The sequence below is a fragment of the Pelodiscus sinensis genome, chromosome 16 (genome assembly GCF_052426305.1).
Source record: "Pelodiscus sinensis isolate ZL-2025 chromosome 16, ASM5242630v1, whole genome shotgun sequence".
NCBI classification, from domain to species: Eukaryota; Metazoa; Chordata; order Testudines; family Trionychidae; genus Pelodiscus; species Pelodiscus sinensis.
Window position 1 is genome coordinate 31,954,228 of NC_143067.1, and position 288,358 is coordinate 32,242,585.

The 288,358-nt window shown below is 41.1% G+C and overlaps 1 long non-coding RNA gene across 3 annotated transcripts; it reads right to left on the reverse strand.

Moving 5' to 3' along the window:
• Positions 1–45,626: 45,626 nt before the first annotated feature.
• On the reverse strand, positions 45,627–186,945 carry LOC112547613 (uncharacterized). Of its 3 annotated transcripts, none has more exons than XR_016346921.1 (4): positions 186,896–186,945; positions 148,410–148,497; positions 145,385–145,462; positions 45,627–45,767 (listed from the first exon to the last, which is right to left on the reverse strand). It is a non-coding gene; the product is annotated as an uncharacterized LOC112547613 (long non-coding RNA). The 3 variants fall into 3 exon arrangements; XR_016346919.1 differs by lacking the exon at positions 45,627–45,767 and adding an exon at positions 141,112–141,400; XR_016346920.1 differs by lacking the exons at positions 45,627–45,767; positions 145,385–145,462 and adding an exon at positions 147,119–147,606.
• Positions 186,946–288,358: the final 101,413 nt, after the last annotated feature.

Genomic DNA, 288,358 nt, shown 5'->3' on the forward strand with positions numbered 1-288,358 from the left:
TGTCGACAGAAGGTGTTTTGCCTCGTAAAATGAGGTATACCAGCGTCGACAAAACCGCGGAGTTCTGTCGACGTTATGTCGACAGAACTCCGCGGTAGTGTAGACGCTGGTATTGTTTTGTCGACAAAAGTCCACTTTTGTTGACAAAACTAGGTAGTCTAGACACACCCTGACATTTTCAAATCAAATCTGAACATCTTTATAACTTGGTATCAAGGATAATATGTTCTGCAAAAATACAATATTTACTCTGGTTTTTTTGTTGTCATGCTGCTTCAGATGAATCTTTCTTAAACTTTTCATCCTGTCAGCCATTGCTGCCCTAACAATCAGTAATAGGCAAACTGTCTCTTATTGAATAAAAATGTTATCTCAGGCATTCTCTGTAGATTCCTCCACTTCACACTGGAATCCTGAGCACTTATCTGTTGTAAGAAGGAAGCTAATAACAGTCTCATTGAGTGGTTACTGGCAGAACAGAGCAATGAACAGCTTTGGCTATCCCTCCGGCTGAGTTATTGCTTACTCAGCATATGATTCCATTGGCTTGCCTGGTATGCTTCAGAGAATATGGCAATACTTTGTGTGAGAAAGGATGTGGGACTTGGACTTTCAAGAAGAAAATGTTGTCTTCTGAACCATGATTTGGTTCAATAAATGTTACTTGGCAGTTCGACCCTTATACCACATTTCTAGTGAAAATGATCTATGTGCCCAAAATGAGAATGCAACAGAGTATATTTAAATTCTGAAATGGACCTTGGCTTTTAAGGCCTCATGAGGAATCATATGGCCACTGTTGCTTTCCTTCCAGCAAACATTTATATCAGAGTCAATTGTTTAAAACACTCTTCTCTTAAATGCTTCACAATCAGATGATTTTAGTATTTGCTACTCCCCACACAAATCTAAATGATTTCCACTGAAAGCTCAGCTAAAACATGTTTTAAAATACTGTATGCTATAAATATTTAAATGTGTTCAACAGTGGAAATATAGAAGATTCTAGGAAAATGTATATAGTTTGTAAATTTTGATTGCGATGGCATTTCAAGGCCTTTAAAAAAAAATATCCGACAGCAATATATAACCCTCTATTGTAATAATATTGTATGACACCACTGTTTGGACTGATAGATGGGAAATGAATCAAGTCAGAAAGCTGCTTTGAACCTGTACCAGAGGTTAAAACTATTAACAGCGATCTTACTGAAATGAGATTCTACCCAAAATAACTGATGCCATTGATTTGTATGATGAGTTGTAGGTCCTGGCTGTAAGATGTGTGATTGTTTAAGCAGAGAGTATGTTACCTTCATTTTTTTTAAGACTGTCCCAGATAATTTTACCATTCCCACTGTTAAATTTCAATTAAAATTTGATTGAAAAATGTTTGAAATGCAAGTATGTTTCTTTTTATCTACATTGAGCTGTTGGCAATACAAACTGGATTTTCCATACATGGCATTTATTAATATTATTTTGAGTAATACTGAGCTTTTTAAGCTAAGTGTGGTGGAATTCTCATGTGGGATTATTAAAAGAGTCGATTTGCATTCTAATGAGAACAAATGTTTGGGATTGCATTGTTAAAATGCTAAAATGGTGTGTGTGTATAATTATTTTGCAGCTTAGATTCGCAAAACTCATTTCCCCAAACTCTGTTTTTAAATAACTAAAGAGAAAGAGCATACTGACGGCTGGAGGGGAGGTGATTAGGGTAATTTAAACTGTTCACAAATGATTTTGCTACTGAATGAAAGCATTTTTTTGGCTTTGCTGTGCTCCTTTCATTATCTTTAAGCGGTTGCAGTGTTGTGTCCCATAAGAAGTCCCACCAAGCTCTCTTTCCTTGGACAATTTTTCATTTGTATTGATTAATCATTTTGTAATTCCATTCTAGGTTGACTTGCTCATCTTTAAGGCATGTGCTGCTTTTTCTTTGCTTGTCTGTCCTGTACTGGTTATGTTGTCTCTTCTAATACCTTAGCTTTATCGCTGCAAGTCAAGCTTTAAAACTTTAATCCTTTCATGCTTTAATTTCATATTCTATTACCAGAATGAATGCAAATATTGTTTCTTTTTTGCTCCTTTTTAATCATCTTTGCTACAGCTTTTTGCAAATGGTCCAACGGTAAAATAAGCTTTTTATTACAGTCTAAGTCAAAGATTTGTTCGGCTACTCTTTTCATATATTTTTCCACAGCTGTTGCCAAAACAAGAATTGTTTACTGCAAGCTTCTGAGATGGTCTGTAGCCTTTATATTCTCCCCCTCGGTCTGCTGCACAGAAGCATTATATATATGCTGCTTTTCTATGAAAAATTGTATGTTGCTCAGGGCAAATTACTAAGAAGTACTGCAGAGAGATTTAAATCAAGCTTTGTCTTTTTCGTGCAGCGTACTGCCTTGTCATAAGCAATTTAGATAGTGAAGTGTTTGGGGGCAGGGACCATTGCTTAACTTTCTATGAAAACCCCATGTGCAGCTATAGAGCTATATACAAATCTGAAAATTATACAGAAGCCTCTTAGCAGCGCAATAGTTATGACTGAGTTTTATCCTTAAAGAAGGTTTCAAATCTCTGAAATTAACTGTTCCAAAACCATCACCAAACTTGTATGATTTTAGTGAAGAGGACAGATTTGAAATTTCCTAGCTAATTTTTATACTACATTCAGCTGATGTTTCACAATTCTAAGTAATTTCAATTCTTTTTGAATTTTTGAATGAGGGGTTTTTTTTGTAGGCCCCTGAAATTATGACAACTTCTGATTTCAGACAAATGCTTATCCCTCTGTTAAACACCATTAAAAGGGGAATCTTGAAATACAAAGTCTAAAGAAAGATGTTCCTCTTATTCATTATAACAGATATTTTACGCCAACAGAGAATGGCTTCTTTTTGCACAAGAAAATATATTTAGCTCAGTGGGGAAGACATGGGCTGCATAGAGGTCCAGCTGTAAATGCTCTGGAGACACTGAGGCTGTATCTAGACTACATGCCTCTGTCAGCAGAGGCATGTAGATTAGACACATAGGCAAAGGCAAATGAAGCCGCGATTTAAATGATCGCGGCTTCATTTACATTTACATGGCTGCTGCGCTGAGCCGACAAACAGCTGATCAGCTGTTTGTCGGCTCGCGCGCTAGTCTGGACGTTCCCCCTGTCGACATCAAAGCCCTTTGTCGGCAGCCCCGTTATTCCTCATGGAATGAGGTTTACCGGGGCTGCCGACAAAGGGCTTTGATGTTGACAGGGGGAACGTCCAGACTAGCGTGCGAGCCAACAAACAGCTGATCAGCTGTTTGTCGGCTCAGCGCGGCTGCCATGTAAATGTAAATGAAGACGCGATCATTTAAATCGCGGCTTCATTTGCCTTTGCTGAACAAACAAATCTACATGCCTCTGCCGACAGAGGCATGTAGTTTAGACGTACCCTGAGGGTATGTCTATATAGCAGTGTTATTCCAAAATAACAAAGAGTGTGTCTACACAGCAAGCCATTATTTCAAAATAAAGGGAAGCTGAAGGACTTCTGACACCAACTCCTGTGACCCTCATTTCACAAGGAGTAAAGGAAGTCAAAGGAAGAGTGTTCTTCCTTCAACTTCCTGCTGTGTAGACAGAGCCAAAAGCTGTATTAAGCTATTTTGACTTTAGCTACGCAATTCACATTGCTGAAGTTGCATAGCTTAATTAGATTTTTGCCTTGTTGTGTAGACATGCCCTCACAGATGTTTCAATATGAAGAAGGGAGGGAAACATTTCCCGTTCTTCTATGCTAACAGGCCTATTGAAGGTCACTATGGAAATCTCCATGCTATAAGATAACGTGAGGTGTGTTGCAGTCGGCACTTCTCTTGCAAACATCCCAGCACACCAATTCTTTGCATACCAATAAGTCCCGGGATCAATAAATCCTGGTGGTTGAGCACTAGGAGAGGAGTTGGTGTCTGATTAGCCTATATTGGGAAGCCCTCTCCAAGTGTATCTTTGGGCTCCTCTGTGTAGTAAAGCTCCAGTAGAGACAAGGGAGTCTTTTTGTGGAAAAAGATTGACTGGCTTAGGCTTCCCTCAGCTGAACACTTACCAGTAGTCTTCCTTTTTAGTGCCTTCCTGCTTCGCTCTTATTTCTTCCTGGTCACAAATATTTCTGGCTTCTAATAGTCATCCCTACAAGTATCAGAGGGGTAGCCGTGTTAGTCTGAATCTGCAAAAGCGGTGAGGAGTCCTGTGGCACCTTATAGACTAACTGAAGTGTTGGAGCATAAGCTTTTGTGGGCAAAGACCCACTTCGTCAGATGCATCTGAAGAAATGGGTCTTTGCCCATGAAAGCTTATGCTCCAACACTTCAGTTAGTCTATAAGGTGCCACAGGACTCCTCGACGCTTTTTCATCCCTACAAGTTGCCCATATGCTCATATACTATTCTCCTCTCCCCAGGTATCCATATTGTCTTTGTCCACTCCATCTTTGTCATCCAACAATTTCCTGTCTTTCTGTACTTTTCCTTTCTACTCTCATGAATCCCCAACATGCCATTGTCCTTTGTTATGTCCTTGTTAACCCTATGTCTAATACAATCTTTACCCTTCTTATGTATCCCAACACCCTCCATCACCTTTTGCCATTCATGGACTCCCTCATGCCTGTTCGTTGTCCAGTGGGCACAAGTGGGCACAAACACAGCAAATCTTTTCCACATCCCTCTTCCCTTTACCCTGCTTCCTAGCACAGCCATAACACTTCTAAAATGATAGAAATGCACCTGTCAGCCGACGGTCAAGGCAGTGTGTGTGTGTATGTTTCCGAGAAAAGGTTTAACGTCCGTGCCTTTACTGCTAGGACCGGGGTCCCATCGCAGAGGGTGGCCAGCAGGCCAACAGACGCCCCGTTATATAGGAAGAGCTTATTACATCTTAGATTTCAGCTGCTAGAATTTCATAATTCCTTCGCAGCGGGCAGCCTTGAGGAAAGACTGAGATGCCCCAGTGGATCCTGTCACCTGGGAGTGACACAGATCCAAACGCCCAAGCTCTTCCTATAACTGTCCCTTTAGACCAGCTGAAGTTCTTTTAAATTGTGCTTGGCTCTGCTACAGCAACTGAAGGAGTCAGGTTAAAGCTTAAACAGTTACAGGTTTATTGAGGAAGCTTATAAATCATATGATTGCAATGGCTATTGTTCTATTTCTTAACTATTAGCAAAATATAGATCTTAAAAATGGTTACAAAGAAGATAAAGATAGAAAAATAGAAATAATGGTACCAAGTAACAGCTTACTCTTTCTATGTGTACACTTAAGACAGAGGACCACATCCAGGTACCATTTTTACCCCCTTCTGTGCCTCTCGACTCCAGCATGTCAGGCCAGGGCCGGTCCCTCAATTCCTAGGAAAGACGAAAATACGAGGTGGGCGTCCCCATAGAACCTCGGGAGGTCAAACACCTAACCTGACCAGCAGGTAGAGGGTAGAATGACACTCAAAGTGAGTGTGTGCTGGGCCCATCTTATATAATCATGGGGTCACGTATTTCTCTTTCTTATCTGTAATGCCAATTGATGCTGGTCTGTCTGCTGTGAGACCAGTTATTACAAGGGAGTTGTGAACTTAATTTACACTTGTAAGAGAGAATTGAGATGATTAAATTTTGAAGTACAGGACATTGTTTTCTCAGTGGGAAATTCCTCTTCCTGGGACTGTGTGTGTTCGAATCAACATAGGTGCCAGGCGCAGCCTCGAGGCCAGCTTATTGACTTAGCTGCTCTCTATCCACATATCTGTGTTTCAGCTTCTCAGGATCAGATGAGCCAGCATAGACTATGCTGATATTATTGCTCCTTCTCTGCCCTGTGCTTCAGAGAGGCAAATAAGATGGATGATATGGGGTTAGTCTGTCTGGCCACAGCACCCCAAAATAAACTTAAGGTAGCTCAAGTATATTTACTTTCTACACAAACACTAAACATTGAGCCGGTGACAAGTTAACACTCCATTACCCTATGGAGCAAAATCAGTTCACATGGTGTGGAACCCAGGCACTCACAGGCTCTTCAACTATCCAATAAACTCTCCCAGCACATAATACAAATCCACAATACAAATAATCATTCTTCCTTTGAGTCACATTCAGGTTCACAACTTTTGTTTTACTATGCGACCAGACCATACATATCACTATATAAGCAACTGAGAAAAATCATTAATGGCCACATAACCAACTCACATGTGAACTGATAACATGAGTGTATTCTCAAAATAAAGGGAAAATCATGGAAACTTGCCCTGCAATGTTTAACACGCTTATAGAAATTTAAGAACTTCCTAAAACTGAGAAAGTGATGACGAGTCGTGTGGCACCTTATAGACTAACAGATTTATTGGAGCATAAGCTTTTGTGGGCATAGATTATTCGTCAGACATGCATCTGATGAAGTGGGTCTTTGCCCACAAAAGCTTATGCTCCAATAAATCTTTTAGTGTATAAGGTGCCACAGGACTCCTCGTCGCTTTTGCAGATTCAGACTAACATGGCTAACCTTCTGATACTAAAACTGACAGTGATTTAACCTTCAGAAGGGCAAATCTTTCCCCACTCAGAAACCTAAAAAAGCCAATGTGGTTATTATGATATTTCATGTCTTCAGAAACAGATTTGCAAATGTCACAAACTTAGGATTCTTTTCAGATGCTTTTGAGTCCCAGCTATTTATCCATTACTTAGTTGTGGTCCATGACATTTATTGTCACTTATAGTGCTTGCAGGCCCCTAATGTCATAGGTTGGATCACTATATTGTTTAACCTGGAGACAATATTGTCTAACTTCTCACAGGTCAGCTCCACAAGCCAAATACATAGGGAAGCATTGGAATCTCACTTCATCCACAAATTCAATTCACATGCTAATGGACTCAATCGAGATATGGGCTGGTTAGGACACTACCTACTTCATAACCACTGAAGGCGCTAACTGCTTTGTGAGTGGTATCCTTCCTGCCTTAGCATCTATCTATTTACTTTGATCTGCTTAGGTTCAAGTCTCCATTCTCCTGATACTTAATGATGCCCTGTTTCTCACCTCCCTTCCTTTTTCCTTTTTTTCTTTTTCTCCCCCCTCTCCTATTTATTTCGAGTTTTCATATCCCCTACTCATAACTCCGGTCATCTGAAGAAGTGGGCTATGCCCACGAAAGCTCATGATACTATCTACATGTTTTGTTAGTCTTTAAGGTGCTACTAGACTATTTGTTGTTTTTGAAGTGTTTCAGTGAGTGTTTTTGGATGTTCTCATTTTATTACTTCTTCACAGTAACTTGATTTGCCCAAGAGACTGTTTATAAATCTGTACTGCATGTACCACATCATCAAATACTCTCTTTTTCACACACAAATACAGGCTGGACCTCCCTGGTCAGACACCCTTGGGACCTGACTGGTCCTGGATGAGGGATTTTGCTGGACCAGGATAAGTAATTTCTCAACCCGCCTGCCAGAGCTGCCTCAGAACGGGCCCGTCCAATGGCAAGAGCCTGCCCCCAACCCCACCGGGCTGCCCAGCTGGAGTTCAGAGGACTCTCAGGCCCACTGGAAAGCACATCAGCAGCATGCCGGGCTGCCTGCCTAGTCGGGGTGCATTGCACTGCCTGTCCCACTGGGCAGCCCAGCTGCAGTGTGTAAAGCTACCAGCCCTCACTGGGACTCTCTGGTCCAGCAGGACCATGGATGTTACCAAACCAGAAAGTCTTGACTAAGAAAGGTTCAATCTGTATATACACTACACACACACGCGCGCGCGTGCGATTTGAATTAGGGTATTTCCAAATTTTGCTAGTATACAAAATGTATTTTAAAAATTACTATGCTCTCTGGGTATGTCTACACTTGCTTCCTAGTTCAGACTAGGGAGGCAAATGAAGCATACTGAAGTTGCTAATGAAGCATGGGATTTAAATATTCCGCGCTTGATTAGAAGCATGGGATTTAAATATCCTGTACTTGATTAGCATATTCATGGCCAGTCGCCATTTAAAATGCCGGTCGCCCGATTTAACTTGACGTGTGTAGACGTGGTAGTCCGATCCAAGGCAATGCAATGAAGAGTAACAGTTAATTCGAGGGAAGGGTTTTGGATTGGACTACCGCGTTGTCAGCCGACGGTCAGGGCAGTGTGTGTGTGTATGCTTCCAAGAAAAGGTTTAATGTCCGTGTCTTTACTGCTAGGACCGGGGTCCCGTCGCAGAGGGTGGCCAGCAGGCCAACAGACGCCCCGTTATATAGGAAGAGCTTATTACACCTTAGATTTTAGCTGCTAGAACACAGGGGTTCCTTCGCAGAGGGCAGCCTAGGAAAGGCTGAAAAGGTGCCCCAACGGATCTTGTCACCTGGGAGTGACACAGATCCAAACGCCCAAGCTCTTCCTATGCCTGTCCCTTTATGACCGGCTGAAGTTCTTTTAAATTGTGCTTGGTTCTGTTACAGCAACTGAAGGAGTCAGGTTAAAGCTTAATCAGTTACAGGTTTATTAAAAGACTTATAAAAGCATATGGTTACAATGGCTATTGCTCTATTTCTTAAATGCTAACAAATACAGATTTTAAAAATGGTTACAAAGAAAATAAAGATAGAAAATAGAAATAATGGTACCAAGTGACAGCTTAATCTTTAAAGAGCTCTAAGTCTATGTATATATATACTTCAACAAAGGACCACATCCAGGTACAATTTTTACCCCTTTCTGTGCCTCTCGACTCCAGCGTGTCAGGCCAGGGCCGGTCTCTCAATTCCTAGGAAAGACGAATACGAGGTGGGCGTCCCCTTGGAACCTCGGGAGATCAAACACCTAACCCGACCAGCAGATAGATGGTAGATTGACACTCAGAGAAAATGCGCTGCTGGACCTATCTTTATACCCCTGGGGGCCCGTATTCTCTTTCTTATCTAAGATGCCGAATTGTACTGGTCCGTTTTGTGGCGCCAATTCTTACAAGCATGTTTCAAGTTAATTTACACTTGCAAGAGAGATAACTAAATTGTGAGCACTAGACATTTTTTTACTGGGCGAGAGATTCCTCCCCCCGCGGATGGATGTGTGTTCGTATCAATATGGGTTTCAGTCAAGGGCACTCTTTGGCAGCCTCTTGGTCAGCAATTGGCGTATCTCTGTTTACAGCCATTCACGGTCACAGCAGCCTGGGCCTTCTGCTCTGTGTGCCCTGTATGCTCCAGGCAAGCAAAAATGGATGTTACAAGGGGGGTTCCTGTCTGGCTACATTCCACCCCCTGATACGACACACCACATCCCAGGATACAAGATGGCGGTGATACCAGCACCTCTTGCCCACCTTGGGGGAATCTAGAAGTGCCCAATGGCCGGAATAGAAGGTTCAGGATCTAGGAATTGGCTAGGGTTTTTTTTCCCTAGTGCTGTGTATCGAATGTGCACAAAAAAGGTAGCTGCTTTAACTAGACATTGCACAATACATAGGGTTATGCAAAAAATGATTACAAAAATTACAGTGGTTAGAGCAGTGGTTATAACAGAGTGTAAAAAAGGAGTTAGGGAAAATTCTAGCTCTTGGGCTAACTAATTTAGCCATGAGATATTTACATTCTTAGTTACAGCATGTCTTACCCTATACTATCTGTTGCCACTTTTCTTGCCTCCCCCCCAAAGTTATTTTGAGGATTGCGGTGGTCGCTGTCATCGAACCATACCGGCCCTTATTGGAAGATGTCACTCTTGTTCTACTAGTTGTTTTGGGCTGAGAGGGACAAACTCAATTCCCAGTCCAGTAGAGGAGTCAAGTAAGGTGTTCTGGTACAGCAGTAGCAGTTGGGATGAGGAAGAAGACCATGGCGAGTTGGAGTACCATGTCTTGCTTCAGCTTAGGTTTCTTTTCTATAGTTCAGTCTATAACAACAGCGATTGCAAGCGCTGCAACAGCAAGCGGTATATATACAAAAAGTTCATGATGGTTTCCCGGATCCACACCAGCGCTGGGAGGGATACATCCCACTGGAGCACTGTTCAGGGCCATTGCCTCAGTTTCCTGTAATAAAACAAAAAGTTCGCCGGTCTTGGATACAATCCAAGCCTCAGTAATGGTTATTGGTGTTAGCCCAGCGTCTGCAGTGGTCCAGACTCCTTTTCCCTTGTAGGAGTGCAGTACACGGGTTTGCATTCCTAAACTGGGGTGTTTGATTACCACAGTGTCTTCAGGTACATATTTAGAATCTTTGAGTGGCACAGTGTGGCTAGGAGAGGTTCTCCCTGTAGGGAAAAATTCTTTACTGATCGGACTGCCCGTAGGGGTCTGCCGATTATTTAATCTTTGCATCACAGTATTTAATCTGTTTTCCTATTTGCCATCTGTGGGCCTTTGGGTCTTCATGGATTCTTTACTTCCCCACTCCCATGGGTAGGCACGGGGGAGATGGGGACTCACCACCATCAGGGCTGGGTGGTCAAAGCTATCTTATTCTTCAATACTGGCCTTCTAATTCTTTAATTTAGTTCCATTAATTAACAATCTAATCAGTCTCTGGTTCAAATATCTGGTTAGATCTAGTGAAGTGGACACAGAGCTGGACAGATCCTTCAAACTATCTAGGATCACTTGGTTGGCTTGGCTGGTGTGTAGGCCTTTACAGGCACTGAATATTACTGCATCTACCAGCCTGTATTCTATACAATTTCTGGGCTATGACATAAGTGTTGCTGACAGAGTTTCCAGGCCCAAACCAATCTGCGATTGTATCTGCTAAGCCCCGTCGTTGCCCAATTAGGCACTTACCAATTTGATTAGCCAGTCTAGCACACAGCTGGTCTATACCAGTGTGGAACATCACTAAGGTAAGGACTAGTGACAGTTGTCCTGGTTCTGGGACAGGGGTCTGTTCAGGGCACAATTCACAATTAGGAGGCTTTTATTTTGTCCTCAAGGTCTTGGTTAATAATATCTAAATAAAAGCAAGTTAGCAATGGCCATTGTTTAACAAATGACAGCCATGCCTCAGGGGTTACCTTGTCTGGGCTTTAAATGGTAAGCCCCAGTGGGAGTCAGTAGGTCCAACTTCAGTGGCCTAATGTCAGTGTTTAGCTTCTTTCCTACAATATTCTATACAAACTTTAACTCAGAGGACTATATATTCTTTGTCCTCATAGTGTTCATGTTGTTACAATAAACAAAATGATTCTGTGTGAATGAGGGGCGGCCCAAGGCCGTGTATTCTCATTGCTATTAGCGTGTATGTAACTTGAAGTTGGTTACGTTTACTAGTATCACTGTTTCTCTTATAGGACCAAGCATGGTTCACAGATGTTTAATTGATAACTCATGCAATTCTATAATTCTTGAGGCCTTTTAAGGCATCAGGCACCAGTGAGTAGCAGGGCAAGTAGCTGTTATTGCAATGGTGAGGTTACTAGTTTCCTCATTGTTGTGGGCATCTTTACTTAAATATGCTGATGTCCCACTTGCCTGTGTTGTTTCTTATAGATTTCTTATTATCTCTAGCGCTCTAGAGCTACTAATGCAAAACCAATCTGGTGGGGGAGAGGGCTGGTACCCCACTCCCAGTCCTTCTGTTCACGTGATGCACTGCTTGCTTCTTTCCAGTTCCTTTTTTGTTTACCTGTGGAGACATTGTTAACATTCTCCTAGCCTAAACAATTTCCAAACTATTATCCTTTCACTGAATTTTAAAGTTGCCAATTGATTGGGCCCAATTATTAATTTTGATGGTTTAAATTAATGCTTCTGCTTTACTCAAATTATCCTTTCATTAAAACACTATCCTACACACAACAATATTTGCAATACGTATTACAATTAAGACACACAAGACAAACTTGGACAGAACACAAACTTATTGTGTCATGACACAGAACCATGGTTTTTTGTCGTTGTTGTTTGTTGTTTTTCTTCAGCTGGCACCAGCGCTTTCTGATGATCTGAAAGACAAGAAAACATTTCTACCCCCGTTGGGGTGGTCCATTATAACTTAAAATACTGCCTAAGATCTGTTAGGGGAACCCGTTAGAGCTAGTTCCTTAACACTTCTATGGGCGAGTGAGCTATAACTTTCCTAAAACAAGGGTGCTTTATCGGTACTCGTGACCTTCCACTCCCTTAAATTACCTCTGAGTTGCTAGCCTTCCTCAACAGTGGCATGCCTCAGTTTCCCTCTTGTACCACAGATCAGGCTTAATGTGTAAAGCTATAATGCTTTTCTTTAGCACAAGGTGTTGGTCAGTTACTGTTCCAGCAAGCAAAAAGCTTTTATTTTCCTGAAAAGAATCATATGTACAATGTTACAGGCTTACTTATGAGGGACAGTTGGTTTCACACTTCTTCAGAACAGACAGGCAGTCTGTACCCACTTACAACCTTGGATCTGAGAGCAAGCTAAAAGTGTTATCAACTCAGCCTTGAACATAGACACAGTGAAGTTTCAGAGTTTGGATTCTTAAAACAATAACTTGGTTTTCTTAGAGAGCAAATTTAACCTTAAAAGTTGAATGCCTAACAGAAGCACTAACTAATTTGTGCTTTGTCTGTTTGCAATTTTAAGCAAGAGGACATAATCTAAAACAAAATAAAACTAGTTCATTTGAAACCCACAAAATAAAGTTACAATATATAGAGCTCATTCTTTTATGCAGTTAACTAATTAAGTTTCAGTAGAATCCTTAATTTTCCTTTTGGGCTATTCCCGGTGGCAACTCCTTTCCCTCCGATATGGGCTTAATAATTGGGAGAGGAGTGTGAAGTGTTATGGCTTGAGCTTGGGTTAGCTCCTCTGTTTCTTTTAGTGCTGTGTAGGCTGTCAGAAGCACTTTTTATAAAGCGTGTAATTTAAGTGTGACCCTTGCCATAACTTCGAGCCAAACTGTATGGGGCGGCGGGGTACAGTTTCTCCTTCTTGCCATAAGGCATAGGACATCCCTGTGTTTCCCACAGTAAGGTACAAATGAAATGGGACCCATTAGGGTAAATTGAACCCATAGACTGATAAGTGCGTGTCTCGTTATCAGCTGTCTCTCAGAGCTTCTTCATGAGAGGGGGGGGGACTCATTCCCAGCGAGCATGCTTCCTGAGCAAATTATACGGGGAGTAGGTACGAATTAAGATTCCCCGTTTTTCCAAATCTTTAATTAGTTCACAGACCGGAGCCATAGCTTCGGCTGGAATGCTGTACTGTTTTATCTTGGTTATAGTGGAAGGCGGGAGAGAGGGGGTTTGAACCAGCAAAGTTTTAAAGCCAGCTCCAAAAGCTCATTTTTCTCTATTAATTATTTTCTCCTTCCCCTCTCTAGCCTCAGGAGGAGCCGTTCCTGTAGGTGCTTCATGTCCTTATTTAGGGTTCGCACCCGGGTATCCAGGTTCTGGCATTGCTCCCAGAGTTCGTATCTCTCTCTCTGCACTCTGATAAGCTCTGTTTCTAACTTCCAGTAGCTAGTACAGGCTGCTTGCCACACACCCTTTAACAGCCAGATGCAAGTGTCTTTCCTTAACATCTCTTTATCCCACTTAGGGTTGCCCCATCCCTCTCGGGCAAACTCCTTTTCTATACAGCTAAAATCCATGTCAATCGTGACAGGCTTCATGCTGCTGTATTTGAACCAATAGCACAATCCTGCCGACTATGCCAATTCTGTCAGCCGACGGTCAGGGCAGTGTGTGTGTGTATGCTTCCAAGAAAAGGTTTAATGTCCGTGTCTTTACTGCTAGGACCGGGGTCCCGTCGCAGAGGGTGGCCAGCAGGCCAACAGACGCCCCGTTATATAGGAAGAGCTTATTACGCCTTAGATTTTAGCTGCTAGAACACAGGGGTTCCTTCGCAGAGGGCAGCCTAGGAAAGGCTGAAAAGGTGCCCCAACGGATCTTGTCACCTGGGAGTGACACAGATCCAAACGCCCAAGCTCTTCCTATGCCTGTCCCTTTATGACCGGCTGAAGTTCTTTTAAATTGTGCTTGGTTCTGTTACAGCAACTGAAGGAGTCAGGTTAAAGCTTAATCAGTTACAGGTTTATTAAAAGACTTATAAAAGCATATGGTTACAATGGCTATTGCTCTATTTCTTAAATGCTAACAAATACAGATTTTAAAAATGGTTACAAAGAAAATAAAGATAGAAAATAGAAATAATGGTACCAAGTGACAGCTTAATCTTTAAAGAGCTCTAAGTCTATGTATATATATACTTCAACAAAGGACCACATCCAGGTACAATTTTTACCCCTTTCTGTGCCTCTCGACTCTAGCGTGTCAGGCCAGGGCCGGTCTCTCAATTCCTAGGAAAGACGAATACGAGGTGGGCGTCCCCTTGGAACCTCGGGAGATCAAACACCTAACCCGACCAGCAGATAGATGGTAGATTGACACTCAGAGAAAATGCGCTGCTGGACCTATCTTTATACCCCTGGGGGCCCGTATTCTCTTTCTTATCTAAGATGCCGAATTGTACTGGTCCGTTTTGTGGCGCCAATTCTTACAAGCATGTTTCAAGTTAATTTACACTTGCAAGAGAGATAACTAAATTGTGAGTACTAGACATTTTTTTACTGGGCGAGAGATTCCTCCCCCTGCGGATGGATGTGTGTTCGTATCAATATGGGTTTCAGTCAAGGGCACTCTTTGGCAGCCTCTTGGTCAGCAATTGGCGTATCTCTGTTTACAGCCATTCACGGTCACAGCAGCCTGGGCCTTCTGCTCTGTGTGCCCTGTATGCTCCAGGCAAGCAAAAATGGATGTTACAAGGGGGGTTCCTGTCTGGCTACACGCGTCTACACGCAGCAAGTTAAATCGGGCAACCAGCATTTTAAAATGGCAACCGACCATGAATATGCTAATCAAGTACAGGATATTTAAATCCCATGCTTCTTTTGTGGGCACAACCCACTTCTTCAGATGACAGGAGTGTTGGAAGTCTAGATCCAAGAATAAATAATGGAAGCTCTGGTGCCAACTCTTCCCACACATGTACACAAGCTATTTCATCACTGTACCCAATCATATCAGCCACCAAACCAAAGACTCATTAAACTGCACACCCATTAATATGATCTATGACATAAAATGCCAGCAGTGCCCCACTGCACTGTATATTGGCCAAACTGAACAGTCTCTACAGGAAAGAATTAATGGACACAAATCAGATATATGAAAAGGCAACACACAAAAACTTGTTGGAGAATACTTTAATCTTCCTGGACACTCATTAATGGATCTCAAAGTCACTGTTTTGTTTCAGATCAATTCCACAAGCCAAATATACAGAGAAGGGTTGGAACTTAACTTAATTCACAAGTTTAAATCTTATTCAAGTGGTATGAATGGGATATCAGATGACTCGCATATTCTTCCACATCTTAATGACTTAATCAAACAAACAAACAAACAATGAGGTGCTAATGGTTCTAGAATCTGGTGTTGGTCTTCCTCCTTTCCATGTGCAAACTAATGGTTCTTATCAGGCTTTTGTAACTATTTAAACTAGACTATTTGTTATTTTTGTAAGTTTTTCCTGTTACAGACTATCTTGGCTACCCCCTGAAGATATTAAACACTTGTGAGGCTAGCATGTGTTTTGTATATGCCACATGCCTCATAGTAAAGTTGCTTCAGAAAATTCTGAGAAGTTCTCAAAATTCTTATGAGTAGTGTTGTAAGTCTAGGGTATTTCCAAATTTTGCTAGTATACAAAATGTATTGCAAAAATTACTATGCTCTCTGTCAATTCTTGCTTTATTTGATTTTGCTCTGCCTGTAATGCTAAAGTGGTTAAGTATTCAGGGACCACCTATAAATGTGTAGAGGAAGTGACTCTCCCTTTGGCCTTCCTAAACTCTATGCATATACCGCCCTCTCCCTAGTGCAGCAGGATGGTAACAATTCTCTTCTAGGGTCTTTCTATGGTGGGAGGTTGAGGACAAGATTTGTCCCTGAGTGACTGCCCTATTTGCCAAGGATTATAGAAACTGTATGTAGAGTGCCACTTCTGTTTTGTAAGCCATGTACAAAGAATACATTAAAAGTACCCTCCATCTTTACAAAATTCACCAACTCATTGTGCAGCCTTGTTAGTACATAGTGAACAATGGGCCCCACTGGAAGCTGAGTCTAACAAATACAAACTCATATCTGGTCATTACTATGGATAGATTTGCACACTGAAGTGGGCATGAGATGTAACTGAATTAGTTGTACATTTATGCTTGGTTAAGATTCATGGATGGCAATTACACTGGACCTGTTCCCTGATTTAATCTTTACAATTAAGTAGGTACATCATTAAATAGAGTGCTGATTTAAGGGAATTCTACTTTATGGGTCAAAATCTGTTGTCACTCCAGATTTACAGTGAAGTTACCACACTGTAATTACCAGTGCTGCTAACTCTCTTGGCATTTGGTGCTTTCTGAAAGATCCACTTCCTGGAGGTAAGAGATGAAAATAAAAAACAGCCCCTGTGTCTGTGGAAAAAAGCCATGTAAATATGCCTTGAGTGTAGGTAAAAGATTCAAAAAAGAGAAGGCAAATAAAAAGAACCCGATAGGTATTGTTTTCTGATATTTCACGATTTTTAAGACAGTCTTAATTTCCTGGGGGAAACTTAGAATATTTGGAAATCTTGGTGCATAAGCCTGGGAAGTAGGAGTGCAGGCGTTTCTATAGCACCCCCCAGATGTTGCACTCTGTGCCAGGATCCCAGCTGTCACCACCAGAGGATCCCAGCTGCTGGCCCGGATGCCTGGCCTCAGTACCCTTGCCACTAGCCTTGTGGACTCTACAGTCAGCTCTGGGGTTACATCTGCCGGCGGATCTACTGCCATCAAGGCTCCTGATGATTTCACTGAAGACCTCAGGGACCCAACTATCACCCCTGTACCCAGGGCTCTGCAGCTACCCCCAGCTGTGGCAGGGAGGGGTGTGGATGAGATAAGGTGGGGAGGGGGGAGGTGCATCTTAGAATCCCCAACCTAAAATTTGTTCCAGCGCCACTGTCTTGGGGTTGGCAATACTGAATTACTCCATGCTTATCCCTGAACTAATGACTGCAGAATCCAGTCCCAGGCTTTCATATATATTTATTGAATTACCCATATATCTGCCACGGAGCATTGAGAACTGTGGGGCTCTATGGGGCTCTGTTTGCCAGAAAGAGAAATGAGAAATTCATGAAAAGTGGTCTCAAGGGTGAATCCACTGTAGAAATTCTACACAGCATATGTTGCACCAAAACCTCACCATTTGTCAAACATCTCTTTAAAAACGGAAAATGAAGACCTTCACTGTGCACATCATTCACGCTATAATGGGAAAATGTTTTCACAAATAATTTTATTTTATATTTAAACCATTGTGTTAAGCATACAGCTGTGTAGAAATTTTGAAAGTTTTTAAATATTTCTTCTTATACAAGGTTACAGTGGAAAGATCAAAATAAACCTGTCCTATCTCATGAAAAATTGTGACAATCTATTTTTAACTGGCTGTAACCCATGTGCTGTACAAAAGTAGGTGGTAAAATACTGAAGATAAAATTATCATAATTCTGCTAAACATTTCTTTATTTTTGTGGTATCACTTATGGAATCATATATGCTTGTAACATACGGATTTCTTTGAAAGTTTTTAAATAAGAAAATATTTCCATTTTTGCTGTCTTTATGGCTTTACTTTTGTAGAAGCAGGAAAAAGGAATAAAGGAATTTGTGTGCAGCCATCTTGGTCTTATTAACAAGAGAGCAAGAGTCAGGCTAAGTCTGTGGCCTGACAACACGAGATCTGTAATTAGACGCTGCCTTCGTCTCTCGCCTCCATACGGAGATAAAGATAGAATGCTGACTCTGGTATGGACCTTGAGATAAGGAGCATCTAGGTGGAACTAAATAACTGTTAGCCATTGGTGTTTATAATGGGAAGGAGACTAATTGTTATTGTTATTATATTTAATAGACAGTATATAAACAGCTTCATAATTGCTTGTATTCGAAGATCTGCCTCGGTGAGGGGGGGGACTCCCCCCCCGTCCGAACCAGTTTTTCCCTTGCTGCAGCTCGTAATAAAACTGCCTCTGGCTACTTGTTGCTTACAAACTCAGAGTGAGGACAATGTTTTCTTCCACACTTTTAACGGAATAAAGTTTTGTTTAGCTTAAGTGGTCATTGGTCTTTATAGTCTTACAGGGTTTTTTTTAAAAAAATACATTGAGCACACCCCTACTTGATATTTTTATTTTCACTATCACTATGAACTTGAAAAGGAAGCATTAATACCTGACAAGTGTGAACGTAGTCTATTTTTTCATGTTCAAGTTTCCTGTCATCTGAGAGAGAGTATATGTCTTATGTGTCTTATGTTTTTAAACAGTTAGATTCAGAATTGCATTGTCTGTCTCATAAGGCCAAATGCAACTGTCGTTAGCCTTTAATCTGTTAAAACTCCCAATGAAATCAATTTGAATTTTGCTTGTACCAGTTCTGAAGGATTTGTTTTATAATTAATTTCAGGGATTGATCCTGCACTCCTTTTAGGGCCTAAGACTGTTAACTTTACTCACCTCAGTTGTCTAAATGAAGTCAATAGGATTATTCAGTTGAGTAAAGCTATTCCATGCCTACATAGAGCAGTTGATTATTCATGTGTTTCCTGTGTTCTTTTTAACGCTCAGATTGAGGAGGTGCCACTGTACTTCAAGTATTGATGCCAAATTCTGCCTTTAGGGATGCAATATATTCCACATTAGTAATACAATTAAAATAAGCCTTTGCTTCTTCTTAATTCTGATATTTCACTCTAAGAAGTTATTTCCTGGGACCGAATGTGCTCCCCTGAAACTGCTACCCACTTATGTAAATTTATGGATCGTCGGCTTATTAGAATTTGCTAATCCTTGCATTATTAACTTCCCTCATTAGCACATTATTCTAACAGTGTTTTTATTGTTAACAAAAGATGTCTGTCTTCTGGTGGAGTTCCTATACACTCTATCAGTTACCCAACACTTTCCCCAGAAAGCTTGATTATTTGGCAGGTTTAATCTAACAACATAATTTATTCTTCATGCTGCTTCCATCAGAGGCTCATTACCCTCTTTACATTTTTGCAGCATGCAAAGATGTCTATTTCATTGTATGTGACAGAATTCCAGTTTTAGTTTGGGGGTATGGGCCAGGATCTAATAAATATTGAACTCCACATTGTCCCTGAATCCACATACCAAACACCCTGTTGGTGGAAATTTGAAAAAAAAACCCACAACACACTAATGACAGAATATGTTCTTTTTGTAGAATCTAAATGTTTTGTTTATTATTTGTACAGAAACCTAATTGTTTCATTCCACGTCACTCATTAATATCTCTAGAGGATCTGGGCAACTGCTTGAGATCAAGTCCTTAAGTGGGTCTTTCTCCCAGTGAAAAACCTCAGGTTTTGGCTGTGGTGGCAGAAATTCCCAATTATCTCAATGTCTTTCCATTACTGTAGTAACCTATTATTGCTCACCCCTGCTCCTAGATTTTGCAATTAACATTACTGGAGTTCAGTTTTGTATAAGCACCTATCCTGGGAAATGCCTCTACGATACTCTACTACCTTGCTGAGCTATGGAGCCAAAATTCATGAACACAGTTCATGAGCACACAAATTCATAAATTCATACTCATAGCCTGTATACATATCTTATCATGATTATTAAATGTAGAACATTACAAGCTTTCATAGAAGATTTTACTCTATATACTTCCATAGTTCAACACAGCAATGTGCAATCAGTTGCAAGTCATTCATGGGACTAGCCCTTCTGTTCTCTCTTTGGGCATCTGTGTCACATATTAGAACCTCTGTAGGTTCAGAGAGATGCTTCACAGAATAAACTAAAGCCTTCCAGAGCATCTGCAATGCCCCACATTTTCCATACAGAGGCAAAAAGATGACACGGTCTAAAATTCATCTCTGCCAGTTAATAAATGTCACGTGATACTTTTACTCAAAATACTGAAAGTGGTATAAGTAGAATCACAAATTCAATTAAAACAATGGAATACACAAGTGGACAGTTTAATAAAATGTTAGTAACTGTCTGTGTTACTTTGATACAGTGACTGGTTAAAAGTAGACAATGAGAATAGAGAAAATTGTTAAAGAGCAGTTCTGATAAGGATAGGTTTTCAAAGGTAGATTGCTCACATATTTAGGAACAAATTAAACTACTACTAATAAAATAATATCTTTGCTATGTATTTAATTATACTATGCTTACCCTGAAAAAATCCCTTAATTCTGTCTACTCATTGTGAAAAATATCAGCAATAACATAGTCCCCATTTGACTGTAAGAAAAAAATTGCTACTGTCTCTGCATGAGCAGATTTTTCATATGGCTGCAAGTAGTAGCTTGATATAGAATAAACTCGGCAATATTCATACCTGAAATACATTTTCACATTTACTAATCACAGTCTCATAGAAGATTAGGGTTGTAAGAGATGTAGGAGGTCATCTAGTCCAATCCCCTGCTCAAACCCCACAACTAAATCATTTCAACCAGGGCTTTCTCAAGCATGGTCTTAAAATCCTCTAAGAATGGAGATTTCACAACCTCTCTAGACAATCCACTATCCTCCTAGTGAATTTGTTCATTCCTAATATCCAGCCGATGCTCCTATTTCCCTCTCCCCCCCCCCCCCCGGGGCGCACAGCTTGAGACCATTGCTTCTTGTTCTGTTATCCACAATCACTGATAATATCCTGGCTCCATCTTTATCGGAACCCCCATTCAGGTAGTTGAAGGCTGCTATTAAATCCCCCCTCATTCTTCTCTTCTGCAAACTAAATAAACCCAGATCCCTTAGCCTCTCCTCATAAGTCATGTGTCCCAGCCCTTTAATAATTTTTGTTGTTCTTCATTGGTATCTCTCCAATTTGTGATTTATGTTCCAATCAGTCCTGCATCAAGTGGCTTTTGAACTGGAGTAAGGTTAAACATAATTAACAATAAAATTTCTTTGGCCTATAAGCCTCCCATCAGAATGAATATGTACTGCTACCTGATGTGTATCCAAGAAGACATATTTTTCTCATACAGTCCAACACAAAGCTGATGGATATTAACAGGAATATATAGCAACTGATAAAATATGATTTTTTAAAAAAATATGGTGGTTATTTTAGTAGTGGATGAAAAGAGGATGAAAAAAGGTGAAGGGAATTACAGGCTCTGTATTTGTACTATTCCATTTTGTAACATTCCATTTTGTTAGTTATGAACGCCATATTTTTCTGAATATGCATTACTCATTTTGGATTATTTAATTTAACTTCCTTTCCAGATGAACTAGCTTTATTAAATGTTTACCATGGATGGGCACACAAAGTTTGTGCAGACTATTAATATCTGTGATTAGTCTGGTATAGTATTTTGCAATCTAAGGTGTAGAAATTATGCTTAATATTTTCATCCAAGCTTTGGAAGCCTTTTGAGAATATACTCATATGCACAAAGTCATTTGTACAGACCCTTTTAACAGAACCAGAAAACCAACTACTTCTCTAAATGTATTCTTAGAGGAACGGATCATCTCTGATTTAAGGGAATGGACTTACTCAGAGGAAGTGAGGTCACATGTTAACAGAGAGCTCCCACTAGTCACAATTCAAATCAGAATCCTCCAACAATAGTTGTGACTCGCCCCTCATATCCTATTCTGTTACACTGACTTATAAAGTGATTTCAGTGTGCAGCTATTTTTAGTGGCATAGTACCAATCCAACTACGTCTAGACTGCATCCCTCTGTCAACAGAGGGATGCATATCAAGCACGTTGAAATTGCTAATGAAGCAGGGATTTAAATATCCCGTGCTTCATTAGCATAAACATGGCTGCCGCTTTTTTTCTCGAAACAGAGCTTTTTCAGAAAAAAACAGCAGTCTAGACATGGATCTGTTGAAAATAAACCCTTTTTTGACAGATCCTGTAAACCTCATTTTTTGAGGACTACAGGATCTGTCAAAAAAGGGTTAATTTTTGACAGATCCGAGTCTAGACTGCCATTTTTTTTGAAAAAGCTCTGTTTTGAAAAAAATGGTGGCCATGTTTATGCTAATGAAGTGTGGGATATTTAAATCCATGCTTCATTAGCAATTTCGACGTGCCTAATCTACATCTTTCTATTGACAGAGAGGTGTAGTCTAGACACACCCTCAGATGTGCTGCTGCTGGGTTTTGTTTTGGCTTTTAGTGTAGATGGACTCTGTATCCCCCGTTTTGATGGAAGTTAAATCTGACATGGCTTTAGTAAGTTAAGAGCAATGTAGTTGTTGCTTAGACTGGAGCCCTGAGTGTGTAATAGTTTTCTTTGAAATCATAGCTAAGAATCTTGTGTTCTAGGATTAAGTGAATGATGACAGAAGGGCACTTTGAGATTCCTGTGAGACAGTTACGTGCCCATATAGCTATTTTGCTATTAATGAGAGATGAGAAAGATATCAAGTGATTTAGGATGTGATGTGAATCAGCAGAAATGATTTAGGAGGGAGCAGTGCAAATTCAGCAATTTTATTTAGGGTTGCACAATCTATTTCCCAATGTGGTGCCATACTGGAAACCTGAGCATTCCAGAAACCTGGCTGTGCTGTGGTACTGAGACTGCCTCAGGGTGTCCCCTGACATTTTTCATGGTGTGTCAGCTGAACTACTCTCACTTAGTGTAACTCCGCTCAGGTTGGCTAGGCTGCCAGGATAACTTTGAGTAGAGCTGTGACTGGTCACAGCTTCATTCCTGCTTGGCTGTGATGGAAAGGCCACTGGGACAAATTGTAGTGAGTGGTGTTGCGACATAAGCTGTTGGGTCACCGCACACCTAAGTTCAGACATGAAAGTGTCTCACTGGGCCAAATTTTACTAAGTGTTGTTGCACTGCTTGGTATAATGGCCTGCTCAAATGGGGAATCCAGGGCAAATTACCCCTTTTGGTGGCTTTGTACTAGGCAGTTGTAAACACCGTGCATAATGTGTATGTCTGAGCATGCCACTGTCCTGCTTCATTACATTTTAGAATAGCATTGTCCAGATTTCAATTTTAAAAGGTCTTAAATCCAGCAAAATAAGCATTAAATCTCATTAGCAGTAAACTAGTGGATGGAGATTCAGTTCCATTTCTGGTTCTGCTTCTGACTTGCTGAGTGATGTTGGCAACTTCTATGAGTATCCATCCATCTAACAGGAAAATGGGTACAATGAGAGTACTGTTTCCATCAAAGGCCCATTGAAAGTCGTATTTAATCATTGCTTGTAGTATGTCTTGGAACCCTCACTCAAATAAAATATGTTCTATAAATGCAACTCAGCATTAGCGCGTGGGTCTCTAATAAATTTTGTAGTCATTGTAAAGAAATAGATTTACAAAATAGCTTCTACCTGTGTTGATGAAAACATGTTCTTACTTACGTTTTATACAACTTCCAGTTATTTAGAAAAGAAAATTCATGGTTTCCAGAGTCATATCAGCAGTGCAATAGAAACCTAGCTGTCAATAATTAAGGTCTTCTGTTTCTAAATTACATTCAAGTAAACTCCCTGAGCATCATAAACTGCCCTGGAAGCTCAAGAAGGCACTCATAATCAGCTGTAGTCACCTCCTGTACAACTCAAGTCCAATATTTTGCTGAGTTATCCATGATTTAGTGATTCATCCTGTTCCTATTGAACAAAATTGCAAAACTTCTATTGACATCAATGGGAATTGGATTTGGCCTTAAGTGAATAAGTCCACATGCAAATACTATGTATATTTAGCTTGTAAAAGAAATGCTGTCAAGAAAAAGAAGGCTTTGCTCATGTTCTGTTTTGCAAGTATTTATTTATACTATGCCCAAATGCTATTCTGATTGAATAGTATGGTCTATATTGACATACTCAAGGTGGATCACATGCAGATACCTTAACTTTTCAGAGATCTAAACATTCTTTCTGTATCTGATGTATCTTTTAGCCTCAATTTGTTACAAGAGGATATGAGTACAAGGATATGAATATTTAATGTGAAGACAATTAAGCCCTAAATTACTACTTACCTGGCCATTAACTTTCATTTAAACAGTCATTTACCCATAATGTGCTGATTGTGGCCCAGTTATTGTTTAACATTTTACTTTATATTGGGTGATCTATTATTTCCTGAAATTGAGGAAATGGACAGTATCAAGTGTTAACCATATCCCAGTGAAGGCCTGCATCAGAACATATTGAATGTGTCTGTTGGTTACAGCAGGTGACTGGAATTTGAGAATCCTGCTTCTATTCCTGGCTCAGAAATGTTTAGCCCTTCTGCCAGGTGTCATTAACAATATTAAGACCCAGGTTAAATGCTGTGTGGGTTCACTTTTAAAATCAATAACATGATTTAGCTCTTCACCTAAAGCCTTGTCTAATCTCAGTCTTCAGGAATTTAACATTTTACTCCCCACACCCTTATCTTTTTATTATTTCTTCCCCTCCCACAAGCACTCAGGGATTCTTGGAAATAGAAAAACACCTTTACCTTTTATCTGGAGAAAAACCCACAAAACCATTTATTTACAGACAACAATTAGCAAAATCCAATCAGTATTTTAAGAACACAGCTGACTGCAGAGTCCCAATAATGATCTGGATTGTTGGGCAGCTATATTTCACTACTGTTCTAAATTTTGAGGATTTGGGGTAGGAGGAAGCTTTGTCCCTAATGGGATGAAAATTGCGGGGCTCAGAAGAGCCCAAAGCAATTCCAGAGGTGTGGTTAGTGCTGGTAGGAAGCATTTCAGAGGGATGCCCCAAATGATTCATTAGAGCAGAAACTGCTCCTGATGTTGGAGCATGCGGCTGGCCAGCAGGTTAAATGTAGTCTATAGGACATGCAGGATCAAAAGAGCCACTTCTACTTTGCAAGTATATTAGAGAGCAAGTGAGGATATTTTGAATTATCTTATATACTGCATATAAAAGTATGCAATCATTAATGGTAATGTGTCATGATTAGCAATTTAATTATCCCCCAAAGATGTAATTCCCGTTTTCTCTAATTTTTTCTGGGTTTTTTTCCTACTTAATGTTTTAGAGTGATTTTCATTAAATGTAAGTACTTCTAAGTTAGTCTATATTAATTTTTAACTGTAGATTCCTCCATTACTAGATTAACAGAATTTACATTAGTGCTAATAGAAGTTATATGGTGCATAAGAGTGAAGAATATATTATATATTAATTATATTATATATAATGCGTAAGTATAATATTAAAATCATTTCTCTGTGTGTTGCATAGAAAATATATTTATGGTAAAATCCCCTTGTCATAGGCCCCTATGCTTCATGAAAATTGACTTATGAATATGAATTTGCATAACTTGAAAATGCTTTATGCAAAACAGGTCATGTGATGTGTCAATGTTACAATTGCAGTCTTCTGAATCTGTATATCCTATTTTTGTGCATGTATAATTCTTGTATGTAAAATTAGAAATATGAAGTGTGAATTTGTTTATAATTGTAAATGTGCTAAGGAGGGCCGTTAGTGATTCTTCAGGTACTTAATGACTCAGTACTTAAACCAACAATTTGTGACTGGTTGTGTTTATTCTATAAGCCCAAACTGTGCTTGACTCTAGAAAGACATATGACCATGCTACTTAGTATTGGAATCCCACTTGAACCTAGTATTTTTCCCACTCCAGTGAAAAGTCTGTTAAAGCAATGGGAAGCTATCAGTGCTTTGTCTTCAGCTGCCCTTCGAAACAACTAGGCCCACTCTAAGAGGATATAAAGAACTTTGAATGAGATGTAGTGCCAGGCCACCATAAAGATCAATTTAGACTCAAAGTTTTATACCTGAGAAGAAAACAGCTGTTAAGGATAAGAATTTGCATGTAACAGGTTTCTTAGTGAATTAGAACTAGCTGAGTGTTTTTTTGTTCTTTTTAATTTAGTAACTTACTTTGATCTGACTGTTTTCACTTGCAACCACTGAAATCCTACTTTTTGTAATTAATAAAAACACTTTTATTTATTATCAAGCACAGTGTAAATAATTGTTGCCTGGAGCAGGGGTGGGAGGAGGAAAGTAACCACTGTGCATATCTCTCTTTCACTGATAAAATGCACTGATCTTAAGAGCTTTCTCTGTGTAAAACTTTTACATGGGGTAAGACAGATTTATTTGGGGATTGGTTTCTTTCATGCTGCATCCTGATATCTGAGCCCTCCCAGAGATGAACTGATTCAGTGTCAGTGTTGCTCTGCAGGGGGAGTGGTAATGCCAACTCTATGGTTTGGCTGAGGGAAACCAGAGGATCGGGCCCAACAGGACAGAGTATTGGGGAGTCCCAGATGGCTAGAAGGAAAGCATCACTGGCATGGTCAGAACATTGGGGGATAACCGCAAGTAGACTTCTGCGGTTCACCTTGAAGTGAAAGAAAACATACCTTCCTGATAAATGCATTGAAATCACTCAGTAAATTGAGACCTGTTGGTTTAGTCTTGGAAAAAAGATTTGATTGTTCAAAGTATTTAAGCAGGTCCAATAGCATGCTTGGTTTTCAGGCATTACCTTTGTGTAGCTCAATTTACCTAAGATCCCTGAAGTACCTTCTGAGAATGAATCGCCCTTTTGCCCTTTCCAATTTGACTAAGTGGTCTATGCCAGGAAACTTTTATTTCTACCACATCTGTTGTCATGCCAGAACTAAGTTCCTTGGACTAACTTTCAGAATCCAATAAATCAGTCCATTAAACAGACTATCTTAAAGAAAACAGGTTTTATTAGAAAACTGAAAATTTTTCAAGAGAATGGCAGATCAACAGCATGCACATGGCTGAGTGAAGCAACTACACAAAGACTTAACTCAGCAGGATAGAATATAATTTTTGCAACATTACCCAGTACCTTAGTATGTGTGGGAAAAACTGTCTTTCATTATCTGTTCTTCTCATTGTCCCAGCCTGAGGGCTTGCCTACATTGGCAGGTGTCAAATGTTGGCAGTTACAGCACTGCTCACAGTGCACAGCTGCAAAACACCATTGGCACACTTGTGTTAAAGTACCTTTCAGAGCAGTGCATTCTGGGTATCTATCCCACAGAACACCTCTTCCTCTTCTGCTACAGAGGTTTTTGGGGAGATGCTGGGTATCCTGGGTCCTGTCCCCAGGATCTGTGGTGAATCACTTTGCATCCCAGCAACCCCTGTGCTTCTGTTCATATTGGGCACCATCTTGCAATGGCTTCTGCACTGTGGGGTCTGACTCTTCATTGCACAGGAATGGAACTGCAGCTGTACATGATGATGCTGATAGGTCTCAGTAACATGTTGCGACTGGCAGTTGAGCTCTTCTTGAAGCTACTAAAAAGTGACTATGAGAAGTCCATGTGGCATTCACAGAGGTGCTGACTAAAGTGACATGTTGCTTTTGGGCTCAGGAAAAAAGCACGGGCCTCAAGGGGCCTGGTCATGTAGCTGCTCAGAATGCAGTGCTAGCAGTGCCTGCAGCATGTCCACTTGTTGCTCCATAATGTTTAGGAGCCACTGCACGCTTTCCGTGTGCTCCCTCCTGTTGCTGTCCCTTTACTCCTGCTACTTGTTCTGTTCGACATCAGTGTGCCTCAGGATGTCACGCAAAACCTCATCTCTAGTCTTTCCCTTCCCGCAATGCCTGTTCTTGCCTCTCTGATCATCTGTTTGACCTCAGCCTGGATCAACCCTCAGATGTGCCCTTTATGTTCCTCTGGAAATTTTAAATTCCCCTTCCTGTTTGTTCAGTGACAAATGGTGTGTTCTAGTGGTGAACTCACCATTGTTAGTTCCTGTATGTTATGCATGCTTGTTCCAGGACAGTCAGCAGTGAACAGGTATGTCAGATATGTGAAATGTGCAAGTGTTTGAAAGGGGTCAGGGCAGTGCTGTGTCAAGTGTTAACAATGGACCTTCTCTAACATGTTGCAATTTTGGCCTTGACACAGCCTTGGAATGCCAGTCTCAGGAAGTTCTAAGTCCTGCAGAGGGTCTGAGAAGGACACAGAAGTACCTAAGAAAGACTAGAGAGATGGAATGAGGTGTAATAGTTAACTCGAATTAAGGACTTAGTTCGAGTTAACGTTTGACTGCCGCATGTAGCTGCGGGAAGTTAGTTCAGACTAAGGGGATTTAAAAATGGTGCCCGGACGGGAAGATGCAAATAAAGCCCAGGATATTTAAATCCTGGGCTTCATTTGCAACTTTGAATGCCTACATTAGCCTCCCTAGTTCGAACTAGGGGGCTAGTGTAGACGTACCCTAAGTGCTTTGCCAATGTGGACACCATAAAAGTTACAGTACTAGAGGCTGATTTAGTGTGCAGTAACTTCATAGAATCATAGGACACTAGAACTGGAAGAGACTTCAAGAGATCATCAAGTCCAGTCTCCTACCCTCACAGCAGGACTAAGCACCATCTAGATCATCCTTGAGAGATGTCTATCTAACCTGCTTTAAATATCTCCAGTGATGCAGATACCACAACATCCCTAGGCAATTTATTGCAGTGTTTAACCACCCTGACAGTTAGGAAGTTTTTCCTAATATCCAACCTATATCTCCCTTGTTACAATTTAAGCCCATTCCTTCTTGTCCTATCATCAGAGGCCAAAGAGAACAATTTTTCTCCCTCCTCCTTGTAATACCCTTTTAGATATTTGAAAACTGCTATCATGTCCCCACTGAGTCTTCTCTTTTAAAACTAAACAAGCCTTAACTTTCAGCCTTCCCTCATAGCTCATGTTCTCATGACCTTTAATCATGTTTGTTGCTCTTCTCTGGACCTTCTCCAACTTTTCCACATCTTCCATGAAATGCGGTGCTCAGAATTGGACACAATACTCTAATTGAGGCCTAATCAGTGCAGAGTAGAGCAGAAGAATGACTTCTCATGTCTTGCTCACAACACTCATGTTAATACATCCAGAATAATATTTGGTTTTTTTGTAATAGTGCTACACTATTGATTCATATTTACCTTGTGGTCCGCTAGGGCCCCTAGATCCTATGCCACTATCCAAATCTATGCCAATATCTAAATCATTGATGAAGACATTGAACAGAACTGGTCCCAAAACAGATCTCTGAGGAACTCCATGTATTATGCCCTTCCAGCATAAGAACATAAAAACAGCCATACTGGGTCAGACCAATGGTCCATCCAGCCCAATATCCTGTCTGGCCAATACCAGATGTCCCAGAGGGAGGGGACACAACAGGTAATTCTCATGTGATCCCTCCCCTGTCACCCACCTCCGGAGAAACAGAGGCTAGGGACACCATTCCTACCCATCCTGGCTGATATGTGGACCTAACCTCCATGAATCTACCTAGCTCTTTTTTGAACCCTGTTAAAGTCTTAGCCTTCACCACATCCTCTGATAAAGAGCTCCACAGATTGACTGTGCTCTGAGAGCACACCATATAAAATGTGAGACCGTATAAAATGCCTTACTAAAGTCTAGGTATACCACGTCCACTGGTTCTCTCTTATCTACAAGATTTGTTATTCTATCAAAGAAAGCTATCAGATTGGCTTGACAGGATTTGTTTTTTTCAAAATCCATGCTGGCTGATATGTATCATATTGTTTTCTTCCAGGTGATGGCAGATTAATTCCTTAATTACTTGCTCCGTTATCTTTCCTGGCAGTGCCAGTGTACACTTGGCTGAGGTTTTAGGCTAGTGTAGACTTGGCCTAGGTTTAGGCATCTGAGTGCCATCATGTTGAATATTCTGTTAGCATTTCCTGTTCATTCGGGCACCCTGTGACAATGATGATCCCTCATTGGGTCAGGTTGATATGCATCTTTGAAACTGAGGCCCACTTTCATTAAACACCTTTTGGCTGATATATGCTTTATTTTGTTATATTGCTGTAATCATGCTTGAGTTCTTTCATTGCCAATGAACCCCAGAGAAAGGGTTTAATGCACATAATTTCTGTTTGGCCAAAATGGTCTCCTACTGCTGGCCACAATTTACCCCATATTTGAGTTCCATTTTCCCAAATAAATACATATTCTCTTAATCAAATGTACCTTGAGGGATAGTTTGGATAGTTCTTAGCTGCAGTCAACTGCCTTTTCAAACAGTTTCTCCCTCTCCCTTTCATTGTAGCTCATTTGTACATGCATAGTTTTTAACCCCAGACTGAGGAGTCTGATTTTCAGGGTAATTATTTTTGTTTCAGTTGTCATAATTGCTACTTTTATCATAGCATGGTAAACACATATACCTAATATGATTTCTTAGACAGGGTATTCAAACCATCACAAGTCATAAACATGAGGCCCTGAATAGGGCGTTAAAATTGTAGCTATCTCTAAATTCTCAGGGGTTTTCCCGGTCCTTTTTCCAAGGTATGGTGCTCTATAGGGAAATAAGCTTTGTGTGTCTCGGAGCAGCCTGCAAATAGCCAGTCTAGGACAAAGTGGGGGTGAGTTGTGCAGGGTAAATAGGAAGCAGCCTGCTTTTTCTCACTCTGTTTTTAGTTTTTTTGTGTGTTAAAGTACTGGATTATAACTACACTGGAATTATGTTAGAATCTTCCAGAAATATCATTTTGTGTTTTTATCTACTATCTCTGTTTATATGCTGTGAACATAACAATAAATTGTAAAGAATGAATTACCAGAGGGTCTAATGACATGGGATGGAGATCTTGAATTTGCTTAGAGAATTTTCACATGACAATCCTTGGAGAGTGGTATATTTACCTACAGAAGAGGCACATTATAGGCAGTGGTACTGCAAATTTCCCAACACCTCTTCTGGAAGAACCAATCTCTAGAGGGAGGGATGTTAGCATAATTCAGTCCCCAAGGCCCTTTTGAAATGTCTGTGGGAGTGAGACTCATTTTATATATGACACTTATTCTCCCTTACAAGAAAAGAACTTTGGGATAAATTCTGATTTTTTTTACATTGGTGTAAATCTGGATTAAACCCATTGAAGGTGGCATTTACACAACTATGCCAGAGTAGACTGAGACCCTTTCTCTTTGACATGGACTTGATTTGAGTAGGAAAGCTAGAGGTTATATGCTCTGTATCCGATTTCTGATCCTCTGAGCCATCAAGTAGCCCTAGGAGAATCACTGTTGCTTTAACTAAGTGCAAGCAAGAGAGTATTTTCATTTCTAAGGTACTGACAAAATAGATTTCACTTATGCATGTTAAAACAGTATGAACAACTGTGTAACTGAACTGAGAGCTGAACAATCCCAAATGGGTACAGTTGTGCCATTTACTTTCTGATAGAGTGTAGAAATTTCCCTAGAGCAAATTCTTCTTCTCATTGTATCTAAAGGGAAAATGTGGTGGGCTGAGGACAGTTATACAATTTAGACATTCAACCTGACTAGTACATGTACTATACATTGTTCCTTTGTAACAGAGCTAAACTTCTAACTTTCCTCCCTTAAATGGTACTTTCTAATGGATGGGATATACTAGAAGAGATGGTCTTTTGCAGCCTGCATCATAGGAGGCATTTCTTTATTTAATAGCACATTATTAACCTGTTTAATTGGCATGCTTTAATTAGGTCTAAACTGCAAAGTTATTTTAACTTTAGACTCAGGCACTGGGTTGGTGTATGCTTGACTAAACAAAGCAAGTGAAGTCCCCATCTGATTGTGTAAGATTCAGCCCTGTGATTGATTAAATCTGAAAGCTTATCAATTTGATTTAAATGATTGATGTTGATTATTTCCTTTTCAAATTATTTTAAGATTTTTGATCAAGACACTGAATTAAATGCCAAAAATATTACAGCAGCTGTATTGATTGGTTTGTTTTGATTTATGTGTTGATTTTTGATCTGAGTAATTTTAACATGGTTTTGTAGCAGTAATTAACATTTCAGTTTCAACAAACTGGAACTAGATTTGCTATTAAAAGAAATGTACCTTTCCAGGGAGGAGATTCATGAGTTGAGTATTGTGCAAGTGGGATGATTTTAACCATTTATTCTCTGTCTAATTTTTGTTGATTTTTGTACACTTGATGTCTAACACTTATTCACCAATGCTGCAAAACTTTTATTTTTATTGTGCCACATTACATTGTTATATATACACAAATATTATATACACAAGTATTTCCATGTGTTATATATACACAAGTATTTCCTGTCCTGTTTTAAATGCATAGATTAATCCAATAATATCCCCTTGAGTAGGATACCAGGGAGCATCATATAAATTTCAGTTATGTGAGTTATAGCACAACACTGGAAAAAAAACTGTCATGCTTTATATAAATTATTGTATTTTCTTCAAGAATTGAAGTAATTCACTAATACCAGTGGGGGGAGGTGGCAGGGAATAACATCCTGACAAAGGTGTGAAACAGAGTTCAGTTCTGGTCATGCTGAAATATTTGGCTTAGGTTTTCAAAATGGATTTCCAAAAATTCTGCTTATACCCATACTTAGACACCCAAATAAGTATTCAAAAGTCCTATTAAAGCTCATTGGAGTTGCTGGGTGACTGGCATTTTTTGGAAACATGAATTTAGATATCTAAATTTGGGCACCTGTTTTTGAAAACATAATCCTGTGTGAAGTCGATCTACTTGTCTGAGTTCTGCACGATATCAGTATTTAATAATGGTACTAATCTGCTGAATATGATCATCCAGTTTCTATGCACATATTATTTCTGTATTTGAAGTTTAAAAATATGAAGTATAAACCTGTGTTACTAATGAAGACATGTTAGGAGTATTCAAGGCCCAATACTCAGAATAATGATCTGTACATAGACATCCTGAAATCCTGGGAGGAGGTGTCTCTTGCCAAGACATGTGACCATGTCACCTGATGCTGGGACTCATCCTGGATGCTGTACTTTTCCAGGGAAAGCGACAAAAAGTTTAAACTGAATGTAAAGGATTCCCACTTTCTGCAAAACCTGTTTAAGGGTGGGGAGTAAGGTAATCTAGGTCATAACTTCTCCCTAGGTACTCCACTCAAGATGACTGCTGAAAATATCTAATGGGGGGAAGGACTGAGCTGAGACTTTCCAGTCTGTGAAAGAAACTTGTTAGAACAACTCTGAGAGTGCGATATTGCAGGCAACCAATTTCTTAGGGTATTGAGCTTAGCTTGTGTTTTCTCTTGTATTTTGCTTAGTAAACTGCTTTATTCTGTCTGCTATATCTTATGAGCACTTACATTTTACCTTTTATACTTAATACAATCACTTTTTATTAATAAATGCAGTGTAAGTAATTGTTACTAGGGGGCAAGGAGTCTATGAATTTCTCTCTTTACCCGAGAAGAACAAAAATGAGCTTACCTTGTATAAAACTTTAAAGGGAGTAAGACAGCTTTATCTGGGGTTCAGATCCCATTGGGGCTGTGTGTGTTTGTGTGCTGAGGCAAGTCCCTTTGGCTGAGTCTTCCCAGAGCTGAGCTGATCTCATTGTCTGTGTTACACTGAAGTGGGCTGTGAGCCAATCTCTATGTCACTGCTGGAGGAGGCCTGGGGGCCTGGCTCAGCAGAACATAGTTAAGGGGTTTCAGGATGGCAGAAAGGCTCAGTGGTAATTCAGAAAATCTAGTGACAGTCCAAATAGGGACCCAGTAAGCAAACCCATCATAACAAAAAAATAACAACTACCCAAGTCTCTATTTTTCAAATTTCATGTATACACCTTGGAAGAAGGCAGATGAGTAGAGTTTGTAGAATAACAAGAAAAGATCAAAATAATTTATTCATTGATTTATTAGGGCACAGGGAGATTGTAAATAGTATTTGATTAACAGTGTTCAACTAGTTGTAGTGCTAAATCAGTTATGAAAACAATTTGCAAATAATTTTTCAGCAATTAGCAGAAAATACTTTGTCAGTGTGAATAGTATCCAAACTATCAATGTATGTCAGTGTCTGTGTTTAGCACACCTGCATCTATAATTGTTTGCATGAGAAAAAATGTGTATCTGTAAATATTTGCCAGTTGGTTTCAGAAAGGTTCCAGTCTTTGGAGTTCATTAAAAGTTTTTGAGGCACAGATTACGGGTAATAGGAAATTCAACAAAAGAATTTCTGCACTGTGAAAATGTGTTTTAACATATAACTTTCCTACAGTGAGTATTTCAAGGTGACAAAATATCCATAGTATAAAAAACAAAAACAAAACAAACAAACACCCCCACAGAAATGCAGAGGGAGGAAATCAGTGTAATGTTCACTCTGTAGCATATTGCAACATTACATCACAATGGGATGAGGAGGTAAATTCTGCATTCATCTTAATAGTGCTAATGTCAACATCTAGCTTGGACTTTTTATCTTTTTATAGTTAAAAATGGATTCTATGCTGCTTTAAAAGAAATCAGAATTGGATCTGAGCCAAGCAAGATCCATAGCTATCAGATGTTTTGTAATGCAGTTCCCATACAAAACTTTTCCAGTACTCTTGATCTGATTTCTGACCTTCAAAATGATTCATATACCAAACTAAATACATTGCTGGTAACTGTTGTGCTGGACTGTGTTTTGAATTTGTGCATGCTGTGCATCTGGAAGCGCATCAATCTCTGTACAGTGAAGTGATGCTACTTAGGGAAGGCTGGGGTCGGAAAATGCCCACCACATGGTTTTTGCACTTGATCAAAGTTCCATATGCTGCAGAATTGGGGGGGGAGGGGGGAGAAGAGGCAAGGAAGACGTGGCCTAACCACTTTTAATTGGTCCTGTGCTAACTCAGTGTAACAGCTACCCCAGACTATTATGCTAGCTATATGGTTGCAACAACACAGAAATTTTACCCAGCCACTCATCCATCCAAACCAGAATGCATATCCGTGTGCTGCAGGTGAGAGCAGTTCACCTAGCAAGCAATACTTCCTCCCCTTTGGATTGTCCCACCACATCCAGATATTGATGAACATTATGACATGCATCTTTGATATTAACAAAGAAGGTGTAGTCAGATCCAGCTCATCCTCTGTGTATAGAGGTAGTGAACTTATAGAACTGGTGTATCAAGAATCACATCATATTTCTGGTGACATACTACCCGGTATACAGAATCCTCTGGCAAACAATGTTACCATGTACTTCTCCATAGCCACAAGCAGGAGATACAAAACTCAGTCTTCACTGACTTCTTCCCCCAGTGGGAACATCATCTTGAGACATGTTCACCTCCCACACAAACAAAAAATTCAATCTCTACTTCTCCAAAGTAGCATTAGACTGAGATTTCGGGAGCAATGCCATTCTGTAACCCTGGACAGCCTATCTGAGGTACTTTTTTCCTGCCATCCCCCTTCTACCTCAGGCTCTCCACAAAATTTGCCAGAAGAAGGATGGCGTACCCTCATCGTAGCCAATTGACCAGCACAATTTTGGTTTCTGGATCTTCTACAAATGTCTTCTTGTTCTCTAATCTACATTCAACACTTTCCGGATTAGTCATCTCAGGTCAAGATAGAATCACACATCCCAACCCAGACCACCTTCATCTCACAGCCTTGCATTTGGATAGGCATTCATATTCAGAGCTCATCCAAACAATTTTAAATGACAACAGAAAAGTCTCCACTAGAAAATGATATTTAGTTAAACAGTTATTTCTCTACCTGGTCATAACAAATAATTTATCAGGATAAATCAGCATCTGTCCTTCAAAATGTCAGGCCTTCTATTGGCTCATTAAAAGTCTACCAGGCAGTAACCAGTGCCTTTCATCCTTCAGTGGAAGGTCACTCTGTATTTGCCATACCACTGTTCTTGATAGGCCACATTAGAATCTTCCTGGTGGAGAGAAATTGCACACTACACTGGGATCTCAGCATGGTATTCTCAGCTTTTACCAGATTACCTTTGGAACCAGTGGCCATCCATCCCATGCTACCCCTCTCCATGAAGCTTGCTGTCTTAATTGCCATTGGTGATGAGGGACACTGACCTCTCATGACTGCTTCCTGTTGGCTAAGTGTGATGGTGCAATCATTTCTACTCCTGGAACCCTAATAGATTTTTGACCTTTCCTGCTAGGTTTTCAGTGGCTCAGCCCTCTGGGTAAGTCACACAGTTAATAGACGGAGGATGGATGGATGTACCTCTTCTGGAGTAACAAAGTTCAATAAATGATTGGTCCTCTCCAAGGTCTTAGTCTTGTCTCTGGAACTAGTAAAGTGCAAACGCTTTCTCAGGCTTCCAGCAAAATTTCTTGCCCATTTCAGGTTTCTGGGCACTTCCCCACTGGCCAGTGATAGGATGCAGGTCTGCTCACTGGTTTGAAACCAGGGACCCTGTAAACTGCAGCATATTGCTTCATTTAAAAGTTGCTACTTCCTAGTTTCTCCCATCACCTTCCCCATTCACCTCAGGCTTATAGTCCTTGGATCCTTTCTGTCTTACCCTCACTTGAACAGTGTGTCCCCAAGGCCTCTTGCCTAGAGTATTGCCGTATTCCAGCCCTTCCTTATGCTTCTCTATCCACCCAGGAACTGACCTTCTTAGGGGCGTTGTAGCTCTTTTTTTTTTTTTTTTAAGTTAGCCTATTGAGTTCTGTTTGACTGTTTCCTTGAAGCCTTTCTAAGCAGTCTTAGGACCACCATTTCTACTCCATTTCTGGGGTGGGATGTATTAGCACTAAGAGGCAGCAAGAGGGGGCTTTGACGGGCCAGGTACACTCTGTCACAATATCACTTTGACCAGATAGGTGAGTGAACTGGGTACATATTTCATAGAGAATATGTCTGCATCTCTACCTGAACTTAATCTCCAAGTTAATTTCAGAATTTCAACATGAACTAACTTATTTATTTACAGATATTCTTCACAAAGCTCCATAGTACAAGCAAAAAAAGATGCTGCATTCTCTTGATGTCAGAGGGTTCTGGTCTTTCATACACAAAGAAAAAAATCATTTAGGAAAACACCACGACTGTTTGTCTCTTGGCCAGTTCAGAGGCTCTCTAAATGGATCTCTGGGTAGAATTATAAAATCAAAGAACACTAGAACTGGAAGAGACCTTATGAGGTCATCAGTTTCAGTCCCCTGCCCTCATGGCAGGACTAATCTATCAGGGATAATGGTGCTGTCTATCTAGCCAGCTCTTAAATATCTTCAATGATGGAAATTCCACAACCTCCCTAGGCAATTTATTCCAGTATTTAACCACCCTGACAGTTAGGAAGTTTTTCCTAATGTCCAACCTAAACCTCCCTTGCTGCAATTTAAGCCCATTGCTTCTTGTCCTGTCCTCAGAGGCTAAGGAGAACAATTTTTCTCCCTCCTTTTTGTAACACCCTTTTAGATACTTGAAAACTGCAATCATGTCCCCCCGAGTCTTCTCTTTTCTGAACTAAACAAACCCCGTTCTTCCAGTCTTCCTTCATAGCTCATGTTTTCTAGACATTTAATCATTTTTGTTGCTTTTCTCTGGACCTTCTCCAGTTTCTCCACATTTTTCTTGAAATGTCGTGCCCAGATACGGACACTACCCCATTTGAGGCCTAATCAGTGCATAATAGAGTAGAATAATGATTTCTCATGTCTTACTCACAACATTCCTGTTAATGCATCCCAGAATCATGTTTGCTTTTTTGCAACAGCATCACACAGCTAAGACATATTTAGCTTGTGATCCTGTATGACTCCTAGTTCATACTCTTTCCACAGTACTCCTTCCTAGATATTCACTTCCCATTCTGTATGTGTGAAACAGATTGTTCCTTCCTAAGTGGTGTACTTTGCATTTGTCCTTATTAAATTTCCTTCTATTTTTCTCAGTCCATTTTTCCAGTTTGTACACTTCATTTTGAATTATGACCCTTATCTCCAAAGCACTTGTAGCCCCTCCCAGCTTGGTATCATCTGCAAACTTAATAAGCATACTCTCTATGCCAATATCTAATTCACTGATGAGGACATTGAACAGAACCGGTCCCAGAACAGACCTCTGTGGAACCCTACAGCTGCATCTAGACTGGCATAATTTTGCGCAAATACTTTTAATGGAAAATTTTTTCCTTTAAATGTATTTGCGCAAGAGAGCGTCTATACTGGCATGTGCTTTTTCGCAAAAGATTTGCTTTTGTGCAAAAGCATCCATGCCAGTGTAGACGCTCTCTTGCGCAAGAAAGCTCCGATGGCCATTTTAGCCATCAGGATTTCTTGCGCAAGAAATTAACATGGCTGTCTACACTGGCCTTCTTGTGCAAGAATCCTTGAGCGGGCGCATTGGAGTACATTACAAAGTCAGTGTTCTTTCACATATACTTGCGGCCAGTGTAGACAGGTGGCAAGATTTCATGCCAGTCTAGACTCAGCCTACTTCTTATGCCCTTACAGCATGACTATGAACTGTTAATAACTACTCCCTAAAAACAGTTATCAAATCAGTTATGCACCCACCTTATAGTAGCCTCATCTAGGTTGTATTTTCCTAATTTATTGATAAGAAGGTCATGTGAGACTGTAACCAATGCTTTTCTGAAGTCTCTTATGAAAGACTTATTTTCTTCCAGGTGATGGCAGATGAATTATTTAACCATTTACTAGCTGGTTTGATTAATCCACTACAGTTTGCACCTCCTTAACCAGGACTCTCTCGTCCGGCAACATCTGTGGTCTGCCATGGATGCTCCTGGATGAGAGAACTCAGGAGCAGGAGAGACAGCAGCTGGGACCCCCACAAGTCTGGTGGCAGTGGGGCCGCAGCAGCCAGGACAGCAGTGGGGCCGGGGCATCATGGGTGGCAGTGGAGGACAGGTTAATTTTATTTTGAAAGGGTTTATTAATGTATTAATATATTAATGTATTTTGCCAAGTTTCTGGGCCTCTCCGTATCCACAACAGTGATGAATGAAACAGAGCTACAAAGCTATGGAAATGCTGATTGGATGGAGGACAAACAGCAGCCATTTGGAAGGTGCTCAATTATATTCCAGTACCCTATCACTAGACAAGCATACACTGACAATTCTATGCGGCTTTGTACCCAGGCACCAGTACCTAGTCGATATTCCAATGGATATGTACATGCTTGAGATTAGAAGTTGTTTTTCACCCTTCCGTAAATATAGCCTTCATTTGCATTTCCATCTAGTTTGCCAAATGTCACTTTTTAAATATGAATTTATTAAATGTCAGCCGAGCAGGATAATTTGAATACTTATTTTCTCCTCCCGTTATTCTGTTGCCACCATGCTATTATTAATGGCATTTTAACTGTTGATTGCTTATGTTGCTGATTAGAACCTTTGTCTCAATTTAAAAAAAAATTAAAAACAAATTCCTTCAGGCTTAGAACTTGTTTCTAATGTGACCTGATTTTCCTTTCCTTGGGTAAGAAGTGGATACAGACAATAGAATATAATTGCAAAATGATGGTGCAAACTCCCATTGAGATGCAATTTCTGTTGCGTTGAAGATGATTCCTGCCTTCCATCCACCTAAAGTGGGATCTCTGAATCCTTGTGCTTTTCTTTTACTGTGTCTCATCAGAATCCTTTTGAGACCCAATTAATTGCAACTACAATTGTCACTATCAAATTATCAATCTTGTGCAAAATCTGATTCTATAATTAATGTTGTAGCATATGTGCATTAATCTGCTGCTCCTGCTCTCTAATGAGACAGATACTTATAATGCTTTCTTAAGAAATAATAATAAACTGGCTATGCATGACACTGGTGGCTAATTAATAAAATAATGACAGCTTTTAGAATTCCTGTGCTGCAAATCTTGCATCTTTAACATTGTTGCTATTTGTAGTCTTAGATGCTGCTATTGAGGCTATAGCAGTAATAGAAATTTGGGAATTAGTAGCCTTTAAATAAACAGATAAGGTGCTAGATTCAATCAGTATTGCTTAGAACAGCTCCCTAAAAAGACAAGATTGGGCTATTCTGATTAATACAGTATAAGTACAATGGAAAATATTCTGTTTATAGTGACATCTAGTGGTACATAGTTCTTTTGTCTAAAATGAAGAGCCCAATAGAAAGGAGGCTAAATTATTTTTAATACTTTTTTATGTTGCTTTGAGTTCCAAATCCTCACTTGTTGTAAATTGGTATAGCTTTGTTTACTTTAGTGGAGCTATGCCATTTACCCCATTTTTGTCTTTAAAAAATGCTTGTAAAAATGTACTTTCTCTCTAGTAGAAATACCCTTTTTCCAAGTCAAGGTTTGACTATTGCATGAAATCATGAGCATGGTAGGACTGCAGCAATAACAATCTCATTCAGTGCATTCCTGCATTCATTGCATTCCTAGAATGGTCTGTATTTTTCCTTTGTGTGTGTTATTATCATCTCTCATAAGCATACATACATGCTGTCAATCCCTAATTTCTGCTGCAATCATGATCATAAAAGTGAAGTTTTAGCATTCTAATGCCTCGTTTTTTCACTTTTCAATTCTTTGATCGTCTGTCCATTTCACCTCTATCCTAGGTAAGTTAAGCTATACACAAAGGAGAGTAGGAATGATAAGCAAATCAAATTCCTTTGAAAGAACATTACAAAAGGTCAAAATATTACAAAACAACATTTTCTTTCACAGAATATACAGTCTTGTGCTCCTCTTCAGATGCCACCTGGATTTGGAGAACTGTTACAGGTTTTAATGCAGAACCTTAAGAATGAGTTAATTCTCAAGGCAGATTTTGATGCAAATATATTAGCATTAGGAAGATTATAGGTGCCTAGAATGCAATTCAGGTGTCACCTCATGTACAGTTTTTGACGTGTCTGAAATTAGTCTACATATAAAGGGGGTTGTGTTCATTTAAGTATTCCTGATTGCAAAATTCCTTGTTTGCCTTTGGGATATGGAAAATTGATGGTCTGCTGGGGAAATCTGTAAATATCAGAAAAGCACACAACACCCATCATGACAAAAAAATCTTTCCCAGAAAACCAAATAATTGCTAGGTTCCCTTGCTGCAAATCCAGATTCTTCATCTAACTCTGGCTTTTTCCTCTTTCTGCCCTTACTAGATAAAAGGCAAACAAGCACTCAGAGCACACTAGCCAGGGAAACAATATTTGTCAGCATTGCAGCACGAGAAGACAGTTGCTTTCCTTCTACAATTGCATTTTTTTTTACAAGGCAGTACATTTTGTTGATACTTTTACTGAATGTTGCGTAGGATATTTCTAGATTGTTTATTAGATCATAGGTAGTTTTATAATAAACTCTCTTCTGTGGCTGTAGTCACTGAAACATAATTCTGATTTGGTGCAATGTGGCAGCAAAGCATTAGGGAAAACATGGCACTGGAATCAACAGTGGCCCAGGGAAGCTACTGTTTTTAAAAAGCTTAAAAGCAAGTGTATGAAACTGCTAGAGGTTGCAGAAAATTACAGGGGAGGTACGTCTGTGCGTGGAGGAAAGAAGTGACTTGATCTTTTTCCAAAGATGAGTGGAGGAATTTTCTTTGTGTTCATTTACCCATATTAATTTCTTTCCCTATACTCACAGGGAGCTCAGAGGCTTGACATTTTGTGTTTCTCTGACCCCTCCCCCCCCAAAGAACAGAGTTTAGTTGTGCAGCCGGTAGGGATAAACAGACCCTGTTGAGTTTGAGATTTATGCATCTCTCAAATCTTTTTTAGGGATTTAGGCCAAGATCGCAAAGGTATTACGGATCTAAACTTCCACTGAAATTCATGGAAGTTAGGAAGTGAAAATAGTTTTAATTCAGTCCTTTTGTATTCTGGCATTGAAACATAATTTTTTTTTCCAGAGATTTCTATGGTCCTCTTCTGAATCTACCATGACCTCCATCCCATTTTCCCCAATGTCTTCCTCATCTTGCATCTTTATCAGAGGCATAGCCATGGGTGCATTGGGCAGGGGGAGTAATGGTAGTTCAGAATAGGAAGCCTAGTCCGAACTACCTAGTTCATACCGCGTGTAGCCCGCTGGACACGGAGTCCAAACTAGCGGACATTTAAAAATGGCGGCTCCCGGCAACATGCAAATGAAGCCCAGGAAATTCAAATCCCAGGCTTCATTTGCAACTCCGGTTGACTACATTACCACCCTAGTTCAAACTAAGGTGGTTGTAGACATACCCTAAGGCTACGTCTACACTGGCCCCTTTTCCGGAAGGGGCATGTAAATTTCACCAGTCGTCGTAGGGAAATCCGCGGGGGATTTAAATATCCCCCGTGGCATTTAAATAAAAATGTCCGCCGCTTTTTTCCGGCTTTTAAAAAAGAGCGTCTACACTGGCCCCGATCCTCCGGAAAAAGTGCCCTTTTCCGGAGGGTCTTATTCCTACTTTGAAGTAGGAATAAGACCCTCCGGAAAAGGGCACTTTTTCCGGAGGATCGGGGCCAGTGTAGACGCTCTTTTCCGGCTTTTTTAAAAGCCGGAAAAAAGCGGCGGACATTTTTATTTAAATGCCGCGGGGGATATTTAAATCCCCCGCGGATTTCCCTACGACGACTGGTGAAATTTACATGCCCCTTCCGGAAAAGGGGCCAGTGTAGACGTAGCCTAAGTGACTATCTATGATGCAATTTCATAATCTGGTAGCCTGAACCCTGCAACCTTAAATCAGCTCATATAAGCCCACCATGGATGTTTTATTTCTAGGTAGACATGTCCTATGAAAACAGAGTCTTAGGCTAATCTACAGTTGAAGTGATATGGCTGTATTGGTGCAACTGCTTTGCTCTGGTGTCCCTGGTGAAGATGTGCTTTGCCAATGGGAGGGAGTTCTTCTGCCTGCATAATAAAACTGCCTCCAAAAGAGGTGGTAGCTCTGTCAGCAGAAGCTCTCCTACCAACATACCACTGTCCAAATCGGTGCTTAGGTCAGTGAAATTTATGTCACTCAGGGAGGAGGGAGGAACCGGGGTTGTACCAGTATACGCGGTAGCGTGTACAAGCCCATGGTCTCTTAACAGAGTTGACTGGAATTTTTTCTTCAGAATTGAATTTAAAAACATTGGGGCAAATGTTTGCCATTCCTCCTGTTTTCTGAGCATTTCTAGTTCCTAAAAACCAACATGGCAACCAACCAAATGGCTGTTTGTTCCTATATTTATAATTATGTCTTTGGGCCTGATCCTATGAGGAACTAAGATTCTTAATGACTGAGCACCTTGGGACATTCTACTTACATGATGAGCAGCAAAAATCAAATTGAAGTGTGGAATATGCAGCAACAGGGGATGAGGATGATATAAATGTCCCTGGTCATAGAGAGAGAAGCAGAATGGTTTCTAAGATGAAGAATGTTTTAAAACGTGACCATGAGGCATGTAAGTATTTGTTTTTACCATTTAAACCACAGGCATGTGTTTAGGAGAGGTTGCACATATTAGCCAGCAGTCTCCCAAGAGTTAAGTGGTAATCCAGACTAATGATTCATTTACAGGTATTGGTAAACTTGTTTGTCCGTACCTGTGCATTGACAAACAATCTAATCTCATGTTTTTCACAAGGCCTGAAAAACCAATACAAATCCTATAAATCACAGCCAGTTGGTTTTTGACTTATCCTTCAATCTACATTCACAGCTGGACTCTGGTATATTTCAAAGCGTCTGAGCTGCTTGCTGGGGCACCAAATACCACCTCTCCAGATAGGACTTATTTGAAAAGTATGAAAAACAAACAAACAAACCCTCCTAACTTTCCATGCTAGAAATAGAAAGGCAAAGCAGTGGAAGAAAATGATATACTTTTGCTGGTGACTGTGAAGTCAACAGGAATCACATATTTGATTCTGAAGACACAGCTTGTCCTTTAGGATTTAGGTTATTATCAGTAAGTCAGGAAAACAATATACAAATATTGACTGGATTGGAGGGCAACAGCTGCAAATTCTTGCTTGTACATTAAAATAGTAAAAATGTTCACAAAGGCTTTAGGCAATAATGATAATTGAAAAGGGCATTTTAACCCCAGGGTAAGTTTTTTACAGCTATTGCTATCCAACCCAGTTGGTATTTGTTTTACTAATCTCATTGATCTTTTAAAGTAGCAGTGGTAACAATATTACATTGAAAGTGACTAAGGACTTTAGTTATGGTTTCAATTCCCAGGTCTGACACTTATGTCTGTTACTTAGTCTCCCTTTGCTTCAGTGCCCCCATTTGTAATTGAGGGAGGTGGGGGGAATTCCTTTGAACCACCGCTTGGTGCATATTGCCTGTATAGCTTGTAAACCCTACCGTACAGGGGCTTTCGCTCAGTATGGTTTTGCGTAATAGGCCCTGATCTCCTCTGGGGAAAGCCACTTGGCCCACTGTAATACAAATAAATAATGTATAAAATAGATTAGAACTCTCAGTAATTGTACTGTTGGTCAATTTGCAAACCAGTAGCCTATAGAATTTTTACACATGTTTCTAAACTTATTTTGGAAACTTAACCAAAATTATAGTCAATAAAAAATGTTCTATTCTCCAACTTCCTCTGCGTTCATTCAAATGGAGATTTTTATGTGCTTATATCTGTAATATAAGGTTAAGGTTATTGAAGTTTTTTTATGTGTAGTTCTTTCAGCCACCTGAAAAGTCAAGGTGGAAAGGAATATTAAAAACAAACAAGTCATGAGAAATAATCTTTTCAACACTATACACAACATGCCGGACTTGATGTATAGCCCACTGAATTCACTGGAATGACTTATAATGATTTGAATGGACCTGAGTCAAGTCTATAATGCATGTGGTTATGTGTTTGTTCCTGTTGTAAAAATGTTACCAAAAACTGGCTATTTTTCGATGAGACTGAATGTGTAAATGTCACCTGACCCAGAAGGAGAATTGACTCAGGGTCACACTGCGTCTGGGGACAGAATTCTGCTCTGAGCTCCCTAGCTCAGGTCAGGGAAAACAAGACTGTTCAGTACCTATTCTGGAGTGCTGCTTTCTCTCTGTTGGAGTCCAGTTCTATTTTGAGATCCAGGATGCCAGGGACCCTTTTTTCCACCTCAATGCCTCCACTTCTTTTGGGCTCAGTTGTAGCTCCAGATGCCCTGGCATTAAGCAATTAAATGTAGGGTCTGAAACCATGCCTACCCTTTCTTCAGATTGTGAAAGTGGGAAAGAAAACCTCCTTATGACTCCTTGCCATCACAAACACTAATATAAGGTTTATGAACAATTTGGCCCTTCACAATAATCATAGACAAATTCCAGAGGGGGGTCACTTTAAACTTGAATAAGGAACATTTTAGTAATGCTAAAATCAAATGTTTTACTCTTCATAAAACAATCCCTAACATTTGTACAGAATGGACCAAGTCTGCATTTGGTGTAAAGCTACATAACTCTAGTTGATTCCAGTTGAGGATTTGACCCAGTACTTTTGTTAACAATAAAACCAATGATTTTGGTGATATTTTTACACTTCTCTGTTACTGTTCTTCCATGGCCTTATTCTGTACTTTCAGTGTATGTGTTTGTTTACTTTAGTAAGGCATAAAATGCTTGGGTTTCTTTGTTGTACCTCTGTGAGAACATCGGCAGGAAGATAACTAGGGTGTCATACTCTCAGAAACTTTAAGAGATAGTGAACAATTTAGCTACTTCCTTTGTCCAGTGAAACAGAAGTGTTCTCAAATGTGGATTTATTTACACATCCAGAAATGTACTGGAATTAATGTTTCTTCATTTCAAGAGAACTACTGATCCCACCTTACCAATGAGAGTTGTTTTGTCTTACTGACATTACGGCAAGACTTGAAATCTTGGATATTAGCACATCTAAAAGATTAAGCACAAAGATTAACATCTAATAAATGCTTAAAAATGATTTGGACATACAGTATAGAAAAGGGAAGTCCTGTGGCACCACAGAGACTAACAAAAATATAGAGATGTCCCCAAATGCCCGAGAGCCACAGAGCAGTCCTGCCCTGAGTCCCCCCCCCACCCTGACACTCATACCCCTGCCCTGATACCTGCACCCACCCCCCTTGCGCCAAAGAACCCGAACCATGCCAGGTAAACCTTCTAGTAGGACTATAAAATATAAGGGTCAAGGATGATATAGAACACTATGTAAATAGCATCAGCCTTTCAAAATATAGAAGAGGATTAATATGATATTTAGACTAGATCTCTCAGTATTTTTGAGATACAAGGACAAGAAAAGACAATACCATGACATATCTATCTTTAGGATTCTCTTGCACATTTCCTGTGTTGTTCTTCCTTGACTTTGTTTTTTTGCTTTCTTCTCTATACAGAAATTACAAACCCGGGAAAAGGATACAGGGCAGCTAAACTATTTAACTGCTTATTTGCCTGAACTATCTGTCAATATTTGCACAAGCAAACAAACAATTTGCAGTGTTGCTTTTAGGAATAATCACGTGTTAACAGGAACAGGAACTCAGTCCAGGGGGTCTCTCAGTTGATGCTACTGCAGAATTCAAAGCAAGAAATCCTCTTTAAATATAAAGTGGTACAAAACCTGCAGCCTTTTATTTACCAAATCCCCAGTGTTTACTTAAAAGCTCAAATATTTTCTAACAAACTCCAGTCCAAATTAGATCATCTCCAGATGTTTTGGTACTGTGAATGGCAAGACTCAAATTCCAATTTAATGAACTATATTTTAACATCAGCTTCTCCTATCTACTTAAATTACAAAGAACTCATCTGACTTTGTAATGAATCTCCCAACTGTATCATTTCTTGAGCCCCCATCTCTGTATTGTACAGGTCTGTAACAGCAGTCAGTTGACAGACTTGAGTAAACTGTGTTTGTTAGCAAAGCTACAGTATCTAAAGAAATGACATCTGGAACAGCGGGAGGTGCTCAAAAGTCAAGTGTGGAATTCAGGAGCTGTTGGGTGGAAATGGGTTAGCAAAACAGGAAGGGAGGAGGAGGAGGTTTGACAAGATAAAGTGTGGCATGGCAATCCACGAGATAATATTAAACAAACAACATAAAAGAGGAAGACTGCTGGATGACAGATTGGTGTATATTCAGTGGAATGCACATGTCTACTAGGACTGTGAAAAGGACCCAACTGGCTGATCTTAAAGATGCATAAAATAATCAAGGCTAACAAAAGTATTCTAAAATAAAGAAATGTAGTGGCTGTGATAATTAAAAATGTTTAAACTACATAAAGAGTAGAGGTGCATCTACAATGCACTGTTATTTTGGATTAACTAGCATTATTCTGAAATAATAATGTGAGCATCGACCCAGCAACTCCATTATTTTGAAATAATATCAAAATAACGGGCAGCTTATTCCGACTTCTGTAAACTTATTCCATAAGGCATAACTCTTCTTCTGAAATAGCTATTCTGAAATAACAGTGGTGTGGACACTCCACTGCTGCTATTTCAAAATAGATCCTCACCAGGGCCATCCTAAGTAATTTCTCCCCAGTGCTTCCTGGGGCTCTAAATCAAGTTAACACGTCCACATTAGGGGAGCCTGCCTCGGACTAATTTTGAGGCTTCCCTGTTCTGTGGACATTCTATTTCAAAATAAGCTATTTTGGAATATATCTTCTGGAGTAGTTTATTCCAAAATAAATATGCAGTGGAGATGTCCACTCAGAGTGGGATGAAACGATATTTGGTGCCTATAGATGCAGATTAGGCATCAAGGAGAATTTGCAACATTATCTAGGTGCCTAACTCTAGTTGAAATACATAGAATTTAGGTACCTAACTTCCTTCAAAAATCCCATTAGGAACATATAAGACTCTTTAGGCTCCTCAATAACTTTAGAACTCAGCCCCTATGTTAATAAAGGGGTGGAACAGAGTAAGATAATTAACCCACTGCTGAACAGTGATGGTTGAATTCAGTGGTGTGTGTGTGTGTGTGTGTGTGTGTGTGTGTGTGTGTGTGTGTGTGTGTGTGTGTGTGTGTATGGGGCACCATTATAGGATGATGACCCTAATGTTCTTTTTTGAGAGAAAAATAAATCATGATGGAGCTATAATTGGTAATAACAGGACATTAAATATTGTTGCACTGTTCAGAGATCTGTCTTGCATTTGAAGGAGCCACAAGGAAATAGATCTTCCTTTGAAGTGGTTTCTATTGTACCTGCTGTATTTATTACCTGTCCTGTATTACTATTATTTAATTTTGTATCTAACAGTCAGTTGTCTATTCAATAAATTCTAACATTAGTCAGATTTCCTCGCTGACATAAATATTGATTTACTCTAACTGATGATAGAATCAATCTCTCTGAGGTATGTGAAAATACTCTGTTAAGGAGTCTATTCAATAAGCTTGTCTTTCAGCAGTTTGTCCTTCAGTGTGTATGTATGTGTGCATTTATGTATTTGAAATTTGTTATACATGGCGAGTTTAGTTTATTTCAGCCCATAATATACTGAACTCAGTAAATGTCGTGCTGAATAAAAATTCCCCAACTGTACTCAATTGAATTAAAAAAAAGTTGAGTAAATAAGTCAATGAAAAACAATGACCTAGCTTGTTCTTGCAGTGTCCTCTTGTGTTCCTTAAATGAATAAAGGAGCTAAAAATATGTCAGTTCTATTGTCATGAGAAAAGAAATAAACCTGCAAAAGGACCTTATGCTCGGGTATTGTATTCTGCTCGCATTTCAATTAACCCTGGAGTGATGAGCTTGCATTATAGGGTTTTGTACATTAGCTTGAATAGTCACATTATCTTAAATAAGAGGGAAGTAGTGTATGATTCTTTTCTCCATGTTAATCGAGTATTATCTTTCCATGTTTTAGGGCAAGAGCCTGCTCTTACAGTAGTGAGCTCAGTGTGATAGGGAATGTTGCTGCCAGCATGGAGGGTCTCTTTGCTATCCAGCCAGTTGAAGGTAGGATGATTCAGAGAGGAAGAGAACAAGTTGGGGATGTGTTGTGTAGTGTGTTTTAGGCCTACCCAAAACCAGGCCGGCCTTTGGGCAAGGCGACCGAGGCGGTTGCCATGGGCCCCACACATTCAGGGCCCCGTGCTGCCCAGCTCCTGGCCCCGCCCACCCAGCTGGGAGCTGCATGGCTGTATGGCTCAGCATGCTGCCTTGGGCCCCGCACATTCTTTGGCCAGGCCTGTCCAAAACCCACTGAAGTAATTAATTGGCTCAGGATCTGAATCCATATTATTACTCCAGAAAGAAAAGTGAGTCCTTTTCAGCTGCAGTCATACAGGGATAACATGTTTTGTAGGTCAAGCCAGGCTTGAAGTTTACATCCTCCTGAGGCTGTAGGGTACTAATCTGTGCCCACTGCCTAATGCTCTCTTGAATCTTGTTTCACTTCTGCCTGTGGGGTGGAATTGGAAAGAGTTCCCCTATGTCCCCTTCCACCACTACAGAGGAGAGGGTCAGAGTTTGTCCTCTGTCTTTCAGCAGCTATAATATCTGTGTAGGGTGGGGGTTGTGTGTCACACAATGGGCACAACGGTGGCTTACACTGACAGTTGACACACAATTTACTTTGTATTTATTTAATTTAGGGAGTATTGTCTGAGTAGTTTAACTGCATTAAAATAACTGAGCCTATTATTTGATATGTTTGCCTGTACATACCCAACTGATCACTGCAGACCTCAATAACCTTGCCTGAAAGCAGTCCCAGAGATCAAATTTTCATATAGATGAGTTGTGAGCAGTGTCTATATTGATTTAGGTAAAAAAAAAATCGTTCTTTACCAGCACACTGGTTTCTCTTCTTCTCCTTGAAGAAGCATATTCTACTGTGTCTGTTGCAAAAGAAATGTCTGGATTCCCCATATTCCTCTCACTATATATCTGATGAAAGGATAGGATTTGTTTTGGTTTCCATTTAATTCTTTCTTTTACAAGGGATGAGGAAGGTTCTACTTTTGGGCACAAACTTAGGACTAGATTTTTGTCCTTTCCCTTCCACCTTTTGACACCTGCATGACTGGACCCAGATACTGTCCTTGAACTCTCTTCCATTTCTCCCTCCTTTCCTCCCTCTCTCTCCTCTCTCATTGCATCTCACTCTGATAGCGTCCTCTGACAATACTATTCCTCAAATTGACTGCATGCACACTTGTACCCCAACAGTTCCTACTGACAGCATCAGTAGCTACATTTCGCACCACAGGTTCACAGGGGAACTTTTCATCTGCAGTCCATACTATCTCGTGGAATGCAGAGCTGTTTGGAGGGGCCTGCAAAGTAGATGTGGCTGATCTAGTATTAAATGCAAGAGAGCACTAGAGAGAAGTGCAGCTCCTTCCAGTGAGCTTCACGTGGAGCCCACTCACACTAGTGGAGAGTGACTGCAGCTGTTCTACCAGCTGTGGCACATCGGATGCAGTTCTTCATTCAGCCCTTCATGGACAACAGGAGTGTGTGTTCAATGTTTAAAGCCAATTGAGAAAGCCACAGAACCATTTTTTATAAACTTGGCCATTCTACTGTTTAACCCTTTTCTCCCAAATTGAGGATTTTTTTCTGTGTAAATATCTCCATGCCATTGAGTCCACCATGATCTACCTTTTCATTCTCCCTTCCCCTAAAATGCCAGTGAGAAAATTACTTTAAATGATTTCAGTGTGCTTTCCTTTATCATCATCCCTCTAAGGTCTCTCTACCTACAGATAACTTTCTTAAATTAAAAAGAATGCAGTTTCCTGCTTTCTGCTTCTAATTTCTAGCTTCCTTAGTTCCCACTTACATTTTTACCCAATTTTATATATGTTACTAGCACATTTATCCAGTGTTGCTTGGGTCCTTAACAAGCGGCTCGGGGCAGGGGGCTGGGAATGTGGAGGGGTGCAGTAGTCAGGGTTGGGAGGTGAGGAATGGTTCTGAACATGTGTGTGCAAGGAGGCAGCTCCCTCCCCCTGGCTGCTTGCTTTTCCCTTCCCTGTCCTGTTGAGGGAACAAGAACAAAGTGCACAGCTCATCTGCCTCCTGTGCTCTCCAGCAGAGTGAGGAATGCACCAAACTGTTCCCTCTCCCCTCACTCCCTGATGAAGGGGAACAGCCAGCAAACCCCAGTACAAATTTGGGGGAAGGAGGAGCTTCAATCATCCCACCTTCCCTAAAGAGGATCTGGGGGGTGGGATGCTCAGGCTTGGGGCAGTTCTGGGGGGCAGGCAGGCAGCCAGATCCTTTCACCTGCCTGGTGATTCTACCTCTTTTCCGTTTGATTTCATGAGAAGCAATTCAATTCCAGTAATATCCCATTTCTCTGGCACACTCAAACCCTTATATTGCTTTAAATTATGATAAGAAGAAGCATATACCGAATGTGGTGGACCAAGCTCTTACTGCTTAGGAGGAGATCTTGAACAGACAGGCAATTTCTCTGCAGTATTTAGCAGACTGGAAGATTTACCCAGCGTTACTCAAGTCCTTAACTCAAGTAATTTTTTGACAATAAAATGAAAATGTACATGTTTTATTTAAATCATTGCTCTGGAGTGGGGCCAGGGATGAGGGGTTCAGTAGGAAGACAACCCAAGTCCTCTCTCAACACTGCAGCTTGCAGTCAGGTGAAGAACACTTTTTTATGACTGCTGCATCTCCAGCAGGCACAGCTGGAGGAAGGGTATATGTCCCCCAGTTGGAGCAGGTTTAGGTTCATCTGCTCTTTGCAATCCTCACCCTAGTGATGGATATACGGCAGGGCGAGAGGGGCGGCTGCCCCGGGCCCTGCACTTTAATAGGCCCCGCGCCAGCCCGCTCGCCCTGCCGTATATCTGCCACTGCTGCCCTTCCCTACTGGAGCTGCCTCCACCGCTGCCATTCGCTGCGGGTCCACGAGCAGCTCCGTTACCCTGTGGCATGCGCGCGGCGGTGGCTCGTTGCCATGGAGGCGAAGGGCGACGCCTGGCCATGGCGCTCGGGTATCCCACTGCGCCACCCTCCTGCCCCGCCTAGAGAGAGGCTGGGGGTGGCGCGGTCTCTCCCCCGGAGGGAGCCCAGACCCCTTTCCCGCCACACCCAGGGGCAGAGTGACCCGCCCACCAGGGATACCCCGTCTCCTCTCGCCAGTCCCCATCTCTCCCCACTCGTGGGCGCAGCGCGATCCAGCTCCACTGACAGCACCTCCCCACCCCCACACACATGTCCCTGGGAGCAGGGGGAGCTGCCAGCTGCCCCCGCCCAGCCAGGAGCTGTTTGAGAGGCTGAAATGGTCATTTTGGCCTGTCTGATGAGTCAGACACCCCTGCTAGTCCTCCCTATGGCCCATCTGTGCGCCATCCTCCATGTAGCCCACCCTGCCTGCCCCCCAACCCGAGTACCCACACGTTGTCTGCCCCCCAAGTCCCAACACCCACACACTGCCTGTCTCCCCCAAAATCCCAACACCCAATGCTGCCTGCCCCCCAAGTCCCAATACCCACACGCCCCCTGTCCCTCCAAGTCTCAACACCCACACTCCACCTGACCCCCGCAGTCCCAATGCTGCCTGGCTGCCGAATACCCAACGCTGCCTGACAAATACCAGCCATGGGCAGCCAAAGAGAATCTACTGTGATCTAGGAGTGTGTTGTAGGTCTTTCAATTATATCGATTGAAAACAACCTGTGTAAAGAAATAGACTTTACTGACATAATTGAAGAATGTGCTACCAAAAGAGCTAGACAGCTATAATAGACTTAAATACAAATGAAAAATTTTAATTATTAATGCAGAATTTTGTTTAAGAATGAATTACAATATAATTAAAATAAAAATTATCCAACTACATTAAGTTTCTATCAAATTTACCCAATTCACATTTAATATGAAAAATAGCCTTCAATTTGTGCATTTGATGCCCTTCTTCTATTTTCTCTCCAAAGGGGGGCCCCCCGCGAAATTGTGTTGCCCTGGGCCCCACAAAACTCTCATCCGCCCCTGCCTCCGCTAGAGTGAGGATTGCAACAAATTGTACACTTTCACCTTGTTCCCTGACCAAGAGGAACAGCCAGCAATGTTCCTGTATGAATTGGTGGTGAGAGGAGTTTCACCTTGGGGAGTGGGAGGGTCAGGGCAGTCCCAGATGGGGTGGGAGTGGGATACCCCAAGCCAGCCCATTTCACCTGCTTGTTGATTCTCTTTTCTGATATGGGTTTATTAGAAACAATCCCATTCCAAGCTCATCCCATTTTCCTGGCGCAATCAAATCCTCACCTTGCTTTAAGCTACGATAAGAGGATACCTGATACTGAATTTGATGGTCTTAGCTCTTACCATTTAGGAGGAGTTCTTGAACAAAGAAAGAGACAGACTCATAGACAGACAAACTTTCTCAAATATGTAGTAAATGTTACACAAGTTCACGATGAGTGCTCAATTCAAGGTTTAACATACTTCAAATAAAACTCTTCTTCTTTCTTTGATGTGTTCAAACCCATGCAAACTCCCTGGGTGCATCTAGACTGCCAAGATTTTGTGCAAAAGCTTGCCAGCTGTCTACACTGGCCACTTGAATTTGCGCAAGAGCACAGACTTTGTAATGTACAAAATCAGTGCTTCTTGTGCAAATACTTTCAAGCTCCCGCTCAGGAAAAAGCCCTCTTGGGCAAGAATACATGCACAAGAGGACCAGTGTAGACAAGGAAGAACTGTTTTGCGCAAAAAATCCCCAATGGCTAAAATGGCGATCGGGGCTTTCTTACGGAAAATCATGTCTAGACTGGCCACAGATGCTTTTGCGCAAAAGCTCTTTTTGTGCAAAAGCATCCGTGCCAATCTAGATGCGCTTTTGCAGAAATACTTGAAAAACTTTTCCGTTAAAAGTATTTCCGCAAAATCATGCCAGTCTAGACGCAGTCCCTTTGTTAGCACTGAATATTAATTATTATTCCATAACCTACATACACAGAAGATCTAAGTTTGCGTCCATAGTGTATTGTTTGTTTTAGTTACCTCCTAGTTTATTAGCAAATAAATTTTACTTTTTCCTTCTATATGCTACTTTCCACCATTGATTTCTAGCTCTGTGCTCAGGCTTCCCCTTTGACTCCAGATCCATCTTTATTTAAAAATATGAGCTCTTGGTTACTGTACATCTCAAAAAATCTCAGAGGGTGACCTTGTTAGTCTGTAACTTCAAAAATAATGAGTAGTCCTGTGGCACCTTAGGCTGTGTCCAGACTCAGGGTTTTTTTCGGGAAAAGTAGCCTTTTCCCGAAAAAACTTCCCCTGCGTCCAGACTCAAGCCGCGTTCTTTCGAAATTATTTCGAAAGAACGCGGCTTTTCTTTCGATGGCGGTAAACCTCATTTCACGAGGAAGAACGCCTTCTTTCAAAAGTTCCTCTTTCGAAAGAAGGCATTCTTCAATGTAAATAGGGCTTCCTCAAAAGAGAGCATCCAGACTCGCTGGGTGCTCTCTTTCGAAAAAGCGGATTGCTCTTTCGAAAGATCCGCCTGCAGTCTAGACGCGATCTTTCGAAAGAGGCTCTTTTGAAAGATGCTTTCGAAAGAGCCTCTTTCGAAAGAAGCCTGCAGTCTAGACATAGCCTTAGAGACTAACCAAAATACAGGCAGTCCCCGACTTACGTTGATCCGACTTACGTCGGATCCCTAGATACGAACGGGGTGAGGCAACTCCCGCACATGCGCAGCAGCATTCCCGGGGCTCGCTCACCTGGGTCCTAGGATCCTCCTCCTCCTCGGGCCGGCTCCGACAGGGGTCCCGCAGAGCTGCCGGGCAGAGGAAAAGTGCCTCCCCACGCCCGCTGCCCCCCCCATCCCCCTGCCAGCAACAGGCTGCCCCCTCCCCTGAGCAACAGGCTGCCGAACAGACAAAAGCAGCCTCTCTGCCCCTCCTCCCCTCTATACATGCCGGGCTCCCGGAGCGCAGCAGCGTCCCCGGGGCTCGCTCACCTGGGTCCTAGAATCCACCTTCTCCTCCTCTTCGGCCGGCTCCAACTGGCCTCTGCCTGCAGCAGCTGGCCACAGGGACAGGGATCCCGCAGAGCTGCCGGGCAGAGGAAAAGTGCCTCCCCACGCCCGCTGCCCCCCTTCCCCCCGCGGCCTCGCATCCTGCACGCCTCCCCCCTCCCAGCAACAGGCTGCCCCCTCCCCTGAGCAACAGGCTGCTGAACAGCAGACAAAAGCAGCCTCTCCGCCCCTCCTCCTCCTATACATGCTGGGCTCCCTGGGCAAACAAAGACTCCACCAAAACAAACAAAGTGCTGGCCTCATTGTGTTAGCAAAAAAAGGCCCCTCCTCCTAGAACCCTGGGTGGTGTGTGGAAATAAAGCTATTAGCTCAAAGCATGGTGCAGAGCTGTTTGGTATTTGATGAGTTACTCCTTTAGTCCTGAGTTTGTCACAGGGACAGAAATAGATGTGAAATCTTCTGAACAGGGGAACAGACAGCAAAACAAACATTAGAGGGGAGTTAACCTTTCCCTATGCTATCCAAAACTAAAAAAAAATGTTTGGCTAGAGTTTCCCCTACAATATGTACCAGTTCCGACTTACATACAAATTCAACTTAAGAACAAACCTACAGTCCCTATCTTGTACGTAACCTGGGGACTGCCTGTATATAGAATCATGAGCTTTGGTGGGCAAAGCCCACTTCATCAGATGAATTGGAGTGGAAATAACAAACCAAGATATCTATCTATCTATCTATCTATAACAGCAGAAAAAGTGCCTTTCTTGGGGGAATTTTGTTTTGAAAAATGGTTTGTATAATTGGTCATTCATAAGATTGGCTTTCATAAAATAAGATTCTACTGTATATATGTGTTTATTAAAAATAAATAAGTATAATTTGGGTATCTAACCTCTATCTTTAAGTTGTTGCTGAGACGGAATTTGACATTGTTAAGACAGTGAAATTTAATCCTGTCCTTTCAGTTTTCTAGGTGAGTGTATAAATATAGCACATAAATTAGCATATTACATTGTGCATAGATAGGGATAGTTGATGCATATATCAACATATTAATGTTTATAAACTGCAAGCTATGTAAGTTTATAAAATGACCGAGTTTGGGAGGGGGACTAGGTGTGCCCAGCAAGGTATATATCACAAGGGATAACATTTTTAAAAGGAAAGTAAAATGAATTAACATAGCAAAGAAGAAACTAGAAAATGGTCCAGTCCTACCTTCTGAAAGTCATTGTTGTCCCTCTGTTTCCCCAGCAGCCATTCTTAATGTATCTTTAAATGAGTACTTGTAAGGAGAATGTGAAAGCAAGTCTATAAGGGTACGTCTACACTACAACGTTAATTCGAACTAACTTAGTTCGAATTAGTTAATTCGAACTAACGCGTCTAGAACTAAAAACTAGTTCGAATTAGCGTTTTGCTAATTCGAACTAGCAAGTCCACATTGAGTGGACCCTGAACAGGGCTTAAGGATGGCCGGAAGCAGTGCCGGCAGGGCATCAGAGGAGGACTTAGAGCGTGGAGATGTTGTCTCAGGCTAGCCGAGGGCTGCGCTTAAATGGTCCCGACCCCCACCCCGGACAGACAGTTCTAAGAGGTGCCCCGCTTGCAAAGCAGTCCTGGCTTGGAGTGCCCGGAGTACCCACACTGGGCACATCACACCACTCGGCCATCAGCCCGGCTGCACTTGCCGCAGGCTGCCATCTGGGGAGAGGGGGCAATTGGGGGGCTGCAGGAGAGCTTCCACCCCCAGAAGCCCGCAGAGCCAGCCCAGTCCTCCCCATCGGGGGCTCGTACTCTATTCCTCCCTCACCTCCTTCCACTTACCCTTCCCTAGCCCCCCTTCTTATTGATGTACAAAATAAAGATAACGTTTCTTCCAACATTGACTCTGTCTTTATTGAACAAAACTGGGGGAGACTGGGAAAAGGAGGTGGGAGAGGGGAAGAGAAAGGCTGGGAGAGGGGAGGGCAACTAACATGATCAGGGGTTGGGAACAGGTCCCATATGAAGAGAGGCTACAGAGACTGGGACTGTTCAGCTTAGAAAGAGGAGATGGAGCGGGGACAGGATAGAGGTATCTAAAAGCAGGGCTTGGGTGGAGAGGGTGCATTCATAAAAGTTCTTCATGAGTTCCCATAAAGAAGGACTAGAGGAAACCAAAGGAAAGGAATGGGTAGCAGGCTTGAAACTAGTAAGAGAAAGTTGTTGTTCTTCAGAAAGCAAATAGTTAACCTGTGGAACTCCTTGCTGCAGGAGGCTGTGAAGGCTACAACTAGAACAGAGTTTAAAGGGAAGTGAGATCAAGTCATGGAGGTTGGGTCCATGGAGTAGTCTTAGCCAGGGGGTAGGAGTGGTGTCCCTGCCCAAAGTTTGTGGAAGGCTGGAGAGGGATGGCACGAGACAAATGGCTTGGTCACTGTCTTTGGTCCATCCCCTCCAGGGTCCCTAGGGTTGGCCGCTGTTGGAAGACAGGCTACTGGGTAGATGGACCTTTGGTCTGACCCAGGACGGCCATTGTAAGCTCAGGGCTCAGGGTCGGGGGTCTCAGTGGACCCCCTTGATTTTCATGCACACCTGCTCCTGGGTGGCCAGGCTGGCAGCTCTCCTGCCCTAGCCGGCCACTTTTCTGTGCCTAGTGCAGAGATCGTGGACAAGGTCCACGATGTCCGCACTAGCCCAGGAAGGTGCCCACCTCTTGCGGTCCAGGGCAAGCTCCCGGGAGCCGCCAGCCTGGTCCCAGGAAGAGGGGGTGGGCTGGGGGACATCGGGTGGGTGGCTCTGTGCCGTGCCAGGTGCAGGGTCTGCTGGCTGGGTGCTGGCAGGCTTGCACCTGGCACGGGCACCGTAGCCAGCCCGTGCCCCTTTAAGGAGTCCGGGGCCGGGAGGGGGGCAGACGAGTTTCCCTGGTGTTGGCCAGAGGGGCCACCAGGGAAAGCTGGGGAGGGCTAGCCTCCCACTAGTTCGAATTAAGGGGCTAATACCCCTTAATTCGAACTAGTAAGTTCGAACTAGGCTTAATCCTCGTAAAATGAGGTTTTCCTAGTTCGAACTAAGCACTCCGCTAGTTCGATTCAAATTCGAACTAGCGGAGCGCTAGTGTAGCGGCTATGAATGTTAGTTCGAACTAACGTCCGTTAGTTTGAACTAACATTGTAGTGTAGACATACCCTAAGAAAGTTATAGTTAACACCGTGTTAAGCAAGAACTGGTTATTTCCTGTCCGCTGTGTATATATATAGATTTTTTTTCATTAAAATAATTCAGAAATACAGAATGCCGATACTCTCACAATGTCTATGTATTCAATGTGATGTCCAAGCATAGGGTTTGTAGGTACTATTAAGACTACCATGTTTGAAATTGATCTAAACAGTGTATATTGTGCTATGATATGTATATAATCTTATAGCAGATTATGTCAAATGTTCTTGTTTCATAGGATAAGACATAAATCTTCTACATAAATGTCCAGCATTGGAGCAAACTTATTAGGAGTTATCACTGAAATAGCTGAAAAGAATACACTTCATTTTGATTTTTCTGTATTTAGTTTTTCAATGATCTTGAGCCAAAGTCTTCTCTCATGAAAAAACACCAATGAATTCAGTAAAGTCTCACCTGGGGATGCCTTAGGACCTTAAACTTTCTGATCTTGACTGCTGAGAAAATTAGGATAAGATTTTCTTTTGTGTTTTTACATGGAGAATCTTAGAGATCATGAGTTGAAGGCAGAAGCTATGTCTAGACTGCAGGCTTCTTTCAGAAGAAACTTGTCTGGCAGAGATCTTCTAAAAAAACTTCTTCCGAAAGAGCGCGTCCACACTGCCAAAGTGCATCGAAAAAGCAATCTGCTTTTTTGAAAGATAGCGTCCACACTGAATGGATACTATCCTGCATGTAAGCTGTGATTACTATGGATGGAGTGACCACCACGGCACCTGTGCTTTTTCCTCTTTCCTCTTCTTTTGAAAGAACTCCCTCTTTCCTATCTATGCACACCTTTTTCTGAAAGAGCTTTTAACAATGTTGGGTAAACCCCTCTGTTCTTTTGAAAACACGATTGCAATGTGGACGTAAGTGTAATGTAGACATAGCCAGACTTAGTTGGAGCTTTGATACAAATCTTTGAAGTTCTCAGTCACAAGTTTGACTTTGTGAGAGTATCAGCATTCTCTATTTCTGAATTATCTTAATGAGGAAAAAAGTGTAATGAGAAAACCACATATTTCTAGGGGGAACGTCCACATTGTCTAGGTGAAATAAAGGTTCTGTAATTTCAAAAATTAGCTATTTACTTTAGTGAAAAAGTTTGAAATGCTTTAAACATTTCAATTCTTTCTGTGCTTTCACTATCAGCATTGAGGGACAGATAGTTCTCAAAAAGGGGTTGGATGTCAGGATAGTCATACTCTTCAGCAACCCAGGCCCTTTTGTCAGCAAGGGAGCTCTAGTGGGCTAATCTCCCAAGCAATTATAAGATTTGTGTTGGTGGTCACAAGGACGAGGGCCCATATACAAAGACAAAACGAGGGTATGTCTACACTTGCACCCAAGTTCGAAGTAGGGATGCAAATGCGGGCATTCAAAATAGTCAATTAAGTGGGGATTTAAATATCCTGCGCTTCATTAGCATGATCTCACCGGCGTGTTACTCCGATCAACAGCTGTTTTGCAAGTGAAAGTGCGTGCCGGGATGTGTTAGTTCGAACCAAACCCCTTGGTTCGAACTAACATACTCCTCATTTTTAATAGATTTATTGTATAATTCTACTTCCGTAATCTTTTGTCTTCGTCTGTTTGAGAACATTGCCTCTCTCCTATGGTTATATTTTTTTTTTACTTTTTATAAGCCTCTAACATTATTTACAGTAACATTGTAATTGTGAATCCAGATTTTCAAAACTGTATGCGGAAATACAGCTACACATAATCATACATGCAGTTCAAACTTAAATGTGCACAAGTGCTTTGCATGGACAGGTATAGCCACCCTTATAGTAGACTCATGTAGAAATGGGAACACAATATTTAGTTCTCTACAGTGTTTTGTGATTATTTACATGAATGAAGCAATACAAAATCTGCTATATATTTGAGAGAGTTTGTCTGTCAGTTTGTTCAAGAACTCCTCCTAAACAGTAAGAGCTAGGACCAACAAATTTGGTATATAGCTTCCTCTTATCATAACAAGATAAGTGTTTGGTTGTGCCAGGAAAAGGGGATGTGCCTGGAATGGGATTACTTCTAATGAAATGGAAAGGGAGGGCTCTTCTAAATAACGAACACATGGGGGCAGCCGGGGCTATCGGATGGAAAGCGGGGACAGGTATATGATATAATGACCACAGTGGGGCAGCAAAGGGAAGCAAGGTAAGGGTTTGGTTATGCCAGGAGAATGAGTTGTGCATGGAAAGGGATTGCTTCCCATAAAACTATACAAACAGGCAGGTGAAAGGGACACCCTCTCTCCAGGACTGCTCCAACCCAGAGTCCCCACTCTAACCCTAACTCTAGCCCTGAGTTCTTTAGGGAGAGCAGTGTCCCCCCCCCCCATTTGTATAGGAACATGGCTGGCTGCTCCCCTTCATCATGGAGGGAGGGGAAAATAGACAATTTGCTGCATTCCTCAATCTGGCTGAGAAGTGCAAAGGGAAGATGATCTTGCACCTGCCCAAGCTAGGTGACATGCACCCCTCATCTGGCTGTACCCACTGGAGCTGCAGAGGCCATGGACAGGCATGTCTCACCTAGCCCCAAGCTGCTGCAGTGAGAGAGGGCTGGGGTCATCCTTTCCCCTAGGGCAGCCTGTATACTGAACCTCTCACCCCCCAGCCCCAGCCCAGCACAATCATTTAAATGAAGAAAAACAAAATTACTTGAGATAAGAACCTGAGCAATGCTGGGTAAATATTCTAGTATTGTTATATAATCTATGATGAGAATCGCATGCAGCAAATTTAATTAGTCTGCAGTTGGGTTCTCAATCACCTAACAACATGGTGCACTCTGATCTCAAAAAAAAAAAAAAAAAAAAAAAAAAAAAAATTACAGTAGGAGAGTGTAGATTTATAAAAAAAAAACCTCTTCAAGTTCCTATAACTATATAACTATAATTATTTCTTGAATATAAATAAAAGTATTTTAAAATCCTCTTTCTTTAGGGTGGGAAATTCAGACCTTGTTTTGTAGTTAGTGGAGTGATACACTCAGGTGTGATTAGTTTTGGAAGGTTATTTCTTACCTCTAAAATATACATGTTGAAGAATTGACTGCTGCCTTGGTTAAAGTTCACTGTTACAGAACTTGGTAATTTCCCCTTTCCTTTTTTGTGAGGCTGGAATGCTTATTGGTATGTCTGAGATCAGAGCAACTTCAGCTACCGCATATTCAGGGGCAGGTATTTTATTTAATCCTGAGTGATTCAGCCTAGTAAAAGGGGGATGGATGACAATCACTGAGCTGTGAAATTTCATGTGTATCTGTGACTATTGTTTTATAAATAAAAATTCATCACATGAGGAGTTTCATTATAGTAACAGTTGCTACCTCCAAACATGTGGCAAAGCAAGAGCTTGGTACGTCCAAATTAATCTTCTCTGATAATATTACTGTTGGTTTTTTTATGTCTTTATTCCATATTATTCCTAGGTCCATTATTTCACAAAAATTGCTTTGGTGGGATTTGAACATTTTTTAAATACGCATATGCCAGCAAAGCCAGTATATCAAGTATATGTAATTTTCATCTCACAAACACAGAGTGCAACTCTGCTATTAATGAGTGCTTATCTCATAAAAAGAAAAGTAATATGCTATCAGGGAAAAAGTAATTTTAATATAGGAAGTTGAGAGCTGGGAAAAGACAGAGGAAATGGATGTGATTTAAAAAGGAGGAGGACTTCAGGAGCATAAGACAAATTTTCTTTATATTGTGTGGCCTGATGTGCAGTGTGGAGATGAAATTGAATATTGATTTTGGAAAGGTGCACCTATGCTGTTAAGATCATAAAAAAATGCACTCCAAAGAAAACAATGGAAAAAATTGATCACCCATGAGACTTGCACCTGGAGACAGAATCGTAGCTTCCATCTTCTCCAAGGAGTCATAGTTTCAACTCCTGGTAGAAACATTGGGCTGATCAGCATAATCAAGGGAAAAAAAGAATAAAAGAATTCTTAAGAAGGCTAAGAACTCTATGATTAATTATCTCTGCAATAGAGAGAAGAGATGGCTGATGAATGAGATACAAAATAAAGTGGGAGACTATAAAGAGTGAGGAGATCAGGCTATTTCATGCCTTAGCCAAAATGAAGCTTATTTAGAAATAAATAAAAGTTGTGGAAGAATTAATTTGTAATAGTTGCATTCTGCCATTTTGTTTCAAGAAAGGAGAGTTAACTGGATGTTTCGATTCAGGCAAACAATGCTGTACAGAGGACTTTCAAATGATCAATCTAGTAATCCAGTTTCTTTCGAAAAAGATACTTTCGAAAAAGCTTCTTTCGAAAAAGAGCATCTAGATTGCAATCTCTTCTTTCGAAAAAGTGAGCCGCTTTTTTGAAAGAGAGCACCTAGGCAGTCTGGATGCTCTCTTTGGAAAAAGCCCTGTTTGCATTCAAGAACGCCATTTTTTCGAAAGAGCACTTTTGAAAAAAGGCGTTCTTCTTCGTGAAATGAGGAGTACCGCCGTCGAAAGAAAAGCCGCATTCTTTCGATTTAATTTCAAAAGAACGCGGCTGTAGTCTAGACGCAGGTGAAGTTTTTTCGAAAGAAGATTATTTTTTTCGAAAAAACCCCGCAGTCTAGACACAGCCTAACTGGTGAATAACAATAATGAAAAGCAAACAGAAAATAATTTAGTAGTAAAAACTGGAAACAATTGAGGATTATTATCACAAACCTCAGCTATATGCATTCTAGAAGACTTACCTGGTGTTGCCTAAGTCCAGGGCTAGCCCAGGGTAGGGAGGACTTCACAGGCCTCCCTGGGTGGATGGGGACTGCACAGGCTGCCTGCTGGCTACTTTCTAGGGATTTCCCAGGCAGTTGGAGGCCACCTGGCCAGTTGGCAGCTGCTTTCTGGAGGCAACTCAGTGTGGTAGGGTGTGCACAGAGTTGCAGCTGCTCCCCAGGTAGGCTGCGGTGGTGGGGATCATGCTTCCAGCCAATGGGTGCCCTCATGGGTCATTCATGAGGATAACTGTCTCCACTATCACTCTCCTTCCTTTCCATTAGATGTGAAACAATCACATTCCATTGTCCTGCCACAACCAAACCTAGCCCCAAGTTATGATAAGAGGAAGCTGCAAACCCAATGAGGTGGTCCTAGTTTTTTCCATTTAAGAGGAGATCTTGAACAAATGGGCTCACAGACAGACGGATGGACAAATACAGACAAGACAAACTTTCCAAAACATATAGTAGATAAATATGGTGATGTATGCTTTAGAAGTACAAATGTTGATAAAGTAGCATGTTTTTTAAATCTGAGTGGACCCTGCACATAATTTGACATCTGCGTAAGTGTGATTAGCAGGAAAAGCAGTCTTTGTTTTGTTTTATGCCATCTTTTGTTTCCTTGTCTTCTATGCAAATTCTCCTTGGCAGATTTGCTGTTACTTGTCTCTTGCAGCTGCTATGCCACCCTGTCCCTGCCTGACTGTTGTGATGACCAGTTTTCATCCATTTATAGTCTACTCATGTTTGCAGTCTTTGTTAAATTAAGTTTTGTTCTCTTTGACATAAAGCTGTTTCTTTTACATCGAGATAACAAATGTTTGATATTTATTTCACTAAAACACTAAAGGGAGAAGAAGAGCTCTGTGTAAGCTCAAAAGCTTGTCCCTTTCACCACAACTTTGTAAGTGGAGACAGGACATTTGTAGCACTTGCCACTAGGTAGCTAGGCTATGTAGATAGATAAGCTCTGCACCCACTGCCCTTGCCTAGCATTATCTAGTTTATTACATGTGCTTTGTCTCCATGCTGTTTTTACAGAAACATAACTGACACACATTCATTATCCACTGTAAAAACAAAGCTGTTTTGTCAGTGAAGCCACAACCTTAGTATTACTCAGTTCAGCACTGGGCAGATGGGGTGTCACACTAGAACAGTCAGAAACTCCTAGCTGGTAACTATTCAGTGTTTTTTACACTCAGCAGAGACAGTTATTCTGAATTTCACTTTACCTGATGGATAGCAAATGAAGTGGATAATTCACACTGCAATTTGAGTCACATAAATGATTTTTTAAAGGAAGATTAAAAGGCCTTGAAAAGAGTAGAGTTGATGAAGCATATTGTGCTGCTTGTGAGACAGATTAGGCTCTGGCTTATTTAGAGCACATGTGTCTGCTTGTGTCATTCAGGTGAGTTCAACTGTGGCTGTGAGACTCACGCTGACACCTCCTTAGATGTAAACAGGACAGTAGGGGTATGTCTAAACTACATTACTCCGTCGACGGAGCCATGTAGATTTGTTTTTTTTGGCAAAGGCAAATGAAACCGCGATTTAAATGATCGCAGCTTCATTTAAATTTACATGTCTGCCACCCTGAGCCGACAAACAGCTGATCAGCTGTTTGTCGGCTCAGCGCAGCAGACATGTAAATTTAAATGAAGCCGTGATCATTTAAATCGCGGCTTCATTTGCCTTTGCCTATCTGTCTAATCTACATGGCTCCATCGATGGAGCAATGTAGTCTAGACACAGCCTAGTAGTAAAAGGGTGATTCCAGTGAGGGGTCCTCAAGACAGGAATTTATTCTCCATAAACATAGCCTGAATATGTTGGTCTTCAGGGTGCCTTTCAAGGATTGATCTTCTGAGAGAGATTGAAGGGTTGGTAGGTGAGGGGTGAAAGTCTGTTCTGGTGAAAAGGGTGAGCAAGGCCACATACTGGACTAAGATTTAGAAGCAGCAGGTTCTATTTCCAGTCTGCTGCTGATGTGCTGAGTGATCTGGACAAGTCATTTTGCCCCTTTTGTGTGTCAATTCTCCTCTGTAAAACTGGGCTAAGGACACTGACTTCTTTATAAAGTATTTCAAGATCTGCTGACAAAAACCTTTATATAACAATTAGGTCTTGTTAACCGTGGACACTGACACACTTTATAACCGTATGCATTCTTTGCACAAATGGGCACAAGCTCCTAGAGCTGTGGATAAGCAAATTTCAAATAATAGTAACATATAGACGCAGAAGTTAATTTGTGTTGTGACTGCAATTTAAGGTCAATAATTGTAGATTTTCTATAGCTTAAGGGGTTTTTTTACAACTCAGGCACTAATGATGGTTCACTTTCAACAGTTGCTATTTATAGTTCAAATACTAAGAGACTGACAGAAATCAGATTTCAATAGCAACAAGAGAAGTGATGTATCTTTTATTGAGTACAATGTCAGGAAAATTGTCAAATGCCAACACTAGTATTTAATTTTTGAAAAAAGATTGGGTTGAATGAAGGAGACACAGGTAGAACTTAAAACATTTGCTCAGCTACCCATAAGAACACACTACTTACATATGGCTAATTGCAAAAAACTCTTTTCTTTGTCAGTCTTTTTACATCACTCTCTATTAGAAATCTTATTGTGTATGAATACATTTAGAGATCAAAGATGGACAATATTTAGACCACTGTTAAAAGATAAAATATATCAACTCGTGTTTTGAAATTACAACCTCAATATTCTCTTAATTGAGTTACTAATTATTCAATAGTTAACAAGAAAGTATTCTGATATTGCTCAGGTAAAATAATATACATTCTGCCCTGGGTTATAACTATGGAAATCTCTTAAACCACAAATAACCATTTAACAGACATAACTAGGGATTTAGCTCAATATCTGATATGATAATTTCAGATATTCCATGTTGCATACAATTCCTGATATGGTATTATTCAGAAGATCTAGAAATATCAGATACCGTGTGATCCTACTTCACCAGGTAGGAATACTGTACCATGCTCACTGTACATATGCATCCGGATACCCAGAGGAACCTCTTCTTTGTTAAAATATCTCAATATGTGTGTGCACACATACACACGTGCATGAACATTGTGATGGGCAACCGTCAAAAAGTCAGAAAGAACATTAAAGACATGACTAAATCAGTGACTTAAGTTCACAAGTTCTTTGGAAACAGTGGGACATAACACACTAAATACCAATTCATTTGTTGGCAATAACACTAAGAGTGTGCCTAGGCTACACAGTTTTTTCAAAAAAAGTTGCCTTTCTAAAAAAAAAAACTTCACCTGCATCTACATTACCACCGTGTTCTTTCTAAAGTAAATTGAAAGAACCTGGAAGTTTTGTTGACAGTGGTAAACCCCATTTTACGAGAATTAACGCCTTTTTCGACAGTGATCTGTCGAAAAAAGTTGTGTGTGGACGCGTTTTGTTCTTTTTTCTCTAAAAAACAGGCCTCCAGGGAAAAGCCCTGGTGGATAGTCCATCTGCAGAAAAAACCTCTATTGTTCCTGTCTGTAGCCATGTTTTCAAGACACAGGCACCCTGGGCAGCCATTGTGGCAGGAAGGCAGCCAGAGGAAGCCTCTGACCACACGGCTCTCCCTGCCTGAGAATTTATTATGGCACAAGCCCAAGACCCCCGAGGCCCCCAAAGTCCTTCCAGGGAGCTGTCCCAGCATCCTTCCAGGGGCAAGAGGGGAGCTCCAGCCTGGTGAGGGTCAGAGGTCCTGACCCTTTTAGAACTATGGGGAGAGGAGGAATCGCTCCAGGCTCTGCATTGCTGTCGCCAGAATGCAGACATTTACAGCCACATGGCTGAGGGGCTGGCCAAAAAAGGACACTACCCCAGAACCCTGGACCAGTGCGGGACAAGGTTAAAGAACTAAGGCAGGGCTAAGCCAGGGCCCGCGAGCACAGCTCCACCTCGAGGGAAGCGCCACACTACTGAGCATACTTCCAGGAGCTGGACAGAATACTGGGTGGTGGGGAACCCCTCTCTGCCCTGGTTCTGGTCCAGACTGGGTTGCAGACACCAGTGCAGAGTTGCCAGGAGGGGGCTGAGGACAACCCAGAGGAGCAACTACAGGATGAAGAGGATGAGGAGGAAGACCCCAACCGCAGTGTGGTTACCCTGACCCTGGAGACAGTCCCCGAGACCCAGGAGGCCTCACAGGCATCCTCTGATGCTGGTGAAGGAACATCAGGTGAGTGCGGTCAGGGTGTCACACAAAGAAGGGGGGAGGTAGGAGCACAGAGGCAATCTGCACTTCATGCTCTTCCTGGACAGCTTGCACCTCTCTGTGCATGTGCAAGCATGTTAATTCACAGGGCACACATGGGCAGCTGCTCACAGATCGGGGAAGGCCCCACACATGTCTAACCCCAGGGAGGGCTGTCCTCCCCCACCAGGAAGCAGGCTGGTCACAGGGGCGCATGCACAACAGCACACAAACCACCGCAAGCGTCATACCTAGCACTTGGGCATGTAGGCACAAGTGACACAACCATTAGTCACACAGACAGTGCTGCCACAGGCAGGCAGTGGGTGTGTGGGTGGGGGCCCTGGGAGACCCAAGCTGCTCCAGGCCTTGTCCTACTTTTTGTGACCTGCTGTGGTTGCACACTTCCCTGAGTGGTATCGCCATTGTGGAGGGGTATGTTGGGCGGGAGGGAGGGAAGAGGGAACGTTGACTTAGCCACCTTGGGGCCCCTGTGAGGCTGGGTCTGCTGGCCAGGCCAGACATGGGCTTGCAGTGAGAACGTTCCCATCCCTTGTTCTAAGGACTTACTCACTGATCATAATCAGGGACAGTGTGTTCATTCATAAAACTGATCATTTCTCTCTCTTCTCCTCCACAACTGGATCTGCCGGATCAGAGCACCATGCGACATCCGTGCCACCACCCACCCGATCCCACGGAAGCCGCAGGCACTGGTGGGTCTACAATGACCTCATGCGGAGGCGTGGAGTAGACCATGGCAGAAAGGGCACAGGAAGAGGCTCGGTGTCACAACTGATTGCTGGAGGATTTCCTCCCGCAGTGGATGGAAATGTGTGGGAGTATCCGAGAGGCCCTAGCTGTCCCCATTACCGCTCCTCCTGTTCAACCTACTCCAGCCCCCTCTGCCTTCCCCTTCTCCCCCTTAGCCCCTGCTACCCCTCATCCTCTGTCACCCCCCCTCTCCCCCTGCTAGCGCAGAGCCCCCCCCACACTGTCTCAGGCCCCACTCGACCCTGAGGACCTTTAGGGCCACGAACCCGAGGCAGCAGAGTTTTGCGGGCCAGGCAACACCCTGAGACCTAAGCCGCCTGCCCTCCCTTCCTCCCTCTCTCCTTCAGGTTTACATCCCCTCCCCCCCAAGTTTTAAAAAGACTTTGCTAGTTGCACAAGAAAGTTTATTTTTGAAAACATTTTGCGCACAGTTTTATTTTGTTACAAAAAGTTATTTATTTGCAGACAGTTTGTTAATAAACATAACGTTTTTTATATTAAACCTGGTGTGTGTGTTAACTGTCCGGAGACTGGTGCAGGGATGGGTTGTGAGAGGAAAGGTTTTGGAGTGGGGGGCCCAGGCCAACTGGTCCCATTGGGGAGACCCTGGGGAGAGTCATTGGGCTCCTGCTGAGAATCTCTCACACAGAGCCTCCTGGATGCAGACCCCCACCTGATGGGCTTGGCGGATTGCAGCTGTCTGGGGCTGCTCAAACTGTCTCACCTCCTCATCAGCCCATGTCCCCCACTCTGGGAGGAATGCCTCCCCTTTTCTCTCCACCAGGTTGAGGAGCACGCAACACAGAGCCACACAGGGATATTGTGTTCCCCCATGCCGAGGCAAGTGAGCAGGCACCTAAACCTTCCCTTCAGCCGGCTGAAGGCACAATCTGCAAGCGCGCCCATTTCAGGTGCGTGTTAAATTGTTCCCTGCTCACGTTCAGATGCCCAGTGTACGGCTTCATGAGCCACCACATGAGGGAGTACGCTGCATCGGCCACAATGCAGGTTGGCATCTCCATGTCCCCAACAGCTGCGGGAAGAATGTTCCAGCCTGCAGCCTGTGGTAAAAGTAGGAATTTTCGGAAAAAAGCATCTAGATTGGCATGGACGCTTTTACGCAAAAGCACTTTTTGCGGAAAAGTGTCCGTGCCAATCTAGACGTGCTTTTCCACAAAAAAGCCCCGATCACCATTTTCGTGATCAGGGCTTTTTTGTGGAAAACAAATCTGAGCTGTCTACACTGGCCCTTTTGCGCAAAAATTTGCGCAAAAGGACTTTTGCCTGAACAGGAGCAGCGTAGTATTTCCGCAAGAAGCACTGATTTCTTACAGTAGGAAGTCAGTGCTTTTGCAGAAATTCAAGTGGCCAGTGTAGACAGCTGGCAAGCTTTTCCGGAAAAGCAGCTGATTTTCCGGAAAAACTGGCCAGTCTAGACACAGCCAAAGAGCAATGCCTGCCCTGACTAGACTCCCTACTGGTGGTGTATTTTTTCCCTGAATACCTATTCATTTTTATATATCCCAACAGTAATAATCTGAATTTTCATTTAAACTACATTAATTTTATTTTGATGTTTGGTGTTTTGTAAAGTAGAATGTCACTTTAAATTATTCAGACTTTCACACAAGAGAGTCATACAGTTTTACTGATCATCACCCTGCAGTTTTTTAAATGGATACATAAAAGAGATTTTGAACTGTAATCTAACCCCATTGTGCCCCTCTGGCACAGGAACAAATAGTGAAAAAGCACAGTAGGAAGAGAGAGAATTTCATGAAAAGTGTTACACGGGGGCCAAACTCTGATTCAGTTAAACATTTGCAAATCTCAAGAATTTGCCCTACAGAAGAAAAGATGTGTTGAGATAAGATGAGTTGGAGAAGGTCCAGAGAGGAGAAACAAAAATGATTAAAGGTCTAGAAAACATGACCTATGTAGGACCTACCCAAGACTGAAATAATTGGTCTTGTTTAGTTTAGAAAAGAGAAGACTGAGATGGGACATGATAGCTGTTTTCAAGCATCCAAAAGGATGTTACAAAGAATAGGGAGAAAAATTGTTCTCCTTAGCCTTTGATGATAGGACAAGAAGCAAAGGGGGTTAAATTGAAGCCAGGGAGTTTTATGTTAGACTCTGCACTAGTTAGGCCTCAGCTGGAGTACTGTGTCCAGTTCTGGGCGCCACATTTCAAGAAAGATGTGGAGAAATTGGAAAGAGTACAGAGAAGAGCGACAAGAATGATTAAAGGTTTAGAGAACATGACCTATGAAGCCAGGCTTCATGAACTGGGCTTGTTTAGTTTGGAAAAAAGAAGATTAAGGGGGGACATGATAGCGGTTTTCAAATATCTAAAAGGGTGTCACAAGGAGGAAGGAGAAAATTTGTTCCTCTTGGTTTCTGAGGACAGGACAAGGAGTAATGGGCTTAAAGTGCAGCAGGGGAGGTTTAGATTGGACATTAGGAAAAAATTCCTAACTGTCAAGGTGGTCAAATATTGGAATAAATTGCCAAGGGAGGTGGTGGAATCTCCCTCTCTGGAGATATTTAAGAACAGGTTAGATAGACATCTGTCAGGGATGGTGTAGGTGGAGCTTGGTCCTGCCTTGAGGGCGGGGGGCTGGACTCGATGACCTCTTGAGGTCCCTTCCAGTCCTATGATTCTATGATTCTATGATTAGGAAAAACTTTCTGTCAGAGTGATTAAACGCAGGAATAAATTGCCTAGGGAGGTTGTGGAATCTCCATCACTGGAGATATTCAAGAGAAGGTTGTGACGTAGTGGGGGTACCTGGCTGGTTTCTATGCTGCTGGCTCTGGGGTAACCCCCACTGGCTGCCATGGGTACCACGACCCAGCAAAACAGGATGAGTCACTATGCAAACCAGTATGGCCAGACACCCCCCATGGAGAGGAACAAAGGAAGGTGGAATGCTGCCCTGGCTGGTGGGCAGGGCTGGAAGAGAGTTAGGGTACGTCTAGACTACATGCCTCTGGTGACAGAGGCATGTAGATTAGGCTACCCAACAGAGTAAAATGAAGCGGCGATTTAAATAATTGCCGCTTCATTTAAATTTACATGGCTGCCGCGTTGAGCCGACAAACAGCTGATCAGCTGTTTGTCGGCTCAGCGTGATAGTCTGGACGCTCTCCTGCCGACATCAAAGGGAGTTGTCGACAACCCAGGTATGCCTCCTGGGATGAGGCATACCTGGGTTGTCGACAACTCCCTTTGATGTCGGCAGGGGAGCGTCCAGACTATCGCTGAGCCGACAAACAGCTGATCAGCTGTTTGTCGGCTCAACGCAGCAGCCATGTAAATTTAAATGAAGCGGCGATTATTTAAATCGCCGCTTCATTTTACTCTGTCGGGTAGCCTAATCTACATGCCTCTGTCGCCAATGTTGAAAGTCTTGAGAGTCAGAGGTAGAAATCAGTGTCAACAGCAAATCAATGTGTTAAAATATGCAAAAAGTGTTCTCCAACAGGTTTTTGTGTATTGCCTTTTGGGATATCTCACTTGCATCCATTAATTCTTTCCCATAGAGATTGTCTAGTTTGGCCAATATACATTGCGGTGGGGCATTGCTGGCATTTGATGGCATAGATCCCATTAGTAGATGTGCAGCCAAATGAACCTCTGATTTGGTGGCCAATGTCATTGGGTCCAGTGATGAAATCGCTGGTATAGATGTGTGGGCAGAGTTGCCACTGGAGCTGATTGCAGGGGTGGGTTCCTGGATGATTATGATGAAGTTGTGTTGCGTGGTTACTGGAAAGAATTTTTTTCAGCTTAGGGGGTTGTCTGTAAGCGAGAATTGGCTTTTCCCCTAAGGTCTCCGAGAGTAAAGGGTCATTTCCAGGATAGGTTGTAGATTGTTGATAATGTGTTGGAGGGGTTTAAGTTGTGGACTGTAGGGGTATGTCTAGACTACAGGGTTTTGTCGACAGAAGTTTTGTCGATAGATAACTGTCGACAAAGCTTCTGTCGACAAAGATCGTCTAGACTACATCCAGTTCTGTCGACAAAGCAAGCCGCTTTGTCAACATAACAGTGTGGATGCAAAGGTCAGTGTAGATGCAATAATGCCTTCTATCGACAGAACTCTGTCAACAAAAGGCGTTATTCCTCATAGAATGAGGTTTACATACGTCGACAAAACTGATGGGTTTTGTCGACATTATGTCGTCATAACTCAAAGGCAGTGTGGACACAGGTATAGTTTTGTCGACAAAAGTCCACTTTTGTTGACAAAACCCTGTAGTCTAGACACACCCTAGGTGATAACAAGTGGAATTCTGTTGTTTTCTCTTCTGGGCCTGTCTTGAAGTAGTTCATCTCTGGGTACTTTTTTGGTTTTGTTGATCTGTGTTTTCACTTCTCCAGGTGGGTATTTCAGTTTTAAGTATGCTCTATATAGATCCTACATGTGTTTGTCTGTGGGATTGGAGCAAATACACTTTTATCGTAGGGCTTGGCTTTATACAATAGATTGGGAAAAGTGTCTAGAATGGAAGCTAGAGCACCTACAGTTATTTCTGGAGTATCAGCTATTAGGCCTGAAATTAAAAATAAATAGAAAATGGGGCTAAGATATCAAAATGAATTTGACAAGATAAAGCTGCTTCTTTTATGCATAATGGTGAAAATAAACTTTTAGAAACATATTTACAATAATTTGAGGAATAACAGACTATGAAACAGGAACTAAATCCTATACTTCCCAGGAGCTTTATAGATTTATGAATATCCACTGAAAACATGTTCAGACAGAGAATTCAATAAAGAATAGATAACCAAAATGTAAAACAAGAAAAGGAAAAGCCTCCTTTCTCTCAGGATTGTTTTATTTTCCATTTGGAATTGCTAAACCATTAAAATAATATATAACCACTGTCCTCCAAAATCTTTGCTTGGGGTTAAAGAGCTTGACATAATCAAAGAAGTATATCCTTTCTGCCTCCTTGCATTAGTTTCATTTGAGCAATCCAGCCTACTGACTGGAAGAGCAAATTTGCTTTGTCCTGCACGTGCTGTATTTATCCTTCATGAATATCCACAGAACCCAGCAGGGATTTAGCTGAGACAGTCAGATCATTCCTCATAGAAAAACCAGTAATAAATCTGGGAAGGCTTACTGTTGGTACAAGATCTAAAAGCGGCTTTCAGAATTTGCCGGAGGAGACTTGTATAGCCATGAGTAAGGAGATTATGTAAACTGCTGAGGAGAGCTGAGAGAGCTTGCAAAGGCTCTGGCTGGCAGGAAGTTTATGTTAAATAAATATATAAATAAATAAAATACAAGCTCTCTGGGTTTTCTTATGCCAGGGGGTTTCCAATCCTCATTGCTATCCACCTTATGCATTCCAGGTTCCATGTTCAGCCATTAGTCAACCCAAAAATGCTAGTGTCATATCAATCTTCTCTTCATCACTTACTATTAAATCTTACTATTAAAGCACAGCATAGCTTCCTTGGGGAAAGTATTTTCTGAAGTTTAACCCTTAGGCTCTTGCCTCTCTTTTGGTAGATATTTGCCCTTTTATGCACTTCTCCATCACTCTTTACAATTACACTAATCCCCGTTTATGAAAATTTTGGTTATGGATTTAAACTAGCAGTGATGTAATTCTGCAACTTACATGAGCTCCTGCCATTTTGAAGAGCTTGAAGATTTGTGTACCTTTAGTGACTTAGGGCTTGCCTACGCTGGCAAGTTTTGTCGCGGAAAAATGCCTGTTGTGGACAAAACTGCATGAGCGTTTACACTGCAATACTCCAGAAAGGTTGTTTTATGCATCCTAAAGTTCTGCAGCCACTGGTCTTCATCCCGCACTCGCATGACAATGTGATCCCACCAATCAGTGCTGGTTCCCCTAGCCTAAAAGCACCTGTCTACCCTGTACAGCTGCTCTATGAGTGCCAAATGCAATGACAGGTTGTTGCTGTCCATATCATGCACACTGTCAAGATCCTCCAAGTCTTCTTTCTCTGTCAGTAACTTCAGATTCCGAATAGCACAGCAGGGAATGAGAGTTGGACAAAAGGCGCGAAAAGAATTTGCAGTGAGAAAGAATGTATCATGCAGTTCCCTCACATGCTTATTAACAGTAGAGAGCACCTCGCACATGGCGGTGGAGATCATCTCAAAATTACAAATGATTGATTTTTGGAAATGGCCTTAATCTATCCTGTTAATTTGTGAGTTCAGTTAATTATGAACACTGGGGATAGTAGCTTTTATTACAGCATCCATTATGTTGGAGGTCACTCTTAAAACCAGATCATAGTATACTAAGGATTTGTGCTAACAAATGCAGTGATAATTAATTGTAAAAGAACTAAAAGTCATGTTAATAGTTCTAGGCAATTAAAAAAGCAACAGGAAATAATCCACCACCACCTTTTCTATAGAATGGGGCAGAGAAAATGGGGGATGCTACCATGACAACAGGAAATGCTAGCTAAAACTATAATCTCCAGGAATACTCAGTCATTCATTTCATACAAATAATACATTATTTTAGTGCTAAATTTCTGCTCACAGTACCAGGGTATCATCCTGTGAGTTGCACCCTATTTTCTTTATGGAAATATACATATGACATAACTCAAATATGCTTCAAAATACACCTTGTAAGGTATTATAGCTCCTTCTGTTTACTAGCCCAATATGAGGTTATTCAATATAGGGAAGCCTTGTGACTTTTATAACTCTGGGAGACTAGGCCTGAGGGCCCTTTGTGTACTCTGCATTGTGTATCAACGTTTGTGCGTCTCAGACCCGGCCCATGCAGACAAACCACCAGGAACAGGCTTTATTCTGTAAAAACCACAGAACAGGATAACAGTTCAGCAGTCTCTCCTCTATGTGCTCCCCGCTCAGGCAGTCCTGAGACGCTGCTGGGAGAGCAGAGGGTACATTGTACAACACAGCTCCTTACAAATATGTTCTAATTCCCACAGTACCTAAGCCCCACAAAAACAAACCCGTGTTCTCCCTTTGTGTCACTTAAACTCCTTTCAGGGGGCCCTACAAGCCCTTTTTGGTCCTACCTGTAAAGAATATCGAACAGGATTCCAGTCCAGCAGCCTCTTCTCTGCTTGCAGGCTAATGCTCTCAGCTTAGTCAGTGCTGAGACCATGTTGGGGGGCAAAGCAGGAACCAGGAAGTTCTCCCAACATGACACAGTTTGTAGTCCACAACCTGTAGTTCCCAGGGCTGCTGCTCAAGCACATTGGGCCTTGGGCTACAGTATCATTTACAAATTATAATTTGCTGAATGTGTATAGTCTATTTGAGTGCATGTAGCATTCCCTTTTATGGCTAAGCTGCTGGAATGCTTTAAAAAAAGTATTAGTAAGAGTGAATATATCATAGCTTCTTTCCTGATTTCTTTTTGTATCACTTCTGGAATGGGAACAGTATCTGATCTAAATCCTCCTCTGACTTCTCTTTTCTCACCCTCCAGTGTGACAGATATTTTAAGTCTCCCTCTAATACTTTCTCTCTCAATGCCCTAGTTGGCAATAATTTTTGATGGGAGAGGGGCACTCCAAGAATTTTGTAAGTGGTTGACAGCCACACACTTCCACTATATTAACAGAGGAGGTGTGGGGGTCTGGGATGGAGGTTGGGTACAGAAGTAAACTTGAGGAAGGGAATAGGAGGGAGTTCGGGTGAAGGAGGAGATTGTGACGTGGGACAATGAACTGGGGTGTGGAGGAGGTGCAGGGTGAGGAGAGAGCTTGTGGCTGGGAGAGGGGATTAGGATGCAAGGTCTGTGAGGGATATGGGTGCTGAAGAGGATTCTGGCCTGGGGGAGAGGGGTGTAGGAGGAGAGAGTGCAGGGGTTGTGACCTGGGACAGGAGTGCAGAACAGGGTGCAGGGTATGGGAGGGGATTATAACCCAGAGCAGGAGTGCAGGAAGGGGTGCAGGGATTTAGGTTGTTCCAGGGACAGCAGATTGGGGTGCAAAGTCTGAGAGAGAGTTATGACCTAAGAAGGACTGCAGGAGGGGATTCAATGTCTGGGAAGGTGTAAGGGGGCTGGAGCAGGGGTTCCGAAGGTTTAGGTTACATGGAGTAGGGGGGGAGAAAGGGAGCGTAGGATTGGGGGACAGAGAGGCTGGGGTGCCAGAGACAGGCTCTGACTGGGAGACCTTCTCTGGCTCCCAGCCAGCAGCCCAGCAGGTTCCTTAGCCAGGGTTCCTGGTTTCCAGCCGCTTTACTGCTCAGGGGAATGGCAAGGGCCATGTTTACTGTTCTGAACGAATGCTGTAACCCTGGGGGATGAGGGAGGAAGGACTCTTTACATGCCACCTGTCCTGCAAACAAGCAGCTGCTACTGGCCAGAAACTGGCCAATGGGAGCTACTTGGAGCAGGGGCAGCATGAGAAACTTCTCTGCCTTCCCTCCAGGCTGTCAGCATTCAGAAACTCACACGGCCCTGCAGCCGCCTTTACTGAGTGCTGAGCGGGGGCAGGGCAGGAAGGGAGCAGGCTGAGGTTTTTACAGGCTGGATCTGGTAGCTTCATAGGCCGGATCTAGGCCACAGATTATATTTTGCCCAGTCCTGCCGTAGATCCTCAAACTACTCAAGGGAACTTTCATGATGTTAGTACATTTAAACTATAGATGCGTGGATGTAGAATGAAGGCGAGAAACCCTAGATTTAACATGGTGAGAAGTCAAGAATAAACACTTTAAATGCTCTTTTATCATTAGCGATGTCAGTGATTTTGGGTGTTTCTGTACTAATGATATCCAGCAAGGATATCTAGTATCTGATGCTTTCCAACAAGAAATATTTGAATCCTAACATATTTTAAAAGCCCAGTTTTCTATAGGAGGAAACTTAGATAAAAAGAGAGTGACACACTGTGGTGTGATGCAGGAGAGAAAAGTTAAACGTCAGGATCTGTTATTGTCCTACTATGTGACCTTTGGCAAGTCTTTGTACCTCAGGTCTCCAGTTGCAAAGTGGAAATAATAATACGTTGTATGACTTGTTATTTAGGTTGTAAACTCGTTGGGGCAGGGACTTTTTTTTACTGTGTCCTGATCTTAGGTGGGGCCTCTATTTGTATACATAGGCTTTTTTAAAAAAATGATCTAATTCACTTTCTTTTCCAGTAGCCACACTTTATTTGTATTACAATAGCCCCAACCAAGAGCAGGACCCTATTATTCTCACATTCTCTCTTTTTCTTTCTCTCCCTCTCTCTCTTGCATCAAATGAAATTTGCAAATCAATCTGGAATTCAGATTTTAGCTGAATCTTCCACTGAGAATGGAGGAAGATTGTATAAATAATGTCAGTTTGATGGTGCATTTGAAAATAAATGCAGACAGATAAATTAAATGTGACTCTTGTTGCACCTACCTCTTTTTTTTAAAAAAATCTGTGTGTAATAAAGCAGACAAATACTCTTGAATATAGGCTGGGAATGGGATATGAACAGAAGTGGGGTGAGGTGTAGTCTATCTGTACTTTGCCAGTTCTCAACAGAATATGGTCCTTTAGGAATTAGAGCTACGTAGTAGTAGTTTGCAGCACTTAAAAAAAAATCAGAATAATTTTGCCCCTAAATATCATGAGATTTTAAAAAATAATAAATGTTGGGTTTTTTATACTCATGGTTTCAGGCTATTTCTGCACAGTCATGACTGTAGCAATTAACTCTTTCTTTGAAGTGGAAGCAGATTCTCCTGAAATCCCTTGTCTTCTGGTGCTTGGTCATTCAGAAAACCAGTAAGTATTGCAAGAATCAGTAACCTTAAACTTGAGTATCAGGAAGTCAAAGTCATGCATCTGTTTCTTCCCTCCTTCTTTGTCAAGGGACACATGCCATAGTTGAAAATCTAAGGCCTGGTTTATGCTAAAGGGGAAAGTTGATTTAAGACATACAACTCCAATTACATTAATTATGTAGCTGGAGTCAAAGTATCTTAAATTGCATTTTGGCACCATCTGCACTGCAGGAGGTTGACGGGAAGACTTGCTCCAGTTGACTTCCCTTACTCTTCATGAGGAGCAGGACTACTGGACCTGCTAATTAGAACCCTGGAAGATCGACTTAATGTGCTTCAATCTTCTCTGTAGTGTAGACACGCTCTCAGATATAGTCTTTAATGTGCTTGGAGTGAGATGAACATTGCTGACGCAGTGTGCAAACCTATAAACAGAGCAATATCAACTGAACTATGTGGAGAGTAATGTGTGCTGCACAAACATGAACACATAGAGAATTGTTTAAGAAGAAACTAGGGATTAAAGTTTTGGCTGATAATCACTTTGTGCATGCTTGAATTGTGCTGCTAAAACCCTTTTCTGCTCAAAGCCATCTGTATGAATTGTACATTTGTAAACAAACACAGATTAGGATAATTTATTAATCTTTTGTCTGCTGTCCGTTCATTATTTCTGAAAAAAAAAATCCTACTTCCAAGCTTCCAAAAATCTTAACTTCTCAGGACCAAGACAATATTTTAATGTGATTTAAAAGGGGGGGGGGGGGTATTCCTGCACAAAACATGCACGTTTCTAAACGTAATTCATTTTACAATCCGTAGTGCTCACCTGTCTTCAGGATTAAGCAGAGTATGTTAACTTCACTCAGCACAAATATGGTGGGGAGTCTTATAAATTAATGGACCCATTCCTTATTGCAGTGTGCACACACAAAAAATCCTATGGGGAGGTCAAGAAGCTGGTGAGAAATGTTATTCAGGTTATCTTCTTTCTCTGTGCCAACTCTTTGTGGCAGATTGTACTTCATTCCCCTAAGTGAATGACCAAGCTTTAGAATCACAGAGAGGCTAAGTTCTGTTAGCCACAGGAAGGTAAAGATGTATTCTATATAGCAAGAGAGATGAAAGGTCACTTAATTGAACTTCTCGTAAGCGTCAAGTGATGAGCAGCATAGAGGAGCATGTTCTGTACTTTGAGAGGCAGAAAGTATAGAGGGTCATTAAATAGTTATACTAAAGTACCATGCCTACCATAGTTGTCATAGAGCAGTTCAGCAAGATGGTTTTATCAGCTGGAAGGTTTGAGGTTGAAGATATTAAATCCATATTGACTGGAGAAAAAAGGGAGCTGCAAAGGCTTGTTATTACAGCCCTGAATATCTGTATTTCCCCTTAGATGTATTAAACTGTTCACCCTCCCCCATCTCTTTTGGACCATTGGCTTTATTTCTTGAACTTTGCTGGTGTTTGCAATCATTCTCAGTTTAGTATTAGCAACACATTTCACTAACAAGGTATTTACCCATCTTTCCAAATGTTTAGTGGAGTTATCAAATAACATCAGACCTAAACCAGATACCAGTGTATCCCCACCCCATCCCACCACCCCAGAAGAGAGAGGAAACTCCTGTCTGAGCTATCCCTGAAGAGCCTAGGGATCAGTGAATTTATAGCATATTAATGACATCCCTAAGGACCAGATAAGGACAATCTAGAACTGTGGATACAGTGAAAATGTAGGGTCCATCTTGTTGCACTGGGTCATGGCAGCCCTATTCTCAGTGAGCCATAATGCTTTTGGCACAGCTAACATCCATTCCTTAGGGCACGTCTACACAGCAGGGTAAAAGTCAAATTTAGCAAAGTCTGCTAAGTCAATTGCATGGCTGAAGTCGAAATAGCTTAATTAGGCTTTTGGTTCTGTCTACACAGCAGAAAGTCGAAGGAAGAACACTCTTCTTTCGACTTCCTTTACTCCTCGTAAAATGAGGGCTACAGGAGTTGGAGTAAGAAGTCCTCTGGTTTGACATTATTTTGAAACAATGACTTGCTGTGTAGATGTTCCTTTAGGCAGCTGCTCCTGTACTTAGGGGGATTTCAGTGGTAAGAGGGGTAAGGAGAACAGTTGCTCGCAGAGTCAGCTGCTTATAGATAGCCCTGATGAGCTTTATATCATAGGATACAGTTTGACTATTTAACCTCTGCTCTATTAAACTGATTCTACACCATTCTGCTTGGGTATTGAGTAACTGCTCCCCTTCTGGCCTGCCCAAAGAGCCATGGTAATAGCAGTTTAGGCATAAGAAGTCCAGAGCCCATCCAAAGATAGCTGCAATGGGTTGATAATGAGAAAGGTAGCAGTCTACCAGAAGATCATGGCCAAAAATGATTGTGTTCCTTCCTACCTGGCCTACTTATGGTGATGGGATGTAAATTGGGCTCTCTATACCTCCCAGTCTCCAGTGTGCATGAAGTACAGGAGCAGATGCTACAAGAATACTGAAATCTAGTATCAATAGTTACTGTAATGAAGAGAGATGAGCAGGAAGTCAGGATTTCTTTTGATCAACTGGAGCACAGCAGCAGGGCTGGAGAGGTATGCAGCTATCCATGTGCAAGTCATCTTCTCATCACCACTGGATCAGCGTCACAAACATCAAGTACTCACATGACTCCTAAGCCAGGGAGCCAAACGCCAAACAGAGTTGGACATTGCCAGGGAAATTTAAAGCAAAGAAATGGGACTTCTGAGTATTGACGATAGAGTTGAGATAAAAGACAATCAATGTATGGCTCAATGCCTAAATGAATACCTTGCTTTCATTTTTAACAAGGAGCTTGAGGATATGACAAGGTAGCTAATGGGAGCAAGGACATGGAAGTAGAAATGACCACATACAAGGAGGAAGCCAAACCCAAACATCTTAATGAATGAATGTTTTGTAATGAATCTGTAAATTCTGAATAGTATCCTATAACTTGAGAATCACAACTACATTATCAATATTTAAGAACAGATATCAATTTTCAAAAAAATAACCCATTTTTCCAGACACAGGAAATGAAGCAGATCTAATCTCCTTGGATTTCAGTAAAGCATTTAATTTAGTTACACATGGGAAATTATTAGCTAAACTGGAGAAAATGGGAATTAATACACGATTAATAAATTGGGTGCAGGGAACAGGGGCTCCCTCAACCCATTCCAGGCCCTGCTGTCTGACTTTTATACTGGTTTTCTTCTTCCAGTTCATAGCACATGAGGAGTTCTCTGTGTCAAACTACCAGTTGGAGAAAAGAAAGGTCCTTATGCCTCCCTTTCTTTTAAGTAAGAGGGAACTCTATGGGTGTGTCTAGACTACATGGCTCCATCAACGGAGCCATGTAAAGTAGTTTACTCAACATAGTCAATGAAGCGGGGACTTAAATAATCCCTGCTTCATTAAAATAAAAATGGCCGCCACGCTGTGCTGACAAAAAGCTGATCTGGCATAGCGTGGCAGTCTAGATGTGGATCAGTTGACAAGGGAAGCCTTTGTTGACCGCTCCTAGAAACCTCATTTTACAAGGCATAAGGGAGCGGTCAACAAAGGCTTCCCTTGACAACAGATCTGCGTCTAGACTACCACACTGTGCTGGATCAGCTAATTGTCGGCACAGCGTGGTGGCCATTTTTATTTTAATGAAGTGGGAATTATTTAAATCCCCGCTTCATTGACTATGTCGAGTAAACTACTTTACATGGCTCCTTCAACGAAGCCATGTATCTAGACACACCCTATGTGAAAACAAAGAAAGGCAAAGGTGACCTATCTCTCAGGCAGCCTTTCTGGCTTCAGCTCTATGAGCTTGCTTTACCAGAGTGTGGCTTAGTAGGGTTTACTTTCATCCCTTCTTATTGGAGTATACTGCTTTAAAGTTTCTCTGGGCCACTTTGGGAGTTGTGTGGCTTGCAACTGTCTCATTCTTGGCTGATCTGTCTCTGCAGTGGAGCAGCTCTCTTTCTGTTTACCACTCCATACCGTGTCAGGTTTCCCTTTTAGGTTTCTTCCCCTGCAAACAAAACGTGCCTGGAAATTGTGCCTCATTAGTACTGAACAGGCTCAGAAGAGCTTGTTCCTATCCCCACCACCAGAGTGAATCCCCATCATCAGAATGAGGGTGTAACTTTCCACACATTTAAGGAACTGGTTGCAGGGGAACAATTAATGGGTGGGTGAGGGGAGGAGACAATTGCCTCAGGGCCCAGCAATTAAAAAGGCTGACCCATCACAGCTGCTTCTACAGTGGCAACAGTGGCAGTTGGAGCCCTGGACCCTTTAAAATGCTGCCAGAGTCCTTGGCAGTATGCTCCGGGCTGAAGGGCTGGTAGGAAAGGCTAGTCCCATCCCCTCCCCGTCCATGTGAGGCCCCGCCCCTTCTGGGAGTGTGTAGCTTGGCCCCCCACACCTTGCGTAGGGGCCCAGAATATCAGCCAGCCCCCCTGCTTGGGGGACTACAAAGGGTCATGATGCCAGGTGAACTGTCAGGCTGGAGAGATGTTACTAATGGAGTTCCTCAGTCCCCAAAATGGATTGATCTTGTGGCCAATTTTATTTAATATTTTCATTAATAATCCTTAATGATCACAAAAAGTGGGAGTGTGCTAATAAAATGTGTGGATGACACAAAATTGGGAGGTATTGCCAGTTGGTAGAGGACCAGAATTTCATACATCAAGATTTGGATGCCCCTGAAAAATGGAATAATAGACTGGGATGAAATCTATTAGTGCCAAGTCATGCACTTAGATCACATCTAAACTATGTCTTTTTTCTAAAGAGGATATGCAAATTCTGTGGGAATTTGCATATCTTCTTCCGATCTCACTTTCGAAAGAGGATCTTTCAAAAGTGGAAGTAGTCTGGACGCATTTTTTTCAGGGAAAAAACCCTTTTTCAAAAAAACTGCGTAAACCTCCTCTTTTAAGGAAGAATGTTTTTTTTCAAAAAAGGTTTTTTTTCCCTAAAAAACCGTGTCCAGACTTCTTTCACTTTTGAAAGATCCTCTTTTGAAAGTGAGATTGGAAGAAGATATGCAAATTCCCACAAAATTTTCATATCCTCTTTCGAAAATTCTACATCGTCTATACATAACCTAAGTGATTAACAAACATTTTTGCTATATGCTGAGGACTAACCAGTTGGAAGTGGCAAAGGAGAAGAAACACCTAGGTGTAATGCCTGATCACAGGATTACTATGAGTTGCTAGTCTATTCCTGACATGAGAGAGGCTAATGCAATCATAGGATTCATCAGGAAAGGTATTTCCATAGAGATAGGGAAGTGTTCACTATATAAGGGACTGATAAGAGCTCGTCTGGAATATTGTGTGAAATTCTGATCTCCTCACGTTTAAGAAAGATTGAATTCAATCTGAAACAGGTTCAGAGAAGGGATGATCAAAAGAATGTAGAACCTACCTTATGAGAGGAAACTTAATGAACTTGGTTTTTTTAGCCTAAAAAAGAATATGAGAGGCAGTATGATTGCTTCTACAAATATATCAGAGACACCATGAGAAATAACTTCATAAGTAATGATAGCACATCATGAGAAATAACTTAAAGGCAAAGTTATGCAAGAAAAAATGGATATTAACTGCTAAGTTTATGGAAGTGATGGTATGATCAAACTGCTTACAATGGGATATGGCGCATATTCAACTGCAAATGGATCAAGATGGATCACTATGGGAAGGTTTCTGAGTTTCTACTGAGAATTCTTTCCCAGGTACCTGGCTTTGTGAGTCTTGCCTGCATGCTCAGAATCTAGCTATTTAGAGGTGGGAATGAATTTTTCTGCAGGTCAAATTGGCAGACACTAGGATTTTTTTCTTTTCTATGCAGTGTGGGACACGGGTCAGTTACTCATTCCAACTAGTTTAAATGATGGATTCTCTGTAGCCTGAAGTATTTAAATCTAGATTTGAGGACTTCAGTAGCTCAGCCATAGGTTATGGGTGTATTACAGAAGTGGACAGTGTTCTATGGCCTGCAATGTGTAAGAGGTCAGCATAGTTGATTATGCTTATTCTGGATTAAAAATCTATGGGCCTAAACACAGTCTCATTTATTTAGTGCTTCATTTGGAATGTGGCTCCCTTGGTAGGGAAATGGCTCTTGACATGTTCTCATAGGATAAGTGGGCTCTAGCATTTGGGAAGCTGTTCCTCCTCCGTCTCCAAAATGGAGATGGGGTCTCTGGTTATGGAAAAGATCTCCCCACTTGTTGGGTCCAGACTCCAGTATGACCAAGGGATGGAGTCCCACCAACTAATTAACCCTGGAGCAATTTCCCTGCTTTAGGTGCAGCAGATGATACATTTTGAATCATAAATTGTAACTGAAGGACAGTTCATCCAGAGTAGTACAGTCTTCTATCCTAGATTAGGGCAGACAATTTGCCTTCCTTAAACTGAAATTATGTATAAATAAAAGTTTTTATACTGAGTATGGAAACCCTTGCATTTCTAAATCTTAAAAGAAAATTCTATCCAGAGCTTGTGTTTCCTTCCTTAATAATGACATTGCTCATAATTGCAAACATTTACTTGATTCTGTCAATGGAATACTTCAGTTTCTTGTTGATGTGACTCCATTGATTTCACTGATGCTGACTTAAAACTGGAGTAACGTGATGATGAGTCAGGTCCTGTATATTTTATCCTGGGGAGAACTTTACACAATCCTTTTTGAGCTGAATAGATTTCCTAGGGAGAAATTATTATTTTATTGATCTAGCTAGAGCCCTGTGCAGATACAACATTTCTATCCACATCTGGAAAAATGAGTTGCAGATATCTGCATCCATATCTGCGGATACCCACAGATATGAGCAGATATCTGCAAATTTGCAAGGTTCTGCACATAGCTACTCAACTCATGAACAGCTGAACTAATCTCAATGAGGCTTACTCAAAATATACCATTTGTTTTGAGGCCAAGTTTAGAGACCCTACAGGCTAATGCTTTAGCAAGAGAAAATGGGTATAAGAGGTAATTGCAATGTCATCTGCAAATGTACACATACATAAACACTTAGAATATATAGTGTCACAAAAATTATTATGGCATAGTTAGTGAGTGTTATTATGACTACCTGAATCTCTTTGCTTTTATAGGTTTAAACATCTAGGATTCTTCTCATCATTCCAATTAAATATAAAAGTACAATGTTAGAAGAGAACATACTCCAATAACATTGGTCTTGTATATGAATTCCTTAGTAATTTATTTCCTTGACTTTCTTATCATAGTGGTATTTGTGTATTTTCATTAGATGGATTAAACAGATGTATAATATAATGCAGAGCGATTCCCTTATGTTTCTATTTAAGTGGCCACTTATTAAATATTGCTTCTCTGTGTTCCACTTTGATATGAGAAACATTATATCTTAAAAGTATTCCTCTGCAATCTGCTTATTTATTTTGTAGTGGCTTCCTTTTTCAGTAAAGTCAACAAATGTTCTTGTGGGGTTAGGGATTAATGCCAAAGAACCATGTGACTGTACAGCATGCACCTTGAGGGAATTTATCAAGCAAAGTGTCACTCAACCACCTGCACTTAGTCAAGTCACTAATTAATTCGTGAACATTGACTTGAGTTGCAGATTTGCTGGTGAGCAGGGGAATAAAGTCCTACCCTATAAATACTGCCTTGATTTAATGAGGCTTTAATAGGATTAAATGGTTTTAACTTTATGACTTTGTTCTTGATTATTACTGGTTGTATGTTTGATATAAAATAATAGGGATTTCACCAGGGATCAAAAGAGAATGGTAAATATGTAAAGTGCAAGACAATAATAGTGTTGAAAAATGCATAAATGAAATACTGTAGGTGTTAGTATGGTTAACCATTATTTTACTAAAAATAACAGGGAAAAAGAGCCCAGAGGATTTAAATTAGATGAATATTTTTTTAAAATAAAAGCTCTGTTAAACAGGAGTTATATTCAAATATGCAACTGTGGTCCAGATTGATATGCAGCTAGAGATTATCCAGTGTTACATCTGTGCAGAAATAACGTATTTGGAGGGACTCCCCTGTGCAACCAGCAGGCCTTTGTAGCTTCATTTCTTCCCTGCCCTGTCTCTCTGATTCAGGGATCACTTTAGCCCAGGATGGCTAGCAGGCATCTGTTGCTATTCTCAGAAGAGTACTGGTACTATAGCTTTTTCTGTTTGTGACAGGAGATTTATTGCTCCCTTTCCCCATATCCCCAATAGACTATTTTGCTGCTGTGCAAGGACAACCCACAGTCTGTCCCTAGGAAATCACACTATATCAAGATGTACATTTTGCCATGACTATGTGCTTGTTACGCGTTTTTCAAAGTTGGGGCATGCTGTAGAGAATTATTGACACATTACTTTACAAAATGAACAGGGAGGGATAGCTCAGTGAGTTGAGTATTGGCCTGCTAAACCCAAAGTTATGAGCTCAATCCTTGAGGGGACCATTTAGGTATCTGGGGCAAATCTATCAGGGTATGTCTACACTACCCCGCTAGTTTGAACTAGCGGGGTAATGTAGGCATACCGCACTTGCAAATGAAGCCCGGGATTTGAATTTCCTGGGCATCATTTGCATAAGCGGGGAGCCGCCATTTTTAAAACCCCGCTGGTTCGTACCCCGTGCAGCACGGCTACACGGGGCTCGAACTAGGTAGTTCGAACTAGGATTCCTATTCCGAACTACCGGTACACCTAGTTCGAACTACCTAGTTCGAGCCCTGTGTAGCCGCGCTGCACGGGGTTCGAACCAGCGGGGTTTTAAAAATGGCAGCTCCCCGCTTATGCAAATGAAGTCCGGGAAATTCAAATTCCGGGCTTCATTTGCAAGTGCGGTATGCCTACATTACCCCAATAGTTCTAACTAGCGGGGTAGTGTAGACATACCCTCAGGGATGGTACTTGGCCTTGCTGTGAGGGTAGGGGACTGGTCTCAATGACCTCTCAAAGGGTATGTCTACACTACCACCCTAGTTCGAACTAGGGTGGTAATGTAGGCAACCGGAATTGCAAATGAAGCCAGGGATTTGAATTTCCCGGGCTTCATTTGCATAAAGCCGGGCGCCGCCATTTTTAAATGTCCGCTAGTGCGGCTACACGCGGCACAGAGTCTGCACTAGCGGACATTTAAAAATGGCGGCGCCTGGCTTTATGCAAATGAAGCCCAGGAAATTCAAATCCCGGGCTTCATTTGCAACTCCGGTTGCCTACATTACCACCCTAGTTCGAACTAGGGTGATAGTGTAGACATACCCAAAATCCCTTCCACTTCTATGAGATAGGTATATCTCCATGTATTAAATGATATAGAAACTGATCATTATTCATCTAGCAAAGATAACTATTGTAACCTAATTTCATTTTGTGACATACTGTGGTGCAATTCAGGCGTGTGTGTGTGGGGAGGGGAGGAGGTTAAAGGCTGTTACTCTTGCCATGAAACCTGGGGTACCTTGCAATGTCTTGCTATTGTAGCTGCAAACCTGGACTTCTCACAAACACCTTTGGCAGTGTGCAGGTCACTCCCAGATGTTTGTGTAACTGCAGCCTGCCAATCACACAGTAGCTCTCACCTGCCTTGATTATACTACAGGGTAACTCCAATATGCTCCAGTCTTGGATTTTCCCCCAGAAATTTGTAATCTGTGCTGCCCAGCCCTCTCTGGGATAGTTAAAATATATCAAGCTGCTTCTTCCTTAAAATAAATAATATACATACAACTTGCAATGATAAATTGAGCTGCCCAGACACTTCAGTTTAAACACACTCAATTAGATAAAACAATATAATACATTTATTAATTACAAAGAGTGAGATTTTAAGAACAAACACAATGACTAAGGCTACATTTCAGTCATGGGTATTTTTATTAGGAGTCATGGATAGGTCAGGCAGTAAACAAACATTCACAACTCGTGACCGGTCCATGACATGCACTATATATTCTTGATTAAATCTTGGGTGGCCCAGAGGATGCCACGGGTGGTCTGGGGTGCCGCAGGAGCTTGGAGGGAGTGATCTGGGACCCCTGATGGTGCTGGGGGCGGGGCGGGGGGGGGAATTGGCAGAGCTGGCAGACTCCCTACTTGGCTCCTCAGAAGCAGGGATACATTCCCCCCCCCCAACTCATAGTTGACTCCTCCCCAAGTACTAGCTCCATAGGAACCACAGCCAATGGGCGCTTTGGGGATGGTGCCTATGGACAAAGGCAGTGTGCAGAGTTAGGAGCTGAGAGAGAGGGAAAAGTTGCCACTGCTGGGGTGCCCACCAGGGAAAGCACTACCCAGAGCCCTCGCCCATCCCAGGCTCAAACTCCTAGCCCCTTCCCGCACCCACACTCCTGCTGGTGCTGGAGTAGGGAGAGCATGCTGGTCCGAGACTGTCCCAGAAGCAGCCAGTGTGGCTGGCCCAGTGGCTGCCTGAGCTGCTCAGGTGGCCCAGGGGCCAACCTACTGCAGAAATCATGGAGATCCTGGAAAGTCACAGAATCTGTGACCTCCATAATTCCACGATAAATTTGCAACCTTCACAGTAAGTCATAAAAGTCAGAAAAGGTTACAGGAAAAATACATCAGGACCCCTTTCATAGATTCCAATGCCTCATTCTTTTGTCACATTAGGTGGAATAAAGATGCAGAGAGATGAGGGGTCTTTGGGGTTTTAGCCCTCCTTTTTACATTTTCAGTCCCTCTTTGAAAAGCATTTCTAACTGAGAATCAAGGAACACAGAGTATGGTGGGAAAAGGAGTCCTCATACTGCTTCTTTGCATACAGATTTCTTTGTCCTTGCCCTCCTTTTTGTCAAATAATGTTCACTTCATAGAATCATAGAATTCGAGAGATCATCAAATCCAGTCCTCTGCCCTCACAGCAGGACCAAGCACAATCTATATCATCCCTGATAGATGACTGTTTAGCCTGCTCTTGAATATCTCCAATGATGGTAATTCCACAAACTCCCTAGGCAATTTATTGCAGTGTTTAACAACACCGACAGTTAGGAAGTTTATCCTAATGTCCAACCTAAACCTTCCTTACTGCACTTTAAGTCCATTGCTATCATCAGAGGCCAAGGAGAACAATTTCCCCCCTCACACCTGTGACATTCTTTTAGATACCTGAAAACCTCTATCATGTTCCCCCTCGGTCTTCTTTTCCAAGCTAAACAAGTCCATTTCCTTCAGCCTGCCCTCCTAGCTCATGTTTTCTAGACCTTTAATCATTTTTGTTGCTCTTCTCTGGACCCTCTCTAATTTCTCCACATCTTTCTTGAAATGTGATGCCCAGAACAAGACACAATACTCAGTTGAGGCCTAATCAATGCAGAGTACAGCAGAAGAATGACTTCTCGTGTCCTACTCACAACACTCCTGTTAATGCATCCCAGAATCATTTTTTTTCTTTTTTTGCAACAGTGTCACATTGTTGACTCATAAATAGCTTGTGGTCCACTATGACGCCTTTCTGCAGTACTCCTTCCGAGACAGTCTCTTCCCATTCAGCATGTGTGAAACTGATTGTTCCTTCCAAAGTGGAGTACATTGCATTTGTCCTTATTAAACTTCATCCTATTTATCTCAGACCATTTCTCCAGTTTGTCCAGGTCATTTTGAATTACAACCCTAACCTCCAAAGTAGTTGCAACCCCTCCCAGCTTGGTATCATCTGCAAACTGGATAAGAGTACTTCATAGCTGATGGTCCATCAGCTTTATTGAAATCTAAGTGGGAAGTAAGCCTGCCACTTGTCTTTGAGAAACTGGTTTAGCCACTCCCCAGATTTATCTAGAAAATATGCTTTAATCCTGATTTCAGCTTATGTTTGCAACTTTACACATCATGTTACTACACACATTTTACCATGAATATAATAGTCAGCAAGTTATGAGTTTTCAAATGATATTTTACAAAGCATGCCTTATAGAAAGATTATCAGTACAGCATAGGATGTGAATACGAAGGTACATTCCATCACATATCTCCGAGTTTATGGTAATCTTTCATTGATTGTGTCTTGGGAACTTGTTCAAAGTGTAAAGTTACATGTCCAGTTTTAAATGCTTTACTTGTGGATTTTGGACTTGTTTTCCAGCAGAATTTAGATTCTTGAAAGGTTACTTGGTTCAAAAAAATATATACTTGATCCAGTTGTTACTGGACAATGTAGAACGTGTGTAATACATATAAAAACAGCTTGTCAGGCTGCACACAGCTGGCCACTGGCCTGTATGCTTAGTGTCACAATGAAATCAAAGCTAGGGCACAGTGGGAGATCATTGAGGATAGAGGAGCACAGTTTTGAAAGGATAACCTTGGCAAAGCTTTAGACAAAATACATGACTTGAAATCTACAGTATAAAATAAAATAAAATAGTCTTGCCTACCCTTGTTGAATGACTGGGCTAAACATTACAAAGATGTTGTATGTGAGACACAGCACACTCACTCCTAGGGTTGGAAGAAGGAGATTGCAGACTGTCTGGGGTCAAAGACTAAATTATGCCTCAAGACCTCATTACAACAATTATACCTCGTCTCCCCTGCTACCTATCCTTAAAGGCCTGGTCCTGAGGTCTGCTTGATAGTTTTAGAGGCACAAAGGTGATGGCATTGGAGATGGTTCAGGTGGAGATGCTGGTAATTAGGGGTAGATTTTTTTCCCCCCACTTTTTGATCTGTGACCTAAACTGGAAAAATATACTGGTTCTGAAAGCATGTGAGCTTACTTGACATTTGTTGGTTTTGTCTGGCAAGTCACAGACCTATATTAGAGTGCACGTCACCTAATATATTTCCCCCTATTATTTTTGTTGTCACTGATTACACAATAGTTTAAAATGTAAACACCACCACAAACATAAAATTAATGCCCCTGCCCTGGGAGGCCATTTATGTCTTATCCTGCCATTGATAACACAAGTAGCTCCACTCTTCAAATTCAAAATTTATGCAATTATGTTTAAAATGCACCTATCCAAATCTTTAGGTGCATTATCTGATTTTTTACACTGACATAAATACTGTGAGATTCCAGAACCATTACAGTAATCATAAGAACATAACATAAGAACATAAGAACAGCCATAGTGGGTGAGACAAAAGATCCATTTAGCCCGGTATCCTGTCTGCTTACAGTCGCCAATACCATATGCCCCAGAGGGAGGGAACACAACAGATAATAATCACATGTTCCCTCTCCTGTCATACATTTTCATACAAAGGCTAGGGACACTATTCCTACCCATCCTGGCTAATAGCCATTGATAGACCAAACCTCCATGAATCTATCTAGCTCTTTTTTGAACTCTGTTAAAGTCCTACTGTTCACAACATCTTCTGGCAAGGAGTTCTACAAATTAACTGTGCGCTGAATGAAGAAAAACTTTCTTTTGTTTGTTTTAAACTTCCTTCCTATTAATTTAATTTGATGACCCCTAATCTTATATTATGGGAACAAATGAATAACTTTTCCTTATTTAATTTTTCCACACCATGATTTTATAGACCTCTATCATATCCCATCTTAGTCTCCTCTTTTCTAAGATGAAAAGTCTCAGTCTTTTTAATCTCTCTTTATATGGGATCCGTTCCAAACCCCTAATAATTTTTGTTGCCTTTTTTGAACCTTTTCCAATGCCAAGATATCTTTTTTTTAGATGTATTAAAGATGTGGGCGTACCATCATTTTATATAGAGGCAATAAGATATTCTCTGTCTTGTTATCTATCCCTTTTTAAATGATTCCTAATATTCTGTTTGCTTTTTTGACTGCCCCTGCATACTGAGTGGATGTTTTCAGAGAACTATCCATAATGACAGTGGTTATAGCTAAATTTGTCCCCAGCAAATTGTGTATATAGTTGTGATCATTTTTTCCAATATGCATTACTTTGCACTAATCAGCATTACAATTCATTTGCCATTTTGTTGCTCAATCACATAGTTTGGTGAGATCTTCTTGAAGCTCTTCACTGTCTGCTTTGGTCTTAACTATCTTGAGCTGTTTGCTATCATCTGCGAATTTTGCCACCTCACTTTTTACCCCTTCCTCTAGATCATTTATAAATAAGTTGACTAGGATTGGTCCCAGGGCAGACCCTTGGGGGACCCCAGTAGTTATCTCTCTCCACTCGGAAACTTACCACTTATTCCTACCCTTCATTTCCTGTCTTTTAACCAGTTATCAGTCCATTAAAGGACCTTTTCTCTTGTCCAAAACAGAAGTGGGCTGTGCCCACGAAAGCTCATGATACCACTACATGTTTTATTAGTCTGTAAAGTGTTTTTTTAAGTTTATCCTGTACGGACTAACTCAGCTATCCCCTGAAGCTTCTGAACTTACTTTACTTAAAAGCCTTTGGTGAGGGACCTTGTCAAAGGCTTTCTGGAAATCTAAGTATACTATATCTACTTGATCCCCCTTGTCCACATGTTTGTTGACCCTCACAAAGAACTCCAGTAGATTAGTAAGGCATGATTTCCCTTTACAGAAACCATGCTGACTTTCCCCTAACAAATAATAATAATCTGTGTGTCTGAAAATTTTATTTTTTACTATAGTTTCAACTAATTTGTCCAGTATTGACATTAGTTTTAGCAGGCTGCATTTGCCCTTTTTAACTATGGGTGTCATGTTAGCCATCTTCCAGTCATTAGATACAGAAGCTGATTTAAATGGTTTATAAGCCACAGTTAATAGTTCTGCAATTGCATATTTGAGTTCTTTCAGAACTCTTGGGTGAATGCCATTTGGTCCCAGTGACTTGTTACTGTAAAGTTTACCAATTTGTCCCAAAGCCTCCTCTAATGACACCTCAATCTGGGATAATTCCTCAGATTTGTCACCTAAAAAGAATGACTCAGGTTTGGAAATCTCCCCAATATCGTCATCTGTGAAGAAGCAAAGAATTCATTTAGCTTCTCCACAGTGATTTTATTATCTTTGAGTGCTTCTGTAGCTACTTGTTCATCCAAAAGTCCCACTGGTTGTTTAGCAGGCTTCCTACTTCTGCTGACCTTAAAAACATTTTTCTATTATTTTTTGAGTTTTTGGTTAGTTCTTCTTCAAACTCCTTCTTGGCTTTTCTTATTATATTTTTACAATTAATTTAACAAAAATTATGCTCCTTTCTATTTTTATCACTAGGATTTTATTTCCACTTTTAAAAAGATGTCTTTTTATCTCTCACTGCTTCTTTTACTTAGTTGTTAAGCCACTGTGGCACTTTTTTGGTTATCTTATTTTTATTTATTTTTTAAATTTGGGGGCATATTTTTAAGTTGGACCTCTATTAAGGTGTCTTTGAAATGTTTCCATGCAGCTTGAAGAGATTTTACTTTTGTCACTGTGCCTTTTAACTTCTGCTTAACTAACCTCCTCATTTTTGTGAGTGCCCCTTTCTAAAATTAAATGCCACAGTGTTGGGCTGCTGAGTTATTTCTCCCACCGCAGGGATGTTACATTTTATTTAATTATTATAGTCACTATTTCCAAGTGGACCAGTTATATTTACCTCTTGGACCAGATCCTGCATTCCACTTAGGACTAAATCAGGAATTGCCTCTCCCCTTGTTCATTTCATCGCAATTTCAGCAAGCGAGATATCTACAAAAAACGTGTTGCTGCCTCTTCATTGCTGTAAGAAGCAAAGTGACTTGCAATAGTCTCATAATGTTAGGATGAAAAATATCAGACTTGTTTAGATTTACCCTCTCCCCAATAGTTTATAAATCAGATCAAAGCTATTTTTAAATGCAACTAGCAGATTTACTCAGTGTTGCTCAGGTTCATAATTCAATTACGTTTTTTTTAAAAAAAGGAAAATGTACAAGCTTTATTTACGTAATTGTATTTTTCAAAAGTACAATCTTATTTTCATAAAGTTAATTTTAATTCTCATTCCTTTAAAAAAGATTATTAAAATTTATCCATTAAATATTTTAGCATTTTTTAATAGGAATTGCATCAAACATATATTTTTACTTCATCCCTATAAACTCTTATCATTCACTATATTTTAACAAAAAATGGCTATAGTCAATTTGTCAGATATAGTCCAATAACATTCATTGTCTTATAGTTTTCAACCCTTAAGCATTGATTTAGCTGTGCCAGTACAGAGAACTATTCCAAATTTCTCCATTTTTTCTCTTTTCTGTAAGGTTTATTGAGAAGCGATCCTATTGAAAGTTCATCCCATGTTTCTGGCTCATCTTTGTTCAGTCTTTTTCAGTCTTCACTAAGTTATGTCAATTTTGAGTACTGCACAGGGAGGTGGGCAGGAGTGGCAGGAGCGGCAGGAACAGGAGGGGCCACTGCAGGAGGGGCAGGGACAGGAGCAGGAGGGGCCATTGCAGGAGGGGGCAGGGGCAGGGGCAGTGCTAGGGGAGGGATGACGGGGGCAGGAGCAAGGCCATGCCATAATGGATGGCATGGCCAATGTGGGCAGTGAGGGTGGCGATCGAATCCGCCATGCAGACGCACTGGGCCTGGAAAGCGCCCTAGGCCTCCTGGCGCCACTGCAGGTCCGCCTCCGCGCCGAGTGATGGCTGCCTTGATGCACTCGATGGCCTGCACATGGCGTCGAAGGAGCTGGTCCCGGTGGTGAAGCTGCTGCCTCAGTGGTTGGGCAGCTAGGGGTGCTGCTGCTGCAGGACTAGAGGGTCCCCGGCTTGTGCTTGGTCCCACTGCAGAGAACAGAAGAAAGGATGGGTCAGTCAGGCAGGCCGGCCACTGTCCCCACACCTCATGCCCTCCACCCCTGAACCCAGGTGACACCACAGTAGTGTGGCTTGGGCCCACTCGGTTACCCCCTCCCCCCCAGTGTTGTATGTTTGCATACAGGACCGCCTCTGGAGTAGGGTCCTCCTCCATGTATTGGAACCACCGGTCTGTGTCCTGGCCCCATGGAGGGTGGGAGGGTGCTTGTGTTGTGTTCACCTGTGGAACTCCCTGCCGGTGGAGGCTGTCAGGCTTTGGGCTAATCAATGGTGTTTGACAGGGAGCGAGATGAATCCCCACACAGTGCCTGGGAGCACATCTGGTAGATGTGGTCTGGGCTCTCACATGCCCATCGCATGGGATGTCTCCTGGATGGAACCAGAGGTGACTGGGGCGTGTCCCATCCTTGCAGCAACACTCAGGGGACCTAGGGACGGCCCGAGCACTTCCCTCCCTCCCTCTCCCATTAGCCCTCTCACACGTAGCCCAGGGACATGTGTGGCCGCATTGGGGACTCCCCTCGGGGAGCCAGTCAAGGCACCGGGAGCAGGCGAGGGGCTCAGTGGGGGCCACACTCACAGGGCTGTAACACTGCACTTTTCCCAGGAGCAGCTGGCTGCGCCTCACAGCCAGGCATGGGACAGTGGGCCGTTCTGTGTGCTGCACCCTTACGGAGGTGCAGGCTCTGGCCTGAGTCCCTGGGGCCCTGGCTGGTTCCTGCAGGCATCCACCCTTCCCCCCTGGTCCCGCCGGATGTGTGTGAGCAGAATGGTCCCACGCGTGCCCTGGAGCTGCCTGCCGTGGCCACATCCCACTCGGTCACCAGGCTGCACGTGGTTGCATGTGCTGCTTCCTGCCTAATACTGCACAGCGTGCAGCTCATGCAGCCTGATGACGTTCTGTCCCGCTCCCCCCTTCGGGTACCTGGCTCTCCCTCACCCCGCCCTTGTGAGTGCAAAGTGTAACACTCACTGGTGGATCCTTCCCCGGCTTTCGAGGATGCGCAGGAGACGTCAGGGCTGCCGGAGGGGGCCTTCAGGGTAGCAGTGTTGGCCTCGTCCTCCGACGCACTGCTGATGTCTCCTTCCCCCTCCTCGGTGGTCCTGGTGATGGGGGGCGCTTGCTGCTGTCCACAGGGACATCCGGTGCCTCTGGTGCTGGCTGGCCCAGGATGGTGTGGAGCCATTGGTAATGGGGGCAGATGTTGACTCCTGCCCCCTGGCCCTCGCTGGCCCGAACGTAGCCCAGGCGCAGCTCCTTTACTTTAGCCCGGACTTGCTCCAGGGTCCGTGTTGGATGGAGCTGCTGGGCGAGCACCTGGGCCATGTGGGGAAAATTGTCCGCGTTCCGGTGCCGGGAGCAGGTCTTGTGCAGGGCCTCCTACTCCTACCAGAGGTCCAGGAGGGCTTCCTGCTCCCCCGGGGACCAGGATAGGGCCCTTCTTTTTCTGGCCCTGGGGGCCTCCTGTGCTGGGGGTGCGGGTGGCTGATCCCCACCTGGAGCTGCCATCATGCTTGGGGGGTGTCTGCATGATGGCAGGGGCCACGTGGCAGAGCTGTGGCCAGAGGTCGGAGAAGGGCTCCTGCCTTGTGACCTCAGCAGCCTGTGTCTGCTTTAAGGGGACTCTGGTTACCAGGATGTCCGAGAGCTGATTGCCTACGGAGCCTCCAAGCATCCACTAGGGCTTTTTTCCATTTAGCCTGCTTTTACGGAAAACATCTTAGCTGCCTGTCTACACTGGCCCTTTTGCACAAAAACATTTCCACGAGAGGGCTTTTTCCCGTCAAAAAAGTGTCAAAGCATTTGTGCAAGAAGCACTGATTTCGGACAGTAGAACATCAGTGCTTTAGCGCAAAAGCAAGCGGCCAGTGTAGACAGCTGGCAAGTTTTTGCGCAAAAGCAGTCGCTTTTGCACAAAATCTTGCCAGTCTAGATGCACCCCTCTGGTTTTATGAGAAGCAATCACATTCCTGTTTTCCTGGCACAACCAAATCCTTATGATGCTTTAGTTCTAACCATTTAGGAGGAAATCTTGATCAAACAGACAAGACCAACTCTGTAAAATATATAGTAGATTACTGCAACTGCATGTACACAGATGTCACATGCATCAAAAGGGCAGAATTAGCAATGGCCCTAAAAGTGCCTTGTGTGATTTAGAAGGGCCTTATTCTACTCTCTTCTGCAAATGTCTTTTGTCATCAATGAAAAAGCTATTGTTTGTAGAAGATAGTATATGAACCTAATTTTGTAGTCCAGACCATGGTAAATGCAAACCGATACCTAATCTCATCTGAGTCAAACTATTCACTCAATATGTGGCTTGGGAAAAGCCATTAATCTCCTTATACTTATTATCAAAACAACACCACAGGAACAAAACAGAGGTACAAAACATAATCTACAGTAACTTTGTTACATTTAAAACATGCTCTCCTGTAGAATTAAAATACCATGGCTGAGCATATGAATGTGTTTTGTAGGTGGATTCCCTAAGTGAGATGTAATGGGGCCAATGAATATCTATGATTGGAAGCTTATACAAAATACAGTAGAAGACACAACAAGAGAAGCTGTACTATAGTTCATTTTAATGCACAGTACTGCTCCTGCTGAAGTTAATGGAGAAACTCCCACAAACTTTGCTGAGATCGCAGGGGGGCTGGGGGGGATTTCACATTCCTACTGGGGACATTAAATAGTCTGGCCTGTGATAATATCTAAATCTGAATGTGAATTTATGCAGCCTATATACAACCACCATCCTGGGGAGAGCAAACTTCCTTAGCTAGGCACTGACTGTGACCGGAAGGTAATATCATTGCCTTGCAGATGCAGTTATTACATTAAGGCAATTGGTCATAACAATCACAATAATGTGATTCACAAAATATATAGCCCTTCAGTTAAATGTTACATGCTGAAAAAGTAAATTAATCCATTTTTCTTGGTGGTTGCACTAGACAATACTCATTTCTTTATATTGTTTTTATCTCACTAATAAAGGAGTTCAGTGTTTTTAACATATTCTCACTAGGCAAAACTCCAAACTTTGCCCTCCAGTTGGTATTACGGTATCAGTAATTGCTGCCTCACATTAACATTTATTTAAAGCTGCTGATTTAACATTTAAAAATTCTGAGGTTAATGGATCTGTATTCACAGATCCATTAACCTCAATAAAAACAAATGGGACCTTTTGTGAACTAAAATAAGTGTGGATCAAGGATACACTTTCACCAATACTTACTGATAGCATTTAGATTATACTGCTAAAATGTCAGGTCATAAAAAGGGCTAATAATATAATATTCAAGGTGAATTTCAGTATTTCAGGCACTCTTGTGACCCAAGATACGATAGTTTAAGATCAAGCAAGTTCAGTGTTCTAATTGCAACATACTCTGGGTGGATTGGCATACAAATGGTATGTTACATGGACTGAATTGGGTTTATTTCAGAATGAAATTGTCTTGAATACATATAGCATGTAATGAATAAATTCTGACACTGCAGTTAAATCTCTTTATATTTTATTTATATAGAGATTGAGTTCTACTTTGCAGCACAGGAGAAAATGGAAAAAAGTAAGTGGAGGAGAAATATTTAAAGATATTAGACAAGGGGGGCCATAATATAGAAATACTCACTTGAAGGGGCCTTACCACATAGTCTCATAGCACGACCAGTCTGCTTTACAATAGCACATCCTGAAATTATAATTTACATACATTTTCTGTCCTTGAGTTACATTCGTGGATATGCTTATGGCTTTCCAAATTAATTCCAATATTGTTTTATCACTCTAGTTATTTTCTTTGGATGTTTATTTACCAAAACAGAATTCCCTCTCACACTCTTATGTTTGCACAGGTTGAACTTCTCTAGTCTGGCACTCTCTGGTCCGGCATGATTTTAATTAGCTGGATGTCCACCTATCCATGGGTGTGGCAAAGTTTCTCGCAGTTTCATAAAATCAGTTAATAGAAACCAGTCTTAGCTCTCAGTGTTCTGTGCTGCTATTTAGCTCTAACTTACCACTAATGTCTTCTAAGAGACCAGTAAGCAGTGGAAGTGTTGGTAATGCTGCCACACAATGTTGACCTCCCCTGGTTTGGAAAATTCTCTCGTTCACCACCAGTCTTGTCCTGAGGGTGCCTGTATGCATTTACATACATATATAATATAATAAAGCCTTTCAAAATTGCTAATAAAAATGTATTAAGGGCCAGACTGTGTACCATTGACTTCTGTGGGAGCTAGAGCAGGCCTTTTGAGATGCTAAAATTGCATGGTTATGTTCTCAGCAATTAGGAAATCACTCCTTTGTGTGTATTATGAGGTAGTTTTTAATACAGGATTACATAATAGTTCTCTAACAATACAAAATCATACCACAAAATTATTTTCCTATAGATGAATAAGTCATTTTGGTGTGTAAAAGAGGGGAAGGATGAGAGTTTCCTAAACTGTTTTAGTGTGTTGTCTATGCTTCTTTAGAATCTTGGGCTATGTCTACACTGGCGGGTTGTTGCGCCAGAAGTATGCAAATGAGGCTAAGTGTGGAATATCACCGAGCCTCATTTGCATATCTAATGAGCCACCATTTTTGTGGAAGAGGCTCTTGCGCTAGAAGGAGCTGTCTACACTTCCCCTTCTTGTGCAAGAAAAACCCTCTTGCGCTATGCCTTTATTCCTGAAAATAATCAGTATAGCGGCGATATTCCACGCTTAGCCGCATTTGCATATCTCTGGTGCAAGATCGCGCCAGTGTAGACATAGCCATATTGTACTGAACTCTGGAGTAGATGGTTCAATGTCAAGCTAAGTGATCTTGATATATATATCCAAGTTATAAAGTAAGCTGTTGCTTATAAAGTATCACAGTGTCTTCCCACTAAGGCATACAAATAATTTGAGTAAGATTTTCAAATTTCCCAATGAAAGTCAATGGAACTGTGGCTTCTAGGTAGCTTAGGCACTTTTGGAATGTGTGTCTTGTATCCCTAATGTTCTATGCATGGTCTTTTGCTGACCCTACTGCCATATTTCAAAACTTGATGAAGTTTTAAGATTTCCTTGCTGAAATCTGTATCCCTGATAAACTGAAACTTCTAGACTATTGTCACTTCAGTGTAAGGTTACCAAATGTAGTAGATGTGTACATAAGTATTTTTTTCTCATTCCCTTTCACTGAAAAGCATAGTTTTTGCTTATTTTTAAGTATCTTCAAGCAGATACAAAACATTAAAAATGTCAGTCTAAAAGACCAGTGTTTAGAGAAACAGAGGGTCAGAGTGCTATCCAGACTGGTGGTATTAGTAGTAGTATTTTCAGTAGGGTTGCATAGATATAAGTCAAGTTAGAGTTTGGCCCATGGTAAGAGTGTACTGCAGTTTATAACAATGTAAGGCAATTATTTCCCTTGAAATCAATGTTGATCAACTGGTCTACTACATAGCAAACAGGTAAGCACTGGAATCTGATTTTAAAAAGAGTCAGTGACTGATCCATAGATGTCAAGGGAAATCACGTTCCATGGGTGCAAGTAGATAACATAATAAACTGCTCTCATCAAAAAAATGAGAAAACTACAACTGAATATTGACATTTCTCGTGACTATTTTTGATCTACTGTCATAATGAATTTCTTAATAAATAAAGCTGAACCAGGTTTGAAGACACTGAAAAGCCATTTTTAAAGTACTTCTCTATTTAGCAAAATAGACAATGTCAGTTTTCTGCTGCTGTGATTTTGTTTCAACTCTACTAAACATGAACTAGATTGGATTCTCATGTTGGAGACTAGAATGCATCACTGTGCGAATTGAAATGCATTACTCTGTGAATTGGAATGAATTAGGCACACTCTATTGCACTACTGTCCTGTCATATCTCTGACTTTCTAAATATGATATCTGTGGGAATTAACTATTAAATGTAGGACAACACTTTCTAAACAAAATTTATTAGAGGCTTTCATCTGTTAAATTTCATTACAAGTCATATTACCTCTTTTTAACACTGGAAATATGTTTGTTTTCTCAGTAAGTTGAACTTAGTGTTCACCATGTTCTGTGTATCATGGTTATTCAAACAGCATGCAATTTGATGGTAAAAGTAAAATCAAACATATCATGATAGTATAGGGCATCTAATTTTTGTTGATAGAAGTGTTCTTCAAAAAGCTGTTTTCCTTCGGGGCAAAAGGGATGTACTAACAACTGCAACTACATACAAGTATTTTTGCCTTTGGAAAAAGGACAACTGCCACCGGGTAAGTTATGGCTGGGATTTTCAAACATGTCTAAGGAAATAAGGTCCCCAGCTCTCACTGAATTTCAAAGATCATTTAAAATTCCCAGTGTGAACTGGAAATTCAGAAATAGCCCATTTTGGTTTCTGAATCTTTGCTCTCCTATAAAAGATAATTACACAATCATATTTTCCATGAGTATTTTAGGGACATCAGTTAAATCCTTCTCTCCCGTGCCCAAAATCAAGACCAATGAAAAAGAACTTAGTAAAATCACCACATGCAACTCTACTTTCTTAATGCTAAAGTCATGACAGAACCATCTCAGAGAAATGGTTACTCATGTGGTGAAATGTTGTAAAAGTTAATGAAATGCAGAAAACTCATTGTTTCAACTCCAAAACTGTAGGGCGTAAGAGGAAGAAAATTAGTTTTGCTGCCTATTCCATTTTCCATTCCTATTCCTATTCCTATTCCTATTCCTATTCCTATTCCATTTGTGTGTGGTCTGAATCTGTTTGCAATATAAAATACTGTCATTACAGACCCACCATTCTGAAACCATAAAATCTCCTTAATTTGGACTTGCAATTGGGAGACACATATTGACCCTGCCAGCAAGATGTGTAAGCATATGAGTAGTCTCATTGACTATAACTGAACTATTCATCCGCTTGAAGTTAATGTAGCCCTTCTGCTGGATAGGCCTGGCAGGAACCAGGGCTGGGTTCAATATCTTGGGGTCAATCTCACAAAGAACCGGCTCGAGCCCCCACCCAGTGATCTGGGAAATTCACGCACCCCTGGGCGCCTCTGAGAGGCAATGCTTCCCCACTCGCAAGCACTGAGTCTGAGTGTAGGAAAAGAACATTTAATGAAACAGAGGAAGAATTCATACGGCATTAGCTTGGGGAAAACACCACAAACAGAGTTCATAACCCAAACATGAGCCCCCACCCCGGCCAAGATTCGCTCGAAGTCCACCGACTCCCCAAAAGTCTCTGTCCCCACAAGTCTCTGTGCCACCCAGAGTCCCAAAGTTCACCCACAGGGTTTCACCTCCCAACCTGGGTAGAAATGGGGGTGGGGAGATAGGTAGGGGGCACCTTATACGAAACTCCGCTACGCTTCACCAGCTGTCTCGTCCCACACCTCTGGACGCTCCGCTGGGTACCTGTCGCCGCTTCTCGCCTGCTGCCGCTCCACGCCATGCCACTGGTCGCCGCTCCTCGCCTGCCACCGCTCCATGCCACACCGCTAATGGCCGCTCCTTGCCTGCCGCCGCTCCACGCCACGCTGCTAATGGCCGCTCCTCGCCTGCCACCGCTCCACGCCACGCCGCTGATGGCCGCTCCTCACCTGCCGCCGCTCCACGCCATGCCGCTAGTCGCCGCTCCTTGCCTGCTGCCACTCTACTGGCTGCAGTAGGTCTGGCTGTCAGCCAAACCAGTGATTTCAACTCTCAAATGAATCCAGCTTTCACTGGACTAGCAAACAAAAAGACTCCTCAGGGAGTCTGCTTTAGGTCTGTCCTTAAAACAAAGGGGGAAAGGTGCAGGCTGGGCCAGTCTTATAGCTCACACCTGGTAGGTGTGAAGCAGGCTGACTCAAGTCCTTTAACCCTTTCCCCCAGCTCTGTTCACTCAACTCTGGAAGGGGGGAGGCTTGTTCTTCCGAGACCTCTTACCATGATGGTGGTGTCTCTCCTGCAAGCACTGGTGGCATGTTTGACAGTTCCCACATTTAGGGGTAGCATGATTAGTGACCCCCACAACAGTCCCAAATTATATACAATTCTCCACATTCCATTCCAACACTGACCCTCCATCAGCCCTGGCTGAATGGGATTTACATAGCCACACCTTGGATTCTCTCCTGAGCAGTATTTACATGTCAACAGTTAACAGTTAACAACCTTGTAGAGCTAAACAACTGTAGTGGGCACACCCACCCCTCCTTTCAGCTGGCTGACAGCAAGCAGCAGTTCAGCCCCTGCTTACATTAAGAAGAGACAATGCACATTGATGAACTAAGGCCTTTGTTTATTGATGTATGAGTGAGCAAACAGGCAAGTTGTTGGGTTTTTTTAAATGAAAGGTTCTACACATTTTGAAAAGTATAGTTTAAATGTAAGTTATTGCTTCATCCTAGGTTTCTAGCTATATTACAGCATACCTTCATACCTTGCAAAAGTTTTGAAGTCTTGATAGTAGGAGATCTCAGAATTAATTTTTATTATCAGAATTGTATTTTAGGCAAATGAGAATTAGGGAATGTGGGCTGTATTTACAAGTGATGATATATATGTGTTTTTATTATCATTTTTGTGATATAGAAGTTGAAAGGAAGCAAGAGGAAAAACCATCTAAGGAAATATATTTATTAGATTTGGCAGTGCATGATAGTACAGTCTTGATAGTGACTTGAGTAAGTGACTATTTTGTCTAGCCTTTGCAGATCATTCATCAATATACTTTATTCTAATGGCTTTTCTATTTCTCACTAATAAGCAGTCATTGATCTTTAATGTCAGCTGTTTACCAGAGTACTGCTTGATACTCAGTGCCGAACGCTGACAAGGAGTTGCTTCCCTATGTGTGATTCATTAAAATAAGATGACAATGTCGTAATGGTCCAAAACACTACAGTATACCAGGTCGTTACTGCTTGTGTTGGATCAGTCAATACTGAAGAACAGGGTAGAATTTTTATAATGGATATGGCAAAAAATTCAGTTTGAATTTTTACAGTGAGTAAAATGAATATTCTTTATTTGCAGGGCAGGTCGTGACCATTTCATTTATAATAGGTAGGAAGACATGATACCTAGAATCTAATGCTTTCACCTTAATTGGTGCAGAAACTCTAACTCTGTTACGCTTATTGATACTTAGTGCTTAAGTCGGATGTCCTTACTGAAAATGAACAAATAATTCATTTTGATGGTAAAAGTAGAGAAGGGAATAAGGTATTGCTTGAGTCAGAAGTAATAGTGGAAGAATCAGGCTTCAGTTATAAGGGATGAAAGAGATAGAATCAAAATACTTGAAATGGAAGAGATCTCAAGAGGTCATCAGATCCAGCTCCCTGCATGGTGGCAGGACCAAACACTGTCTACATAATCCCTGACAGATGTTTGTCTTATCTGCTCTTGTTAGGTGAGTAATACAGATCATTTACAGATATACAGCTGCTCCATTCAGCCTATTCAGGCAAGAGCTCATGTGCATATAGGGCCGATTCTCTTCATCTTCATGCTTTGCTATGAACAATGTTTTCAGGGTCTTGGCCACTTCATAGAATCATAGACTACTAGAACTGGAAGGAACCTCAAGAAATCAAATCCAGTCCCTTGCCCTCATGGCAGGACCACGTACTATCTAGATCATCCCTGATAGATGTCAATCTAACTTGCCCTTGAATATCTCCAGTGATGGAGATTCCACAACCTCCCTAGGCAATTTATTCCAGTGCTTAGCTACCCTTACAGTTAAGAAGTTTTTCCTAACGTCCAATCTAAACCTCCCTTGCTGCCATTTAAGCCTGTTTTTTTCTCCCATCATCAGAGATTAAAGAGAATAATTTTTCTTCCTTCTCCGTTTTAAGTACTTGAAAGCTGTTAGCATGTCCCCTCTGTCTTTTCTTTTTCAGACTAAACAAACTCAATTCTTTCCATTTTTCCTCATAGGTCATTTAATTATTTTTGTTGCTCTTATCTTTACTTTCTTCAGTTTCTACACATCTTTCCTGAATGTGCTGCCCCACACTGGACAGAATACTCAAGTTGAGGCCTAATCAGAACACAGTAGAGCAGAAGAATTACTTCTCGTGTTTTGCTTACCACACTCCTTTAAATGCATCCCAAAATGCTGTTTGCTTTTTTTTTTTTCAAAACTATCAAACTGTTCACACATATTTAGCTTGGGATCCACTGTGACTCCCAGATCTCTTTCTTCAGTACTCCTTCCTAGATGATCACTTTCCATTTTGTATGCATGAAAATCATTGTTCCTTCCCATGTGGAATACTATGCATTTTCCTTATTGAATTTCATCCTAGTAACCTCAGACCATTTCCAGCTTGGTATCACCCACAGACTTTATAAGCATACTCTCTATGCCGTTATCTGAATTGTTAATGAAGATATTGAACAGAACTGGTCCCAAATTGATCCCTGCAGAACCCCACTTGTTATTCCCTTCCAGCATAAAAACTGAGGCTACGACTAGACTACATGGCTCCATTGATGGAGCCATGTAAAATAGTTTATTCGGCATAGTCAAAGAAGCAGGGATTTAAATAATCCCTGCTTCATTAAAATAAATATGGCCACCACGCTGTGCCAACAATCAACTGATCCAGCACAGTGAGGCAGTCTAGATGCGGTGTGGTCGACAAAGAAAGCCTTTGTTGACTGCTCCGGTATGTCTCATGAAGCCCTTGAGGTAAGTGGCTATCTGTAGTGTGTTTGTGTGTGTATGTGGGGGGGGGGGGGGTGTTACTTGCTGTGTGCTGAGCTTGTGTTGGTCTGTTTGGTTTGTTGGTTTGTTTGTTTGAACGAGTGTGTGCTGTGGCCAGCAGCTGGAAGCTGTGAGCTTCTAAAGGTTTGAAATCTAGAAGCCTCTGTTAATTGGCTGAGCCTTAGTCAGGGGAAGGGGCTACCAGGGCTTTATAAAGCTGTGAGTCAGTGACCAGGGAGCTTGCGAACAGGAGCAGCTAACAGGGAGTTTAGAGGGGGAGGTTAGAGAGTGCTAATTTCTTCTGACCTTCTTTAAACATAACTTTTATAATATTCCAGACATTTCATAAGTCCAGTTTATAATTAAAGTTATTCATAAGAAAAATGGAAACAGAAGCCCAGCAACAGAGTGGGGGCTATCCTGTTTATTGCATCGAGTGTAACATGTACGATTACCTGCCCTGTGGGTGGGTGGTGTATGTATGCACCCATTGCAAGGAGCTCCTGACCCTCAGAGACCGAGTTCGAGCTTTGGACGCCAGGGTGGATGAACTGGAAGAGCTAAGGGAGGCAGAGAGCTGTGTTGATGAGACTTTCCGGGACACTGTAGTATTGGCCCACCTCCAGTCTGAAAGCCCCAGTGCTCTTAAGGAGGATGAAAGTCTCAAGGGAACAGAGCATTCAATGGGAGCAGAAGGAAACCATCCCGTAGTTGGGACCCTCCTTCCAAAGGATGTTGCAGTATCCTCTTGCACTGAGGATACCTCTGAGGCGGAGGGAACGCCAGCTGTTAGGAAGAGGCAGGAGTTAGTAGTGGGTGATTCGATCATCAGAAACATAGATAGTTGGGTTTGTGATGACTGGGAAAACCGTATGGTCACTTGCCTGCCTAGTGCAAAGGTTGCGGATCGCTCGAGGCACCTAGATAGACTTAAGTGTAGTGCTGGGGAGGAGCCGGTGGTCATGGTACATGTAGGTACCAACGACGTAGGGAAGTGTAGGAGAGATGTCCTAGAAGCCACGTTTAGGTTGCTAGGAAAGAGACTGAAATCCAGGACCTCTATGGTGGCATTCTCAGAAATGCTTGCAGTTCCACGCGCAGGGCCAGGTAGACAGGCAGAGCTTCAGCGTCTCAATGCGTGGATGAGACGATGGTGTAGGGAAGAGGGGTTTAGATTTATTAGGAACTGGGGACACTTTTGGGAGAGGGGGAGCCTATACAGGAAGGATAGGCTCCACCTAAACCAGGGTGGAACCAGACTGCTGGCACTATACATTAAAAAGGCCGTAGAGCAGTTTTTAAACTAAGAGATGGGGGAAAGCCGATTGCTGCAGAGAAGCACATAAATCAGATGGAGATTTCTCTTAGAAGAGAATCCATTGATAGAGATTCTCTAAGCTGTAGTCAGAAAGAGAGGAGGAGAGAGGACAAACCATGGGCCAGAGCAGACAAACAACCGAATATAAAGGAATCCAAGAGCAGACAAATAAACAGTGGCAATTTTTTAACGGGCTTCTACACAAAAGCTAGGAGTCTGCCTAATAAGATGGGTGAACTAGAGTACCTCATATAAAAAAGGAGGACATTGACATAATAGGCGTCACTGAAACCTGGTGGAATGAGGAAAATCTGTGTGACACAATCATACTGGGATATAAAATATATCGGAAGGATAGAGCAGGCCATGTGGGTGGCGGAGTGGCACTGTATGAGAAAGATAATATAGAATCAAATAAAATAAAAATATTAAATGAATCAACATGTTCAATAGAATCACTATGGATAGTAATTCCATGCTCCAATCATAAGAATTTAGCAGTAGGGATATATTATCTACCACCTGACCAGGACAGCGATACTGACATTGAAATGCTGAGGGAGATTAGAGAAGCTACCAAATAAAGAACTCTATAATAATGGCGGATTTTAATTATCCCCATATTGACTGGATACATGCCACGTCAGGAAGAGAAGCAGAGATAAAATTTCTCAATGGCTTAAATGACTGCTTCCTGGAGCAACTGGTACAAGAACCCACAAGGGGAGAGGCAATTCTCAATTTAGTCCTGACTGGAGTGCAGGATCAGGTCCAGGAGATAACCGTTACAGGACCGCTTGGGAATAGTGACCATAATATAATAACATTTAACATTCCTGTGGTGGGAAGAACACCTCAGCAGTCCAGCACTCTTGCATTTAATTTCAAAAAGGGGAATACACAAAAATGAGGATGATAGTTAAACAGAAATTAAAAGGCAGAATGACTAGAGCCAAATCCCTGCAAGCTGCATGGAAACTTTTTAAAGGCACCACAATAGAGGCCCAAATTAAATGTATACCCCAAATTAAAAAACATAGCAAGAGACCTAAAAAAGAATCACCGTGGCTTAACCACCATGAAAAAGAAGCAGTGAGGGACAAAAAGGCATCCTTCAAGAAGTGGAAGTCGAATCCTAATGAGATAAATAGAAAGGAATATAAACACTGTCAAATCAAGTGTAAAAATGTAATAAGAAAAGCAAAAAAAGATTTTGAGGAACAGCTAGCCAAAAACTCAAAAAGAAATAGCAAAATGTTTTTTAAGCACATTAGAAACAGGATGTCTGCTAAAAAAACAGTGGGTCCCCTAGACAATCGAGATATAAAAGGAGCAATCAAGGATGATAAAGCCATTGTGGAGAAACTAAATGATTTCTTTGCTTCAGTATTCACGGCTGAGGATGTTAGGGAGATTCCGAAATCTGCACCGTCCTTTGTGGGTTATGAGTCTGAGGAGCTGTCCTGGATTGAAGTGTCATTAGAGGAGGTTTTAGAAGAAATAGAAAAACTTAATGTTAACAAGTCACCGGGACCGGATGACATTCATCCAAGGGTTCTAAAAGAACTCAAATGGGAAATTGCTGAACTATTATTTGTAGTTTGTAACCAATCCTTTAAATCGTCTTCTGTATCTAATAACTGGAAGGTAGTTAACCTGACACTAATATTTAAAAAGGGCTCTAGAGGCGATCCTGGCAATTACAGACTGGTAAGTCTAACTTCAGTACCAAGCAATTTAGTTGAAACAATAGTAAAGAATAAAATTGTGAGGCACGTAGAAAAGCATAATTTGTTGGACAAAAGTCAACATAGTTTCTGTAAAGGGAAATCATGTCTTACTAATATATTAGACTTCTTTGAAGGGGTTAACAAACATGAAGACAAGGGGGATCCAATAGCTATAGTATACTTAGACTTTCAGAAAGCCTTTGACAAGGTCCCTCACCAAAGGCTCTTGTGTAAATTACATTGTCATGGGATAAGAGGGAAGTTCCTTTCATGGATTGAGAACTGGTTAAAAGACGGGAAACAAAGGGTTGGAATAAATGGTACATTTTCAGAATGGAGAGGGATAACTAGTGGTGTCCCCCAAAGGTCAGTCCTAGGACCAATCCTGTTCAACTTATTCATAAATCATCTGGAGAAAGGGGTAAGCAATGAAGTGGTAAAGTTTGCAGATGATACTAAACTGTTTAAGATAGTCAAGACAGAAGCAGACTGTGAAGAACTTCAAAAAGATCTCACCAAACTGAGTGATTGGGCAACAAAATGGCAAATGAAATTTAATGTGGATAAGTGTAAAGTAATGCATGTTGGAAAAAATAACCCCAACAATCCATACAGTATGATGGGGACTAATTTGGCTATGACAAATCAGGAAAGAGATCTTGGAGTTATCATGGATAGTTCTCTGAAAACTTCCACACAGTGTGCAGCAGCGATCAAAAAGGCAAATAGGATGTTAGGAATTATTAAGAAAGGGATAGAAAATAAGACGCCCACATCTTGAGTACTGTGCATAGATGTGGTCTCCTCACCTCAAAAAAGATATTTTGGCGTTAAAAAGGGTTCAGAAAAGGGCAACTAAAATGATTAGGGGTTTGGAACGGGTCCCATATGAAGAGAGGTTAAAGCGACTGGGACTTTTCAATTTAGAAAAGAGGAGACTGAGGGGGGATATGATAGAGGTATATAAAATCATGAGTTGTGTGGAGAGGGTGAATAAGGAAAAGTTATTTATTAGTTCCCATAATAGAAGAACTAGAGGACACCAAATGAAGTTAATGGGTAGCAGGTTTAAAACTAATAAAAGAAACTTCTTCTTCACACAGCGTGTAGTCAACCTGTGGAACTCCTTGCCAGAGGAGGCTGTGAAGGCTAGGACTATAACAGAGATAAAGAGAAGCTAGATAATTTCATGGAGGTTAGGTCCATAAAAGGCTACTAGCTAGGGGATAGAAATGGTGTCCATGGCCTCTGTTTGTCAGAGGTTGGAGAAGGATGGCAGGAGACAAATCACTTGATCATTGTCTTCGGTCCACCTCCTCTGGGGCACCTGGTGCTGGCCACTGTCGGCAGAAAGGCTACTGGGCTAGATGGACCTTTGGTCTGACCCAATACGGCCATTCTTATGTTTTTATGACTGTGAACCATTGATATCTACTCTCTGGGAACAGATATACAACCAATTATGCACCCACTTAATAGTAGCCCCATCTAGGTCGTATTTCCCTAGTTTATTGATAAGAAGGTCATGTGGGACCATATCAAATGTCTAGGTTTAACATGCCTACCATTTCCCTCTTATCCACAAGATTTGTTATTTTATTAAAGAAAGCTATCAGCTATTTGTTCTTTACAAATCCATGCTGACAGGTACTTATCATCTTATTATCTTTCTGATGTTAGCAAATGGATTTCTTATTAATTTTTTGCTCCATTACATTTCCTAGGACAGAAGTTAAGCTGACTGATCTGTAGTTTCTCATTTTATACATGGGCACTATATTTGCCCTTTTCCAGTCTTCTGTAATGTTTCTCTTCATTCCTGACTTTTCAAAGATGATAGATAATGGCTTAGATACCTCCTCAGTCAACTCCTTGAGTATTTTAGGGTGCATTTAATCAGGTCCTGTGATTTTTTTTCAAGTAGTTTTTAACTTGCTCTTATTTTAACTTCTGAACGTACCTTCTTTTCTCTAGCATTCATTATGCTAGGCATACAATCACCAGCATCCTCCTTGGCGAAAACCAAAATAAAGAAATTATTAAACGTCTCTGGCATTTCCACGTTTTCTGTTATTGTATCTTCCTCTTCATTGAGTAATGGGACTATTCTGTCCTTAGTCTTTCTCTAGCTTCTAATATATTTGTAGAATGTTTTCTTGTTACTATTTATGCCTCTAGATAGATTGAGTTTATTTTATACCTTTTCCTTTCCTACATACTTGTGTTATTTGTTTATATCCATCCTTTGTAATTTGACTTAGTTTCCACTTTTTGTAGGACTCCTTTTTTATTATTAGATCATTCAAGATCTCCTGATACGTGGTCTCTTGCCAGACTTCCTATCTTTAATATGCAGTGGAATACAGGCAGTCCCCGACTTACGCGGATCCGACTTACGTCGGATCCGCACTTACGAACGGAGCTTTCTCGCCCCGGAAGTCGGGGCGAGAAAGCCCCGTTCGTAAGCTGCTCCGGTGCCCCTGGTCTGCTGGAGACCGTCTCCAGCAGACCAGGGGCACCGGGCGGGTTCCCGCGCTTCTGAGGCTTTGCCAGAGCAAAGCTGCTGCTGCCACTTGGGTGCCGGTGCCTGTGGTCTGCTGGGGACCGTCCCCAGCAGACCACAGGCACCGGGACCCAAGCGGCAGCAGCGGGCAGGTTCCTGCGCTTCTGAGGCTTTGCCAGAGCAAAGCCTCAGAAGCGCGGGAACCCCGGCTGCTGCCGCATGAGACCCGGTGCCTGTGGTCTGCTGGGGACGGTCCCCAGCAGACCACAGGCACCCGGACTGAAGCCGCAGCCGCGGGGGGGTCCCGCGCCTCTGAGGCTTTGCTCTGGCAAAGCCTCAGAGGCGCGGGACCCCCCCGCGGCTGCGGCTTCAGTCGGGGTGCCTGTGGTCTGCTGGGGACCGTCCCCAGCAGACCACAGGCACCCAGACTGGAGTGGCAGCAGCGGCGGTTCCCCGCGCCTCTGAGGCTTTGCTCTGGCAAAGCCTCAGAGGCGCAGGACCCCCCGCGGCTGCGGCTTCAGTCCGGGTGCCTGTGGTCTGCTGGGGACCGTCCCCAGCAGACCACAGGCATCCAGACTGAAGCCGCAGCCGTGGCGGGGTCCCTCGCCTCTGAGGCTTTGCCAGAGCAAAGCCTCAGAGGCACGGCACCCCGCTGCCGCTGCGGCTCTGCTACCCGTGTCCCTGGTCTGCTGGGGGGGGGGCGCAGCTAGTGTGCTTTCCCCCCTCCCCCCCAGCAGACCAGGCTTTTGTTTTGGACTCTGGGGCAGAGCAGCTGGGGCGCTGCCGATTTGTCCTGCAGCGCCCGTGGGCACTACTGGACCAACCCGGCAGCACCCCAGCTGCTCTGCCCCAGGTCCTGATTCAGCCGCTGCTGGTCAGTTTCAGCAGCGGCTGAATCAGGACGTCGGGCGGCAGAGCAGATGGGGTGCTGCTGGGTTGGTCCAGTAGCACCCCAGCTGCTCTGCCCCAGGCGTCCCCAAGTCAGCTGCTGCTGAAACTGACCAGCGCTGACTACAGGAAGCCCCAGGCAGAGTTGCTCTGCCCCGGGCTTCCTGGAATCAGCTGCTGATCAGTTTCAGCAGCAGCTGACTTGGGGACGCCTGGGGTTCTTAAGTTGATTCTGTATGTAAGTCAGAACTGGCGGTCAGTTTCAGCAGTGTCTGAATCTGGACGCCAGTTCCGACTTACATACAGATTCAACTTAAGAACAAACCTACAGTCCCTATCTTGTACGTAACCCGGGGACTGCCTGTAGTTTGCTCTTGGGCCCTTAATAATGTCCCTTTAAAAATTTGCCATCTTCAATTGTTTTCCTTCTTAGTCTTGCTTCGCAGTTCCCTGAGGTAGTCTGCCTTCTTGAAACCCATTGTCTTTATTTTGCTGTTCTCCCTCTTTATAATTGTCTTTATTTTGCTGTTTAATATATAAGGCAATAGCTCCTCCCTTTTTTCTGACCTGTTTTTTTCCTGAATATGCCAATATTCCAGTCATATATATTATTCCACCAAGTCTCTGTGATGTCAAGTATGTTATAGTTGTGTTTATTCACTGGCATTTCAATTTCTTCCTGCTTATTCCCCATACTTCTTGCAGACAACAAGTATACAGACAACTAAGATACTGATTTGATTTTTCCCTCCAGTTCTGCCTTGTCTTTCTTTTATACCTGCTGTTTCAGCTCATGTTCCTCCACAATTTCTGACCCATCTCCCAGCTCTCCGATTTTTTTACTTACCTGTGGGCTTTAGTCACCTGCCTCCATCAAACCTAGTTTAAAGCCCTCCTCACTAGGTTAGTCAGTCAGTATACAAATGCTCTCTTCTTTTTGGATAGTTGGGCACCATCTCTACCTAGCATTCCTTCCTAGAACAGCATCCCATGGTCAAGGGAGCCAAAGCACTCCTGGAAATACCATCTTCACAGCCAGGCATTTACCTCCAGGATGCATCTTACTACGTCTGGGCCCTTACTTTTGATCATACTCCTAGAACCCTGTACTCCCTTCTGATCTGCTCAGGGTGACACCTTGCAGTATCATTAGTATCCACATGGATAAGTAGTATGGGATAGTTTGACAGAGGGCCTGATAATCCTCGACAGTCCCCCCATAACGTCTTGGATACAGGCTCCTGTCGGACAGCATACCTCCCAGGATGTCATGTCAGAGCATGATATCTGATTTTTCAGAATGGGTTTTGGTTTTCAGAGCTTTTAGCTGTGATTCTCAGTGCTTCTGTTAAAAAGATGCATGTTTTCTATGTGCTTAGAAGGCTTTGGGAGTGACTTGCAGCACACACTTTCCTTTGCAATATGATGGCTGGGGGTAACTTACAGTGGGCTATCCTGAAGCATGCATGTCTAATTGTGTTCTTCAGTTGCTGCTTTTCCAAGAAAATATTATTATAATAAATATCTGTTTTAGTACCAAGTATCACAACTCATTGTCCTAACTTAGACTAGCAAAAACTGTTGTACATTTCTATTTTGTTGAAATGTCTAAGTACTAATGTATAGTCTGCTAGTACTAAACAAATGAGATTTGGTGTTTTTGTATTCCTATAAGGTTTCGTTTATCTCATTCTATATCTACTTTTCCTTCTATTAATTTGACCAACTATTAAAAAGCTGGCTAGGATTAATGTTTATTTCACAGTGCAAGCCTAAAGGAACAGCATACATCTTACCTTAGCTGGGTTGTGTATATTAAATTGGCAGGCATGCTTTTATATGTGATTAATAAGTTACAATTACAGATAAACAACTGCTCCATTCAACCCGTTCAGGCGAGGGCCCCTGTGCATGTAGGGCCGATTCTCTTCATCTTCATGCTTTGCTATGAACAATGTTTTCAGGGCCTTGGCCACTTTATATACTTCATCTCAAAAGAGATATAATGGCATTTGAAAAGGTTCGGAGAAGGGCAACTACAATGATTAAGGGTTTGGAACAGGTCTCATCTAAGGAGAGATTAAAGAGACTAGGACTTTTCAGCTTGGAAAAGAGGAGACTAAAGGAGAATATGATAGAGGTATATAAAATCATGAGAGGTGTGGAGAAAGTAAATAAGGTAAAGTTATTTACTTGTTCCCAGAATATAAGAACCTAGGGGCCACTAATTGAAATTAATGGGCAGCAGGTTTAAAACAAATAAAAGGAAGTTCTTCTTCACACAGCGCATAGTCAACCTGTGGAACTCCTTGCCTGAGGAGGTTGTGAAAGCTAAGACTATAACAGGGTTTAAAAGAGAACTAATTACATTCATGGAGATTAAGTCCATTAATGGCTATTAGCCAGGATGAGCAAGGAATGGTGTCCCTAGCCTCTGTTTGTCAGAGGGTGGAGAAGGATGGCAGGAGAGAGATCACTTGATCATTACCTATTCGGTTCACTCCCTCTGGGGCACCTTGCATTGGCCACCATTGGCAGATGGAATACTGGGCTGAATAGACCTTTGGTCTGACTCAGTATGGCCATTCTTATATTCTTATGTTCATAGAATCATAGATACTAGAACTGGAAGGAACCTCAAGAAATCAAATCCAGTCCCAGCCCTCACGGCAGGACCATGTACTATCTAGATCATCCCTGATAGATGTCTGTCTAACTAGCTCTTGAATATCTCCAGTGATGGAGATTCCACAATCTCCCTAAGGAATTTATTGCAGTGTTTAACCACCCTAACATTTAGGAAGTATTACCTAATGTCCAACCGAAACCTCCCTTGCTGCAGTTTAAGCCTGTTGCTTCCTGTCCCATCATCAGAAGCCAAGGAGAACAATCTTCTCCCCCGCTCCCTGTGACATCCTTTCAGATACCTGAAAACTGTTATCATCTCCTGAATAGGTTGTCAATTATTGACATCTGAATAGGTTGTCAATTATGGGTTAAACACTCACAGCTATAACTGAAGAATTTTATTCAAAGGGAGCTCTGTGCCATTCAAATGTAGTCCCATGGTAACAGCTACTTTATAAACCAGAAAAGATAGCAGGTTGCAATTTCCTAAATGTTGATACTCTTTTTTTCTGCAGGCACAAAAATAAACAGAAATGTTAGGGTTGTCCAGCTCCAGAGTCCCTGTGGAAACAATAATAGGGTGAACATATCTATGCATTTGTTCAGTCACGTTTTAAAGGTCTGTATGCCCACTGAAATTCCATGTTGTCCCAAATGGAAAGCAGAAAAACAGAGCATGTGGTTTTAGAACTATCAGTCAATATGTAGCACATCTTAGGAATGTGCTATATTTTCTAAGACACTAAAAATTGATCAGACATTAATAATATGCTTTTCTTTCACTGGGTAATGTTTTATATCTGACCGTTTCCATGTAGAGTGTTTATGAAAATCCAAGTTTTCTTTGTTGGTTTATCTTTGCCACAATCAGTTTGTTGCAAAAGAGCAGGTTGGAAATGTTCCCAAAGCATGAAATGCTTTAAAATCTTAACAGATAAATAAATTGAAATACTTAATGTGAGGACAGGGTTCCATTATTCCTTCTGCATGATATGTTGGAGCACTGCTCAGTTATGAAGTACAAATTGCTACCATTATGCCAAGAGCATGCTCAAGTATGAAAATATATTATCATGAGTTTTAGTACTTCTGAGCATCATTCACAGATTCTGGTTCATTTCAGATTGAGGATGACTGTAAAATGGAAAGATATTTGGTATTTGAATTGGTATTTGAACTTTAAAACATTTAAGACCAACTCCTTCTCTTATGAGTCTTGAAAATACTAAGCCATAAAGCTAACATTTAAAGGTATATTTCTTCCATATGTGTTTATGTTTATGGAAGTGAGATGGTATCACTACTGGTGACTGATGAATCAGATCAGCTTGCCCACACTGAATTTATAAAGCAACTTTTGACTCTTGTGGAATCTTGAGAGAGTGGTTCAATGGCGAGTGTGGCATTTTGAGGAGGCTCTGTTCATTTGGTTTCCCATTTAAGCAATATGTTTCAAAGAGGAAGCCAGTGCCAATGGACAAACTAACTCAAGGTAAGAAAATTTCAGTGAAAATATTGTATTGTATAGTTACCCCAAAAGATAAAAAAGTACATTGACATAACATATTATTCTATATTATGAAATTGAGGTAAGACTAGAGTTGGACTAATAACTGATTTTTTTCAGTTCATTGGCAGCGCCAATACATTGTGGGGGTTGGGGAAGACAGAATGAAATCCAAAATCTGTGAAACAAAATTGTTTCAGATTGAATGATTAATGGCTGTGAATTGCCAACATGAATGGCTGGGAAAAGAGAATGAGAGACTCTGTAATCTGGTGGTTCACTCACCAAGGATACGGGAAACTCAAGTTCTTGCTCTAATAATGATTTAATTATTTAGATAGAGAAGAACAGATTCAATGGAAGAGGTTGAGAAACCTTCCTGTCTAGTCGCGGTAGCATTCTCCTGTCATGTGGGAGACCCATGTTCAAAATGCTTCTCTGCATCAAATGGGGAGAGAGGTGAACGGAGGTATGGCATATCCAGGGTGAGTGTTCTGGCCACTGAACTGAAGGGTATAAAGAAGGCCGCCACCATCATCTAAATCCTGAAGAATCCAACTATTTGCTTAAACTATTTGGCTAATTTGTGTGAAATTCACCAACAGTTTTTTTTAAAGCAAACAAGCTATTCATCCAAACAGTTTTGTCCAGTTCTCAGTGAAACATGAAAGTATAGGTATGCACAAACATATCTAATATTTAATGTGACCTGGAGCATTCCACAGGCAACTTCCTTTAAAAAAAACACTTTTTTTCCAGAGATATGTTATAAACCCTCAGAAAACACTATGCTATGTCGAAAGGGGGTGGCTCTGAATGAGGCAGGGGAAATACATTACTGCAAGGTTGAATTTTAACCAATACTGCTGCAAACCCAGGGAAGATCCTTCAGGAAATCTTTGCTCAAGATTGTTGAAGCTCTTTGGGAACACTTTGTCATGTTTGGAGAGCATTGCAGTCATTATGCTGAAGGTATTTGGCTCTAAATCTCAATTTCATTAAACTCACATTTTACAAACTCTTTACTTCAGAGGTCTTAGAGGTAGAGAGAAGATGGCTGAAACTAAACTGAAGTAAGAAGGAAATAATGCTTGTTGGTAGGGAAAAACATTCAGATAACTGTCCAGAGGATGTATCTTCAAAATCTCTTACAGGAGGGTACCTGACCATAATCAACATTGTTCATTCCTAATTCCCCAGATAGTAATGATAACCTGTAGTGCCTCTAACCATCTACTATTGTTGGTCAAAAGACTGTGGCCCTATTTCTCATGTGTAGACTTCACAATAGTCAGCCATGCCTTTGCTATTAACAGGTTCGACTATTGTAAAATTTTGTTTTGAGTGATTCCTTAAGCCAATATGAAAGCTACAGATACACATTTGCCCAGAACATCACTGATACAGGTCAACATAAAACGTAAGCGTGTTCATGTCTCTAGAGTGGTTTGCCTTTGCTTATTCGTTTTGGAGTTTCTGTAACAATAGCTATAGCTTGGGAATGGCTTGAGATATGGATATATTGCCTCTTACTTCGTTTACCATCATGTCAGTTGAGATCCTTTGCTGGAGGTTTGCTGTCATCATATAAATTTGAGAACATGTCTTGTAATTGGGCCTTTTTGGTTGAGGATTCTTGCTTTTGGAATTCAGTCCCCTTGACAATATGTCAGAAGTACAGTCTAGCAACCTTTAGAGCATGATTCAGGACTAATTTATTTTGTTTAGCCTTCGATTAGCTGTTTTAATTTTGTTTTGTGTTTTAATTACTGTAATTGAAGCACCTGGCTACTAGAGAGATTGTAAAGTGAATAAGTTAATCAAATTGCACATTTAATATCAATATAATCAGCATCATATTTCCTTTGTAAATTATTTGCATATTATAAATAGTGTATATCCATTTACATACATTTATTCATATATTAACATATTAGAAAAATATTACAAAGGAATTACAGAATAGTAATTTTATTTTTAAAATACGGGGGGAACGTTGTTTTGTTGATAAGGTGACACATAATTTAAACACAATATTATTCTTCATTTTACATTATTGTTCATCCCAGAACAAATGAATACACTATGAACATTTATGAGAAAATCTAATAATATATTCTTATTTGAAAAATCACCCTGACATTATGTTTGCTATTGTTTATAATCTACATCTCAGTGAACATTCCAGGCTTCACTATTTTGTGTAAAGAGAATAATAGATCACAAGCTTAACTATAGCCATTTCATTTTTTATGATCTAACAAACCAACTCAACTGCTTGTTTTTTCACCGGGAGCTCCAGTGACTACACATAATTAAACAGAATCTTAAATTTGCAAAACATTTCCTCGTATTTAATATGATTCAGCCAAAATGCCTGTGTTACCTTTCTAACGACAAGACCTCACACAATGTAAGTAGCACAGCACAGACTATCCATTCTCCCAGGTGGACAGGATTCAAATCCTCATAAAACACTGAATAAGGCAGTGATACGTCTTGCCCTGTAATAACTTCAGTGAGTAATCCAATCAGATTGAGCACTGAGATTCTGACAATAATTAAGTGATGCAGACAATTGGTTGTGGTAGTCACAATATAAGTGGCATATACAAACACAGCCAAATAAGCATGTGTTGGCATTCAATGCTAAGAATTGTTCTCTTCTTCCTTGTGGTGTTTACTAAAGCACATTGATAAGAACCATTCTTATTTCTGTTACTGTTATTTGTATCATAGCACAGGTTGGACCTGTCTAATCTGGACTTCCCTAATCTAGCCACATCTCCCGGGTTGGAGGACCCCCAAGGAAAAGCCGAAGTTCCCATGCTCAGCAACTCCTCCCTTGCCCTCCCAAACCTTTGGGAGTGCCACAAATAGTTCAAGATCAGGAAGGAAAGGGGAAGAACAAGGATGGGGAAGACACTTGGGCTATGTCTAGACTGCAAGCCTCTTTCGAAAGAAGCTTTTTCGAAAGTATATTTCGAAAAAGCCTTTCGAAAAAGAGCGTCTAGACTGCAAGCAGTACTTTCAAAAAAGCAAGCCGCTTTTTCGAAAGAAAGTAGCGAGTGAGTCTGGATACTCTCTTTCTAAAAAGCCCTGTTGGCATTCAAGAACGCCTTTTTTCGAAAGAGCACTTTCGAAAAAAGGCGTTCTTCCTCGTGAAATGAGGTTTACCGCCGTCGAAAGAAAAGCCGCGTTCTTTCGATTTAATTTCGAAAGAACGCGTCTGCAGTCTAGACGCAGGTGAAGTTTTTTAAAAAAAAGGCTACTTTTTTCGAAAAAAACCCTGAGTCTGGACACAGCCCTGGGGAAGAGGCAGGGTAGCTGTGGTGCCCTCTGCTCCCACAGAGCTGAGTTCCCGGCCTCTGGCTGTGGCTACCCAGCCTCTTCCTCTGAGTGCCTACCCAGGCCCCACTCAGTCAATGCTAGCCCCTCTACTGGCACCAGAGCAGATCCCTGCAGCCGGTGGCAGCAGTGGTCTGACACTGATGTCCCCGGTCCAGAAAATTCCCTGGTTCAGGATTGATCGGGTCCCATGGGTGCCAGAAAGGGAGGTAAAACCTTTAGGGTACATCTAGACTACATGGTTCCATCGACGGAGCCATGTAAACTGGTTTACCTGGCATAGTTAATGAAGCGGGGATTTAAATAATCCCCACTTCATTAAAATAAAAATGGCCACCGCGCTGTGCCGACAATCAGCTGATCCAGCACAGCACGGCAGTCTAGACGCAACGTGGTCAACAAGGGAAGCCTTTGTCGACCACTCAGGAAATGAGGTTTACCGGAGCAGTCGGATCAGCTGTGCCGGATCAGCTGATCGTCGGCAGAGCGTGATGGCCATTTTTATTTTAATGACGCGGGGATTATTTAAATCCCCGCTTCATTGACTATGTCGGATAAACTAGTTTACATGGCTCCGTCGACAGAGCCATGTAGTCTAGACGTTCCCCCAGTGTCTAAGCCCCCTAATGGTGACCAGATTCCCATTGTGTCAGGACCTGTAGAAACACAGCACAAAAACGTTCAAGTTGGGAATTCTCTTTTCACAAATACTCTCTGATAATTTCTTACTGTCTTGTTTCTGCAAATATTGTTTTTCTTTCTTTGGAGAAGTAGTTCTAATCATTTTGTTTTCATGCAGAACCCAAAGTTCACCAACAGATTCTTGCCAAGCTGTACCCCATTCCACAATCTTGTATTCCCCCAAAGGGTTGGAATCACAGCAAACCTCAGATAGTTGTGGTGCATAAAGGGGATGCAACTTGGTGCTACTTTTTGAGGACAGTCAGAGCATTGTATAAGCAGGGTTTCATGATTTAATGAAGTATGCTGTGAATCTCATGCACATGAAGAAACTGCTTCTGCATGGTGGACTAGAAATGTGTCACTGGTCTTGGTGTTGCACTGGATGTCAGATCATGCTGGTGTATGTGAGGCAACCAAGGGATCTGGTTCTTGAATGCTGATGTCAGTTCTTCCCCCACAAGTAATGTGTGCTCTGATCTCACACTCTTTCCAGCCTATTCAGTTCTGGAAACAGCACCTTGTTGTGAGGGTGTGGAATCCACTAAGCAGCCCCTCTGAGTGGACTTTCCTGTCCCTCGGAGCTGAGAACATGGCTGTTCCTTCTCTCCACTGTCCGGATTCCTGATTACTGGAGAATTTTGATGGATTTTTTTTCTTAGTTTTTATGGTGTGTCCAGTGGGGGCTCCCTTGTAATTGACGAGTGGATGGGAACCTAGTGGTTGGGAAGGCCTGCACCACCACAATTATATAAAAATTAAGAAAAAAAGAGTATAAGCTAATTCTCTTTTTAATTTGAACAAATATTGATAGTCTGTTTTTGAGGTTTTCACCATGTTGTGTAGACCGTGTCCCTGTGTGTCAGCACCAGTTCTTGTGTTCACAACCATTCTAGCCCTTTTAGTCAGGGAAATATAAAAGGGCAAGCTGGTTATACTGGGTTCTCTCTCTCTCTGACTGCCCCTATTGGGCCTAGAGCAGTGTTCCCTCTAACTTCTCCACCTCTGTGTGGAATGAATTTTGTTATGTGCACCAACATGGAGAGGATGTGCAACACATCACCTTTATATTGGTGCACATAACAAAATGCATGTGGCGTGGGTGAAGCCATGGGGTTCTGATTGTGGGAGAAGGCTCAGGGCTGAAACAGGGGGTTGAAATGCAGGCATGTGCTAGGGGTGTGGGCTCTGCTGCTATTTTGAAATAATGACTCCCCAGAGTCATTCAAACTAATGACTCCCAAGTGCTTCCTGGGGCTCTAAGTGGAGGTAGCACATCCACATTAACAGAGCCTGCCTTGGACTAATTTCAAGTGGGGGCATGGTATTTTGAAATTATTATTTTGAGAGTTATTATTTAGAAATAAGTTATTTTGCAATAATTTCCTAGTGTAGACATGCCCTTAGTGTAAGAAAGCTTTTGAGTTGCACAGAGCTCTTCATCAAGAACTCAGTGTATCAAAAATAAATACAGGATAGAACAGATTGTTTAGCATAACAAATTAACGCATGTTCTAAGAGACCGTTCCAGGTGAATATTTTTACTTCTGCAGCAGTAAGACAAAGAGGGGTTGTGGGTTATAGGTTTGTTGTAATAGGCCATAACTCCAGTGTCTTTAGAGTCCATAATTATGAATTTAAGAAACTGGGCTTATTTTTTTTGAATGTGTTATACAGGATTCCTTTGAAGACAAAGACTGGGAGTTCTGATAGTGCTCACTCAAGTGAGTGTGATATTGTATTTTTGTCATTTATCATTTTTCTATGAGAATTCATTTGTAGTTTTGCCTCAAGGCGGGGTCTTTGCCAAGCCATCTTCTCAAAGTCTCTATTGTTTTGAATCCATAAAAAAACAAGGGAATTGTAAACATAGTGTTACCCCCAAAACAGCCAAGACAATGCAGTGAGACATATTATGATACATGTCTGTGTTTCTCTTGGTTATCTTGCCATCTGAACATGTCTGGTATTCATGGTTACTTTTTTTTTTGTAATCCATTCATTGCATATACTGTCTGCTTGATGTCTTTTTAAAGACGCTGATGCAGAATGAACTTCAAATCCATTTTGCTGTAACAGTTATGAAAACTAGAGTGCACACTGAGAAGTGTGTATCTGACCAAACTAGATCTTTTCTTTCTAACACCATTGCTAGCAGACTTTCTGAAGGATACTCAAGAAAGCCCTATTAGCAGACATTATCCTTTTTAAGGGTATGTCTATGGAATCCAAGGAAAGTTTCTGCTCTTCCGAATTTTTTTTCAGAAAAGCAGACGCACTCTTTCAGAAGCTTTTTATGAGGAATAAGGGCTCTTCCAAAAGAGGAGGTTTTTCTGACATTTGGTTCCATGTAGACGGGCCAGATGTCAGAAAAGCCTCTTCCAAAAAAAGAATCAGAAAAAGGTACGCAAATTGCAGTTTACAATTTGCGTACCTTTTTCCGAAAAACCCCAGCAGTGTAGATATAACCTAAATCTGCCTCCCTTACCTTAAGAGGATATATATGAAGGATGTGAAAACAATCAACTCTAAAGACACTAGAAGCTGTTTGACTTGAAGAACTCACCTGAAATGAGGATTCTGATGAGAAATATGATCTGTAACAATCTCTTAGCTGGCATGTTTTATTTTAGATTGATTTGATCTTTCTGTTTTCACTAGCATTCACTTAAATCCTATATTTCACAAATAAATACTTAAAAAATTGTTACCTGGGGCTGGGGGGGGGGGGGGGGGAGAGGAAGCAATGGCAGTAAATATCTCCTTTTCATTGATAAATAGAGCAAACTCGTGATTTTTCTGTATAAAATTTATAGAGAACAAAACAATTTTATTTAGGGTTTTGGTCCCTTTTGAGGACTGTGCTCCTATGTGCTGTCAAGTTCTTTCAGCTGATCCCTTCCAGAGAAGGGTGTTACTCTGCTGGGAGGGGACTGTTACCCCAACTTTGTGCCTTTGTTGGGGAAACCCAGAGATTCTTGCTCTGCAGAACAGAATTATGGGGAACCTCAAATGGCAGGTAGTTGGGCTCAGTGGTATGATCGGTCCACTAAGTAACCACGAAAGCCAACCTGTCACAGATGGAATTTTTTAAAATGCTTATGTGGCTTTAAAAGCCCATTGTCTTCCAATGAACGTTAATAGGACTAGGCTGCTAAGTCACTTTCATGATTCTGAAAATATTACTCTATAACATTTTGTGTGATTTTGTATTAATTATTAATTTGTGTAATTTGTGTTTGGTAATTACTTCCAACATCCTTAGTTCAGAGTCTAATGATAATTTGTGACTTGTTACAGAAAGGCTATTCAGAACACTTTTAATACTCAAACATGATGTCACAGCCTTCTTCAAGTTTCCCCTAAAGAACACTTACCAGACTGTTATGTTTGATCCCATGCGCTGAGCAGCTGTGTGGTTAATCTCCTCTTTGTCTGTGGCTAGGCTTCAGATACCATTTCTGGCTCTGAGCTCTGGCACATTTCCTGAGTATAGACTGGTACCTCTCACCTGGGAGTAGAAACCTACAATATAGCTTCTTCAGGCTCCAGCATCAGTGCTAGTCCTCCACAAGACAGCTCAGTAACATAAGGACTCTTTCCCAGTTTTCCCTCCTTGTGGGAACTTTGGTTTATAGTTTACCTCTTCGGGAACACAAAATAGTTGTTCATGTAGAGAATTACCAAAGGATGTGTCAGACAGTCACTCTTTCCTTTAGACATCACATGAGGTATACAGATCTAGATAATAGATAACTTTATACAGTTCCCTGCCTCAGTTTCCTCACCACTCCAGCATTATCTGGTATTTGTTGAGAGTCCTCTATGGAGTTTAGATCTTTCCTCTCCCATTTTCCTACTATAAAGCCTTGCTTTCTTGTCTCTTTTCTCTCTCTCCAGATGGCCAATAAGAGAACCTTTCTTTTTCAGATGCCCGTTCTCTTTTTTCAGTTGATCCTTTTTTCAACTTCAAAGTCAAACATCTGTTGTTTGGCCAGTATAGACTTGAAAAATTAGTTTACCTGGGCTCTTTGTCCAAAGGGCATTCCTGGAATCTCGGTCTGAAGGTTACAGTGCTATGTTGAAGGCACAGAACAGTCTTTCAATAAACACCATGCTCAGAAAACAGAATGGAGGCTAGTTGTTGATATGGATACACATAGAGAGCAGATATTTTCATACAGAATTCATGAACTGTACACAGACAGAGCATCCACACTGCCAAGCCTTCAGCTGGATTCTGAGGTCTATATTCTCTTCTGGGCTGTGTCTACATTGGCACCCCTTTCGGAAAAGGGATGCTAATGTAGCACTTTAGAATAGGCAAATCCGCGGGGGATTTAAATACACCCCGCGGTATTTGCATTAACATGGCTGCCGCTTTTTTCCGGCTTGGGGAAAAGCCGGAGAAAAGCGCCAGTCTAGACGTTATTCTCCGGAAAATAAAGCCTTATCCGGAGGATTTCTTATTCCTACTTTCAAGTAGGCTGGCTACTTTCAAGTAGGAATAAGAAATCCTCCAGAAAAGGCTTTATTTTCCGGAGAATAACGTCTAGACTGGCGCTTTTCTCCGGCTTTTCCCCAAGCCGGAAAAAAGCGGCAGCCATGTTAATGCAAATACCGCGGGGGATATTTAAATCCCCCACGGATTTACCTATTCCAAAGTGCTACATTAGCATCCCTTTTCCGAAAGGGGTGCCAATGTAGACGTAGCCCTGGTGTTATATGTTGTAGCTCCATTGAAGTCAATGCAGCTACAGTGATTTACACCAACTGAGAATCTGGCCTTGAGTGCACAGTAAAACCCAAGATGGTGCAAAGTTCTAACTGGATCCCAAGGTTCTAGTTTAATAAGTCAGGCTGACTTCTTCCACAAAACCTGCTTACCAAAGAATGTCTTCTTGTTCTGCTACTAAAACTGTAGCCTTAACTTTAATATAGAAAATGCCGCCTAAAAGTGAGTAATTTTATTCAGTATTATTCATGAAATTGCTTGCAGAAAATGTATAGGATCAATTATTAGTTTAGATTTCCTCACAGTGGTCAGGAAAGACACATCTTTTTGTTAGTGTTAATTGTACAGGAATTTTATTCCTGTCTTGGCTTTAACAGCACTGAATCACAAACTGTGCATATCACTTGCAGTAGCGGTCGCTGTACATTTCTTTAAGCATTCAGCTTAGATTGCTAGCTGATAAACATGCTAAGATTGTCATTGAGGCATTAATTGACTCCATGATTGGTGTCATTTAATCATTGCTATTATCTTTGTAATAAGAGCCAGGACAAATTCAAAGAGTCACCATGAAAATTATCATGCATCTATTATCAGTTTGCCCATTTCTATTTTTGTCCCAAATAAAATTGCATTTCTGAGCTGAACAACAACATTTTGACATTCTTTGCCAATGGGTGTGTGTATATTTTCTTTTTAGCACAATGTGTGGTCTCCATATTGACATGTAAAGCTCTTCATAATATAAGGTCAAAGTACCTGAGAAGTACTGTTTCTGCTTGCGTCCTTGTCTTAGAGTCATGACTGAAAAACAGTATTTCTACCATAGGTCCTTAGATCCAATTAGAACCAAGAAAGAAAGAGAATACTCACAATTAGGTGTGTGTTTTCTTTTTGTGTTTGTTTGTTTTTGATGAAGAAACTTAGTCTTAAAAGAATTCTGTCCAACCCCTTGCAATGGGGTACAGTGCCATTATGTAGTTTAGTCATTGTCTGATGTTTGGGTCTTCCATCTGTTACGTATCTCCCACTTTGTCATGTCTGCTTTTAATTAATTTATTCTTTTTTGTCTTGTAAGGTGTCTGCTTGAGAGTTATTGGTTTGCTATTGTGTCAGATCATCTGCTTCATGTGGGCTATATTCATTACTTGAATCTTTTATTTAGAGCTCGGTTCTGCAACCTTTACACTGAGTATTACCTTAGTGTGCAAAGATTTCTCTTGATTTCAGTAGTTTGTATTAATCAGAGCAGGGATATAATAGTTGCTCTATAACACACATTTATGATTTAAATGTGAGATGAATAAACACTCAATGAGTAACTGGCAACAAAAAGTGTAGCTAACGCATTTTGCTACTTTTTAAATTATTCGTGAACTAATGGAAATATTTTAATGATGTTTTTATGTATATTATTTACAAATTACTTCCGAGAATGTTGTTTAGCATGGAAGTGAGTCACTAAAGTTGTGTGTATTAAAATGTGTGTTCTTTTGCTGCTCTCATTGGTAACATGAGGTTGAAAAAAGGATCAACAATCAATGTAGTGGCCGAGGTAGCCCTCGGTGTTGGAGTATGATAGCTCTGGCAGCTACCCAGGTGCCTCCAGTGGCAGAGGGACCCAGGCAGACAACCCCGAGCTTTGGGGCAATGGAGGCTACTGCAGCTGCCGAGGCCCCTCAGGCAGCAGCCCAGTTGGGTAAGGCAACCCGGCCACTGTGGCTGCAGCAGTTTCAGGACCAGCCAAGTCTCGCCCAGTGGCAGGTCAGCCAGGGAGGACCAACCCTCCCACGCTGAAGCTGGGCAGGACAGAGCTGGAGCCAGCGTCCGTGATCTGCCCCTTCCAGCAGCTCCCCGTTGTTGTGCCAGCTCGGGGCTTGTTATATCCCTGACCCATTGAGAGCATGCATGGCAGAGCCGCGGCAGCAGAGCCCACTCGTCCCACAGCATGGGGCTCTCCCCACTTGCAGTGCGGGCACCAGGACCCAGTCACAGTGCTACTAGACTATTTGTTGTTTTTTAAGTTTTTCCTGTTAAAAGACTAAGTCGGCTACCCCTCTGAAACTTACCTACTCACTGTCTTTCTTTTTTCTTCCTCCCCTCCTTTTTATTCTCCTTTTCTTTCTCTTTTTTTCCTTCTCTCTTCCTTCCTCCTTCCCTTATTTATTCTTGGATCTGGACTTCTAATGCTCCTGTCATCTGAAGAAGTGGGCTGTGCCCATCTACATGTTCTGTTAGTCTTTAAAGTGCTACTAGTCTATTGTTATTTAACTTTTTCCTCTTAAACAGTAAGAGCTAGGACTACCAGATTTGGTATACAGCTTTCTCTTACCGTAATTTTAAAGCAACGTGAGGGGTTGGTTGTGCCAGGAAAACAGAATGCGCCTGGAATGGGATTGCTTCTCATAAAATCAGACTAAGTGCAGTGCTCAAAATTGACATAACTGAGTGAATGTTGGAAAAAGGGCTCAGGGCAGGCTCAGGGAGGGGCCCAGGATGAGTGTGCAAAGTGCCACCTCTGCCTGCCAGCCCCAGCATGAAGCTGCCACATCAGCTTTGTTCTGGGCCAATGTGAGGATGTGCCGCCCCACAGCCATGACAGTTCTGTGCTGAAGTCAAGGGAGGGGGCACCAGAGTGGTGCTAGACGATGGAGTGCCTCCCATCCATACTTGGTTGTCCCAGATCTGCCACTTCGGGGGGAGAGGTGGTCCTTCTGTGGCCCCCACCCAGCTAACCTGCACCTTCCACAGCCAGGGGACATTCACCTCTCCCCCGGCTGTGCACACTGGAACTGCAGTGGCCATGGAGAGGCACTTCTAATCTAGCCCCAAGCTGCTATGCTGAGAGAGGGCTGGGGCAGTCCACAATCCCTGGGGCAGCCTGCATACGGACCTCCTCATCCCTAGCCACACTCCAGAACAATGATTTCAATGAAGCATGGACATTTTCATTTTATTTTCTAAAAAAACAAAAATTGAGTTAAGGATCCGAGGGTATGTCTACACTACCCCGCTAGGTCGAACTAGCGGGGTAGTGTAGACATACCCTGAGCAAGGCTGAGTAAACCTCCCAGGGTATGTCTACACTACAATGTTAGTTCGAACTAACGGATGTTAGTTCAAACTAACATTCATAGGCGCTACACTAGCGCTCCGCTAGTTCGAATTTAAATCGAACTAGCGGAGCGCTTAGTTCGAACTAGGAAAACCTCATTTTACGAGGACTAAGCCTAGTTCGAACTTACTAGTTCGAATTAAGGGGAGTGTAGCCCCTTAATTCTAACTAGTGGGAGGCTAGCCCTCCCCAGGTTTCCCTGGTGGCCACTCTGGCCAACACCAGGGAAACCATTCTGCCCCCCTCCCGGCCCCGGACCCCTTAAAGGGGCACGGGCTGGCTACGGTGCCCGTGCCAGGTGCAAGCCTGCCAGCACCCAGCCAGCAGACCCTGCACCTGGCACGGCACAGAGCCACCCACCCGATGTCCTCCAGCCCTCCCCCTCTTCCCGGGACCAGGCTGGCGGCTCCCGGGAGCTTGCCCGGGACCGCAAGAGGCGGGCACCTTCCTGGGCTAGTGCAGACATCGTGGACCTTGTCCACGATCTCCGCACTAGGCACAGGAAAGTGGCCGTCTAGGGCAGGAGAGCTGCCAGTCTGGCCACCCAGGTGCAGGTGTGCATGAAAATCAAGGGGGTCCACTGAGACCCCCGACCCTGAGCCCTGAGCTTACAATGGCCGTCCTGGGTCAGACGAAAGGTCCATCTAGCCCAGTAGCCTGTCTGCCAACAGCAGCCAACACTAGGGACCTTGGAGGGGATGGACCAAAGACAGTGACCAAGCCATTTGTCTCGTGCCATCCCTCTCCAGCCTTCCACAAACTTTGGGCAGGGACACCACTCCTACCCCCTGGCTAAGACTACTCCATGGACCCAACCTCCATGACTTGATCTCACTTCCCTTTAAACTCTGTTCTAGTTGTAGCCTTCACAGCCTCCTGCAGCAAGGAGTTTCACAGGTTAACTATTTGCTTTGTGAAGAACAACTTACTCTTACTAGTTTGAAGCCTGCTACCCATTCCTTTCCTTTGGTGTCCTCTAGTCCTTCTTTATGGGAACTCATGAAGAACTTTTATGAATGCACCCTCTCCACCCAACCCCTGCTTTTAGAGACCTCTATCCTGTCCCCGCTCCATCTCCTCTTTTCTAAGCTGAACAGTCCCAGTCTCTGTAGCCTCTCTTCATATGGGACCTGTTCCCAACCCCTGATCATGTTAGTTGCCCTCCCCTCTCCCAGCCTTTCTCTTCCCCTCTCCCACCTCCTTTTCCCAGTCTCCCCCAGTTTTGTTCAATAAAGACAGAGTCAATGTTGGAAGAAACGTTATCTTTATTTTGTACATCAGGAAGGGGGGCTAGGGAAGGGTAAGTGGAAGGAGGTGAGGGAGGAATGGCGTACGAGCCCCCGATGGGGAGGACTGTGCTGGCTCTGCGGGCTTCTGGGGGTGGAAGCTCTCCTGCAGCCCCCCAATTACCCCCTCTCACCAGATGGCAGCCTGCGGCAAGTGCAGCCGGTCTGATGGCCGAGTGCTGTGATGTGCCCAGTGTGGGCACTCCGGGCACTCCAAGCCAGGACTGGTTTTCAAGCGGGGCACCCCTGAGAACTGTCTGTCCGGGGTGGGGGTCGGGTCCCTTTAAGTGCAGCCCTCGGCTAGCCTGAGAGAGCATCTCCACGCTCTAAGTCCTCCTCTGATGCCCTGCCGGCACTGCTTCCGGCCATCCTTAAGCCCTGTTCAGGGTCCACTCAATGTGGACATGCTAGTTCGAATTAGCATTTTGCTAATTCGAACTAGTTTTTAGTTCTAGATGCGTTAGTTCGAATTAGCTTAGTTCGAATTAACTAATTCGAACTAAGTTAGTTCGAACTAACTCTGTAGTGTAGACATACCCCCAGTCACTGGTAAGCAAGCTTTTGTCACATTTGGAACCGTGAAAAATCTGACTTGCAGAAGTGTTGAGCACCAGCAGCTCCCATCGTTTTCAGCTAGTTGTGGGGGTTCAGCATTTGCATGTATGTGCGCACAACTGGCTCCTTGTATTGGCAAGGCATGTCCTCACTAGGAGGGCCTGTATGGATCATATTCAGGCTGACTGATGGGGAGCTGCCTGGGTATTAAAAAGGGTCAGGGGTTCCTGGCTGTCTCTACAGGGGCAAAGGCAGTGGTCAGAACCCCAGGCTCTTTAAATTGCTGCTGGGGCCCCAGGTGGCTAGTCCCTGGCCCTTTCCCTGCTGCTGAGTTCAGAAGATATGGCCAATTCCACTTTCAACCCTTTTTATTTTGCATACCATGTGGACACTTGTCAACCAAAATCATTGCCAGCCTCGCAGCAGGCTTTCTTTAGGGATCTATCCCCACAGTAACCCAGGAAACTATAGAACCTCACATATTCATATTCAATGACTACTATGGGGGACTGATCAGAAAAAACCACACAAGTCTGATTTACACCATCAAGTAGAAACTCTGACAAATATGCATATACCTAAAAGTTATAGCAGCTTAACATTCATCAAACTTGTGCGGGTGAAGCTTGTGAGGGTTAACAAAATGCCAGTTTGACCTGTTGGCTGTGTTATGTTCTCCATAGAGTTCAATAATGCATTGCTGTAATTGTTGTGCCTCACACAGAGAAGTTGCATTAAATGAAACACGCAGCCTGAAAAAGGCCAATGAACCCAGAAGTCAATGGAAAACATAAGCTGGCAATCATTGCAATGGGTCTTCAATGATTATCTGTTTAGTAATGTGTTAAGTGGTATTTACTTTAAAATAGTGTGCCCTTCAGTAACCAAGAGCTGCAAGGCAGCGTAGGGCTGCTTAAGAACATTTCTTGTGGGTTACGATCCTAGGCGAACTACTAAACTGAAACACTACACACAGTTAAACCTTCAGATTGCTGTTGCAGAAATACATATCAAAAAAACAACTCCTAGAAGATTTGTCTACTTCTACAAAGAGCTGCTATAGCAGTTACTGCTTTCTTAATGGGGAGCCTAACCTTTTCCATGAAAGGTACGGACTGTGTGAAATAAGTCACACAACAAGTGAAACAGAGGAACTTGGGGGCTTTATTCCAATGCGGGTCAGCAGTTTCTGGCATTTTGCCCTACACACTCATACTTTTAAAAAGAAAAAAGTATTTTTCTACTCGTGAATTTCCCTTTTGACAAGAAAAAAATATTGTGAAGAGTTTTTAAAAATATCTTCTCTGGGGAGAGTTGTCTTATTTGTCCATCTCATTTCTCATCTGATGTTCTTCCATAAGTTCAGGTTCTTTCACCTTTTTTTGTAACCCCTGACTCCCTGATGGGATATTGTACTGTTCGTTCCTGAAAGTGATATATTCTAATCAGAGGAAAAGGGTCATTTAATACAATTCCCAGCATCTAGCCTCCAGTGTTCAGAGTAATTAAATTGTGCATTGTGGATGAAAGGGCTTTTCTTGTCTTTTGGACAATTCTACCTTAGTCTTCCTCAGAAATAAATGATTATTTGACTTTTTAGGAATGGTATTCAGGACATTTTAATTCAATTTTGGCTCTGCCACAGACTTTCTGTGAGGACTTGGGTAACTTACATCCACTGTGCCTCAGTTATCCAATGCAAAATGGGCAAACAAAGATCTGTTTCACCAATCTTTTGTGTTTGCTTTCAATTTAGAATGTGTGTGTGTGTGTGTATGTGTGTGTGTGTACAGTGCCCAGAGCAATGGGCTCCCAATTTTCATTGTGATGTCTAGGTGTGACCATAATACAAATAAAAGTAATAGATGTACAGGGACAAAGAACTGGAAAGGACCTCCTGGGTCACCAAGTCTAGTCTCCTGATGTCACAAGCAGGGCCACCATATTATCGTATTCAAAAATTTACCAAGATCCATTGTAAAATTAGTTATGTGGCCTGTCCTCACTCCTAATATTGGGAGTCTGTTCCAGAACCTCAGTCTGCTGACAGGCTGGAAATTAGAAGTTTCTAACTAATTTATTAATTTAAATTTATACTAATTTTTTCTTGTGCCAGCATTGCAATTTAGTTCAAATAGCTCTTCTTCATCCCTGGTACTTACCTCCCAACCCATATATTTATAGAGAGTAGGACTGCCAATTAATCACAATTAAGTCATGTGATCAAATAAAAAAATTAACCAAGATTAATCACCATTTTAATCACACTATTAAACAATAGAATACTAATTGAAATATTTTAAATGTTTTCTTTTTTTCTACATTTAAAAATATATTGATTTCAATTACAATACAGAATACACAGTGTACTATGCTCACGTTATTATTATTACAAATATTTGGACTGTAAAAATGATAAACAAAAATAGCATTTTTATTCACCTGCTGCTGCAGTGCCATCTCTTTATTGTGAAAATGCAACTTAGAAATGTAGCTATTATTTGTAACATACCTGCACTGAAAAAGAAACTTTAAGGTACGTCTAGACTACATGGCTCCATCGACAGAGCCATGTAGATACATTTACTAGACATAGGAAAATGAAGCGGTGACTTAAATAATCGCCGCTTCATTTACATAAAAATGGCCGCTGCGCTGTGCCGATCAGCTGTTTGGCGGCACAGCAGGGCAGTCTGGACATACCGCGGTCGACAAGGGAAGCCTTTGTTGACCTCTCCAGTAAACCTCATTTCACGAGGCATACCGGAGCAATCGACAAAGGCTTCCCTTGTCAACCGTGGCGCATCCAGACTGCCCTGCTATGCCTCCAAACAGCTGATCGGCACAGCGCAGCAGCCATTTTGATGTAAATGAAGCGGCACTTATTTAAATCGCCGCTTCATTTTCCTATGTCTAGTAAACTCATCTACACGGCTCCGTTGATGGAGACATGTAGTCTAGACATGCCCAAAACATAAAGAAGGTACCAATATGAGATTTCTAAAGATAGCTACAGCTCAACTGAAAGTTTAAGAATCAGAGGTGTTTTCCAATATCTGAGAGTGATGAGGTGTGGCACATACTTTCAGAAATCTTTAAAGACCCACACCCTGATGTAGACAATACAGCACCTCTCACCCCCCAAAAAGGCAACCTACAAACCTTCTGCTGGTGGCATCCATCTCAGATGATGAAAATGGACATGATTTGGTCCACACTGCTATGGATCATTATTGAGCAAAACCCATCATCAGTATGGATGAATGTCCTCTGCCATGATGGTTGAAGCATGGATACCCGAACACACAAATCTTTAACATATTTGCACATAAATAATCTTATGATGCCAACTACAACAGTGCCATGCAAACACATGTTCTCACTTTCAGGAGATATTATAAAAAAAAAAAGCAGACAGCTTTATCTCTTTATAAAGGCGTGAGTCAGTGACCAGGGAGCTTGCGAACAGGTGATTGCAAATAGGGAGCTTAGAGAGGGAGTTCTCCAGGTAAGGGAGAAGTGACTATAGTAGTGTTTGTTGTGTTTGGGGTTTTCTTGCTGTGTGCTGAGTTTTTGTTTGTGAGTCTGGTGGGGGGTTTTTTTCTTTCCCTCCCCCCTTCTGCTCCCCACAGAGTGTGTGCTGTGACTGGAAGCTGGAAACTGTTGGCTTCTAATTAAAGTTTGAAATCTAGAAGCCTCTGCTGATTGGCTGAGCCTTGGTAGGAGGAGGGACTATCAGGCAGTCCAGGGTTTTATAAAGGAGTGAGTCAGCGACCAGGGACCTTGTAAAGAGGTGATTACAAACAGGGCATTTAGAGAGAGAGTTTGGAAGGGGAGAGGGAACGGGGCAAAGTACTCTTGCCTTTCCTTTAAACCCTTTTTTAGGACAGCAGGTATGGATAGTGATAGGTCTGCTTTTGCTACCTGAACAGCATGTGCCATGTTTGTCTCCTACTGGAAGAAAGAAGGGATTTCATCTGCACTAAGTGCAAGCTGGTTGCCATTTTGGAGGAAAAAATTAGAGGACTGGAGGCCCAAGTGTTGACCCTACACTCAATCAGAGAGGATGAAGACTTCCTCGTTAGAAGGAAGTGTTTAATCCTGCAAGCAAGGCAGGTGGAAGAGCCAGAGAGAGCAGTACAGGACATGGAAGAGAACTGGCAGCATGTAACTTCTAGCAGGAAAAAAAGGCCAGCACAGGAATCCCCCATTCCTACAGAGGTAATTGCTTTCAAGCTCTCTCCACAGGCTCTGCGATGGTGGATGCTTTGGAAGGGACCTCACAAGGAAGAAATCGGAAGCAAACCACTTCTACTGGAAGGCATGGGATGCATAGTTTTAGGGATGATGGTTCCACTACCACCACGCCCAAAAGAAGAAGGTGGGTGGTGGTGGTCGGGGACTCTCTCCTAAGAGGGACTGAGCCATCAATCTGCTGTCTGGACCTTGAATCTTGAGAGGTGTGTTGCTTACCGGGAGCTCGAATTCAGGATGTGACTGAGAGTCTTACAAAACTGATCAAACCTTCAGATCGCTACCTCTTCCTGCTTCTCCATGTGGGTCAAGAATAACCTTGAGAGCTTTACTATGGATTATGCAGAGTTGGGAAGAAGGATCAAAGAATTCGGAGCGCAAGTGGTGTTCTTGTCCATCCTCCCTGTTGAAGGGAAAGGACTGAGTAGGGATCATCGAATTGAGGAAGTAAATGTGTGGTTGCGCAGGTGGTGTTGGAGAGAGGGCTTTGGTTTCTTTGACCATGGGACTCTGTTCTGGGCACAAGGATTGTTAGGAAGAGATGGGCTCCACCTAACAAAGGGTATGTCTACACTACCCCGCTAGTTCGAACTAGCGGGGTAATGTAGGTATACCGCACTTGCAAATGAAGCCCGGAATTTGAATTTCCCGGGCTTCATTTGCATAAGCGGGGAGCCACCATTTTTAAAACCCCGCTGGTTCGAACTCCGTGCAGCGCGGCTACACGGGGCTCGAACTAGGTAGTTCGGACTAGGATTCCTATTCCGAACTACCGGTACACCAAGGGAGGTAGTACCTTGGTGTACCGGTAGTTCGGAATAGGAATCCTAGTCCGAACTACCTAGTTCGAGCCCCGTGTAGCCGCGCTGCACGGGGTTCGAACCAGCGGGGTTTTAAAAATGGCGGCTCCCCGCTTATGCAAATGAAGCCCGGGAAATTCAAATTCCGGGCTTCATTTGCAAGTGCATTATACCTACATTACCCCGCTAGTTCGAACTAGCGGGGTAGTGTAGACATACCCAAAGAGAGGAAGGAGCATCTTCATGGACAGGCTTGCAAACCTAGTGAGGAGGGCTTTAAACTAGGTTCATTGGGGGACGGTGACCAAAACCCTGAGGGGAGTGGGGAAGTCGGATACCGGGAAGAAATGCAAAGAGGAACGAGCAACAAAGGGGATGAGGCATACCTGGGAGGTCGACAAATTCCTTTGATGTTGACCGCAGAGCATCCAGACTACTGTGCTGAGCCAACAAACAGCTGATCGGCTCAGCGCGGCAGCTATGTAAATTTAAATGAAGCGGCGATTATTTAAATCGCCGCTTCATTTTCCTATGCCGGGTAGTCTAATCTACATGCCTCTGTCGCCAGAGGCATGTAGTCTAGACATACCCTAAGTGACGCAATATGGGACAAAGGTGGAGGAAGAACAGGCTAGGAACTATTTTAAAGAGCTAAACGTACATAAATCCATGAGTCCGGATTTAATACATCCGAGGATACTGAGGGAGTTGGCAAATGTCATTGAGGAGCCTTTGAATATTATCTTTGAAAAGTCATGGAGATCAGGAGAGATCCCGGATGATTGGAAAAAGGCAAATGTAACTGCCCATCTTTAAGAAAGGGAAGAAGGACGATCCAGGGAACTATAGGCCAGTCAGTCTTACCTCAGTCCCTGGAAAAATATGGAGGGGATCTTCAAGGAATCCATTTTGAAGCACTTGGAAGAGGGGAAGGTGATCAGGAATAGTCAGCATGGATTCATGAAGGGTAAGTCATGCCTGACCACTCTGATAAGCTTCTATGATGAGGTAACTGGCTCTGTGGATATGGGAAACTCAGTGGATGTGATATACCTTGACTTTAGCAAGGCTTTTGATACGGTCTCCCTCAATATTCTTGCCAGCAAGTTAAGGGAATGTGGATTGGATAAATGGATGGTAAGCTGGATAGAAAGCTGGCTGGAAGGTCAGGCCCAGTGGGTAGCAATCAATGGCTCGATGTCAGGATGGTGGTCAGTTTCTAGCAGAGTGCCCTAAGGTTCAGTTCTGGGACCAGCTTTGTTCAACATCTTTATTAATGACCTGGATGAGGGGATGGATTGCACCCTCAGCAAGTTTGCAGATGACACTAAGATAGGGGGAGAGGTAGATACGCTGGAGGGCAGGGATCAGGTCCAGAGTGACCTAGGGAAACTGGAGGATTGGGCCAAAAGAAATCTGATGATGTTCAACAAGGACAAGTGTACTGAGTAGACTTGTAGGCTCTAACATTTTGCATTGTTTTATTTTTGAATGCAGGTATTTTTGTACATAATTCTGTAGGATTAGAACAGAATGGTAGGGATACAAATTCGTTGAGGATATATATGAAGTGTGTGTCCAGAACAAGCAAAATCTTGGCATTCCTATTTGTTCCTTTTATTAATAAACACTAATTTACTTACAAATCTTTATAGAAATCTGTAAATTCTGCTGCTAAATCACTGTGAGTACAATAAAAGCAGAAATGAAATATTTGTTTCTCATTCTCAACACAGGTATCACCATTCCCTTCTTTCTGTTGCAAAATGCAGGCACTTTTAGTCAGGTTTGGATGGGGAACAGAGCCTATTGAGTGTAGTGTGCAGCAGACAGTAAAGGTGAAGTAAATTACAGTCATTTTCTTGCTTTTCACATTTAATTTTTCATTTGGTGCTTTGCAAGGCATCCTTGACAGTAGGAATTCTCAAGGGGGTTTTGGGTTCCTCTGTTGGTTTAATAGTGAATGTGACACTTGGAGGAGACTGGCACTGAGAGAATTAGTGAGCAAAACCCTGACGGAAGGAAAGGAAGGAAAATCAGAAGGAAGGAAAGGATGATCAATTATTCACCACATGTCACCAACTAAGAGAAGCAGGATTGATGCCTGTCTTTCCTATTCTTTCTCCTCTACACAAACCCAGCTTACCCTATTTGTGCAATTACATTATTTCCATTCAAACCATCTCAAGAGAAACCTGTTTGTATGAATATGCTGGAACATTCATCACTAGGGTACAGAATAAGATGTCCTTGACGTTCACTGCCCCATGACACCACCTCTTTCTTTTAATTATTTAGCCTCGAAAATGTGCATTTTCCAGATATCTACTCAGCACAGCAAAGACAAACATCTCCTTGGCAAAACTAGATGCTATTTAAAATCTGTGTTTTGAATATAAGAATTCAGTCTACAATTGTAGAGGGCTGGAAGACAACCATAATAACACAGCAACATTTGATGATAGGACTCCTGATCTTCAACTATCTCCATGACATTGACCTCAGTTATCTCCTTATTTCATATGTTCATGACATCTCCCGACAGATGCTGCTCTCTAAGGAGAAGGTGAGTTAGCTTCTTCCTTTGTGCTGGAATCTGGAAGAACAGCAGTTGGGAGGCTCAAAGAGTTATAGAATATAACATTCCTGTCTTTGTCCTGAGGGTGGAGGAGAGAAAAAATTGTCCAGTCCTTCGGAAGCTAGCTTTCGAGTTGGAAAATCTAGGTTCAATCCCCAACTCTGTTACAGGCTTCCTGGTAGTATCACTTAGCCTCTCTGTGTTTCAGATGACCAAAATATAATGGAAGTATTAAGATATCTTACTGTATCTCCCTGAGAATAAATACATTGAAAATTGTAGAATCATAGGAATAGAAGTTACCACCATGGTACTTCCACAATGCCAGGTTTGTATCCAAACCATGTTCACAGGTAACTCCTTTGGTAAACCTCTAATATAGCCATTTCCAAAAACTCTTGAGCAGCATGTTTCATTGTCCTACTCTTCTTACAGTTAGGAAGTTTTCCTTGAGATTTAATCTAAATTTTCTAAGTATCTAGACACAGGGACTAGCAATTCAGAAGCCTATCTTTTCTTTCCTTTTATTCCTTTTTGCTTAAATTCATTAAGTGGAAAAAAAGATTATTTAGAGAAACATCAGGAAGATCTGGCAAGTTTTCCCAGAAGGAACAGAGAATCATTGGTTTATCTCTTAGGCTGTGTCCAGACTCCATGCCTCCGTCGACGGAGGCATGTAGATTAGCCAGCTCGGAAGAGGGAAATGAAGCCGCGATTAAAATAATCGCGGCTTCATTTAAATTTAAATGGCTGCCCCGATCTGCCGATCAGCTGTTTGTCGGCAGATCGGGAGAGTCTGGACGCGATGCCCCGACAAAGAAGCCTTTCTTCATCGACACAGGTAAGCCTCGTGAAACCAGGTTTACCTGTGTCGATGAAGAAAGGCTTCTTTGTCGGGGCATCGCGTCCAGACTCTCCCGATCTGCCGACAAACAGCTGATCGGCAGATCGGGGCAGCCATTTAAATTTAAATGAAGCCGCGATTATTTTAATCGCGGCTTCATTTCCCTCTTCCGAGCTGGCTAATCTACATGCCTCCGTCGACGGAGGCATGGAGTCTGGACACAGCCTTAGAAAGAGGCTCAAGTTAGAAATGTGAGATGTACCACTGTTGCTTAAAATCTCAAATTTCAATATCACATTTATAGATTTCTTATGTCATTTGATTTTTACTGACTAGTGTGTATGTGTTTAACTTTTTTATAAATAAACAAGCAGATTTACCTTGCATTCCTTGGGTTCTTAACTCAATTAAAGTTGTTTATTTTAAATAAAAGGAAAATGTAGCTTTAATTAAATGATTGTATTTTTCAAAAATATAGTTATTTTTATGAAGTAACTTTTTATTCCAGATTTCTTTACAAAGGGATTTTTTAAAATGTGTACATTTTATTTGTTTAGTATTTATTTTCAAATGGGAATTCCATCATGTATTTTTCTTCATCCCTATAAACTCTAATTCTCTATGTTTTAACAAAAAAAAGTTAATTTCCCTATAGTTTCCCTGGGGCTATCTTGGTGGATAGGGGGAGGCATGCAGGCCCCCAGCCAGTTTCTTCCCAGACTGTCCCCCTTGAGTTTTCCCTACAGTGTTGGCTAATGGCACTCCCTAGGGCCTGCCTGGAGTGGCAGAGACGCAGCATGCCATAGTGGACTGGGAGTGACCAAGGGAGAGGTGGGCTGTGCGTTGGTCAGCATCAGCTTCCCTGGTCCATCCATCTGCTCCCTGGGGCTGGGGCACTTTCTGTCCCCCCATGTTCAATTATGAGTATAACAGTCCCTGCTCTCATACCGCTCCCTTTTTGTTTGATGCTTAGCAATCACATTCCAAGCACATCCCATTTTCTAAACACAACCAAACTCTGACCTTGCTTTAAGTTATGATAGGTGGGAACTGCATAGCAAATTTTCTCCTGTCTTTTTTTTTTTTCCAAAACCCCATCCTAAATGTTTTGGGATTCTGTTTAGGTTTCCTAGTCACCTAGTCAATTAACAAAAAGGTAAAATAAGCATGGACTATCTAAAGTAGTAGCAGCTTCATGGCGGGTCCATCACTCCAACTCTTTTGCTTCACTGAAGTTCCCCTTGATGTGCTCATGCTCCAGCGATACTACAGTGGGACACCATGTCATAACAGATATGGGAGCCTTTCAAATTCCACAATACAAAAACAAACAAAACACATGCACAATCCTACACCACCAACACAAATAAAGCCAGAAAAATGAGGGTGGGGGTCAAGTAGGGATGATCCATACTCAGAAAATAATCTCAATCCTTATGAAATTTTGGAAAATTCAGCTCCAAATTCAAACTTTCTGCTTTGGGTCTTTCTTTAAGACAACTAAACAAGAACATTGAATCAGTAGACTTTGATATTTTGAGGATATTTGGCTTTGGAACTACATCTGGTCCTAAGTACCATGATTTGATATTTATTGTACAATAATAATGAATAGGAGTGCACCTTCCATTCCAGGGAATGGGTAGATAAATACGGGCCAATGAACTGGATCTGGTCCCTCAGGTTTAGCTCCTGGCAGGCTCCCAATGCTATATTTACCTGTGCCTCTGCAAGTACCAGTGATTGTAGCTCCCGTAGTCCAGGGATCTCAGTTTCTGTCCAATGGGAGCTGCAGGAAGTGGTGTTGTGGCTTCGCTGCTTTCCACTGCTCCCATTGGCTGAGAATGGTGATTCACAGCCAATGGGAGCCACGATCGCTGATACCTGGCAATGGTAAATATAGTGGCAGCGGCCCACCCGGGGCTAATCCTGGCAGACCATTGTCATTTATTGCCCACCTTCCTAGCCCATCAAAAAATGCCATGTTCTGGAAGTGTTGTGGTAAGCATTTATTAATTTTGTTTTAAAGATGGGGAAACAGAATTGTGAAATATGTAAACGTCTCGCAGTGAATCAGTAGCAAAATAGGGGAATAAAATGTCAGCACAGAAAAAAAATAAAAAGGAACATTTTGCTTCTGTCATAACATATAGAGGAGGTTGATGTGTACAATACTGAGATTTCCCTGACAGCAGGCCTTTAATGGGTCACATTAACAAGTTTTATTCTGTAAATTAGTGTATTCTTCAATGGATAATACTTTTGCACTCCTTTACTTCTCCACTGTAGTGCTGAAAGTGGAATTTATTAGGCAATGCTGACATTATAGGACTGTTAAAACTACTCTAATTACTTTTCTTCTGAAAACATGTTTTAGAGGCAGTTGTAGAGGTTTACACTGCTCCTTAGAGATAAATGAAAAGCAACAGCAGAGTTTAACAGAAAAGACAGCATGCCTGATTCATTTCTCCTGTTGAAAATGCAAAAGATTTTTAATTTTACTCCCTCTCTGATCTCTGCCCTGTGCAGGTCTGTCTGAATTGTAATATTCAGGCCATTACCTTTCTGCCAATATACTGATTCCTATTGGTAACGTCAGGCTGCTTTGTATGTTTGCTGTAAGTTGAGTTTTGAAAACTAACCTCAGGCTTTGACCAAGAATGTAGTAGCTATTTCAGGATTCCTAGCAAAAAACTGATGATGAAATGCACATCAATTGCTGAAACAGGAAGAAAGCGGCAAAAACCAGAAAGATTTATACCAGAGCAAAATATCTTCAAGTAGGATTGGGACTCTTTGCTGCCAGACTGTCAGGAAGAACAACATGTGGACTTTCTAATACTAGAGATTAGCTTTAAACTAACTGCAGATGTCCAACTGGAGATGAAAGCCTCTGAAGATAAAATGGAAACGTTTTAGAAAGATTGAAAGATGAAGCCGTTATGATAGTAGTAGAAATACCTAAACTGCATAATATGTTTATTTTGTTTCCGTATTTAACCCCAATTACCCTTTTCTGGGGATTTTTTTTTTTACATTTAATTCCCATCCCTCTCTCTTAGCTCCTGCAAGCCTCTTCCTCCCCCCTCCCACATGTAAATTGCAGCAGGTGCATGGAATTGAAGACATTACAATTAAATGTAATCAAATATTTTAGGCACTAATGAACAGCTCCAGGAAAACAAGTCAAAAGAAAAAAAAAAGCTTTTAAGTGAGTGGATTTTCAAACACCCAAGGCACCATAGGGCCAATTAAGAGAGTCAGACACTAGGACACATACTGGCATTAATTATCTTTGAGTTCAGGGAAATAAAAAATAAAAGCAACAATTATCATAATAAATCTCCACACACTGCTTGTAAGTTGTGCTAATCTACAACACACCTGGGTTTTAGAGATTTAAGGCATGAAAGTGAATACTCAATCAGTTGGTAACGACCTCGCACAGAGGCTCATGGGATGTATTTCTTTTCTGTGATCTGCCAATCAGACAGAGAGTCTAAAATGATGTCCAACAGCCTCGGTAGCTTTATTCTGTGTTGCAGAGCAGCCCTCTAAAGAAAAGCACACCATAATACATTCAATCAAGGAAGTTACAAATCCTGTGTTAAATTAAGGACATGTTTTCTCAACAATAACAACAAAAAGAAATTTGAGATGGGAGTTTGAGTCGCAGGCACCCCAAAGAACCTGAGAGTCTCTTTAATTTTTCTTCTTCCCAAAGCTAGAAGGATTATGACCAAAGAGAACTAATATTTCTGCTGTGCAATAATAATTTTTGTAAAAGGATGGAAGAAAGGATGGAAGAAAGAAGCAAGATGGATGTACTATGCTAGAGGAAAAAATATATAATTTATTAAAATTGATCTACGTCTGATCAATCTCTTGAATCAGTTGTAAACAACTTACACCAGAAATATGGGAAACTGGGATAGTATGTTGCTCTTCTCCCTTCAGTAGAGCTGGTTTAGCTCACAAGTGCCAGCTGCATTAAGTAATGTCAGTCCAATCTCCATGCTTCCAAGGAAGGAAACTCCCCGCCCAACACAAACCCTTAAGAATTCCTCCAATCTGATGAGGGAGGAGGAAGATTCCTTCCCAGCGTCAAACGTGGCAGCCAGTTAGAACCTTAGCAGGTAGGCAAGACTCACCATGCAGAGACCTAGAAAATAATTCTGTGTAATAATGCATCTAGGACCCATCACCAGCTGTTGGAGATGTTGGCTGCTAGCAGTCACAGATCGGCTAAATGCCATTCTAGGCAGTTTCATCATACCATCCCCTCCATAAAGTTAGCAAGCTTAATCTTGAAGCCATTTAGGAGTTTTTTCCCTCAGGGTATGTCTACACTTGCACCCTCGTTCAAACTAGGGATGAAAATGTAGGCATTTGAAATAGGATGAGTACAAAAAATGAGGAGTAACATTAGTTCGAACCAAAGGATTTGGTTTGAACTAATGCATCCCAGTGCGCACTTTCACTTTCAAAACAGCTGTTGATCGGAGTAACGCGCCGGCAAGATCATGCTAATGAAGCACAGGATATTTAAAACCCCACTTCACTGACTATTTCGAAGCCTAAATTTTTATCCCTAGTTCAAACTAGGGTGCAAGTGTAGATATACCCTCACTGTTCCCCTTGGAGGACTGGACTTCAGTCTTCAGATGGTTAGAAACTTTTGTCAAATTTCTTGTTTATGTCTATTCCTTCTTTTGTCCACATTGGTGCTTCACTTAAATAACTCCTCTCCCTCCCTGGCATTTACCCCTCTGATGTTTTTGTAGAGAGGAATCATATCTCCCCCCAGCCTTCCTTTCTTTAGGCTAAACAGGACAAGCTCTTTGAGTTTCCTCTCATACAATCAGATTTCTGTTACTCAAATCATCAGTGTAGTCCTTCTCAGCACCTGTTCCATTTCAATTAATCTTTCTTTAAACATGGGAGACCAGAATTACACACCATATCCCAGATGAGATCTTGTTAGGGCCTTGTATAATGGTGCAATACTTCCCTCTCTTTACTAAAAATACCTTGACTAATACATCTTAGGGGTATATTTGACTTTCACAGCCACATTATATTGGAAGTTCATAGTCATCCTTTGATCGACCAATTTGTTCAGACCATTCTTTTCCTCTGTCACTTCCATATATGTCCCCAACTTACAGCAAAACTCTGTCACCTTCTTTTCCTTACCAAATGTATACATGCTTTAGGATAGGTTTCATTCATTCCTTTATGTTTGGGAAAAATTGCAGAGCTAAATAAATTTGATGGATCAGTGAAAATGAGTGACTACTTCAACTGTGAAAAGGCTCAATATAGTCAATAGATTGGTTATTAAATGTGTGGGTTGCAGATGCAAACAAATAAAGAAACCATGAAATAATTTTCAGGGAGGTGTACAATATACTGGCTATATTTATCAGCAGAAATAACTGTAGGATACTTCGTCAAGTTTAAGATTTGCAGGGTGAGGTCTGTCCCTTCAACCATCTCTTGTAAAGCATTGAGCTCCCTGTCAACATTTATTAACATGTTGTTAAGATAGTCAAGGAAATATAAAGTTTTGTGCAGCTCCAAAAAATTGCATCTGGGTTTGGCAAGTGGGCAATTAAATGGCAGATGGAACTTAAATTGGATAAATGCAAAATAATGAAACATCAGGAGAACTAATTTTAATTTTACATGCAGACTTCTGTGTTCCAAATTATCTGACACCTTTTCTGAAAAAAAGATCTAATGGTAATTGTAGACAGTTCAATTAAGATATCTGCTGAATTTTCAGTGGCAGTCAAAGGCTAACAGGGTTCTCTGTTGTATCTGACAACCTCTCTTTTACCGCCTGTGTAAAGAGAATAACTTGAACTGTCAACATCTCCATTTCTCTTTACTAACATTGCAGGCTGTATATCATTCAATGGTGTAGGTATACCCTAAAGATTGACATTTCTCTCACCTCACCCCAAAAAGACATTTTCGTACTTAAAAAATATTCAGAAAATAGAATCAAGGTTAAAAGATGTTTAGGAGTCATGCTGAAGAGAAACTTTAGACACTTGGATTGTTGGTTTAAGGCAAGAGTCTGACACTTTTGCAATTAGACTCAATACCTAACTCCATCATAAGCTCTTCTAAAATCAGTGGGGCTATTTGTAAAGTAAGGTGCTACTAAACCAGAGGCAGGTGTTTCAGAGTCTGGTCCTCAGAGAAGAGACATGATGAACGTATACTAATAACAGATGGTGAGTTAAACACTGAACTACTGCTTCTCTCCATCCGGACTCATAATATGAGAACAAGGAGGCACACCATGAAACTGTCTGAAAGCAAATTTAAAACTGATAAAATGATACTGCTTTTTGCAGCTTGTAGAAAACCTATGAAGTTGACAGCCACAGGAAATCACTGAGCCAAACAGCTTAAAGAGATTTAAAAGGGGTTCTCTACATTTACAAGTGCAGCTTATGTAGCTATCCGGCAAGCTAGAAAGTTAGATAAAAATCAGATAATGAGAGAGAGAAAATCATGCTTCACAGCATGTGCAGACCATTTGCTTGCTTTGGGATGGCTCTGTCTGTAGACCAACACTGCCCTTTAATAAAGCTTTGCACATTTGGTTAAGAGCAACTCTAATTGATTAAAGAGAAGGAATGCATTTGAAACACTAGGTCTAGGCTCCTGCCAGAGGCAGAATATCACACAAGACAGACCAATTATCAGTTCCCGCAACTACGGTTTCCTTACAAATCGGCTATTATAGGGAATGTGGAGAGGCATGATGGAATTAGCAAAATTGATCATGTTTGTCATTAGCAGTTTGTCACCTAGGGACTTTTTACATTAGAGAAAGGTGAGCTGGAATCCCATCTAATATATGTTTCATGTCCTGAGTAGACATTTGGTAGTAATAGAACACTTGTTACTGTCAAAATATTTCACCCAATATTTACTAATTCTCACAACACCCCCATACATTTGATAAATATATATTTTTTTACATTTTGCACCTATGGAAGATGGAGACATTGAAAATATAATGGTCACACTCTTCTCTCACTCAGAGATAGCCTCACAATTTTTAGGATAGACCTGTGGGATTATTTTTCACTCCGGTATATTAGAAGTAGGGCCTTTGAGTGGATCTTTGCATTCCTCCTCTCTTGAACACTGACACTAGCCTGGCTTATTCCAGAAGAGCTAAAGCAGAGCTGTGTGTATTGGGGTCTGGGTATAGCATAGTCAATGTCTGAAAATAAATTGAGCAATTCTCTGCAAACTTTGGGCACTTAGAAGCCACTAGAGCTTTTTCATACATCTCCTATTATTGAACTACAGAATGCAGATTAGTATTTCTGGCTAATGGACTATCCCATCACCGCTGAGATGTAGGACAATACAATACACTACAATAAATCAGGGGAGCTGTAATTAAAACACAGTCTAAAAAAATGAGTGTGTCTCTTAACTTTTTAATTTTGTTTTTTGTTTTTATTACTTCCTTTCCTAGCCTTCCATTTCTAGGTCATTCTACTCACCTCATATAAGATCTTTCCTTTTCTCTCATTTTGGAGTTTTGCTTGTCTTCCTCTCATTTTCTCTCTTATTCTCCTTTCCTAAAAAGTGGAATCTCCTTTTATTCAGAATTTTTACATTCATCCGTGCCCTTGCTGACCCATAGCTCTCTCCTGCACGATATTGTCTTTTTGTCATGTTCTCTCTTTCCCCCGTTCTTATGTCTCTGTCCCACTTTCTTCCAATGGTCTGATCTCTCCTTCACTCTTTTTCTCCTATATTCTATGGTGTCTTTCTCCCATCATCTCAAACAATAATTAAACTTGTAGAGCAGGGTTAATTAATAAGCAGGATGTCATGGAGAGTAAATATTATCTCCCCTTTTCAGATGGGAAAACGAGGTGGAACGAGGTGTACCAGTAGTTCGAATTAGAAAGCCTAATTTGAACTACTTACTCCATGCCGCGTGTAGCCACGGGCACGGAGTCCACACTAACGTGGATTTTAAAATGGCGGCGCCCAGCAAGATGCAAATGAAGCCTGGGATATTTAAATCACAGGCTTCATTTGCAACTTCGAATGCCTACATTAACCACCCTAGTTTGAACTATGGTGGTAGTGTAGACATACCCTTACATATTTAGTAACAGAAAGCAGAAGTTCCTTCCTCCAAACTCATGCTTAGCTCACTAGATCACCCTGTCTCTTATTGTTGTGAGTTGCCCCTTGTCTGCCTGCATGCTATATTGGCAGATCTGTAGGAACACACTTAGGTACCTAGCAGACAGAGGGGAGCTTTATGTGACTCTAGTCTTAAACTGAGAAGCTCTAATTTCCTTCAATAGATACCCTCAAACAATGGGAGTGAAAGTAGCTCCTCCTTTCCAGGAAGTAAACCATGCTCACTTTTCTGAAAGTTTGAAAAGATACATATTTACTTATTTCTAAATTTGAAGTGAGAAGTTTGCAATTTTGCTGTTGATCACATTGCTTTTGGAAATGTTTTTTGCTGTGATTGCATAACTGTTTGTAGACATTATTCATAAAAATTCTTGAAACTCTTTAAAAAGTTCCATTTTTCTGATTCATACTAGGTCACTTGCAAAGTACTCAAAATGTTGGTTTCAACAAAACTAAAAGAAATAAAAACAAGTCTCATGAAACCAAAGGAAGAAACCAAATAAATGTGTAATGTGATTGATTAAATTACAATTAACTTCACAAATGCAGTGGAGATATATAGGGAACTAGAAGACATGTCTGGAAGTCCACTCAAGGGGCATTAGCTATTGATTTATGCTTATGGTAAAAAAGTCTCAGCTGGGTAGCCGTGTTAATCTGTAACTAAAAAACAATGAGTAGTCCTATAGCACCTTAGGAACTAACAAATATATAACTAGTATCATCAGTAAAGCCCACTTCCTCAGAAGATGAGCAGAATCATATGTACATATATAAGATCATGGGCTTTCATGGCAAACCCCACAGCTCATCTGAGGAAGTGGATTTTGCCCTTGAAAGATAGATTCGATTGATAGATTGATAGATAGATAGATTGCTTGATCTCTATCTATCTATCTATCTATCTATCTATCTATCTATCTATCTATCTATCTATCTATCTATCTATCTATCTACCTAAGGTACTACAGGTCTACTCGTCGCTTATGGTAAAAGGTATAAATTGATATATACATTGTTTTTGAAGTCTAAAAAAGAAAGCCAGAAAATTATGTATTTATTGATGCAACTGAATAGGTCAGGGATGAAATGTGTCAGATTAGGTGGCCTCAGAGTACTTTATCCATGTACTTGACCTTTGTTATTTGACCTGAAAGGCTGGGGAACCAAACAGTTTCTAAGTAAAATGAACTTTATGACAGATGTGATCTTATTTGCTTGGCAGGGGAAATGATTGTATAAGTTTAGACTTGAAGATATAGTAATGGTTGTTTATCATCACTATATTATCACTAGCTATTTAAATTTTACATTTTGAGAACTTTGATTGTGAAGGTTGAAATATACACTAGCTGCAGGCATTCCCTAGTATGATATGATTATTATACAGCATCAGTACCTACTGTGTTAATGACTAGAGTATTGGAGGACATGTTACATGTATGAGGGCATTGTGAGAAACAAAAACCATCCTTCTGGCCACAATGTAATATATAACGATAGAGGAGACAAAATTGTGTTCCTTCATAATATAGTGAAGAGGTGGTCTTCTTCAATGTCAGATCTGAAAGAAGCGAGTCAAACACACTATTAGGCTACATAAATATTTATTTCTATGCATTTCAAATATTCATCAATTCAGACAATCCAAAATTACACTTACTCTTTGGAAATCAGCTACCAAGAATTTTTCCCCACATATGATAATATAAATGAGTAAGTAGAAAATCTGGAGCTGCAGAGGTTGGATACAAAGCTGATGTTTCTTAAACTTAGTTTGGAGGTGTTAAAATTGGGTTTTAGATATATCAGAATAAAATTTACAGCAATATAATTTCCTCTGTTACTGTTGGAATTTTTCCACAGAACACCCAGATTTAAAATGCCTTTTGCATTTCATAATTGTAACGTAGATTGTACTATCTATGGAACGCCAATAGAAAGACCAAAACACGAGAGTCCTCTCCCACCATTTGGTTTTTATTTAGCCTATTGCAGGATGGCGATCTGGCCATGAAGGTTGAATTCAGTTACAAAAATTCTCCCAAAGATTCTCTGGTATTTTTTTAAGGTTTTGGCTTAGATCTACCTGTAGTTTGCATACTATCCCTCAGAATTTTTAACTATAATAAATTAAACTATGCAAAATCTCTGTAATGGATGTAAATGATACTACTATTTTGTATATATCTAAATTGAATTGTACTGAGGTTAAAAACCAAAATAGTCAGATTTTGGAAAAAATATTTTTCATTTTTTTAGACTGAATAACTTTATTTGAATCAATGGAAGCTGTAGCTCTTTGAAAAATGAAGCGACTTATTTTATTTCTAAATATGAATGTATACCTAATCTATATGATCTCACCTTTGATAATTTTGCACAAGGGACTTTCCCAGTTAGGTTACTCTGGAGGTGAAAATAGAACCCAAGTGTTCTGTTCTAAAATCACCATCTAGGAGATAAAACAATGAGTAGTATTATGATTTGAAAAAAAATCTTAATGACCTAGAGTTGTTATTAAAATTCATGTTTCTTGTTTAAGCCCCTTGCTATCAGGGCTCATCCTAATACTTAATTGAATTAATATATTCATATTCTAGCCTAGACGTATTTCCCAAGCCCCACTTATTCTGGTATACAAAAGAACAACATAAGAGTTTATGATCATGGACATGAAAATTCTTATCCTGATTCCTTTAGAAAAAAAATTTGGGAGACGGTCACATGGCATATGTGTAACTCGTTATCATATAAAAGCCCATAAGCTCTTTATGTGCAGTTGTAAGATTACGATCACTGTTTTATTGTTGATAGCATTAATGTTTGAGTGCTGGTATTGGTAGATATGATGTTGCTGCAGATTTACTGTGGAGAAATCTGTATTAATAGTGTATCCTACCATAATGAAAAATCATAAACTTTGCTTCTCATGCTGTTTGCTTTCATCTAAGTCTCTGTAAAGCTTGAGCAAAGTTTTATGCTCGAGCAAACAAAGTTCCCTTAGATCAGGCTTTTTTTCTAAGAGTGAAGCAGCAGTTCAAGAAAAGACCTTTTCATTTAATGATGAACTCTCCTTTTCAGGCTCTCAGACATATGCTTTCTTCTAATAAAATGCTACCACATCTTGTTTGGTGACTTCACAATGGATTTTTGCTATAACAAGAACCTTGTTTTGGAATAAAAGTCCCTTCGTTCCTATGAAAAACATCAGTAGTGGAGCTAGAGGCTGACATTTGAGGACTACTCAGTTAATAAAATGAATTAAGATAGTTTGCCCCTAGAATATTTCATCACATGCATGTGCAAATTATAGGCTTCCTATTTGTTTGGGTTAGAGGCAGAATAAATTTTTTTCCGCTTGGAGCTGTTTAGCATTTAAGTTTTTCAAGTTTGGATTTTCTTCTCCCAAAACATCTGCATTGAAAAGGAAAGTTGTGAAAAATAAAGTTCTCAACCCCCTGTTGATACTTTTCTTGAAACCCAGTGCTGTTCAGCATTTGGAGAGCTAACCTGGAATCCTATTCTAGAGTACAGACCAAGTCTAATGAATTGAGGGGAACTTCACCCATGTGCAGCAAGCCAGCACAAAGCTTATGCAACAATTAGGCAATGGGGGTTTTGATAAGATAATAGCCAACATCTGCTTTGTGTTGTCCTTTTGATTTAAATGTATCACATGATATTGTGTTATATGTAGTAATCAGAGATATTCTAAAATGTCATACCAGAAGCAGTCAAGTTTTAACACATCATGACTTTTCCTTAATTATTTAATATGTAATGAAAGTAAAGGTATATGCTGGATACGCACTCTTCTTTTCCTGTAATACTGATGGGGAGGGGAGCATTTGTTCTTGCTCATGATATTGAAAGATTTTGATTTATTTTTAAATGTAAATGTTTCAGCTTTCAATGGGGTTGCAGTTAAGGGCATAGTGCCCATGAAAATTTATCTCTGGGATATTTAACAGAAGTCACTTCATGCAAACATTTGTGGTACTCTGTTACTTTAGACACTAGTTCAGTGCAATTGCTCATCTCAGTAAAAGTTTCTGACTGGCATAACAGTTTGCAGGATCATTCATATGACTTCAGGGTGCACATCACAGCCATCAGCAGGACTGAAACATTTGCTGGAAGACTCAACTCAGAGGATAAGGGCAGACTACATAATGGAACTGTCCTCTCATTTTTGGTGGTATACCTTTCACAACAGGACTGAGACACACAGTGGAAAACATTCCTGATGTTGAAAATGGGTATCTTCACAGGATAGTATGGGTGCTTTACCTAATATCTTCATTCATATTCCAAAACAAAACAAAACAAGTAGAAAGGAAGGAGGGAGAATCCCTGTGTTCAGCATTTTTTCATTTCATTAAAATAAGGAGTCAACAATTAGGAAAGGGCAGAAGAGAACTAAAGGCAAATAACAACAATAACAAAAAAAAAGCAATCTTTATGAATATATAAAGTGTGGAGCATTATTCCTTTAAAGGGAGTATCTTAAAGTGTCCTAAAATAACAACAGCTGCTGAAATCAAATTCTGTCATTTTATCACTAAAACTATAGGCTTGTTAATTTCATAATTGGCTTGGCCTGGGATCTCACTTCAACACCTGTAGGGATTTTACCAGTAGCCTTTCTTATCAATTTTTTAATAAATCCCACAGATTGAGTATGGTAAATAATAAATGACATAGTGCTTGGTAAGTCAATATTTAATTTAGTATAGACTCAGGGAAACTCACATTTTACATATACATATTACTATGGTTCTTGTTTAAATGAAAAAAGACAGACTTTGTTTTCAAATGGTAAGGAAAAGAAAAGGGTATTGATGAAGAAAGGATTTATGGGATGGTTATGGAGGAATTTAATTGCAGTAAAGCAACCGATTAGACAGATGCAAATAACCAGTTTCAGTTCAGAGGCTAAACCAAACACATTTTAAATATTTTTTTTTCAGATTGACAGGATTTTTTTTCATGTATAGAGTGGTGTAAATATGCATCATACTTTGCAGACTAACAGCTCAATCCTGCAAATTACATATTACTGAATACTTTTTTTTTCAACAAACCAAAGCAACCAAAACCCAAAATGTGATCACTTGTATCTGATGGGGGAATAATCACTTTAGTTAGCAGCATACTCACAATCTAATTTGTTCAGGAATTGACCCTTAAGAGTCTATTGCTGTATTTCTGAGGGATATCTAGACAGCAAAAGCTATGTACAGTCCAACCTACCCATGATACCTGAAATCCAGCAAGAACAAATGTAAATAACAGTGCAAGCAGCACTCTGCATCCCATACTAGCTGGATTCAGATTAGCTTAAGTATGCTCGAATGCACAGCTTTTACTGAGTAGACATACCCTTAGTTAGGGAAAAGTTTCTTAAATCAGTGTATCGTGTAACTGGGGCCGGAAATAAGGAAATAATTTCAGGTGTGATCATAAAAATAGTGAATATATTGGGAGGAAAAAATAGCAAGTTCAAAGTAATATTTGTGATTAATTATTTGTTGTCATAATCACTTGTCTGTAGATTTTATCTCAAATTTATGCAAATCTAAACAATAATTATAATTAATAAATATAGGGTTTTTTTAATGGAGTTGTCAGATTATCAGTGTGCTACTGAGTAAATTGAGCTCCCTGACAGGATTTAGCAACATATTACTAGTTCTCGTTCTCCCTGATTCTAAAGCATTGTAGGGTGCATCTTTAGTATACATACTTTATAACATATATCAACAACTGTATTTAGTAGCTTTAGGAGGCAACTTTTTGCATTCCCTCCTTCCTTCATATTAGATATTGGCAATATGCATATTTTCCACTCTTACAAATCCTGTTTCTCTCTTCACTACCTCTGTCCATTAACAAAGCATGAGTGCCTCTAATGAGGTTTACTATACTGTGGAGTATTACTCACACTTAGGGGGTGGGGAGGATGTAAGATAAAATATATCAATGACATAGGCTGCAGAGTCAACATCTTTTACTTGAGAGATGTATGTGGTCTATCACAAAAATTAGTTTTTCTACAGTTATTTATCAGCCTGGTCTGATTATAATGTTTCTGGGTGACACAATTTTCTGTACCTCAAACAAGCTGCTTCAGATGAAAAAGGAAGGCTTACCAGTGGGTCATAAATGAATTCTCACTAGAAACAGAGGAGTCTCTTGAACAGATTCAAATTTGTCAGTAGCTATTTGGAGAGTCATTCTATATTTTATTTTGATTAATTGCCTGATAGTTCCACTGATCCTACTATCTTCCTCAAAATAGGATGCTAGTATATGCTTTCATAATATTATTGCCACTGGTAAAAAATATTAATCAAATGGGAGTTTTTTTTTTTATAAAATACAGTTTTAGGACTCTGATGCTGCAATCTAATCCAAATGATAGGCCCTTTTGACCATACCAGTTCCACTAATTTCAAAGGGGCTGCTTTTGTGAACAGGTACCTTCCTGTACTGTTCTGAATCTGATCCTGGGGACTTTATCTAATACTTACTGCAGCCCAAGTAAATACTCTCATTTACTACAGTGGACATTGATTCTCAAATCCTAGACGAGCAAAGCAGGTCTGCAAGTACAATACATTAAAAATGTAACCCCTTAAGATTAGAAAGACAAAGTGGGGGAGGTAATAGCTTTTATTGGACCAAATATTGGGCTGGTGAGAGAGACAAGCTTTTGAGCTCTGCTTCTGAGTTCTTTGTAAATTGAAAGCATGTCTCTCTCACCAACAGAAGTTGGTCCAATAAAATATATTATCTCATTGACTTTGTCTCTCTCCTATCCTGGGTCCAACAAAGCTACGACAACATTGCAAAATTGACTTTCAAAGGGGGAAAAACCCTCTCTGAGGAACTTTCAAAGTGCACTTGTCCAATTGAGCGTCTTCTGTTCTGCACTTTTTGCCTCAGAAGATTGCCAAGGCTTTTAAAATGTTATTTTGTTTATTTCAAGCATGGTTTCAGTGGCACCAGTCCCTGGCAATCTTTCCTTTTATTAATATGAAAATAGTAATCTTTAGTATTTATAGAACATAATAACTTTGATGAATAAAGCACTGTACAAACATTTATTCTCTTAATTCCCTTTTGTGTTAATAGTTTTTCTCTCCCCTCTTTGTAGCGAAGTTCTATCTTCTTTCTCTGGTATCTGTGCTTGATAAAATACCTTCCATGTCACATTCATCATTTCAGTATATAATATGTGATGCATTTCTTTTCTTTCCATATTTAAACATAGACTAAACAATGTCTATGATATGAATACAGTGTATTATACTACGGATTAGCACATTTAAAATCAACATGTAGTCTCTCCTGGATCAATGATAGTACCACAAGTGATAACTATTGCCAGCATGGTAGAGTTTCACTCACAGAAGCCTGTTCCAATAAAGCATTTAAGTACATGAACAAGTTTCAGTGTTTGATTAGGATTAAATCAATTTATCTGAAATGATCCCAAAAAATCTGAGCCAGAGGCACACGCCCAGCATGGAAAGTTTCAGTCTGAACCGTTCAAGTCTGATAAATGTATAAGTAACTGAAAGTTGCTGGGCATGGGCAGTGTTAACAAAAGGTGCTGTTGTGTTCACGTATAATGCAACGAGAAGCACTTAGCTAGACAGACTGAAAAATCAGATGCTTCAGCTGGGTTTAAAAAAATCTATTCAATAAACAACTATTTCAGGCTAAAGCCTAGTAGAGCTTTAAAGTCTCATTGGTTCATACCTGAAGCAATAGATTTAACAAACCACCACCACCTTCTCCTCAGCCGAGCACTATGATCCGCCCACTAGCCAAAGAGGTCTGAATGCCTCTGCCTACAGAGTGCTCATTAGCTCACAATGCATCAACTAGAGATGTGCGTGTGACATAAGCAGAATTTTGCAAACTATTTATATCGGTGTATTTAGTTAATGCATACCCTTTCTCTGCTAATGAATTATCCATCAGCAAATAAACAGTCATTGTTATTCATTAGTTAATTATTTGAAATTGTGGAATGAATGATTATGTTCTCAAATTATTCACTGCAACTCTTGTTTTGGGTATTTGGTATTCATCATTTGCTAGGATTAGATATTTATGCCACACAGGCATATCACATTTCCAAAATATGCCTTAATTTCTTAAAAAAACAACAAAAACCCAAAACCACCAGTACAACAATAACCAAACCAAACCATAACCATTAAAACAACAACAACAACAACAACAGCAAAACAAAATAAAAATAAAAAATGCACAAACAATGTGAGAGGTAGGAACATGAATACATATCTGAATCCCAATGAATCTGACTATCAAATCCTTTTCTTAGGACTAATGCATTTCCTTGCACCAACTCTATTTTCCTATTATTTTTGCAAATACTAGGTCTCCTGAAAGCTGAAGCTTACAAGAAAATTTTATGCCACACTGATGGGGATTTTGTTCATGGAATTATTGATTTTAGGGACAGTAAGTTGTGGAAATGATAGGGTATGAAAACAGCACAAATAATTAATTTGTAGTGAAGTTAATAGGCAATACTTTTGGTTCATGAAAGGTATTCAGTGACTTGAAATTAAGTCAAGTCATTGCAAACATAAACACATATATATATTATATAACTGCAATACACTTTATGTTATATTTCCAAAATATGAGTGTTGTAATTATTTACGCAAATAGTGACTGAGGCTATTATTATTAGCCACAGCAGCATTATTTTAGAATAACGTCAATTATTCTGGAATAAAGTAGTGCGTGTCTCCACAGCAAGTCCATTACTTTGAACTAAATTTGAAATAATGGGCTTCTTATGTCGACTTCTGTAAATCTCTTTGTATGAGGAGTAAGGGAAGTCGGGGGAAGAGTGCTCTATTTTGAAATAACTGCTATGTACACAGTGCCAATAGCTGAAATAAGCTATTTCGACTTAAGCTATGCAATTAGTGTAACTCAAGTAGCATAGCTTATTTGGAGTTTAGTCCTGCTGTGTAGATGTGCCCATATTATGTACTATGATTTTGCATAGGCCAAAGTCCTCTACATTTAAAACATTTTAAATTATTTGTTTAAAATACTCCAGTTGGCTAAGATTCAGAGTAAATAATTTCCCAAAGTACCTATGTAAAAAAGTCCAATGAAGAATTTCTCTCAAGTCACCATGCTGGGATGGATAGCTTGTTCCACCTAATTTTAAGCCACTTGGTTATGGACTCAAAAATGTGCTTGGATTCCACTTAGGAAAAACTGTAACAAAAGACATATAGAGGGGGAAAAAACATGAAAAATAGGGTTGAATAGTGGAAGATAGAGTAGATCAAGTGAAAATCCACTACAGAAAATACTAAACACAGAAATGTAAGTGGAGAATGAGGAGGAGAAAGTAGATGCAATACCCTAGAACTTCCTTCAGTCCAGACGGGAAGAAGAGAAGGAGGTATCTTCACTGGTATCTTCACTGGAGGTATTTTCACTGAAGTACAGTGTAAACTTTTTTTAGTTAGAGGAACTCTTTGGGACAGATCCTCAGGTGATGTGAACTGTCGTAGTTCCAAAGACTTAAGTGTTTTACCAGTTTAAACATACAAAGGTCTGGGAATTTTGGTCTATTATTTAATTGCCTCTCACATAGGGGAGGAAAAAAGATGGTTTGAAGGAAGGAGAAGTAGTTTGCATTTTAAGGAGGGATTCAGAGGAGGAGAGGTGAGAGAGAAGCAGAAGGACAGTGAAGTCAAAGCAGAAAGATGCTCATAGAAGAAGGCTAGACATAAGAATGTGTGAAGAACATCCTAGAACAAGGTGAGTTGTGTAATTTGGGGCACAACCACTTGCTAACAGATGGCAAATGTTGAGTTTTTAGTATCAACTCCTGCTTGTTTTTGAAATCCAAAGCATAGGTGGAGGTTAACTAAACCATCTCTTGTTCAAATCTGGGTGTCCAAATTCCTTAAAGGACCATGTTTCTTTATTTTCACTCTGACAAGCACCCATTCTTGAGCTTCAACAAATGCCACTTTTCAAGCTTGTTGACTGCCATAGCACAATTTGTTTCTTCTCCCTTTAATACACAGTAAGCACAATCAGGAGCAAGGTGACATTGCTAAAACTACCCTGCTTTTGTAAAATTACTTTCTTCTTTTTTCAGATACTTAAAACACTACTATTAAACATTGGGAGGTGAAGATACCAGACAAGAAAATAGCAGATAATATTGAAGTGCTTCAGGAGGGTTTGAACTGCAGGAAATTTTGTGTGGCTACAATCTCCTACAGTAAAAGCTTTTAACTACAACAGGTAGGTCTGTCATCTCAAACCTCTCTATAGATTTAAAGAATGCAACCTTCATAAATGCAGTGTCTTCTAATCTTTTCCTCCGAATATTAAAACTAAGCTGGTGTTAAATAGAGTTGTTCATATATTCTGTTAAGTTTTAGTAAAGGTTCATTATGTCAATAGAAATGGAAAAAACATTACAATTCTGTAACTTTATTGAGTATGAAATGTTAAATATTAATCTTGTGCACACAATATATGCACATAGATGGACTGGTAAGCTGTCCCAAATGTTTTCAATATAAAGGCATGATCTACATTGATTAATACAGTTGAAATGCCTGCTACCAGCACAAAACCTGCATGACTTACCTAGGCAGAACCCTTAGGGTATGTCTACACTACAAAGTTAATTCGAACTAACGGATGTTAGTTCGAATTAACTTTGATAGGCGCTACACTAGCTCTCCGCTAGTTCGAACTTAATTCGAACTAGCGGAGCGCTTAGTTCGAACTAGGTAAACCTCATTGTACGAGGACTAAGCCTAGTTCGAACTTACTAGTTCGAATTAAGGGGTGTGTAGCCCCTTAATTCGAACTAGTGGGAGGCTAGCCCTCCCCAGCTTTCCCTGGTGGCCACTCTGGCCAACACCAGGAAAACTATTGTCCCCCTCCCGGCCCCGGACTTGGCTGATGGCCGAGTGCTGTGATGTGCCGAGTGTGGGCACTCAGGCACTCCAAGCCAGGACTGCTTTGCAAGCGGGGAAGCCCTGAGAACTGTCTGTCCGGGGTGGGGGTCGGGTACCTTTAAGCACAGCCCTCGGCTAGCCTGAGACAGCAGCTCCACGCTCTAAGTCCTAATCTGATGCCCTGCCGGCACTGCTTCCAGACAGCCTTAACCTCGGTTAAGGGTCCACTCAGTGTGGACATGCTAGTTCGAATTAGCAAAATGCTAATTCAAACTAGTTTTTAGGTCTAGATGCACTAATTCAAATTAGCTTAGTTCGAATTAACTAATTCGAATTAAGTTAGTTCGAATTAGTGCTGTAGTGTAGACATACCCTTAGAGACTCAAGTAGGGGAACAAACTCCATGCACAGATATTGTGAGGTTTTCCATAGCTGTTTGGGTTGGATTAGTAGAGACATAATCTTTGTTGTGTGGTAATTGTGCACCTCATGTGTGCACTTTACATTTGCAGCCGTAAAACATGGCTTAGATGATGAAAAAGACCTTGTACTGGCCATGTACATCCTGGTGAATTTCACCTTAGATGAACATCAGAGGCCTTCTGTTCTCCTTTACAGAATGTCTGTTATTTTACCAAAGAGCTACAGTGGCCAGTGAAAAATGAATTCAGTAACAATGCCATAGCTGAATGGAAATTACTGATAAATCAGTCTTCTTTTGTAATAATAATAATTAATAATAAATAGTACATATTGTTTGTGGGGGGGAGCTATAGATTTAGACAAAAGTCTAGGTTAAAAGATTCAGGAGCCTAACTTTAGGCACACATTTCTTAAAATCTCACTAGAAAATTTATTTATTTCTCTCTTGTGCATGCCTTTCTCACATCTTCTGTATATTCCTTGTCTCCCTATGTTGTATGTTCCATAGGACAGGAGCTCTCTCTTGATAAATGCACTGTCTAGTCCTGATTTGGGCTTCTTGGAATTATTGTAATATGAATGTGAAATGATAGTGTTGAAATGATAGTGTTGGAATTTACAAAGGGAAAATAATATGATTGTAAAAATAATTCTAAATATTTATCATTTAACTAGAATGCTTTTGTTTTAAAAATAATATTTCTCCTTCCCCTGCCTTTAGCTCGTATGACTGTTTAGGAGCACACAGCTGACGTGGGCTTGTAGGGCTTGGGCTAAGGGCTGTTTAATTGCTATGGAGACATTTGGGCTTGGACTGCCACCTGAGCAGTAGGGCCCTGAGAGAGTCCCAGAGCGTGGGCTGGCACCTGAGCATGAATGTCTGCATTGAGGTTAAATAGTCCCTTAGCCTGAGCTCCAAACCCACCACACGTGTTTAATTTCAATGTCTTCCAAACAAATCCCCCTGTTGTAAAGAAGGGAGAAATGAGGAAGGCAAGTCGGTTGGACATAAGGATAACCAAAAAAATCTACTGGCTCTTTAAGAAATGCATAATCCAAACAAAGGCAGAGTCATTCCACACACGCTCTGCTTCAAGAGATGACAAAGATTACCTGAATTTTCTGTAGGCAACAAGGAGTAGCAAAATGGTGTGGACCTTATAAATAATGTGTTATGGACTCATTTAAAAATCCTTCTCCACTAATCTTTGTCAAAAGTGCTAGGAGCAGGAACATATCTAAACTTGTCATCTTTCCATGAACTTTCAATGAGATTAGAAAGTTCTGCCATATCAGGAACCTTTAGTACGGAGGAGAAATTGCATGAATCTGTTTAATCTGTTTTCCCTGTGATGAAAATGAATAACTATATGATTGTTTTTAATTCAGAAGGCGAGTTTTATATTACAGTTCTCCTTTCTAAAGAATCTCCACACTCACACAGTTTTATCACAGGCCTGAGGGCACTATAGTTTATTTCAGCCAATTAATATAACAATTACGGTTAGAGACACTAATAGGAATACCCTTCTGCTAGTTAGTTCTGCATCCCCAATGGCATGATTAAAGCCCCTCAACTTCAAATTATTTTGTTGTATGGCTGCCCTTACTTCAAAAGAATATTTACAGTAGTATTGCGCAGCATTCGCTCCATTTAAATAATCATTTCCTTACTTTGCCTGTCAAACTTTTTTAGGAGTCTTTTTCTTTCCTGTAACTTGCCAGTGCATGTATTGCTAGTCAAAGAAAACCTGTGCTTTAATGGAGAATTACAGTTCATTGATCTCTTTGGGGCATGGATTGTTACTTACCAGGAACTTCCATAGTGGCTAGCACAATGGTGCCTTGATCAGATTGAGAAATCGAGGCACTGTAGTAATAGTAGTAGTAATAATAATAATAATAATAATAATAATAATAATAATAATAATAATAAATAACTTTATATGATGACTCAGATTTTGTATAAGAAAAATCAGGAAATTTAGCTGAACAGTTGCCACAATACTTCTTTACCCATATTTAATATTAAGTATGCAGCAGAAGCTGGCTTGAATATCTTCTTGGGCCAGATATTGTAGCTTTTGTTCATCTGTTTTCCACTGAAATCGGCCAGGGCATTGCTTTTTTGAAATCAAATAAGACATATTCTTACACTGGAGTGTAGCCTAGAGAGACAAAATAAACACAACAAATTTCCTAGAGGATCAGTCCTCAGCTGTGTCCAATTAAAATTCAGAGGAGGCGGGAGGGGGGGAGGAGAGACATTTTTTGAGGAGTACAGCATCTTTCGAAAAGGGTTTTTTTTCTGAAAGAACCACATTTAGACGGCAATTTCACTTTCGAAATACCCTTTTTTGAAAGCTGCTGTGACGTGATTATGCAAATGCAGCGCGGGATATTTAAATCCCTACTTCATTTGCACTTTCGATCTGCCTAATTTATATCCTTCTTTCGACAGGGATGTAGTTTAGACATACCATAAGCTGTGTATCCCTGATCCTGAGCTTTCTGGGAGACAAAATGGCCCCTGGCACACCTATTTCTTTGTCCTTCCCCTCCCCACACACAGGCAGAATTGGTGATACATAGCTTGCTTTTTCCACCTTAAGATTTCTGTGTATAGAGAGAATCCTCAGCTGCCACTTGCTGCTAAAGCAGAGAAAAGCAGCTGGATCAGGGGCTGAGGATTGAGGCCTCACCGTCTGAAACATTGCTCTCCTATCTTACAGTTTGTGGCTCTACAACTTATACGGTTTATTCCTCCATCAGATGTTTGGTTTTTGAGTAAGTGAATAGAAGTCTCCAGACTTTAATGAAGTTCTTATTAGACCCACATGAAAACTTTTTTACAAAATCCCCAACGAAGAAAATCTGAGACACCATTTCAGCTGTTTAGTTTTGAGATTTTGGGTTTTCGGTGTGTGTGAAGTCAGGAAAAAATAAACTCAATCCCCCAGGGTAATTGTAAGTAGTATTCTTTAGGTGAGTAACCTGCATCACAGTAAAATTAAGGATGGGACATTCAAAAAACCCAAGTCACCTTGTAGTATAATTCCATTACAAGGTGCATCTATGTGTTTTTGAAATCCCACCTGTGTTTTGACCATTAGAGAACAGTAAAGTAGCATTAGAATCTGGAATAGAATCAGAAAGTTCTCATTTCAGTTCTTAGTTCAGACCAATGGATTGTAGATGCTTCCTAAACATACAGGAAATGCAGCCTGAGTCATATTCATTGGAGATGCAGAAGTGCCATCCCAATCACATTCCACCTTTATAGTTAGCATAAACCTTTGTGTCTTGTGGCCATAGCTCATGTTTTCTATTATTGGTGCTCCTGTTCTTTTGAATTGAGTTATTGCTTGTGAGATGGCCTAGGCTGACAAGGTGATTTTTGCATCTTTGTGGATGTGGGTTCAGAGAATCTTAGAAGCTTTTTCAGAAATAACCGATGCTCCCTTAGGATGTGTCTACACTATGGGATAAGGTTGATTTAAGATACACAACTTCAACTACATTAATCGCATAGCTGAAGTCCAGGTACCTTAATTCAACTTTTGGTGCTGTCCTTGTTGCACGAAGTCAAAGGGAAAACATTCTGCTTTCAACTTCCATACTCCTCATGTAGCAGGATTACTTTGACCTGCTAATTCGAAGCCTGGAAAATCGATAGCATCAGCTTCGATCTTCTCTGTAGTGTAGATGAACCCTGAATGTTTTACATTTTTCATCTACTCTTCATATGATATTTGTAATCACTCAATGTTTTATCAAGAGGAATTTATAGTCTCCTTAATGCTGTGTAAATAGTATGAGACAGGTTAGTCTATGTCTACAACAAAGTAAGGAGTCGTGTGGTACCTTAAAGACTAACACATTTCTTTGGACATAACCTTTCGTGGGTAAAAAACCCTCCAGTACATCCAGTTGAAGTATTTTTTACCCACAAAAACTTATGGTCAAAAAAATCTGTTAGGGTATGTCTACACAGCAGAACTAAAGTTGAATTAAGCTACACAACTTCAGCTATGCATAGATTAAGTCAAAATAGCTTAATTTGGCTTTTTGTGCTGTCTACACAGCAGGAAGTCGAAGGAAGAACACTCTTCCTCTGACTTCCCTTAGTCCTTGTAAAATGAGGGTTATCATGAGTCATAGTAAGAAATCCTCCAGCTCGACATTATTTCAAAATAAAGGCTTGTAGTGTAGACGCATACTATGTTATTTCAGAATAATGTCAGTTATTCTGAAATGATGCTGCTGTGTAGACATACCCTTAGTCTTTAAGGTGCCACAGGACTCCTTGCTGTTTAAATAGAAGGTCAGAAATAAATATGCATTGACAAAGAAGCAGGGAAAAGTCTATTCTCTATTACCTCGGTATAAATCTGAAATTGTTCTACTGAGGTCAAAGAAGTCATTCCATATTTACAGCACTGTAACTGAGAACATGCTTATGACTGCAGAATGTTATGATGCAGTTGGTATGAATATGCACGTATGTGTGTGTCTGTGTAATCTCAAAACTACCTTTCAGGTTTATTCAACTAATTTTCCCCCTTGCTTTGTCCTTCAAATTATGGTATTGTGTATCCATTGCCTCTCTAGTCCAACACTCTCTGGTCCAGCAACGTCCGTGGTCTGTAATGATTTTAGTTAACCAGATGTTCACTTATCATGTGTGGCCAAATTTCCCACAGTCTCATATGGTTTGTTTACAGCCACCAGTCCTCACTTTTAGGGGTCTGTGCTGTTTAGTTCTAATATACCCATAAATATCTTCTAAGACAGTGGTCACCAACCAGTAGATCGGGATCTACCAGTAGATCTTGGAGCCTCTGACAGGTGATCCTGACTGGTTTGGCCAGGAAGCTCTCAAGTGCTGGCACTTCCTTTGCCGCTCAACCTATTGTTATGATGCTCCTTCCCTCAGTCTTGGAGCTACCCATTGGGAGCCTCCTGCTTGCTGTGTAGGGTGTGGGAGGGAAAAGAGAGAGTGGCACAGATGTCAGAGTGCCCCTACTCCTCCCACATCTGTACCCTATCTCCACACAGAGAGAAGGGGAGGGAGGGAGCTTGGCAATGCAAATCGCTGTCACTCTCACACAGTGTGTGTGTGTCTGTCATTCTCACAAATATACACTGTCCTTCACTCTCATTTCCCGACCCAATATGTACATGGAGGGTTGTTACAACTTTTACTGCGTGCAAAGTGGGTTATTTTGGTTTTTGACTTATCTATAATTTCACTCTTACACTTACATTTAATTCTTTGAGTAGTGAGTTCTAAAATGCCCAACCTGTCGTGTCTGGAGTAATTATCCCTGTGGCAATTGTGCTCCTGGAGGTGGCTGGCACGTCCCTGCAGGCCCTGAGAAAGCCAGTACAGGGGGTCTCCACATGCTGTCCTAGACTATAGACACCATTCCTGCAGCTTCCATTGGTCAATAATGGAGAACTGTGGCCAGTAGAAGCTGTGGGGCCGGTGCCTGTAGATGAGGGGCAGCATGTGGAGCCATGGAACCACTGCTGTACATGCTAACTGCTTTCAGGAGCGGTGAAGGGCAAGGCCAGGAGTAAGCCTGGTTTAACTCCACTGCTCCATCCCTGGGGCAGCTGAATGACCCCTCCCACACTGGTTGGAGGGGGGCACTTGAACCCACTACCCAGGCAAATGCCCTAGTCCACTCTAGAACCCACACCATTTCCCTACTTTCAGGCTGTACTTCTCGGCTGTGTCTACATTGGTACCCTTTTCCGGAAAAGGGATGCTAATGAGACCAGTTGGAATTGCAAATGCCGCGGTATTTAAATATCCCCCTCGGCATTTGCATGAACATGGCTGCCGCTTTTTTCTGGCTCGGGGTTTTGCGGGAGAAAAGCGCCAGTCTAGACGGGATCTTGTGGAAAATAAACCCTTATTCCTACTTTAAATACCCCGCGGCATTTGCAATTCCGACTGGTCTCATTAGCATCCCTTTTCTGGAAAAGGGTGCCAATGTAGACACAGCCCTCCTGTCTTCCTAATACAGGAGACAGCTCCATTCCTGGGGCAGCTTGTGTTGGCTGCCTGGCTGCCCCCAGGGTGGGTGGGACTTGAACCCAGCACCCCATGTTCCCCAGTTGTATGCCATAGCCTCTAAGCCACTCTAGAACCTATCCCACCAATCTACCTTCAGAGGTTCCCTTATCCTGCCTTCCTAATGCAGAAGACCACTCCATCCCCTGGGCAACTGGCGTTAGCTACCAGGCCATTGCCTGAGTGGGTGGAGTGGGGGCCAGATGGGATTCAAGCTCCCAACCCTATGCTCTCATATCCCCTAAGCCAGTCCAGAATCCCACCCCACCTCCCTACCTTCAGGGTGTCCCTTATCCTGCTCTCCTAATGCAGGAGCCACCTTCCTCCCTGGGGCAGCCTGTGTTGTCTGTTCATCCGCTCCCAGGGTGGATGGAGTTGGGGGAGGGACTCAAGCCCCCAACCCCGCACTCTCTAGGCAAATGTCCTATCCCCTAGGCCACTCCAGAAACAACCCCACCTCCCTATCTTCAGGGTGTCTCCTCCCATACTTCCCAACCCTTTACCCCAGCCTGGTGAAACTGAATGAGATCAGGGAAGAAGGGGGATGGAATGAGCAGGGTGAGGCCTTGGAGAAGAGATGGAGCTGGGGTAGGGGTCAGAGAAGGAGTGGGAAGGAAGCCAAGCAAGGGTATTTGAGTTTGAGGTAGATCTTACATTGCACTTAAATTGTAAAAGTGATTTTGTGGTTAAAAAGCTTGGAGACCACTGTTCTAAGAGCCTAGTAAGCCAAATGGCTGTGTCTACATTGGCCCCTATGAAAGTAGGAATAAGAGATCCTCCGGAAAAGAGCTTATTTTCCGGAGGATCGCGTCCAGACTGGCGCTTTTCTCCGGCTTATCTACAAGCCGGAAAAAAGCGGCAGCCATGTTAATGCAAATGCAAATGCCGTGGGGGATATTTAAATCACCCGCGGATTTGCCTATTCAATGTAGACACAGCCATATAAGTATTGGTAATGCTGCTAGACAATATGGATGTCCCATGGTTTGGCAAATTCTGTGGATTGGCACCAATCATGTCCCTAGTGTGCTGGATTAGAGGGGTTCAACCTGTAGACCTCTCCCTCCCTAGCCAACATAGGTAAGAAATGAGAATATTTTGACGGCTACTCAGAGGTACAAATTCCCACAATGTCTCAGCACAAATATGGCTGTAATTGATTCCACTGAAGAATCTCACCATGGGCAATGACCGTCATATTGCTTTTCCACCTCTGTGGTCTGCTGCTCCATTGTCAGGTACCTATTGTGCTGTGAAGGATCACACATTTTAGGACTACTGGTAAGTATAAACATGCATGATTGTTTCCTCTTACACAAAACTTGATATAAAAAGAGGCGGGCACATCATGTCTGTTTAAAATCATTTAGGCAAAGGAACAAAATAATAAGCTGTGGTAAGATTTCTCTTATATTAGATTTGAAGTAATTTCCAGTGTATATAACATTCCAAACTATATTAATAAAAAGGGACCCCAATTAATCAAATAAATGCAACTTTTGTTTTAGCACTTGTGTCAATTGTCAATAGGCATAGAGCAAAGACAATATAATGTGTCATGCGTTCCCATTGCAGGTTTATAAGGGATTTAGATGATCATAGCCATTTGCTTGCTTATGTGTATTTAGAAGAGTGTTAGGTATTTTCTCTCTTCTCATGCTAGACTTGCAAGTTTTAGAATATCAGACAGGCAAATAACCTTACCCTGTAACCATCCCTATGCAAAGGGATTAATCATGCACACTGTAGGGGCAAACTCCTGTGTTTATAAATCCTAAGGTAAAATTTGATGGAGCAGCATATGGAGTTCCGGGAAATCTGACAATAGACTAATGAAAGCATTGCTGCATTCCTAGCTACTCTAACTTCTACCTAATATCAGGAGCAAGCCCCATGAAGGGGTGGCATAGCTTACCACATCATTAACATGGTAAGGACAAAGTTTAAGTCCACTCCCACCCCTCAGTCTCATGAGTTTGAGACAGAGGCTGGTGTGCAAAGGTTTAATACATACTACTGCTGTGAGCAAAGAAGTATTGTACTTGTTCTCCGTGTAGCTTCCACTTCCACTAGAGCACAACAGTCTTGTGATGTTGCTTCATAGGAGGTCAAGTCCAAAGTTAGTAGATCAGTGGAAAATACTCACTTTGATTTGATCCTCTATATTTACATGCTTTTAATTTTGGATAACTAGCCCATACAAACTCAGTAGTCAATCTACATCAATATTCATAGGGTATTTCCAGGTGATTGTTATATCTAAGAGCAAAGAATATTGAAGCAAAAGAGCAGTTGCCCTGACAGCCACTGAAAAGTGTAGCACACCTGCCAAGAAGGCAAAAGTTTCCCACCGGCTTCCCATTTAGTTAAAATCTCTTGCTTATTCAGATGGAGTTCTGCACTGCATGTTGCTGCTTCAAGAGAGGATTGCTGAGGTCTCTATGATTTTTCTAACAACAGTGAGGCTGGAAAAAGTTACATGGAGGAAGGGGAGGGAGAAATGATCAAGGAATTAATACAAAGAAAAGGGGCAGACATGATAGCTAATTAGCTTTGTCCTGCTTCTAATAAGCTGTCCTTATGCCTGAGCTATCTATGGCTAATTTGAGACACCTCCTGGTTACTGGACTGGATGTGTGAGAAAACAAGCAATTTCTTAGGAATCTGAATTCCAATTGGAGTGCTTCATTTGCAGCTTGTCGTGTCAGTGTACTTCATTTAGCACAATAGCTATCAACATTCAGTTGTATCTGTGAGTATCATAGTTTTGGTGTTCACCTATGGATTAGCTCTACAACATACATACTACGGTAAAACTCCAATAGTCCGGCATCCAATAGTCCGGCACTCCTAATAGTCCGGCATTAAAATGGCAAGAGCCTAGTGAGTGAGCTTCGGCAAAAAATGAGTTACAAGGTAACAGCGGCAGCAGCTGAACTGAGCAAAAAGGGTAAAAAAGGCTTAAAAAAACTAAAACATCACAGTATACTGTATACAGTATGTACAATAAAAAGAGTTAAGAACACTTTATATACAGTATATAATATATACAGTATATATATAACCATCTTATAGTACCTCCTGATAGTCCAGCATATCTGATAATCCGGCACCATTTAGGTCTCATAGGTTCCGGATTATCGAAAGTCTACTGTAGTCCCTCAGGACAGAATAAATTGGGTAACATATACATAACTACACAAATATTTTGATTTGTGTTTTCTGGGCACTGCACATTTCAGTTTCTTCAAGTCTGGTGGAGTCAGATGACATTTTTTTCTGCTCAGTTCAGGTGTAGCCTGTTAGTACATGTATGCATAGTGTTTTCTCATGAAGATTTTACATTTGTTCCGTCTTGTTTACATTTCCCCTTAATCGAGTTTTTGACAATCACTAATATTAAAAACACATGGTTGTTCTTTTGTGATGGACAGCTGTCGCAAATTTCTTTTCCTAAAAATGAGACATTTCTTTTGCTCATAGGCTGTGTCTACACTGGCAAGATTTTCCACAAAAGTGGCCGCTTTTGAGCAAAATCTTGCTGCCTGTCTACGCTGGCTGCAAGTATTTGTGCAAGAACACTGATGTTCTACTGTACGAAATCAGTGCTTCTTGCACGAATACTCTGACGCTCCCACTCAGGGATAAGTCCTTTTGCGCAAGTGTTCTTGTGCAAGAGGCCAGTGTAGACAGGTAACATCAATTTCTTGCGCAAGAAAGCCGGATGGCTAAAATGGCCATCGGAGCTTTCTTGAGCAAGAAAGTGTCTACACTTGTACGGATGCTTTTGTGCAAAAGCAAATCTTTTGCGCAAAGACACATGCCAGTATAGACACTCTCTTGCGCAAATACTTTTAAAGGAAAAACTTTTCCGTTAAGAGTATTCATGCAAAATCATGCCAGTGTACACGCAGCCTTACTGATTTGATCAGTTGACCAGAGCAAAGGGGAAACATGCCTCCTTTTGTCAGAAGAGTCAGATGTGGTGCAGAGGAGTATGTGGGAGGAAGGGAGTGGAGAAACCATCTCCCGGCAGGAAGAGAGGCAGGGTTGCACAGGAAGGGAGCATTCCGGAATGTGAGGGTCCCTGCAGAGATCCAGCGATGGGCCACAGCCTCCTATGGGAGTCCCTTTGGAGTTGCAATAAGAGGCAGAGGGAGGAAGCAGTTTTCCAGAAACTGGCAACGGTCTTGTCAGTGAGCAGCTTAAGGCATCCTCTTTAGGAAATATGGTCACCCTGCCACCACTGACAAAGTCTCAGAGATTATGTCTACACTAGCTCGCTAGATGATCATAATGGACCCTTCTGACCTTAAAGTCTATGAGTCTATGAGTTCGAGCTAGGTAGGCAAATGAAGGCAACTCTGGATGCCCTCCTTTGCCTACCTAGCTCGAAGTAACAAGCTAGTGTAGACATACCCAGAGAGACACTGTGAAAGCACTGGATAGGCATGGGCTCCTGTGGGAGGAAGCCCTGAGTCAGGATTTTGGGAGAGAGTTGGAAGTTTGTCTCAGGAGACAGGACAACAAGAGCCAGACCTCTAGAACAAAAATTCTGGGATATGTCACCCTGCACTACAAGAGCAGGAAAGAGCTTTGAACGTCTTGCAAGGGAGTGACCTGAAGAGTGAAGGCTCTGGGTGAGGAAGCCTAGAAATTGTCTGAGGCAGGAAGCAGTCTAGGGAGACAACAAGGAGTCTGAATGACCAGAACTTAGCTATTTGTTACAGGTGTCTTCATTCAGGAATAGAAGAAGGGCAAGGAAAGTGGCATGGAAACGCCACAAATAGTGGTTTGAGTACCACTGAGCCTAGAGCTAGGCTGAAGAACCTGCCATAAGGTCATGGAGATACTATTTTATTAGACTCTCTGTTACCTATGAAATAAGTGGGAGTGAATATGCTCTGGACGAGATTTGATTCATGTGAAGAAGCAGATTACTACAGGGTTAAAGTAGCTATCTCAACTGGGCATCAGAAGCCACATTTATAGTTACTGCTCCAGAGATTGGTCTTCTGGCATTGGATTTAGCCGGTCTAGTAAAGACACACAAAATTGAACACTTAGGGCATCCCCAGTTGGTGCCGGTAGTTCTTGATCTGTGAGTAGTAAGGGAAGCCGACAGGAGCATTTGCTACCGTTGTCCACCTGCTGTGGAGACAGCAACAATCAAGGCTTACGGTATGTTGATTCCAGCTATGTTATTTACGTAGCTGTAGTTGCATACCTTAAGCTGACCTTCCGGGCCTATTGTAAACCTGGCCGAAGTAGGAGAGCCCACTGTGCCCAACCTTGAGGTGTCATGACACAAGTGAGTCACTCGAAAACAATATCCATATTTAGCTATACTACTACATTCCGTTGTAAGATGGAGTACTGTCCCATCCTATTCCCTGCTTCAATCACTCCCCTCCCCTCCTCTCTCTTCCCCTCCATTTTTCCTGGTGTATAGTATGAGAGTGTTAGTGCCAGATTATCAGTTGGAAATTGTTTTCCTCCTCACTGCTTCTTCTCGGGGATACCCAAAATTTGTTGTACTCCTATGGCAGTGTGCATATTTCAAAGAAGTTACGTTGAACTAACAGAATAACTGCCCCCAAATATTTGTCTCTTCAATTAAATATAACTGTACAGAGAACTCTGATAGCATGAGGATGGTTCTTACATGAGTTTGGTGAGATTTGGTCTGCATTTATAATATTTGATCTGTTATCTTATGACAACATTTTCCAACCTGAGAAGTGCAAACTGTGTGCCTCTGTAACCTACTTTCCCAAACAAAACAATGGGCAATTATAGGCTTTCAAGTCTCATCAACTCTCTCTCTCTCTGTCTCTCTCTCCCTCTCTATTTATATATATATTTGTGTTGGTAGATCGATTGTGGCTCTATTTTGAAAACACAGTTATTAATAGGTACATTCGCAAATAAAAACAAACCATAGAAAAGCATGGGGAAAAGGCACAACAGAGAGCAGAGGAAAGGATTCTGTAGTCAATATTTTTTTCTTAAAAATGATCATATGTTCCTCTGAATCCTTCATAAATAATTGGCAATACTACCGATGGATCACTATAAGTTGACACATGACTCTTGGGCACTGCTGTTGCACTGTATGGGTTATAACTAGAAGCAAGACTTTATAGTTATTGTTCTGTCAAAGCCAGTGTTTTAATCACCACCATCATTACAGTCTCCATGTTTTACTTTAGCTACAAGCCAGTAAGTCAAGCCAGTTTGTCATTTGAAGTGAGAGAAGTTAATTTTGGTATATACATATTTTAATATTCATTTTTATCGGTAAAAGAGAGAGATTCAGCACAGAAAGAATCACATTAGAGAAAGTAGAATTGTACAGTAGTAGTATTACATTTCTTTAGTGATAAATATATATTAGAATGAGAGTTCTTGGGATACATTTGAAGGCAGGCGTTACCACATGACTGACTACAGTTGCTCTCCTTTTTAGATGGTTTTGTGTTGAAAAATTAGTTTAATTGAAATGAAGGTGGTTTGTTGGAAAGCTGATTTTGTGACAAGTGCTATAAGAACAAGTCTAAATGTTCATTTTGACTTTTTTATTTTGTTTTGATCACGTTGAAACATTTCATTTTAACTACAATTTTTATTATTGTTTTGAAATGTATATTCAATTGTTATATTACTATTATCGTATGTTAATTATCTTTAACTTGTAACATTATTAATATTATATTTAATATGTTAATACCATGTAAAAGTCAAAATGAAATCAATATTATTGACACAACACATTTCAACTCTATTGAAATAAAACATAACTACGGTCACTTGTCAGAATTTCAAAGGAATTTTCAGAATTTCAGCATTTCATTCTGATATTGAATACAAACACTTTTCAAAATGTGTATATTTACTGCACACAGAAATTTCTGATTTCCCACTACAGGCAGTCCTCAGGTTACATGGATCCGACTTACATCGGATCCCGACTTACAAACGGGGTGAGGCAACCCTGCACTAGCTGCTTCCCCACAGCAGACCAGGGAGATGCGAAGCTAGCGCCCCCCCCCCCTCCACCCCGAGCAGACCAGGGAGACGCGGAGCGGCTTTTCTCAGCAGACACCTCAGCTTGAGAATAAAGGACTGAGGGAAGTGTGGTGTGGGAGAATAAAACTGAGCTCTGGAGAAATGTTTGGCTAGAGTTTCCCCTACAATATGTACCAGTTCCGACTTACATACAAATTCAACTTAAGAACAAACCTACAGTCCCTATCTTGTATGTAACCGGGGACTGCCTGTATATGTAGCATTTACTTTGGCTTTCGAGAGTTAACTTAATACCAATGACAATTCATCCAAACAGAAACCAGATAATAATGGCCTGATTTTTACTCTAGGGAGATCAGTGAAGTTGTGCTAGTACAACTGAGAGGATAGCCTCCAAGGTTGTGTCCAGACTCAGGGGTTTTTTCGAAAAAATTTCCCCTGCGTCCAGACTCAAGCCGCGTTCTTTCGAAATTAATTCGAAAGAACGCGGCTTTTCTTTCGATGGCGGTAAACCTCATTTCACGAGGAAGAACGCCTTCTTTCGAAAGTTCCTCTTTCGAAAGAAGGCGTTCTTCAATGTAAATAGGGCTTCTTCAAAAGAGAGCATCCAGACTCACTGGATGCTTTCTTTCGAAAAAGCAAGCCGCTTTTTCGAAATTTCTCAGTGCAGTCTAGACGCTCTCTTTCGAAAGAAGCTCTTTCGAAAGATGCTTTCGAAAGAGCCTCTTTCGAAAGAAGCCTGCAGTCTAGACATAGGCCAACTGAATGTGCTTGAGGACTATTGTGGAGCCAATACTGCACTAAAATTGAAATCTGCATAGATTTCAGGTATTCTTGTACAGCCACAAAGGATCAGGAATAAAAAAAGATGCATGTCTATCATTACTACTTGAAGTCCTTTGGGAAGTGAGTAGGTGGCTGCTGTACAGTGCCTTAAGTGCCCACATAGAATTATTGATGTTAGTTAGCAATATTGCAGGTTGTCTTAGAAGACAAGCTGTGATTTGACTAAGCTTGGAGACTGAGTTTTCCATTCACTGCTTTTGATGGTCCTTCTAGGCTGGGCTTGAGACTGGACTGGATGACTGAGAAAACAAGCAATTTCTTAGGAATTTGAATTCCAATTGGAGTGCTTCATTTGCAGCTTGTTGTGTCAGTGTACTTCATTTAGCACAATAGCTATCAACATTCAGTTGTATCTGTGAGTCTCATAGTTTTGGTGTTCTCCTATGGATTAGCTTTACAATATACAAACTAGTCCCTCAGGACAGCATAAAATAGGTAGCTTATACATAACTGCATAAATATTTTGATTTGTGTTTTCTGGGCACTGCACATTTCACTTTCTTCAAGTCTGTTGGAGTCAGATGACATTTTTTTCTGCTCAGTTCAGGTGTAGCCTGTTATGCATAGTGTGCATAGTGTTTTCTCATGAAGATTTTACATTTGTTCCGTCTTGTTTACATTTCCCCTTAATCTAGTTTTTGACAATCACTAATATTAAAAACATATGGTTGTTCTTTTGTGATGGACAGCTGTCGCAAATTTCTTTCCTCAAAAGGAGACATTTCTTTTGCTCATAGGCTGTGTCTACACTGGCAAGATTTTCTGCAAAAGTGGCTGCTTTTGTACAAAATCTTGCTGCCTGTCTACGCTGGCTGCGAGTATTTGAGCAAGAACACTGATGTTCTACTGTACGAAATCAGTGCTTCTTGCACAAATACTCTGACGCTCCCGCTCAGGGATAAGTCCTCTTGTGCAAGTGTTCTTGCGCAAGAGGCCAGTGTAGACAGGTAACATCAATTTCTTGCGCAAGAAAGCCCGATGGCTAAAATGGCCATTGGAGCTTTCTTGCGCAAGAGAGTGTCTACACTTGTACGGATGCTTTTGCGCAAAAGCAAATCTTTTGCGCAAAGACACATGCCAGTATAGACACTCTCTTGTGCAAATACTTTTAACGGAAAAACCATGCCAGTGTAGACACAGCCTTACTGATTTGATCAGTTGGTCAGAGCAAAGGGGAAACATGCCCCCTTTTGTCAGAAGTGTCAGATGTGGTTCAGAGGAGCGTGGTGGGGGGTGGGGGCTGAGTTTTCCATTCACTGCTTTTGATGGTCCTTCTAGGTTGGTCTTGAGACACATTTGTCAGACAATGTGAGGAAGTTCTCATCACAAGTGCTTGGACTTTACCTTTGCTTTGCATAAACAGAAGGCCTCAGTCACCAGGGCTGTCAAACTCGTATCTTTCACAAGTGCCAAATTAACTTTAGAATTAATAGTTTCTCAGATCAAATGCACACAACGTACAGAATGCAATTTTGTAGGTCTCATTACACTGGTGAAAGTAGGGCTGACTCTTGTGTGTCACAGCTAGTTCATTACTCTCCATTGTTCTACATGGTTTTCATGTTCCTGGTTTCTGCCTGCGTCATAACTCTGCTGGAAGGTCTCCAGGGAAGGTGGTTCCTCTGCTACTGTGGTGGCGTGGGATGCTGAGCATAGAATAGGGAAATGACACAATGAGTATGTGACCAATGAGTCCACTTGTCACAAAGTCCATGCACAATTACAACTAAAATGAACGGGTATTAGGAATACTACAGCTATAATAGCTATAGCTATAAGCTGGTCATCTGAAGAAGTGGGTTGTGCCCATGAAAGCTCATGTTTTTTAGTGTTACTAGACTATTTGTTGTTTTTTAAGTTTCTCCTGTTACAGACTAACTTTGCTACCCCTGGGAAGTTTTTTTACAGCTATAATGTTCAACTGTCATTCACCCAGGTTCCAGAGATATTTCTGTGTCCACAAAAGCTCATGATGCCATCTACATTTTGGGGGGGGGGGGGTCTCTAATGTGCTGCAGGACCATTCATTGTTTTTTAAAGTTTTTTCAGTTAGGGTATGTCTACACTAGCCTCCTACTTTGAACTAGGGAGGCTAATGAGGTTGACCGAAATTGCTAATTAAGCACGGGATTTAAATATCCCATGCTTGATTAGCATAATCCCGGCCGGTCGCCGTTTTGGAAACTGACTAGCCCGAAGTAACTGCCCGCGTCTACACGCAGCAGAGAAGCAGGATTCCGAGATAAACCCCTTAGTTCGAATTAATTGTTAAACCTCATTCCACGAGTTTGAACTAAGAGTTTATCTTGGAATCCCGCTTCTCTGCCGCATGTAGACGCAGGCAGTTACTTTGGGCTAGTCAGTTTCCAAAATGGCGACTAGCCGGGATTATGCTAATCAAGCATGGGATATTTAAATCCCCGCTTCATTAGCAATTTTGGTCGCTCTCATTAGCCTCCCTAGTTCGAACTTGGGGCTAGTGTAGACATACCCTTACAGACTATCACTGCTACCCCTGTGAGTATTTTATTCTGTACACTTGGCATAGGAAACATGTTTATTGGTCATTTTTGAAGACATAAAAAGCTAGCTCTTCCATTATTAAGCTTTATGGATGAAATGCAAGTCATTGCTAGCTTGATAAGGTTTAGCTGCTGCCCTATAACACCTCAGTGCCATAATTCCTTGCTTTAAATCCAAGAGAAGCATATTTTTTGTGTGTGAAACAGAGGAAGGTCAGCTTCTTCCATATGCTCAAAGACACTGTGGCTTGTGATACTTTCAGTGATTTCTAATCGTTCAAATCCTAAGGCTGTCTTGTATGCCTCTTAACCAATGTTATGTGTGTCGTGCAAGGCTCAGTACAGGATATGGAGTGTCATTTGTCTCTGCAATGCTTGAACTTGTGCTCACATCGAGTTTTCTCTGCTAGTACAATTATTGGGCTATATCTAGTTTTGTTTAGGTATATGTTACTTCTTCCACCTTTGTACAGAGAAAGCTGTGTTCTCCTTTAGTGGGTTGTTATGTGAGTATTCTCCCACTAAAATTAAAGAAATACACACTGATTCTGCTTTGATATTCACATTCTTTGCCAGGACAAGAGCCTTATAATATGATTAATTCTGTTGCTCCCATAATTGAAAGATTATCATTTTTGCCTGGTGCTGTCCTTGCAGAATGGATACAATTCTCAAAGAAGCTTTATTGTATCTTTTCATAACCTTCCATTCTTTGAGGTTGGATATATGAGATGTGAAAGTATATTATTTGGTTTATAAGAACATTCTTATAGTACCAAGAGTCCATTGTGAAAGAGTAGTAGCGACTTTTAATAATGTCCACTATAATGCCAGGTGCTATTGGCATGATAGAAACTTTCCCCATTCCAAAGTATAGAAAATAGGCTGAGACATTGTGTAGTCTTCACGGCTGAAGACTTTGGAATTGTCAGTGACTGTTACTGTAAGATTCATAACTTTGATTTGAATATACACATCAAATAGTATTGCTGTTTTTCCATAATGATATTCAAAGGGCTTCTCCCCAACATCCCACTGTGTGAAATATTATATGATTATGTAAGTACCTTACTGTTTTCATCTTTCCCTTTAAAACCTCTATTGGCTACTATTGGAGGCTGGGATACTGGCCTTAATATACCATGATCTGATCTGCTACATCCAAATGTATATTGCCCTGGTAAACCAGAACTCAAGTTTGCTATATAATACTTACAATACTTATAGGCTATATGTGTAGTCATTTGACTTTTATCAACACAGAATCAATGCTAAATTTGTAATGAAAGAGATGGTGGAGCTCAAGCAATTAGGTGCCAGGGGTCAAGCAAATGTATTACATTCATAACGAATGCAGCAAGCTGAGAAGTGTCAGGACTATGAACCACCAAGAGGCGCCAGGGCTCAGCCCTGGCAAACCTTGGCCCAAATTAAGCATTGAATGTAATGACTACAAAATAATATATATATACATACATACACACACACATACATACATTGAGAGTACTAACAGTTCTGTAAAAGAAAGGATCCATCTTTTGTAAACTCTTCTTTTTCTGTAAGGGTGAATAAACTTAATTTGAGTTGTTTTGGAAGTAATGCTCAAATATGAAGATGTTATAATGCCAGGGGTCCTGATTTTAGAATAAGAATTAAAAGTAGTCTTGACAACTTTTGGTCATCAGATGTATCATAAGTGATTTTTCAAGAGTCACAATTTTAACCCTATAATCCTGGCCACTTTTCAATCTGAGTCATATTTTATTGGCTGGATGTGAAATATTTTACAGTTGTGTAAGTACATTACTATTTTCACCTTTCTCATGTACTCTGACAATTGAAATGGTTGGTGTGTAAAACATATTTGGATTTTAAGAATGAGGGATTTTATGGGAATAGATTGTAAGTTATTTTTCTTATTTCAGGGCTTGTCCCTATGGGCATTCAATGTGGGTGCGTACATGTCACATTCAGGATCAGAAACTCTTCAATAACAATGGGAGATGGTCTGTGCAGGTGCCTTGTGCCGCCGTGTGTTTCTCTTGCACTTAAAGACCAGCATAGACCAGCTGCTTCTCTAACTTCTTTTACACCTCTTGTGGTCTGGTTAGGAACCTCCAGTTTCTGTTCTTATCCTCTCTTATCTGTAAATATTGCACACAACAGTGTACTTAGGAGATTAAGTTAATTTCGTTTTTATTTGTGCTTGGCAGGTTCCCTCTGCCCTGTCCCAGCACCTGCATTACCTCCCTATCCCGCCTGTGTGAGAGGGCGGGATGGCAGGGAGAGAAGGGGCAAAAGGAGCAGTTGCCCAGGGCCCAGCTATTTTAAAGGGCCTGGAGCTCCAGCTGTTACCACAGCAGCGGCAGCACCTACAGCTGTGAGCCCTTTAAATTGCCACCAGAGCGACCAGTGACTCTAAAGGCTGGGGGGGAGGGCACTCCATAGTGTAGGTGGCACTGAAGGCTGGCTGCTCCAGACCTGACCCTTCTTCCCAAGGCCCCACCCCTTCTGCGAGTGCAGAGCTGGAGCCCACCTCACCATCCCACCAGCCTGGCTTGGCTTTTGGCTCCCGTTTCCTACCCTTTGTTTTGGATGCCTATTACGCCCTAAGTATCAAACTTGCCATGCTTTCCCTCCACATATTAAGTAATCTTATACACTTAGGCTGTGTCTAGACTGGCCAGTTTTTCCGGAAAATCAGCCGCTTTTCCAGAAAAGCTTGCCAGCTGTCTACACTGGCCGCTTGAATTTCCGCAAAAGCACTGACTTCCTACTGTAAGAAATCAGCGCTTCTTGCGGAAATGCTATTCTGCTCCCATTCAGGCAAAAGTCACTTTTGCGCAAAGCTTTTGCACAAAAGGGCCAGTGTAGACAGCTCAGATTTGTTTTCCGCAAAAAAGCCCCAATCGTGAAAATGGCAATCAGAGCTTTTTTGCGGAAAAGTGCGTCTAGATTGGCATGGACGCTTTTCCGCAAAAAGTGTTTTTGCAGAAAAGCATCCATGCCAATTTAGATGCTCTGTTCCGAAAATGCTTTTAAGATGCAAATTAAGTTAAATCCCGGGCTTCATTTCCAACTTCGATTGACTACATTAACCACCCTAATTCGAACTAGGGTGGTAGTGTAGACATACCCTTGGTGATGGAGATTCCCACCTCATTGACCCAGCCAGGAACCTATTCATCAGATACAAACATGACAATATTGACCATCCCACCAGATTGCAGATACCGAGTCATCAACACAGAGAGGGCTTCAGATTACCTCTTCTGCCTTCATGTTCTCATCATCAGTAATCCTGAACCAGGGACTAATGATACCCATGATGAGGTTCACCTCTGTATTCATACAGCCCATCTTATCATGCCTGTTGGGACATCTCTACTGACCTCTACTTTTGGTTACCTGAATGCAATGACCACTGCAACTACAGGCCCATATGCGGGGGGGGGGGGGGTGCGAAAGGTGCAAACACACTCCCAATGGTCCCCCCAAGTGAGTGTGAGGGGGCTCTGCAGTTGCCTTCCTGATGGTCCATGGCTCAAGCTCCTTCCCCCTGCAGTGGAAAGTGTATGCTGGTGCGGCAGCCTCACCCTGCTGCCTTGCTCCCTGCAAGGTTGGAGTGCCAGTGCCTGCTTCCCACTTGGGGAGAAGAGAGAAAGCCCTGAGCCTTGCTGCATGATCCAGCTCATGAGGAAGAATTCCTCTCCCTCCTCCTCTTCTGGCTGGATGGCTCAGTGAGGATTGGGACTTTCTCTCTTTTCCCTCCCCAGCGGGAAGCAAGCGCTGATGCTCCAACAGATTCCAGCCAATGGGAGCATGGGAGGCAGTAACCGGGACAGGCATTGGGCGTGAAGGCAAGTGCCTCCATCCCCTCATGCCCAGACTCCCGCTCCCTCAGCTGCCTCACATCTCACCGTCCCACCGAGACCCTGCACCCCCAGCCTGCTCCTGAACCCTCTCCCCTGGCCAGACACCATCCCCACAGCTTGCTCCTGAACAACTGCCCCCAGCCAGACATCCTACCCTCAGCTTGCTCCTGGGGTCGGCATGGAACCTGTCACATGTCCCCTGATCACTTAGAGTATGTCTATACTGACACACTAGGGTGGCTAATGTAGGCATTTGAACTTGCAAATGAAGCCCGGGATTTTTAAATGTCCCATAGTTCAAACTCTCTGCCCGCAGCTACATGCGGCGTGGACTAAGTAGTTCAAATTAAAGCTCCTAATTTGAACTACCGTTATTCCTCCTTGCTTTAATTCGAACTACTTAGTCCATGCTGCATGTAGCCGCGGGCAGGGAGTTTGAACTACAGGGCATTTAAAAATGGTGGCGCCCAGGAACATGCAAATAAAGCCCAGGATATTTAAATCCCAGGCTTTATTTGCAAGTTCGAAAGCCTACATTAGCCACCCTAGTTCGAACTAGGGTGGCAGTGTAGACATACCCTAAGAAAGTCAAGAAATGCCTGCTATTACATGTAGTTGCAAAATGAAGTTGGCTACATCATTCCAAATCAACTACACCAGGTAAGGATGCCAATTGATTTGACCTCCTCAGAAGGAAGCTCTTCACTTTGGCTAGTTTAACATTTCAGAGAGTTAACTACCCAACTTTGAGGTTGAAATATGGCTTCTTGGATTATAACAAACTGTTGGAGTTAGTGAACAAACTTATGTGAAATCAGACCTTAGTCCCTGGCTGTGCTGGATGAGGAAAACCCAGTTGCTTCTTTCCCAAGATCCATTGAGGCAGCCGACATAACCCTTTCTCCTCCAGGGAAAGGTGGAGAACCCCTGCAGAGACTCTGGCTAAAAGAACTCCAGGACCAGCTTCTGGAGATGGGCCGGAAAAACTTGAGTTGGGACCAGGGTGTTGAGATGATGCCATAGCATGGACAGGACCAGCTGATTGGAATAGGAAGCCTAATTTGAACTACCTAGTCCGTGCCACGTGTAGCCGCGGGCACGGAGTCCGAACTAGCGAACATTTAAAAATGGCGGCGCCCAGCAAGATTCAAATCCCGGGCTTCATTTGCAACTTCAGTTGCCTACATTAACCACCCTAGTTCGAACTAGGGTGGTAGTGTAGACATACCCTGGTGGAGATGGATTCACGGCAGAAAGGTAGATAAGGTAGATGCTGAGAGAGAGCAGTGGAAGGCAACCAAAATGATTAGGGGGCTGGAGCACATGACTTATTAGAAGAGACTGAGGGATTTGGGTTTGTTTAGTCTGCAGAAGAGAAGAGTGAGGGGGGATTTGAGAGCAGCCTTCAACTTCCTGAAGGGGGGTTCCAAAGAGGACGGAGAGAGGCTGTTCTCAGTAGTGACAGATGGCAGAACAAGGAGCAATGGTCTCAAGTTACAGTGGGGGAGGTCTAGATTGGATATAAGGAAAACACTGTTTCACTGGGGGGAGGGGGGAGCACTGGAATGGGTTACCTGGGGAGGGGGTGGAATCTCCATCCCTAGAGGTTTTTAAGTCTCGGCTTGACAAAGCCCTGGCAGGGTTGATTTAGTTGGGATTGGTTCTGCCTTGGGCAAGGGGCTGGACTTGATGACCTTCTGAGGTCTCTTCCAGCTCTATGATTCTATTGTCTGTGCTCCACCAATTGGCCTGAAACACAGATGGGGGGAAGCTAGACGGACACCACTCCCCAACCACCAGGCCAGGGCTCTGGGCCCAATTGACCCAGGTGGAGGCGGCTGCTGAATAGATGGTCTTGCAAGCTTCTGTCCACATCAGGTCTCCTAAGTTCTGGACCATGAAGAGCACATAAGCTGACAGGACCAGTCACCAACCCTGTCAGCCTCTGATGGAGGAGACAGAGGAAAGATTAAATAACCAGACCTGGCAGCAAGCACCCCGGTTGTTCCCCTTTTCCAAAGCTGATTGGTTCGGTCAGGGTCGTTGAGCCTGACCAGATATGTTGCAGAAGCATACAGCACCTGGAGAAAAACCCCAGCTCGTTATACATATTGCATATATCTAGAGTACAGGTGGCCTAATATTCTCTATTTTTCCTCTCTGATTGTTTCTTATTTTTCTCTTATTTTTATTTTCTCCCTGAGGTTGTAAGGTCTGAGACTATTTTGAAATAGTCACATGGTAGATTGCCCATGACTTCACAGCTGTAGTCAAGACAACAAAAAAACAAGGAGGGCCAACACACCAGAAAATGTAAACTGAAAGTAAATTACTTTTTTTCTCACTGAATGATAGAAAAGGTGAGTGTTTGAGAGAAAGTGAAAACACCAACATTTTAGCTGTGTATATGTCTTTTTCTAAATGCATCTAAGGCCTTTACTTTGTACTCGGTGTTCATTTTATCCTATTAAATCATCGAAAGAAAGAGCTGTATAACATTTAGTGGACATTTTCTGCAGTTCCTTTAACTTTGTATTTCTTTCACTGTTATTGAAAGCCAGTGCTTGCACAAGTATCGGTAATGCAAAGTTTATAACTTCAAAGAACAATCAGGTTCGGAAAGAAGCAAAGGATGCATTGCTGTTTTATAGACTTGTATTCTTCCAATGCACAGTTCTTTTTAATATTTGGACTTCTATTTTTAAATTTGAAATTATGTAACAGTTTGACCTCCTGGGTCAAATGTTTGATCTTGTTTTCTGATTTTGTGTACCCAGTTTTGCATATGCCACCAATTACATCAGCAAAAGTATGAGGGATGTTAAATTTAGAATGATCGGCTATTCGATTAGCCGATAAGGGAGCTTCTGTAGTGCTGCAGGGAGAATGGGGCCAGCTGGAGACTCAAGCAGTCTCCTGCTGCCCCAATGCTTCCCGCGGCAGTGCCATATGGAGTCCCCACTAACCCCAGGGTTCCACGCAGTGCTGTTGCTTTAAAGCACCCCTGCCTCTCCTCTCCCCTTCCCCCACTTGCTGCCTCTTTTGGAAAAGGCTTTATTTTCCAAAAGATCCGCATCTAGACTGGCGCTTTTTTCCGGCAAAGCTCCGAGCCGGGAAAAAGCGGCAGCCATGTTTATGCAAATGAAGCAGGGGGATTTAAATCCCAGCTTCATTTGCAATTATGATGTGTCTAATTTGCATCCCTTTTATGGAAAAGGGATGCAGTCTAGACACAGCCATGGACTCTTAAGAATATTTTCTTTAGCAATATGGATAGAACTTGAATTGAGAATAATGAGTGCTGCTGGATCATGGTACTTTTGAAAATTTTGCTCCAATGCGTCCACTTCATTTAGGTTCCCAAAATGGGAGCTGAGCATGTCTGAAAACTTAGCCATGTATTTTTTTACTGAGTCCTTCAGAAAATCTAGCACTAACTACCTGAGGAGTCACTAGGAGTGATTTTTCTGGCCTTCTCCATTAAGAAAAATTATAATAACATTTTTTAATTTTGTGAAAAAGACCTTAAAATGAAAACTTTAAAATGTTTTTGATTGTCTCCCCCTGATTATTTTCCACGCATGCACTTTAAATGAAACTGAGATTTACAAAACTGTTTAACACCTTTACCTTACACTGAATCAGAATGATTAGAAATGTTTGGTGCAAACTGCTGAAAAACTTTGTTCGCTGTGGACCAGCTGTGATTTATTGGGCTATTCCTATGGTTGGTAATTTCAAATTCAATTAACAAACTTCTTTTCCACACCCCCTCTCTTTACACTGTGTCATGAGGAATTTATCAAACTGCTATCCATGGGGCATACTGAGGTAGTATAGAATCATAGAATCATAGAACCATAGAGCTGGAAGAGACCTCAGAAGGTCATCAAGTCCAGCCCCCTGTTCTAGGCAGGACCATTCCCAACTAAATCAACCCGGCCAGGGCTCTGTCAAGCCAAGACTTAAACACCTTTAGAGATGGAGACTCCACTACTTCCTTAGGTAACCCATTCCAGTACTTCACCACCCTCCTAGTGAAATAGTTTTTCCTAATATCCAACCTGAACCTCTCCCACCACAACTTGAGACCATTGCTCCTTGTTCTGCCATCTGTCACCACTGAGAACAGCCTCTCTCCATCCTCTTTGGAACCTCCCTTCAGGAAGTTGAAGGCTGCTATCAAATCCCCCCTCACTTTTTGCTTCTGCAGACTAAACAGACCCAACTCCCTCAGCCTCTCCTCATAAGTCATATGCTCCAGCCCCATAATCATTTTGGTTGCCCTCCGCTGGACCCTCTCCAATGAGTCCACATCCTTTTTGTAGTGGGGGGCCCAGAACTGGACACAGTATTTGAGATGTGGCCTTACCAGAACCGAATAAAGGGGAATAATGACATCTCTGGATCTGCTGGCAATGCTCCTCTTAATGCAACCTAATATGCCATTAGCCTTCTTGGCTACAAGGGCACACTGTTGACTCATATCCAGCTTCTCATCCACTGTAACCCCCAGGTCCTTTTCTGCAGAACTATTACTTAACTGGTTGGTCCCCAGCTTGAAAATATGCTTAGGATTCTTCCGTCCCAAATGCAGGACTCTGCACTTGTCCTTGTTGAACCTCATCAGATTTCTTGTGGCCCAATCCTCCAATTTGTCGAAGTCACTCTGGACCCCATCTCTGCCCTCAAGTGTATCTATCTCTCCCCCTAGCTTAGTGTCATCCGCAAACTTGCTGAGGGTGCAATCCATTCCCTCATCCTGGTCATTAATAAAGATATTGAACAAAACCAGTCCTAGAACTGACCACCATCCTGACATTGAGCCATTGATCAGTACCCACTGGGCCCGGCCTTCCAGCCATCTTTCTATCCATCTTACCGTCCATTTATCCAATCCACATTCCCTTAACTTGCTGGCAAGAATATTGTGGGAGACCGTACCAAAAGCCTTGCTAAAGTCAAGGTATAGCACATCCACTGACTTTCCCACGTCCACAGAGCTGGTTACCTCATCATAGAAGCTAATCAGATTGGTCAGGCACGACTTGCCATTTGTGAATCCATGCTGACTATTCCTAATCACTTTCCTCTCATCCAAGTGCCTCAAAATGGATTCCTTAACGATCCCTTCCATGATTTATCCAGGAACCGAGGTAAGACTGACCGGCCTATAGTTCCCTGGATTGTCCTTTTTCCCTTTTTTTGAAGATTGGCACTACATTTGCCTTTTTCCAATCATCCGGGATTTCTCCCGATCGCCACGACTTTTCAAAGATAATAGCCAAAGGCTCCTCAATGATATTTGCCAACTCCCTCAATGCCCTCAGATGCATTAAGTCTGGACCCATGGATTTGTGTACGTTTAGATTTTCTAAATAGTTCCTAACCTGTTCTTTACCCACCACGGGTTGTACATCTTCATCCCATCTTGCGTCACTTAGCGTACAAGTCCAGGAGCCAACCTTGTCCGTGAATACAGAACAAAGAAAGCACTGAGTACTTCAACTTTCCCCACATCATCTGTCACTAGGTTACCTCCTTCATCCATTAGGGGCCACACACCCTCTATGATCACCTTCTTCTTGTTAACATGCCTGTAGAAACCTTTCTTGTTATCCTTCACATCCTTAGCCAGTCGCAATTCCATTTGTGCTTTCGCCTTCCTGATAACCCCCTGGCATTCTTGAGCTATACAATTAAACCCCTCCCTGGTCATTTGTCCAAGTTTCCACTTTTTGTAAGCTTCCTTTTTGTGCTTAAGTTCACCAAGGATTTCCCCTGTAAGCCAATCCGGTGTCCTACCATGTTTGCCTCTCTTGCTACACGTCGGGATGGTTTATTTCTGTGCTTTCAATAAGGCTTCTTTAAAATACTGCCAGCTGTCCTGGACTCCTTTCCCCTTCATGTTAGCATCCCAAAGGATTCTGCCCATCAGATCTCTGAGGGAGTCAAAATCTGCTTTTTTGAAGTCCAAGGTATATATTTTACTACTCTCTTTTCTTCCTTTGCTCACGATCCTGAAATCTACCATCTCATGCTCACTGCTTCCCAGGTTGTCACCCACCTCTACTTCCCCTATTAGTTCCTCCCTGTTTGTGAGCAGAAGGTCAAGCTGTGCACGGCCCCTGGTCAGATCCTTCAGCACTTGTGTCAAGAAGTTATTCTCAACATTCTCCAAAAACTTCCTGGATTGCCTGTGTACTGCCGTATTGGTTTCCCAACAGATGTCAGGGTGATTTAAGTCCCCCACGAGAACCAGGGCCTGCGATCTGGAAGCTTCGCTCAGTTGTCCGAAGAAAGCCTCATCTACCTCATCCACCTGATTCAGTGGCCTGTAGCAGACACCAACCACAACATCACTGCTGTTGTTTGTACCTTTAAGCTTAACCCATAGACTCTCAACAGGTTTTTCTCCCTCTTTATACTGGAGTTCAGAGCAATCGTAGTTCTCTCTTACATATAGTGCAACTCCTCCTCCTTTTCTCCCACTTGCGCTCCGAATTCTTGGATCTTTCTTCCCAGTGCTATATAATCTTCAGTAACCCGCTCAAGGTCATTCTTGGCCATATCATTAGTTCCCATGTGGAGAAGCAGGAAGAGGTAGCGATCCAAAGGTTTGATAAGTTTGGTAAGCCTCTCAGTCACATTGTGAATGCGAGCTCCAGGTAAGCAGCACACCTCTTAAGATTCCAGGTCCGGACGGCAGAGGGATGGCTCAGTCCCTCTTAGGAGGGAATCCCCAACCACCACCACCCATCGTTTTCTTTTGGGGTTGGTGGTCGTGGAACCCGCATCCCTAGGACTACGCATCCCATGCCTTCCAGTAGATGGTGTTCCCTTCCAGTTTCTTCCTTGTGAGGTCCCTTCCAAAGCTTTCAGCACTGCAGAGCCTGTGGAGAGAGCCTGAAAGCGATTACTTACCTCTATAGCATTGAAGAGTTCCCATGCTGGCCTTTTTCCCCTTCTAGAAGTTACATGCTGCTAGTTCTCTTCTTGGTCACGTACTGCCCTCTCTGGCTCCTCTGCCTGCCATGCTTGAAGGATTAAATGGTGCCTTGAATCGAGGAAGTCTTCATCCTCTCTGATCGAGCATAGGGTCGACACTTGGGCCTCCGGTCCTCTAATTTTCTCTTCCAAAATGTCGACCAGCTTGCACTTAGTGCAGATGAAATCCGTTCTTTCTTTCAGGAGGAAGACAAACATGGCACACGCTGTGCAGGTAACAACAGCAGACTTCTCACCATCCATCGCTGCTGTCCTGGAGAAGGGATTTAAAAAGAAAGCAAGAGAACCTCATGCCTTTCCCAACTCCCTCTCTAAACTCCCTGTTAGCACTCACCTGTTCGCAAGCTCCTTGGTTGCTTACCCACTGCCTTATAAAGCCCTGGAGTGCCTGAAAGTCCCTCCCCCTACCAAGGCTCAGCCAATCAGCAGAGGCTTCTAGAATTCAAACTAATTAGAAGCCAACAGTTTCCACCTGCCAACCACAGCCAATCACAGCACCTACCAATCATAGCCAATCAAGCGGGGGGGGGGGGGGGGGGGTGGAGGGCAAAGGGAAAGTGGGAAAAAAAATCCTCACTCTCAAACACAGGGGAAAAAAACAAACAAAACCAAAAAGAACACACACCAACCCTAACTCACTAACACAAGCTCATCACACAGCAAGAAAGCCCCAAACACAACACACACTTCCCTCAAGAGTCCTGTATCTGCTTCTCCTCTACCTGGAGTAAGGTCCTTTGGGATTAAGTCACTTAGGACAGTTACCTGGGGGAAGTCCTAGACTTGCTTATCATTGACTGATAAGTGGGCCAGCTCAGTTCAGCAGAGTTTAGTTTCACACAGAGGGTGTATTTAGTTGAGCAATATGCTGTTCCAGTGTTTTTGATCCCCCTGAATAGATGGCACATATTCATGATACTGCTGCTGCCTCCAGCCTAAGGGGCACATTCTTTAGCTGAAGCACTTAACATTTTTGCTTTTTGCATTCAGACTCTGCTCTAGGTTCAATCCCAGCTGGCCATAGTTACAGTTCAAGTCTCTTATCCAGCCAGGAAAATCAGGGGAAAAACACATCACAATCTATACCTAGACTGAAAAAATAACAACCCTCCCCCTCCAAAAAAACAAATCCAACCCAATATTTGGTAGAATGACAAGTGATGAATAAAAAAGTTTGATCCCTGAGAATACTGTGTTCAAACATCATACTCTTGGATGAATGTTCACACACTGGTCCTCTTCATGAAACTTGTTTAAAAACAAGCTTTCAAGCATCTGTATGGCTCAGCAGGTCCCCTTTTCATATTCACTTATAAACATACTTCATACATTAATTATAATGATCAACTTATAATCAACCACGTTTTAGGTGGGCCCATATGTGATATGACATTGACAATGTCTCATTTATTTTAAATTATATATCATTGGTTAATTAGGAGGGATGAGGTAGTTTTAAGAAGTACAGTTCTTACGTGTGGAAAATAGCTTCCAAGAATTCACAATATGAAATCAAGAATGCTATTAAGGTACTTGAAATGTACAGTCAAGGGAGAAGCTTTCTAAACAAACATACGGAGAACCAACCACCCCATTCATCTAATTTACTCCCTTATGAACAGATTAACTTAACAGAAATGTCCCTTTTACTGAAGCTCTTGTTATATAAATAAATGACAAGAACGCTATAACTATTTTATAACACATCTCTCAACAGTAGCAATCTCTGTTACAATATCATACAAAAATGATATAGGCTGCCTCAAGCATGGTAATAAGATACATACATTTTCATGTGTAGGCCAGAAGTGTCTGTAAAATGACTCCTCCTGATAGCAGTTACATGTACTGCATTGAACAAGTTGATGGTCACAATACACCAGAAGAGCTTGTTGAATAATATTTATTATTGAATTCAAATAGATTATTTTTACAGTTATTTTTATTATTCTATTCCACAATGGAATTGAATAAGTATTTGTCATTATTTTGATTATGTTACTGACACTGATAATTTTTTCAGACTTAAGCAAAGAGAACTGCTAGGGTATAGTATATATTTTGTTTTACTCACTCAAGCCATGGGGAAAAGATTTATGCACATTGTCTGAGTAGTCCCCCTGAAATCATTGATCAACAGAAAGTGCATAAAGTTAAAAATGTGTAAATCTTTGAACTATTGCACTATTGATGCAACAATTAACATGCAAACAATGGAACTATTTTCAGCTCAGAAGGATTTCTTGTTATTGTATACACCTTTCTCAGATAATCTATCCTGCCTATGACATCATTCTTTCCACATAGCCCTTTTATGCTTTTACCCTACTTTAATTTTCAACAATTAATTTCAAACATAGAATATAAACATTTAACATATACTGCTTCTGTAACAGAAACTAATTTATCCATTCATTAGATCCTCATGTCTAGATAAAATAGATTTTTAGGTCTGTTCTAGATTTATTTATCAATTAATTCTTTATTTTGATGGTATCTTAATTTAAAATACATTGTACAGCTTGATAGATATTAAAAGTAGATTTTCATGTTTTATGTTGTGTTTTATGTTATGTTGTGTTTATATCTTGTAGTTTTCTTTTAAATTACACCTTAACTGATGGGAAACAATTCTATTAGGCATGACAAAGTTGGTGAATTGTGACCAACTAGCAAGCATAATGAATTAAAAATCCTGCTACTTTACTTTGATCACTTTCTAGAAATTAGGCAGCATATTTCCTTCTGGAATATTTATAACTAGAAATTAATATTCATGATGACTAACAAAAAAGTATGAAATTATTGGTCATAGTTTGACATCACTCCAAGTTGAATTGCTCGATGAAGTAGATGTAAAGGCAGTTTCCTCCACTAAAAGGACTACCTCTATTGTGGAGATGTCATTTTGTATTCATGAGTTTTTCAAGCCTCTCCCATTCTGCTGAGCTTGCTAACTAGGATTTCAATAATGATAGTGATCTCTGCCATGTGGTTGTACAACCAAATTTCCAGCTGATCTGTTAAGTAATATGGTAGATAAGTAATTCATCTAATATAATATATCCTTCAGTGCACAACACGCACATGGACTGCTGCCTCTGTGTGAAGCCCCATGAAGGTCTATAGAAGCTGCAGTTGACCTTGTGCTTTGAGGAGAAAGTTGGGGCTCCATTAGTAAATTCTCAACAGAAATGTGTTCATTATGGGGTTGCAAGCCACAATTTCCTAACCCTAAAGTATGTGGCCCTTCCATATATAAGTTAATAGGGACTTTGCTACTGGCTCCAGTGAGTGCAGGATCCAGCCTCAAGTCTTTCAGAAGTTTGACCAGGCTGAATATTTGATAGATTGCTAGAAGCCAGCATAGGCAGGAATGGTGTCCTTAGCCTCTGTTTGTCAGAATGGGATAGGCAAGAGAGGTGGAATCACAGATGATAACCTCTTCTGTTCATTCTCTCTGGGGGTCCTGGAATTGGTCGCTGTCAGCAGGCAGGATACTAGGCTGGATGGACCTTGGTCTGACCCAATGTGGTCATTCTTATGTTCTTATGGAAGGTATTCAGACAAGTTAACAGCAAGTGCTGATATACGTTCTACTTCACTGTTCTGGAAACCAGCCATTTGTGATCTAACTTGGTTTATTCAGGTGAAAATCAAATTGAAAATTTAAAGTAGAAATTTGATTTTCTATCTTTGGTGTTTAGTTGTCTTTTCCCTTTGTAAGGATGCAATCACTGTAATGATCGACTGAGGGAAAAAGAGATTAAAACAGTTGGGTGAACTTTCTCAGCAAGGGACGATTCACGGGAGAGCCTTTATCTGCACTTTCTGGAGACAGTGTGTGGGTAATTGCAGATAAGTGCACTGGTTACATTTTCTTCAATAGAATCATTATAATAGAAATTATAATTAAAGGTCTGATATTATACTCATGACTAGATATTTGGGTCAGAAATTGTGCATGAGCTACCTTGAAGCCTATTCTAAAAATGTATTTGATTAAATTTATACTTTATTGCATCCCTTCAGGGGTATGATTATGCAGCCAAAATGACTCAGTTAATTTCAAAATGATGATTATAAAAGCTGGCAATTTTATTAAGTATTTCAATCTTTGAGTACGTTGTTTTTTTGTACGCTGTTCACTGTTGTTGAAACCAAAAGTCGACAGCTAAGTTGCATAATATAAATGCATTCATACAGTCACATGCACAAAGTGGGGGAGATCTTCTAAGGAGCAAATGAGAACTACCTAACACTGTTTGAGAGGTGTTGGGAGTTAGGCACCTAACTATCACTTGCACTTTGATCATCTCTGCAAGTGTAGAGGACTATTACTATGATATCTGCTACATCCTCATAAGTAGTATCATGGCTATTATCACAAGATATACAATGGCACTACTGAAAATAGAAATGAGCAGAGACTAAAACATACCTCTTTACCCCCCAGATATCTTAAGGTATGTCTACACTACAACGTTAATTCGAACTAACTTAGTTCGAATTAGTTAATTCGAACTAAGCTAATTCGAATTAACGTATCCAGACTAAAAAATTAGTTCGAATTAGTGTTTTGCTAATTCGAACTAGCATGTCCACATTAAGTGGACCCTGAACCGGGCTTAAGGATGGCCGGAAGCAGTGCAGGCAGGGCATCAGAGGAGGACTTAAAGCGTGGAGATGCTGTCTCAGGCTAGCCAAGGGCTGTGCTTAAAGGGTCCCGACCCCCACCCCGGACAGACAGTTCTCAGGGGTGCCCCGCTTGCAAAGCAGTCCTGGCTTGGAGTGCCCGGACTACCCACACTGGGCACATCACAGCACTCGGCCATCAGCCTGGCTGCACTTGCCGCAGGCTGCCATCTGGGGAGAGGGGGCAATTGGGGGGCTGCAGGAGAGCTTCCACCCCCAGAAGCCCGCAGAGCCAGCCCAGTCCTCCCCATGGGGGGCTCGTGCCCCATTCCTCCCTCACCTCCTTCCACTTACCCTTCCCTAGCCCCTCTTCTTGATGTACAAAATAAAGATAACGTGTCTTCCAAAATGGAATTGAACAAAACTGGGGGAGACTGGGAAAAGGAGGTGGGAGAGGGGAAGAGAGAGGCTGGGAGAGGGGAGGGCAACTAACATGATCAGGGGTTGGGAACAGGTCCCATATGAAGAGAGGCTAAAGAGACTGGGACTTTTCAGCTTAGAAAAGAGGAGAAAGAGGAGGGATAGGATAGAGGTCTCTAAAAGCAGGAGTGGGGTGGAGAGGGTGCATACAGAAAAATTCTTCATTTGTTCCCATAAAGAAGGACTAGAGGACACGAAAGGAAAGGAATGGATAGCAGGCTTCAAACTAGTAACAGAAAGTTGTTCTTCACAAAGCAAAGAGTCAACTTGTGGAACTCCTTGCTGCAGGAGGCTGTGAAGGCTAGAACTAGAACAGAGTTTAAAGGGAAGTGAGATAAAGTCATGGAGGTTGGGTCCATGGAGTGGTATTAGCCAGGGGGTAGGAGTGGTGTCTCTGCCCAAGGTTTGTGGAAGGCTGGAGAGGGATGGAACAAGACAAATGGCTTGGTCACTGTCTTCGGTCCATCCCCTCCAGGGTCCCTAGGGTTGGCTGCTGTCATGAGACAGGCTACTGGGCTAGATGGACCTTTGGTCTGACCCAGGACAGCCATTGTAAGCTCAGGGCTCAGGGTCGGGGGTCTCAGTGGACCCCCTTGATTCTCTTGCACTCCTGCTCCTGGGTGCCAGGCTGGCAGCTCTCCTGCCCTAGACGGCCACTTTCCTGTGCCTAGTGCGGAGATCGTGGACAAGGTCCACAATGTCTGCACTAGCCCAGGCAGGTGCCCGCCTCTTGCGGTCCCGGGCAAGCTCCCGGGAACCACCAGCCTGGTCCCAGGAAGAGGGGGAGGGCTGGGGGGCATCGGGTGCGTGGCTCGATCCGTGCCAGGTGCAGGGTCTGCTGGCTGGGTTCTGGCAGGCTTGCACCTGGCACGGGCACCGTAGCCAGCCCGTGCCCCTTTAAGAGGTCCGGGGCCGGGAAGGGGGAATAGAGTTTCCCTGGTGTTGGCCAGAGTGGCCACCAGGGAAACCTGGGGAGGGCTAGCCTCCCACTAGTTCGAATTAAGGGGCTACACACCCCTTAATTCAAACTAGCTAGTTCGAACTAGGCTTAGTCCTCGTAGAATGAGGTTTACCTAGTTCGAACTAAGCGCTCCGCTAGTTCAAATTAAGTTCGAACTAGCGGAGCGCTTGTGTAGCGCCTATCAAAGTTAATTCGAACTAACATCCGTTAGTTCGAATTAACTTTGTAGTGTAGACATACCCTCAGTCTAAATCCCTGACACTTCAAACATAAGCTGTGTGCATAACTTTACATATATTAGTAATCTTGTGGCACTTTACAGACTAACAAATGATATATCTATATCAGTTTCATGGCAGCTCTTTTGAAGAAGTGATCTATCTATCTATCTATCTATCTATCTATCTATCTATCTATCTATCTATCTATCTATCTATCTATCTATCTAATACCATTAGTCTGTAAAGTACCACAAGACTACTTGTTGTTTTTTAAAATTACAGACTAACATGGCTACTCCTCAGAGACTTTTTTACATACACGAGTAGTCTCATAATTTTCATGGAACATGTTATAAGTATAAAGTTACACATGCACTTCAGTCTTTGAGAGATCAGTGACTAATTATGCCTCATTCCTAAAAGAAGAGTAGCTGTTTTTGAACATGAGAGGATTGTTAAAATAATATTATAATAATATACTAAGCATGCTGCATTCTTCAGTCATGTACACCATTGTAAGGGCCAGTTCCTACTGATGTCAGACTCCGAGTGACTTTGATGAAAGTTGAATAGATAGAATCCTGAATATGAAGTAATTCTAGTAGAGTCAATGGAATTTGTATTGCTTTGATGTAAAGGACAAGAATTTAGCCAATAATGTGTATCTGTTGGTTAATAAAGACATACTTTATAATAGTTAAAAAGTGACATTTTTCTACCACCTGAAATGAGAAGTTGTATTGCTTAGCAATTTTGGGGAAAATATCAATCTATGGGAAGCATCTTCATGACATACTGTGCTTGTTTGCAGCTTTCAACCATTACTGGAGAGTCTAATTTAGAATGCCGAGAGGGCAACATGTCCATATATTAGTAAGACCTTTCATTAAATCTTTACTTTTAAAAATAATTGCTTCTTTTAATCTATAATGGAACATGGACTTACAGGCTGCCTGTGATTAAAATTAAACCTTATTTGTCTTTTAATATGGTGCTATGTTCTTCAGTAATTGACTAGGGATCGATGCCAGCTCTGTGATGGACAGTAAGCTTATCCAACATGACAGAGATAGATTTCAGGGAAGACAGACTTCGCTGTTTCTGTGTACAAGGGGGATGAGTAGGGCATATCAGCAACATTTAATTATTTTGTAGGTAATTATTCATTTGAGGGACCCAAGTTTCAGAGCAATATCAGAACAGAAGAAAGACCAATACAATTACTGTTTGTCTAAACGCACTGTTTGCATGGTTTAGTGGGAAACCATAATTAGTTTTTCATTACATTTGCATAAAGTAATGTTTTATTTAATGAGGAAGTTGAGTTTATGCTTAAATCAATGTGAAAAATGTATTTTATTTTTACACAACAACACTGACTGTGGGGAGGGAGAGGGAAGATCAATAACAAAACCCATCTGATTTGCTGTGGGGTGTTCAGTCAGGGTTTTGTGGATAAATATTTATTTTTCTGGAGAAAAATAGAACGTTTTAAGTGTCAGTGCTCAGAAATTAGAAGGCAAGGGGTGAGCTCTACCAAATATAGGGTTTCACAACATGAATATGTTTTGGCTTCACTAGACGTGCTTCAGAATGTGTGTGTATATATGATAATTGATCAGGAAAACTGGATTTCTTTTGCTGTATTTTCTATATCCCTTGCACCATAAACAATTGCTATCTCTGCACTGATTGCTAAGCTATAAATATTAATATTCCCCCACCATCGATATTAACAGAGGTAAAACTCAGCTTTATTGGGACTGTTTATGAACTGGAAGGGCTTATATCCAAAGAGATATGACTTAACTTTTAGGATTTCCATTTTACAGAGAAGAGACTATTGATGCCGTTCATTTCTCTTTCCCTAGTAAAATGCAGGAGGTCACATTGGAACACCCATGTTGTTCAATGAACGTATTTCAATCTTTGCTATAACCTAGACTTACTAGAGTTTCAGATTTTTTTACTGCGATATTTCAGAGCATCTGTGGACCGCAAACTGCCAGCTCTGTCTCTCTGTCTATTTGCAATGTCCATTGAGACAGCAAACATCATTTCCTTGGTTAGTACAATGTAGCATGTTATTTTGCACAATTTGTCATGCTGTCCCATAGGCAACAAGAGTGACCAGAATTCTGAACTAATTTTCTCTTCTGCTATTTCTCTGTTATAATCTCGATAAATGTGCATAATCAGCAGTATAGTAATTACTTGTTTAACACATCCCTACTTAACACATTTTTGCAATAGCATGATTTTTTTTAGGGAGCGTTTTTTGAATAACACGACCGTCCCCGAAATAACATGAAAATAATCAAATGGCGGACTACTTCATGTGGCAGTATAAGTTGGTGGAAATAGTGGTAATACGCATGAGTGGATGAATGCATGTGGTCACAGTGCTCCTCTGCTCACACACATGTTTTCTTTGTGTTTTAAGAAACCGCGGTGGCTTTTTTTGCTAGTTATCTTGTGTTGCTAGATATCTAATGTTGACACTGATGACCCAGCACCAACAAAAAACTGACTTTGCCACCACCACCTGAAACACAAGCCCCACCTTTTCCATAATTTTGAATAGGAAAATTGACCCCGCATAGCACGTTTTCACTTAGCATGAACATTTTCAGAAATGCAGCTACAGTGTTAAATGAGAAATTACTGTATATAGAATGGTATAGGTCATTGTATAGTCTGTAAATTATGTAATCTATTTTATGATGGTTGAAAATGTTCTGATATGTGTTAGCCCATGGATATGGGACATATAATATTCTTGTGGCATAACAAAATGGAATAGAATTTGGTTTTTCATTGCAGCATTATCCTAAGCAACTTTACAAAGCAATGAATTAGACTGTCTAGTGCAGTGGCTATGTATGCAAAAGCAGCCTTCAAAGAATCAGCACTAGTTCATCTTACACATAGCTCAGCCCACTGCAATATGTTTTTTAAGAAGCAGCAATTCTGGGCAGGACAGTATGTTTTACCCCCTTAATTTTTTTTAAACGATGACACAGAAATTTTTACTTCCTCTAGATGTGGGCAGAAGGAGCCTCTCTTTAATGTCTCATTTGCTTTTAATATTATATCAAAATGTTTGTATCCCATTCTAGTTTGTCCAGTGTGTCTCATCCATAGAGCTGTTCAGAATAGGTATGTTGTGTTTGAATACATAATGCTCTGTCTTAAAAGGAATTGTGCCACCACAATAATAGTCTCAAGGCTTCAGTAAGCAACATCAGAGGGTGCATCTGTCTACACTACAGGGCTTAACTCAAAATAAGCTACACAAATTGAGCTACGTCAAGTGTGTCTTATTTCGAAACAGCTTATTTCGAAATTGGGAACGTCTACACAGCACTTATTTCAAAATAGAGCACTCTTCCTCCGACTGCCCTTACTCCTTGTACAATGAGGGTTCCAGGAGTCGGAGTAAGAAGTCCTCCAGCTTGACAGTATTTTGACACTGTTTCGAAATAACTGCCTGCAGTGTAGACGCAGACTGAGTTATTTCGGAATAGCGCTAGTTATTTTGAAATAGTGTTGCAGCGTAGATGTACCCAGCCTTATCCAATTCAGAAAAAAAATAAAATGTATTGTTTTGGAGTTACTGTGTCTATCCAGAAACAGAAAATGAAAATATTCTTCTAACAGAGCCAGAGGAGTGGGTTTTTTTTTTTTGTAACCATTTTTAAAATCTGTATTTGTTGGCATTTAAGAAATAGAGCAATAGCCATTGTAACCATATGCTTTTTATAAGTCTTTTAATAAACCTGTAACTGTTTAAGCTTTAACCTGACTCCTTCAGTTGCTGTAACAGAGCCAAGCACAATTTGAAAGAACTTCAGCCGGTCATAAAAGGACAGACATAGGGAGAGCTTGGGCGTTTGGATCTGTGTCACTCCCAGGTGACAAGATCCGTTGGGGCACCTTTCCAGCCTTTCCCAGGCTGCCCGCTGCGAAGGAACCCCTGTGTTCTAGCAGTTGAAGTCTAAGGTGTAATAAGCTCTTTCTATATAACGGGGCGTCTGTTGGCCTGCTGGCCACCCTCTGCGACGGGACCCCGGTCCTAGCAGTAAAGACACGGACGTTAAACCTTTTCTCGGAAGCATACACACACACACTGCCCTGACCGTCGGCTGACAGAATTGGAGACTAGGTTTCTTCTACTTTTTAGTACAATTTTGTACTCTGTTTGAGATTCTCAGAACCTTCCCTGAGATTTAGGAGCACAACTGTTATCAGTGACATGGGAATTTTATATCTAAATCTCCCATATGCCTTTAATATATTAACGTATGGACCTAATTTTCTGAATTGTGTGTGTACGCTTGTACACTGAAAAAACACAGGTGTATCTGCACATCTTATTTGGACAGATTTTTGATCTGAGGAAGTGGGTCCGGCCCATGAAAGCTCATCATCTAATAAACCATCTTGTTAGTCTTTAAAGTGCTACATAGTCCTGCATTTTGCTTCAGCTACACCAGACTAACACGGCTACATTTCTATTACTATTTGGACAGGTCTGCACGCATAGGCTCTCTTTGCATAAATTGGCTCTTAATCTGAATGCATACAACAGAACTGCCTTTGCTCTGGAGATAATGCTGCTTTACTATGTCATGCAGTTGTTACTGTTTTGAGTTGAAATATTTTGTCTATCCTATAGATTACAGAAAACTCCGGTGGTGGAGAGTAAAGCTGGAGCTGTCCTACTATCATAGTGCATGCAATATAGGAGTAGCTATGCTGGCCCCAGGATATTAGAGAGTCAAGGTGGTTGAGGTAATATCTTTTGTCTATACTATCTTGATGTTTTTCAGTGTTTGGTCAGTGGCCTACGATAGTCTGAATGTGACACTTCTTTGAGAAATTAACTGGAGATATTCATTGTCCAGTGGTGAAAGAGTAAACCATCAGCTGACCTTGAAGGTTAATATATCTAAGCAAAATAGCATCTTGTTCTAACAAAAGTTATAAATTATCCATAATTCCAGGATATTCATTTGTCCATTTTCCACATTACCAGAGCTGCAGTTTTCTGGAAGAGCTGCTGTAGCAATAATAGTAATCTTTCAGAAGTAGTTCTAGAACTTTTGACACCAATGGAGTTTTCTGATTGTCTGCCAGTGATGTCATCCCCAACTCAATAATTCCTGGTTATTACATAGGTATAACCTTTCCCCTTTCTAAAATAACTACCATTTTATAAGAATATTATACCCTAGACAGTGCATTTCTGGGTGATTTTTGCAGTTCTTGAATGGCTCAAGTAACACAGCCTTCACCCTCCCATTTCCCAGCACACCTGAAGTTTCCAATAATAACTTAAAAATGCACTGTCTAATGTGTCCAAAACTTGATATTCAGTAATTCTAGTCATGCATATTAACTCATTCCTGCAATTTCCATAAGGTCCAAGGGATAAATTACCTGTAATTTACATAGATAATTTGTAAGCAGATGTGGATGTTAAATACTTGAGGTGTTTGGCCAAGTTATTGCTTTCATGAGCTGTGTGGAACAAGGACAGATGAACATGAAATAATACATGATGAAGTAACCATTCATAGGAAGGATAAAAAGAAAAGAACCGTCTCTTTTGGAAATTATAGCTGTAATATTTTAAGCAAACTTTCTTCTTGAAAACCTTATTGGTGCTGTAAGCATTTATTTTCCCAGCTTGCAAAAAGCCATCATTGCATATTGCTTGTGCAGTTTTGAAACTCAACTACATTTCAGATTAATGAGGAGGGAGGTTCCAAAATGCCACCTCCATTGGAAAGATGTCATAGAGAGAGAGTGATTGTACACAGCATACAAATTCTTTTTGCAACCATCAAGCATTATCCAACCAGAAGGAAATTATTTTTTGAAATTCCAGTCTTTAATTCACCGTCTTTACCTTGTGAGTGACAATCATTTTTTTTAATAATAAGTTATTCAAATAGTTCATGCCACCAGTATGAAATAGCCTACAAAGAAAGATGAATGTTTAAACTTTCTTTGGCTTGATTCCTCATTACAGAATTCTTTCAATACACACTGATTAAAGCTCAGCTGGAGTGTTATATCCAGTTCTGGATGCCACATTTCAGGAAACATGTTGGCAAATTGGAGAAATTCTAGAGAAGAAGAACAAAAATGATGAAAAGCCTAAAAAACATGACCTGTGAGGCAAGACTGAAAAAATTGCTTTGTTTAGTCTGGAATCTCCCTTCTCAGGTATGTCTACACTACATAGATTTGTCAGAAAAACAGCCATTTTCCCAACAAAACCTGAGGAACTAAAATTGAGTTCTTCCACATTCTACGAGGAAGAAGACATTTTGCAAAAGAGCTCTTTCGCAAGAAGGAGTGAGTTGACGAGGAAGAGGGAGTTCTTTCAGAAGAAGAGGAAAGAAGAAAAAGCACAGGTGCCCTGGTGGCCATTCCATCCATAGCAATCATAGCTTACATACAAGAGTGCGTCCATTCAGTCTGGATCCTCTCTTTCAAAAAGCAAATCGCTTCTTTGGTGCACTTTTGCAGTGTGGATACTCTCTTTTGGGAGAAGTTTTTTTGGAAGATCTGAAAGAAGCCAGTAGTCTAGATGTAGCCTTAGTGAAGTTGGCAGCCAGGAGAAAATTAATGTAGCTCCAAAGGTACTTAGGAAGTCTGTAGTGTAGACGTAGCCTCAGTCTTTTCAAATACCTACAAGGTTGTTACAGGAAGGAGGGAGAAAAAAATATTCTCCTTGATCTCTGAAGATAGGACAAGAAACAATGGGCTAAAATTGTAGCAAGAGATGTTTATGTGGGACATTAGGAAAAATTTCCTAACTATCAGGGTGGTTAAACACCGGAATAAATTACTTACGAGGTTATGGAATCACCATCCATGGAGATTTTTTAAGAGCAGGTTAGAAAAACACCTGTCAGCAATGGTCTAAATAAAACTTAGTCTTGCCATGAGGGTAGGGAACTGGACTAGATGACCATTCAAGGTCCATTCCAGTGCTATGATTATTTTATTATTGTGTTATTTAACATGAGGATCATGTGGGTTTTAAAGCCACCCAATCAGATGGTAAATCAAGATTTCCCTTCATATTCAGAAAACATTCCACACACTGGCTGCGTAAAGAGGAACTTAAAGTAGATATAAATTACTGTCCAAGGGGCTTTATTCTTAGTTATGGCAATATCCTTTTAAGCTATTTTGGTATTTTCCACCTTAAAATGATGGCAGTTGAAGAGTTGATCTGTTCTGACCTCTAAAGTCAATTCTGTAATGAATAGGACCAAATATCACCTTTAGATTGACTGTCGATTTAACAAATAGTCATTATGCACCAAGAAATTTCTGCCAAATTCAATGACAATAAAAGGCAGTTGTCTTTAAAATTATTAATCAGAGCAGTTTTTTTTCTTTTAAAGCAAATCAGCTTTACATTCTGTGTTGCTAGTTCACCCCTCTTTAAACTTATTTTTTAATGGAAAATGAAAAAAAACCCATGAGGTAAAACCATAAATATTTAGAATTAAAAGGTATTTTGTAAGTGTGTTAACACTTTCTAAACAGCTAAGTGTCTTTGGAAGTAATCAGTACTATATTTTGGCAAGCTTTCAGCAATAGATTACAGTGTCACACAGGGAAATTCTGGTAAATTACAAGGCAAAAAAGCCATCATGTACTAGATTTGGTAGCTGAACTACCATCTTGCCCATTGAGGTACACACTGTGAGCCAGAGCTAAGGAATATTGGCAGGCTAGTGCAGTGTCTGCTAATGTTCTTTTTCTGAAACAAAGAGGTTTTAATTACCTATTAATAAGGATGGCACATTCTCCAAGCTATATCCTCTAAAAAAGAATTTAAAAAATGGAATTTTATCTCTCCTTTTAACCTGGCACATATCAGACTGTACCGGAGTTGACTCAGCACATTAGTGCCTCCTGCTGGTTGTGTCAGGAATGAGCTCTTTCATCTGTGTGACTTTGCTAGTGGTGTCTTGCTAATTGTTACTCTCTGCCTCCACTGACCTCACAGTCAGACTTTCCCAGACTGTGGTGTACACTTCTAGGCACTGATTTCTGACTGACGACTCCATTGGCTCTCCCCCACTTCCAGAGGACCAGCAGCTTCAGGTTCTATCACTCACTTCAGTGGCTCACCGCAGTCCTCAGTCTAGCCCATCCCAGGGCAAACTGTACTCTGGTTTAACCACTCTCATTGCTGGCAAGTAGGGTGGAAAACGGGGAACTAGGTCCGACTGCTACTCTGGGCAGCCACGTAGCAACTCTGGGTTGCCCTCCTCCAACTCTTCTCTACTGCCTGCTTCCCTGAGCTTATTCCCTGCAGCATCGGCACCTTCTCTGCCCTTTGAGTCAGGGCTCCAGTCTCGGGCTGATGACTGACCATCATCTACTGACCCTGCCCAGCACTATACTGCTCTGATCTGTCCTGTTCTGTTCTTCTCCTGTCTTCCCCTGCAGCCTTCTTATAGGGCCCAGCCTGATCCTGATTGGCTACTTTCACACAACCACTTGCTTGGCTCTCAATGAGCTCTTTCTTTGTTGGCTAAGGCTCTGCACTGCCTCTCTGCATTGCTTTTAACACCTTCCATGCCAGAGTGGGGCAGCCACCCTTCTATACTTAACATTCTTTGTGCTGTGCTGTGAAAGTTCTACCATATTTATTATTATTTATTATTTTTGTTATCCAATCATGATCAAGGCACAGGGAATTTATAAGGATTCATTAACATTTGATAGTTTTGTCCATTCATTAACAACCCCCTTCCGGAAAACATTTGAATACTGGCTTCATTGTTATTTTACTTTCAAAATAAACAAATCTCTTTTTCTGGGTGATGCTATTTCACTTAGCTTCTACAAAGAACTAAGGTAGAAATTTTTGGTTTCTCAGAGAGAGAGAGAGAGAGAAAACACATTACATGGCTTTCCTCTCCCCCATTTTTAAGGCAGCTCTACCTTCAAGTGAAATCTGGAAATTTCATGCCAGGAACCTAAGCAAGTCAGATTTTTAAATTGTCTCTTAGTATTCCATCCAAGTTATCAAAAAGAATGTCTGTTGGAAGGCCCTGCGAGTAGATAGACAGATACCCTGCTGTACATCACTCATCACTAACAAGGTTTCTTCATTAGACTTTACAAGGAGTGTCAAACTTGTCACTCATTTGATTTAAATCAGTAAGTCAGGAGAAAGCTTGTGATTTGTCTAAAATGTTTTTCAAAGTTGGGCTGGGATTCTTGCACAGAACATGACAAAAATACATATTGGAGCCAAGACTCACAGGATGTTGACAATCAAAAGCATGGATGAAGTCATTTGTTCTTGCACAAAAAGACAGTTAATTAGACAGGAAGATACAATATGTCCCACTCCGTTTTCTGGATATAGCTACGTGCCTCCAGCCATTATAGTTAGTGTGCATTCAGCACGACATGTCTCTGGACAATACCATGCAATTAAAAAACCAAATCTTTAGGGCAGGAGTATACTAATAAAATACTCCGAAAAAATTAGTAGGTAAATCAGACAAGCATTAGAATATTACACTAGCTTCCTGACCACGATACACCCCCTGTGCTCTCCACATTGCTGAGGCCATCCAGGAGCATTTAGACCCTGCCAAGTATTAGTTTCAGAGCTGGAATTTTGCCAGGACTTTAGAGCCAATGATTTACTCTTAAGAATAAGAAACCTTACTGTTAACATATTTAATGACTACTACTGGAAAGCACAGTACTACAGAATTATCCAGTTCTGTAGGAGAAATTAGCATGTCACTGTCATGTGGTTTCAGATATCTCATTTATCTACAGAAATTACATGGTCAGTTATTTCATCCTACGTCTATTACAAAGAACTGTTCTATAAGAGAAAAAGAAGAACAAGGACTTGATTCAATCTTGACAAGTGCCTTTACCAAAGGGAAAACTAATTCATTGATGATCTTAACAAGAGGGACTTGTATAATGTGTAACAGCTGTGCATTCTACAGTTAAAATTTCAGTATCCAATAAGTGGCCTTACCTCACACACACACACACACACACACACACACACACACACAGTGTTATCTTTAATTATCATAATTCTGTTCATTCTTTGCATCAATTACATTTTTTTAAAAAAGGAGATGCCATATTCTTGGGAAGCACTAATCATACAAATTAACTTTCATTTCTCGATTGTGGGAGACTGATGCTAACACAACTGTCTTGATTTACATTAAGGATTGTCTGTATGTGACATTCTAGAACATAGACAAAAATGTTTTATTACAGAACAGTTTCATATAGGGCATAGAACACAAACTTTTACCTCTTTGCTTTCAGCAGTTAATTGAAGGCATGAAAAGCTGTTTGGAAAAGAAGTAATTCAATAAAATAACTATTAAACAAAACCCTTAAACTTGGCTGGTACACAGAGTCCACTGAGGACTAGATAAGCATTTTATAACACTCATTAGTAAAGCCATCTGGACATGTTGCTTACCAGCTTCGTATGACATCAGTGTTTTCATAAAGGCATATTGATTTCATCCTAGAAAGCACTATCAACATTAGACTGAAGAGGTGCTTCCAAGAGGATCAGTGATAATGGATATTTCCATGATGAGGGACATGGTTCCTGCTCGTTCAGGGATAATATTAGAAATATTTCAAAAGCCTGCTCGTCTCTCCACAATCTCTGAACTTAGCACCTGAGTCATTTTAAATTGCAGCAGTTGTGAGAGGGCCATTGTCCTGCCTAAGACTCTTGGATCTCAGCCTGTCAATTTGTATGCCCCAATAGAACAGTGCTGGCTTTGTATATTATGTAGAAATGTCTAAAATTCTGGCTAAGTATGGCTTTTGTTAAGGTTAATTTTGCAACCGTGAGGGGTAATGTGGTTTCAGATATATCTGTCAGTTGACTTTCTAAAGGGGGTCACTGTTGCTCTTTTTTCGTTACACACTTAAAGTAAAATTGAGTTTCTGATAGACTTTTATTGTAGCTACATCAGACTGGGGAGAAGTTAGGGGAAAGTTAGTTTAGTAAAAGAGGGGCATTGTTGCTAGCTCAATAGATTTTCTTAAAGCCTTTATCCATTAAGAATGAATGATAGTTATCACCACACATTGGTGAAATTGAAAAAGGACCCTTGCTTGCAAAAGTCTTGAATACTGCAACATGATGAGATGGGTCAGTAAGACCAAGATAGACACTTTTCATCCTGTGAAAGTGATTTTTTGTTTGTTTGGTAGTGGGGATATGAAATGTCCCATATTTGAGTGCTGTTTTTTTTAAAGGCAGAGTAAAATGAGAGTAATTGTCCTTTTCAAGGTGAAATCAAAACACAAAAGACATCAGCAAGGAATCCTTCCTGGCACAGTTTTGAAAAATTGACTCTGCTGCTTCTTTTCAGAAGTAACCCAACCAGACTCGGTGACCCTGAGATCAGTGAGTTGGAATGCTGTGGCAAATTCAATGCTCAGAAAATAAGCAAGTATATTTTCTGTATGCAAACATTCAATATATGTAACATGTTTTGGGGCTGATCCTAAAGTTTGTAGGTATCCCACATATCTCAGGCTCATATATAATATTTCATATAATGTCTATAAGTCACAGATCAAATATTACTGAGCTAGGCATCAACATCAAAACAGGAGTTTTGCAAGATTTAGTCCTCAGCCTACTTCCCTATCAGCAGCCAGCTGAATGCATTGTATGGTATGAAGATGGACAGCTTTGCCTTTTGAGGGTTGATTTACTTCTCTGTGGCACATGGAAGGAGCAGTTATCAAGGGTGTAATGAATCGTAGTTCTGCTTATTTATGCAGATGGAACAATGTGCTTAGACATTTTTGGAAATTCTATTAGTATTCTTCAGCATCATCAAACAACATCATCAAACCCTTAATGTTTGAGTCAAGTTCAGTGACAATGGTTGAAACCAATAGGGGAAGTCAAATGGCAAAAGCAGTTACATGAAAGATGGAAATGGCAGATGTCCTGAGGATCAGAACTGGTCAAAAACAACAAAGGAAACAAACAACCCTAAAGGGACTTTGTCACTCCGTTCTTCTCCCCCTGCAGATACAGGGCAAGCCAGTCAAACATTTTTTGAGCTTTTAAATTTTTTGATGAAGAAAAATTTTGAAAAATATGTAAAACATTTCTCCATTTTCAGAATAACGCTACTGATGACTGTTCTCTACTGAAAATTCATGTCACCAGATGTGCATAGTTAGCAGACATATCAGCATACTTGTGTTTGACATATAAAATAAAAGATACTAGGCTAATATAATAACTTTCTGCAACAAAGGCACCCTGAACATTTTCATTTTATTTTGCACATTTTCGTTTTGAAAGTTTAGCCCAAGATATGTCGTTTTTTCTGGCAATATTTTATCAATGTAGAGGATTCAAATTATAATATATAATAATAGTTAAAACTCTCATTCAGCATGACCATACATTTAAGTGAGTGTGCAGTCTCATGACAGTGCCAGGACTACTCATGCTTAAAGTTATGCATGTATTTAGGTGTTTTGCCAGATCCAAGCCAGGATGCTCAGCACTCCGCAGGATCAGGGATTTGGAACTTTCAGAATAAGATTAAGCCCATTCCTAGTGAAAATTGAAAATAAAGGTGTCATGAATATGAGGGTTAGCCAGCAGCCTGAGTATTAAGGGGTTAACTACACCTAGCCAGGTGGAGTGGCCAATAGGAATGTAGGTGGGACTTTCAAACTGGGACAAAGGAATTTGGGTTTTTTTCCTTTCTCTTTTTGTGTCTCCGGTGTGTTGTCTGCAGCTACAGAGAGGGACAAGCATGTCTCTCTCTCTCTCTCTCCAAGACACCATTCTTCATTTTCTGTAAGTAGGATAAAGTTTAGGTAGTTTCGTTAGGCTTTATTGTTTTAAGGGTTGGATATGGGATCTGACACTGTTTAAAAGATGTTTTGGCTTTTCTTTGTAACTGAGTTCTAGGCCCATGGAGTTTCTCCATGAGTATATTTTGTTACATTCCCATCTAGACATTATGCTTGCAACAGAAATATTGTTGTAATAATAAAAGTTCTCTCTTTTCTTTTTATTAACCTGGCATTGGTTAATTGTGTGCCCTGATTTTTATTTTAGGTGTGAGATTTCCCAAATGATCTTTCCCCTGATTTCTTTATCAACGTTTGGGTGGTGGCAGCGGAAGTTTTATTCCTAAGATCTAGGTTTTTAAGATTTTGGGGGAAGTTTTATACCAAAGCCTGGTAGATAAGGCTTTGGGGTACACTTGCTGGCCCCCACTTCTGCATTTATCATGCCAGAGTGGGGAAGGAGCCATGACAAAAGGCAGTGAAATGCTCAAGGGAAAGACATAGTTCAAATTCTGGTTGAAGATTAAAATATACTATAATCAAGTAAAACGAATCAGTCCAGACATGAGGTGTTTGACTAATTTATCTGTAGTATACAAAAAACACTTTTATATTGGCAAGTAGCAGGCCGTGTTGCTGACATGCACTTCAACAAAAGTTAGATTATTTTAAAATAATTTAAATGCAGTAGGATTTCGACTGCATCAAAATGACTTTATGCTGTTTGTTGCTAGCTACATCGTTGAGGATGTTCCTATAAATACTGCACATTTTTGTATTGAAACTGCATCATCTAAGAATATTTGTCCATGTCTGTGTGATTTAAAGTTTAATCTTGGACCTGAAATATTCAATTCCATCTCAGGTATTCTCTCTCAGTATCAGCAAGGACAGTACTTGAAGTTTTATTTATTCAGTGCTGACTAATGTTGTACTTTCAATATCACTGTTATGCTGCATTGCCATTAATGTCACATATTTGATAAAACAACAGCGTATCCAAGATAGTTGTATTATTCTTATTAATTAAAGAGAGGTGATAAGTTGCTTGGGTTGTTTGGTAAACAAGTCCTTAACATGTAGGGAAATACAAATGGGTATATTGTTGCACAATTCATATTATTTGGAATTTTGTCTGTGATCTTGAATTCGTATATATAAATGTTTGTTTTTTTTCTTATCACTATCTTCCAGCACACAAACACCACACATATCCTTCATTTTAAGGTTTTCATTTACATTGCATGTTGCTTCATAAAGAAACAGTCTCATACTATTTGAACATACTACTATAACCTCTGCTTGAATAACCACATCTTAATAAGAAGCGGGTTGTGCCCACAAAAGCTCAAGATACCATCTACATTTTTTGTTAGTCTATAAGGTGCTGCAAGACTATTTATTATTTTTTAAGTTTTTTTCAGTTACAGACTAACAGGGCTATCCCTCTAAAACATCTCAATAATATATGTACGAAATGTGCTTAGTAAGATTATTAATTTGAATACATCATTTGTCATTATACTGGATTATCAAGGTGATTCTAATTTCTATTTTTAATCATTGTAGTTTGCAATTTATGCTGGTTGAAAAATATTTGTTGAATAATTAATTTGAGGAGTCCATCATTTTTAAAAATATACATTCCTCAATTCATTTTCACTCCTGTTCAACCTTATTTTTTCAACCATTTGATATTTTATTTGGTTTTACTTATGCAAGGTTGCAACTATATGTGAGAAAAATTGACTTTTTAAAAATGTGCAGAGATAAACATGTTGGCTGTGTCTACATTGGCAAGATTTTGGCAAAAACTTGCCACCTGTCTTCATTGGCGGAGAGTTCTTGCGCAAGAACACTGACATTCTAATGTAAGAAATCAGTGCTTCTTGCGCAAGAACTATGACATTCCCACTCAGGAAAAAGTCCTCTTGCTCAAGTGTTCTTGCGCAAGGGACCAGCGTAGACGGGCAACATGAATTTCTTGCGCAAGAAACCCCGATGGCTAAAATGGCCATCGGAGCTTTCTTGTGCAAGAGAGCGTCTACACTGGGCACGGATGCTTTTGCGCAAAAGCACATCTCTTGCACAAAAGCACATGCCACTGTAGACGCTCTCTTGCGCAAATACTTTTAACGCAAAAACTCTTGCGTTAAAAGTATTTGCGCTAAATCATGCCAGTGTAGATGTAATTATATATAGATAGGTATAAGAACATAAGGGAGTTATATAGATAAAAACATAAGGGAGTTAAATTTCCTACTAATCTTTGTTTTTGTTCACTCACTTGTGTTCTCTATCGAAGATCTCCTGAGGTCTCTTGGAGCCCTATGATTCTATGATCTTTGGAAGCAGCTGTAACTGGCTTCTATAAGGGTATGTCTACACTACCACCCTAGTTCGAACTAGGGTAGTAATGTAGGCAACCGGAGTTGCAAATGAAGCCCGGGATTTGAATTTCCCGAGCTTCATTTGCATATTGCTGGGCGCCGCCATTTTTGCTACACGCGGCACAGACTAGGTAGTTTGGACTAGGCTTCCTATTCTGAACTACCGTTACTCCTCGTTTAATGAGTCCCAACTAGAGCTGGCCAAATTTTTGAAGCCAAATCATTATTTGTGTAAAAAATGAAGATTTGGCAATATCATGTTTCATGAATATATGTTCATTTTGCCTAATTGCTTCTAAGCACAATCCCCATCTCCCCCCCAAAAAAATCAAAATGAAGGGTTGTTTCAAAAGGAAATATTTCAACTGTTAAATTTGAAACAACTTATTTTGTATATATTTTGTTCAATGTAAAATGATTTGACTTTTTGACTTGCTGAATTTTTTAAAAATAATTTTTAGCATAATCTGAAACTTTTTTTTTTTTTTTACTTTTTAAAATTGCCAACAAACCAAAAGACCCATCATTTGATCGGCTTTTGTTTCAGTCTGAACTATGGTTTGACTGTTGATGCTTTCATAATGTGTATTTTGTGTACAAAAATCTCAATTTATAAAAGGACAACTAGTCAGTTATGTCAACTCTGGAACAACTAATAACATATTTTTGAAAAATTGTTTATAAAAAAAGAAAAATATGCAAGCATTAACTGAGCTACAAATACTTTAAAACTCTAGCAACTGGCTATCTGAATAACGAGGAATATTTTTATTGGGCAGTTTTAGTAAATGCCAGTTGACTTTCCTCCAGCAATTGTCTGATTCTTTAATTTTAACCATGTGTGAAGTTGGTTATTTAGATACTTTCATATTAATACTAATATTAATGTAGGCAAGAATAATGAGTAGTCAAGAATGAGAAGAAACTTGTGCTGCTTTTGAAAGTTGTTAAAGGTATTTCCTCCAAGGGCTTGATCTTGCAAAGTGGTGGTGTGAAGTGCTGTATACATACACAGAAGTTAAGAGGGAAGTACTGAGAATGGCTAATATAGTACTCCACTCTAGGATGAGGTGTGAGGCCAAAGAAGGGAAGAGTATAGCGAAGCACCTCATTTTCACATAGAAGATCACACTTCAACTTGTGTCTCAGACATGTCCATGATTTCCCAACACCTTGCTCACTTTTGTTATGCTAACATTTTGAGAGTAGAAGAATGGTTGAACAGGGATGTTGAGGCATATGTTTAACACAAAACCTTAATTGTGGTGTTGTGATTCACCCCCTTAACTTTTTACTCTACAGTGAGGAAAGAGATGTGAGTTCAAAGCCGAATTTTTTCTCATCTCCAGCACCTCTTTTTTTAAAAATCATTATTCGATAAAAACTCTAGGTATTAATATTAATTATTATGCAGAAATGTACCTCGGCTCTGAACTGTAAGCTATAGTGTGCAAAGTCCATTACTGAAGAATACAGAAATAATTTTATGTAGGGGTTAGTTTCATTTCTTCCTGATCACTTTTTCAATCACTCAACACTTTCAGTTTAGTGTGTCAATCCCTTTTATCTCTGGTGGTGTTTTTCTTATGAGAGGTACACAAAATCTGTCGATCATGTATTGAGTAACATGTGTGTGTCAGGCAATGCCTGATGGGCACCATTGAATACCTGGAAACAGTAACAAAAGATGGCAGTTTCAATACTTTGCCTTTGATTATTTGGGTAATAGGAAAGTCAGAAATGCCAGATTTTATGTTGCACTTATGGTGTTTTTCTTTGAACCTATATGGGTTGTTCAGATTATAACAGCGCTTCTACTGAAGCTATCATTGACTTTGAAATAAATTAGATCAAGAAGACCCAATAAACTCATACTGGAGATGTGAGTTTTTGATAATGGCAAATATGTTCTTGGCTTACTACTAAAGACTTTACAGTAATGCATAATTTTTGAACATTAAGAATTCTTTTATTGTGGCAGCACTTGCTAATGCCGTTGTAACTAAGAGTCTGTCAGCACTTCTATTATAAAGTCCATTTTTCAAAAGTTCATATCTTAGCTAAAAAAAATCACTCTTAGCTGAAACTTGGATGCCAACTCTCTACCTGAAAGTAAGTTAAGTTTTATAAAATAGTCATATTTAGGATATTGAGATGTAGCTTCTATGACCTTCCAGGAAATTATCTTTTTCAGAAAACGGGGTGCATGTTACTGCTTCCCAAAATCAATTCTCTCTGGTCAGTTTGCAGATGAGAGAGAAGATACTTTTCCTTACTGAGCAGCTTTGGCCCAATGGGAGAACAGGGCACAAGAGCTCACGCTCGGTACAAGTAAAAATCGCTGATGGTAGAATTAAATTTTAATTATTTGTTTTGTATTACCCCGATAATACTTATGGTATGAATTTAATTTAATTAATTTTTCCTTCATACACATATATAAATTAATAGCATGTACAGAATGATACTACTTGTGAAAGGTGTAGGCTGATATTTATCTAATTTATTTCATTGCTTCTGTAGTACGGTGAAAGAGTCTAGACAATTAGCCTCTCTCCTTCCCAAATATACTTCTGTAGAAATGTATGTCTGTTAATTTGTTTTCATTATTTACTAATTCTGCGTGTCTTCACACACAAAAAATGTTTGGAAGAACACTCATGAAATATACTGAGGCATGTAGAAAAGCCTGGATACTCCTGGTATTAAAGCAACCGGAGATATATTTTATCAGGGGTCTTTTTTTGTCTTTTAATAGTGTGACAAGGTTCTGTACTCAGTCTTCAAAAATGGATGATACTAACTGTAAAGGAAAATCACACTGCCTGATGTATCTACCACTCTTCCTTGGCTTATTGCTCCTAGACAGTGCTACATCATTTAGAGCAATAAGCCAAGGAAGAGTAGTAGATGCATCAGAGCCACAATTATGTTGTGAAAATGGATGCATGGAGAAGTGCCAAACCAGTGGCAGTCCTCAAAGATGTTCTCCCTACGCAGGGGATAAGGAACCAAAAGATTGTTGGAGGGGAGATAAGGAGCATCATTTTGGAATGGCAAATTGTGCTCACCCCAGTCTGGCCCCATACCCCTTAGTGGTGTGGAAGGTTGCCAAACTGTGGTTACTCTTAACCCCAACCCATTGTGACATACCCTTTGAGTTGAATGATACCGCTGGTAGTGCTGTAATGTCCTCAAGTGAATGCACAGGCATTGCAAATGTTATGGCAACTATCTGAGCCCATAGCAAGGACTGAACTGAGGACTCCCGAGAAGTGAAAATATGAGAATCCATAACTTCAGAGAAGGTTTTTATCCTCTATCCATTGGACAAATACAACACACAGGCTATGTCTAGACTGCAGGCTTCTTTCGAAAGAGAAATCCGCTTTTTCGAAAGAGAGCACCCAGCGAGTCTGGATGCTCTCTTTCGAAGACGGCCTCTTTACATTGAAGAACGCCTTCTTTCGAAAGAGGAGCTTTCGAAAGAAGGCGTTCTTCCTCGTGAAATGAGGTTTACTGCCATCGAAAGAAAAGCCGCGTTCTTTCGAAATAATTTCGAAAGAACGCGGCTTGAGTCTGGACGCAGGGGAAGTTTTTTCGGGAAAAGGTTACTTTTCCCGAAAAAACCCCTGAGTCTGGACACGGCCACACTGACAAGGGGGCTACACATGCTCCCTGCACGGGGATGTGAGGAGAGCAAAGGCCAGAGTAATACTCTGGAAAATGAAAAATCTTCATGGATTCCAGTGGACTCGAAGTAGGGTTCACAAGGATGACTGTATAGTCATAAGAACATAAGAACGGCCATACTGGATCAGACCAAAGCCCAGTGGCCTGTCTGCCGACAGTAGCCAGTACCAGGTGCCCTAGAGGAGGTGGACCAAATACAATGATCAAGCAATTTGTCTCCTGCCATCATTCTCCAACCTCTGACAAACAGAGGCCAGAGACACCATTTCCATCCCCTGACTAATAGCCTTTTATGGACCTAACCTCCATGAAATTATCTCGCTTCTCTTTAAACTCTGTTATAGTCCTAAACTTCACAGCCTCCTCTGGCAAGGAGTTCTACAGGTTGCCTACACGAAGAAGAACTTTCTTTTATTAGTTTTAAACCTGCTACCCATTAATTTCATTTGGTGTCCTCTAGTTCTTCTATTATGGGAACTAATAAATAACTTTTCTTTATCCGCCCTCTCCACACCACTCCTGATTTTATATACCTCTATCATATCCCCCCTCAGTCTCCTCTTTTCTAAACTGAAAAGTCCCAGTCACTTTAACCTCTCTTCATATGGGACCCAAACCCCTAATCATTTTAGTTGCCCTTTTCTGAACCCTTTCCAAGGCCAAAATATCTTTTTTGAGGTGAGGAGACCACATCTGTACACAGTACTCAAGATGTGAGTGAACCATAGTTTTATACAGAGGCAGTAAGATATTGTGTGTCTTAGTTTCTATCCCTTTCTAAATAATTCCTAGCATCCTATTTGCCTTTTTGACTGCCGCTGCACACTGTGTGGAAGTTTTCAGAGAACTATCCACGATAACTCCAAGATCTCTTTCCTGATTTGTCGTAGCCAAATTAGCCCACATCATACTGTATGTATAGTTGGGGTTATTTTTCCCAATGTGCATTACTTTACACTTATCCACATTGAATTTCATTTGCGATTTTGTTGCCCAATTGCTCAGTTTGGTGAGATCTTTTTGGAGTCCCTCACAGTCTGCTTCTGTCTTGACTAATCTAAACAGTTCGGTATCATCCGCAAACTTTACCATCTCACTGTTTACCCCTTTCTCCAGATCATTCATGAATAAGTTGAAAAGGATTGGTCCCAGGACTAACCCTTGAGGGACACCACTAGTTACCCCTCTCCATTCTGAAAATTTACCATTTATTGCTACCCTTTGTTTCCTGTCTTTTAACCAGTTCTCAATCCAAGAAATGACCTTCCCTCTTATCCCCTAGCCATGTAATTTACACAAGAGCCTTTGGTGAGGGACCTTGTCAAAGGCTTTCTGAAAATCTAAGTATACTATATCTACTGGATCCCACTTGTCCGCACATTTATTAACCCCTTCAAAGAACTCTAATAGATTAGTAAGACATGATTTCCCTTTACAGAAACCATGTTGACTTTTGTCCAACAAATTATGTTCTTCTACATGCCTTACAATTTTATTCTTTACTATTGTTTTGACTAATTTGCCCGGTAGTGAAGTTAGACTTACCGGTCTGTAATTGCCAGGATCGCCTCTAGAGCTCTTTTTAAATATTGGCGTCACATTGGCTACCTTCCAGTTATTAGGTACGGAAGCCTATTTAAAGGATAGGTTACAAACCACAGATAATAGTTCAGCAATTTCCCATTTGAGTTCTTTTAGAACCCTTGGATGAATGCCATCCGGTCCCGGAGATTTGTTAACAATAAGTTTTTCTGTTTGTTCCAAAACCTCCTCTAATGACACTTTAATCCGGGAGAGTTCCTTAGATTCATCACCCACAAAGGACGGAGCAGTTTTGGGAATCTCCCTAAGATCCTCAGCCGTGAAGACTGAAGCAAAGAAATCATTTAGTTTCTCCGCAATGGCTTTATCGTCCTTGATTGCTCCTTTTATATCTCGATTATCTAGGGGACGCACAGGTTTTTTAGCAGGCGTCCTGCTTCTAATGTACTTAAAAAACCTTTTGTTATTTCTTTTTGAGTTTTTGGCTAGCTGTTCCTCAAAATCTTTTTTTGCTTTTCTTATTACATTTTTACACTTGATTTGACAGTGTTTATGTTCCTTTCTATTTATCTCACTAGGATTCGACTTCCACTTCTTAAAAGATGCCTTTTTGTCCCTCACTGCTTCTTTTACATGGTGGTTAAGCCACGGTGACTCTCTTTTAGGTCTCTTGCTATGTTTTTTAATTTGGGGTATACATTTAAGTTGGGCCTCTATTATGGTGTCCTTAAAAAGTTTCCATGCAGCTTGCAGGGATTTGGCTCTAGTCATTGTGCCTTTTAATTTCTGTTTAACTAACCTCCCCATTTTTGCATAATTCCCCTTTTTGTAATTAAATGCCAGAGTGCTGGATTGCTGAGGTTTTTTTTCCCACCACAGCAATGTTAAATATTATTATAATATGGTCACTATTCCCAAGCGGTCCTAGTCTAATGGCAAGGGAATGCAATCTGAAATTTAGGGGATTCTGTAATAAACTAGCTACTTGTTACCGATGAATGACTAATCTAATATCTGATATTCTGCGCCACAATAATAAATGGCCACCACAGATGGAAATTGTGTGTGATTCTTGAGAGCTCATAGGTGTTTCTAAAATTATCTGGTAATGGACTCAATTTAAATGACTCATTATAAGATGCTGTACATCAGCAGAATCACCTGCAGTGAAGGGCTAGTGTCGAGAAAGCATCATATGAGCAGATTATTTGTTTACTAAGGCCCAATAACAAAACATATCCCAGGTAATTAGCTAGCTATATACTAGAGAAATCTCCAAAGCTGAAGACAAAGAACAGCAGTAAAGTAAATTAAATCAGGAGGGGAAGCTCGCAGTACATGAGTCATAGAGGAGACGAAACTATGGGGGAGGGCTGTTCAAGCAAGTCAAAGGAATAGTTTATCCCTGCTCATCCTTCCTGACTGTAACACCTGAAGCACAGAGTGGTAATAAAGCCTCTTCATCACCACTACAGAAGCCTCAGGGCTACAGTAGAGTAGCCAGGGAAACCTACAACTATAACTCACTCTCCTCCTCCTGAACCCTGCTCTGGGATAGGAAAGCTATAGAGCACAGCCATGTAGATCCCTATGTATTGTTTTGCAGTGAAAGCACATTGGCTCTCTGTAGCTCAGACAGGAGCAGGATTTGCCCCCAAATGACAAAAAAAGAATAATGTACTTGCTTATGCACTGGGCCTTTTCAATGAGATGGCAATGGAATGGCCGGGTGTTCATCTCTATAACACAGATCTGCTGAGGTAAAGCTCAAACAAGAAACCTACAGTAATATTCTAAATACATGTAGCTAATTGTAGGTCTTACCACTGGCTTAGGAGGACACACAATTCAGTTCACTGTTCTTGGACAGCCTTAAATAAAAAACAAGTCTGATTCAGCCTTCAATTCTTTCTTTCATTTTATAGGTTGGAGCTATACTTAGGAGGTTTAATTTACCGTGGCTACTAATATTTAGTACAGAAATAGACATGCTCAGTAATTATCAGGAAATTGGCTCTCTTTATTTTCTACTAGCACTATAAAGCAAGTTGAAAATTAAAAAGGACAGGGGTCGAAAGGAAAGGGAAAAAAATGAACACTGGATAGTTTCTATCACAGTTTACCCAGATTTTCTCAAGCATGATTTTGTACTTATACTGCTTCCTCTCCTATTATGAGATATTTTCTGGTTGTATATCTACTGCAACACAACCACTGCAAGGTGAAAAGATATCAAAATTCACTAAATTGGAGACGTGGAAATAGCCCCTCATGCCCTTGGCATTCAGAAGTAAAGAGTCTTCTGCAGTAGCACATATATAAATGATGCATAAAACATCTAGCACTGTTGTTTTCAGGGTTTATTACTGCTTGCCAGTGCACTTATTCACATGCTGACAATTCTGACTGAAATTTTTTAAGGCAGTAAAGTGTCTTAAGAAGCCACCATATTTGTGATAAGTAGTCAGTTGAGCATCCACTAAAATTGGGTGTATTTTTCCTTTAATTCTATAAAATAATTTAAAATGGTATGTGCTTAAAATAAACATATTTCTAATAAGCAGAGTGATATATCAGTGCTAGCAATGTTTTAGTATGAAAATCCTTTGTTTATCTGAAGAGTTTCATCAACTTCCATGTTACTACCAGGTATATAATGGGCACAGAAAACAAGAGAAACCATAGACTGGTGGTTAGGATACTATCCCTAAACCTAAGTTCAATTCTTTGCTCTGTAACATACTTATTTGACCTTGGTCAAAGTATTTAGGCATCTAAGGATATAGATAGGTGCCTAATGACCTAACTTTAATTGATTTCAAGGCCTACACGCTTTTGACATTCCCATGAAGTTCCTATATACCCTCAAAATCTGGCCCTTTATAATTCTGTGCCTTATCTACTTGACATGGGTAATATAAGGATAAATAGATAAAAGATTGTGAGGAACTCATATATTTGAATAGTGGGGTCCATATATGTACCTTAGAATGGTAATGAACTCCAGATGACTTCATGAAATATGAAACTGATCATAGATCAAGAGGTATAAAATGTGTATGCTCTGAAAAAGATACATCACATTTTAAATCAAGGTTGGATAATATTTTGGAATATGGATGCCATGTCCAGTTTTGTTTATTATTTAGAGTTTTTAAAACCTACTTCAGTTAAATATGTAAGAAAACTAATGTTAAACATAGCCATCTAACCAGATGTTCAGCATGACTCTAGAAAGAGGAAAGTAGTACATTAAAATAGGAGATAAAAGACACTAGGGGTATGTCTAGACTGCATCCCTCTGTCGGCAGAGGGATGCAGATTAGGCAGGTCGACGTTGCAAATGATGAGGGGATTTAAATATCCTGCATTTAATTTGCATAAAAATGGCTGCCGTTTTTGCCGACTCAGCACTTTGTTGGCAAAAAGAGGCAGTCTAGAGGGGGATCCGTCTAGAAAGAAAGCCTTTTTTGAACGATCCCTTATGCCTCCTGAAAGAAGGTTTACAGGATATTACCCTAGGATATCACAGTAAGAGAAATCTGTGTAAAATGGAGAAATTAACCACATGGAAGAAAAGACAAGCAGATAGATATTATATGCAAACTGTTTTCATTCTGTCTCAATCGAAGTTAGGTTAAGACAACAATAGATAAGGGAAGAATAATTAAAAGGAAATAAATAATTAGGGATAAATTAAGTACCATTTATTGATCCAGGTCATCAACTTTATCAGCTATAAATATATGGGATGATTAAAGCTTTATTAACCATTGGGAAATTCTGCTTGAATCTCGAAAACTAAAACATTCTCCCTTGTACCAAGAATAAATCAAATTTCATGATGAGAGTTACTTAGGAAGAAGAATCAGGGTTTTTATTTGAAAGAGACCTTCTTACAGCATGATTTATACACTTTCCAGTGGCCCTGAACCATGGGTCTATATTCACAAGCAAGTCAGGTTATCTTTAGATTTGGGTACAGCATATGAAAAAGTGTGATTTATATAGCCTTTATATCTCCAACCTGTGGCGTGCATGTGTTTGTGTAGTGGACAGGGGTAAAGAGTAAGGAAAGGTTGTAGTTGTATAAAATTTCCTTTGACCAGCACCTAAATTATATTATATAACTTTTTTATGATTGAACAAACTGTTACTATAAAACCCGCAAAACATTTCCATGTTTGAAACTGCAGCTTGGACCAGAGTAACCTCTATCCACATATGGAAAAACTCATTTATACAACGGACAAATAACTGGTGATTCTGTCTCTCATAGAAAATAATAAGAAAATTAACAGTTTGTATTAAAATCAGCCTTACTTCTGTTACAAGGGCACAGTCATGAAAGAATATTTTAGTAGGCCTAGGCTGACCACTTATATTTCGTGGAAAGAAAAGGTCAATGTCTGGAGAGAAATGGGAAAAATTCTCTTCAGGGATATCAGTAATAGAACCAATTTGAACAAATACATGGGAGATTTTCATTGCTCACTGAGTGAAATATGGAACAAAGAGAATCCTGTATTTACCTGATGTGGACACTTATGCATCGAATAAACAAGTCCGTTAAAATAAGGGATGTGTAATCACTGAAAACGGACCATCAAGCACATATTTACCAAATGTGCCCCCCTCACTGTAGATTTGATATGGTCTTAATTCTGCATGAATAACTGATCTATTGTTTGTTAAATTGCCAAACAAAAGATGAACAACAACAAAAATGAATTTGGATTCACCAAATGTTTCATTTGCCGTGAAACTTGAATCCTGTTTATTTTTTACAAAATAAAAAGTGATTTCAAAATGAAAAAAATGTTTTATTATAAAAATGACCATATAAAATGTCTTGATATCTTTTTTTAAAATAGAAATATGTTGAAGGGTTTGAACACAAAATTGTAAAATGTTTCAACCAACCTGAATCTGCTTTTTTCAGTGAAAAATATTTTGTCCAGAAACTTCTCTCAGTACCCGTCCCAATATGCCTAACACGCTATTTTTTCCTTCACACTACCGTCTTTTAGCAAATATACCCCGACCTGTATATACCCCACACCCAAATATACCTTGCAGTTTTCGCAGTTTGAGTAAAAAAAATCTTGTATACCCTGCACATGAGTATAACCCGCAGGGTATACAAGACTTTTTTTCAAACTGTTTGGGGATCGAGGGGGGGCTTCTATGGGTCGGGGGGGAATTAGCCACCATCCGGACGGGGGAGCTCTCACCCTGCCTGGTTCCCACGCAGCCGCACAACCTCCGGGTGGGGGAGCACTCACCCCCCTGGGTCCTGCCCGGCCACACAACCTCCAGGCGGGGGAATGAGAGTGCTTCCCCTCCCCTTCCTGTGGTTGCAGAGCCACCAGCCTCCAGCCTCTGGGTGGGGTAGCACTCATCCCCCGGTTCCTGTGCAGGAGCACTCCCCCTGCCCTTCCTGCGGCTGAGCAGGAACTGGGAGATGAGTGCTCCCCCCACCCGTTCCTGCAGCTGCGCAGCCTCTAGCCTCCGGGCAGGGGGAGCGCTCATCTCACGGTTCCTGCGCAGCCGCAGGAAGGGACAGGGGGAGCGCTCCTGCACAGGAACTGGGAGATAAGCGTTCTCCCGCCTGGAGGCTGGAGGCTGGTGGCTGTGCAGCGAGGGACGGGGCAGGGGAGCGCTCACCACCAGGTGAGTAAAAAAAATGTATACCCCACACCCGAGTATACCGCACGGGGTGTGGGGTTTGTAAAAACGAATATAACCCGTGGGTTATATTCGCTAAAATACAATACTTCCCCTCTTCGTAATTTCCATCCTCTTTAAATAGCCTGTCACACTTAGTCCTCCATCTTTATTCTATCCCCCAACTGAGTGAAGGTAGGTACCAGTGCTGCTCCACGGTGATGGCTGTTACCATCTGTTGTCTTGGAAAAGGAAATGGAAAAGGAAAGGGCAGGATTGCACCTTTGGTTTTCCTGGTTGCAGGACAGAAAAGCCTATGCAGGGAAGCAGGTAAATGCGAGTTTTTCTACCTCCTGGTGGTCTTCCATTCTCCCATTCCTTACCTTCCTCTTTCCTCCCTGCATCACTCACTTGTGTGACTGGGTGCCTGATGTTTTTAACATAAAAGGACATCCTGAGTACCCCAGGGTATGTCCGCGGCTACATGCGGCACGGAGTAGGTAGTTTGAATTAGGCTCTCTAATTCGAACTACCGGTACACCTCGTTCCACGAGGAGTAACGGTAGTACGAATTAGAGAGCCTAATTTGAACTACCTATTCCGTGCCGTGTGTAGCCGCGGGCACGGAGTCCTCACTAAGGGGGATTTAAAAATGACGGTGCCAGGCAAGATGCAAATGAAGCCCGGGATATTTAAATCCCGGCTTCATTTGCAACTTTGAATGCCTACATTAGCCACCCTAGTTCTAACTAAGGTGGCAGTGTAGACATACCCCCAGTGATTAGGTTGCTTAGCTGGAAATTCCCTGTCTACCCGCTTGCTGCAGTCCCTTGTTCCTAATAGAATATTCAATGATGGTGTCTCCATCTGGCTGGCCCTGAATACACTTAATAGTATGCCTCAGGAGCCTCCAGGAATAAAATTATTTCAGTAATAATCTGGATCTAATTCCAAAACAACAATTATAAATAATGTACATGTAATTGATTAAATTAGAATTAACACATCTTTACTTAACAACTTACAGAAACAGGGTTTAATAGATTAAAAGTGAATACAATCAATTAGCAAAGTACACAGAAATAAAGGAAACCTATCTATCTGGCATTTACACTGCCACGCTTTATCCCACCCCAGAGTGTGCACTCCTTTGGATTCAGAGTCCCAGACACTTGCTTGCGTGGGCGCACCTGAAGGTCTACAGCTGACGTGGAGACAGAAGAGTTTTCTTGTGCAAGAGAGCATCCACATTGCCATGGATGCTCTTACGCAAAAGGACATCTCTTGGACAAAAACTCGTGACAGTGTGGACATGCTGATGTGGAAGATCTTTTGCACAAGAATTCTTCTGCAAAACAGTTTTTGCGCAAGAAGTCTTCAGTGTAGACAGAGCTGTAATGTACTATATTCCAGTATGATAGATTTTGCTCAGATGTTTAATTAACTGGCTTGTTTCAGGTTGTAGGCACTTTTTCAGACATTACACAAACCTCAAATATCAAAAGCCCAGGAAACAAAGAGCAATATTTGCACTTCTCAACAAGACCCCCACACTAGCTTAATCCATTGACCATTTTAGCCATAGGGCTTTCTTGCGCAAGAAATTCATGTTGCCTGTCTATACTGCCTTCTTGTGGAAAAGCTCTTGTGCAAGAGGGCTTATTCCTTGTGGGGAGAAGAATAACTCTTCCGGAAGAAGCCCTGTTTTCCGATGTTGTACTGTAAATTTATTTGTGCAAGAACACGCGTGCAGTGTAGACGCTCTGCAAGTTTTTGTGCAAGAACAGGTGTTCTTGCACAAAAAGCCTGCAGTGTAGACATAGACTACAACTATCAGTGGTGCATAACAGAGCAAATCCAGCCTCTTCCCTGTGACCATGAAGAACCTCTCCATTGTCTACACGGTGACAACTTTGGTTCTGGGCGGCAACATTAAGAAGCCAAGACAGAACCAGGGATGAAGCAATATCTATAGGGCATGTGTGTATCCATGCCATGACTCAAGAAGTGAATTATTCCTCCTTCTAATCTTCTGGTCATAGCTCAAGTAAATACATTAACTGCTTTGGTTGGGTGCCAGGTGAGGTTTTTAGCCACCATGAAGAGGACTTCAAGTTCAACTTCCTAGCTTAATAAAATACCCTGGGACCGTGCTATGTTTACAAAGCTGAACACATTCAAAGGAAAGCTTGCAGTATTTTCCATAAAGATATTGGAGGGGTGACTATGGATGGAGAATTAAAATATTATTTGGTGATACAATAACATATTCCCTGTTTGCCGTTATTATTATTTTATAATAACAGAGCTGGTAGTGCCACCTGCGTGGAGAAGAAAGATTGGACAAAAAAAACCTTTCAAAAATAAGCCTTTGGAAATTCTCAATTCATACATACAGAGGTCTAGTGGAGAAAACTAAATACTATATCATAATGCGTGAGCACAAGTGTGTGGTGAATTAAGGTCACAAAGGTAATCTTAATTCTGGCATGTCCTAGATTTCAAGTCCTTGACTTTGTAACCTTAACATTCTTTCAACATAACAGTATGTGGAAGAGTGTGTGAGAAAGAGATTGTATTTATTCACAGCAAGCTTTGTGCCAGTGAAATAAAACTATAGAAATTGCCGTGCTTGTAGGGTGATTTCAGCCCACTCTATACTTGCTCTTCACTAACTTAGTGGATAATAACTCACCAATTAAAATTATTTTAGAGCTGATATATAAAATGTCTGGCTGCTATGGTCCTCCTTTCAATACTAGGAAAAACTCCTACCAAAGCTACAGCTGGAAAACAATTTGCTGAAAATCAGCTGAAGCAGGAGGTTCCAGCTCATTGGAACTCAATTTATTACATGCTTAAATACTCCTGGAATAGCAGGCCATTTGGACAAGCTCAGAGAAGACAAGGCAAATTTTGTGCTGATAACAGTGTGCAAAACTATAGTATCTACTGGAGAACTGATAGCAGCTGAGAGCCTATCTTCCTCAACTAGTGGGATATTCGAACTTGTGAGATCAATACCATTTTTCTCATTAAAAATGATTCTGTCACTGCACAGGCTTGCCCTTTCTAAAAATGAAAATGATTAAACCAAAGCTGGTTTTGCGAATAAGTTAGGTGTGCTGTCCCTTCAAACATAGACCAAGGTTCAAGAGCCTTTATGTTCCAAATTCCAGCTCAAGTACAGAGGAATATGAGGGGAGTATAGTTCCAAAGAGCCTGGGAGTTGAAGGATGGAACAAGAAGGAATTCTGCAAAAGTTTTCAGGGCATAAGTAGTAACATTTTCGTGATTCAGGGCTCACCTTTTTGATCCATGTGAATCCCTGAATCATGGGATGAAAAATTAAATGTTCCCTGTACTTCTCATTTGTTGGATTTTGTAAGTCTGGAAGGAGAGGACTCTCCAAGTATAGCCAGAGCATAAACCCATTTTACATATCTGTTCATAGGACCGTAGTAAATCAAACTTTGAGAAGTTAGTAGAACCTAAGGCTTTGCAGAGAAATCAAAAGGTGAGTATTCTGTTGTCAAAAGACCACACTGTTGATTGCTTACTGGGACTTTATAAAGTACTTTTGTTATACACTATAAATAGATAGGCCCTAAGCATTCTCTTCCCCTGCTTGGTCTGCATTGGTTTCATGAAGATGATCTGTAATAGATTAAGATAGTTAGAAGATCAGTGGCAGAAGTTTTATGGAAAAGCTGCTGGAGGCACTCTTCACATCCATGGCAATCTAGGGGTGTGCTTCTATCCATGTACATACACTATAGTACGATAGTAAGATCAGGGTTAAGAGAAACTGTCAGAGATGTCTCTGAAATCCTTTACCACTTCTTCCTGCAGTGTAACAGTTCTGGGGATAAGAGCATTGAACTACACACTATTACTCATTTGCCTTTAATTGAAAAGTTTTGTCAATCTGTCTTTGCATTTGTAACTCCCACACCTACTGGGTGTGATTCACTGTCCCATGTAGTGGCTCTTAGACTCCTTACAGAGAGGAAGAATTAGATTGCTTTACAGCCTTTGCCGAGAGCCAACTGGCATTTAGCTCAAGTGGTAGAGAGTCATGCACTGAAGTCCCAGGTTTGCTTCTGCTTGTTGGCATTACTCATGTAATGTTTCATGCAGTTGCACAAGACATTATTGTGTCTCAGACATTCCTTAACTTTCAGCTCCAGCGGTTCTCTTATGGTCCATGAAAATCATTACCTTTTCAAAATCAAAGCAGAAACATGGCACCCAGGAGCCCACTCCTCTGGTATTATTTGCAGTGGTGCATCCCCGTGTGTGAAGATACCAAGCTTCTTCTCAATCTATCTGAGTGCACATGTAGGCTGTGTCTACACTGGCATGAATTTCCGGAAATGCTTAAAACAGAATAGTTTTCGTTATAAGTATTTCTGGAAAAAGAGCATCTACATTGGCAGGCTGCTTTTCCGGAAAAGCCCTTTTTCCGGAAAAGCGTCTGTGGCCAATGTAGACGCGCCTTTCCGGAAAAGAGCCCTGATCGTCATTTTCGCGATCGGGGCTTTTTTCCGGAAAAGACTACTGGGCTGTCTACACTGGCTCTTTTCTGGAACAGTGTTCCGGAATAAGGACTTATGCCTGAGCGGGAGCAAAATAGTTTTTCCGGACTAGCGGCTGATTTTGTACAGTAGAGCATTGTTGCTTTTCCGGAAATTCAAGGGCCAGTGTAGACAGCTCGCAGCTTATTCCGGAAAAGTGGCTGATTTTCTGGAATAAGTGGCCCAGTGTAGACACAGCCGTACTGTCTGAACTTATTTTCTACATCTTTTCAGTTCTTAACACTAATTCATGAGGACAAAATCAAAATGCCTGCTCCTAAATTCTACCTGTTAGTAATGAGAAGCAAACATTTCAGATAAAGGAGACGTGTTCCTCAAGTTGTTGACAACTTCTTAGCAGTTTGGCAGGAAAGGACCTGGGGATTACAGAGGATGAGGAGCTGGATATGAGTCAACATTGTGTTCTTGTAGCCAAGAAGAGTAATAGCGTGTTGGGGTGCATTAGGAGGAGCATTGCCAGCATTTCTAGAGAAGTGATTATTTCCCTTTATTCAGCACTGGCGAGGCCACTTCTAGAGTATTCTGGGGCCCCCATTACAGAAAGGATGTGGATGCATTGGAGAGGGTTCAGCAGAGGGCAACCAAAATGATTAGGGGGCTGAAGGATATCATCTATGAGGGGAGGCTGAGGGATTTGGGCTTGTTTAGACTGCAGAAAAGAAGAATGTGTGTGGGGAGCAGGGGGATTTGATAGCAGCTTTTAACTACCTGAATGGAAGTTCCAAAGAGGATGGAGAGAGGCTGTTCTCAGTGGTGACGAGGAACAATGGACTCAAGTTACAGTGAGGGAGGTCTAGGTTGGATATTAGGAAAAACTGTTTCACCAGGAGGGAAGTGAAGTACAGGCAGTCCCCGGGTTACATGGATCCGACCTACATCGGATCCCTATTTACAAACGGGGTGAGGCAACCCCGCACTAGCTGCTTCTCCCCAGCAGACCAGGGAGATGCAAAGCTAGCACCTCCCCTCCTCCCCCAGCAGACCGGGGAGACGCGGAGCAGCTTTTCTCAGCAGACACCTCAGCTTGAGAATAAAGGACTGAGGGAAGTGAGATGTGGGAGAATAAAACTGAGCTCTGGAGAAATGTTTGGCTAGAGTTTCCCCTACAATATGTACCAGTTCCGACTTACATACAAATTCAACTTAAGAACAAACCTACAGTCCCTATCTTGTACGTAACCCAGGGACTGCCTATACTGGAATGGGTTACCTATGGAGGTGGGGGAATCTCCATCCCTAGAGGTTTTTAAGTCTCAGCTTGACAAAGCCCTGGCTGGAATGATTAAGTGGGGATTGGGCCTGCTTTGGGCAGGAGGCTGGACCTCCTGAGGTCTCTTTCAGCCCTAGGAATCTATGATTCTCATATTATCCATATTGGCATCTTGTTTTGTTTCAGTATAAACTAAATGGACTGTTTAGCAATGCTTCATTTTATATCTTACTGATATGAACTATAAAGTTAGTAGAAGTATTTTTGCTTATATCAAAGCTTTTGGTCAGGTCAAAGGGTTACAAAATCACCACTCACATTTAACAGATTCTGAATAATGAGCAAGCAAAATATCGTCTATCATAAATGTGATTCTGACCTCTGTTTCCTAAATTTAAGAAATCTGAAAGGAAGTATGCATTTTAAAGCTGACCTTTTGCAGATTAATTATCAACTTCTGAACATGATTATGTTTCATATGTCATTCTCCAGTATTAATTCCCTGTACAACATGGTTGAATGCATGTGTACTTGTCAGTCTTGTTTTGTAAGAATTAATTAATGGGAGATGCACGTATGAATTTTAACATTTTTGCAACTGATTATCATCTTTATTTAATTTTATATTCAACAATCCTTACCTAGATGTGCAAAATGTTTCATATATAGTCATATTTTTCCCTGTCCAAATTAAAGACATGCTGTCTATACAAATACATAAGAAAATAAATGAAGAAAAAACCCAAAATTAAAATGAAACATACTTGGCTTATTAGCAGCATTACACAAGAGGTTTCTAAATTATTTTTCAAGATAAGTTAGGTTCAAATTAAATGTCAAATATAATTTGGTGTAAGAAGTTTGAAACATATGATTGCCCTTAGAGAAAATCTAAGCACTCTGGTCCTTGCCAAACTGTTACTTGCATAATAGTGATCTGTAAGGTTATAGACCAGTATGTGGCAAAATGCCAGACCATAAACTGCATGCTAATGCTACTAAAGCCTTCAATCTGAAACACATTCATCTTAGTAAGAAGTTTGAAGCTTCCATCTAATATGAAGCGTATTGATATTGTTTTAGCTCTTGAGCAAAGAGAAAGAGAGACTTCTGAATCCTATTCATTTCAACATTCCTCAACTTTATTGGTGGCAGACACAAAACATTTGTATATAAATTAATGCTAACATATTGTTTAACATCCCTGAACAGATTAAACTGCTTTAGAAGTTTTTTTAGTAATCAGCCTTGAAAAATATAAACATTCACATTCCCAGGTAGATTAAATTGTTTTAAAAGTTCTTCATTAATCAGACAAGAAAAATGGTATTAATGGTGAAATCTTTGAAAATATTTTTTTAATTTACCTCCTGTCAAAGTCAAACAATGTCACCACCTCGTGTCTGTCATATTATTTAAATGAACACCATTGAATTTGCTTGGGAGACAAGGAGCTTTTTTGATCAGGAAGTTATTTGTGAGTCTGTTCAAAAATAACTGGCTTATAGGCACAGACATTTTCCTTCCTTCCTTCCTTCCTTCCTTCATTCGATGTTCTACATAGTCAGATGGGTGTACTGGCTGCATGTTATGCATCAAAGGCCATGTCTAAACTATGTCCCTCTGTCAGCAGAGGGATGTAAATTAGACATTTCGAAAGTGCCAATGAAGTGGGGATTTAAATATCCCACGCTTCATTTGCATAATGGCAGCGGCTGCTTTTTTCGAAACTGGGCTTTTGAAAATACCCGTCAGTTTAGATGGGGCATTTTCGACAGAAATGCCCCGTTTTGAAAGCTCGTGTACTCCAGAAAAAATGTATTCATTTTTTGAGGAGTACAGGCTCTTTCAAAAAATTGCCCCGTGGTCGGAAAAACTGCGTCTAAACCACGGTTTCAGTTTCAAAATGGCATTTGTTCCATAGCACCAGGATGCAATTATGCAAATGAAGCACGGGATATTTAAATCCCCGCTTCATTTTCACTTTTAATGTGTCTAATTTCATCCCTCTGCCAACAGAGGGGTCTAGTTTAGACGTAGCCTCAAAGTCTTCCCTACAGTAAGTGGGATTTTGTCAATTGTAACCTTGAGAGAAGCTGTCAAGAATGGACAGAGGGATTTTCCTCCTTTTGTTTATTTCTAATTTCATGCACTCCAGAGTTACTTTGAGACTATTAAAGGTTGAAACCAACTGGTAAATAACAGGCGATTCATGGTCACAAGTATAATATACCATGCCCTTCAGTGGTAACACATTATGAATCACAATAAGAAAACTGATTAGGTGATGGCCTGTTGTTTAATTAAGCAATTAGAATGTGTGCATAGTGTGTGTATAATAATATGCACACATAAAACAATGCATAGCAGACAAGTCAGTTTCAAAACTTACTGTATAATATCAAAACAAAGATTTATTCATGTAATGTGCTAAGCAACTGAACTTTTTAACATGCAATAATAGTTTTTGAGTGTAAAATGTGATTATTTTAGTTATTCCAAACACATGAAAATAATATGAATATTATGTATTAATATATCTGTCCAAGTATCTCAAAGCACACAATATGAATACCACAATACTCCTGTGAGATAGAGGAAGTCTTTTTATCACCATGTAATGTGTGTGTGTGGTGGGAGGGAGGGAGAAGGGGGGAATGAATTACAGAGCAGTTAAATAACATGTCCGGGGTCACAAAAGACGTTTGTAGCGTAGCTGGGAATTAAAAACAATTTAAAAAAAAATTCCCATTTTCGCAATTAAGCCTCAAATCTATCATTCCCATAATAATAAAAACAATCATCAACATCTCAAACAGAGATTTTGTAAAGTTAGTTAACAATGTTTTCAACCTGATTTATAAACCTAAGATGGCCTTAAGCAGCCTGTTCTAACAGAAATGTCTGCATGTGTTTAGCTTCACATTATGGAAATATTAAATGCAAATTTTAATACGTAAGTAGCCTCAGCCATGCATTGGAGTGAGAAATGTTTGCTGTTCCATTTCAGAGTGTAGAGACCACAAACACATCCAGTTGCCCAAAACAGAATGCACCATAGTCACATTTGTAAGGCAATTTTTAGACTTCCAGTCATATGAATGCTCAGGAGGATGTATGTCTGTATTCCCCTACATATGTGTCTATGTCAGGGTTCTATGCCAGGCAATAATGTTTTATAGGGCTGCTTCAAAAATTCACAAGCCTCACATTTTTATGTTACCTATTTATATATTTTATATATTTATATATCTATTTCTATATTTATAGAGGGTATGTGGGGTTTGGGATATAGTTTGGGTACATGGGAGAACTCCAGGCAGGACTGAGGTGCAAGAGAGGGTACAGGGTTTGAGTAGGAGTGTGGATGCAGGAGAGGTTCTGACTAGGAACAGAGGTATAGGATGAGGTGCAAGGTCTGGGAAAGAATTTGGGCATAGGAGCAGTTTTCAACCTGGACAAGGGATTGGGATGTGGAAGGGGCTATCAGATTTAGGCTCTGGCCCTGGCTGGGAGACTCTTACCATAGGTAGCTCGTAGCCAGCAGCATAGCAGGGCACCCAGGCTGGCTGCTTGCATGCCATGGTGGCCTACGCAGCTCAAAATGCTGTGCCTCTGGCAAGCATATCTCTGCATGCCCCTGGTGGGGAGGGCAGCAGTGGGTCTCCATGGGCTTCCCTTGCCCCCAGCACCAAGCTCACAGCTCCCATTGACCGCATTAGCACAGGTCCTCCACATAGTACTGTAACACACCTATCTTGCATGTGTATATATACCTGTCAAGATGATTCCAACCCATTAAAGCTTATGCCCAAATAAATTTGTTAGTCTTTAAGACTCCTCATTTTTGCTGAAACAGACTAATGTGGCTACCCCTCTGAAATATCAGTATTAATTATCATTGGCTTTAATACACTAATATAAGATTTCAGCTTGATTTCTTTTTTTCACAGTGGAAAAGTGCTAGTGTTATCTTTAGTGTTTATATTATCTTAGGGTATTATCTTAGGGTAGTTCAAACTACGGATGCAAATGTAGGTGACCAAAATTGCTAATGAAGCAGTGATTGAAATATCCTGTGCTTCATTAGCATGATCTCGCTGGCGCATTACTCCGCTCAACAGCTGTTTAGAAAGTGAAAGTGCTTGCCGGGATGTGTTAGTTTGAACCAAACCTCTTGGTTTGAAGTAACGTTACTCCTCAAAAAATGAGGAGTACACTTTAGTTTGAACCAAGGGGTTTAGTTCAAACTAACGCGTGCCGGAGCACACTTTCACTTTCGAAACAGCTGTTGAGCAGAGTAACGAGCAGGTGAGATCATGCTAATGAAGCTCAGGATATTTAAATCCTCGCTTCATTAGCAATTTTGGTCACCTACATTTGCATCCGTAGTTTGAGCTACCCTAAGATAATACCCTAAGATAATATAAACCCCATTATATTTCTGGAAAATTCAATTTTCTGTTACCCTTGTTCACAGTATTTTAATGTTTTTCAAACAAAACCATAGAGCTTTTCTGTCCCCCAGCCATCACCTCCAATTTCAGTCAGTTTTGGATTTTGATCCTCCAAAATGGGAGAAGGGATCCAAAATGGGAGAGTGAAATCCAATTTCCACTTCAGTGGGTCCAAGATTTCAGCACCTTTTAATGTACTTCTCTGTTCTTGGTCTATTCAACACTGGGAAAAAGCCCAAATCCTGAAAATTGTTCTAAAAAATGTTTATTTTCCAAATTCCCTAGCACGAGATATCATATTATACTTATGACATCCAACTGTAAAGTAGGTCATCAGTCTTAATAAGATGAAAATGGCACTAAGTAATTTATGGGAAATTGTCCCCAGATAGATACCCCATTCATCCCCACCAAGTCAAATTTACTGATATTGGAATTCCATTGACTTCAGTAGATGCCTTTGCACTAGAAAATAATTTGGTCATTCAGCTTCAGTGGAGTTACATGAGCTGTATCTGATGATTTAATCTAGCCCATAGTTACTAACCACCAAGAGTTCTGCAAGAAAATGATCATATATGTTTAGTAATGCAGCATAGTCTGCAGTTATTCACACATTTTGATTCTCAGCACTAAAACACTGTTTTCACATATTCCTACCACAGCCATTGCTCAAAAATGAATAAATAAAAATAATCCTCAACACTTTCAATTGCACCAATCTTAGTTGTCCAGAAAATTAGATTATTCTCTTTATTCTGGCAATTGATCACTCTAATGTTAACAATGATGATTATACATTCATGGCACAAAGCTATCTATTTCACATTTAAACAAATCAAGAATATTTTACATGGACAGAAAAAACCATTAAAAGTCCTTTAAAACCTATCAAATTTGTTTCAGGAACTGGGAGTTAATGTAGTTCACAATGAAGACATGGCAGCAGGTGTCTTATATTAGTAACTCACTGTTGTCAAGGCTATTGGTATTTTTCCAAATAAGTTAGTTCACTTGTTACTTTAACTACAATAAACTGATAACACACCTAAGATATGCAAAGGAAATTTGATCTCTTTATTCAACAGCAGTGCTACTGTGAGGTGTAATTATATTGAACAACTTTATATCAATTCATTAGTCTTGCCAGGCAATTCTAGTATTAAGTTCATCATGGCTGAACCCTTTCAAGAGAGGTTGTTTAGGTTATTTTTATTAATGATACTTGTTAACAAATTTATGCACATGTAAGCTTTTGTAATATTTGAAAATAGAACTATGTTTTCTCCTATACTTCAAATAGATTCCAAGAGACTTTGAATTCAATTTAAAACTAGTCCTTGTCCTCTGCAGTCTCACCCTCATGGAGGCTGATGCCGGGCATGTACTGTCCAGACTCACCAACGATGAGGAGTGGGGAGAGGTCAGCAGCCCCCCGCTCTCTCCCAGGGTGGCATCGAGCTGGTGTTGTAGTACAAGCGCGTGTGAGATGTCTCCCTAGAGTGTCTACTCTGCTCCCTGGATTGTTTGTAGGCCTGCCAGAGCGTCTTGATTTTCATCTGAACCCGGTTGAAGGTCCGTGTGAGTCCCTTCCTGGCCAGGCTGGTGGCCATCTCGCCATAGACATTTGCATTTCTCTTCCTGGTGCAGAGATCCTGTATGTTGGTCTCCTCATCCCAGACTTCTATGAGCTCCAAGACCTCCACTCAAGTCCAGCCGGGTGATGCTTTCTTCCATCCCAGTCAAGTGGCAGCCTGCTGCTTTAAGTTCTACAGGAGAAAGGGAACAGTGGAGATGACAGGTGTGACCAGACTGGACACAAGTGCAGCTGTGAGAGGCCTATGGAGGCCAATAATTTCAAATTAGCAGCAGTGGAGCATCCACACGAACGCTATTTTGAAATAAATTTTTTCAAATAAGCATTATTTGCTGAGGAAAGCAGGAGTACATATTTCTAAATAACCAGCCGTTATTTTGAAACAACAGGTTTGGTAGTGTGGATGAGCCACTTGTTATTTTGAAATAAGTCCCTAGTGTGGACCAGGGTTCAGACCTCAAACATTGAATACCAGGGCCCTGCATACTTTTTTACAAAATTATCTTTTTCATTGGTTTTACTGGAAAAGACTTGCTGAGGGTGCGTCTACACAGCAGGGCTTAATTTGAAATAAACTATGCAATTTGAGCTATGTCAATGTTTAGCTTATTTCAAAATTGGGAGTATGTACACAGCACATATATATAAATAGAGCACTCTTCCTTCCGACTTCCTTTACTCCTCATACAATGAGGGGTACAGGAGTCCGAGTAAGAAGTCCTTCAGCTTGACAGTATGTCAACATTATTTTGAAATAAATGCCTGCTGTGTAGACGCAGACTAAGTTATTTCAAAATAATATTGCTGTGTAGACGTACCCTGCGCTGCCACAGTAGTATTACCATCTTACATTAGTATAATAGTTTATCGATGTATCTTATAATAATTTTGGTGACTTTCCACTTGAAAGGTCCACTTGAAAGTTGAGAAACACTGATCTACACCATCCCTGATATATGTCTGTTTAGCCTGCTCTTGAATATCTCCAGAGATTGAGATTCCACAACCTCCCTAGGCAATTTATTCCAGTGTTTAACCTCCCTGACAGTTAGGAAGTTTTTCCTAATGTCCAGGCCTAAACCTCCCCTGCTGCAGTTTGATTCTTGACCTATCCTCAGAGGCCAAAGAGAACAATTTTTCTCCCTCCTCTTTTTAACACCCTTTTAGATACTTGAAAACTGCTATCATGTCCCCTCTCAATCTTCTCTTTTCGAAACTAAAGAAGCCCAATTCTTTCAGTTTTTCTTCATATGTCATGTTCTCTAGACCTTTAAAAATTCTGGTTCTCTTCTCTGGATCTTCTCCAATTTCTCCACATATTTCTTGAAACGTGGTGCCCAGAACTGGACACAATACTCCAATTGAGGCCTGATCAGAGCAGATTAGAGCGGAAGAATGACTTGTCGTGTCTTGTTCACAACACTCCTGTTAATGCATTCCAGAATCATAATGGCTTTTTTTTTTTTTGCAACAGCGTCATGCAGTTGACTCATATTTAGCTTATGGTCAACTATGACCCCTGGATCCCTTTCTGCAGTACTCCGTCCTAGACAGTCACTTCCCATTCTGTACATGTGAAACTGATTGTTCCTTCCTAAGTGTGGTACTTTGCATTTTTCCTTATTAATCTTCATCCTATTTACCTCAGACAATTTTTTCAGTTTGTCCAGATCATTTTGAATTATTACCCTATCCTCCAAAGCAGTTGCAACCCCTCCCAGCTTGGTGTCATCTGCAGACTTAATAAGTGTACTCTCTATGCCACTATCAACATCATTGATGAAGAGATTGAACAGAACCGGTCCCAAAACAGACCCCTGCGGAAACCAACTGTTATGCCCTTCCAGCAGGATTGTGAACCGTTAATAACTACTCTCTGAGAATGGTTATCCAGCCAGTTATGCACCCACCTTATAGTAGCCCCATATAAGTTGTATTTCCCTAATTTATTGATGAGAAGATCATGCGATACTTTATCAAATGCTTTACTAAAGTCTAGGTATACCACTTCCACCGCTTCTCCCTTATTCACAAGATTCGTTATCCTATCAAATAAAGCTATCAGACTGGTTTGACGTGATTTGTTCTTTACAAATCCATGGCTCTTACCTATCACTCATTTATCTTCCAGGTGTTTGCAGATAAATTCCTTAATTACTTGCTTCATTATCTTTCTTGGCACAGAAGTTAAATTAACTGGTCTGTAGTATCCTGGATTGTTCTTATTTCCCTTTTTATCGATGAGCACTATATTTGCCCTTTTCCAGACTTCTGGAATCTCTCCCTCTTCCAAGACTTTTCAAAGATGATAGATAAAGGCTCAGATACCTCCTCTCTCAGCTCCTTGAGTATTCTAGGTGCATTTCATCAGGCCCTGGTGATTTGCAGACATCTAACTTTTCTAAGTAATTTTTAACTTGTTCTTTTTTTATTTTATCTTCCAAACCTACCCAATTCCCTCTAGTATTCACTATGTTAGGCATTCCTTCATCATCAGACTTCTTGGTGAAGACCGAAACAAAGAAGTATTAAGCATACCTGTATTGTTTCCTTATATTCATCTATTGTAATGTGTCCTTGTTTCCACTTTGTATATGACTCCTTTTTTATTTTGAGCTCATACAAGATCTCCTGCTTAAGCCAGATACTTTCTATCTTTCCTATGCAGAGGAATAGCTTGAATTTGTTCCCTTTATAATGTCCCTTTGGAAAACTGCCAACTCTCTTCAGTTGTTTTTCCCCTTATTCTTGTTTCCCATGGGTCCTTATCTTTCAGCTTTCTGCGCTTACCAAAATCTGCCTTCCTGAAATCCATTGTCTCTATTTTGCTTTTCTTCCTTTTACCATTCCTTACAATCATGAACTCTATGATTTTATGATCACTTTCACTCATCCTGCTTTCCACTTTCAAATTCTCAACCACCTTCTCCCTGTTTGTTAAGATCAAATCTAGAATAGCTTCCCCCGAGTAGCTTTTTCAACCTTCTGAAATAAAAAATTGTCTCCGATGCAGTCCGATACTTATTGGATAGTCTGTGCCCCACTGTGTTAGTTTCCCAACAGATGTCTGGATAGTTGAAGTCCCCCATCACCACTAAATCCTGCGCTTTGCATGATTTTGTTAGTTGTTTAAAAAAAGCTGTACCCTTCTACATCAATATTCCAATTGTGTGTATTATCCCACCAAGTCTCTGAGATACCAACAATGTCATAGCTGTGTTTATTTATTAGCACTTCTAAGTTCTTCCTCCTTATTACCCATGCTTCTTGCATTTGTATATAGGCATCTAAGATACTGATTTGATCTTGCCTCCCAGTTCTGCTTTGTCCCTCCTTTTTCTCTGCTATTATAGACCACACTCCCTCCCATTTCCGACTCATCTCCCAGGTCTCCATGTTCTTCACTTACCTACGTATGTCTACACTGCATTCGTCTTTCAAGGGAGGAATGCAAATGCAGCTGAGCGAAATTGCAAATGAAGCATGTATTTAAATGTCCTGCTCTTCATTTGCATAATTGCATCCAGGCGCTATTTTGAAATACCCTATTTTGAAAAAAGAAATGCTGTCTAGACACAGTTATTTCAAAAGAAAACCCTTCTTTTGAAATTACCTTTACTCCTTATAAAATGAGGTTTAAGGGTTATTTCAAAAGAAGAGTTTTCTTTTGAAATAACTGTGTCTAGACAGCATTTCTTTTTTCGAAATAGCGCTATTTCAAAATAACGCCATAACACGATTATGAAAATGAAGCATGGGAAATTCAAATCCACGCTTCATTTGCAATTTCACTCGTCTGTATTTGCATTCCTCCCTCAAAGGAGGAATTCAGTGTACATGTACCCTATCAGATAGCATTTCATATTTCTACATGGAAATCTGTTTGCCTTATTGGCATATGCAGTCCAAGTGGTTTTAGCAAGCAGATAAAATAAGCAGGATTTAATTTACAGTTGCAGGATATCTCAAATGGGGGTTACTATTGCTACCTCCAGACATGGTGAGATCCAACTGCTTGCACGTACATGTAAAATCAAGCACATACTTTGCTGAATAGAGCTGGACGGCTGAGTCAGGGGCTCATTTTTGAGCTTGAGTTCTGTGGAAAAGACAAAATACAACTTTAATAATTATCAGTTAAAGGATTCCTTCTTGAGCTCAAAAATGAAATTTGATGCCCAGTTATGCTGTTGCCCATAGCTATCCCCAGACATGATAAACACACTGTCCTGGAACTCACAGTTGCTTAATCCAAGGACTTTGACAATTTCTCTTCCATCTCATGTTGACTAAGGACATCTTGGCTTGTTCATCCTCAGCTTATTCTTACATGCTCTGCTATGTGAGATGGCAGCCATAAACATTCAGCAGGTCTGACCTAACTTGGTACTTTTCATAATCCATTGTTATTGCTGCTCAGAAAGACCAAGACACAACAAACTGAAAGAAAAAGCATCCTTCTCCTTTACGTCCTAATCCTTTAGTGTACTCATGCTACCAGAGAATTCTCTGTTATCTCATGACATATGTACATGAGAGATATTAAACTCAGTTGAGCTTTGATGGAGTGAGGATGGCAGAATTAGCCCCTTTTCCCTCTGTGTATGTCATCTTAAAATTGTATGGAGCACGGTGTGGCATTTTTTACCATTTATTTTTAATACAATTCTTTGAACTCAAAAGAAAAAAAAATCAATTAAAAGTTACTTGCAGATATAAGTAGACAGTAATGTTAAATAGTTATGAATAGATTATTAAAACATGTTTGAGTATTAATTATATAATAGATGGATGCTGGTGTTGATTATACCTCAATAAGTATATTTTCAAAATTCAGTTATAATTCTTCTAACGTACAACACCTGTCTCATATGATCTGAATTAAACCGCATGTCTGTGAACTTTTATTCAAATCTTTTGTTTTGTTCTCTCCCTCTTAAAATGTGTAACTCTAGTAACTAGTAGTTTTGCACTATGCCTCTAATAAGACATGCACATGGTCTATCTCATCCTATCCTTCTAATTGTGATTGTTTCCAAATAAAAGCTTCCAGCAAAGGAAACAGTAATCAAGTCAAAATCCCAACATCTCTAATACATGCTTCTCTGGTAGGAGGGAAGTGTGTGTGTGTTTTGAATTCCTAATTAAAAGCCTTTTAATGAAAGACAGCATGAGTCTGAATCTGTCAGTTCTCTCCTTGTCCTTGATACATACAAAAAGAAAGAGAGATTTTACTTTTAAAGAAGCTCCAGTTTCTTGAGACATTTGTATTCAAATATTACTCTCTCTTTCCCTCTCTTTCTCCTGGGAGCACAGCTCTACTCTTCAAATGAAAAAGAAATAATAAAATATATCAGGAACAGTGGACCTCAGACCTAGTGTTTCTCTCCTTGTCTTGGAATGTTATTTCCATATAGAAAGCTACTCTAATGGGACACTTGTAAATGGCAGGGAATTTAGCCCTTGTGGAGTCTTCTCCAGAAATTGGATTTTTGCTTAAGCAAACAGTAAACCATGCAGCAGGGAAAAAGCTATTTATTTGGCTGCCTGTTGAAGAGCCTTACAAAAATACAATTCAGTCTACTATGATCAGTCAAGTCAATCTAGTATGTACTGAAAAAAGGAATCCAGCTTTTTCAGCTAGATGTTCAGGCAGCCCTTCAAAATGCAGTGAAAGTTAGTATCAACTTTTAAAAATACTTCAGTGTGTTCTTTTCAGAGAGAGTATGCGAACTAGCTTTTGCCATTAAAATGAAGATTTCATGAACGTTAATCAACCAATTTACTGTACGGATATTCTTAGGATCAGTCCAGTTTATGGAGCAAATTATAACCTAAAACCCCAAAGAAACAGGAAAATCTGGTTCTTTTGTCACTTTCATGCTTTTTGTTAAAAATTCTAGTAAATTAAATATGAATGGTATAAAATGGTTATTTCTGTGCACCAGAGAATGCAACTAGTATGCACTATCTAGAACCCTTGTACCATTTTGTGTTCTTTATCATCCACAATTTCATTTTGTTTTTTTTAAGGAAACAATGCTGACTGCTATAGCTGGCAACCTTTTTTTTTCTTTAAAATTTCCTAACATTCAACTAATTCTACTCAGTAAACTCCTTCCAATGTGTACTTTAATGTACTACAAAAGACTGCATAGTCTTTGCTCAGTGAGGACTGTGGATGCTCAACATCTCTGAAAATCAGACCGTTCCCTCCAAGTGTGTAAATATGGATTTAATCTCCAAGCTTGTTAATGGTTCTCACTGGATGAAACACTGTGCAGTGCAGTCCCTTATTGAAGACTGAAGTTCCCCATGTGAATACCGGTAATTTGACTACATGGAATAGTTTTCAAAATCATGGAGTAAGCTGCATAAATTTTGACACCAAAGACCGGCTCCTGATCTCTATTATATGAGAAATGATGTGGTTTAGGTGAAACTACATAAATATAATTTATAATATTTTAACTGACTGGTATTTACAGTAGAATTCTGGCCCCATTAAAGTTAATGGGAGTTAATGGAATGTCAGAGGAGCCAGACTCTCACCCATGGTCTTGGAAGAATTTTCTTAGGACTTTCTTACTTCCTCTGTGATATTAATGCTCATTAGTTTTAATTAAATTCGTACCACATTTTTTTATTATTTTCACTTTGAAATAGAAGAATGTCCCACTGGTGGTTTAATTATCTGATTATGATACATATTATCACTTGTCAAAAGTATTCCAGTTTTCACTGTTTTACCTTATAGACTAACTGAAGTGTAGGAGCATAAGCTTTCGTGGGCAAAGACCCACTTCGTCAGATGCATGTAGTGGAAATATCCAGAGGCAGGTATAAATATGCAGGCCAGGATCAGGCTGGAGATGACGAGGTGGATCCAATCAAGGAGGATGAGGCCCACTTCTAGCAGCTGATCTGGAGGTGTGAATTCCAAGAGAGCAGAAGCTGCTTTTGTAGTTAGCAAGCCATTCACAGTCTTTGTTTAATCCAGAGTTGATTGTGTCAAACTTAAAGATGAACTGTAGCTCAGCAGTTTCTCTTTGAAGTCTGGTCCTGAAGTTTTTTTGCTGCAGGATGGCTACTTTTAGATCTGCAATTGTGTGTCCAGGAAGATTGTAGAATCTGAATTGCAGATTCAGACTAACACGGCTACCCCTCTGATACTTTTCACTGTTTTGTTCATCTTGGGGTGACTCTTACACTGGAGACATTAACAAAGGAGATTTGTTTCATAGTGAAATTTTCAAAATACATTCAATAAATATTGTTGGTTAAAATAAGATGTATTTTTCACTGCTAGTATGGTTGATCTGTACACACACAAGTAGTAAATCAATTGCTATGAGAACTATAATTCAGTCAGTTTGGTTTTAGCTTCTGCTGTCTGACAGAGACTTGTGCATAAACCTCTGCACAAGTGGAGATGGACATATGTATATATTTTGCTTTGTTTATTTATAAATCAACCTCCTCTGTTGGATGTAAACAATGCATCTTTAAACGCAATCTTTTACATAAAGATTGGGTTGAGTTAGAAGGCGAAGTATTCTAACCACTCAGTTCTGTGCTCATGTGAGACCTGTACGTAGGGTCTTTTTTTTCTGCTTAAGGAAGGATGGGCATAGGAATTAAATTGCATTTATAACTCTAGCTGCTTCCAAACATACTAAGCTGCACAGCAGACCATGTAGTAACTTCTGTTTTGAGCAATGCAGAGGTTTTCCTGTTCAAATATTAATATATAAGAACTGATATTTCCATTCCTGTATTTGGTGCATGACCAAATGCTGCTATTTACAGCATATCTCTGAATGTAAAAATGGAGAAAATTCCTCTCCTTTGCAAAACAGAGAATTTGTCTATACCCTTCTCCTGACTAGAAACGTCAGCACGTCCTGGAATCAAATCTTGATGTTCTTCCTCAGCTTTAATTGCTTTCCCTATAGTAATGTGCTCAGGACTGTGTCTGATCATCTCATAGGGATGTTCCCCACATCCTTCAAAGCAGAATGAACTATTCTGTGAAAGTCAGATCAGCAATCAACAGAATCCTATTACACCAGCTTGGGCATCTGTCCCTCTCTCTTTCCTTTGCATTCTCTCTCTTGGCTATTGCTGACCAAATGTAGGCCCCCGCAGCCCTCTTACCACTTCTCTGTAATTTTCAGAAGGTCAATATATGGATGTGTGTCACTCTCTGGCCCCAAATCTATGAGAGCTCATGGTACTCAGTCACCTATTCGATCTTGATTCCACAGAAGAGGAAAATCTAAATAGTCAGTCTCTTATATGCATTGATTAGGGTCAATTGTCTGGACCCAGGTATTTTTATTTTTTTCCCCTCAGGAGAAGCCAAGCCAAGGTAATGCTTTAATAAAACCTGAGTAAGGACTATTAGATTTTTGGCATATAGATGACAGTTAACCCTAATGAAAACTACACTTGTCTTTCATGAAAACTGGAAGTGAAGATGAAGCATGTTTATAGTAGAGTGAGGGTTCCCTCCCACATCATTCAACTTTAATTCTGCCACATATGCCAGAAACAACCCACAATTTTAAAGATGTGAATGGTTTGTTAATGGAACCCCAGCAGTCAGTGTGAGAGTTAACATATCTATGATCAGGGAGGAGCGCTCTCCTTTTAAAGAGCCAGTCAGTATGGGGAGCCAGGGAAAAAATGAGCTGCCCTTTTTGTTGACTGCAGTCACAGATTTGAAAGGAAATATTTCTACATGTCTGAGGCAAATGTCAGGCCACTCAGAACACCCATCAGTCTTGTTCCAGTATGGGAGAGGGAAAGTTGTACTGGTCCGGGGGTAGAGAATACCAGACAATATCCAAAGGACAAAGCTCAAAGGGTATGTCTACACTAGCACCCTAGTTTGAACTAGGGTAGTTAATGTAGGCATTCGAAGTTGCAAAGGAAGCCCGGAATTTAAATATCCCGGGCTTCATTTGCATCTTGCCGGGCGCCGCCATTTTTAAATCCCCATTAGTGTGGACTCCGTGCCCACGGCTACCCGCGGCACGGAATAGGTAGTTCGAATTAGGCTTTCTAATTCAAACTACCATTACTCCTCCTGGAATGAGGTGAACTGGTAGTTCGAATTAGAAAGCCTAATTCGAACTACCTACTCCATACCGGGTGTAGCCGCGGGCACGGAGTCTGCACTAATGGGGATTTAAAAATGGCGGCGCCCGGCAAAATGCAAATGAAGCCTGGGATATTAAAATCCCGGGCTTCATTTGAAACTTCGAATGCCTACATTAGCCACCCTAGTTCGAACTAGGGTGCTAGTGTAGACATACCCAAAGATAGCTGGAGAAGGGGTATGAGTATTCACAGAGAACTGGGGAATGCCAAGTTTAAAGGACACTGAGCTAAAGAGGACTGGATGGATACAGAGCTGTTAAGAGGCATAGGGATTTTCGGAGAAAAAGGATATGCCAAGAGCTAAGAGTCTAGGGGATGCATTACACAGAGGGAATTATAACAGGGAGACATAGTAGAGCGGTAGAGAAAGCTGGATCACAGTAGACTCACATAGAGCACCATGCCCACTTTCACTTCAATGCACACATGTCTAGACTTACGCTTATGGTATAAAAATGGTGATATGGGGGAACTCTGTGGACAAGAGGAACTGAACTCTTCTGTGGAGTCATCTCTTTATTCACCACTTGTCATTAATTTTGTGAATAAAATTGCTTCACTTACATTTGCAATTGCTTGTGCAAGAGTCTTGAAAAATTTTCCCATAAAATGAAGCCTAAATTCTCTCTCTCTCTCTCTAGTTGCAAACTGCAGAAATACCCATGGGCTTCTTCCCCTTTATCTGTATCGACAGCAGTGGCCAAGTCCCCAACCCCTAAAATATTAGCTTTTTCGATAGCTATAATTATAGAGAAACATACCAAATCTGATGTGGGCAGAGTTGAATGTATGCCATTGCTGGTACCTCTGGAAAATGCACAACATGTCAGTTTTATTATTTATCTTGTATTACGAGTGGCGAAAGCCAGCAGTCTAATGAAGGACCTACCCAGGGCAAAACAGCCTCCATGAACTTCGGTAGTTATGTAAGACTCAGAAGCTGCCAACATCTGCCTGTCCTCAAAAACAGCTGTACAATGCCATCATGGCCACGTTTCCATAACTGGAGGCACAAAGGTGCTATCACAATCAGGCTCCTTGAATTTAAATGTGAAAGACACATGAAAATATGCTCATTGAACATTCCTGTCTTCTAATAAAAGGCATGGTCCAGATTTTGCTCTTAATTAAAAGAGTTTATTTCCTCAATATGATCCATTAACTTCAGTGGGGATCAGTGGAGGATACTTTAAATTTTGATGTGGGGAGCTAGCATAATTTGATCTGGAGGGCTCTTCTGTATCTGAATTTAGTCACGGAAAATATCACAGGGTCTGGTTGGCTCTCTTGGGTGTAGTTCTGAAGCCAAGCTTTCATCAAGGAGCTGAAGAGTAGAAGTTTATTTTTTTTCCTGCCCTTCCGCACATCAAGCAGATTACCCTGTATAAGTCAGCCTGTCACCAAACAACCATCTGTGGCCTTTGGGATCTTGCCCACCTCAGGAGTTTATAGATACTTTCTGCTGGACTAGGCTTTTAAGAACCAGCATGCTTGTGCCTTCTCCTTAATTGTGATCTTCTATATGTTAAAGGATAGTTTGTAGTCCATTTCCTACAGAGCTACTTAGTATTTTTAACTCTTAAAAAAATTCACATCTACCAAAAAAGGCACAGTAATGTATGCTGCCTATCCATGCTGACATTGTGTATGGAGATATTTTGATGGTACTAGGTGTACACATATGTGCCATATCTTGGGGAAAGCGAATGGTTGGCATTTTTCTCTTCCTTACAACTGCACAGAGATTACCAGTTTAGCTGAAGCTAATTTGTTTCTTAAATAACATTCTCTGAACTGTATGTTATTTAGTTTACTATTTTAAAGTAAAGGCTATATTATTTGATTTTAAATTGCTTTAAAAATTCTGAACTAAATTTGTTTTATTTGATATCGTAAGTTACATGTAGGCCACTGGTTTATTTTTTTAAAATAAATGTCAGATGCTCTATATATTATGCCCATATCAGAAACATTATGAAAAATTTATTTCATTTATTTTTCATTGTTTTATATTAAGCACTGCTCGTGGATATGCATTTTGTATTTCAAAACAGATTAGCAGAGTAAGAGCAATGACAAAAAATATCATTTCATTTCCAACTGTCCTTCCTGTATCACTTGCTTGCATTTCACCCTCCTGCATTGTAACAGCTGTAAAAATGCATGGCAAGTTTATGCTGTACTTTGAATTTAAAACAGAAAAATATTTAATGGGGGATGGGAGGGATGAGAGTATACAGGAGAATTCCGAAAGAGAAGTGTTCGATTGTGGTATTTAAGTGCTTATTCAATTAGGGCTAAATGAATATTCACAATGGGCAAAGCTGGCCTTTATAGTTTTAACTAGAAGCCAGGTGATGATTAATTTTTTGGCATCTTTCTCTGCAGCCAGATATAGAATTGACTCAAGTGCATTATAGAACACTAAATGGCTCAGTGAATTATGCTTCCTTTCCTTTATGGAGTGAAGAAATGACATTAAGTAAATGCTGGAATGAACGTCATGGTATATGGATGTTCTTTAAGCGTTCAGTTCATGATCATTCGGGAATCATTCACCAAGGATGGTTGTACATGTCCATTATTTTGTGGTCTTGGAGCCTCTAAGTAGTGGGTGATTCCATCTTAAAATTACCCAATTACCCATACTGTGAGGAATGCAAAATCCTTTACTTAACAACTTTTTGTGTGTGTTTCTAGAAGGTTTAGCATGCTTTTGTCTCACTTCAAACTTCAGTGACTTACGATAATTATCCTGCTCTCTGTCTCTTACTATGTCTCTGTGCTTATCCATTGGCATGGAGATGAATAATGATCTCAGTAAGATCCATTAGCAGCCACATAGGAAAACTGGTTACAGGGCCTATGATACACTGTGTGGTCATATTTTGTCTATGTGTGTTCAGCGAAGCAATGATGAAGCCTTAACATTGCAGCAATCAGCATAGGTTTGATGGTGGTATACACTTTAATGTTTGGAGTGTAAGTGTCTTGATATATTTAGAGACATACATTAAACATAATAATTAAAGGTTCAGGTTGGTATTTAACTGTGGAACTTACCAAAGAAAATGGCCACTAAAAGAACATTTGGTTTGGTGAGACTACATCAGAGAGGAGGGGGCAAAGTAACTTTGTCAGTACTAGCCAATAGAACCAGTGCAGACAAGTTTGAATGAATGGTATTGCTTCAAAGTAATTTGCTTTCTTTCTGGGAGTATGTCTACACTACAGCACTAATTCGAACTAATGCATCCAGACTAAAAAACTAGTTCGAATTAGCGTTTTGCTAATTCGAACTAGCATGTCCACATTGAGTGGACCCTGAACTGGGGTTAAGGATGGCCGGAAGCAGTGCCGGCAGGGCATCAGAGTAGGACTTAGAGCGTGGAGCTGCTGTCTCAGACTAGCCGAGGGCTGTGCTTAAAGGGACCTGACCCCCACCCCGGACAGACAGTACTCAGGGGTGCCCCGCTTGCAAAGCAGTCCTGGCTTGGATTGCCCGGAGTACTCACACTGGGCACATCACAGCACTCGGCCATCAGCCCGGCTGCACTTGCCACAGGCTGCCATCTGGGAACAGGGGGCAATTGGGGGGCTGCAGGAGAGCTTCCACCCCCAGAAGCCCACAGAGCCAGCCCAGTCCTCCCCATCGGGGACTCGTACCCCATTCCTCCCTCACCTCCTTCCACTTACCCCTTCCTAGCCCCCCTTCCTGATGTACAAAATAAAGGACAATTGTGTTCAAAAATAGAATCTCTCTTTATTGAACAAAACTGGGGGAGACTGGGAAAAGGAGGTGGGAGAGGGGAAGAGAGAGGGTGGGAGAGGGGAGGGCAACTAAAATGATCAGGGGTTTGGAACAGGTCCCAGATGAAGAGAGGCTAAAGAGACTGGGACTTCTCAGCTTAGAAAAGAGGAGACTGAGGGGGGATAGGATAGAGGTCTATAAAAGCATGAGTGGGGTGAAGAGGGTGCATCAAGAAAAGTTCTTCATTAGTTCCCATAATAGAAGGACTAGAGGACACCAAAGGAAAGGAATGGGTAGCAGGCTTCAAACTAGTAACAGAAAGTTGTTCTTCACAAAGCAAAGAGTCAACCTGTGGAACTCCTTGCTGCAGGAGGCTGTGAAGGCTAAAACTAGAACAGAGTTTAAAGAGAAGTGAGATAAAGTGATGGAGGTTGGGTCCATGGAGTGGTAATAGCCAGGAGATAGGAGTGGTGTCCCTGCCTGAAGTTTGAGGAAGGCTAGAGAGGGATGGCACAAGACAAATGGCTTGGTCACTGTCTTCGGTCCATCCCCTCCAGGGTTCCTAGGGTTGGCATCTGTCGGCAGACAGGCTACTGGGCTAGATGGACCTTTGGTCTGACCCAGGACGGCCATTGTAAGCTCAGGGCTCAGGGCTCAGGGTCGGGGGTCTCAGTGGAGCACCTTGATTTTCATGCACACCTGCTCCTGGGTGGCCAGGCTGGCAGCTCTCCTGCCCTAGACGGCCACTTTCCTGTGCCTAGTGGGGAGGTCGTGGACGAGGTCCACGATGTCCGCATTAGACCAGGCGGGTGCCCGCCTCTTGCGGTCCCGGGCAAGCTCCCGGGAGCTGCCAGCCTGGTCCCGGGAAGAGGAGGTGGGCTGGGGGGCATCGGGAGGCTGGCTCGAGCCATGCCAGGTGCAGGGTTTGCTAGCTGGGTGCTAGCAGGCTTGCACCTGGCACGGGCACCGTAGCCAGCCCGTGCCCCTTTAAGGGATCCGGGGCCGGGAGGGGGGCATACGAGTTTCCCTGGTGTTGGCCAGAGTGGCCACCAGGGAAAGCTGGGGAGGGCTAGCCTCCCACTAGTTCGAATTAAGGGGCTACACACTTCTTAATTCGAACTAGTAAGTTCAAACTAGGCTTAGTCCTCGTAGAATGAGGTTTGCCTAGTTTGAACTATGCGCTCTGCTAGTTTGAATTAAGTTCAAACTAGTGGAGCGCTAGTGTAGCGCCTATCAAAGTTAATTCGAACTAATGTCCGTTAGTTCGAATTAACTTTGTAATGTAGACATACCCTGGGGGTTTACACTGTTCATCCTTTTTTAGGTACTGAACACTCTGTACCCACTGCATGCCTTAATAATGATATGCAAAAATACATGGAAATAATATTATTTCCATGTATTTTGTTCTTTGAAGAACAAACAACATATATAATTATATGCAAACAAGAAAACAAAAGAGCCAAGGGCAAAGCATTACAGATTTGGGGGCTGCATAAGATTTTGGGTTCCCAACTAGAGGCACGTTAAAGGAAACTGATTTTAGGAAATGTCAAGCATCTCTGAAAATCAATCCCAGGCTGTCTAAATTTGGGCACCCAAAAATCAGTGGCCAAACTCCTTGGCTCTACAGAACTATGTAACTAACATTATTTGCAGTGCTGGCCAGGAAGGGAGCAAAGTGAGACAAGCCAGGAGATGCGTCTACATTGGCAGGCTGCTTTTCCGGAAAAGCCCTATTTCTGGAACAGCGTCTGTGGCCAATGTAGACGCGCTTTTCCGGAAAAGAGCCCTGATCGCCATTTTCGCGATCGGGGCTTTTTTCCGGAACAGACTACTAGGCTGTTTACACTATCCCTTTTCCAGAACAGTGTTCCAGAATAAGGACTTATGCCCGAGTGGGAGCAGAATAGTTTTTCCTGAATAGCGGCTGATTTTGTACAGTAGAGCATCGTTGCTTTTCCGGAAATTCAAGGGCCAGTGTAGACAGCTCGCAGCTTATTCTGCAAAAGCAGCTGATTTTCCGGAATAAGTGGCCCAGTGTAGACACAGCCTATGTGATTTAGTACATTCTGGCTGTGTCTACACTGGCATGAATTTCCGGAACTACTTAAAACGGAATAGTATTCCGTTTTAAGTTTTTCCAGAAAAGGAGTGTCTACATTGGCAGGCTGCTTTTCCGGAAAAGCCCTTTTCTAGAAAAGCGTCCATGGCCAATGTAGACGCGCTTTTCCAGAAAAGAGCCCCGAGCGTCATTTTGGCGATCGGGGCTTTTTTCCGGAAAAGACTACTGGGCTGTCTACACTGGCCCTTTTCCGGAACAGTGTTCCGGAATAAGGACTTATGCCCGAGCGGGAGCAGAATAGTTTTTCCGGAATAGCGGCTGATTTTGTACAGTAGAGCATGGTTGCTTTTCCGGAAATTCAAGGGCCAGTGTAGACAGCTTGCAGCTTATTCCGGAAAAGCGGCTGATTTTCCGGAATAAATGGCCCAGTGTAGACACAACCTCTGTGTCCACAGTGCTGCAACTGAGAAAATAGGAACATAAATACAGCCCTCCTGATAAATCAGACCAAAGGTCCACATAGCCCAGTAATCCTGTCTTCCGACAGTGGCTAATGCCAGGTGCTCCAGAGGGAATGAAGAGAACAGGTAATCATCAAGTGATCCCTCCCCTGTCACCCATTCCCAGCTTCTGACATATGGAGAACACCATTCCTAACCATCTAGGCTAATAGGTGATTGATGGTCCTATCCTCCATGAATTTAGTTCTTTTTAAAATTCTGTTAAAGGCGTGGTCTTCATATTGTCCTCTGGCAAGGAATTCTACAGGTTGGCTGCGTTGGGTGAAGAAATACTTCGGTATGTTTGTTTTAAACCTTCTACCTATTAATTTCATTTGGTGACACCCTCTCCCCCCAGTTCTTGTGTTATTTGTTCAAGAAAATAATTTTTCCTTGATTACTTTCTCCCTGCCAGTCATGATTTTATAGACCTCTGTCATATCCCCCCTTACTCTCTCTTTTCTAAGCTGAAAAGTCCCAGTTTTTGTTTTGTTTTTCTTAATGGTTTATTTAATATATATGACAGTTTTGAAACCGTTAGGAATTAAATACATAATATTAATGATAGTGTTAATATGATAAGTATAAATGTTGACAACAGTTGACTTTCTTAAAAAATACAGTTCATCCCTAGAGACTTAGGACTCTGACTTTCTGAGACCATGGGTTTTACAGATCCCATTGAAGTCAGAGGGTATTGTGACTCTGATGTACCTCTGAAAATTATGCCTTTAAAATTCCAGCTGACCTCATATACTGATACACTCAGATGCTGCAATGATAAGTGTGCTATAATGTCCCAGGTAGAGCAGAACACTGTAAAAATTAGAGCCACTTCCTATGAGACTGAAGGAATTTTAAAGTTTCAGGACTATGTGTCAGTGTGAAACCACATACTTACTTGATCATACTGGGTTCACATCTTTTATCATTCAGCTATTCTCAGCTATCTATCTGTCTGTCTGCCTGTTTGTAATATTATACATAGGTGCACAGTTTTAATGAACATTTCCAGATAGAACTGAAATATTTCCAACACTTGAAGACATTTTCTAAATGTGAATGTCAGAGATTTTACTTTTCAATAACTCTAACTGTAATTTAGAGCAAGAATAAATGTGAATTCTCAATTGCACTGAAAAAGCACCTCTAAAGACAGTAAATGTATGCATTCTGTGGTTTAGGGGAACAGCAGTGCAATTACTGTATAACCCTGCATTTACCAACCATTTTAACCTCAATTTAGTGTGCATAGTAACTCTCCCAGAATGACCTTGATGGTACTGAATGTTTTACATTTTTAAACAAGCTTGAACAAATATAAAGAAGTGAAATTCCAATTAATGCGCCGTTACATCCAAACCTTATTTAATGTTTTACAAGTGGTATTTACAATATCATAAGTGAGATTCCTTTGCTGAGAATAATGCCCTTTCCCTGTTGCATTGTCTGACCAATTATTAGTTTGAACATGCAGTGATTCTATTTGCAGACCTACAAAATCCCCTTGAAGTAAAAAAATATGTCCTCCAGCTAAAATCTGACGTGCAAATCTGACGTAAATCTTCGTACAAATAATACGTACAGTAATCTACATGGTTTTCAGTGGTAGATTTCTGTTTCTTAGATCCCTTTGAGGCAACTACATCCTCAGTGTTTGAGAGAGACTTTCTGTGCACTGGCACATTTGGAAACTTCAAACGCTGTGAAGCACTATTATGGCAGAGGAAGAGCTGATCTTGAAGTCCACTATTTAAAACTTCCTCAAGGACATTTTCATTAGAACTTTGTGCATGGGCAGTTCAAAAGACACAGATATTGATTTTTCCTCAGAAGACTTCTCTCCCCTTTCATATTGTTCAACTTTTTGACAGAATTTCAAAAATCACAACCTGTGGCTGCTGAAGATTCCAGCCAGGAATTTATGCTGCTCATTTGATTTCTTCAGGCCACATCCTTCCAGTGTCCTTGTCAACACTACAAGGAGAGGAGCTGTCTTGGAAGATTTGCTAAAAGGCAGAAGCAATTTCACAGCAATCTAAAAAAAAATCTGACCTTTACACATACAGAAAATCTCTCTTAAGTAAATAACCTTTTTAGCTGTAAATTTTTGCCAAGACATTCATTTATCAAAAACATAGATAAAAATCACAGCATGTTTATCTCTTTTCAACATTTAAAAATTGCATTAAAAGGAAACAGCCACCAATGCATATGGACTATAGTAGAAATCCTCTAGCGAATGAGATCTATTTATTTTTAAATAATATTGTCAATTTAAAGTTTGTGTTGCTGGCAGCTGAGCAATTAATTGTTACCATCTGCATTTCATGTCCTTACCTCATTTATCACTTTCATGGACACTGTGTAATGAGGTTCATTTAGCCTCAGCTGCACTTCCAGAATACAGTGGTCCAAAACTAATAGAATTTATGAAGATAATGAATGAGCAGTATAATTACTTACGTTTAAGGAAAAACATGATCTACTTGATCTTTCTGAAAATACACATATTAGTGATAGGCTGTCAGGTATCAGAGTGACAACACAAACTTTTCCCACCTTTTCCTCCTGTATTTGGTTGGGTCCATTTGCAAATGACACATTTAGAGAGGAAGACTCTCCTCAAGACAAAAGTGGCCATATTTTCTGTTGGGGGATTGTTCTGGAGTCTCACTAGTTTAGTCTAGTCTACGCAGCTTCTTGGACCTTCCACCATTGTATCCAAATGCTCAAATATCAGTAAAGTAGTTAAGCTAAACTTTAATTAAATAGTTAAGCCCATTCCTTTTAGGTAAATGACAAAGCACATGTTTAACTTTAAGCATATGTTTAACTTTAGTGGCATCGAGGAACATGCTTATGTTTTTATTGAATAGAGATGGACATAAGCACTTGCTTAAATTGCTTTGTTGAACTGGAGCCTACGCAAGAAATGCTTCCACGTGCATAAGTTGACTCAACTCAATCACCAAAACACTTCTGGTCTTGAACAGGATTTTATGGGAGAGGAAAGAGCTGGTCCTTGTTGAATGAAAGATCTACTGCTTTCCTCATATGAAATAAATTACAGATTGTTGTATGTGAACGCCTTCGTTTATGCATGTAGCATATAAAGGAAATTCAGTGTGATAAACCCCTGTGAAGTACTGCTTTGTTTTGTTTTGTTTTTTATTCTGCTCTTGAGCCTTTTGTCCGGGTCCTGTAATGGAGTACAGTCAGAAAGATAACCTTCAAATACAACTAAACCATTTTAATGTTATTATTTGACTAGTATAGTGTTTCTCAACCTTTTTTCATAAAGTACCTCTTTATTAAATATATATACTGTATGTACCCCCCTTTAAAAAAAAATAAGTTCCCCCAGTAATTACAGTTTTCAGACACCATTTTTTTTCTACCATTGCAATACATTTGTTTAAACAACTTAATTGTAGCTGGACAGACAATAAATTTTTGGGTGTAAAAAGTACAAAAATAATAAAGCGCTCTAAAACTTAAAACAAAAATTCAATTTTCTCCAAATTTCAGTTGTGTTGACATACCCTTCAGACTCCTCTAGAGTACCCTTAGGGGTACTTATAACACTCGTTGAGAAACACTGGACTAGTACATTTACTTGGCATTGCTTGCGGCCTTAAGAAGAGGGTCAGGGCATGGAGCTCAAGATGTGGGGGTACATGAGTTAGAATTGGGGATGAGGAGGGGATCTGGCCCAGGGACTCTGTGTGTGTGTGTGTGTGTGTGTGTGTGTGTGTGTGTGTGTGTGTGTATGGGAGTGGGTTACCATGGTGAAGGACCAAAGGACCCCCCCCCCCAAGATTTATAAGACGGCTCCTTGTTCTTCCCCTTCTTGTCCTTGTCAGGGATCAAGAACAAAGTGCACAGCTCATCTGCCCCCTGAGCTCCCCAGACAGAGTGAGGAATGCAGCAAACTGTGTGCTTTCCCCTTGCTCCCGGACAAAGGGGAACAGCCAGCTCAGGTCCTTAATACAAATAATTTTTTGGAAAATAAAATAAAAGTGTCCATGCTTCATTTAAATCGTTGCTTTGGGGTGTGGAGGAGTGCATGTCCCCAGGCTGGAGTAGGTTCAGGTTCATCTGCCCCCCCCCCCCGTCTTCTCCAGCCAAAGTGAGGAATGCAGCAAACTGTGCACTTTCCCCTCACTCCCTGACAAAGTGTAATAGCCAACCATGTCCCTGTATGAATTGCAGGGGGCAGGGTTTCAAGCCCACCCATTCTCCCTAAAGGGCACCTAGGGGATGGGAGGCTCAGAAATGGGACAGTCCTGGACAGGAGGAGAGGGTAGCCCCTAGCCAGCCCTTTTCACCTCCCTGTCTCTTTTCTGTATGGTTTTATGACAAGCAATCCTGTTGCAGGCACATTCCATTTTCCTGGCACAATCAAACTCTTGCCTTGCTTTAAGTTATGATAAGAGAAAACATAAACAGAATTTGGTGGTCCTATCTCTTACCATTTAGGAGGAATTCTTGAACAAACAAACAGATGGATGGGCAGACAGACCAACTCAAATATATAGTAGATAAATCAGCAGTTGTCATTAGTCATTATGGTTATGGTACTTAACTGACAGTGGGAGTGGTAGAAATGTTGATAAGTTTTACCATTTAATCTAGGCCAGAATTTCATAAGATAAGGAGAGAGACCTATCCGTAATTTTCATGTATACTTAACCACTTAACTTTCATGTATTTCTTTTGTGTGTCACACAATTAGTTAAATGCGGCGTCTGGTATTGGCCACCGTCGGCAGACAGGATATTGGGCTAGATGTATCTTTGGTCTGACCCAGTATGGCCGTTCTTATGTTCTTATGTATAAATCCATCTTCATACATACTAGCCATCATTTGCAAATGCAAAAGTAGTTGCTCAAATGCAGCAGCAAGAGCAGATGGGAACCTCTGATTTCTCTCTGAATATCAGACATTCACAACATACTGCTTAGATAGATGGGAACCATCAAAACCACTTAGATACAGTTATTACTGTAAATTGTTCCATATGGCTCTTTGTTTCAGAATTATTTGTTGCTGATATAAATGATTTAAAGAGGGAAATCTACTACTATAATAAAATATTACATCACTTTTTCATCAACCAATCATCAATTTCTCTCGGTTCCAACAGCTATTTAAAACCAAAGAAATTATGTAAAACAGCCACAAAAATAAAATAGAATGCAGAAGAATTTTGGACTTTATAATGGTTGGTTTTACAAGTATTGGTTATCATTCAGTAGATTATCCGAAACCAGTAGTAGTGAGATGTGCCGATTTCAGATCATTTGCAAAACCTTTGAGACTTCCTGTTTCCACACAGTTTTGCTAGCAGGATTATGAGCTCTTCCATGTGAGGAACTGCAGCCTCCTATGCACCTGAATGAAAGATCATCAAACTTTTGTGGCGGTTCAGGCACTGGTTTTCTGTTAAATGTTCATTCTTTGAATTTAAGACTTTTCTATTGTAACCTGTTGACCTACTCCTGCTATTTTTCCCATTCAATAAAATTGGACACTTTTTTTATGCTTCATTGATTAACAGTCAACATTCAGAATCAGACACCACATCATTTTGGTGTTGTGTCTGAATACATAAAATACTTTCAGCTGATAAGGTTAAAAATCAATACTATGTGAATGAGGTGTTTTCAATTATGGTAAAATCCAAGCAATAGATAACACCTTTGTATCTTTACATTTAAAAACAAATGTGAGCAGAAAAGATCTTCTGACACAATCCATGTAATTATTCTTAACGCTGTAGTACGTGTCATGAAGAAAAAGCCTATTTTCCTATTCTCCCATGTTTTACTTCAGGTTTGCTACTCCAGCATGGTACACAACTGTTTACAAACCCAACACAGTTAAAGGGTGTAGTCCCAATGATAGCTACTTCATGGTCATGCTTTTGTCTGCGATGTCAACGGGGTGCCATTTCAGATTAATGGGGAGGGGGTGACTTGTGCATGCCATGATGGGAGGGTGGACTGAGGACAGAGGCTTCAGCAGTGTTACTGGGTATACTTAGTACATGCCAAGAGGGGGATCTAACTCCATCTCCCTTCCCCCACCACACAAACACCCCCATCACCTCTACAAAGGCACTGGAAAAATTTACTTTTTTTGGCAGACAATTTAGCAGTTAGGTGACAAGAACATTGTATTTAATTCCTAATTAAAAGAAAATAAATAAATAAATATTAGACCCACTCAGCTCTAACACTAACATATTCTGACATCATGTGACAAGTCACTTAAGGGACACTGGTTAGCCTTAAAAATTTAATGTATAGTCTTACTTAGTTACTATCTCTGTGGAGAAAGAGAGAGACCCCATCAGGACTCCTGGACTCTATCTCAGCTCTGGTAGCAGAGTGGGTTCTGGTGGGTTACAGCAAGACAGCAGATATATTTCAGATTTATATAAAAACACCAGTGTGGCCATACTGCATCAGACCAATGGTCCTTCTAGCCTTGTATCCTATCTTCCAACAGTGTTGACCACTGCCAGGTGCTTCAGAAGGATTAACCAGAAGCAGCAATAATCATGATCCATCCATTCATCCATACATAAATTCCCAGCTTCTGGCAAAGAGAGACTAGGGACACCATGCCTGCCCATTCTGGTTAGTAGCCATTGATGGACCTTTCCTCCTTGAACTTATTTTGTTCTTATTGGAACCATGCTATGGTTTGGGCCTTTCTACCATCTCCTGGCAAAGAGTTCCACAGAATAATGTACTTTTAAAAAAAATGTGCTGCCTATAAATTTAATTGAGTCAACTTCTTGTGTTATGTTATGAATAACATTTCCTTATTCTATTTTTCCACACGATTCATGATTCTCTAGCTATCTAACACATCTCCTCCCTATTCTTTAGTCATTTCTTTTCCAAACTGAAAAGTCCTTGTCTTTTTAATCTCTCTTCATATGGAAGATGTTCCTTACCCATAATCATTTCTGTTGCCCTTTCTGTAACTTTTCCAAATCTTTTTAAGATGGAGTGACCAGATCTGCATACTGTGTTCAAGAGGTGGGCATACATTGACTTTCTATAGAGGCAATACGGTATTTTGTCTTATCTATTCCTTTTGTAATGATTTCCAATATTCTGTTAGCTTTTGAGTTTTTAAACTGCTACTGCACATTGAGCAGATGTTGTCATGCACTATCCATAATGAATTGTAGATCTCTTTCTTAAGTGGCAACAGCTATTTTAGACCCCATCATTTTTATATGTTGGGATTATATTTTTTCATGTGCATTACTTTGCACTTATCAACACTGAATTGCATCTTCCCTTGTGTTGCCCATTCACCCAGTTTTGTGATATCCCTTTGTAACTCTTTACAGTCAGCATTGTAGTAGTCACTATTCACCCTATTTTCAATAACATTTCTAAGTTTAACAGCAGTGATTCAAATGCAAATCCCAGCAGCAGAAGCTTTCATTTCCATCTCCCCGCCCATCTTTTAAGTGTAGTACCTGGCAATGTTTTCATGATGATCTAATGATCCTTCAGTTACTTGAATGCTCAGACTTTTGCTATTCTTAATCACCCTGCCTCCCTCTTTTATAACATCCCTTCCTCAAAAGCAAACCTGCAAGCAGCTCAAACTCTGTTGCATTTAAGACCTGCCTCAGGAGTCAGGGCATGCAACTTTAAGCAGACCCAAGCATGAAATTCAGGGGTTCCAACTCAGGAGTAGGGGCTACAGCCCATCTAGCTCTCCCTACCTGGTGCCCTTGGATGTCAATCTTGCTATAATTTCCACTGTAAGGGCTATGCAAAATCTGCTAGATTTAGTATGAGTGTGTTTTGAGAGAAGCTTAGCAGTATCTCAGAATGCCATAGAATCCATCTCCCCAGTATATGTTCTGTGTTTAGGAGTCATTTGAACATAGAACAAGTCAAGACAGTCTGATTCCTCAAGAATTTTATCACTAATTCTCCAGCAAAGGCGGCCTCCAGAATATCTTCCTTACCTTTTCTTATCTCTGCAGGAGTAACTTAGTCCTGGTCTACACCACAGTAGACTGTCAAACTAATATACACAATTCTAGCTATATTAATTTCATAGCTGGAGTTGACATATCTTAGATTGAGTTTCTGCATCATCCACACAGCAGGAGGTCAGTGGAAGTAAATGCTCCCATGGGCTTCCAGTACTCCTCATAAGGAGAAGGAATAGTGCTGATGATGGGGACATCCTCTGAGTTTGATTTAGTGACTCTTCACTAGATTCGCTAAATTAAACATACAAGATTGACCACGACAACGTCGATCATCCGCGTAGTGAAAATGTGGCATTAGTGGATTGTCAGTGTACTCTCACCTTCACTGAGTTTGAGAAAAGTGACTGGATGGATTGAGAAAAATATGGACATGCATACTTCAGGGGAGAAGGTTGTGTGATTGGTTCTCTCTCCAGGTATTCCTAGGATAGTAATCTAGGAGAAGTGCTGGTAGCTCATATCCCTGCTTTATCCACTGAATACCCTACATCCAGTTGTTGTTTCCTTGCATACTTCCAGCCTCCTTCCTCCTTCAGTCGCCTCTCTCCTGCCTGTTGAACTGGTCATTATAGGTCATGCAGGATGATCACGAAAGGCACTTTTTAAAAAAGGAGACAGTCTGTTCTGCATAGCTCAGCAAAAAAAAACTACTGGGCCAACGTTCATTGACAGATAACATCATGCAAAATCGGGCTGAAGTATAGTAACATTGACTAGTTCCACACTGTAATATCTGGTCACTCTCTGGTTAGAAATGCAGCTGCTCCTCAGCAAACTAATCTCCACCCTATGTGGAAGTCTATAAAGACAAAAAACAGTGTCTCTTGCACTATTGAAAATAAGGGAAAGAAAACAAGAAAAGGGACTAAGTAAGTAAAGGCACATGCAGCTTCTGTTTGCAGATTTCACTTCCTTTACACCCTTCATATATACTTTTGTGTGCCCCCGAAGCAGCCTAGTTCTTTTCTTTATGTATCCATATATTTGGGATAAAGGCTTCTGAACATTTAAATTACATCGATACTGTTGAAAGCTTGAAAGCTCTGCAGCACTTGTAGAATAATTGGAGGGATATGTCAAAGAAAAAAAAATTCAGCAGCAGGCACATACAATCCCAATGTGAATAGAGACCTACCAGCCTCCTGTTCTTCCAGCTAGTGTATGGAAAACAGTCCCCTGAGAGCCATGCACAGACTCCAGCATAAGCAGCTGTGCTGCATTTCTTAAGTGGATGAAGCTGTGGCTATGGGGACACCAGGAATCCAGCTCTAACTTGTTCCTCAAAATCCTGTGCAGAATGGTATGGTCAATGAGGGAGGGATTTGGGGTGAAAATTTGACTTGGAGACTTGCCCTAACATTTTAAGGCTTGTTCTGGCCTTATTGAGCTATCAGAAAATAGCCAAGCCATTGTATAAGGTATACTTGTGTTGCAGCTTCGATCGCCTTACCTGTACTCTTCCTGGTAAGCCATGTTGACTGGAAATCTCATTCTAAACCTCTGAGGAGCTTTCAAAGAAGTTTTGTAGCTTTTTCCTTCATAAAAAAATTACCACAAAATGTGGAATTTATTCCCTAGTTCATGGTCCCTAACTGGTACCTTTTAGTTTTAAACTGGCATCAGTTTTATGTTGGTTAGCACACTTGTAGGCAGTGTAAAATCGTCATGATTATGTTATTAGTATAGCTCACACACTAACAGGAGTAGACTGGCACCCGTCTATCCTACTTTAGACTTGTGAATTCCCCGTTGATGTATTAAATGATATTGAGAATCACTTTAGCTTTAGTCACATGGAAAATATGTGAACTTAAAATTATCTTGAGTTAGGGAAAGCTAGTTAGTTTTTAAAATGCCATCCTTAGCCCCGTGTTCAGCTATAAACTAAGACTCCTGATACTCTGGAAACTTGATTTTACATGTAGGAGTTTATGAATATGAGAAATAGCACCAATAAAAAATAAAATAGTTTATCTATAAAATATGTAACAGAAACAAACTACAGGAAAGTGAGTGATAGATTTATCGGTACTCATTGGGCAGGAACTGCTGACTCTCTTGTCATTTTTATACTCGTGAACAATGTGTCTGTTGCAAATTCATGCCCATCTAATCCCTATTACACACCCCACCATCGCACATACACAAAATTTCATTAAACCAGAAGCTCTATGTAGGCAAAGATGCTGGAATGGAGAGGCATTGGTGCAATTAATCCGCTTATATTCATACTGTATCTTTATCCTCACAAATGTTCTGGGAAGCTTCCTCCAGGTTTCTAATCAAGTAATTATAAAATATGTTGACAGAATATTGAACTCTAATATAGCCAGTTACATGACTTTCGCATACTTCCTCCACGCTTCACCTACACACAGCTCTCTACCTCAGTTAAAACTGATGATAATGGAGAAGGGAGGGGAGAAATAACCCACCCATCGGATGACAATTTGTGCAAAGAGTTCATGCCTGGAGCAATAACAAATGGCTTTACAATACCATATGACTTCTCTTTCCACTGTCCTTGGTGGAACAAAATAGATGACGAAGGTTTGGTCTGCAAACCGAGAAAGTAAATAAATAAGCTCCACTTGCAATTGGAAAGCAAATGCGAGGGGGTAAAACAATCAAGAACCTTGTAGCATTAGGAGAATGGAAGAAGTTTGTTTTAAAGAGCATAGGGAACCAGCCAACTATATTTTTTAATCTCATTGCGTCTTTAGCTTGAAATAAGCTATGCAATTTGAGTTACACAAATTGTGTAACTTATTTATTTCAAAATAGCTTATTTCAAAATTTGGCGCTGTCTACACAGTGCCAAATTTCAAAATAAACTGCTATTCCGAAATGTCCCTTAATTCTTGTGGAATGAGGTTTACAGGTACGTCGTAATAGTGCACCCGTTATTTCAAAAGATATTTTGAAATAATGGGCTCATTCAGAAGATGCAGAATAGCTATTTCAGGATACTAGAAATATCCTGAAATAGTGCTGCAGTGTAGACATGCCCTAAGGTGCCACAGGACTTTATTTTCTTGTGACAGTAACTCCATTCATTTTAGTAAAGTTACAACAGAATTAAACTGATGTAGCAGAGTAGACAAATAGGTGTGAAAGCTGATGCCAAGGAGGTATCATAAAAGGTAGGAAAATTGCTCTGAGGGAAAACATGCCAAACATTTTTTTGTCTATTTTACAATTTTCTCTCTTCAAAATTCCTTAGACTGGCAATAACAGAACCTTATCACATACCCATTGGAGTCAATGAAAGGAATCCCATGGACATCAGTGGGCACTAGATGAGGCTCTAACAGAGGAGTAGATGAGGCAGGTAAGCAGGCCAGATCATCATACTGTCACTAATCTGACCTGTTCTATATAGAAAATTTGTTTCTGGGTACCACTGTACTGAGAACAAACCTCTGTCTCCCTTTCTAACCAATGTGCCTGCATCATCACCTCAGCTAACACACACATGCAGTCAGCCAAGACATTCTCATTATTCTCCAACACATTTCAAATTTCATCTGAAAAAATAGCCCCTGCTATTATTGATTGTTTACACATTATTTATAGGAGACTAAATTCACCCGCATCTTTTACTGACTTGCAGACATAATTCCAGGCAGAGGCCCTAACAGCAGAAACTCTAACAGGGCTCTAGATTAGTTAAGTTGTATATTGTATCACTCCACTAAATGTTGTTGGGGGAAAGCCGATTGGTGCGGAGATGCACGTAAATCGGAGGGAGACTTCTGTTAGAGAACAATCCATTGATAGAGATTCTCTAACTTGTAGTCAGAAAGAGAGGAGCAGAGAGGGCAAATCATGGGCCAGAGCAGACAAACAACTGCATATAAAGGAATGCAATGCATCAGGGAAGGGCAGACAAATAAGCAGTGGCAAATTTTTAAAGTGCTTCTACATAAATGCTAGGAGTCTGACTAATAAGATGGGTGAACAAGAGTACCTCGTATTAAAGGAGGAGATTGACATAATAGGCATCACTGAAACTTGGTGGAATGAGGAAAATCTGTGGGACACAATCATACCGGAATAAAATATATCAAAAGGATAGAGCAGGTCGGGTGAGTGGCGGAGTGGAACTGTATGTGAAAGATAATGTAGAATCAAATGAAATAAAAATATTAAATGAATCAACATGTTCCATAGAATCGCTATGGATAGTAATTCCATGCTCCAATAATAAGAAATTAGCAGTAGGGAAATATTACCGACCACCTGACCAGGACAGCAATACTGACATTAAAATGCTGAGGGAGATTAGAGAGGCTACTAAAATAAAGAACTCTATAATAATAATAATGGGGATTTTAATTATCCCCATATTGACTGGATACATGCCACCTCAGGAAGAGAAGCAGAGATAAAATTTCTCAATGGCTTAAATGACTGCTTCTTGGAGCAGCTGGTGCAGGAACCCACAAGGGGAGAGTCAATTCTCAATTTAGTCCTGAGTGGAGCGCAGGGTCAGGTCCAGGAGATAACCGTTACAGGACCGCTTGGGAATAGTGACCATAATATAATAACATTTAACATTCCTGTGGTGGGAAGAACACCTCAGTAGTCCAGCACCCTGGCATTTAATTTTAAAAAGGGGAATTACACAAAAATGAGGAGATTAGTTAATCAGAAATTAAAAGGCACATCCTAGTGAGATAAATAGAAAGGAACATAAACACTGTCAAATCAAGTGTAAAAATGTAATAAGAAAAGCAAAAAAAGATTTTGAGGAACAGCTAGCCAAAAACTCAAAAAGAAATAACAAAATGTTTATTAAGTACATTAGAATCAGGAAGCCTGCTAAAAAGCCTGTGGGTACCCTAGATGATCGAGCTATAAAAGGAGTAATCAAGGATGATGAAGCCATTGCGGAGAAACTAAATGATTTCTTTGCTTCAGTCTTCATGGCTGAGGACGTTGGGGAGATTCCCAAAACTGCACCATCCTTTGTGGGTGATGAATCTGAGGAACTGTAACGGATTAAAGTGTCATTAGAGGAGGTTTTGGAACAAATAGAAAAACTTAATGTTAACAAATCTCCGGGACCAGATGTCATTCATCCAAGGGTTCTAAAAGAACTCAAATGGGAAATTGCTGAACTATTATCTGTGGTTTGTAAAGTATCCTTTAAATCGGCTTCCATACCTAATGACTGGAAGGTAGCCAATGTGACACCAATATTTAAAAAGGGCTCTAGAGGAAATCCGGGCAATTACAGACCGGTAAGTCTAACTTCAGTACCGGGCAAATTAGTCAAAACAATAGTAAAGAATAAAATTGTGAAGCATGCAGAAGAATATAATTTGTTGGAGAAAAGTCAACATGCCTTCTGTACAGGGAAATCATGTCTTACTAATCTATTAGAATTCTTTGAAGGGGTTAACAAACATGTGGACAAGGGGGATCCAGTAGATATAGTATACTTAGATTTTCAGAAAGCCTTTGACAAGGTCCCTCACCAAAGGCTCTTGTGTAAATTACATGGCCATTGGATAAGAGGGAAGGTCCTTTCTTGGATTGAGAACTGGTTAAAAGACAGGAAACAAAGGGTAGCAATAAATGGTAAATTTTCAGAATGGAGAGGGGTAACTCGTGGTGTCCCCCAAGGGTCAATCCTGGGACCCTTTTCAACTTATTTATAAATGATCTGGAGAAAGCGGTAAGCAGTGAGATGGTAAAGTTTGCGGATGATACCAAACTGTTTAGGATAGTCAAGACAGAAGCAGACTGTGAGGGACTCCAAGAAGATCTCACCAAACAGTGATTTGGCAACAAAATGGTAAATGAAATTTAATGTGGATAAGTGTAAAGTAATGCACATCGGGAAAAATAACGCCAACTATACGTACAGTATGATGGGGGCTAATTTGGCTATGACAAATCAGGAAAGAGAGTTTTCTGAAAACTTCCACACGGTGTGCAGCAGCAGTCAAAAAGGCAAATAGGATGCTAGGAATTATTAAGAAAGGGATAGAAAATAAGACACAGAATATCTTACTGCCGCTGTATAAAACTATGGTACGCCCATATCTTGAATACTGTGTACAGATGTGGTCTCCTCACCTCAAAAAAGATATTTTGGCCTTAAAAAGGGTTCAGAAAAGGGCAACTAAAATGATTAGGGGTTTGGAATGAGTCCCATATGCAGAGAGGTTAAAGCGACTGGGACTTTTCAGTTTAGAAAGGAGAAGACTGAGGGGGGATATAATAGAGGTATATAAAATCATGAGTGATGTGGAGAGGGCGGATAAAGAAGTGTTATTTATTAGTTCCCTAAATAGAAGAACTAGAGGACACCAGATGAAATTAATGGGTAGCAGGTTTAAAACTAATAAAAGAAAGTTCTTCACACAGTGTGTAGTCAATCTGTGGAACTCCTTTCCAGAGGAGGCTGTGAAGGCTAGGACTATAACAGAGTTTAAAGAGAAGCTAGATGGTTTCATGGAGGTTAGGTCATAAAAGGCTATTAGCCAGGGGATAAAATGGTGTCCTTGGCTTCTGTTTGTCAGAGGCTAGAGAGGGATGGCAGGAGACAAATCGCTTGATCACTGTCTTCGGTCCACACTCTCTGGGGCACCTGGTGCTGGCTACTGTCGGCAGACAGGATACTGGTCTAGATGAACCTTTGGTCCTACCCAGTATGGCCGTTCTTATGTTCTTATGTACTATCAGTAAGAAGTGCTCTGACAAAACAAAGAAAATAGGACATATGTCTGATGGTATGTCAAGAACCCCAGCATTTTTAGGTAGACAGTATTGTTCATTAGTAGCAAAACAGTTTTCAGTAACACAAAACTGCTCTTCAAGGCCGCAAATATGTCAGACAAACTGGCAAAAGTGTAGAAGCCAGTATAGTAATGGTACACAGAAAATATGCACGAGGTACATGGGAATTATACTAGAGTATTTGATTTTACTTGTGTAAGTATGGCAGTGGTACATGAACACTGAAGCTCAGCTTACAACATATCTCACTTCTTAGAAGGCACAATAATAAAAAATAGCACTTATTACTTCTGAACATTTATATTTTGAGAGTATTTCTGGTGGTACAGGTTGATTCTCTGGTGGTCAAGGCTGTTCAGACATAGAAAATCATAGTCCCTAGCCCAAAGAGTTTCCAAAATAAGGAACCACTATAAAATATTTAATGTCTTTTATTCATGCATCATTGCAGTATAAAGATAAGTAAGTAACCTTTGTCACTTTATGGAGTGGAAAGTTGAAGCACAGTCATGCTGTGTGTCCATGGGAGAGACGTGAAGGGAACTGAGGCCTTGACACTGGACCATGCCTCTGAAATGTAAAAAATAGGATATTCTAAGATTACAAGGCACACAATTTAGGCACAAGAGGGGCCAGTTTAGAACAGAATTATGACATTCAGTAAATTTCCTGGCATTTATAAGTTTAGCCAGACCCTTAACCTCACTGTAATGCAGTTTTCTATCTCTCAATATTATCACCTCCCCATTATAATTTTCTTGCCAGTGCCTAAATTACCATTCTTTGTTTAAGCACTCGACTTCATACCCTTTGATCTCATACTCTTTGATCTGCTAATTGTCTCATCTATCTTCTGTTTCTGCTTTGCCTCCTTTGAATTCAGCTTGTCATTTTTCCCCGTTGACCTCATAGTGCCCCTTTTGTGAACTGCTTTCAGTACACAGCGTATGGGCCCACTTCTGTTTTCTCTTCACCCTAATCCACTGTATTTATTCCTTTCCATTTCATGCAGTGTGACAAACACTTCTCAGCAGTCACCCTTTATGTTAGTTTCTCTTTCTAGCAGGTGTTTGAGTAACTTCTTTTTATTAGTGAAAGCTTGATACATCTGGCTCAAATCTTATTGATTCAGAACACATCATCTTCAAGAGAACATCTGTTTATGCCTAACAATTACACTAGGGAGTAATGCTCTGGATGTAATGGGGAGTTGATACCCAGAGTGTTTATCACCTAGAAAAATAAAGACTATTGCACAACAAACAGCATCCTTGGGATCCAACTAGATAAAACCTTCTGACAGATGGCAGTCTAAGGTAAAAGGGAAGCACAATTGACAGGGACTTAACCACATGATTCCCATTAAGGTGAATTAGTCATGAAGCTAAATCCTTGTTTGTTGTGCTAAAAATGGACCTTCAAGTAACTGGATCTTCTGTTAACCATGTAATCATCTGCAGATAGTCTACACAGAGCCACTTGTGCATCTTCTGTGTAAAATAAATCCTTTCCCTTTGGGGAGTATTCATGGAATACAACTCATGAAATACAGTTAGATTGCTGCTAGGTATCACAATTTTTCATACCAGTTCAGATCAGAGAGTACCTCTGTGTATGCGTAAACTGACTCTTTCAGGTATATATGAGAATGAGAATTCACAGGCAGCTATGATTTTCTGTAAAGTTTTTGTAAAGTGGAAGCTGATTATTTTGTTCTACATTATATCCCAAGGATAGAAAACTCATCCCCCTCCAGTGATTAGATGTGAAAACCTTTATTATTATTTATCAAGGGTTGGTAGTTCACTGATGCATGAAAGAGATGATTGTCCCCAAGGAGTTTCCAGTATAATCAGCACTGGAACTTATAACAAATTACAGCAATGTTAGATAAGTTTATCTTATGTGCCATAACTTTTCTTGGTGCAGGCAAGGTCTCCGGGCTTCTTTCATCCTCCTGATTCCCAGGGACAGCCTTAGCCAGGATGCAAAGAGCAGTTCATAGGCAGCTCCAGTTTCAATCACTGACATAGGACCCCTAATGTGAGAAGGTAGAGGTGCACAGAGTTGTACCCAACAGTTTCTTTGTTCCTGAAGATTTTTCTGGTAGGTCCTTGAGGATGTATTATAACCCGTTTCTGTTGCAAGGGATGTCTCTGTGTGTGTATACATCTGTGTGTCAGGAAATCAGTAGCAAACCTTGGCTCACTGCATTTTCTGAGTGAAGACTCATTGGACTTATCTAGACTACACTAGAGTGTCGAAAGATCTTACTTTCGAAAGCAGAGCTTTCAAAAGTGAAAGTAGTTTAGACGCAACTTTTTCAGCAAACTTCCCGCCCCCTTGTCGAAAAGCCACTCTTCCTCAAAAAATGAGGTTTGCGCTCCACTTTTGAAAGTGAGATCGGAAAAAGATATGCAAATTCCCGCATAATTTGTATATCCTCTTTCGACGCTCTATTTTCAAAAGAAAGCAGGTCTTTCGAAAGTGAAAGTAGTCTGGATATGTTTTTTGGGGGAAAAAAACCCTTTTTTGAAACTGTGTAAACCTCCTTTTTTTTTTTGGAAGAGCAGTTTTTTTGAAAAAGGGTTCCCCCCCCAAAAAAATGAATCCAGACTACTTTCACTTTCAAAAGACCTGCTTTTGAAAAAGCTTTTTCAAAAATAAAACATAGTCTAGACGTGCCCTGAGTTTAGTTCAGAACAGCAAGAAAAGCCTGAGCCTGGGTTTGCACAAGAACGTAGTGGGGTTTATTCTTTATTGTTGTTTTTTAAATCTGCAAAGACCATTTTCTGCACCTCTGCTTTATGAGAAATGCAGATCATCTTTATACACTGTTTACTTTTTATGTCAAGATATGCAGGAATCGTACACCTAAGCGGCCTATTATTTTAGAGGTCCACCCACACCTCTTGTTGCCATGACTGGACTACTATTTCATTTCTGGAGGAATTATAGATGGATGTTTTATTTAGGAGATTGTCATGTTAGGTAAAATCCAATATTTCCAATCTCCAACATTCTGAAATTAGACATAAAAAATTATGAGAGAGGCTCAAAGATCATGAGATTTTAAAAATTATTATCAATGTTTTAGGGGTTTTAAAATAATTTTGGAACTATTTGGATAACATTTCAAGTTTTTCTCTAACACCATGAGGATTAGAAATGCGTATGTTACATGAATGGAGCCAAAGCATGTGCTTTGAGGGAAAAAGCCCTGAGCCACAAGATTTGCAATAAAGTCATGAGATTTGTCAACATTTGTTTTAATATGCAGGATTGGAGTTACACAACAGATTAAGTCTCATAGTCACCACTAGAGGAAGGTGTTGGTCTAATGGAACAAAACATTATGTCATTTATTAATGTGATTAAACAGAAAGCCCTGGTTCAAGACAGCAGCAATAGAAGCATAAGAAAATGTTGGCTATGTAAATGTGCAATACACTCCTGTTTAACCGAATGATTTGGGTGACACCAAAGAATTCAGGTAACTGCTTTCCCCAACCCCAGCACAAATTATGGGTGCAGTGCTAGGCTGGGATGCAGCTAGAGTCCGGGCCTGAGCCAGACCATTTTCCCCAGTGCAATATAATCTTCAGGGACAGGACTGGGGTCAGAGCTGGGCCACTTTCACTGAACCTGATAGGAACTACAATAGTGGGGCTGGGGCCAAGGCAAGGCCACTTTCCCTAGCCCAGCCTGAGCTGGGGGTAGGGACCTGGGGAACCCTCACCCTGGGCAGAAGGGTGGAGAGTCCCATCTGCAGGTGGCCACTGTAACTTGCAATTCTGCTTAACTGTTACCCTGAAAAGTACAAGAACATAAGGCTAAAGTAAATGCCGACAGGAGCGTACTGGAAATCAAAATAGGCCCAGGAAATGGCTTGGGAATGGCCCTCCCCATGACGTCACCCCTGCATGCCCCTCAAGCCCCGCCCCCTGTGTCATGTCCGGCACGCGGCGCAGGCATCGGGTCAGGCTCTGCGTGCTGTATACAGCGCAGACACGGAGCCACTCCAAGTGAAGGGCAATGGCATGTGGACATAACGGCCCACCGGGAAATTCCAAGTATCCCGCTGGGCCAGTCCACCCCTGAATGTAGAGCCTCTTATAATGGTGAACACTCAGTATGACTTAAATGGCCATCTGAGCTTTCTTACGCAAAAGTGCATCTAGATTGGCAAGGATGCTTTTGCGCAAAAGCACTTTTTGCGCAAAAGCATCCTTGCCAATCTAGACGCTCTTTTGCGGAAATACTTTTAACGGAAAAACTTTTCCATTAAAAGTATTTCCGCAAAATCATGTCAGTCTAGATGTAGCCACACAGTTTAGATTAAAGTATTAATTAAATGAAGCACAATTCCAAAACATAACTGGAATTGCAGCTATCAAGGGATGTGAAGGGTAACAAGAAATGTTTCTACAGGCATGCTAGCAATAAGAGGGTCATCAGAGAGGGTGTGGAATCCTTACTGGGTGAGGGAGGTAACCTAGGGGTGGATGATGTGGGAAAAGCTGAAGTACTCAATGTTTTCTTTGCCTCTGTCTTTACAGACAAGATCAGATCCCAGACTACTGCTCTTGGCAACAGGGTATGGGAAGGAGGTAGGCAGCCCTCGGTGGATAAAGAATATTTTAAGAACTATCTAAAAAAGTCAGACACACACAAATTGATGGGGCCGAATTTAATGTATCTGAGGGTGCTGAAGGAGTTGGCAATTGTCATTGCAGAGACTTTGGCCATTATCCTTGAAAACTCATGCAGATCGGCAGGGCTCACCAAGCAGCAGTGAGCCCCGCTCACCAACCACACGGTTCGGCATGCTGCACATGCGCAGATCGTTCTGCGCATGCACTGACTGCGCTGTGTGGCTGTGCCGGCTTGTAATTGTCGAGCCCTGCAGATCGGGAAAAGTCTCAGATGATTGGAAAAAGAGAAATGTAGTGTCGATCTTTAAAAAAAGGAAGAAGGACAATCCAGAGTACTACAGACTGGTCAGCCTCCCTTCAGTTCTCAGAAAAATTATGGAGGGGATTCTCAAGGAATCAATTCTGAAGCACTTGGAAGAGAGGAAAGTGTCCGGAATAGTCAACATGGATTCACCAAGTGCAAGTCATCCCTGACCAACCTGATTGCCATCTGTGATGAGGTAACTCACTCCGTGGACATAGGGAAGATGGTGGATGTGATATAGCTTGACTTTAGCAAAGCTTTTGATACAGTCTCCCACATAATTCTTGGCAGCAAGTTAAGAAAGTATGGATAGGATAAATATAAGACCAATAGAGAGTTGGCAAGATTGTCAGGCTCCATGGGTAGTCATCAATGGCTCAGTAACTGGTTGATGGTTGGTTTCAAGCAGGGTGCCCCAATTTCTAGGGCTGGTTTTGTACAACATCTTGATTAATGACCTGGATAAGGGGATGAAATGAACCCTCAGCAAGTTTATGGATGACGCTATGCTAGGGGGAAAGGTAGATACATTGGAGGGTAAGCATGGGGTCCAGAGTGACCTATAGAAATTGGATGATTGTGCCAAGAGAAATCCCATGAGGTTCAACAAGGACACATGCAGAGTCCTGCACTTGGGATGGAAGAACGACAGGCACAGCTACAAGTTGGAGAGTGAGTGGCTAAGAACCTGGGGATTACAGTGGATGAAAAGCTGGATATGAGTCAACAGTGTGCCCTTGTAGCTAAGAAAGCTAACAGCATATTAGGATGCATTAAGAGGAGCATTGCCAGCAGATCTAGAGAAGTGATTATTCCCCTTTATTCAGTACTGGTGAGGCCACATTTGAATATTTAATCCAGTTCTGGGGCCCCCACTGCAGAAAGGATTTGAACGCATTGGATTTGAACCCTCCAGTGGAGGGTAATTTAAATGATTAGGGGGCTGGAGAACATGACCTATGAGGAGAGGCTGAGGGATTTGAGATTATTTAGTCTTCAGAAGAGAAGAGTGTGGGATGAGGGGCAGGATTTGATAGCAGCCTTAACTACCTGAAGGGAGGTTCCAAAGAGGACGGAGAGAGGATGTTCTCAGTAGTGGCAGATGGTAGAACGAGGAGCAATGGTCTGAAGTTACAGTGTGGGAGGTCTATGTTGGATCTTAGGAAAAACTCTCTCACTAGGAGGGTGGTGAATTACTGGAATGGGTTACCTATGGAGGTGGTAGAATCTCCATTCCTAGAGGTTTTAAAATTCCAGCTTGACAAAGTCGTGGCTGGGATGATTTAGTTGGGATTGGTCCTGGTTTGGGCAGGGGGCTGGACTTGACCTCCTGAGATCCCTTCCAGCCCTAGGATTCTATGAAAGTAAGTTTCTCTGTTAATCATCTATTTGTTCTTCTCCTTGTGCTCCTTCAGTCAGTAGTAGATTGGGTTTTTTTTCATGTTCTATTTATTTTTTATCAGAATTTTTCTGTTTTTCCTTTATTATTTGATTTTCAGTTCCTCTCATATGTATTACAGATTCACCCCAAGTTTTTTTTAGGGGGGAATGTTTGTAAGTTTGTTTGTTTGTTTGCTTGTTTGTTTGTTAAATTGGGCTTATTCCATTTTCTACCCTATTTTTCTTCATTGGACTTTGTTTCTCTGCTCCTCTTTTTGAAGTACATTTTTTTTAGCTTTTTCATAAATGTACATTTAACCCAATGACATTCAAGGCTGGGTAAATGCTTTAAACTTAACTTGTAAAAGTGTGTTGAATATGAAGAAAAAGTTTTCTTTTCCATTGTTGCTGTTCCTGCTATTTTGTTCAGTTATATTTTGAGGCAGTTGAGTAAAACAAAGATCCTCTGTTTCTGGTGCAAACAGAAATGACGTATACATAGGAATTTATGTAAGTGGGTATGCAAGCCTGTATGGGGAAGCTATAATGTATACTGATAAACTCAACTGTAGGAAACAAATATTTGTCTCCTGCTGCTTCCCTAATAGCTTTTATTAGTGGTCAGTGATGGCAATAGTTTGGTTTCTTTATTTGTTTGTTTCATCAGAAGAAAGTGTGCTCATCTCCTTCCCAATAGGGACCATAGATGCACAGTTCATTTACCACAGTCATATTGAGTTGTACAACGGAGCATTTTTTCTTATAATGATATAATTTGCATCCCTTTTTAATTTAATCCTCTGGTTCTGGGATTTTTCCACATAGTTTTTCATGTTTAGTTATTTTTGGGTTTGGTTTTCAGTTAATTCACATTGATTATTTTTTTAGATTCATAGTATCAGAACTCAGAGTGCTCCCATCCCTGCCTGCAATGCAGTCTGAAACAAAAAGCAATGGCTTCATTCTGGCAAAAAACCAACAACAATGACAACAACAACAACAGTAAAACTTGTGATGCTTCAGCACAAAACTCCAGGAGGGATAGAAGCAGAGTTCTATATGCTCACAGAGCTCCTGGCTCATAAAATCTCCCCATATACAATTGTACCTCACAAAATCAATTCTCAATAGCTCTCCCTGCAGCTTGCTTTTCAGTCCTTCCCCGCCCACTTTCTGTATATTACCCATCCCCCATTACCATAAAATCTAAGCACATCACAGCCTTAAAGGTATTCATCCTCACAACAACCCAATAAGAAGTACTTTGTTGTACAACTGGGGAACTGAGACACAAAGAGATGAAGTGATTTGTCTAAGCTCACACAGGAAATCTGTGGCAGAAAAGGGTTTATTTTGTCTCCCCAAAACCTAGGCTAGTGCCCTACCCTTTATATTGCTGTGGTATTCAGAATTACAAATGCCTTGTTATAATGACCTTGAGCCATTTCCCAACAAATGTTTGCTCTAGGAGATTACAATATAGTTTCCATAAGTCAAAAAAAACCCTCCTGTGTAAACATGTGTGATGTTAGGCAATGTTAGGACTGAAGTGGAGATGAACGTAGGAGATAGCTGTGTAGAGAGTCTCTGGGTTAAGCTAAAAGGGGTAAAAAACGAGGGTGATATCATGCTAGGAGTCTACTACAGGCCACCTAGCCAGGTGGAAGAGGTGGATGAGGCCTTTTTTAAACAATTAACAAAACTATCCAAAGCCCAAGATTTGGTGGTGATGAGGGACTTCAACTATCCAGACATATGTTGGGAAACTAACACAGCGAGGCACAGGCTATCCAATAAGTTTCTGGACTGCATTGGAGACAACTTTCTGTTTCAGAAGGTTGAAAAAGCTACCAGAGGAGAAGCTGTTCTGGATTTGGTTTTAACAAATAGGGAGGAACTAGTTGAGAACTTGAAAGTGGAAGACAGTATAGGGGACAGTGATCACGAAATAATAGAGTTCATGATCTTAAGGAAAGGTAGAAGGGAGACCAGCACAATTGAGGTAATGGATTTCAGGAAGGCAGATTTTGATAAGCTCAGAGAACTTGTAGGTAAGGTCCCATGGGAAGCAAGACTGAAGGGAAAAACAACTGAGGAGAGTTGGAAGTATTTCAAAGGGACGTTGTTAAGGGCCCAAAAGCAAACAATTCCGCTGTGTAGGAAAGATAGAAAATATGGCAAAAGACCAGCTTGGCTTAACAAGGAGATCTTGCATGATCTCAAAATAAAAAAGGAGTCATATAAAAAATGGAAACTAGGACAACTAACAAAGGATGAATATAGGCAAGCAACACGGGAATGCAGGGGCAAGATTAGAAAGGCAAAGGCACAAAATGAGATCAAACTAGCTACAGGCATAAAGGGAAACAAGAAGACCTTTTATAAATACATTAAAAACAAGAGGAAGACCAATGACAGGGTAGGCCCACTGCTTAGTGAGGAGGGAGAAGCAGTAACAGGGAACTTGGAAATGGCAGAGATGCTCAATGACTTCTTTGTTTCGGTCTTCACCGAGAAGTCTGGAGGTGTGCCTAATGTAGTGAATACAAGCAGAGAGGGGGTAAGTTTAGAAGATAGGATACACAAAGAACAAGTTAAAAATCACTTAGGAAAGTTAGATGTCAGCAAGTCACCAGGTCCTGATGAAATGCATCCCAGGATACTCAAGGAGCTGATAGAGGAGGTATCTGAGCCTTTAGCTATGATCTTTGAAAAATCATGGCAGACAGGGGAGATTCCAGAAGACTGGAAAAGGGCAAATATTGTGCCCATCTATAAAAAGGGGAATAAGAACAACCCAGGAAACTACAGACCGGTCAGTTTAACGTCTGTCCCAGGGAAGATAATGGAGCAGGTAATTAAGGAAATCATATGCAAACACTTGGAAGGTAATAAAGTGATAGGGAATAGCCAGCATGGGTTTGTGAAGAACAAGTCATGCCAAACTAATCTGATAGCTTTCTTTGATAAGATAACGAGCCTTGTGGATAAGGGAGAAGCGGTGGATGTCATATACCTAGACTTTAGTAAGGCATTTGATACGGTCTCGCATGATATTCTTATTGATAAACTAGGCAAATATAACTTAGATAGGGCCACGATAAGGTGGGTGCATAATTGGCTGGATAACCGTAGTCAGAGAGTTGTTGTTAACGGTGCTAAATCCTGCTGGAAAGGGATAACAAGTGGAGTTCCTCAAGGGTCTGTTTTGGGACCCGTACTGTTCAATATCTTCATCAATGATGTAGATATTGGGATAGAGAGTACGCTTATTAAGTTTGCAGATGATACCAAACTGGGTGGGGTTGCAACTTCTTTGGAGGATAGGGACATAATTCAAAATGACCTTAGCAAGTTAGAGAAATGGTCAGAGGTAAACAGGATGAAGTTTAATAAAGAGAAATGCAAAGTGCTCCACTTAGGAAGGAACAATCAGTTCCATACATACAAGATGGGAAGCGACTGTCTAGGAAGGAGCATGGCGGAAAGGGATCTAGGGGTCATAGTGGACCACAAGTTGAATATGAGTCAACAGTGTGATGCTGTTGCAAAAAAAGCAAATATGATTCTAGGTTGTATCAACAGGTGTGTTGTAAGCAAAACTCGTGAAGTCATTCTGCCACTCTACTCTGCACTAGTTAGGCCTCAGCTGGAGTACTGTGTCCAGTTCTGGGCGCCACATTTCAAGAAAGATGTGGAGAAATTGGAAAGGGTACAGAGAAGAGCGACAAGAATGATTAAAGGTTTAGAGAACATGACCTATGAAGCCAGGCTTCATGAACTGGACTTGTTTAGTTTGGAAAAAAGAAGATTAAGGGGGGACATGATAGCGGTTTTCAAATATCTAAAAGGGTGTCACAAGGGGGAAGGAGAAAATTTGTTCCTCTTGGTTTCTGAGGACAGGACAAGGAGTAATGGGCTTAAAGTGCAGCAGGGGAGGTTTAGATTGGACATTAGGAAAAAATTCCTAACTGTCAGGGTGGTCAAATATTGGAATAAATTTCCAAGGGAGGTGGTGGAATCTCCCTCTCTGGAGATATTTAAGAACAGGTTAGATAGACATCTGTCAGGGATGGTGTAGACGGAGCTTGGTCCTGCCTTGAGGGCGGGGGGCTGGACTTGATGACCTCTCGAGGTCCCTTCCAGTCCTATTATTCTATGATTCTATGATTTAGCAGCTCTAAGATAACTGAAATGCTGGTGTGGGGCCTCTGTTGGAGAAAGCTGACCAGACTATTGTTAAACACCCGTGGGCTACTTCTACACTGGCATCCCTTCTGGAAAAGGAATGCTAATGTAGCACGTTGGAATAGGCAAATCCGCGGGGGATTTAAATATCCCCCGCGGCATTTGCATTAACATGGCTGCCGCTTTTTTCCGGCTTGGGGAAAAGCCAGAGAAAAGCGCCAGTCTAGACGTTATTCTCCGGAAAATAAAGCCTTTCAAGTAGGAATAAGAAATCCTCTGGAAAAGACTTTATTTTCCGGAGAATAACGTCTAGACTGGCGCTTTTCTCCGGCTTTCCCCCAAGCCGGAAAAAAGCGGCAGCCATGTCAATGCAAATGCCGCGGGGGATATTTAAATCCCCCGCGGATTTGCCTATTCTAAAGTCTACATTAGCATCCCTTTTCCGGAAAGGGGTGCCAATGTAGACACAGCCCTGATGTTTACACTGACTTGTCATAGGCTTGTCTCTCTACTATGATGTAGTCTGGTCTAGGAGACCACATGCTGCCATCTTAGAAATACCCATTCCCCCTCTCTCCCCAAGTTTGACATTGATGGGAGTCTTAGTGTAAATTAACGGCAGATGTGAACTCTATGCCTAATTGAACTTATTACAGACTGAGCTGTTTTTATTACAGACTGTGTGTCATTTGATGACATCTTGGTTTCTTATATTTTTTGGTTATTATATTGTGTCTTTTAAATATCTGAGTTACCAGTAGATTACCCTGGATGTTCATATCATTCGTATCGTTTAGATGCCAGATAAACCTTAGGAGTTTTTTAAAAAGTATAAACGACCCTTTTCTAGCCAAAGAGAGAACAGAGCTTTTGGCAATAGCCCTTCCCCACCCATCCCTCTTAACTGCAACTGTTGCCTTCACTTTGCATTTGACATCTGACTCAAAGCTACTTGCGTTTAATTTATTTTTTACCTTAAGCAACTTAAGTAGAGCAGTACGAGTTAAGAAATGCCTAGGAAATTAATCCCTATCATTTTGCCAAGATACTTGACTCCATAGAAGGAAATATGACTGGAATGCATAGTAATTGCAGCTTTATGGATTTTCTAGGCACATTAGGCACATTGCTTATTTTCCATCTGATGATCAAGAAGAGTAACTCTAATCATGGGCAGTTCATATATTTATCTTTGAAGCCGACATAAAAGCAAGCATGGTAACATCCCCATATATACTGACTGACTAATAATAATTTTAAGCCATTATAATTGTTCTCTGAATTTCTGTTTGGTGACAACTTTTGTGATAATTACACACCATCGGCGTTCTAATGAACTATGAGATTCATAATGCTCGGACATGATGCACAAGAGCTTAGAAACATGTGTCACTAGCAGCTTCACTGCAACTAACATACAAAAATGTAGGCTTCATTAACAGTGTCCAGAAAGACAGATGAATCCCAATCCTGCATAACCCAGTGATTAATTTATTGACTAACTTTAACAGTGACGGGCCTTTGGTGGATTTTTAATAGTTTCTAAGTTGCTTGCTGTGGTTTTAATAGACATTTGGTTCACTGAACTCAATAAATACAAAGTGCAGTTAGAAATCTTTCAGACTGAAAAGGAAACAACAGACCAAACGAGGTTGGAAGGTTTATGGGTTTTCCCCCAAAATGTGCCTTTAAACTAATGTGCAAATCAAACTAATTTCTGTTTCTAGATAAGAATTAACACTTAGCTGAAGACTGTGTTTGCTTGTGTTTTGGTTATGACCTTTTTTTTTTTTTTGAGGGAGAACTATCTACCACTTATTTAATTGAAATAAAATTTTAGAATGTAAATAGGAGAAGAAAAATGTTGCTTCATTTAATTATATCTATTGACATGTTCTGAGTGAATTTTCAACAGTTTTATGCAGATGCTATATTTGTTTTAGACTATTACATTCACACTTAATCCAGGCTTTGGTTAACCTACATATTTAACAATCTTTGGATAATTAACATTTGCCCTTTTCAATATCTCTCAATATGAAAAAAATATGTGACAATGAGGTTTCATACCTTCTATCATGGAATAGTCTCTCAAATCATGCCACAGAAAATATAGAGAAGTGTAAACTAGGGAAAAATGCATAGTTTAGGATAGTTATAACTTCATTGTTGCATTTCTGGTTGATAGGCATTCGCAAAGTTATACAGAGGACTGTTTCTGGGTCAATCAAGTAAGAAATATTTATCCTTCCTCTCCCTCCCTCTTTGAGGTTTCCCAGTCAGAGCTTTTGTTTGCTCATCTGTATTCTCAAGAGAGAAAGCTAACACTAAAATCTTGAACTGAAATCCTTTGGATTTCAATTTTTGAATTAGTTCTATTCTAAACTTGTCACCACATGGTTTTAGGCTCACATTCCTTTCACTTATGGTTCCGTCTGCTTGTTGTCCATTTAAATTGTGGAGAAGCACCTTACCACCTGCCCAAAATATCTGGGTTATATAAAGTAACGAAGTGGTTGGATCCAAATCCACAAAAGGCAACCTGCAGCAAGACATTTTGCTGGTGAATGTTCACAGTCACCCCTCCCTGTGGCTTCCAATGACCAGAGTTCTCCGTGCTGTGGGAAGTGGTGCGTGCAGTTGCAGGGGCTGCAGGGACACGCTGGCCACTGCTTCCCATAGCTCTCATTGTCTAGGAACAGAGAACTGTGGCCACTGAGAGCTGTGGAAGGCAATGCCTGTGGATTGTCAGAATCAGCAAAAAGTTTCCCAGCCCATAATCAAATTACCTGGGTAGGCTGCATGTGTCACCCTGGCTGCAGATTGCTCACCACTGGCTTACACTTTAGAGCAAGGGTGGGAAATAAAATGATGGTGGTTCACCAGGTTAGCCCTTGGTGGGAACGGTGATCTATAGTCAATGAGAGTTGTGATCCCCTCTACCTGCCAGGGTGCAGGTAAATGCAGCAGTGTGGAAGCTACTAGCAGTTAACCCTGTCAGACCGGATCTGGCCCAAGGGCCAGTATTTACCCACTCTTCCTCTAATGTGAGTGTGGATAAAATTCTAAAATACCAGTTCATAATCAAAGCCATCCCTAGATCCCAGACTTGAGTTGTCTGGAAAGGGAATCCCCAATCCATACTCAGAGACTTCCCTTCCTTAACTCATGTCTACTTTTCAGTAGCATTTCTTCTTGCTAAATAACGAGAAGTGTGTATAATTATAATGCACTGGTTTTAGAATGGGATTTAGAACATGGTAATGTTTCAAGCCTAGTTTTCTGAATGGCTATGCATGACCAAGGGTTCATTCCTGGTGTCTGTTTAGACCAGGTAATTGTGAATAGTGGGTGGGCTGCATAAGTGGCCCTCTTTCACCTCAGTGGGCCACAGCAACCCACGGCATACTTGGATACCATCTGTGGCCCCGTCTCCCCATCTGCCTTCCCTCTCCCATGCGCCTCTTGTGCACTGGATTCCTGCATTTCGCTGCTCCACCCCCTCCCTGTCAGCACTTTCAGAGGGCGTGAGTCACCTGATTCACACTCCATCTCTGCCCCTTCTCCACCCTCCCAGAGCTGGAATACCAGGAACAACTGATTTGCAGTGTTCCAGCTCTGGGACAGAGAGGGGAGAGGGAAGAATGGAGCATGAATCAGGCAATTTGCAGCTCCTCCAAAAGCGTTGGGAGGGAGGCAGTGACCTAGGGAATGCAGGGCTTCCGTGCCTCTGTGTGTGAGAGGCACACGGGGGAGGGGAGCAGCCAGGTGGTCTGCAGGCTGCAGATAGAGCCCTGTTGGGCTGCATGTGGCCCATAGGCCACAGGTTGCCCTGCACAAGTTTAGACAGTAGGAATAAATCTGAGGGAGCTATAGCTGGCTGTGGCGCATGTGCGATAGACGGTAGGTATAGATGTGCAAGTGATCTGAGCTGTCTGTACATTCTCCCTACGTATAAATGGTTTAGTAATCCTGGGATAGTCAGTTAACTGTAGGATTTCACAGCTGATGCTCATAAACTGAACACAGTTTCAAAATATCACTTTTCTTTTTCAGCTTGATAACCCCAGGAGAGGTTCATCATCTTTGTTCATCATCAGCTGGGTATGCCATTTATTTCAGGGTACTCACATGAACGAATTACAAGTTGCAAAAGAGCATTCTGGGTTTGCATTTGTGAAATATCTGAAGACAGGCGTATGAAATTAGTTAAAAAATCTGACTTGGTTCTCTGACCGTCTGTCACTCCGGATGGGCATTTATTTCAAAGAGTCAAAAATGGTTCATTAAGGAAAGAACGAAGGACTAGGCAAAAGATCTTCTCGACTGATTGCATCTTCTCATCTGAGACGTATAGATTTATTGCAGTTTCTAGGGTTCATTGATTTTAGGCACTGAATTGCATGAAAACAGACTTTGTCATGCTGTTTCAACCAAAATTAGAAATGAAAGTCAAATACAATTTTTTTTAACTTTCAATGGGTGTGTGTTTTAAAAAACTCAGGATTTGTGTTAGATCTGACAAATAGTTTTGAGTCAGTTTTTATGTTATCTGACCCAATTTGCTAATCCTACACTTTAGATGTTTCTTCTTTTAGCCAAACTCAATATCAAATATTCAGCAGTAATGTAGGGTTCATTGTATAACAATTTGCCCCATAATATCCAGAATGCTTTTCTAGCTCAGAAATTTCATATCATCATTGGTATCACACTTCAACCAGTAAACCAAAATATCTGAGAACTATTTAAGATGTACCTAATTCTCCTTGGTATGCATTATACATTTTTCTCACTTACATAATCCAGCTCGTTTTGTTTAAAAGGATACATTGTGGTCCCTTTGTTCACGTGTGTGAATGTGCACATTTGGAGAGAAGCATGTAATAAGGGGAAAGAAGATTATCTTTCTTCTTCACTCTTTCTACATATACACACGATAAATAATATAAATAAATAAATATTACCTGTTCTGCCCAGCTTCTATAAACCTCCTATGCCAAAGTCTCCTTTAAGTTCCTGCATGTTTTTATTTCTTAAAGATCCCACTAAAACTTTCAGTCAACCCTAGAAAGTGGTGAGTGTATGGACAAAATAGGGAGGATTTTACATTCTGGTGGGAAGGGAATGTAGATAAGTCTTAAAGAATAAATGCCTGAAATTTTAGATGCACATCTGCAGCAAACCACCCAAATTCAAAGTTTGTAATGGGACATCAAAGCTGATACATAAGTTGGGTGTCAGGATATTAACTGAGACTAAAAGAACAATGGGGAGATCATGGGGTGAAAAAAGTAAGGTTGGATGCAAGTATAGAGACAGAATGACCCCTTTTCATCTCTCCCTTCCTTCTCCTAGAAATGGTAGGCCCAAACTGTCAGCCTATATTTGTGAAAAAGTATCATTTTTATACCTTTTTAAGCTTGGCAAAATGGCACTGGACAGAAGCATGTAGCTAGGACTGCAAAGTGATTTCTTATCTCCAGCTGAGGTTTGCTCATCACATCACATTGACTGGCATCGGTATGCCAATTTACAGCCAAAGGCAATGCTTATCTAACTGTGAATTTGATTGCCCACTCTTTGATCAGTGTTATATCCAACCAACATTTCATCCAAAAAGACACTAAACAATTTCATTGTGCTTGAGAGGTAAAACTGAAAAGATGAACTGTGCACCAGATCAAGTGACACCTTGTGAAGTGCCACTTACTGGGGTGATGTGATTTGGACAGGCAGTGCAGAGTCAGAAGGTTTTCATCTTTGCAGGAAACAGGATATTTTAGGGAAAAGGCAGAGTGCAGTAAACAGTGAAAACAACAACAGAAATCCACCCTAGAATTATTGTCCCATGAAAATATCTCTTCTAAACATTTGTAAGCATGTTGAAGATTTTAAGCATCCTGAAGATTTTAAGGATAATGCCTACTTGGTATACAATTAACAAGCAGAGTCAAATTGACTATTTTTGAAAACTACAAGTGATTATATGGAACCTTTTTTGCTTCAATTAATATTAGCTTTACCAGATAGCTTGAAACAGGATTTGCATTTTAGGAGCACTAGTCATTTGCATAGTGGAAACACCTGTCCTAGAGTTTGTTTTGTTACACTTACAAATATCCACCTCAAGTTTTTTTGGATGCCAAGTCTCGGATTGAAACTGTGTCATTTTTTTGTACTCATAGGTACCAGAACAAGGGCCAGTGCCTTTGTAACTCAGTTTAGCAATTACTGCGTAGGGAGTCTGAACATGCTGCAGCACTCAATGTGCGGGTTGTAGGAACACAACTTCCAGTAATATTAATCAGCAGGCACTGAAACCTCAGCTTTCTATTTACTGCAGTGCAGGTATATCCCCCAAAATGTCAAGTTCACCATTAATGGAGTTTCTTGGTAGGAAAGAAACACTTTTATTATCTTAGGAACAAACATGGAGGATCAGAGAAATGAAAAATGCAACTTCTTTTGAGCACCATAGTAAAATGGTATGATTAGGTCTGATAAAGAGCTTTCCCCAACAATTCTGCTCATTGCATACTAGCATACAATATCCTGAATGCAAGAAAAGTGTGTGTGCAATTCACAATGCCAAATGAGGTGTGAGTAATTTAAAAAGACAATAAGTTAAATGCGGTTGAAACAGCATGTGGATGTTTTTCTCTTTGCTCATGCTGAAGTCATTACTTCCTCATCCCAGTTAGGATAATTATCCTGATTAATGTAACTGAAGTTATTTGTTCCAACAATATTCATAAAAAGTTTACATGAAGTAAGCTAAGATCCAGTTCTTTTTCATATATGATGGGAAATAATGCAGCATGCGACTTGTGAATGATATAAAATCGTCTGCACTGAACTTGTCGTCACAACTGCTACAGCAAGTATGCCATCATATTAGGAGGTCAAAAATTCCCTGTTTTTGTCACTTCTTAATTAATCATGGTAGGTTGACACATCTCTTACTATAAAATATTATGGAAGTAATTCCAAATTTTTGTTTGAACTAATACCTCAAAACTTTCACTACTATGTCAACAAAGTAGGATGGAATTGAGACTTATCAATGGATTAAATGACATGAAGATTAATGTCTGAGAATCAACTAAATAGAAAATGTCATCCTACTCTGGTATACCCAGAATACCTTTAGATACTCACTATTGGAGAGAGCTCTGCTGTTCTCCCAACCACCATGTAGGAAATTAATACTTGCATGAACTATACCATTGTGACAGACAATCGATGATGTGATTTAAAACTGCACAACCCACTAGTCCTCAGGTAGCTGAAACATACAAAAATACCTACCCATTGGTTTCTAAGGGGGGAAAAAACTTATGTTCAACGTCACTTCTGAACATAGGATCCCTTGCTTATGATTAGAAATACTGTCTCCTCCAAATTCCAAACAACATAGTGATAGAGTTCCTCCTGGTCAGGGATTTTATAATCTTTCCCCAGAGCTCAAACTGTAACGGAATAAAAATGTGCGCACTTCTTCTCTTCATGGTCATAAGGGAAGCAATTAACACTTTTTTTTGTCCACTGATGTTCCACAATTTTTCATCTTGTGTCTGAAGATCTCCTTTTGTTGGGCAGGAGATGATATCTTTTGTGGTAAAATAGTTGTTGTTCATCCTTGGCAATGCTGCTTTCCCGACTGTCACATATATTACCTTGTACCATGAGCTACCAATCTTGAAAGTGCAATGACTCTCAAAGTTCAAACACTAAACACATCTTTATAAACTCAAAGCTAAAATACAAGTGCACCAGACTGGTTTCCAGCTATGCTTTTGTTTCATACCATAATAGAATACTAGGACTGGAAGGGACTTGAGAGGTCATCGAGTCCACCCTCATGGCAGGACCCAGTACTGTCTAGACCATCCCTGATAGACATTTATCTAACCTTCTCTTAAATATATCCAGAGATGGAGATTCCACAACCTCCCTAGGCAATTTATTCCAGTGTTTAACCACCCTGACAGTTAGGAACTTTTTCCTAATGTCCAACCTAAACCTCCCTTGCTGCAGTTTAAGCCCATTGCTTCTTGTTCTATCCTCAGAGGCCAGGAGGAATAAGTTTTCTCCCTCCTCCTCGTGACACCCTTTTAGATACCTGAAAACCGCTATCATGTCCCCTCTCAATCTTCTCTTTTCCAAACTAAACAAGCCCAATCTTTCAGTCTTCCTTCATAGGTCATGTTCTCTAGACCTTTAATCATTCTTGTTGCTCGTCTCTGGACCTCTCCAATTTCACCCAGTTTATGGGTCTATGTATGAGCTAGCACCTGGTCTGCCATGAATCACAATTTGTACAGGCAACTGAACAAATAGAAAAAGTGTTTTCAATGCTGATGTCAATATATATACACAGTGAAAGAATTGCAAATACTTGTGCAGTTTTCTGTGGCCCACAAGTGATTTACATAAGCCTTATTCCTCTTTGTAAAACATACATAATCCTCTAAGGGAGAAGCATCACTATAGTACTTACATGGTTCAACAGTGCTATCATCAACATGAAACTCCCCTGAATCAATCTCTACCTATGTCCTTAAGATGCTCTGGTTTACATCCATCATAGGCACTGGTATTGTGCCACCAAACCATGACCAGCAATGATGCATCAGCAGTCTTTGGTAAATATGTTTTGAAATTCATTGTTTTTCCATACCTTTATGTTTGCACACACACAAAAAAGCCACAGTGGAAGAGAACATTGGGTTTGGCTGAGAATATCCTCCCTGCTGGTCTTGACCTGCCACTTAATGTAGAGCTTCTGATAAAGGCAATGAGAATTGAACCATCAACCCACTGCTCTTTAGCCGCTACTCATATTTCACTGTTGTGCAATAATGCCAGATCCCCAGCTTTCAAGTAAGCTAGATGTCCCTGTGTCTCCATGGAGACTTTTGAAGGGACAGAACATGGCAGCAGCTTTCAGACATGCTTCAGCATTGTCAATGACAATCCCTAAGTATTTGACGGTAGTCAGTTGCCTGATATCCTGTCTGGATAGGTGAATACTGAACTGGCTGTATAATCGTGAGTTGAAGGTTGCTTTTGATTTTAATGGGTGAGACAGGCCTGCTGACAGAGGGATTGGGGCAAAGGTGGCAACTGCCCCGGGGTCTGGTGATTTGAACGGGGTCCAGTCTCCCTGCCACCATCGGTGTTACTGTGGCAGCTGTGGTGGCCAGAGCCCTGGGCCCTTTAAATTGCCACTGGAGCACTGCACCACATGCTGCATGCTGCTCTGTGCCTGAAGGATTGCATATAGCTTATTAAATTCAGCCATCTTCTCAGAAAACTCTCTGAGGTAAGTTTGGCCAGAGCAGCATAACACCAGCTGGAGGGCAAAACTAAAAGGCTGGTTGGTTTGACTTTGGGATGTCATGAAGTCATTGTGTATGCTGAATGAAAGTCTGTCTGTGGGTACCTTGTGAAGAGAAGAAGGGTGTCTGCTACTGACTGTGAGTTATTGGTTAGGCCCTATTTCAGAAGCCCTTATCTGAGCCAAACCATTCTCAAGTTGGAAATTGTTCACTAAGGGTATGTCTACACTACCCCGCTAGTTCGAACTAGCGGGGTAATGTAGGCATACCGCAATTGCAAATGAAGCCTGGGATTTGAATTTCCCGGGCTTCATTTGCATAAGCGGGGCGCCGCCATTTTTAAATCCCTCCTCATTCCATGAGGAGTAACGGTAGTTCGAACTAGGAAGCCTAGTTCGAACTACCTAGTTCATGCCGCGTGTAGCCGCGTGGCACGGGGTTCGAACGAGCGGGGATTTAAAAATGGCGGCGCCCCGCTTATGCAAATGAAGCCCGGGAAATTCAAATCCCAGGCTTCATTTGCAATTGAGGTATGCCTACGTTACCCTCCTATTTCGAAATAGGATGGTAGTGTAGACATACCCTAATTCTTTCTGAGGGAAGTTCATTCATCTGTGCTGCCAGTGACCTGGTAAATCAAATGAGCTGAGGCACAGGAGAGTTGTTGCTATTTGAATTCTGAAGAAAGTACGGTGCATAATTTTTTGTTACACGAGCAGGAATCCAGGAAAGGCAGGACACAATCAGTGCCAGGATGCCTACTAGATTTTGTGTGTATCTGATCATAATTTTGCACTACCAGTTCTGCAGCAGTAGGTTTATTGATCTCTCTCTCTTTCTCTCTCTCTGATTTTAGACCTTAATCTGAGTGGTGCTGAATAGCTACCTCTCCCATTGGCTGTGGATATTTAACACTGCTTAGCAGTAGGCCCATAATTTTATTGTTCCTCTGTAACTATGCAAAGACTTTTACTTCTGTAAAAAAGACTGGATTTTTTATGGCTGTTTTTTATCCCCTTTCACGTAGAATTTTAGTTTTCAAGGCCAAGTATTTGGAGAGCTTCAAGGTACTGTGAGTGCTTGTGATTACATTTACCAACAGCATGACAATATACATTTCAGCATTTCCAACAGAAAACATAATCAGGTAGCCAAAGGAGAACAATTATCTTCCCTACTAATTGGCAAGTTCCTTTTAACCTTTAATTAACTGTGAATTTTCAATGGGTCTGAATGATGTTGTTAGGCTTCTTGCTGGTAGAAGGTCATAGAATTATCCTTTTTTTCTCCTGATTGCACAGATACAGTATAAATAAAATATAGGGGCATATAGGATGTATAAGGTCATAATCTTCATTTGCACTTTGAAGTGCATAAAGTATGAAAATATTGTGCTACTGAAAGGACTGGTGCTGCCAGGATTTTTTTTTCTTGTAGCTTCAAAAGAAAATTCAAATGGATTTACATTCTCGGTTTGTTTCAAAAATTCTTGGCACATTTTTTATACAACCAGCAGCCGTTACTTAAAAGGCTCAAGACTGATTAGCATAGAGCCTATTATGCCTTCTTTAGATGCCATCCTACAGAATATTCCCTGTGGGGCAAAGGTTAAAATACAAAGAAGAAACAAAACACTATTCTCCAGTGTGCCAAGTTATTCAGCATTCTGGAGAAGGCATCTTTTTATATGTACCCCTCCCTGTTGGTAATTGTTTACCATAGAAAATACAGTGAGGTATTTCAGTAACCAGCACGCAGAGGAACAGATAGCTGAGCACACAAAACATTAATTTGTGTACACAGTTCTCTGTTTGCCATGTGTGCATGCACATTCTGCATGTGCAGCATAGGGAAGGGTATTGGAAAAATTATCCGGCCCAAATTGCCTCATCCTGCACTTAGATCAAGCAATGGTTGTTGTGAGGAAAGCAATCCAGTCCTAGAGGTTGCAGAGCAGTTGTTTGAACCACTGTTTATCTACCACTAAGACCATGATGTTCATTTCTGTAGCGCTGATCAGGTGGGAGAGGAAAAGTCCACTGCTTCTCTGCTGCTCTCCTCCCTTGCCTGTTCCCACCTTCGGGTGTGCATACCAGCACAGCATGCCACCCTCCGAGTGGCTCTTCTTAGTCTTCCCTTGCCTTATAAAACAGGGCCTAACCTGCTCTGTTGCCAGGGAGATCTCTGCTCTGTGGAAGAAAGGGCAGGATTGAATTTGTCTATTTGCCACAAATGCCTACAAGTGTGTTTTGTTTACTACCTTGGTGCATTTACAAGATTCAAACCACTTTTACTAACAGGACACTAAAAAAAGCTTAGCTTACACCATACTGCTGTATCAGTAGGCGGCCTCCTGCACTGGGATTTCGGAGGGCAGATGTGTGGGAGGTCTATACTATTCCTGAAAAAAGGGTATTTACCCCCGAGGCCTTTCTGGAACATTTCTAGCCCCTGTACACCACTGGATGATCTGTGCTCCTCCTTTCTCCATCTCCATCTTAGACATAAACTAAGGTACTGTTAATAGTTGGGATCCAGAAATTTCACATCATCCCATCCAACTCATGTCTTGTTCAACTACAGAACTCCAAAAGTAGAGTACAGCAGGAAAGGCTCACATAAGTACAGAGGGGGCAGGGCATTTTCAAGATCAGGATGAACTTGATGGGATACTTCCCAGATGAGATTAAACTTCTTTATCAGCAGAGACGCCCATCCAAAATAAGAATTTTCCAGCTCCATGGAACCCAGTGAAAGGAAAGAACTTGGGGGCTGGCTTAAATAGTGTCCTTTCTTTTTATTTTCAACTTTTATTTTTCCCAAGATACTAAAATCCAGAGTGTGACATCACTCCTGATTCACACTGAAAAATGTCTCGGGTATTTATTGCCCTGAGACAATAAATACCCGAAAAATACAAGCGTGATAGACTGAGAGACTGCATTACCACATAGCACCATGATTAGTAGCCTTTCCTTTATAAAGGAACTATTTAGAATAACACGGTTAAGGTATGTCTACACTGCACGGCTATTTCAGGATACCGAAAGAGCTACCTCGCATTTACACAAGCCGCCTGTTATTTCAAAATATTTTTCGAAATAATAGGCATGCTATTTCACCATCCCGGTAAACATCATTGCATGAGGGAAAGGGGATGGCCCAAAATAGCACATTATTTCAAAATTTGGCACTGTGTAGACATGCTAAATTTCAAAATAAGCTATTTCTAAATAGATTCCAAGTAAGATACGCAATTGACGTAGCACAAATTGCTTTTTTTATTTCAAGTTTAGGGTGTTGTGTAGACACACCCTTAGGGTATGTCTACACTACAAAGTTAGTTCGAACTAACAGACGTTAGTTCGAACTAACTTTAATAGGTGCTACATTAGTGCTCCGCTAGTTCGAATTTGAATCGAACTAGCGGAGCGCTTAGTTCGAACTAGGTAAACCTCATTTTACGAGGACTAACGCCTAGTTCGAACTAGCTAGTTCGAACTAAGGGCTGTGTAGCCCTTTAGTTCGAACTAGTGGGAGGCTAGCCCTCCCCAGGTTTCCCTGGTGGCCACTCTGGCCAACACCAGGGAAACTCTATGCCCCCCTCCCGGCCCCGGACCCCTTAAAGGGCCACGGGCTGGCTACGGTGCCCGTGCCAGGTGCAAGCCTGCCAGCACCCAGCTAGCAGACCCTGCACCTGGCACGGCACAGAGCCACCCACCCGATGCCCCCCAGCCCACCCCCTCTTGCCGGGACCAGGCTGGCGGCTCCCGGGAGCTTGCCCTGGACCGCAAGAGGCGGGCACCTTCCTGGGCTAGTGCGGACATCGTGGACCTCGTCCACGATCTCCGCACTAGGCACAGGAAAGTGGCCGTCTAGGGCAGGAGAGCTGCCAGCCTGGCCACCCAGGACCAGGTGTGCATGAAAATCAAGGGGGTCCACTGAGACCCCCGACCCTGAGCCCTGAGCTTACAATGGCCGTACTGGGTCAGACCAAAGGTCCATCTAGCCCAGTAGCCTGTCTGCCAACAGCGGCCAACCCTAGGGACCCTGGAGGGGATGGACCGAAGACAATGACCAAGCCATTTGTCTCGTGCCATCCCTCTCCAGCCTTCCACAAACTTTGGGCAGGGACACCACTCCTACCCTCTGGCTAATAGGACTCCATGGACCCAACCTCCATCACTTTATCTCACTTCCCTTTAAACTCTGTTCTAGTTCTAGCCTTCACAGCCTCCTGCAGCAAGGAGTTCCACAGGTATACTATTTGCTTTGTGAAGAAGAACAACTTTCTCTTACTAGTTTGAAGCCTGCTACCCATTCCTTTCCTTTGGTGTCCTCTAGTCCTTCTTTATGGGAACTCAGGAAGAACTTTTCTGAATGCACCCTCTCCACCCAACCCCTGCTTTTAGAGACCTCTATCCTGTCCCCCCTCCGTCTCCTCTTTTCTAAGCTGAACAGTCCCAGTCTCTGTAGCCTTTCTTCATCTGGGACCTGTTCCCAACCCCTGATCATGTTAGTTGCCCTCCCCTCTCCCAGCCTTTCTCTTCCCCTCTCCCACCTCCTTTTCCCAGTCTCCCCCAGTTTTTCTTCAATAAAGACAGAGTCAATGTTGGAAGAAACGTTATCTTTATTTTGTACATCAATAAGAAGGGGGGGCTAAGGAAGGGTAAGTGGAAGGAGGTGAGGGAGGAATGGGGTACGAGCCCCCGATGGGGAGGACTGGGCTGGCTCTGCGGGCTTCTGGGGGTGGAAGCTCTCCTGCAGCCCCCCAATTACTCCCTCTCCCCAGATGGCAGCCTGCGGCAAGTGCAGCCGGGCTGATGGCCGAGTGGTGTGATGTGCCCAGTGTGGGCACTCAGGGCACTCCAAGCCAGAACTTCTTTGCAAGCGGGGCACCCCTTAGAACTGTGTGTCCGGGGTGGGGGTCGGGACCCTTTAAGCGCAGCCCTCGGCTAGCCTGAGACAGCATCTCCATGCTCTAAGTCCTCCTTTTATGCCCTGACGGCACTGCTTCCGGCCATCCTTAAGCCCTGTTCAGAGTCCACTCAATGTGGACTTGCTAGTTCGAACTAGCAAAACGCTAGTTCGAACTAGTTTTTAGTTCTAGATGCGTTAGTTCGAACTAGCTTAGTTCGAATTAACTAATTCGAACTAAGTTAGTTCGAACTAGCGCTGTAGTGTAGACATACCCTTAGGGACACGAGTTCCGAGGCTACACACCTAATGCAATATGATTTAGCTACAATTTTTCTTTCTTTCTCAAGAAAGCCCCAAAGATTACAACTGATTCTTATGGCCTTGCTCTTACACACACAGACTGCTTCCCCCAGGCAGAGTCCCCTTGACTTCAGTAGGATTCTACATTGGTGAACTGTTGTGCACGGTGATAGGGTGAGAGTAGGTCCTTAAGGGGCACCCTCCCTTCGGCTCCACGGGCCAGCTCCGGAAGCTGTCCACCCCCACCCCCTTCCTCCCTATTGACCTCCCCTTTTTTCAGAGTCTCTTTTCACACAGTATGGCTGGGGAAGAACCCTCCGAGTCTTTAATTAGATCCACAAATTTCCAGCCAGTCTCCCCTCCTCGCTCCCTTTCAATAACAGGGGTGTGGGAGAGGGTAGGGGGATTCGGGCCCGCCCTCACCACCGGGCCCTCCCCAGGGCCCCGAGGGTCGCAGAGCAGCTCACTACACCCCTATGTGGTGGACAGGGACGCCACCCGTAACACGCCGACCCACGGCACCTTAAGGCCCTGCCCTGGGTCCCTTCCTGCCACCCGTGCCGCGCACCTCTCTGCGGCCTCCCCTCCCCTACAGGCTAAGAGCTATGGGAGAGCCCTGCGGGCACCCGGGGAAGGGACTGGGCACCACTCAGCGGCAAGCCTCCTTTAAAAGAGGCGTCGCACCACCACGTGACCTGTCCCTTCCGGTCGGCAGCGTGGTCTGGCCCACCCCTCTCACGGGGGGGGGGGGCGTAGGCACCTCTGGCTAGCCTGACCTGCTGGCGCCTGTGCACTCTGGACGCTCCAGGTTTGGCGTCGGAGGAGGCGTCGGAGCGGCTTGCCGCTCTCACGCGGTTGCGTCTCGGCCCTTTCCTCCCGCCGCCGCTAGAATGCGGAGTCCCGAGGCTCCCTCACATGCATATAAAAGTGGGCTTCCAGAGAGACTCAGGTTCCTGAAGAGGGAGAGTCACAATTTACCCACCTGTCCATAAATCATTATATGTTCTTCTTACCACCATGGTTCAAAACTTAGCTGACACCCCACTGATGGCCATTCTTCCTTGACCACTTGAGAAAATATAACTATAGATAAAACATGAGATATAATTAGAATAAGATGGTCACTCTTGCTGAAGAATGCCTCGCTCCCTTAATTAATCTCCCACAGAGGATTAAAAGTGCCTAGAGATGGACAGACTCTCTTTCTAATGATGCACAGCATCTGCACAGCCCTCAGCACTGAGAATGCCATCACAAATGTCAAGTAATGGACTCTCGACGGGTTATATGGTAGGACTCAATTCATACCTTTTATTTTTTGGCTTCTTTCTTAGAATAAGCTTAAAATTGGAGCAACTATTCTTTCTTTTTAAAGCTAATTATACTTCTAAAGCCTCCTGCCCTTGCTGCTGGTAAGCCTTTCACTGTCTGAAAGATTAGCAACATGGCTGTACCAACAGCCTCAAACCCTTGTTTGCAGGGTCCCATGGATACCAGTAAAGCCATTCGCATCTACAATATGGCCTCATTTGTCCTGCTTTTTGACACTAACAATTATTAGAAATGCACTGTGCAGCAGCAAAGAGCTCTGAGCACTAGTTTCTTGAGACTTTTTGTCACAAACTGGTTGCTCAATTCATCTGTTACAAGATTGTATGAATCAAAATTGTTGAGGGCTCTTTTAGTAGCATTGGTAAAATTCACTTTAAAGTTGTGCCAAAGCATTATGTGTGTATTATTACAGCAGAAAGAGCCTCAGAGTCTCCACTTACTCTGTATTTCTCAACATGCCATGTGATTAATTGAAAACTGGTTTTCTGTTTTAAACTCTTCATTTTACACAGCCCCAAGGTCAGATCCTCTGCTGAAATGAATCAGTGTAGCTCCCTTGGAAAAATAGTTTACACCTGTTGAGGATTGTGCTCACAGTTTCATTTGAATTACCTTTATTATACAAACTAGCACTCCTTGTGTATTGAGCTCCTAGCAACCCAGGTCTTTCAAAGACTCATTCCAGTTTAGACAATGAGAATAGAAATCAACATAGGCATAACAAAACATTACTTAGTTGGGTATGTGATGGACTTCCAAAGGCATTGTTAGGTTTGTAGATATTTTTAGTGACTGCTTGACACAAAACACAATCTAGTTTATAGACCCTCTTCCATGAAACTAACAGAGCTCAACTCCACTTGCTGGAGGCAAAGAGTCTAGGGACTGATTAGTGAACAACTGCATCTTTAGATGTCAAACAGTAGTAAAAATAGCTTTCTCATTTAAGCTCTCTTTTCCTGTGTGGGAATCTATGACTGCACCTTACACAACAATATAAAGTTAACCTGGAACATACTAACCAGATTAAAAATTGGCTAATGGATAGATTTCCAAATGTAAACTGGGAATAATCTCTAGTGGGTATGTCTCCAATAGGGGTCATGCAGGGATCAATCCTTGCTTCCTCCGCTCCTTTATTTATCATTGTTATCAATGACCTGGAAGAAAATAAAATAATCACTGTTAATGATTGTAGATGACATAAAAATTGGGGAAGTGGTAACAATGAAGAAGAGAGGTTTTTAATTTAGAGAGATATGGATCCTTTGGTAAACTGGGTACAAGCAACTATGTACTTTCATAAGGCTAAATGTAAATATATACATCTAGGAATAAAAAATGTAGGACATTTTCAGGGTGAGGGACTCTATCCTGGGAAGCCATGACTCTGAAAAAAAATTGGAGGTTGTGATGGATAATCAGCTCAAAGTGATCTCTCACTATGACACTGTGGCCAAAAACAGTCGGTGTGATCCTTGCATGTATAAACAGGGAAATCTTAGGAGGAGTAGAAAAGTTATTTTTATCTATGTACTGTATTTGGCATTGGTGTGGCTGCTGCTGTAATATTATGTTCAGTTCTGGTGCTCACCATTCAAGAAACATGAATAAATTGGAGAGAGCATAGAAAAGAGGCATGAGAATGATTAAATAATTTTAAAAAGCTTGCCTTATACTAATAGATCTTAAGAGCTCAATCTATTTAGTGTAACAAAAAGGGATGACTACAAGTATCTATATGGGGAACAAATACTTAATAATGGATTCTTCAGTCTGTAAGTGAAAGGTATAACATAGTCCAGTGCCTTGAAACTGGAGCTAGATATGCAATTCTATTTCTGTTTCAGAAAGCATCAAACAGCAGGCCAAAAAACACCAGCTGGCTAGTTTTGCTTTATCCTATTCTGTTTTGGAGTTAGTGTTTTGAGCAAATTAAGTTATCATGGAGCTGTTTTCTTTGCATGTTACTCATATTCACTAGAAGGGCTGCAAAATACAGGTGATGGCTGAAAATTAGTGGATGAATGGCAGTGATGGTTTGTGAAAACATCTTTTACTGGTAGCTATGGTAATCTATGTTGTTATGGTTATCTCTCTGGGTATGTCTACACATCAAAGTTATTTTGAAATAACAGACGTTATTTCGAAATAACTTTCCTAGTGTCTACACAGCCAAACTGCTATTTCGAAATTAATTTGAAATAGCGGAGCACTATTTCTAATTTGGTAAACCTCATTCTATGAGGAATAACGCCAAATTTGAAATAGCTATTTCGAAATAAGTGCTGTGTAGACACACATATCGAAATAGGGGGCCTCCAGCCTTCCCAGGTGCCCTGGTGGCCACTCCAGTCTCAACCAAGAACACTCCTCTCCCTCCCCCCTCCCCGGAGCCCTTAAAGGGGTTGACTCTGGCCACAGTGCCTGTGCCAGCTCCAAGTCTGCCAGCCCAGAGCCAGCAGTCACTGCCTCTGACCCACTGGCCCCAAAACATGAGCTAGCAAGCCA